A 276,478-nucleotide genomic window follows, 5' to 3' on the forward strand; every position below is an offset into this window, starting at 1 on the left:
TTTTAGATATTTTTCCTACTCTCACCCTACATGAAATTTCAATACTACAGATATATTTCTTATGTAATGCATGTATATATGTGTTTTACATATAAAACTGTAAGATTTTTTTGCCCCCTAAAACCACTTTCACCCGGTTGGGGGGCATAATTGCCCCCACTGAGAATGTAGTGGTCTAACCTGCCTACCTCCGGAACTTCATCTCCTACCCACTCCCCTTTGTCCATCACACTCACCTCCTTTCTGTTCTTCAGTCATGCCAAGCTTGTTCCTGCCTCAGGACCTTTGCACTAGCTATTTCCTCTGCCTGGAACAATGTGCCCCTTGATCTCTCCAGACTGGCTCTTCAGTTTCATTCTCTAGGTAATCTCTTCCAAGGAGCCTCTCCTGGCCACCCAATCTAAACTCACCATCACATTACCCCTCTCTGATGCTCTGCATTGTACTTATCACAGCCAATATGTTATAGTGCAATCTTTATTGACTGCTAGCCCTTAACGGAAATAAAAATCCCCAAAGATCAGGACCTTGCTTGTTTTGTGTAGCTCTGGCATCCAGAATGGTTCTTTCCCCATAGGAGGCACCCAAGAAACAAGTTAGTGGGTGAATACTGTGTTTGGATTGTCCATGATGAACCAGGCTCCTGCTGTGAAATATGACTCCCTCTGACCAGCCTATGTGTTACTACTTTAGAACTCTTCAAAGCTGGCAGGAAAAATCTTTTATGTTATGTAAATGGTCTGCTCTTATGGAATGGGATCCTTAGTCATTTGTGGGTACTGCCTACATACTGTATGTGTATCTGTGCTTTATGCATACAAAGAGCGAGACTTCTCACCCCGCCCGGCCAGTGAGTCATGTCCATCTCCTTGGAGGGCAGATCACCCTGCTGAAAATGAGAGCATGTTCTCACTCCCTTGATCACTGGCTTTTATTGGCTGGCTTTCCCCAAACCCTGAGATGCTTGCACGGGTGGCACTGTGCCATGGGGCCAAGAGAGGGGCAGGAGAGAAGGGATAAGGTGTCACCTTGAAGATAGGATGTATCGATGGAAGGCACCTCATGGTGGCCACTGCGATGACCTCAGCCATCAAGTGTCCCCTCAGAAGATGAGACTGCAGCTCATGCATCTGGAAATCAGAGCTACGGACCCAGCATTTGGCCAGAAGCCAGACCATGGGGGGATCCGTGGGCAGGAAGAGCAGTGGTGGCGGGGACCCCTCTCGCGGCACTTGGAGCTGGAGTGGGGACAGTATGCAGGCAACAGATGAGTACTGGGTGCCCAACAGATTCCGCCTCCCTCACAGGCTGAACCTCTCCCTCCTTCCAGGTTTGCCTAGCATTTCCCATCTGGTTGCTGCTCCCCTACATCTGGTTACTCCTTTCCCTCCCTTTCCTACCCTCTCAGCCCATTAACCCAACCGCTCTGCCCTTGGCTTCTGCCGAAACTGCTCTTCCACTGGAGCCGCCACTGCAGCCTTTTCCAGCCCCCACATCCCCTCAGTCCCCTTGGGGTGGACCAGATTCAAACCCTCAGCCTCCTCCACCCCACACTCTTTTTCAGAAATCTCAGCATCTCTCCGATCCTACCACCACCTCTGTGCAGCTGACTAGGTCTCCAGGTCTCAGCTAGTGACTAACTAGACCTTACAATTTGCACATCGTCCTATTACCTGAAAATTGGTCAACTAAAGCCTACCTGAGCATCTTCTCTTGATCTGTCCCATTTCTGCAGGTGCCTTGCCCAACTGCTCCTTTGGCTCTCTCCGTGAACCCAGGCCAGTCTGAGTTTCCTCTGCTGCCCCACACAGCTATTCCCCACACCTAAGCCCATTGCCTCCACCTGGGGCAACTGCTGGAGCAGGTCTCCCTAATCCCTGCATCTACTCTCTTCCTTCCCCCACCCACCTTACACACAGTTGCCCATACAACATGCCTGCAGCGTTCCACAACAGCCTGCCCAGGCCTCCTGCGTTCACACTCCTCAGCGCGGCACCCATGGCCTGCCACAGCCTCACTCACATTATTCCCCAAAACCCCAGCCCAAGGGTCTACTGCAAATCTCCTGGCTCCTCTCACCTGGTCATACCTCAACTTCTCTGCCAGCTCATCTTCTGGGGAGAAGGTCCTGCCCCTCCCACCTGCTTGCAGGTCAAAGTCCTGACCCTCCTCCCAGGCTCACACCCGCCCCACCTCCCATGACCCCTCCCAGACTGCTCCAGCCTTGGAGACTTCCTCAATACTGGGCTTCTTTGGATTTGCCAGGTCTGTCTCTCCAGTTAGACTGCAACTTTCCTCCTTTAATGCCTCCCCCAGTGCCTTAGCAAAGGCCTTTGAACAGCGTGGGTACTCAGTGAATTTGGATGAGGGGCTGAGCACTGGGGCACAGAAATCCTGGGTCCTCTCACCTGGATGACCATGGGCAGGAGTTGCCCGTCAGGCTGCAGTTTCAGCATGACCAGAGGGGCAGCCAGATGCTGCTGGCAGCATAGGATGACATTGGCCTTGATCCCATCCAGCAGGGAGAAGTCAGCCTCAAACAGCGTGCCCCCCTGAATGTGGGAAGAGGGCAAGGGCTGCTATCAGCATAAGGCAGCTTCTTCCCACTCTGGTTCCTCAAAGAAGAAAAAGAAGGAAATTAACTAGTCTACATCACCTACTTTGCACCAGGTAGTGGATCACATGCTTATTGCCTCATATAATTCTCATATGCCCTTGAAGTTGCCCCGGTTTTATAGAAGAGGAAGCAGATGATCAGAGAGGATAGGTATCTTGCCTGAAGTCACACAGCTTATAAACAGCAGAGCCAGGATTCAAACCCAAATCTGTCTCACCCTAGAAACCCAGGATTTTTCTCATTCAGTTGATTCCTGCCAACCCCTGACTAACAAACCCATCCCTGACCCTGATTCTCCTACTCCACACACTCCCCCAAAATCCTAGCACCAAGGCCCAGTTGCATCTCCTCATTCTGACTGTCTCTATAAACCGTGGCACACTCCCTCTACAGTCCATTTCTCATCTGGGGAGGAAGGCTACGCAGCCACCCCTCTCCAGGATCACTTAGGATTTCTCCCATAAAACCACTTCTTGCCACCTGGCGGCAAGCTGGGCTCACAGTGGACCCCGCAGCAGCACCAGCGCCGACCACTTCCCACCCCGTCTCACTGCTTGGCCTCCTTAGGGTTCTTCTGTCCGTACCTGGAGCTCCTTCTCCAGCTGGGCCTGCAGCTCCTCCATCCCTGGAGGGAATACTAAGCGGGCAGGAAGGTGCGTAGAGCGCCTCAGCAGCATGGGGTTGGCACCATTGAGAAACTGGTACCCAAATAAGGCATCCTCCTTCCAGGAGTCCCGCACCCGCTCTGGGAATAGCAGTTGCAAAGTCCACTGTGGGATCTGAGTTCTTCGTCCTTCCAATGCCCACCAAATCAGCCCCATGTGACCTCAGTCTACCAGAGGGACCCAGGACTCTGGACTCCCAACCCTGGTTCCCTGGATTGGTGGGATCTGTGGGTAAGGGTCCTGAGAGAAGTACTGGGGTGGGAGTACTGACCAGCCAACTTGCTCTGGCCACACAAGAAAATCCGCTTGAAGTCATCCAGATCTTTCCAGCAAGTCAGAACATTTAAGGAGTCTTTGACAGCTAGGTCTGCCAACCTTCAGGAAAAGGTAGGCAAAGATTGTGAGAATTATTCTCAGAATCAAACATTACAGCCACCGGGCCCACAGTGGGCTGGTCCCTTTCTCCCAGGTGCTCCTTCTCACCCCTTGGCCAGAGAAGCCTCAAAATCGATTTTCTTGTCCTCCAGAAATCGCTCATCTACAGGGAGGTCACATATTTTGCCCCCAGCCACATTCAGGATTAACCCATCCTTCCAGTTACCCCACCTGCAGTGTAGACATGAAATCAGACATTGGCACTGGAGAAGGGTCAGCAGCCCACTGTGGGGTGGGGGCAGTCAGGAGCGCGCAGGCGGGCTAACCGGTACAGCTTCCTCCTCTCTTCCAGCTCCTCCTCCCTGTGCTTCCTGAACACGCCTTGAGGGTCGTCTACCACCGTGCGGCCTAGAAGCAGGCAGGAGGGCAGGGGCCATGAGGCTTCTCCTGAAGGTCTCTCCCCTGGCCCTGCCGAGGATGCTCAGCATCGCGCCCGGCCCGAGCCTCGGTGCGGCTCCGTGCCAGCCCCAGCAACCTTCCTCGTTGACAACACCCTGAGACCCGTCCCCCAGGTTCCAGCCCCCTCGCCCTGCCCCCCCCACTTCCTCCGCTCCCCCCAGCCCACCGGCTTGTCTTATGCCCCAGAAGCCTCCTCACCCCCACCCCCGCGCTCACCAGTGCCCTCTGGTAGGCTCAGGATGCCATCGCCCTCCACCCAGCGGTAACAGGGGAACCAGAACTCATCCCCGCTATCCCCGGGGCCCTGCACCGAGATCCAGTTGCAGAACCAGGCGTCATTCTGAAGGAGGCGCCGTTTGCGTAGTTTCACGAACAGCAGCGGCCCCAGGTACTCCCGCACATCCTCCTTGAATTCTGCTTCCTGCAGGCGACAGAAGAGGCTCAGTATCCGCGGGGCTTGCAGGACTGAGCCTGGCTTCCCCCGGACGTCCTTCCTGGGGTCCTCCGGGAAAGATGTTCCAAAGGAGCCAGAAGAGCAAAGGGTACGCGCACCGAGCAGGTGGCTGGCTCCGCGACACCATTTCGGGTCGTCGAGTTCCTCAGCCCGGGGTACGGCGGAGGAAAGAGGAGGGGGTGCCCTCCATCCTTCACTTGTTCCTCCCTGTGGTCATTGTGCCAAGCGCTAGGCCGGGCATTGGGCACCCGGCGCCGCGCCCCAGAGGGTGCACAGCTGAACCGAGAGACACACTGTTGACCAGGCAGTGACAGCTGTGAGCCTCAGGCGTCCTCCACCAGCACCTCTAAGGCTCAGCCCAACGGAGGCCCCACCTGCTCCTGCGCAGGCTTCCCTGAGGACAACCCACCTCTAGGTGGAAAGGGCTTGGCCGGGAAGAATGGGAGAGGGAAAGGTGTGCGACAGGCGTGCCGGGGAAAGCAGAGCGGAGGCTAGGACCGCGTCGTGGAGCGGGGCTCTGAGCGCGTGCTGGGAGATGAGCAGGATCAGACCGTTAAGAGTCTCAAAGGTTAAGCCAAGAACAAACAGAAGCCATTCCAATGTTCTAAGCCGGGGGAATGTTTTAAGGGTGGGAATGTATTTGGATCGCTCTGGCTGCAGGGGGGGCTTGGAAGGTCAGGAGTGGAAGCGATGAGGCAGGTGAAGAGGGTGATGGTCGGGGGTGGGGCGGACATCCAGGCACGAATGCCGGAGACGACCAGGAGATAGAACTGTCATTCGTGGCTTGACAGAGGCGAAAAGAGGGGGAGCGCGAGTGACCCTGGGGGAGACAAGAGGGAATGTTAGAGAAGAGGCAAGAGGGGAGGCCCTAACTTGGGCTTGTTCTTTGAAGCGTCCGTGCGACAGACGTCCGGATCCGGGGGTCTTGGAGAGAGCTGGACAGGCGATGGGAATTTGGGGGTCGCGGAGGAAAAAGTAACAAGAGCCGGGGCAGGTGTGGTGGGAGAGGGGCAATGGGTCGGGAAGCTCAGTGTTCTCATTTCTTGGCTTCTTGTCCCCACCTTTGCCTCGGACTCCATCCCCACCCACTCAGGGGGTAAAGCCGCTAGGTCTGGGATGCAGCAAAATCGGAGAAAGTTTTAAACAGCAGCTTCTAAGAGGAGGAAACAGGAGGCCGCACGGCCGCTCCAGGAACCCGAGTTGCAGGAAGACAGAGCACTGCGCGCAAGAGTGCGCCCTCGCTTCCGAGGGAGCTGGCCGGCCGGCGTGGACATTTACTGGGCGCTTACTGTGCGCTACGTGTACGGCCCTACAGCGCTTTACCCCGCGAGCTCTGGGGGCCCTTGGCGCCGGGCGTGCGCCCTCCACCGCGAGCAGCCAGTGTTCCCGGCTCTGGCGGGTTCGGGGCCGGGATTGGTTGGCTGGATTGGGGCCCGGCCGCCCGCTCGGCCGCTCACCTGACCGCGCGCCGGCCGCAGGCTCTTCCCGAGCGCCGCCTCCCCGTGCTCGCCGACCAGCCACAGCTGCACCCGGTTGTTGGAGCCCGCACAGAACGAGGACCCGGTGGCCACGCGGACGCGATAGAGACCCATCTTGCCCGAAGACGTTTGGAGCCTTCTGAGGGCGAAAAAGAGTGGACGCGCCAAATAACGGGGCACGAGACTCCGCCCTCGAAGCCTCGTTGGGGCTCAGGGCCGGGGTGGCAGGGCTCCAACCAGCCCCTCCTGGCGGCACGCTGCGGCCCCCAGCTCCACGCAGCCCAGACCTCAGTCCCCAGGCCAAGAAGGCGGGGCCCTGGCGGGGGCCCAGGATGCCAACCGTTATCTCCGTAGGGGGAGAAGGATGGAAGGGGAAGCCCATCAGGATTTGGGCAGGAAACATGCTGGAAGAAGGAGTCGACAGCCGACCCAGAAGACAGACCGTGTGGCTGGGAGAACCCCTCCATCTTAACACGCACGGACGCGTGTACACAGACGCACTGACACACACGCACTCTGACCTCCCAAGTTGGTTCACCTTTGCCATAGGTGGTGCTTAATGCTTACAGTTGCAAGGGAGCATGAAGAGGGCGAGAAGACCTGGTCTGCAACAGCATTTGAAGAAGGTACATTCAGGCCACCAGATTAATTTGACCAACTACGAACACTTGTGTACCTTCCCTCTGCCGAACTCTGGGGCCATTCCTTTCCAGCTTAAAAGACTCTGCCTTTCTGTTGCCTACATGATAAACAACCAAATTCCTTGGCATTCAAAGCCCTTGCTAACCTGGCTTACCCACCTCCCAACTCATCCCACAGCACCCCATCTTTGTCTCGGGTCTCTCCATCTGGGGCTGGAGCCTGTGTTTCCCAGAACCCACCCTCTTGTTGGCTTGCAGTTCTTGCTCCTGGAAAATTCTTTTCACCCTTCTAAGCCCTAGTTAGACCAGTTTTTCAGAGAAGTCTTCTCTGGGCTTTCCAACATCCACCCACTACTCCCCACCAAAGCTAATAAGCTTTCCTCTCTACTGCTTTCGCTCTGTGCATACTTCTAATATTTCATACTTAATAGTCCATATCTCCACCCACGGTGAGCTCTCCTAGGCAGGAACCACATTCCCAATACTATTTACTCACTTGTGTTTCTCCTGGATTTAGCATCGTATCAGGCTTATGGGTATCAATGTTGCTAAAACACGCTGGACTCAAAGATCAATTATAAATAAGGCCTTTCCCTTGGAGGAGAAAAAGGCAAATACTCCCAGGCAATGTAAATCATAAGGGAATAAATAGTAAAATAAACTATGGTGCCACCATGGTATGGAGTACCAAAAGCCAGGTAAAACAAATGAAATCAGTAGAAATATGTCTGTAAGACACATTTTTTTTTAGTGGAAAGCACATTCCCACGATTCAAAGTTCAAAAGGTACCAAGTGTATTTACTAGTGGCTCCCTCCCTCTTGGCCCCATGGCAGTCAGTCACCAGACTGTTCCGTGCACTCTCACAAGCAAACACAAGCCTTTCCTTTTTATCCTTTGCCTGCACATGGTAGGCACTGTCCTGCACCTTGTTTTTTCCATATTGCAACATAAATCAGGAGATCATTCCATATCAGAACTTAAAAAGCTTTCTTGTTAAGGTTGCCATTGTTCTGATGTAACATCATATACTCTACCAGTTTCTTATAAGTGCACATTTAGGTTGCTTGCAATCTTCTGTAACTAAAAAAAAAAAAAAATGATTAAAGAAATTTGGTGTATACATCATTTCTCATATGAATTAGATATACTTTGTAGATATACTTCAGATATCTGTAGATATACATATAAATCTGTAGAAATGTAATTGCTGGACCAAAGCACGTGTAATTTTGGCAGAAACTGCTGAATTGCCCTCCATAAAAGTTGTACCAATTTACACTCCCATCAGTGAGTCCACTGATGTATGAGAATGCATCACTCTTGCCAATAGTGTGTTACATTTTTACCTTTGCCAATCTGATAGGTGAAAAATGGTACCCTAGTGTAATTTAATTTACATTTCTCTTATTATGAATAAGATTGAGTATCTTTTCATATTGTAGATGCCATTCACACTTTGTTTTCTGTGAATCAGGTATTCCATTTTCTATTGGAGTTTGATCTTTTTGTTGCTGATTTGTAAGAACTATTTATATATTAGAAAAATTAGCCTTTTTCCAACTCTATCACCACTAAAAGGGTCCTGATAGCAACAAAGTCCATTTTACCTACATTAACTTCTTAGAGCCCAGATTTTGGTCTATAATATCGTTCTCCAGTAAAAGAAACCTGGGCTTCTTAGAGGATAGCTGACTCATGCTGGGGGCAGGTAAGGCCAGGATAAGCCTAGAACATGCTATCATTGCTAAAAAATAAAAAAAGTAAGGACACACCCAAGAAATTCACAGGCAGTGCTGATAGGGCAAAATGTCCAGTTAGAGGAGCTCCACTGGCCGTGTTGTGATTTTGAGGAGCAAAAACTAAAGAATAAATAGGATTAATTGGAATAGAGAAAGGTATCAGACTGCTTTCTGTTGCAAGTAACCAAAAAATCCATTCAAAATGCTCAGACGATGGGGAAAAATTATCTCAGAAAATAAGAAGTCCATAGGGTAGGTCAGCTCTAGGGTTGTTCAGTTCAGTGGCTCAACAGCAGCATCAAGGAACCAGAGTTTGGTTTTCCCATCTTTCCATCCTTCACAGGTTAGCTCCTCGGTGACTTGCCTCCTGAGCAAAGTGGCTGCTACCACTCCAGTAATCCCAAACAGACATAACAATATCCAGTGGGAAAAGAAGGGCCATTTCTTCCTGTGCCTCCCTTTCCAAAAGCAGGGGAAGCTTTCCCAGAAGCTAAGCCAGCAGTTTCTTCTTATCTACTTTTAGCTGAAACTGGGTACCAAATCCTTCAAGCAAACAAAGGAAATGGAACCACCATGATCCTCTTAGCCTAGTCAGGATTTACTCCTGAGTTACATAGGAAAGGACATGTGGACATACATATGGACACAAAATGTACTTGGGGCCCCACCAAGAAGGGGTAATGGATTGGGAGGTAGGCATCCAAGGGTGTCTGTTACAATGAGTTTGTGAAAGACCTAAATTCATAATAATATTTAAAAGAGAAAAGTTACTGTAAACTATTACAAAAAAGTATAATATAGAAAAGAATATTAGGATTTTTGATGTTTTATAGTTTTAGTAAGAAAGAGAATGTTACTATATGAGCATGTGTGCTTCCTCTAGGTATACATCTGTTTATAATTAACAGGTATATGCTCATTTCCATTGGTAACAGGGATAAAAACAAGGAACGGTGTGTCAGCCAAAGAGTACCTGAAAAAACAGGTACTGTTTCAAGAAGACGAAGAATTGATCAGCACATCCGGCTACACATGATAAACCAGATAGAAAGGAGGCCCAACCAGTTACCCAGCTCTGTGCTCCCACTCCAAGGAGAACAGGGGTCCTGGGAGGCTGAATTAGCCAAATCTAAAGAAGAGTATTAATGTGCAAACACAATCCTTCTTTCCGAGGAAATGAATCCTCTAGATGTCCCCTTAACTCTAATAAGACATTAATAATGCAAGCATAATTTTTAAAATAAGACTAACAAATCTATGAGTCAGCAAATCATAATGACAAAACAAGGCATTGCATAACTCTGGCCAAGTAAAAGTATAGAGATACATCATTTCAGGGGAGGAGGACAGATGGCAGAAACTAAATATGTACATGGATTCATTGGTAACAGGAGAAGTTTTACGGGGACAAAGACGGCTCCTTTGGAGAAACAACAAGCTTCAGAGCCCAAGCATGAATCCAGTCGGCTGAGAAGCCCAGTTCTACAGCCTCAGTGCACGAGATGAGACGATAGTCTTTGAAGGGGGAACAAGGGATCCGACAAAATTTCAGTAACACCAAAAACATCAAAAGAAGTATTTTAGTAACCTTAAAAAAGTATCTTATTTTTAAAGAAAAACAAGTAGGTATCAATGAAACAATTAATTAAATCCATAGTGTTGATGTTTTAAAATTTTATGTACTGTTTAAAGTGTATTCAAAAGAATCATCACATTAAATTTGTAACTGCAGTTAAATTGTTTAAGGAAATTTAATGAAGTTTGCCATCAATGTTTAAATATTAAAAATTTTCAAAGTTCTGCTTGTAGACATATGTTTGATAAACTGAGCATTAAATAAAATACAAATATTTGTGCAACATTCTCTCCATGGATAAAAATATCTTCAATCTTTAAAAACCATATAAGCTGTCAACAATACACATAGAGAAAAAGTGTACACCAAAGTGTTAGGAATAATTATTTCTAGGAAGTGAGAGGAGGTAGGGAAGGGACTTTCATTCTTCACATACTCTGGAGATTTTCATATTTCTTACAGAACCATGAGTTATCTTTGTAATCTCAAAATTTTAATCTTGAACAAAATTCAAGGCTTTATAGCAGCTGTGTGCTATCATAAAAGCATTAACTATAATCAATTGTGGCTATAAAGGAAGTCTTGAAACTGAAGATCAACTTTTCTTTTATAAGTGAAATTAAGAAAAATCAGAAGGTAGTGGATAAAACCCATCATTTGTAGAAATGGCACAAAAATAATCATTTTCTTACAGGTTAAAAGTGTGGTTGAAAAGTTGGAAAGCCACCAAAAAGTCATTTACAGTAACTTGTGGGTAGATTCAATGAGGCTGGATTATGATGTATTTGTGAGCTGGAAAAGTAAAATCCAGGCCATCTCCCCACTTTTGAATAGGAATATCTATAGTGGTTGTACTATGCCTGTTGTAGCATTGTGATGGGGAGGAGGGCAGTTGTCTTTCTCTTTAGTTCACAGATCTTCAGAAGGAGAAGAATTTTCTGTACTTAAGTAAAGACACTTGAGAAATCTCATTCATACCTGGACCTGATTTAGATGATGAAATTCTGGGCTTCAAGCTGATGGGATTAGACTTTGGGGTGCCTCAAGAGGAGGTAAGTGTGAGTGTATTTTGCTTGCGGGATGAATATGATCACTGGGGCCAGAGGGCACACAGTGGCAGCCAGTCTTCAGAACAACCCCCAGTGATCCATACCCCATGGTGTTCGTGCCTTCATAAAGTCTCTTCCCAGACTGTGTCAGAGTTGGTCTGGGCAACCAAAAGAATATGGCAGAAGTCAGCTTCCATGTTATAAGGACAATCAAGAAACTCAAGACAGGTCCACATGGCAAGGAACAGAGCCCTCCTGCACAAGTCAGTGAGGAACTGAGGCCTCCAGCCAATAGCCACATGTAGGTTTTCCCGCTGATAACCAGCATCAGCCACCAGATGTGTGAGTAAGGAAGCCTTCAAGATGAAGCCAGTTTGTCATAACCTGACTATAATCACAAATGAGAGATTCCAAGTGAGAACCACCTAGCCCAGGTAACCCCCAGAACCATTACAGATAATACGAAATTATCATCAAGATTTTTAAGCCTCCAAGTTTTGGGGTGATTTGTTACTAGCAGTAAGTACCCAGAACAGATGTTGGTACCAAGAGTGGGTGCTGCTGAACAAAAGCCTAAACCATGTGGCATTGGCTTGGGAAGGTGCTGCTGGGCAGAAGCCTACAGGGCGTCAAGGAAAATGTTAGGGAAAGTCAACAGTGCTTCAAGGAGGTTGTTCATGAGGGCTCAAGGAAAGCAAGGGAAGTGTTGTTGGAAACTAGAGAAAAGAATTATGTACACAAGAGAAATTTTGTTATGCATGTAGTATTGTTATTAACAGTGAAAACTTTGCCCCCTGCAATAATATGAAAAGGGGTAAATGTATCAGATCAACTCAATAATCTAAGGAAATTTCTAGGCAAAATATTTAAGGTACCACCTGATTTCTCAATGCCTATGGTAAAATGCAAGAGGAGAGAGGTAAGTTAAAGATGAAATGCTGTCTATGAACAATCCAGGATTTACTGAATACAAAAATAAAGTTGTTTCTTCTCAGCCACTCCGGATGACCAACAATACCAAAATTATGAAATGGCTCCTGTGCAGAGATATAATCCAAGACATTTTCAGGAAAATGTGGTCTAAAGATTAAGCCAAAGATGTAATTAAAATCATTGTTAAAACCTCAGAAGGATTTAAGGTGGTGCTTCAAACAGTCCTTTTAAAGATCTTAAGGGTATGTCTGGCAAAAATTCCCCTGTTAAAACAAATAGAACTTTTAAGAAACTTAAGGGCAAGAAGTCCCAAGCTAGAGAAGAGGTTATCACAAAAAAGATATGTATATGCATTTTGTCTAACAGATTGGATTGTAATTGATACATACAATCCCTACAAGTTTTTTTAAATTATATGATTTTGAACTGAAAGAAACATAAACAGGACTAACAAAAAAGAACTGTGGACCCACAAACTTCTATAGGCAAGAATCAGGCTAAGAAAATTACTTAATTACAGCAGTTACTGACATTTTCCTCTCTTACTTTTTATAGTTTGAAAATGCATTTATTGTTTGGAATTAAGGATATTTTTAACTCAAAATCTTTCAAAATCAAAAGGAAGTTGACTATTCAGCTATGAGATGCTAACCTAAATGTGGGTCAAATTGTACCATTTCCAGAATATCTCGCCTGGCTTTAGTTCATTTGCATATCCTCAGGGGTGGAGAGAAATTCATCTCCATGTCAATGGGTGATTACCAGGGCAACCAAGGGCGTGTCTGAGCCTGAGAGTTTAAGAGAAGGGGCTGGCTGGCTTGCTTGCTTGCTTCTTCAGGAGCAGGGGAGAGAAACGGCCCTGGACTGCAGTTTGTAAGCAATAAATGGGTTTTAAACTTTATTTCTCCCTTTGATGGATTTCAGTTTTTAGAGGTATTTTGCCCCAGAATTTCCTCTCCCCGCACTTACACAAAGACTTAAAGCTGATGCCTAATGAATGGGTCTTGACAAAGGGAGACTGTAAAAAGTAAATGTCTTGAGCCTGTGTTTTATTATAGAAGACAAACTAATTTAAAAGTCATCATTTTTGCCAAGGAAAAACTTTCAGGTGCCAACCAAAGATGCATAGTTTTTTTTTTTTAATCAATGGGTAAAATTCAACTTAACAACATAAAAACTTTTAGAACTATGGTGAATACCACTGGGTCAACTCCAAAACAAAATAAAATTCACTTGGAATCCAAAAATATAGGAAAACTCCAAATGAAGCAGAAGCCAGGCTTCCATAGTCTGGCTTGTGTGGAAACATGTCCAGTGGATTCAGAGTGCTCCTTGAAAGGATGGGAATGACAATTTGCCATCTGATTGCCCCTTGGGCCTTCTGCAGTTCAACGGGCCTCCATGATCAGTTGATTATTAAGAGCTCTCAAGGCTCACAAGGACTCGCAGATTCCCAAGGCTTTAGACTCTTTTACAGTCGGCACCACATCAGATTTTCAAAGGAAACACATATAAAACCTAAGGTTCTGTGGGCCTCCGAGACACTGATGGTTCCAGCCTTGGTGTAACCATGCTATGGGCTGAGTGGGGCTGAGGAAGATGATATTGATAATTTCAGAACTCCAGAATTCTTTTTGGATCCGAAGTGTTTTATATGGGAGTGCAGTTGAGGAAATGATCATGGAAGAAAAATGCCTTGTAGAAAACTCTTGAATGATTTTAAATTAAAAGCAACAGCAGGTGGGTTGGGTAAGTTGATAAGCATTTAGTACCTTTATGTTTACAGAAATAATTAGCTAAAATATTATATACCACAAAGAAAGAATATAGCAAGAGAGGAAGATTTATTTTAGTCTTCCTAGTTCCACCTTAAAAAGAAATGTTTAAATATAAAGAATTCCGTAAATTCGATTTCTTTTCTATCTGGCTCTATCTAATAAATAAAATCTGCATGTGTATGTGTGTGCACATCATATATATATATAATCAGTTATATTCAGGGTGTAATCCAAACCAATGGAAGCAAGGATTATTTGTCATATTGGCTCATACTATGGAAGTTTTCAGAATGAATCTGTTGGAATTTTGGTCATGTGGAAGTGATAATATAATAAGCTTAAACTTTACTGTAATGCATTCATGAAAAGTTTCTGAGAGTTGGATCAGTCATTTGGAAAGGGAGATAGAGTTTTTTGAAAACCCCAGAAACCAAGAGAAGAGTTGGCAGCTGTAAATTTTTCTAGTGAAATTCCAAGTGAGTGGGTCATTTGAAAAATGATCCTTAATCTTGCAAACAATTTGCAAGGAATTACATGTTTTCAGCTCAATTAGTTTACTTTGGACTTAATATAGGGTGTGGATTTAAAATAAAGGATGAAGTAACAAGCTTGGAGCACTCCAATCCCCTACGGCTTCCGGAATGTGTTACTGTGGCATAATGGAGACGGAGACAGAGAGCAAGAGTATGCCAGGTCAGACTTTCATCAGGACATCTGACAAACGGCATCGTCTGAAATGTCTGTGAGGGGAGAGACAGGCGAGGGCCTTTGTGCTGAGAGACTTTGTAGCATTTCTAACACATCCTCAAATTTTAGGACTTTCTGTTCAGGGATTAGAAGGGAAAATCACATGCGCTTGACTGACTGGAATAGCTCTGCCACTGATTTCCGATGGTGCCGGGAGTTTCATGCACAGAATATGACCTTATTCCATAAGGGCCTAGACTTGTCCTGAAGAATGACTACCTCCAAAGGGAGCTGCGTCCTGCAGGGAGGCTTCTGGAGGCCTGCCACAGAGCTCTCCGGCAACCCTCCTCTGGTTCCTGTAGACACCACCACACTTCAACTGAAAGTTTTATCTCAGTGCTTCTAACAACCTTGTTTCCCACATCCCAGATAGCTCCCACCTTAGTTCCCACAAGACTCATACTGAGTTGAAGCCCACCCCAGTGTGAGCCCTTTACTCTATGGCCCATGAGTACAGCAGGGCAGGAACCCAAGAACGAGCATTCTTCCCTGTTGAGCCCCTCTCCCCACGGCGAAGAGCAGAGTATCACTCAAGGACGGCTCAAGGAAGAGGGTGCACAGAGGTTCCTATAGCTTGCCTCAAACACAGAGTGCATGATACCTAAGCACACAAAAGTCTGGCTTCTGCCATTTTTTCATTCCCCAAAGGATATATCTATCCACTCCATACTTTGCCTGAGAAAACTGGCCTTCATAACCATGATGAGGGCACTATTTCTCAGTCCAAAGAGATAGATTAAAAAATGCATAATCAAACACACCATTACCTCCACTCCCTCCTAAAGCCCACTATAATGACAGTAATGGAATTTTTTTTAACATATAAACTCATAAGAATAAAGAGAGCAGGAAAGGTGACAATTATAGATGAGAGACATCAATAAATTCTGCCACCCAGAAGCAGTCAGGTGATAACTGCCTTAAGAGATTGGAAAATGAACAACTAGATGGATGAGGCAGAGCTGGGGTTATAAAACCCCAAGAAGCAAGTCAACTCCTGACACAGACCCCCCAAAAACCTCCAAAATGGAAGGCACCAGGTCCCTCTGAAGTCACAGGTACAGAGTGGGACTGGACACTAGAAAATCTGCTGAAAATCCTCAAGGGCAGCAGGTCTCTTCCCCAGGTCTGCACTTCCAGACAAGTACCTCTGCCCAGCCCTGGGGGAAAAGTAGACATTTACTTCCTGGGAACACCAGGCATGGCTGAGAGCCAGCGAGCAAACTTATGCTGGCCGGGGGAAATCACAGGCCCCCACCCATCCAAGTTTCCTGAACACCTCCAGGCAGGCTGACATAAGCAAGAGATAAGAGAACTCCTATTTGAGGAAACTGAGCTCGACCAAGTGAAATGACCCACAGACTATTTGAGGTCCTCCTGCAGAAGAACCAGGCCCCACCTGATCCCCTGCAGTGAAGCCTTCTAGAAGAAAAGTCCCACAGCTTCGGTGAGCATCTCCTGGGGCCTTACTTTAAACAGGAAAGATAGTCAAGTGTACCAGAGGTTTGAGGAAAGCTTCTGGCATGAAATACAGAGACCAAAGAAAGGGAACTTGAAGAAAAGAGAAAAGTCGTTTTTTTTAAATTATCATTAGCATCAAAATAGAGTTAAGAGATGACATGGCAACTATAAACAAGAACAGGAACTTTTTTTTTTTTTTTTTTTATTGAAGGGTAGTTGACACACAGTATTACATTACATTAGTTTCAGGTGTACAACACAGTGATTCAACATTTATATACATGATAATTCTAGGTACCACCTATCACCATACCAAGTTGTTACAATATTTTGACTATATTCCTTATGCTATACATTACATCCTGGTTACTTATTTATTTTACAATTGGAAGTGTGTTTATATATATATATATATATATTTTTTGTGAGGGCATCTCTCATATTTATTGATCAAATGGTTAACAATAAAATTCTGTATAGGAGAGTCAATGCTCAATGCACAATCATTAATCCACCCCAAGCCTAATTTTCGTCAGTCTCCAATCTTCTGAGGCATAACAAACAAGTTTTTACATGTAGAACAAATTCTTACATAATGAATAAGTTACATAGTGAACATTACAAGGGCAGTCATCACAGAAGCTTTCGGTTTTGCTCATGCATTATGAACTATAAACAGTCAGTTCAAATATGAATATTCATTTGATTTTTAAACTTGATTTATATGTGGATACCACATTTCTCTCTTTATTATTATTATTTTTAATAAAATGCTGAAGTGGTAGGTAGATACGAGATAAAGGTAGAAAACAGAGTTTAGTGTTGTAAGAGAGCAAATGTAGATGATCAGGTGTGTGCCTGTAGACTATGTGTTAATCCGAGCTAGACAAGGGCAATAAAACATCCATGTATGCAGAAGATTTCTCTCAGAACATGAAGGGGGAGGTTCTAAGCCTCACCTCTGTTGATCCCCATTTTCTCACCAGATGGCCCCCTGCGACTGTGCCTGTCTTAGGTTGTTCCTCCCTTGAGGAATCTTACCCGTCTCTGGCTAACCAGTCATCTTCCGGGGCCATACAGGGAAATGTGAAGTTGGTAAGTGAGAGGGAAGCCTTATTGTTTGAAAAGGTTAGCTTTTTACTTCTTTGCATATTTATGCCCTGTGGCTTCTATGCCCAGCATTTGTCTTGAGGTGTCTTTACCACTTGGAAGAATTATGATACTCGGTAAATTCGACATGTGGCACGAGTTCTATTTAAGGGTTGTAATTAGGAAGGAAGAAGAAAAGCTATAGAAGTAGCAGGCAGAAGAAAACCTGGGAAGATTGATTATTTCTTTGACATATCTTCTTGTAGAGTAACTTCAGCATGTATAGGTTTTAAGCTACTACTTAAATTGCGCACACACATTAACATAATAGGAGTATAGTTACATAATCAAAGCATATCTGTAATTACCAGCCATCTCCAGTGAAACCAAGAAAACCAGTTAGGCACCTTAGGCATTTGTGAAAACTTATCTATGATATGGTGGATATTGTCCAACTGAACTTGAACAGTCTGAGAGAATTCAGATAAATTAGAACAACCCATTCCTGGGGACTGTTCACATCCCATATGTTCTTTTAACAGTAAATAGTCTGTGGTTGTAAGATTTTGGAGTGCTACAATTTGCACTTCTCCTACTTCTTGGTTGAGTTCCAACAGTATAGATCCAGTCAAATTTGTTGTTTTACTGTATGCACAGGCCAGCTTAGGTATCTCCTTCCTCATTCCCATGGCAAGTCCAGGAACTGGTGGGATGAGTGCATCTACACCTGTGGCAGTGCGTGGATCTTTGTTGGGGTTTCTTTTGCTGATCATCTTCTGGCATGAGTCTTCCCAAGAGTGCTGATGTTGGAAGTTCTTTTTCATATTGTATCTTAGTTCATTTTCGGGGTAGCCAAATTAGGCTTTGATCCTCTGTATAAACACAAACAGACCCTTTGCCTACACTTTTATATGCCCTTTATATCATTGTGTAGAACTCATTGGAGGTCACCACACAGGAACTGCTTTTTTTTTTTATCATTAATCTACACTTACATGATGAATACTTTGTTTACTAGGCTCTCCCCTATACCAGGTCCCCCCTATATACTCCTTTACAGTCACTGTCCATCAGCGTAGCAAAATGTTGTAGAATCACTACTTGTCTTCTCTGTGTTGTACAGCCCTCCCCTTTCTCCCACCCTGCTATGGATGCTAATCTTAATACCCCTCTTTTTCTCCCCCCCCTTATCCCTCCCTACCCACCCATCCTCCCGTCCCTTTCCCTTTGGTACCTGTTAGTACATTCTTGAGTTCTGTGATTCTGCTGCTGTTTTGTTCCTTCAGTTTTTCCTTTGTTCTTATATTCCACAGATGAGTGAAATCATTTGGTATTTCTCTTTCTCTGCTTGGCTTGTTTCACTGAGCATAATACCCTCCAGCTCCATCCATGTTGCTGCAAATGGTAGGATTTGCCCTTTTCTTATGGCTGAGGGAACTTATTTTTTAAAAAGGAAATTCAGAGAATAAGGATGAGCCCATGGAAATAAAAATGTGGTAGCAAGTTAAAATCTCAAAAGAGGGCTGGAGGAAAAGTTAAGAAATCTCCCAGAAAGAGATAAATAGTAATATTTATCCTGAATGGAGGACAAAAGGTGAGAAAACTTATAAAATAAATAAAATTTTCTAGAACTAAGAGAGTATTAGTACCAGATGGATACAACTCACCAAGTGCCAACAAAATAAACATGGACTTGCAGACCAAGGCATAGCGCTGGGAAATTTCAGAAGACTGGGACAAAGAAAAAGATCCTAAAAGCTTCCAGAAAGAAAAGAAAAGTCACAAAGAAAGTGAATCAAATGGCATCAAATTTCTCAAAAGCAACACTGGAAACCAGAAGACATGGGAAAATGTCTACACGGTTTTGAGGGAAAACAATTTCTGACCCCTGTACCTGGTCAAATTTTCAGTCAAATATGAGGATAAAGTTATTGTCAGACATTCAAGAAGTAACATTTTACCTCCTACGCATCCTTTCTCAAGAAACTGTTGGAAGATGTGCTCCCCTAAAATAAGGAAATAAGCCAAGAAAGAGAAAGACACAGGATCCAGGAAACAGAGGAGAGGCAAAGAGATTCCCAAGGATGATGGTAAAGAAAAGTTCCTGAATAACAATTAAAATACAAGGCCAGAAAACAATCAATCCAGAGTGAAACAGGAAGTATGTCTCTCAGAAAATGGATGGACGGATGGTTTACTTTGATGAAATATAAAATTTTAAGATGTAGAAATATTTTTAAAGTTATTATAGCTATTACAAAATAGGATGAGTCTCCCCTTAAGTCCTCTCTGCTCTGTATTTGTTTATCTTAGTGTTCTCTTCTCTTCCCACTTACAGTGCCAGTTCATGATATAACTATAACCAATCCCAAACTTTCTTCTTGCTGCCTGCTGTCAATTCCTGGCTTCCCCAGCTGTGTGACTTTATTTTTCATTCATTCCACAAAAATGAGTGCCTACTATGTTGCTACAAGAGCAATGTATCACCTATTCAGTCTGGGTGAGGCTGAATAATAAGTTCAGAGGTCTTTTTGGATGCCAGCCTCAGTGTTCTGCAGAAACTGCCGTGATTCAAGCAAAAAAAAAAACTGGGTTGGAATTGGGTGTATCTGTGTGTGTGCCTGTCTGTCTGTCTGTCTGCATTCCATTGGTGAAGGGTCCCACCACTGACGACATGTGGCCAGAGGGAAAGATGCTTGGTTGGGAGCCTGACAGTCTCTCAATCCTGCCTCAACCTGGACCTCATGGCATTCTTGTCTAACAGGTATCTTTTCAGTCAGAAGTGATGTCTCTTTTAGTTGGGATTACTCATGCTTTTGAATGGAGAGAAAGGAAGGGGCAAATGCTAATTCTAGAACCTGATGCTTTAACAACTAAGGAGTTAGCAGAGATGGCCCAGGCTTCAGACAGCCAACAAAGGGCCATGAATGAACATAGGTGGGAGTCAGGGGAGGGTGAGGCTCCGGCATGGAGCAAGGGACAGAGCTCAGGTCTGAGATGCAGCTACGGCACCTGTGCCTGGTGATGCTAACAAGCTGAAATTCACAGCCATAACATACATTGGTGAGACAACTAAGGAAATTGGAGTATGGGCAACGTGGTAGGTAATAGCAGTCTCTCGAATGTTAAATTTTCTTTACTGATAATCATGTCATGGTTATGTATGAGGATGTCCTTAATCTTAGGAAACACTGTATGAATATTTAGGGGTGTGGAAGTCTTTAAGGGTTAAAGTACCATGATCATTCAACTTACTCTCAAATGCTTCAGGAAAATAGATATAGAGAAAGCAAATGTGGCAAAATACCATTTATCTAAGTGAAAGGCATATGGATGCCTGTTGTACCACTACTACCCTGTTAACTTTTCTATAGATTTGAACTTTTTTATTAGGAAGTTAAAATTTTTTAAATTGAAATGCTTTGTCTGCTACAGGGTGAATATCCAAATATCCTGCTCCTTGGCTCTGCTCACCAGCATGGTGGTTCCCCAGCGCTCTTCTATGCAGAAGGCCTGCCCACTGCCCGCCAGCACCCACGCAAGAGGCACTGCTCTCCAAAGCCCTTCTGAGACCTTCACATCTGCCCGCCACCCCGTGTGCTTCACAGACCTACCAGCTCTCTCTGGGCCCCCGCCATGTCCTACAATTGCACAACAGTCTCACCTCATGGCATCCATCTTTTCGCCTGTTTCCCAGAAGACTGCGATATCCTTGGAAAGAGTGACTACAGTTTTCATTTGTGTTCTCAGTGCTGGATGGACAGAGATGGTAGGTGGAGTGTGACAGGTGAAAGCAAGTCATCTCCAAGTTGGCTGACAGAGACTGAAATGCCCAAAGTGTAAATGGGTTTAGATTCTTGGTGTTTGAGACCCAAACATGTGGCGTAAGCACTACACTACCCCATAGGAGGTGGAGAAATAAAGACTGGAGGGGGTCAGAGAGGTGGGGAGATCTGGGCCAAAACTGAGTTAAAGTACTGGGAAACAGAACAGCCTGAGATTAGGGAGACCAAACGTAATTAGGAAGGGCTGGAAACGGCAGTTTCCTCTGGAATGCTGGAACACACACTCCACTTACGTACCATTCACTAATAACTCCTAGAGACCAAGCATGTTGCTAGGAAGCACAGGAAGAAGGGTGCCAACACACAGTCCCTGTCCAGAGGGTGCCAAAATGAGTGCTTAGGGAAACCCACTGGGTAAGCTGTGGAGTCACCCATGCACTGCAGAGGTCTCCGCCTGGGCCTAGACAGGCAGAGGCTCAAAGTGTGCACATGAACTAGGCCCATGGGCTGGAGATCAAGGTGAGCCCGGGGAGACACAGGCAGGGAAGAGGCACCCTACAGGTTCCATGAGATTATGCTTGGAGAGCTGCCCCTCAAAGTCTCCTTGGCTCGCAAGGGGCAGGGGGTTGGGGGTTAGGGGGACAATATAGTTCCTGGTGCACCCTACAGGCCCGGCCTGTTCTTTTGCTGTTTCATCAGCCTTTTACAAGGGAGAAGGCTGGAGCAGACAAATGTGAGATGAATGCATGGTGACCCTTCCAGATGGTTAAGGTTAGAACAGCTCAACTCCTGCTGAACTGTTCCCACATCTCCTCCAGCAATACTCACTCATCCATTGGACAGGGAGCCTCCAGGGCTTCTAGCAGAGCTCCTCCTTGTAGGGAAGGTCTGCTCATCTCCCCCTTCCAGCTCCTCAGGGGGCTGAGCAAGGACCAGTTAGCCATGCTTGTGATGGCTCCCAGGCCCAGCAGGGATTCCTCCTCTCATTCATTCACCATTCATTTGCTCATTCACTCACAGAAGGTCATCACAGGCCTTACTCTGGACCAGAAATTTGGGCCTGTAGACAGAGCAATGGACAAACCAAAACAAAGCCAGGTCTCTGGCTCTTGTGGTATTTACGTTCTGCTGGGAGAAGACAAACCCCCAATGAAGTCATACTCAGTATACACCCTGGGGTAATAAGTGCTGCAAAGGCAGGGAAAGCAGGGTGAGGGCTCAATGACCGGATGGAGGCGAGTGGGGGATTATAGAGGGGGTGTGCAAAGCCTCTCAGAAAACACCAGCTCTCTGCCCATTAAAGAGGCCTGGACCCAGAGCCTAACTAACCCCTGTCCGGAGAGCTCTGCCTCTCCCTGGAGGCTGGGGTGGGAACCCTGTGTGAGGCTGAGCAGCCCGCCCTGGCAGACAAAACAAGTCAAGGGACAGGAGCAGGGCAGGCTGCAGATGGCTACAGGGTGGCAGTCCCTGGGAGATGGGGGCAGTGAAGAGCCTGGGCAAAGGCCACCCTCACTGCCCCACTTCCTCTCCTCTGCTTCCATCGGAGTCCTGCTCTTTCCTTTGCTCACCTCTCACCTCCCACCCCCTTCTGAGACTGCTCTCCCTGAGCCCACTGACCATAGGGAATCCTGGACATTTCTCAGCAGCACTGGCATCCCTGCCTGTGTGCAGCGCTCACTTTCTGGGACACTACCTTCGCCCCGTTCCCTTCACTCTCCTGCAAAGGCTCCTCTCGCCCTGAAAATACTGGTGTTACCCAGGTTCCATACTCAACCCACTTCTTTTCACTCGAGGATATTGACTGGCCCCTCCCTCCCCCAAATCTCTCTGTAGCCCTGAACCCTCTCCAAGCGCCAAACCCAACTACCCACAGCTTGCTATCCTAGAGGTACCACTCACTCAGGGTTCTAATTATTGCCAGGGTGCAAATTCCTTTGGAAAGAGACTGTGAATGATGTACTCCTCCATCTCCAGTGCTTGCTATCCTGTTTGTACACAAGCACTCAATAAACCCTGAACTCCTATCTTGGCCATAGGCCCTATCATTTGGGGGATTATATATGGTTTCCAGCTATCCACTCTCCCAAAGCCCCAAGTCTAGAGGAGTGTAAGCAGTAAGGGCACATTGTACTGAGTGAGAGCAGAGGATGAGAGACCTGGGGAAAAGCAGACTTAGAGACTGCTCCAAGGCGAGGCTCAGGCAGCTTTTGGCAAGGGTCCCCAAGACTGAGGCATCCACAGCAGGCCCCAGACACCCTTCAACACCAGGGCCGCCATGGCTAAGTCACACTTGACCATCCTTCACCCAGGCCACTGCACACTTCCTCCCTCACATCTGGGCCTTCAGCTCTCCCTTACAGGCTGCCAAAGCTGATGGAAATTAGAAACAGTCACTTCCTTCCTTGAGGTTCAGCTTGAAAGGAATCCTCACTAACTGGAGAGCAAAGCCCAAACTCCTGAGCACAGGATTCAAAGCCTTCCACAAACCTGTCCAATGACTTCCTCATGCCTCTGATCACTGCCTGCTCCAGCTCCAGCTCTCTCCTTAAGCAACCTCAAGGAGGAAGGCTCTCCTAAGTCCCCCACCCACCTCTAAATCCCCTTTTCTGCTAAGCCACAACTTCTTCGTATACTGTGTTAAGTTTGAGAAGCCCAAAAACAATCTATGTCCATCCCTATGAAATTCTCCCATGCAACTTTAAACAATCAGACAATTACAAATACATTCAGGCCTTCCAACTTTATCCCATAAAAATTTCATAATTTATACCCAAGTTATTTATTGTGATTTTGACAAGGTTTAGAGCACACCCCCAAGAAATCTTCTCCAGAATAAACCTGATCTATTCTTTTTGAGTACGATTATTAACTGTTTGAGTAAGTAAACAACTATCCTAATATTCAGTCAACATTCTCTCTGCCGGCCACGAGCATATTGGGTGACAGTGGAAGAGATGGCTGAAGTCCAGTGCTCTTCCATTTCCAAGACTATCAATCCAGAAACCCAGAAGGGCTGGCCTCATAGGCCCTATTCTGAATCATGAACCCACTCTTGCTCATACCAATTATTTTTTTTCCCAAAGTCAAGCTGAAATACACTTGAATAACCTAACCTTCCTACCAGATACTAGAATGTATTATAAAGCCACAATAAATAAGTGTGCACAATACAATAAAATAACAAATTTGACTGGATCTATACTGTTGGAACTCAACCAAGAATTAGGAGAAGTGCAAGTTGCAGCGCTCCAAAATCTTGAGACTACAGACTATCTACTGTTAAAAGAAAATATGGGATGTGAACAGTTCCCAGGAATGTGTTGTTTTAAATTGTCTGATTTTTCTCAAACTATTCAAATTCAGTTAGACAATATCCATCATATCATAGACAAGTTTTCACAAATGCTTAGGGTGCCTAACTGGTTTTCTTGGTTTCACTGGAGATGGCTGGTAATTGTAGGTCTGCTTTGGTTATGTAACTGTATTCCTATTATGTTAATGTAGGTGCGCAATTTAATTAGTAGTTTAAAACCTATACATGCTTAAGTTACTCCACAAGAAGATATGTCAAAGAAATAACCAATCTTCCCATGTTTTCTTCCATCTGCTACTGCTATAGCTTTTCTTCTTCCTTCCTAATTACAACCCTTAAATAGAATTCGTGCCTCATATCGAATTTACCGAGTATCATAATTCTTCCAAGTGGTAAAGATACCTCAAGACAAATGTTGGGCATAAAACCCACAGGGCATAAATCTGCAAAGAAGTAAAAAGCCAACCTTTTCAAACAATATTGCTTCTCTCTCACTTACCAACTTTACATTTCCCTGTATGGCCCCAGAAGATGACTGGTTAGCCAGAGACGGGTAAGATTCCTCAAGGGAGGAACAACCTAAGACAGGCACAGTCGCAGGGGGGCCATCAGGTGAGAAACTGGGGATCAACAGAGGTGAGGCTTAGAACCTCACCCCCCGTTTTGAGAGAAATCATCTGCATCCGTGGATGTTTTGTTGCCCTTGTCTAGCTTGGATTAATACTTAGCCTATAGGCACACACCTGATCATCTACATTTGCTTTCTTACAGCACTAAACTATGTTTTCTACCTTTATCTTGCATCTACCTACCACTTCAGCATTTTATTTAAAATAATAATAATAATAATAATAAGGGAGAAATGTGGGATTCACATATAAATCAAGTGTAAAAATCAAACGAATATTCATATTTGACCTGATTGTTTGTAGTTCATAATGCGTGATCAAAACCGAAAGTTTCTGTGATGACTGCCCTTGCACTGTTCACCATGTAAGAACTTATTCACTATGTAAGAATTTGTTTACCATGTAAGAACTTGTTCGTTGTGCTTCAGAAGATCGGAGACTGATGAGAATTAGGCTTGGGGTGGATTAATGATTGTGCATCAAGTCCCCTGTACAGAATTTTATTGTTGTTAACTGTTAACCATTTGATCAATAGATAGGAGAGATGCCCTCTCAAAAAAAAATAATAATAAATAAGTGTGCACAGGCAGATCAGTAGAATGGCACACAGGGTCAAAATACAGAGTCAAACACGTACTGGAATTTAGAATATAACAAGCAGGAAATTTCAGTTCAGGAAAAGATGGATTGTTTAATAAATGACATTTGGACAAAACAGTAAAGTTGGACCTGTATCTCATGCCTTCCACGAGCGTAAATCCAAATGGATGAAAGATTGAAATATAAAAACTAAAACCATAAAAGAACTAGTATTACTTAAGTGTGACATGATAAAAATACTAGAAAGAAAAGTGAGAATCTTCTAAAAATCTGAAGGGTGAGCGCTTTTTAAGAATATCACTTAAAACTCAGGAGCTTTAAGACTGATAAATGCCATTAACAAAAATTTTCAGCATGGCAAAAACCACTATAAGAAGTCAAAATACAAAAACAAACCACACAGACACATAAAAAAACTAACTCCTACTACAGACAAAAAGGGAAAATTTTCCTAATACATATAAAAAGCTATGAAACCAGGAAATAAATGAAATTACTAGGCAAAGCACATGGACATTTCACAGAACAGGAAATAAAACATCCTCAACATATGGAGAAAGGAGGGTCCAATTCCCTCATAAGAGAAATGTAAACAAAACACACTGAAGTGCCACTTTCTATCTAACACATCCTGGTGAAGGTTTGGGGAGGCACTCGTATTCCTGGTGGGGCAAAAATTGGTTACAACGTCCAAGAAAGCACTCAGTAATTAAACTTCTAGGAATTTATCCTACATATACTTACATGCAACAGAGAGAAAAAAGGATCTCTAAGAATGAAATAATATTGAGAGAACAATGTGACCAATCCAAAAGTAACAATATTCACATTATAGGGGTACCAGAAGAAGAGCGAGAAAAAGGGATAGAAATTGTCTTTGAGGAGGTAATTGCTGAAAACTTCCTCAATCTGGGAAAGGAGATAGTCTCTCAGGCCATGGATGTGCACAGATCTCCCAATACAAGGGACCCAAAGAAGACAACACCAAGACATATAATAATTAAAATGGCAAAGACCAAGGATAAGGACAGACTATTAGAAGCAGCCAGAGAGATAAGATCACATACAAAGGAAAGCCCATCAGGCTATCATGACTTCTCAGCAGAAACCTTATAGGCCAGAAGGGAGTGTCATGATGTACTTAATGCAATGAAGCAGAAGGGCCTCCAACCAAGAATACTTTATCCAGCAAGATGATCATTTAAATTTGAAGAAGGGATTAAACAATTTCCAGATAAGCAAAAGCTGAGAGAATTTACCTCCCACAAATCATCTCTACAATGTATTTTGGAGGGACTGCTATAGATGGAAATGTTCCTAAGGTTTAATAGCTATCACCAGAAGTAATAAAACCACAATAAAGAAAGTAGAATAGTTAATTACTAAGCAAATGCAAAAGTAAATCAACTAACCCCAAAGTCATTCAAGGGATAGACAAAGAGTATAGATTATAATAACCTAATACATAAAGAATGGAGGAGGAAGAAAAAGGAGAAGAAAAAAAGAATTTTTAGATTGTGCTTGTAACAGTAAGTAACTAACTAACTAACTAAGTAAGTTAAGTTAGACTCTCAGATAGTAAGGAAGTTACCCTTGAACCTTTGGTGACCAAGAATCCAAAGCCTGCAATGGCAATAAGTACATACCTATCAATAATAACTCCAAATGTAAATGGTCTGAATGCATCAATCAAAAGACATAGAGTCATTGAATGGATAAAAATACAAGACCCATCTATATGCTGCCTACAAGAGACTCACTTTAAACCCAAAGACATACACAGACTAAAAGTGAAGGGATGGAAAAAGATATTTCATGCAACTAATAGGGAGAAAAACGCAGGAGTTGCAGTACTTGTATCAGACAAAATAGACTTCAAAACAAAGAAAGTCACAAAAGACAAAGAAGGACATTACATAATGATAAAGGGGTCAGGCCAACAAGAAGATATAACCATTATAAATATCTATGCACTCAACACAGGAGCACCTACATATGTGAAACAAATACTAACAGAATTAAAAAGGAAATAGAATCAATACATTCATTCTAGGAGACTTCAACACTCTACTCACTCCAAAGGACAGATCAACCAGACAGAAAATAAGTAAGGAGACAGGCACTGAATAACATATTACAACACATTAGAACAGATGGACCTAACAGACATTTACACAACTCTACACTCAAAAGCAGCAGAATACACAATCTTCTCAAGTGCACATGGAACATTTTCAAGAATAGATCATAGGCCACAAAAAGAGCCTCGGTAAATTCAAAAAGACTGAAATTGTACCAACCAGTTTCTCAGACCACAAAGGTATGGACCTAGAAACAAATTACACAAAGAAAATAAAAAATCCCACAAATACTTGGAGGCTTCACAACATGCTCCTAAATAACCAATGGATCAATGACCAAATAAAAACAGAGATCAAGCAATATATGGAGACAAATAACAATAATTCAACACCACAAAAATCTGTGGGATGCAGTGAAGGCCATGCTAAGAGGAAACTATATTGCAATGCAGGCCTACATCAGGAAAGAGAACAATCCCAAATGAACACTCTAAACTCACAATTAACAAAACTAGAAAAACAAGAACGAATGAGGCCCAAAGTCAGGAGAAGGAGAGACATAATAAAGATCAGAGCAGAAATAAATAAAATCAAGAAGAATAAAACAATAGAAAGAATCAATGAAAGCAAGAGCTGGTTCTTCAAGAAAATAAACAAAATAGATAAACATGTAGCCAGACTTATCAAGAAAAAAAGAGAGTCTACACACATAAACAGAATCAGATATGAGCAAGGAAAAGTCATTACAGACACTACAGAAATACAAAGAATTATTAGAGAACACTATGAAAAATTATATGCTAATAAACTGGATAACCTAGAAGAAATGGACAACTTTCTAGAAAAATACAACCTCCGAAGGCTGACCCAGAAAGAAACAGAAAATCTGAACAGACCAATTACCAGCAACAAAATTGAACTAGTAATCAAAAACTTACCTAAGAACAAAACTCCTGGACCAGATTGCTTCACCACTGAATTTTATCAAACATTTAGTGAAGACCTAATAGACATCTTCATTAAAGTTTTCCAAAAAGTAGAATACAGAATACTTCCAAACTCATTCTATGAGGCCAGCATCACTCTAATACCAAAACCAGGAAAAGACACCACAAAAAAAAGAAAATTACAGACCAATATCCCTGATGAACATAGATGCAAAAACACTCAACAAAATATTAGCAAACCGAATTCAAAAATACATTAAAAAGATCATCCACCACGATCAAGGATGGTACAATATTAGAAAATCCATCAACATCATCCACCACATCAACAAAAAGAAGGACAAAAAACATATGATCATCTCCATAGATGCCGAAAAAGGATTTGACAAAATTCAACATCCATTCATGATAAAATCCATCAACAAAATGGGTATAGAGGGCAAGCACCTCAACATAATAAAGGCCATATATGACAAACCCACAGCCAACATATTTAACAGCAAGAAGATGAAAGCCTTTCCTTTAAGATCGGGAACAAGACAAGGATGCCCACTCTCTACTTTTATTCAACATAGTTCTGGAGGTCCTCAGTACAGCAATTAGACAACACAAGGAAATAAAGGGCATCCAGATTGGTAACAAAGAGGTTAAACTGTCACTGTTTGCAGATGACATGATATTGTACATGAAAAACCATAAAGAATCCACCCCAAAACTACTAGCTCTAATATCTGAATTCAGCAAAGTTGCAGGATACAAAATTAATATGCAGAAATCTGTTGCATTCCTATACATAATGATGAACTAGCAGAAAGAGAAATCAGGAAAACAATTCCATTCACAGTTGCATCAAAAAGTACAAAATACTGGAGAACCAAGATGGCGGCGTGAGTAGAGCAGCGGAAATCTCCTCCCAAAACCATATATATTTTTGAAAATACAACAAATACAACTAATCCTAAAAGAGAGACCAGAAGACACAGGACAAGAGCCAGACCACATCCACACCAGCGAGAACCCAGCGCCTCACGAAGGGGGTAAGATACAAGCCACCGCCTGGCGGGACCTGAGCGCCCCTCACCCCAACTTCCGGTGGGAGGAGAGGAGTCAGAGTGGGGAGGGAGAGGGAGCCCAGGACTGCTAAACACCCAGCCCCAGCCATCTGCACCGGAGCGCATACACACAGTGTGTGGGGTGCTGGATACTAGGGAAACAGGACAGTAAGACCTGTGAGCGGGTCCCCGCAACCGGCACCCCTGGGACAAAGAAAAGCCAGTGCTTTTTGGAAGTCTTAAAGGGACAGGGACCCCACAGCTGGACGGAAGCACTCTGGGACACTTAGCCCAGCAGTTGCGAATTCAGAGTAACTCTGGGCGCCCGAACCCCCACAGCGCAGCTCGGAGGCCCCTCACCACGATAAACAGCCTCCCACCTGTTCCACCTCTGATGCAGCTCGTCCATATTGGAGAAGCAGCCTGAGACAGGCCACGCCCACAGCAACTGCAGAGCTAAACAAACTCCATAGCGGCCAGGCAAGATCAGAAGCCACGTCTGCACGCAGCTGCCCAGCACAAGCCGCTAGAGGTCGCTGTTCTCCCAGGAGAGGAAGGCCACAAACTGGCAAGAAGGGACTTTCTCTTACCCAACACACACGCCGGCTCCCCACAAATACATCTATCACCATGAAAAGGCAGAAGAAATTGATAGACCAAGATCACAGAGGCAAACCCTGAGAAGGAGAAAGACCTAACCAGTCTTCCTGAAAAAGAATAAAAAATAAATCTCATAACCATGCTGATGCAGCTGCAGAGAAATATGCAAGAGCTAAGGGATGATGTCCGGAAGGACATTACAGAAATGAAACAATCTCTGGAAGGATTTATAAACAGAATGGATAAGATGCAAGAGGCCATTGAAGGAACAGAAACCAGAGAACAGGAAAGCAGAGAAGCTGATGCAGAGAGAGATAAAAGGATCTCCAGGAATGAAACAATATTAAGAGAACCGTGTGACCAATCCAAAAGGAACAATATCTGCATTATAGGGGTACCAGAAGAAGAAGAGAGAGAAAGGGATAGAAAGTGTATTTGAAGAAATAATTGCTGAAAACTTCCCCAAACTGGGGGAGGAAATAATCGATCAGACCATGGAAGTGTACAGAACTCCCAACAGAAAGGGCCCAAGGAGGACAACGCCAAGACACATAATAATTAAAATGGCAAAGATCAAGGACAAGGACAGAGTTTTAAAGGCAGCTAGAGAGAGGAAAAAGGTCACCTACAAAGGAAAACCCATCAGGCTATCATCAGACTTCTCAACAGAAACCTTACAGGCTAGAAGAGAATGGCATGATATATTTAATGCAATGAAAGAGAAGGGCCTTGAACCAAGAATACTGTATCCAGCACGACTATCATTTAAATATGAAGGAGGGATTAAACAATTCCCAGACAAGCAAAAGTTGAGGGAATTTGCCTCCCACAAACCACCTCTGCAGGGTATTTTAGAGGGACCGCTCTAGATGGGAGCACTCCTAAGACTAAATAGATGTCACAGAGAAAATAAAATCACAACAAAGAAAGCAGACCAAACAAATACTAACTAAAGGCAAAAAATAAAATCAACTACCCACAAAAGCAGTTAAAGGAAGACAAAAGAGCACAGAATAAAACAACCAACATATAAAGAACGGAGGAGGAGGAATAAGAAGGGAGAAAAATAAAGAATGACCAGACAGTGTTTAAAATAGCTCAATAAGTGAGTTGTTAGACAGTAAGATACTAAAGAAGCTAACCTTGAACCTTTGGCAACCACGAATCTAAAGCCTGCAATGGCAATAAGTACATATCTTTCAATAATCACCCTAAATGTAAATGGACTGAATGCACCAATCAAAAGACACAGAATAATAGAATGGATAAAAAAGCAAGACCCATCTCTATGCTGTTTACAAGAGACTCACCTCAAACCCAAGACTATAGGAACAAAGAAAGACTGAAGGAACAAAACAGCAGCAGAATCATAGAACCCAAGAATGGACTAACAGTTATCAAAGGGAAAGGGACTGGGGAGAAAGGGAGGGAGGGAGGGATAAGGGTGGAGAAAAAGAAAGGGGGCATTACAATTAGCATGTATAATGTGGAGGGGGCCATGGGGAGGGCTGTGCAACACAGAGAAGACAAGTAGTGATTCTACAGCATCTTACTACGCTGATGGACAGTGACTGTAATGGGGTTTGTGGGGGGGGATTTGGTGAAGGGGGACCCTAGTAAACATAATATTCTTCATGTAATTGTAGATTAATGACAACAAAATTAATAAATAAATAAAAATATATATATCTAAAAAAAAAAGAATCCCAGGGAAAAAAAAAAAGAAGTACAAAATACCTAGGAATAAACCTAACCAAGGAAGTGAAAGACCTATACTCTAAAAACTACAAGACACTCATGAGAGAAATTAAAGAAGATACCAATAAATGGAAACACATCCCATGCTTATGGATAGGAAGAATTAATATTGTCAAAATGGCCATCCTGCCTAAAGCAATCTACAGATTCAATGCAATTCCTATCAAAATACCAACAGCATTCATTCTTCAATGAACTAGAGCAAATCATTCTAAAATTCATATAGAACCATAAAAGACCCTGAATAGCCAAAGCAATCCTAAGAAGGAAGAATAAAGCAGGGGGGATTATGCTCCCCAACTTCAAGCTCTACTACAAAGCCACAGTAATCAAGACAATTTGGTACTGGCACAAGAACAAACTCATAGACCAATGGAACAGATTAGAGAGCCCTGACATAAACACAACCATATATGGCCAATTAATATACGATAAAGGAGCCATGGACATACAAAGGGGAAACGACAGCCTCTTCAACAACTGGTATTGGCAAAACTGGACAGTTACATGCAAGAGAATGAAACTGAATTATTGTTAAACCCCATACACAAAAGTAAACTCAAAATGGATCAAAGACCTGAATGTACGGTCATGAAACCATAAAACTCTTTGAAGAAAACATAGACAAAAATCTCCTGAATATAAAGATGAGCAACTTCTTCCTGAATGCACCTCCTTGAGCAAGGGAAACAAAAGCAAAAATGAACACATGTGACTATATCAAACTAAAAAAGCTTCTGTATGGCAAAGGACACCATCAACAGAACAAAAAGGCATCCTATAGTATGGGAGAATGTATTTGTAAACAATGTATCTGACAAGTGGTTAACATCCAAAATATATAAAGAACACACATGCCTCAACACCCAAAAAGCAAATAACCCCATTAAAAAATGGGCGGAGGATATGAAGAGACAATTCTCCAAAGAAGAAGTTCAGATGACCAATAGACACATGAAAAGAAGCTCCACATCACTAATCATCAGGGAAATGCAAATTAAAAACAAAATGAGGTATCACCTCACACCAGTAAGGATGGCCAACATCGAAAAGACTAAGAACAATAAATACTGGCGAGGATGTGAAGAAAGGGGAACCCCCCTACACTGCTGGTGGGAATGTGAGCTAGTTCAACCATTGTAGAAAGCAATATGAAGGTTCTTTGAAAAACTAAAAATAGAAATACCATTTGACCCAGGAATTCCACTCCTTGAAATTTACCCAAAGAATACAAGTTCTTAGATTTAAAGACATATGCACCCCTATGTTTATCACAGCACTATTTACAATAGCCAAGATATGGAGGCAACCTAGGTATCCATCAGTAGATGAATGGATAAAGATGTGGTACATATAAACAATGGAATACTATTCAGCCATAAGGAAGAAACAAATCCTACCATTTGCAACAACGTGGATGGAGCTGGAAGATATTATGCTCAGTGAAATAAGCTAGGCAGAGAAAGGCAAGTGCCAAATGATTTCCCTCATTTGTGGAGTATTAACAACGAAGCAAAACTGAAGGAACAGAACAGCAATAGACTCACAGACTCCAAGGGAGTAGCAGTTACCAAAGGTGACGGGTGTGGTAGAGTGGGTGGGAAGGGAGGGAGAAGGGAATTGAGGGTTATTGTTTAGTACACATGGTGTGAGAGGTCACAGAGAAGACAGTGTAGCACAGAGAAAGCAAATAGTTAATCTGTGGCATCTTACTACACTGATGGACAGTGACTGCAATGGCATATAGGTAGGGACTTGATAATACGGGTAAATGTAGTAACCACATTGTTTTTCATGCGAAACTTTCATAAGTATATAGCAATAATACCTTAATTAAAAAATACTTATGTGCAAAATGACTTGTGTACATGTCATTTGCATGCATGTACATGTTTGCTCATTTTATGGCAGCAAGACCTGGAACTGACCTAAATTTTCATTGGTCAGGGACTGGCTTAATAAATTATGGTACAATGAAATTCCAGGCAGCTGTAAAAAATAAAATGAGGAAACTCTTGAGGAACTGAAATGGATTTTCAAATTCTGTCGATTCTACCTTCAAAAATTACCTAGAATCCAACCAGTTCTCCACCAACTGGCCTATGACCATCTCTCCTAGCTGAATGAGCCTCCAACTGGGGTCTCTGCTACTGACCTTACTTCCTCACTTTCATCTATTTCCCAAGAACAGTCAATCAGGTCCTGTTAAAACATAAATCATATCATCATGTCCAGTCTCTGCTCAAAACTGTCCAGTGGCTCCCCACCTCACTCAGAGAAGAAGCCACAGCCCTGCATCACCACCCTGCATTCCTACTCCCACCCCATTCTTTCTGACCTTATCTCCTTTTTCACCCACTGGCCCCCCTGCTTCCTTCAACACCCCAAGAATGCTCCTGCTTCAGGATCTGACTTGCTGTGCCCTCTGCCTAGAAAACACCCCCCAGAATCCACAGTTCTCCCCAACTCCTTTGCATCTTTACTCACTAACGCCTTCTCAGTGAGACCTCTTGACCTCCTACTTAAAACTGCACTGCTCTAACATCAGTAACATGGTAGATTTATGGGTGCAGAACTATTCCCTTTTCCTTGCTGTCCCACTGCACTTGTCACAGCCTAACATATATCTTATTTATTGGGGGGTGTCTACCCCACTGACACTCACATCTGGAATATATAAAGCAGAGCAGTAATTTTTGTTTTCTTCACTGCTCCATCTCCAGCTTGCCCAACACTGCCTATTGCTGTACCAACACAATTCCAGGTTTTAACCCTGTCCTATAATCAGAGATGCAGCCACTGGGGGCCATGGGGTGGAGAGCTGTCACTCCCACCCTCTCTGTACTACCTTTGCAACTTCCTGTGGATCTGTAATTATCTGAAAATAGGTTGATTAATAAGAAACAATGCCTAATACAGAACTGGTACTCAGTATTTGTGGAATAAACCCATGACTTAGTGAAATTAAGTGATTTATGTTGAAGTGGTAATATACTACCATTTACATACACATATACCAGTTATACATATTTGCTTGTATACATTCAAGAAGAATGTATAAAACTGATTAATACTGGCTGCTAGGAAACCAGGGTGACTGGAGGTGGGTGAGAGGTCTTTTCAACAAACTTTTTGTACCTCTTGAGTTTTGAACCATGTGAATATATTATCTACTGAAAGTATAATTTAAATTAGAAAAATTTCTGTTCCAGCCTCTTCCTCAGGGCCAATGCCAACTTTACCTATCTATAGTTTCCAAAATTCAGGTTCTTTTTATTTTGAAAACAATGACTACTGCAGTTTCCACACTTCAGCAGCTCAGTCCCAGCAGTGTCCTTAAACCCTGAAAGGCCTTCTCCACCTAAAACACCTCAATCTTAGATCAGAGAAAAGAACAAAAAGCTATAAAAGCATCTTAAGGATAAACAGGGAAATTAAATATCACAGGATACATACATTATTGAATTACTGTTATTTTTCTCAGGTTTGATACTGGTATTGTGACTTTGAAGAAAAATGCCCTTGATCTTAGGTGGAGATAATGTTGAAGAATTCAGAGGTGAAGGGCCATGATGTCTGCTTTTATAGAAACTTACTTTTACAGAACCCCACAAAAAAGAAATGTGTATAGATATAAGTGTTGACTACAGAGATGTATTTGCATATATAAATACTTATGTCTACATCTAGGTATACAGTTATATGGAGATAACATAGCAAAATGATAACTGGTGAATCTATGCAAAGGTTACATTCTGTCTTATTCTTCCAACTTCTCTGCAGGTTTTAAAATTTTCAAAATAGTAAGTTTGGGGAAAAATATTGCTTAATTCTTACTAAATTTTGAAAAATTAGCTCAAGTATCTCTTCAAAGAGGCCCTTCAGAATAAACACATCTGGGAAAAATTACCACTTTTTCTGCATTTCCAAGGCACTTTACGTTATGTTCATACTCTTAATGAGTGAAAATCATGACACGTCTGCCTCAAGCCCATAAATCTCGATATCCTCTCCTATACACACCTCTAGGTTCCTGTTCACATGCACATCACATCAAGGCCTGGAATAAATGCAAGCGCTTAAAGGGGCCAGACTGGCTGGGAAATACCAAGTCTCAAGAGTGGGTAGGAAGGCCTGGAAGGAGATTGTCAAACTGCTGTCAGGGAGATGAGGAAGGCTAAGATGTTATCACTGGAAGGACCCACCCCAGACCGAGCTCATTCCCTATATCCACTACAGATGTCCATTTAATTTGGGACACCCAAGGTTCAAATTTCACAGAATTCAATGACCATATACATTTGGTCATGGAAAGTCTAGAAATATATTTTTCATATTTTTCTAGATTTCCGTCACAATCATTTGGCCTGCTTTCAGACCAAGGGGTGCTGTGTACGGCATGTGTGTACACAGGCTCACTCACTGCAACACTTAATCCCATAATTTTCCCACACATTCCCAGACCTACATTACGAACTCCAGAGCAGGGCTCTATCTTCTTAGTCCTTGTTGTCTTTATCATACAGGCAACCCAGCACACATTTAGCATCAGCAAGAGCATAGCGCAAAAAATCTAGAACTCTGGCGTCACCGACTTGCTGAGCAGCAGGACAGTCCATTGCCCCTGTAAGTCAAGGGGTCCTCTTCTGGACAGTGGAGACAACAGGACAGCTATGGACACATCTGGTGTCTACTATGGATACTTTGAAAAGCCCAGCAGACAATGGAGCTTCTGGGGTACACAGTTGCAGCTAGAGAAGGAAGGAGCAGTCGAAATCCAAGGACATAACTTTATTGGAAACGAGGAGTCGGGGGTAGGAGAAGACTAGGAATCAGGCTCTGTGGCAGGTGGTGGCTTCTCTTCATCAGGGGGACAATCAATGAAGTCAGCCAGCATAGCAGCTGTGTCATCCTGCTCCTTTTAGGTACAAAGACACAAAATTCCAAGTCACACACATACACGCACACACACAGAAGAGTGGGTCAAGCCGGGGACAAACACAAGCAGCTGCCACCCCTACTCCTTCTCCCGCACCCGCCTCCCCGCCCTCTCCGCACGCAGCCAGCCCCGCTCACCTTCTCCTGGAGAGCTGCTGCCCCCGTCTCGGCCTCCATGCCTTCTGTTGCGGACGTCTCTGGTGGTGGTACCTTGTCATCCCCACCCTCAGGCCCCTCTTCCAGCAGGGCTGGGGGAGCAGAGGGTTCCTCTTCAGCAAGCTCCTGAGGGGGCAGCCCTGCTGGGGGGCTCTCCGCCCCCCTCTCTGGTGCCCCCTGGGAAGGGAACACCTCAGGGGCCAGCAGGGGGGCTGTCTCAGCCCCAAGCTCCTCCTCCGCGCCCGGCTCCTCCACCTCGAGTAGCAGCCCCGGCTCAGGCTCGCACTCCAGAGGCACCTTGGGAGACTCGGCTGGTGGCAGCGCTGGGGGCAGGCTCGGGGGTGCAGGTCCGGCCCCTCCTGCCTCCCCAACTGCTGAGCCAAACTCCAGCTCTTCTCCCTCCTCCAATTCCTCCTCTTCCTCTTCCTCCTCCTCCTCCTCTTCCTCCAATTCACCCTCCTCCTCCTCAAATTCCTCCTCAAACTCCTCTTCCTCCTCTTCCTCTTCAAAATACTCTTCCTCGTCCTCTTCTTCTTCCTCAAAGTCCTCCTCCTCCTCCTCCTCCTCTTCCTCTTCCTCCTCCTCCTCCTCCTCCTCCTCCTCCTCTTCCTCATCACTGCTGTTGATATTAATAACTGTCAAGTCTTCTTCCAGGGCTGAGGGTCCTCCCCCACCAGGGGTCCCTTCAGGGACCAACTGGGGTGGTGGCAACGTCACAGGGCCGGAGACAGGCGGGGGAGGGGGTGGGGGGAGAGGCCCCGGGGCCGTGGGCAGCTCCTCGGGCTCCTCCTTGGCTGGCCCTGGAGAGGAGGCTGCTGGGGGCCCGGATGGAGCTACCGGTGGGGGCGTGGGGCCGGAGGGGGTCGGAGGTGGCAGGGGCAGAAGCCCCTCAGGGACGATCACGACGCTGTCGTCAGAGTCGCTTTCCAAGGAGATCTCCACGTCAGACACCTCCTCCTTATCATAGTGGACAAAGGCCGGTCTGGGCACTCTCCCCCCAAAAGTTTCATCTGCGGGCAGAGCAGGTGGGGGAGTGCCACTAGGGGCAAGAACGGGGTCCTCACTGGAGCCTGGCCGGTGGTTCTCAGGGCCAGGAAGGAGCCGGGGAGGTACAGACACCAGGCCTGGGACAGAGAGGCCTAAGTGGTTGGCTGTGGCCGCAGTTCCAGAGCGTGCTGGGGGCAGTGGGCCCGCCGGAGGCATGGGGCCTGCCGACGGCACTGGGCCCACTGAGGGCATGGAGCCCACTGAGGGCACGGTGCCTGCTGAGGGCATGGGGCTCGGGGGATGGAAGGGGGGCGCCCTGAATGGGGATGGGGCCTCTGGAGGAGGAACTGGGGCAGGTGTCGGGCACGCGGGGCCCATGGACTGTAGGGGAGGAACACGGGGGTGGGTCAGAGCAGCACAGGTGACCAGTGCTTCTGAGCAGAAAGCAGAGACCTGAGGACAGAAGAAAGAGTAAGTGTAGCATCAGGAATAGAGGGCTCATGGCATGAGAGAGGGAGGGCCCGTGGGCACCAGAAATAAGTGAATCCAGAAACCAAAGAAGTGGACTCAGCTGCAGTCAGCAGTTACCTCAAGGCTGTCTTCTCTCTGGCCAAGGGAAAAGGCTTGCAGGGCACAGGCGAGAGGAGGTGGGCAGCGAGGAGAAGGTGCCAGTAGCAGAGCCAGCAGCAGGCGGTAGAGTTCACGGCGGCAGCGGGAGCTGGTATATGGGGAGCTGCCTAGCGCCTCACCCTGCTGGACACCCATGACCAGGGGTAGGACCAGATCATGCAGCCTCTGGAAAGACACAGAGCACACCTAACAGCAGTGCCAGACCCCCCAGCCCTTCCCGGCCTACTCCCAGGCTTGAACAGACACACCTCTGGGGCCCACCCCATCCCCACCACATACAGAGCAATGCCCCTCCCATCTCCATGGGTACCAGGCCCCACTCACCCTGTGCGTCTCCTCCTTGATGAGAGGCCCACACATAAGGATGGCCCGGCTGAGACCTGGGGAAAGAGAATGTTGTCCAAAAGGCAGGTTACTAACAGGATGACAAGCAAGGGCTTCAGAGATGCACAGTGCAAGGTGAGCACCCAGCTCTGCCCCTGCCTAACTCGGGCAAGTCACTTAGCTTCTGTAGATTTGTTTTCTCCACTACAAAGTGTGGACCATAAAGTAACTCTGTTGTTGGCAGTATCTAAGTGAGATGATATAGGTACATTATGAATGTGTATTTATGTATCTGGGGAGGGCTGGCCCTCTTCTTCATGTGGGGTGGGTGGCAGGCAGTGAAATGTATGGGACCCAAAGGGAAGTCACCCAATAACTGCACAGCATGACTGCTTCTGCTTCCAGACTAGCGACTGTAGGAAGCAGGAAGCCCCACTAAGCAGCCTGCCTGGGGAGAATGTGAGCTCCACAGGGCAGGGATTTTCCCACACTAGCTCAGTATCTGGCATGTCGAGAGGACAAGCAAAGGTAAATGAGACCCCAGAGGGGCAGCATGCACAACCCGACCCCCTCTCTCACAGCAGGATCCAGACTCCACCGGCAGCCCTGGTGCTTCTGCTCCTTCTTCCAGCTTCTCTGCAGGCTTGAAGGTAGTTCTGTATTTTATCTACAATCTCCACTTCAACCACCAGTTTGGGATACCATGCCAGGCCTTTTCAGAGCCCCAAGGGTGCAGGGCACAGGCCTCACCCACCTCTCAGCGCAGATGCACACACATCGCTGTTGGCATTGCTATCGCCCTTCCGGTGGCTGGGCGGAGCTACTGCCTCCCCCACATCCAGCTTTAGCTTCTTGGGGGCACTGGGCTTTCCAGTCTGCAAACCCCCATCAGGGCTCCCCCGGGGACTGCGCAGCTGGTGGTGGAGGGAAACATAAGTTACATACACAGGCCAACAGGAAGGCAGAACAGAGTCAGGAGCCAGCTTTTGGCGAGGAGGCTCATCTGGACGAGGGGCACAGGATGAGAGCCCTGAGACAAGGGATGAGGCTTCACTTACCTTCAGGGCATCAGCTGGCGGAGAGATGTCACTCAGCAGGTGGGTGAGCAGGGCCTCCCCCGACGCTCCTCCCTGAAGCACTCCTGCTGAGGCCCCACACACCTGCACCCACAGCTCTAACACAGCATACACCTTGGTCCGCATGGTGCTGCAGGGGAAGCAGAGAGCAGCCTGCAAATGTAGAGTTAGCGGGCCAGACCTGCCTCCCCTCCCTTGGCACTCCCAGACCCCTGCATCCCCTCACCCACCCTCTCCTCTGTATGCCTGTCCTTGGCGGTCACCTGTAAGGCCGCTCCTGGCCTGGAGAGAGGGTATCCCTACCAATGTTCCAGGCATTGAGGACCTGGGGAAGCAGGCGGATGATCAGGGCCCCAAAGCGCAAGAGCCGGGCTCCACACCTGGGGGTGAAGACAGAATGCTGACCCCTGCTCCCAGCATGTCCCAGCCCCTTTATGACACCCTGCCTGATCCCACTCACGCGAGGATGAGCGCAGAGAGCAGGTCCAAGGCTTCAAGGTGGACAGAGGGCAGCAGCAGTAGTCGCAGGGGACCATCTCCAAGCAAGCTCTGCAGAAAAAATTGTCAAAAATAAGGAGTGGGGTTAGGAAGTGAGAGAGAGAACTGGACACAGAGTAGATGTGACTAAATACGTGTGTGCACACAGGTAAGGAACCCACACCCAACCCCAGCTCTCCCGACATCAAAGCCCCATCTTCTAAAACAGACCCTGAGAGGAGGATGAGGGGAAGGATGGCTGAAGCTCTCAGCAATGATTCCGCTGACCCTAAGTTCAGCCCCCCCAAGGAAGTATCTGCTACAAGTGTTGCCCCAGTATGTGTGTGAATCCACTCTGGCATGCACGTGTGCCAAGAGAGGCACAGAGAACAATGGCATTTGGACAAAAGAAAGGAACTGTTGTCCTCAGGGACATCATTTGGGAGCCTCAGGCCCCACCCAGCTTTCCTGGTTGCCCTGGGTCCTGAGGAAGGAAGAGCTGTGGACAGACAAGCTCCACTTACAATATTCTTGGCACTGATGCTGAGGGTCCGACAGATGACATCCAGGATTTCCTGCACAGGGACGGACACGGGAGCCCCAAACTCAGAGCTAAAGAGAATCAGAGCAGGGAACCCTCAGCAAAGGCCCCCCAGCAGGACTCCACACCCACCCTCAACCTCCTTGCTCATGAGGAAGGTGACACCCCCGTCTCAACCCATCCTGCTCCCTCCAACACTCACTCCCACACCTGAGCATGAGCCCCAGGCAGCGGGCCAGTCCAGAAAACCTCTGCCGAAGCCGGAGAAGGACATGGGCATCGCCATCCTCTGAGGGGGAAAGCAGCATCTCCACGCCAGGGCCTTCATACTGCAGAGGAGCTGGACAGAGAGCACACCCCCCACACTCAAGGTCTTCCTTCCAGCCCCTTGCTTTTCCTTGGTGGTGGATGACGCACCTCTATGCTAATACATTTTGCCTAGAAATCAACTGCCCTGCCTCTCCGGGCCACCTTCCTGGTTCCCTCCGACCAAGTTCCCCAACCACTCTGCTGCTGCCCACTAGCCGTAGTTCTACCTGTTTCTGCTCCCTCGTACAGGGCCCCTAGCAGGCTGTGCAGTGAGGCCAGCAGGCTGTGCAGCTCCTGCTCCCAGCTCTCGGTGTGCTTCAGGCCCTGGGAAAAGCCAGCCCCTAGAGAGGGCAGCCTGGAGTAACACTCGCAGGCCAACTGCAGAGAAAAGAAGCCTGGTCAGATGGGAATCCGGCCTAGCCACAGAATCCCCTGGCCCCACTGATGTCCAGAAAGATGGGGATCAAAGAGCTCGGGGGTGGGGGTGGGAAGTGGAAGGGGATAATGACATGGAAGGACAGAAATGGAAACACTAAGGCAGAAGTCATGACTTGCATGTTCTATGTATGTTAACAGGGAGAAATAGTAGGGAGAACATGGTCCAAAAGCAGTTACAGAAGAAAAAACAGAGAGAAAGAGAGAAGAAGCTCCAGCTTAGACCCCAGACTCTCCATCTCCCTCCTTTCCCTTTACCTGCTGGAGCTGAGGGCTCAAGGCATCTACCCGAGACAGGAAAAACGAGGCCAGCTTGCCCTGGGTCAGGGGGAAAGAGAGGAGGAGGCTGGTGAGTCAGCTCCAAGGGCCAGAGATTACAGTGCATCCATTCCCAACAGCAGAGCCTAAGCCCAGGCCTCTTTCTCTCCCGCAGACACAGGAAGCAAAGCACACTAAAGAGGGTCCCAACCCAGAAGCAGCCACGCCCCCGCAGTCAAAGGGCATCCTGAGTGTTAGCTCTCATCCTCAGCCTCCCTGCTCCTGGGGGAGAGTCTGGCCTGTGCCCCACAGACACTGGGCTCCCTCCCACCAATTCCTGCCAAATGGCAGTGATCTCCCTCAAGCCAAAGGACGCAGAAACAGAACACTGAAAAGCAGCAATCCCCCACAACAACCCCAACTCCCCACAGCTTTAACAAGAAGTGAGAGTCCAAACTGGGAAACGAGGCTCCAAAGAAGTCAGGACTGAACAAGGCCAAGAGAGAAGGTTGCTGAAACACAACTAAAGCGGCGCATCTCAGAGCAGCAACAGGCCAGCAAGCAAACATTTCCTCTGTCTGCTATGTGGAGGCATTAACCTGCGGCCACGATTTATTTGGGGGTAGAATCAAAGGGGCCTATGAACACGGACGGAAAGAATTTCTTAATCATTTTCTCTAACCTGTAAGTAGAAGGTAGTGTTTCTTTCAATTGTAAAAATGTAGGCAAAAAGCCACAGCAGTACCTCTGACTATCACCAACAGAAATCGCTTACTTTCTTTTCCCATTATCACTGTAACAGGTATCTTGAAATATCACTCACATGCATCACTGACTTGAAATTTTAGTAGTTAGGAGATCTGCGGCTAGATCCTATTATTTGACTTAAAAGAAACACACACAACTCTATCACTATTTTTATAACTATAGATTTCACCAGAAGAGGTTTCCCTTGCAATTCCATGTGTTTTATGAATTTAAGAAAATTCTGAGAAGGGATCCATGGCACAGAAAAGGGTAAGAATACTTAAGGAGAAATACAACAAGGAAAGGAACAGGAGTCCCACCTTCAGTGGAATCCAAGAGTTAGTCAGGTAGACAGACAGTGCACGGAAAACAGTAAGCGGGAACTGAGTGTGGCACGGTACTAAGAGGGGGACAGTGGGCGGCAGGCAAGAGGGACTGATGCTGGAGGACAGGGAACAGCTGGGCTTAGAAGGGGAGATTCCAGAAAATGAGACCAGAGACAGAGTAACATTGTGAGAAAGGCTGCAGAAGCAGAAGATGCCCACAGAGCAGACCAGGGCCTCAAATCCCAGGCTAGCAAGTATGGACCTTCCTGGGGGTGGGGGCTTCACATGCAAAAAGGTAAACTTCCAGAAGACAGCGGAGAGGAATCGGCAGTGGCCGCTGCACAAGGCAGGGGAGCAGCAGGGTAGCAGCAGGGGCAGCAGGCTCTCATTTGGCTCAGAGACCAACAGCCCAGGGACTTCCTCCCATTTATCCTGTGGCAGGAACCACATCTGGTTGCCCACGTTACACTTCGGGATTCTTACTGACCATGAGATAAGCACTGTTCTAGCTGATCCCAGTGGAAGAGAAGACTTAGAACAACTTCCCTTGGAAACCACTTTCACCTCTGATGTGGTAAGGTTCAGAACCCTTGAAACCAAGAACAATAACCACCCACAGGTCTCCTGATTCACTGGCTTCTCCAAGGATTATATTCCTCAGAGAGTTGCCAAAGCCCAAACTACAGTGGCACTTAACACTTTGGGCCAACTTACTACTCACACTTTCCCAGAGACTCTGGCTCACAAAAACTGGGCCAAGGCCAAGAGTAGTCTCCTTATGTGACTTCAGTAAAGCAGAGTGCAGGCACACAGCTCTGACCACAGGTCTGCCCCCAGCGACCCACCAAACAAACCAAGTAATGGCTCACTTAGGACATTTCACTTGAAATGCACACACATACACACACGTGCACACGTGCAAACAGCACGTCCCGGGTGTCTCCCATGAGTGGTGTTAGTCTTCCCATTCATTCCAAGGAACTGCTACTCAATTTGGCAGGAGGAGGGGAACTAAGGCCTGTACAGGACTGACTTCACTGGACTCAGAACACTTGAATTTGGGAGGAGTGTACTCCTGAACTTGGAGACTGCAACTGCCCTGGGAGCCTCTGGGATAGAGAGCAGATAAAACATTCTAAAAGGGCAATTATCAGTTCCCTAAGTACTGATCTGCAAGATTTTTCAAGTATGAATTGCCCCTGGGGCCTTTGCATGAAACAGATTCTTATCTGACATGTTGGCAACAGATAGAGCTGAAATCCCCAACAGGGAAATTCTCCAGATGACACTTCACTCTCAGAGAAATAAAGGCGTATATAGCATATATTGCAGCAACATATGAAAGTTTTGTTGTGTAGTTTGATAAGGGTATTCCAAAAGCATGCCAGACTTCCAAAACTAGATGTCTGACAAAAGATTATGAATCACACATGAATTCTCCTGATCATTAACCATGAAAATTAAAAGGCACTAGCAGAGAAAACTACTTGTCATTCTAGTCTGATTATCTCAATCTTGACCCTGCAGGTAACACTCAGTTCTCCTCCCACTTTCATGGAGAGATGCAGGTAGATACAGATAACCCCATATCGAGCTGAATCAAAACAGTAAACCCCCATAAATGTTGACGACTGAGGAGTCAGGGACAAAAATCAAGCCTTTGTAATTTGAGAAGTTAATTTACAGAGCATTGTAGAAGGCAGTTTTTACTGAACTTAAAAACTTTAGTACAAAAACTACTGAACTTCAGTAAAATCCATGAATTACTCCAAATGCCTTCTTGACCATGTCCTGCCCTGCCTACCCAAAGATTCTATTACCTGTCTTTAGTGGCATATGAAAACAAAGAATCAACAAGGACATGAACCCACATTCACTGAAAAATACCATCTGCTGTTAAATACTGCAAGGAACCAGTTACCAAAGCCTTGAGACACCACTCCCAGATCACAGCACACATTCCTACGGAGCTTCGCATTTAGCTCATGATCCTCTAGCCACTATCACCTCATCACAGCTGGCATTAGTGTTGAGGCCTCTCTGCCAAACCTGTCTAGTTCTTCTGGGGAGTTTGGTTTAATGGGAAAAACACAGGATTAAAGAGCAAAAACATCTGGCTCACACCCTGGTTTTTTAAGTACCAGATAAATAAGCTTGGGTTAAATTAGTTAAACCCCTCTGGGCCTGTTTCCTCCACTGTTTGATTGGTGACATCAACTCCACAGAATTACTGTAATGATAAAATGAGACAACATATCTTAGACACTCAGCAGGTGCCTGCTGCATAGTGGTACCTACTAAATGCCAATTCCCCTTGTTTTTCTGATTTGGTCACAGAACCACATGATCTTACTTTTTTTTAATTTGAAGTATCACTGATAAACAAACAATCTTATATTAGTTGCAACTATACAACACAGTGGTTCAACACTTACCCATATTATTAAATTCTTACCCCTACTAATGCAGTTACTATCTGTCAACACAGGAAGATGTTACAGAATTATTGGCTATATTCTCCATGTACTACCATCCCAATGAACAACTTTTAGTATAATGGAGAATTTTTATACCCCTTTATCCCCCTCACCCTCCCCATGCTCTTACTTTCAAGATAATATGAATGGCAAACTCCCCTTACCTGATAATAGTGATGGCTGACACAATTGACCACATTAGTTACACAAAAAATTATTAATATGCCACTAAGTCCAGTTCTCTATAGATTCGTGCTTCCATCTGAGTAAAGGGATGCCCAGTGCTTTGGCAAATGGTGATGAGCATAACAAGACAAGAGAACATTACATCTGCAGAAGTACACCTATTTGTTTTAGGTTCTAGCTTGCATGCAATTATACTGCAAATAACAAATGTGGCAAATATTAACGACGCTTTAGCTGTTACTGCTTTTGCAGAATAGTTAACCATTTGTATTTGTTATTGTATCTTCTTGAAAATAAAACTAATACTTTCACAGGCCTCCTCCCTCACCTACATCCTGCCTGTCTGACCTAATACGGTTTTGCTGTATTGCCATCTTGTACAGGTCATAACAACCTGGGGGAATGGGTGGGGAAGTGACAGAGGGTGTAAAGTCAGGAATCTGAGGAGAGAGGAGTGTTGGGGAAGCTGACATTAAGTCAGGAAGGCTTCCTGGAGGAAATCACAAAATAAAATAGCCGAGTAGAAAAATGGGCAAGGCTTTCTAAAGGTACGAAGAAGGCAGGGCAGAAGAGAAAGGAGCCCAGGGTTAAGTGCCTGGGCTTTGGCATCAGAAATATGTCCCAATCTCTAAGGATCTTGGTCAAGTTACTTAACTTCAATTTCTTTATCTGTGAAGATTAAATGAGAATGCATTTATAATGCTATAAGGCAGCATGATTACAGCTGTTAAGATAGGTGACAGACGATCAGAAGATGGGTGTTTAGAAATCTTGGCAGTGGAATCTGAGGTAAGATAGATAGATACCCAGGCTTATGCCGGTGGGCAGAGTTTCCATGAATACTTACTTTGAGAGACCCACAAGCCCGAGGAAAATAGCTCATACAAGCCTTCATCCCCTCCAGTGCTGAGAGCTCACACTGTGGAAAAAACAGGAGGTAAGAAAGGCTCAGAGGGCCAACGCCCCCACAGAACCAATCCCCAGTCCCTGTGCACACCCTCTTCCCACACTTCTTGGCTTCTTCAATCCTATTCCCCAATCACTTCCCATCACACTCTTTAACCCAATCGGTATGAGTGAAGGCAAGGGCTGCCGGCCGCCAAGGGTCTCACCTCTGGTCTGAGGCCCAGCAGGGAGGTGAGAAGGCCAGGGAGGTGGTTCACAGAGATGTCCCGGAAGAGCGTAGGCAACTGGGCTGCATATCGGAGCAGATCCCTTAGGACGGCCACAGCCAACTCCATTGTGGGGGGCGGGTCCTGGGACTAAAGAGCAACAACCTCACCATTGTCGTCAAGAGGAGGAATGAGAGCTAGGACAACCCAGGCCTTGGAGAAACACCATAGCTGATGCCCGTATTACCAGTAGGAAGAGAGTGCATTAGAGATATTAGTATCCAGAAGTAACATATTTATCCACAGAAAAGACACAGGTATACATTTTAGTATTGTGGGTATTTTGGGGGTCCCGAGAATTTGGGTGAAAAAAAGTTAAAGTCACACCTTAAAGATCTGACTACCTGGAAGATCTCAAGAGTTTCTTGCCTCTCCCAAACTATTTCCTTGCTAGGAATGGAGAAGATCACTTAGACTGAAAAAGTCTTAGCCACAACGAAACCACAGCATCTCTCCAAGTTTGCTTCTGGCTGGCTCACACCTACCTTGGGACTCATGGAAGAAAAAAACAGTTTGGATTTAGAAGGACTTCCCTAGGAAATTAACATGTATGTAAGGAAAAGCATTCAGCACACACCTCCTGATAGACCAGAGGCCGTGTGTCAACGAAGCAAGCTAAGAATGTTTACCGAAACAGGAAGACTAGGCGGGCCTACCAACTACAAACAGGCCCTCCCCACCTTCCAGGAATCCCACCGCACTGCTTTCTGGTTAGCACTCTCCACTACTCAACCCTCCCACTACTGTCACCCCTGTTTAGCCCAACCCACAACACCCCCAAAGCCCAAAGCGAGGAACTCCCACCACTTCCCCCTGCCAAACCTGAAAACTCATCTCCATCCTCACCCCTGCTCTCCCTCCCTCCTGGCATCAGACCAGGACTCCTCCTCCCATCCAAGGACAACTGTGCTTCAGACAACTGTCTCCTCCCTTCCCGGGACCTCACACTATTACCCAGCCCCCTCTCTGTATTTCCAACCAGTCCCTCTCAAACGGATTCTTCCCACTACAGTTACACATGCTAAAGTCTCTCCCATCTTAAAAATCCTTCTCTTAGATAAGTAATGACTCTAAAGCATCTTAATAAGCTGATAGACAGTGACTGCAATGGAGTGGGGAGGGGGACTTGATAATATGGGTAAATGTTGAAACCACAATGTTGTTCATGTGAAACCTTCATAAGATTGTATATCAACGATACCTTAATCAAAAAATTAAAATTAAAAATAAATAAATAAGACAAAAAACAAACTACTTCTACTTAAAAAAAAAATCCTTCTCTTAAGCCGGCACTCCACTTACCCAGCCTCAGTTACTGCCCAATTTCTCTCCCTTACCATTAGAGGTAAAGGTCTTAAAAGGATGGTCTATCTTCCATATTTCCATTCCTCCTCCCATTTACTTCTCATCCCAGGTCAACCCACTGCTCCACCAAAAACACTTTCACTACTGTCTTATGACCCTTGAGTCACTAAATCTGATAAATAATCTTCAGTCAACTTTTTGCACCTCAGAGAGACATAAATGAAAACAACTCCTCCCTCTTCTCTGAAGTACGCCACCTCAGATCCCATCCACCAACCAACCCACAGCCCTGGTTCTGTCCCTTCTGCTGCTGTCTCCATCTCCTCTGTAAGCTCAAACTCCTCCACCTGAGCATTAAATGTGGAGCACCTTAAAATCCAGCCTGTAAAGTACTCAGCTTGAGTATCTCATCCTCATCCTCAGCTTCAACTGCCATTTACATGCTGGGGACTCTTCCTCTTTGTAAACACACTGACTGAAGTCCCCGACCCAGAACCTTCAAGGTTACATCTGAGACATCTGGCCACTTCCACTCACACCAGATCCGGGGAATGCTTGCTAAGAGGGCTTCTTCCAAATGCCCAAAGCCAAATACATGGTATTTTCTCCCCTCCCCTCTGAACCTGGCTGTCCCCCTGTGTTCTGAAATCCAGGAGTCATCCTGGACACATGCTCTCCTTTATCCTAGTCCATCATCAGAAACTGTCCACTTTGCCTCTGAACCTCTCTTGGACTTCCTGTACTTCTCACCATTTCCACTGCCACAACCCTAGGCCAGGCTACTGTGAATGGCTCCTTTCTGACCCTTTCTCCACACAGCAGCCAGAGTGATATTTCCAAATGAAAACCTGATCATGTCACCACCACCTCCTCACCCCTACTCAAAACCATCCATAAATTCTCACTGTTCCAAGAATAAAAATCAAACTCCTTAACTTGCCTGCAATGCCATACCCAGCTTGGTCCCCCATCTCCCTGCCTCCCCAGTTGTATCTCACCAACCCTACCATACAAGTTTGCTTATAATTCTTCAAATGGGCCAAACTCCTCTTTACTCAGGGCTTTTGCACACTTAGAAAAATTTCCTAGCCCAATTTACTCCTACTGATAGTTCAGAAAAACCCTCCCTGAACCACTGACCCTGATCACCACCACCCACACCACCCCAGTCTAGGTTAAATTGTCTTGTTCCATGTTCTCAAACAACTACAGTCTTTTCCTCCATAGCACCTACTACAATTTATCATTTTACATTCACTGTATAATTACTCAACTAGTCTCTTCCACTAAAGTGGTGACCAGAAGACTATGGTCTGTGGATACCTGTTTTAAGATGGTCCACAAGGCAAGAATGGCTTTTACCTTCTTGAAGGGTTAAAAAATAAAGAAAAAATATGCAACAGAAGCCATATGTGGTTCACAAACCATAAAGCATTTGCTATCTGTAAACATTGAACTCCATACAAAGTCCTCCAAGCACTGTGCTAGACTTGAAGCACCATGAACACAGGGTCTCAGTACCTCTTAGCACTGTCTCCCCAGAGCTTAGCACACAGCCGGCCACATGTACTCAGAATGTTTGCTGAAGAACTAAGTGGAGAGATTCATTAAAGGATATGAAAGTAGAAAAGATAGAATGTTAAAAGAGGAAAAAAGGAGTAGGCAAAAAAAATAAAAACTGGAAAAAGGAACTTCAGAGATGTCGCTCATTAGAACAGCTAACATGGAAGTGAAACAGTCAGAGGTCAGTGTGTATGAAAGGTCCAATGAATTAAAATAACCCAGTAGATTAAAATATCAAAAAATTTAAAAGGATGTTTCTATTTGAATTCATCCTCCCCACTATTGGGAAATTGCTTCTGACTATTCTGTTCACAGAAGTAAGTGTCCAAGCTGCAAAGAGCCCACGGCATCCAGAACGGTGAGTAAGGTATGGGTAGGGAGGCAGCGGCAGAATCCTTACCTGTAAGACCTGCTGAATGCTCCGAAGCCAAGAGACACAGTGCTGCTGGAACATCTCTGTGGAGCTCTCCCCGACCAACAAGGACAGCAGACACAGGCCCTCAAACCTGCAGAAAGACATGAGTGAGAACAAGAGGGGGAGGTAGATTCAGAGGAAGCATTTACCACTCTTTTACTCTCACTAGGCTAGTGCAAAGCTCCACCACCAGATCACTGTGGTTTCTACCTTCTGAATACTTGGAGGACTTGACATGAGGTGCAGGCAGCAAGGAAGTAAGGGAACAGAGGTAATCCCAGGGGACACAGAGGAAACTGGGGAGCCAGAATAGGTGGGATTCAAGTGAGCTCCTGAAAACACTGAAACTCTCCAAACTCCCAGGAGGAGAATAATCTCTTGACTCCATGGGGTGGTGACAATGGATGGATAGATGTATGGCCCACTTCCTAAGGAAACATTCCCCTGGAGAAAAAACAGGGCTGAACACGTACCGAGTTTTGACAGAACCAAGACGGGCATTACTGAGACCTACCAATGCCCCAACAGCTGAAAGGTTCTGTGGGAAAGAAAACAGGGAAGTGAGTCAGGAATAGGACGCCAAAGACGCTGGACCATTTCTCCAATCCCTTCCCTGCCCCAGAATCTATGGCGCCTTCTCTGTGGTCACACCTCCTTTGAGGCCAAGACCATTCCTCTAGAGAATTTCAGCCTCTGCCCCATTTTCAGTGGGTGACATACACAGCAGCCTGTCCCACACACTTCCCTCAGTTTCTTGCCTGACCCAAACTGGTGCTATACAGAGGACAGCCCAGCTCTTGCCAGCTACCAGGCTTCAGACAGGTCTCCTGCACCTCTGTATCCCCAGACAGCACCTAGTGCAGAGGAGCCATCCATAATGCTAGCTGAGTGGACACCCAACTCATCTGCTACCCGTCTTCCTGCACCCCCCCGTAAATTCTCTCCTGTTCCTGACTTCCTCAGTGCTGTTAACGCCAACACAAACCTAGTCAACCACAGCCTCCCTCCCTCACCTTCTGGGAGCCTTGAAAGGCTTCCTCTTCAGCCCTCCCACAGTAACTTCACCATCCCCTGAATGGCAGACTCCTCTCATGGTGCTGTATCTCCCTGACCATATTCATCACTCATGTTTTCAACAGACACATGGTATGCACTGAGTCAGATAAAGGAATACAGAGCTGAATAAGTAAACAAAGTCCCTGTTCTCATGAAGGGAGATGTTTATTCACTCAACAAACATTTAACATCTGCTTTGTGCGAGACATTGCTTTAGGTCCTGGGGAACCTAGTTAGAAGGAATTCTAGTTAGAGAGACGGAAAATAAACAAATGGCCAAATAAATAGTATATTGGATGGTGCTACGTGCTGTGGAGAAGAATAAAGCAGATGAAGAAAGAAGTGCCTGGGAAGGGGAAGGGAAACAGTATTTTGTGTGGAGTGGGCACAAAAGCCATCTCTAAAAAGGCCACTCAGGCAGAGGAAGGTGAAAACAAGACATATTGAAACCCTCACACACTGCTAAGCATGTAAAATGGTGCAGCCACTTTGGCAAACAGTCTAGCAGTTCCTCAAAAGGTTACAGATTAACACATGACCCAGCAATTCCACTCCTAGGTGTACAAAAAGAAGTAAAAACACATGTTCCCCTAAGAGCGAATACACAAATACTTACAGCAGCATTATTCATAATAAGCAAAAAGTGGAAAACACCCAAATGTCCACCAAATGATGGCTGGATAAACAAAATTTAGTATGTCCATACAATGGAATATTACTCGGCCATAAAAAGGAATGAAGTTCTGAGACTTGGATGAACCTTAAAAATATCACGTTAAGGGAAAGAAGCCAGACCCAGGAAGCCGCATACTGTAGGGCTCATTTATATGAAACGTCAAAGTAGGCAAATCTATAGAGACAAAAAGTAGATCAGTGGCTGCCTAAGGCTGAAGGGCAGAGAGGGACTGGAAAGAAATGGGATGTGATTACCAATGGGTACAGGGCGTCCTTTTGCAGTGATGAAAACATTCTAACTGACCATGGTGATAGTTATATAACTTTGAAAATACACTAAAAACCTTGAAATTGTACACTTTAAGTGGATTAATTGTATGTATGTGAATTATATTCTCAGTAAAGCTGTTTTTAAAAAATGGGGGCATATCACAGGGCATAAATATGCAAAGAAATAAAAAGCTAACCTTTTCAAACAATAAGGCTTCTCTCTCACTTACCAACTTAACATTTCCCTGTATGGCCCCGGAAGATGACTGGTTAGCCAGAGACGGGTAAGATTCCTCAAGGGAGGAACAACCTAAGACAGGCACAGTCGCAGGGGGGTCATCAGGTGAGAAATTGGGGATCAACAGAGGTGAGGCTTAGAACCTCCCCCACTGTTCTGAGAGAAATCTTCTGCATACATGGATGTTTTATTGCCCTTGTCTAGCTTGGATTAACACATAGTCTACAGGCACACACCTGATCATCTACATTTGCTCTCTTACAACACTAAACTCTGTTTTCTACCTTTATCTCGTATCTACCTACCACTTCAGCATTTTATTAAAAATAATAATAATAAAGAGAGAAATGTGGTATCCACATAAATCAAGTATAAAAATCAAATGAGTATTCATATTTGAACTGTTTATAGTTCATAATGCATAAGCAAAACTGAAAGCTTCTGTGATGACTGCCCTTGTAATGTTCACCATGTAACTTATTCACTATGTAAGAATTTGTTCTCCATGTAAGAACTTGTTCGTTATGCTTCAGAAGATTGGAGACTGATGAAAATTAGGCTTGGGGTGGATTAATGATTGTGCATTGAGCATTGACCCCCCTATACAGAATTTTATTGTTGTTAACAACCATTTGATCAATAAATATGAGATATGCCCTCACAAAAAAAAAAAAAAAAAATACAGACTTCCAATTGTAAAATAAATAAGTAACCGGGATGTAATGTATAGCATAAGAAATATTGTCAAAATATTGTAACAACTTGGTATGGTGATAGCTGGTACCTAGAATTATCATGTATATAAATGTTGAATCATTGTGTCGTACACCTGAAACTAATGTAATACTGTGTGTCAACTACCCTTCAATAAAAAATAATTATCTAAAAAAAAAAAAAAAAAATGGGGGCATACCGATGGAAAAAAAGAAAACATATTCCAGGAAAAGCAGAGAAAAAAAGCAGAGCATGTTGAGATAATGGCACACTTGGCATATCTGAGGAACAGCAGGAGGTGAACTGTCACTAGAGAAGGGTGAGCAAGAGAGGAAGGAGGAATAAAAACTGAAGGTCCCAGTAGCAAGGCCAGACAGACCCTGTAGAGTCATATAGGCAACTGGTGACTTTCACTCCAAAAAATATACAAGCCGGATTGTGAACCAAGATGGCGGCGTGAGTAGAGCAGCGGAAATCTCCTCCCAAAACCATATATATTTTTGAAAATACAACAAATACAACTAATCCTAAAAGAGAGACTAGAAGTCACAGGACAACAGCCAGACTACATCCACACCCACGAGAACCCAGCGCCTCGCGAAGGGGGTAAGATACAAGCTGCGGCCTGGCAGGACCCGAGAGCCCCTCACCCCAGCTTTCGGTGGGAGGAGAGGAGTCGGAGCGGGGAGGGAGAGGGAGCCCAGGACTGCTAAACACCCAGCCCAAGCCATCTGCACCGGAGCGCAGACACAGTGCGTGCGTGGGGTGCTGAAAACTAGGGAAACAGGACAATAAGACCTGTGAGGGGGTCCCTGCAGCTGGTGCCCCTGGGACAAAGAAAAGCGAGTGCTCTTTGAAAGTCTTAAAGGGACAGGAACCCCACAGCTGGATGGAAGCATCCCAGGACACTAAGCCCAGCAGCTGGGAATCCCGGAGAACTCTGGGAGTCCGAACCCCCGCAGCGCAGCTTGGAGGCCCCTCACCGTGATAAACAGCCTCCCGCCTGTTCCCCATCCAATGCGGCTCCGCCATATTGGAGTTGCAGCCTGAGGCAGGCCACACCCACAGCAACTGCAGAGCTAAATAAACTCCATAGCGGCCAGGCAAGATCAGAAGCCACGTCTGCACGCAGCTGCCCAGCACAAGCCGCTAGAAGCCGCTGTTCTCCCAGGAGAGGAAGGCCACAAACTGGCAAGAAGGGACTTTCTCTTACCCAACACACGCGCCAGCTCCCCAAAAATATATCTATAGCCATGAAAAAGCAGAAGAAATTGATACAGACCAAGATCACAGAGGCAAACCCTGAAAAGGAGATAGACCTAACCAGTCTTTCTGAAAAAGAATAAAAAATAAAGCTCATAACCATGCTGATGCAGCTGCAGAGAAATATGCAAGAGCTAAGGGATGATGTCCGGAAGGACATTACAGAAGTGAAACAATCTCTGGAAGGATTTATAAACAGAATGGATAAGATGCAAGAGGCCATTGATGGAATAGAAACCAGAGAACAGGAACGCATAGAAGCTGACGCAGAGAGAGATAAAAGGATCTCCAGGAATGAAACAATATTAAGAGAACTGTGTGACCAATCCAAAAGGAATAATATCCGCATTATAGGGGTACCAGAAGAAGAAGAAGAGAGAGAAGGGGATAGAAAGTGTATTTGAAGAAATAATTGCTGAAAACTTCCCCAAACTGGGGGAGGAAATAATCGATCAGACCATGGAAGTGTACAGAACTCCCAACAGAAAGGCCCCAAGGAGGACAACGCCAAGACACATAATAATTAAAATGGCAAAGATCAAGGAAAAGGACAGAGTTTTAAAGGCAGCTAGAGAGAGGAAAAGGTCACCTACAAAGGAAAACCCATCAGGCTATCATCAGACTTCTCAACAGAAACCTTACAGGCCAGAAGAGAATGGCATGATATATTTAATGCAATGAAACAGAAGGGCCTTGAACCAAGAATATTGTATCCAGCACGACTATCATTTAAATATGAAGGAGGGATTAAACAATTCCCAGACAAGCAAAAGTTGAGGGAATTTGCCTTCCACAAACCACCTCTGCAGGGTATTTTAGAGGGACCGCTCTAGATGGGAGCATTCCTAAGACTAAATAGATGTCACAGAGAAAATAAAATCACAGCAAAGAAAGCAGACCAAACAAATACTAACTAAAGGCAAAAAATAAAATCAACTACCCACAAAAGCAGTTAAAGGAAGACAAAAGAGCACAGAATAAAACAACCAACATATAAAGAACGGAGGAGAAGGAATAAGAAGGGAGAAAAATAAAGAATGACCAGACAGTGTTTAAAATAGCTCAATAAGTGAGTTGTTAGACAGTAAGATACTAAAGAAGCTAACCTTGAACCTTTGGCAACCACGAATCTAAAGCCTGCAATGGCAATAAGTACATAACTTTCAATAATCACCCTAAATGTAAATGGACTGAATGCACCAATCAAAAGACACAGAATAATAGAATGGATAAAAAAGCAAGACCCATCTCTATGCTGCTTATAAGAGACGCACCTCAATCCCAAAGACTATAGGAACAAAGAAAGACTGAAGGAACAAAACAGCAGCAGAATCATAGAACCTAAGAATGGACTAACAGTTACCAAAGGGAAAGGGACTGGGGAGAAAGGGAGGGAAGGATGGGGAAAAAGAAAGGGGGCATTACGATTAGCATGTTTAATGTGGGGGGGGGCATGGGGAGGGCTGTGCAACACAGAGAAGACAAGTAGTGATTCTACAGCATCTTACTATGCTGATTGCCAGTACTGTAATGGGGTTTGCGGGGGGGATTTGGTGAAGGGGGTCCCTAGTAAACATAATATTCTTCATGTAATTGTAGATTAATGACAACAAAATTAATTAATTAATTTTTTAAAAAAAGATACAAGCCATAGGGAGAGAGGACATATGGGCAGAGGAGTGATATTATCTGATATAACTTATCTTTTAAAACATATCAACAATGCTTGTGTTGCCTTGCTTAGAAGACAGAAGCAGAAAGAAGTAAAAGGCTATTGTTAATAATCCAGGAGAGAGAGATGCAGTTTAAAAGAGGATGCTAATAACAGCCAAGATATGGAAGCAATCTAAGTGTCCATAAGTAGATGAATGGTTAAAGAAGATGTGGTGCAGAGAGGATTAAAGATGGCAGCATGAGAGGTGAGACAGAGGCTTCCTCCTAAAACCACATCTAATACAAAAATATAATTAATATGACTAATCCTGAAAGAGCAACAGGAAAGATAGCTGTGCCAAACTGCATACACCTGGAGAAAAAATAAACCTCACGGAACAGGGTAATGTACCAAAGCCGTGGCCTGGCTGGACCCAAGCCCTTCCCCCACACCAGCTCACTGGCGGAAGGGAGAGAAACGGAGCAGGGAGGGAGTGGAGGCCTGGGACTGCTGAATACCTAACTCAGGAGATCTGCTCTGAGAGCACAAACCTACATTTCATAGTGCTTTCATGGTACTCTCGTGATTAGGGGGTTGGGAAGCTAAGACAGGCAGAATACCTGGAGAGACTGAGATTCCAGCCACCTGTGGAAAGCAGGGATCCATAACCAGATGCTCTGGGACAAAAGAAAGGCAGGCAGTCTGAGAGCCTTCCTAACAGCAAGAGGGCTGCTAAAGGGGCAAGGACTGCACAGAGCTTACTGCTCAGGAAAAAGGACAGGTGGACAAAATTGTCCAGGTGCACTCTGCTCAGCAGGTTGGGAACTTTCTCGATCTTCAGGTGCTCCCAGGCTGGCTACACAGCTCAAAGGACCCCCTCCGTGATACGCACCCTACTGCGCCTTTCTCCTGGCCAGCCCCACCTGGTCCACAAACTGGCAAACCCTACATTGGCGTTATACCAGCCAGAGGGCAGCGCCATCTACAGCAACTACAAATGCAAAGCATAGAGGCTTTACCTGTGTGCGTGGCCCACTGGTTCTGGCAGTGGAGGAAGGCATAGCATCCAGGAAGCAGGAAACAGCTCTTTTCCCACCCCAGGCACCCATCCCAATCCCCTGTGACCCCCAGCATTGCTTCAGGGGCCGAGCAGCTCCAGAGAGTAGAGTTTCTGGGCACTAAAGGGCACCATATACAAATATGAAACACCAAAGAAACCTGGTTCAATGTAAAATTATGAATACAACACCTGAGAAAGATTCAAATGAAATCGACTTCATGAATCTTCCTGAAAGGGATTTCAAAATAAAAATCATTAACATGCTCATGGAGGTACAGAAAAATATTCAAGGACTCAGGAATGAATTCCAATCGGAGATCCAATTGTTGAAGAGCACAATGGAGGGTATTAAAAGCAGATTAGATATGACAGAGGAAACGATAAATGAAACAGAAATTAGAGAAGAGGAATACAAAGAAGCTGAGGCACAGAGAGAAAAAAGGATCTCTAAGAATGAAAGAATATGAGAGAACTGTGTGACCAATCCAAACGGAAAAATATTCACATTATAGGGGTACCAGAAGAAGAAGAGAGAAAAAGGGAGAGAAAGTGTCTTTGAGGAGGTAATTGCTGAAAACTTCCCCAATGTGAAACAAACATAGTATCTCAGGCAATGGAGGTGCACAGATCTCCCAACACAAGGAACCCAAAGAAGATAACACCAAGACATACAGTAATTAAAACATCAAAGATCAAGGATAAGGAGAGATTATTTAAAAGCAGCCAGAGAGAGAAATAAGATCACATACAAAGGAAAGCCCATCAGGCTATCATCAGACTTCTCAGCAGACACCTTACAGGCCAGAAGGGAGTGGCATGATGTATTTAATGCAATGAAGCAGAAGGGCCTCCAACCAAGAATACTTTATCAGGCAAGATTATCATTTAAATTTGAAGCAGGGAATAAACAATTTCCAGATAAGCAAAAGCTGAGAGAATTTGCCTCCCACAAACCGTCTCTATACTATATTTTGGAGGGACTGCTATAGATGGAAGTGTTCCTAAGGTTGAATAGCTGTCACCAGAGGTAATAAAACCACAGTAAAGAAAGTAGAACAGCTAATTACTAAGCAAATGCAAAATTAAATCAACTATCCCCAAAGTCATTCAAGGGATAGACAAAGAGTACAGATTATAATAACCTAATACATAAAGAATGGAGGAGGAAGAAAAAGGAGGAGAAAAAAAGAACCTTTAGATTGTGTTTGTAAGCATACTAAGTAAGTTAAGTTAGACTCTTAGATAGTAAGGAAGTTAACCTTGAACCTTTGGTAACCACGAATCTAAAGCCTGCAATAGCAGTAAGTACATACCTATCAATAATCACCCTAAATGTAAATGGACTGAATCCACCAATCAAAAGACAAAGAGTCATTGAATGGATAAAAAAACAGGACCCATCTATATGCTGCCTACAAGAGACTCACTTTAAATCCAAAGACATACACAGACTAAAAGTGAAGGGATGGAAAAAGGTATTTCATACAAATAATAGGGAGAAAAAAGCAGGAGTTGTATACTTGTATAAGACAAAACAGACTTCAAAACAAAGAAAGTCACAAGTGACAAAGAAGGACATTACATAATGATAAAGGGGTCAATCCAACAAGAAGATACAACCATAATAAATATCTATGTGCCCAACACAGGAGCACCTACATGTGTGAAACAAATAATAACAGACTTAAAAGAGGAAATAGAATGCAATGCATTCATTCTAGGAGACTTCAACACTCCACTCACTCCAAAAGACAGATCAACCAGACAGAAAATAAGTAAGGAGACAGAGGCACTGAACAACACATTAGAACAGGTGGACCTAACAGACATCTACAGAACTCTACACCCTAAAGCAGCAGGATACACATTCTTCTCAAGGGCACATGGAACACTTTCAAGAATAGATCATATATTAGGCCACAAAAAGAGCCTCAGTAAATTCAGAAGGATTGAAATTGTACCAACCAACTTCTTAGATCACAAAGGTATGAAACTAGAAATAAATTACACAAAGAAAATGAAAAATCCCACAAACACATGGAGGCTTCACAACATGCTCCTAAATAACCAATGGATCAATGACCAAATAAAAACAGATCAAGCAATATATGGAGACAAATGACAACACTAATTCAACACCGCAAAATCTGTGGGATGCAACGAAGGCCGTGCTAAGGAAAGTCTATTGCAATACAGGCCTACCTCAGGAAAGAAGAACAATCCCATATGAACACTCTAAACTCACAATTAACGAAAAACTAGAAAAACAAGAATGAATGAGGCCCAAAGTCAGTAGAAGGAGGGACATAATAAAAATTAGAGCAGAAATAAATAAAATCGAGAAGAATAAAACAACAGAAAGAATCAATGAATGCAAGAGCTGGTTCTTCAAGAAAATGAACAAAATAGATAAACCCATAGCCAGACTTATCAAGAAAAAAAGAGAGTCTAACACACATAAACAGAATCAGATATGAGCAAGGAAAAATCACTACAGATGACACCACAGAAACACAAAGAATTATTAGAAAGTACTATGAAAAATTATATGCTAACAAACTATATAATCTAGAAGAAATCGACAACTTTCTAGAAAAATACAGCCTTCCAAGGCTGACCCAGAAAGAAACAGAAAATCTGAACAGACCAATTACCAGCAATGAAATTGAACTGGTAATCAAAAACCTAAGAACAAAACTCCTGAACCAGATGGCTTCACTGCTGAATTTTATCACACATTTAGTGAAGACCTAATACCCATCCTCCTTAAAGTTTCCAAAGCATAGAAGAAGAGGGAATACTTCCAAACTCATTCTGAGGCCAGCATCACTCCAATATCAAAACCAGGAAAAGACACCACAAAAAAAGAAAATTACAGACCAATATCCCTGATGAACATAGATGCAAAAATACTCAACAAAATATTAGCAAACCGAATTCAAAAATACATCAAAAAGATCATACATCATGATCAAGTAGGATTTATTCCAGGGATGCAAGGATGGTACAACATTCAAAAGTCCATCAACATCATCCACCACATCAACAAAATGAAGGACAAAAACCACATGATCATCTCCATAGATGCTGAAAAAGCATTTGACAAAATTCAACATCCATTCATGATAAAAACTCTCAACAAAATGGGTATAGAGGGCAAGTACCTCAACATAATAAAGGCTATATATGACAAACCCACAGCCAACATTATATTGAACAGCGAGAAGCTGAAAGCTTTTCCTTTAAGATAGGGAGCAGGACAAGGATGCCCACTCTCCCCACTTTTATTCAACATTCTTGTAGAGGGCCTAGCCACAGCAATCAGACAACACAAAGAAATTAAAGGCATCCAGATTGGCAAGGAAGAAGTTAAACTGTCCCTATTTGCAGATGACATAAATATTGTACATAAAAAACCCTAAAGACTCCACCCCAAAACTACTAGATCAAGTATCTGAATTCAGCAAAGTTGTGGGACACAAAATTAATACACAGATATCTGTTGCATTCCTACACACTAACAATGAACTAGCAGAAAGAGAAATCAGGAAAACAATTCCATTCACAGTTGCATCAAAAAGTATAAAATACCTAGGAATAAACCTAACCAAGGAAGTGAAAGACCTATACTCTAAAAACCACAAGACACTCATGAGAGAAATTAAAGATACCAATAAATGGAAACACATCCTGTGCTCATGGATAGGAAGAATTAATATAGTCAAAATGGCCATCCTGCCTAAAGCAATCTATAGATTCAAAGTGATTCCTATCAAAATACCAACAGCATTCTTCAATGAACTAGAGTAAATAGTTCTAAAATTCGTATGGAACCACAAAAGACCCCGAATAGCCAAAGCAATCCTAAGAATGAAGAATAAAGCAGGGGGGATTATGCTCCCCAACTTCAAGCTCTACTACAAAACCACAGTAATCAAGACAATTTGGTACTGGCACAAGAACAGACCCCTAGACCAATGGAACAGACTAGAGAGCCCTGACATAAGCACAACCATATATGGTCAATTAATATACGATAAAGGAGCCATGGACATACAAAGGGGAAATGACAGCCTCTTCAACAACTGGTGTTGGCAAACTGGACAGCTACATGCAAGAGAATGAAACTGGATTATTGTTAAACCCCATACACAAAAGTAAACTCAAAATGGATCAAAGACCTTAATGTAAGTCATGAAACCATAAAACTCTTAGAAGATAATATCAGCAAAAATCTCCTGAATATAAGCATGAGCAACTTCTTCCTGAATGCTATCTCCTCGAGCAAGGGAAACAAAAGCAAAAATAAACACATGAGACTACATCAAACTAGAAAGTTTCTGTATGGCAAAGGACACCAACAACAGAACAAAAAGGCATCCTACAGTATGGGAGAATATATTGTAAACGACATATCTGACAAGGGGTTAACATCCAAAATATATAAAGAACTGACATGCCTCAACACCCAAAAAGCCATTAAAAAATAATCCATTAAAAAAATGGGCAGAGGATATGAAGAGACAATTCTCCAAAGAAGAAATTCAGATGGCCAAGAGGCACATGAAAAGATGCTCCACATCACTAATCATCAGGGAAATACAAATTAAAACCACAATGAGATATCACCTTAGGCCAGTAAGGATAGCCAGCATTGAAAAGACTAAGAATAACAAATGCTGGCAAGGATGCGGAGAAAGGGGAACCCTCCTACACTGCTGGTGGGAATGTGAGCTAGTTTAACCATTGTGGAAAGCAATATGGAGGTGCCTCAAAAAACTAAAAATAGAAATACCATTTGACCCAGGAATCCCACTCCTTGGAATTTACCCAAAGAATACAACTTCTCAGACTCAAAAAGACATATGCACCCCTATGTTTATTGGAGCACTATTTACAATAGCCAAGATATGGAAGCAACCTACGTGTCCACCAGTAGATGAATGGATAAAGAAGAGGTGGTACATATACACAACAGAATACTATTCAGCCATAAGAAAGAAACAAATCCTACCATTTGCAACAATATGGATGGAGCTGGAGGATACTATGCTCTGTGAAATAAGCCAGGTGGAGAAAGACAAGTGCCAAATGATTTCCCTCATTTGTGGAGTATAACAATGAAGCAAAACTGAAGGAACAAAACAGCAGCAGATTCAGACTCCAAGAAGGGACTAGTGGTTACCAAAGAGGAGGGGTGTGGGAGGGAGAAGGGAATTGAGGGGTATTCTGTTTAGTACACATGGTGTGGGGGTCACGGGGGAAACAATGTAGCACAGAGAAGGCAAACAGTGAATCTGTTGTGTCTTGCTGCACTGATGGGCAGGGCCTGCATTGGGGTATGGGTGGGGACTTGATACTATGGGTAAATATAGTAACCACATTGTTTTTTCATGTGAAACCTTCATAAGAGTGTATATCAATAATACCTTAATAAAAATTTAAAAAAAATAAGATGTGGCACATATACACAATGGAATATTATTCAGCCATAAGAAGAAAACAAATCCTACCATTTGCAACGACGTGGATGGAGCTAGAGGGTATTATGCTTAGTGAAATAAGCCAGACAGAGAAAGACAAGTAATAACTGATTTCACTCATTTGTGGAGTATAACCAACAAAGCAAAACTGAAGGAACAAAACTGAAGGAGACTCACAGACTCCAGGAAGGGACTAGCAGTTAACAAAGAGGAAGTGGGTGGGGAGGGTGGGTGGGGAGAGATGGGGAAGGGGACTAAGGGGTATTATGATCAGCACACATAATATAGGTAGGTCACAGGGAAGGCGGTCCAGCACGGAGAAGACAAGTAAGGACTCTATATAACACCTTACTATGCTCATGGACAATGACTGCAATGGGGTGGGCAGGACTTGATAATATGGGTGAATGTTGTAAACACCATGTTGCTCATATGAAACCCTCATAAATTGTATATCAATGATACCTTAATTAAAAAAGAGAGAGAGAGAGGATGCTAATAGTGGGGATACAAAACATCAAATTCTGGATATATTTGGAAGGTAGAGCCAACAGGATTTGGTAACAAATTGGATCTGAATGAGCAATAAAGAAAAAGGCAAAAATAAGTCCAAGTTTTTTCACTTGAGCAACTAAAAGATGGAGTGTTCCATTTACTAAAAAGGGGAGTACTCCAGGGGGAGCAGGTGTGGGGTGAGACCAGGAGCTCAGTTTCAGGTATGTTAAATCTGGGATGTCTGTTTAACATCCTAATGGAGATGCTGAAGAGGCACTGGGTAAAAAGTCTAGAAAGTTAGTAGAACTTCTGGTAAGAGTATGAATTTGGGAAGTAGTCAGTTATAAGACTGGATGAGCTCACCAAGAGAGTGAATGTGAATAGACAAAAATGGCAGTACCATGACTGGGGTCATGGGCACTCAAACATTTAGAGGTCAGAGAAATGAGAAGGAACCAGAACGAAAACTAGAAAGGAGTGACCAATATGGTAAGAGTAGAATCAAGAGAGTGGCATCCCAGAAGCCAAGTGAAGAAAATTTTGCAAGGAAGAAGTAATAATAAACTGTATCAAAAGCTACAGATAGGTGAGGTAACAAGAGTATCCAAATTTGACCTCTGAACTTCGTATCTTGATAGTCACTGGTGACCTTCAATAATTACCATGTGACCTGGTAAAGGGGTATTTTGCTGAAGTGGTTAGGCTGAAAGCCTAAATGAAATGAGTTCTATGGGACAACCATCAGAGTAACTACTCTTTTAGAGAACCTTTAATGGATACTAAACAAGTAATTGAAAAGTTGGCACGACACAAGACCTTACAAAAGGAAAAAACCTTAACTTTACAATGAAGAAAACTGGCAGATGGCACCTTAACCCAATGATCAAAGCTAACATCGCCAGGAATGGGGCAGAGACATTATGTGCCCCCTGATATAACAATCATTTCTGCAGCATTCCTGCCAAAAATGCACATTCTGAGTCTAATCATCAGAAAACAGCAGATAAACTGAGGGACATACATAAACTATAAAATAAATGTAACTATCCTGTACTCTTCACAAATGTCAAAATCATAAGATAAAGACTGAGAAACTATTTCAGATTTAAGACTAAAAGGGACACAACAATCAACTGCAAGGTGTGATCCTGCAATGAATCCTGGACTAGAATTTTTTCTTTTGCTATAAAGAACGCTTTTAGGACAATTGACAAAATGTGAACAAAATTTATAGATAACTTATTGTATCAATGTTAATTTTCTCATTTTGATGATGGAATGTGGTAATATAAGAGAGCATCCTTGTTTTTAAAGAAACACATATGAAGTATTTAAAGGTGAAAAGGCATTGTGTCTGCAACTTACTGCTAAATGAACCTAGAAAAAATATGCATAGAAAATGACAAAATATGCATTTAAAGTGTTGACATTTTGTGTATGGGAATCATGGTGTAGGGAATACAGAAATTCTTTGGATTATTCTTTCAAGTTTTCTATAAACTTGAGTTATTTCAAAGTTATGTCATTAAAAGAGAGAGAGAGAGAGAGGAATGGGAGAATCAGAGACAGCAAGTACAAACAACTCATTCGAGGAGTTTTGCCTTAAAGAGTAGAGAAATGAGGCAGGAGCTGGAGGGTTTGGTTTTTTTTAAAGCAGCTTTGAGCTGTACACTGATGAAAATGCCCCAACAGAGATGCTGAAGTATGGGCAAACTACTGAAGCAATGCACTTGTCTAAGTGGAGAGGAGACAGAGCTAAGGCACAAGCCAAGGCTGGCCTCATCTAGGAGCATGGACCAGCTCATCCCTAGGAACGGTGGGGGGAGGCAGAGCATATGGGCACAGACGAAGTTAAGCTGGCAGCCACAGTGGTGGGGCCTATGGGAATTCCCACCCAACTGCTTCTACCTTCTCAGTTAAGCAGGCAAGGTCATCAACTAAGAGACAGAGTAGAGAGAAGTAATCAGCAACTGTCTGGAAAAGTGTAAATGTAACAGGATTGCTTGGCAACACTGAGGGTCGACTTCACATGATGATGGCCATGAATTTTAAGTGAGCCCAGTAAGCAAGGACACATGTTTTTCTCCATCTATACTAAGCTGTGCATGTACAGAATAAACAGAGTTGGATTTAACAGAGACAGGCTATTGCCAGGCAAGTACAATGAAGATAGAGAGGCAAGGAAGTAACTGTAATGCAATTTAAACTGAGTGAAAGGGAAAAAAGCACAGGAAAGACAGTAAGTTGATTTCTTTCAAACAGTGATACATGCTAGAAAAGAAGCAAAACAGGATAATGTGACAAAGAATGACTGTAACAGGAAGGACTACTTGAAGACCGAGTGTTCGGGAAAGAAATTGTGGCATGTAGGTTGAGACCTGAATGAGAAGATCACCTTCCCACCAATTTCCCAGCAAAGAGAAGGAGCTGATGACAAGCAAGGGTCTCAGCATGCTCTGGAAAAAAGATTAGCTTGGGTGGCTGGAGTAGTTAAGACAGGCCAGAAGTCATATGAGGTCAAGAGGTGACAGAAGCCATACTATATAGGGTCTGGTCCAATGATAAGTTATTGTGAGGTGTTTTAAGCAGGAGGATGCTCTAATCTTACTGAAATATTTTGTTTTAATCACTGGCTATTGGCTGGGGAATGAAATAGTACAAAGCCCTAGGGTTACAAAGCAGAACAGGATATTCTGTCCTTCAAAGCACCTGCAGTTATAGGGGAAATGAGATCTGGGATTTGTTTCAAAATGTGGGGAGGGGCAGCTGGCAGAGACTGGAGGGTGGGAATCAAACAAGATTGGTAAAATGTTCATTGTTAAATTAGGGTGATTTGGACAATACAGGGTGGGATGTTTCAAAATGCTATTTTCTCTATTTCTGTGTAATCTGAAATTCTCCTTAAGGTTTAACTACATACAGTAAGAAAAATCAAGGCCTAATTGTGTGGGTATGAGGAGAGAGGTTGTATGTACACGTGACATGAACAGAGACAATTTCAATAAGGTGTAATGAAGAGCAAATTCTAAGTGGTTTGGAAAGGCAGTGACAAATAAGCAGAGAATTGAAAAGATTTTGGGAGGGAGCCCAGAGGCAGCACAGCAAGGGGACCCAAGCAAGAGAATTTAGGCCCAGAGGCAAGAAGGCCCAGGAACTGACAGATTTTTTAAAGCAGCAAACAGGAACATTTTACTTGAGAAAGCTCACTCCAGCTGCTGTATGGGAAATGGATTAAAAACAGCAAGACTGAGGACAAGGAGACCAGTTAAGCAGACTGGATATAATCCAAGCCTGAAACCGTAAACTGTGCTAAGGGAGTTCCACTTTGGAGAGACCACTCAAGCTCCTATTTACTTACCTTCATTTATCACCTCAAGTAGACTAGAAATTCTCTGAGGGAAAAGAGTCTTCTTATTGCTCTACATAGGGATGAGTAATAGTAGCTAATACATAATAAATACTCAATAAATGTTGTTGAATCAAAGTCTATAGGGAAGCAAAGGAAACCCTTCACAGAGTTCCATGTATTGAGGATCCAATACAAGAGACACAGGCAGAAAAAGTTCAAGACAGGACAGACCACGGGCAGGATTAAAGGGGGAGTCTAGTTTCCACATCACCCTTAGCTTCTTCACTCAAAATTCTACTTCAGACACGAGGATAAAATAAGCAAGCCACTAAATTCATGTAGCTTGCCTTGAAGGATGAGGGCAAGACTTGAAAGAGATGATGAAAGAAACCACACATTTATAGGTAGAGTAGATATTTTAGAAACCACACGAATTAGAATTGGGGGATTTAGAGGGAAGAAAAACAGATAATCAGCTCCTGCTCCTGAAAGTAGGCTGAGACAGCAGAAGCACAGTTCTGTCACCTTCACCAGTGAGGAGTAATGTTAGCATATGACTAATGAGGTTGTCCCTGATAAATCTGGCGCTAAGAATACTGAACCACCCAGCAGGTTGTTGACAACCCTCTTCCTGAAAGAAGCAGAGATGGGAAGGTCCTAGTTACAAAGGCTGGACAAGGAAGACCTAATGTACATGGGTCTTGAAGGATGGGTAGAATTTTGGGAGAGGACTAGGAGAGGATGGAGCGCAGGAGATAAATATTGAAGAAGCACCTATTATAGATTTGACACACTATATATCCTTAGAATCAGTGCCTTCACCTGAGCAAGATGATGGGGGTTAAATCTCTGACAGGAGCAATAATGGGAAAAATACAGAAAGGAGTGAACAGACCTGAACGTTACTCTGAGGATAAAAACAATGGGACTGCATATGGGGTGTGTGAGCAAGAAGAAAGTGTTAAGGATTATATATGAATTTCTAGCTTGCAAAACTGAATGGGTGTTAGATTGTACACTTAATATAATCCAAAGGTCCCTTCTAAGCCAGTCTACAAAACTCTGCATGATCTGTCCATTGCCTACCCACTTCCCCAGTGTGGGCTTAAAATATCATAACTCAACTGTTTTTCTCTACTAATCAGTGATGTGTGCCTTGAGAAATGTGATGTGTTCCTTAAAGGAATGTTGTGTCTTAACCAAGGCCAGTTCCTGCAACATTGTTATCTCCCCTATTGTGCTGTGCTGGGAAGCGCTGCGGAGGGAGTTGTGCACTGAGAACACAACAAGCCAACGGTTGTATGCATGAGATCACCAACTGTCCTTGGATGTATTTGTGTGACTAATAAATACGAGAGGTGCCCTCTCAGCACCACTCTTGAACTGATATGCCTTGAGTCCCCTGGCTGGCCTACTAAGGTCTTCAATATCTCATCGCGTCACCTCCTCTATCTGCGGGTCGGAGATGGGGAGGAGGCCGACACCCCAGTCTCATGGTGCCACTCTCTTCCCCTCCACCTCTGAACCCTAGACACAATACCTCTCCTTTTCAGTTCCCTCCTACCACAGAGTCTTTGCACTGACTGAACCGTCCCCAACATCCACTGTCTTTCCCTCCTCAACTCCTACACATTCGTGATGGTCTCACCTTAAACTCCAGTACCTCAGAAAAAATCCCTGCAATTCTGCAGATTGGGTCGGAGGTCTCCAGTATACAATTCTCAGTGTTCGTAACACTGTTTAAAGCCATCGCATCTGTAACTGAAGGGCCCAGTACCTGGCTCTCAGTAAGAACTCAGTAACTACTTCTTTGTTGAATACGTCCATACACTAAGTCAAAATAATCCCCAAAACAGATACTGCAAGAGGAAAAAGAAGCTAAATACATACATTTAGAGAACGACAGGGCCTGGAATTTAACCCATTCGTGTGTTACTTTCAATAGCCTAGCAATAGGGCAATGAGGCCCTTCCTCTTCCCTGAGTTTCTACTGGCGTTTGATAAAGGAGAAATGCGTCAGTCACGTGCAGATTGATACGGGAATCAGTTTTCTGCCCCCAGCTCTCCTTCCCTTAACCTCCCTCATGCAGCTGCAGAGTACCGCGCCCCCGGCGCACACCTTCCAGCAAGGCAGCGGGCACGCGGACCACACTCACCTGGGCCCCGCCCACCGTGCCATGCAGCCGCAACAGGCACATGAGCCCGGGCAAATGTGGGGCCGAGCGGACTGGATGATGCACAGGAGCAAGGGTGGTCCCCGCTCTCGGCTGCAGCAACCCGGACACGCTTTCCAGCAGCAGCAGGCGGAGACGCGGGCCTGAACCTACCGCCGAGAGACCCCCGGTCCCACCGGGGACCCCAGCCGCGGAGCCCGCGGAGGGCCCGGTAATAACGGCTGCCGCCATCTTCACCCGGACTCTGGTGGTGGCGTGGCGCGATGACGCAAACACACCGCGACTGGCGCCTTGTGAGGAGGGGGCTGTGGTTCCTCGCGCTGCGCGCCGGGAGGTTAGATTCCCGAGCTCTGGCTGAGAGGGAGCCGCGCGGGGTGGAGGGGCTGCTGCACCAGGGCTCCAGGGCGGAGGGCGTTTAGTTCTCCCGGAGTAAAGGGCTGCCGGGTGGGCCAGGCCTGCCGGGCGCGGTCCAGTGGAGCTTAAAGAACACGTGGTCCAGACAAAAGGCGCCCGTGCTCGAAAGCCGTCCAGTTAGCTGACGGAGTCTCAGGATACTGTCGATCTAGGCATCACTGCTACCTAGAGAATTGACCTCCTTGTCCGAGATCGTAGACATTTTACATTTACGACTACAGAAATGATACATGGCGCCTTGCAAAAGCAAAACAGAAGGCATGAAGTAGAATTCTCCCTCCTCCCACATCCACTCTCCCCAACCCTCAGTAATGTGTATACTTTAATAATACTAGTCTGTGCACAAACACATAATACATAGTTTATTTTACAAGAGTGATGTCCGCACTTGGCTTTTTTCACTCAGTATATATCGTGGGCCTCTTTACGCTGTTTTTTAAACTGCATGGTACAATGAAATGGGTGCACCATGATTTTAACAATTATATTGCTGAATACTTCAGCTGCTCCAGTTTTTCACTAACACTTTAGTGAACAACCTAGTATCTCTGTACTTTTGTGCACCAAGATAATCTAATACTTTGAATCAAATAAGAGTCAAATCCAAGAGTCATCTTTTCCTCTCTTATTGCCCTCTAACTAATCCTTCTTCAGGTCCTGGCATTCTGCCTCCAAAATACATTAACACAGTATGGTTATTTTTTCTGTTTCTCCATCTCCTCTGCCACTCCCACCTAAGTCACTATTCTTTCGCACTTGGCCTCTTAAAATAATCTTTTACAATGGCCTCTTTGCTCTCCTTTATTCCCTCTTGGCCCTCTGGTCTCCACACTGAAACCAGAGTGGTCTTTTCAAATGTAAGTCAGTACTTAGCCCTCTCTGCTTGAAGCCCTTCAGTGACTTCCAAATATGACATTGAATGAAATCCCATCTTTTCAACTTGGCCAACTAGAATCCACATGATCTGAGCCTTATTAACCACCTCTCTGACCTCAAGAGATACTGCATGTATCATTCTCCCTCTCTTTCCCTATCCTTGAGCCAAACTAGCTTTCTTTCTATCCTCCAGCAAGCCCAATCCCCACCGCCGAGACTTTACACATGTTGCTTCTGCCTGGAAAAACTTTAATTCTGTGTGATTGAACCATATTGCCATATGTAAAGAGGGCTCCTCTCTAAGTAGTCCGTCCCTACTCTAACCCCCATCACCCTCTACCATGTTACCCTGATTATTTTTTAATGACTCACTCATAACATCTTCAAAATTTATTGACTCTTTCTTCTGTCTAAAATACAAATCCCATGAGTGGGGACCTATCTTCTTTACTATTTTATTCTCATTATCTAGAACACTGCCTGGCCTATAAAAGGAGCTCAATGAAATATTTGTTGAGTGCATAAATTAATGAGTGTGAGATGAAAGAGAATGCCTATTTTTTATTTTGACAGGAACTGGTAAAATGCCATCTAGAAAGGTTACATCAAATTACACCCCTGCCCACATGAAAAATGGTGCTCTCTATACCTCATACATTATCACAATACTCAGTTTATCTTTTTAAATTTTGTCAATCTGAATGATGAGAAATAACATCTCCTTTCACCTCATTTTCTCTGATCATTAGTGAAATGGAGTAACTTTCCATATGTCTGGTAGACATTTGTATTTCATCTTTATAAATTATCTTTTCATTCCCTTGACCCATTTTCCTACTGGGTTGTTCATCTGTATCTTACTAGTTCATAGGAACTCTGCAGTTGTGAGAAATTATTCTTGATTATTATATATGTTGCCAAGTTATAAGAGGTTTCTTCCAGTTTGTCTTTCTATTTTACTTGTTATTTTTTAACCTCTTAGTCTTTTTGAAGTAAGGTGTTATAATAAGGGCACAGACTCTGAGCTAGCCTGGTGAGTTCAAACACCAGCTTTGCCTCTTGCAGTTGTATGAGCCTGCAAGTTACTCAGCTATGCCTCCATTTCTTCATTTGTGAAGTGATAATTATAAAACCTTAGCTCATAAGGTTCTGAGAATTAGGTGAATTGTTATTTCTAAAGTTCTTGGAACAATGTTTAGCACATGGTAAATACTCTGTGTTAGCTGTTATTTATCACTGTCAGGTTTGATTTCTTGGAGGCTTTCCTTAACCTCCAAGATTATAAAAATATTCTTTTGTATTTTCTCCTAATATTTTCCTAGTTTTATTCAGTGCATTTCAATCTTCAACTCATCTGGAATTTATTTTGTTGAAGATATGAGATATATAACTCTTTTCCACCACCACCACCCCCCATATCAATAGCTGGCTGTTCCAACCCAATTTAGTGACTATAACATTCTTTCTCCACTGACTGAAATGCCACAAGGGTCTGTATCTGGGCTCTCTATTCTGTTTCTTTGCTCTGTTTATAATTATTGTGCCAATAACACAATTCTCATTATTTTTAACATAATAAATTACATGGTAAGACAAATGCCTGCTTTATTCTTATTTTTCAGAATTTTCCTGGCTATACTTGAAAGCTGATTGTTCTGATTATGTTTAGAATCAAGTTCCCCCCAAAAGTCCCATTGTTACTTTGATATGGCATTAAATTTATAGACAATTTGAGAAGAAATGACATCTTTAAAATTACAGTTTTTCCCATCTAAGATATGGTGTGTCTCTTTCATTCTTTCTGACCTTAATGTTTTTCTAAAGCTGTCTTGATATTAGTATCTTTTAATACAGTATCTTTCATGCCATGCAGACAAAGGGTATCTCGCCGCGACCCTCCTTACCCAGAATGACTCAAGAGACACGGGCCCACACAAGAGACTTTATTATCTGCAAGAGAGAGTGGTTGCCCCAGAGGGGGGTGGGGCGAGATAGAGAGAGAGAGGGAGCAGCAGAGAGAGCAGTGGGACAGAGAGAGCAGAGAGCAGAGAGAGAAAGGGAGAGAGAGCAGGGGGACAGAGAGACAGAGACAAAGAGAGAGAGAGGGCAGCAGAGAGACAGACAGAGAGAGAGAGGGCAGCAGCGTGGTGCCTTTTATTGTGGCGGATCCGCTCGGCCTGTTGCTTTGGGGGAGGGTCAGGATGTTTAGAGATAAGGCGGGGTAAACCCAGTCAAGCCCCAGGCAAGCCCAGGCATAATTCTCACCGGCTTATGTGCTTGGGACCATGGGGCAAATGGAGGATAAATAACTATATTCTTACACAGACCACTACCTTTCAGTTCCAAAATCACGTTATATATGTAGCAAGATAGATCTCATTACCTTCTGGTCATGACCCTTTGAGGAAAGTGAGTCATGAGTCTGAAAGAAATGTATGATCTAAAGCTTGAAAGGGTGGAGAGTATGCTTAAAAGATGCTGATAGAGCTGAGGGCTGGGGAAGTGGCAGCTGGTAGGTAAGGCCTGTGTTTGAACCTTAAAGATGATCTCAGAAACTGTCTTGTGCATATTTTTGTTGCATGGAAAAGTGGAGAGAGAAATGTGAAATTAGTTCATTTGGGGAAGCCAGGTGGAATATGAGAAAAGAGACAGAAGGAGAAAAATAGTTTTTAACTTAAGTCCAGAAATGTCAGCCATCCATTATCCCAAATCCGGTCAGTTTTGTGCAAGAAACGACTCTTCAGCCTGGGCCCTCTGCTCCCTTCTGCTCTATCATCTCCCATTAACTAGTGTTAGTCTACAACAGCCTTGCCTGCCCACTCCCTCCACCCTTCACATTGCCCAGAACTATCTTCCTAAAGAAAAAAATCTCATCACGCCTGTCCTTTGCTTGAAAAACCACTACTGGATCCCTGTGTCCTCCTCCAGGGAAGACCTTGGTCTCATTCCTTCACCCAATACACAAAATCCTTCACACTTTTCTAGTCCTCTCCTCAGCTTTCTCTCTCCTGGCATCTTAACCCCACAAACACTTCAGAACAGGATGTGCCTTGCTGTTCTCTCTTTGGAATACAATTTCTCAACTTATGCCCACACTTCAGAAACATCGTCCTCAAATGTCCCCTCTTGACAGCCTGCATTCCTGCCCCAGTCGAGTGCTGGTAGTTGTCTTGAGTCATACCTCTCTTATAGCATTCCTGGGATTATAATATGTATTTATGTGTCTCCCCAATTATAGAGGAAGCAGGGCCATGTAAATTCTTGTCTGTGTCCCCATCGCCTAGTACAGTGACTAGCACAAAATAGGCTTGCAGAGATGGGTGGATGGATGAATGGATGGATGTTGGCTGCAATGAATGCAGATGGAGGAGCAGACAGGTTCAGAGAAATTAGGAAAAGTAACCCTGCAAAGATCAAAGATGGACGCGAGGGGGAGCCGACACACCACATTTAAGAAGGGAGTGGATGGGCCAAATAATGCTGCAAGCACTGGAGTGAAAGGGTCAGCGGCGCTAGCTAAAGTAGGCATCACGCAAACGGAACCGCTCACCCACGTGTGCATCCCCTCATCGTCCTTCCCAGACAGTGATTGAGCTCATTCCACCGCCCCCTTTGCCGCTACAGCCAATGTGAAAGCAAACAAAGGGGAGGAGACCCCTGCGGGCCTGGATGCCGGGAACCAATCAAAGGGCTCGAATCTCCAGGAAGGCGGGCGCCTTCGTTTAAGGGGGCCCAATCAGTTCCAGGCGGGGCGGAGAGCTGGGCGGGAAGAGCAGGGAGCGGAGACGGCGCGCGCTCGGGAGTGATCTCTCGGGAGGGGTGGGGATGAAACCCGGGGGAAGCGGGGTGCGGGGAGGAGCCAATCATCGAGCCTGTTTGTGCGGAGAGGGCGGGCGGCGCAGCGGCGCGCGCGATCCGGGCTGACGCATCGGGCTCCGGCTCTCCAGGATCGGAGGGGAGTCGGAGGGGCGGGGAGGGAGAGGAGAAAGAGCAGAGGGCGCGCGTGCGCAGTGGCGCGGGGAGGAGCGGGGACCTGGCAGCGGGCTAGAAGGCTGCGAGAGAGCCGAGAACCGGGCGGGCGGCGGGCGCGCGCACCATGGGGGAGAAACCCGGTACCAGGTAAGGGAGGTGGGGCCACGCATCGGGACGTGGGCGGCGGCTCGGGGCGGGTGCGGGGACGGTCCCAGACAAGGACACCGGGGAGAGAATCTGGGGACCGGACGCCAGGGTCCCTAGGGGGCAGCCATCCGGGGCCGCACGCCTAGGTCCTGGAGAATAATGAGGAGGACGCATGCCAGGGCTCCTGCAGAAAGCGAGGGCTGGAGGGAATCAGGAAACCATGGTCTGGGTTCTCGCAGGATATGGGGGCTGGACTGCTGGGTTCTCTGGTGCAGGCTGCGATGCAGGGGCGGAGGAAGGTGGAGCAGGTGGCCGGCTCCTTGGGGTTGGGTATGGGGAAGCTGCATGCCGGGAGGGGGATCCCCTCTAGACTCGTGCCAAACCACTGGAAAGCCTCTTGTCCAGTACCCCACAGGCACTGGGACTGTCCCGAGGGCTTGGTACCTCCGCCTCCAAACTTCTGCCTTCCCTCGGTTTGCTAGGAGCAACAGCTTCATCTTGGGGGAGCAGAGTACATAGCGACCCTCCCCTATCTGGGGCCTTACCCCTCTTCCCGGGGTTGAAGGGAGGCAGCATCTGCTCTGGGCACGCCATCCACTCCCCGGATGTTTTCTGTGCAATCAAGGCTCCTTCCTTCCACTGACACCCCGAGTTCTCTTTTTTGGTCTCTAGCAAAATCCACTTCCTGTTGTGACCCATCACCCCTAAGGGGGCAGTGGGTGAATGCCTGAGTCCCTTGGGAGCAGGAGCAAAAATGAAAAAGATGGGGGCTCTCTGCCTCTATCTAAAGGGGATCAGGAATGGGGACCTGGTCCTGAGCTGCCACTTACTCCGCAAAACATTATATCAGCCCCACCACCCATAGAGTAGGAGAGCCCTGGTTTCTTAGCATGAAGCCAACTAATATTGGAGAGAGATGATCAGAGGGTAGACTGGGCTGGATTAGGGGTTAAATACCCCCAGAAAAAGGGGAAGTCGCAGACTTTAGGGAGGCCCCTGATTTCCGTTATGTGGTTCAGGGAGGGGACAGATGGACCAAAGGGAGACTGCTGACTTAGCACAACACCCCTCCCAACCCCCATCAAATTCTGGGCCACAGGAAATGGAGAGAATAGCAGGAAGTGTAAGGGGTCATCTGCTTCTGCTGTTCCCCTCACTGGGCACCCCCACACTCCACCTCCTTGGCCAGCCTCAGGATACACATGCTGCTTCTCTGTAGCCTGGCAGGAGGTAGGCTGGGTTAGAATGCAAAGGGCAGGTGCCCTGCAGCTACTCCAGGACAATTACCCAAAGCCACTCCAGTTGTCCAACTCACTGTGGCCATCACAGCCCTCTGCCAGGGCTCCTAATGGGAAGAAACACTGGGACAGAGAGGAAAAACTTCTGCAAAGGGAGGGAGAACTTGGATGATGCCATAGCAATCAGCCTCCAAGTTGGGACAAGAGATGGGGTGCTTATAGGCTACCACCATACCAGGGTTTACTCTCCTTTCTTGGATGGGGATACCAGGGGGGTTCCATACCCTTTGCATTATGGCCTTTAGATAGTTTGGCCTTCTGGAAAGAAGGGGCAAGTGAAGCTGTTATAGTGCTGGAGTTGGAAGAAGGGGCCAGTTGGCAAGAGTTCAGTTTTTACTAACTCGGGACCCTTTCAGGCATCTGCTGAGGCAGAGTGGATTGGGAGGAGTGAGGTGGTGCCTCAAAGAGCAGGCCCCCACGTTGCCAGAGCGTAGCAGTTGTCAGACACCTACCTCCCTACCCTCAGCAATGGGTCACAGTCTAGACTTAGATAAGTTCACCACTGGGAAGTGAATCACCTTCAATTTAACCAACTTAATGCCAATTAGAGAGACAGGATAGTATCGTAGTTCAGTGATGAAGAGCATGGACTCAGAGCCAGACTGCCTCTGTTTCTATGTGAATTCTACCATTTTCACCCTCTGTGACCTTAGCCAAATACTTGACCTCTCCTGTACCTGAGGTGTGTTGGCACCTGTGAAATTGGAATATTAGGACCTCCATCACGGGGTTTCTAAGAGTATTAAACAAAGTAACACACATGAAACACTTGAAACAGTGCTGGGCACAGGGTATTCACGCACTAAATGTTAGCCAGTCAACCATCTCCATTGTACAGTTGGCACTGTGCTGGGGATGCCTCAGTGGATAAGGCCTCTGTATTTCATCTACCTAGTGAGACAGAGAATATACTTGCAGGCTATCACACCACAAATAAAACATAAGGTGTGACAGAAAGCCCCAAAAAAGGAGTGATGGGGGTCTGGGCTGGATCTACTTTCTAAAGGAAGTGATCTCTCAGTTGGGCCTTGAAAGACAAATAGGTATTTAAGCTGCTGAGATCAGAGATGGGGACGGTCAGAGGTTCTTTGAGCAAGGTCACACTTAGTGCCTATCATAGAAACCATTCTAGAGACAAAGACCAGGGCTACTGCCTTTCCAAATAATCCATCTGTCTTTGGAGCTGGAGACCAAAGATGGGAAGAGGGTTAGGTCTGCACAGACACAACCGCAGTTTGCCTATTCGAGTTCTCCTGGGGAGGTCCTCTGGGAAGAGCCTGGGTGGTTCCTGGGACAGCCAGTCGTCACTTATGGGAGGAGGGGAACTGGTGAGGCTGAACCAAGGAGGGGCTGCCATGTTGGAAATAATGAAGGACCTGTAGTTCCCTTTCCTTCTGGGAAGAAGTGGGAGGGCTAGGGCTGGCAGAACCTCAAAGCCTCCAGGCAGGAATCGTGGGTGAGCTCTGCTTCTCAGGCTGGCTCAGGGGTACCTGCTGAGTCTGAGGGAGGCAGTGGGGTTTCCCTTTCTGTTTTGTTAGGGTCTTCAAGAAGTCGAGCCCTAACTGCAAGGTGAGTCTCCCACAGTGCTCCTCCTGACCCTCCCTGGGCCTGAACAAGGCCCAGCCTGCCCCTAGACGATCCCCAACCCCCTAGCTCCCCACTTCCTGTGACAGCTAAGAGCCGACTTCCTTCCCTCCTGAAGCCCCTTGCCACAAAGGTTGCTCAGCCTGAGCCAGCCGCAGGGCTGGGTGGGGACAGGCCTGGGTCCCTAAGCAAGACCAAAGGGGAGGCCCCAGCAGCCCATAGCCCTCCAAGGAGCCAAGCCAGGGTGCCTGAGGCTGGGAACAGTTAACAGTTAATCCCTTGAGGGGAATGAGTGAAGCTGACCACACTCTCCAACTGGCTGCCTAGGGGCAGGGTCTTCAGGACACACACACACACACACACACACACACACACACACACACACCCGCTTAACTGGTGGGCAGAGGTGTGAAAAGATATGAGGAGCAGTTAAACAGCCTCAAGGCTGGTAGTGGGAAATCTCACCACTCTCCCCTGCCAACCTCACCGGGAGGAAACCAAAACCGTCATCCCAGCCTGGGAAAACCAAGGGCAGGGCAGCCACTTTTGAGGGCTCTGATGCCCTGCCCCCCTCCTACCCAATCTTCCCTGTGACCCCTCTACATCCGCAGCTCACTGTGTACTTGGGCAAGCGGGACTTTGTAGATCATCTGGACAAAGTGGATCCCGTGGGTAAGTGGTCCCAGAAAGTGGCCCCGTGTCCCCCGTGAGGGAAAGAAGTTCCTTGGCCTGGGAATGGAGGAGAGACCCTGACAGGAAATGAGCTTGCGTGTCCCTTTCTTAGATGGCGTGGTGCTTGTGGACCCTGACTACTTGAAGGACCGCAAAGGTACTGGCCCTGAGTCCAGGGGCCCAAGGGGAGGTAGGGAGGTGGAAAAGTGAAATGGGCTGGCATTGAGAGGGACCCCAGAGAGATGGAGGGCTAAGGATTCAGGCTGGTTGAGACTGCCAAGAAGGAGCAGCTGCTGCTGGGGACTGGGGGGACTGGGGAAGGGGGGCTCCTGACTGCCCCACCTTGCCCTCCCTCGCCAGTGTTCGTGACCCTCACCTGCGCCTTCCGCTATGGCCGAGAGGACCTGGATGTGCTGGGCTTGTCCTTCCGCAAAGACCTGTTCATCGCCACCTACCAGGCCTTCCCCCCAATACCCAACCCACCCCGGCCCTCCACCCGCCTGCAGGACCGGCTGCTGAGGAAGCTGGGCCAGCATGCCCACCCCTTTTTTTTCACAGTGAGGATGCCCCCCACCTTCTGCAGGGCAAGGGGTATAGGATCGTGTTTGGGGGTGAGGCACCTATTACGGGCAGATCTGGAAGAAACAGTGAGGAGGAGCCCTAGATACACCTCCTTTCAGGGCCATCCTGCATTCAGGAGCCCCTTGTTTCTCTGCCTCCTCTCTTGGGGCCCTTTCCTTTTCCATTCTCATCCCCAGGACTTCTCCAGGCTCTTAAACTGAGATTGGGAGGAAGATGTGGGGGCTCTCTGGAGGTATTGAAGCCTCCCCTTTCCTCTGCCACAGATACCCCAGAATCTGCCCTGCTCCGTCACACTGCAGCCAGGCCCAGAGGACACAGGGAAGGTATGAGCAGAATGGCTCTGGGGGCTCATAGGCAGAGCAGGGTTAGCTGGAGCCTGGTGGCACACCTGAGATGGGAGTGAGCTGTCAAAGAGACACTGGGTGCGACTAAGCGTAGGGAAGGGTCCCCAGTGGAAGGAGGGTGTCTATGGGATGGTCAGTGCTCAAGTGTGACACTGCCTCTTATTCTTGACCTGCATGTACCTGGGTATAGGGGCTCACATTACACAGCCAGGACTGACTTCTGCCAGGTGCTGGGCCTCAGGGAGGCAGAGGAGGAAGACCAGGCCCTCCACTCCTCAGACCATGTTGGGGCAAGAGTTCCTGCCCAAGACTAGGGAAGAGGGAAGGAAGGGAGTGGTGGTGACGGCAGGGGCCTTGTGAAAGATGTGACCTTTTCTCCCCCTCCCGAGGCCTGTGGGGTAGACTTTGAGATTCGAGCCTTCTGTGCCAAATCACTAGAAGAGAAAAGCCACAAAAGGTGAGGGAAGCAACCCCCCTTATGGTTGGACCATTCCTTCCCCACTCCCAGGAGCCCCCGGCCCCTGTGGGAGGTGGGAGCTCGAGTTCAGGTGTCTAAGGACCTACCCCCCACCTCCAGGAACTCTGTGCGTCTGGTGATCCGAAAGGTGCAGTTTGCCCCAGAGAAACCTGGCCCCCAGCCGTCAGCAGAAACCACACGCCACTTCCTCATGTCTGACAGGTCCTTGCACCTTGAGGCTTCGCTGGACAAGGAGGTGAGGTGCCAGAGGGTGACACAGGTGCTAGTAGAATGCAGGCTAGACCCTGGGGGGAGGGGGAGCCCCAGCAAAGCCACGTCTCCTTTTGAAGAGGCTGCCCTAGCTGAGTGTGGGCTTGGGTTCCAAGGGAGGAGGCTGAGCAGTGTGTCTGTGCTGGGGGCCAGAGCACACTCATCCTGGGGCCCGTGAAAACAATTCACCTGCCCGCCCTCCCCTCAAGCTGTACTACCATGGGGAGCCCCTCAACGTCAATGTCCACGTCACCAACAACTCCACCAAGACCGTCAAGAAGATCAAAGTCTCTGGTAGGAGGTGGGGGTTAGAAGGGGACCTCGGGGAGGGGGTTGCTGCACATGGGGCTCCTGGTGACATCTCAGTCCAGGACATAGCCCAGTGTGGGAGACCCACCTGGGCTCAAAGAATTTAGGCTGCCTCAGAGTGAGATACAGGCCCTGGTGTTTACCACTGAGGGGAGGGCGTGTGTGAGAGGGGTAGGGCTGGTGTTGGGCTGCGGCCAGGGGCCTTTGCCATGTGGTCTGAGTTGCCACAGGGTGGGGCAGTAGTCTGTGCTCCAGGCAGAGCTGCTAGACTGAACCCCTCCCTGCCCTACAGTGAGACAGTATGCTGACATCTGCCTCTTCAGCACCGCCCAGTACAAGTGTCCTGTGGCTCAGATAGAACAGGAGTGAGTATCCAAATAGCCTGGGATCCCAACCTTAGGGGAGAAGAGTAGGCCCTAGGGACAGTGGGGCAGGGTACGGTTCTTCCTGAATTTCCTCCACAGTCAGGTGGCTCTGAGCTGTCAATTTTCATGAGCATGTTGAGCTGAAACCTACACCTGTGACCTGTGCCCAAAGAGAGAAGGGGCTTGTGGTGGGGGCTGCCCCTCACTTGGCCTGGCCCATCTAAGAATCCTGTACTCCTGTCCCCACTCCTCAGTGACCAGGTTTCACCCAGCTCCACGTTCTGTAAGGTGTACACTATCACCCCGCTGCTTAGTGACAACCGGGAGAAGCGTGGTCTTGCCCTGGATGGGAAGCTGAAGCACGAGGACACCAACCTGGCTTCCAGCACCATGTGAGGGGGGCACTGGGAGGCCTGGGGGGACTCGGCGGGGGGGGGCTCCTGCAGCTCTGGAGAAAGATAGGCATTCAGTCCAGCTGTGTGCCAGGCTCTGAGGTGCCAGGGCTTTATCAGTGAACAGAACAGACCAAAAAATCTCACATGATAGGGGAGGAAGGATAAATGGTAAAATCCATAGCACGTTTAGTGGCAAGTGTTAAGGAGAAGAAGCAAAGCAGAGAAGGGAGATATATACGGTGGGGCGGGGGCAAAGTGTGTTAACCTTAAACAGAGTTGCTAGGGAGGGCATCATCAGAGGAGAATTTTGAGCAAGGACCCAGAGGAAGTGGGCGATGTGGATATGCAGGGCAGGAGTGCTGCGGCAGAGAGACCCGCAAGTAGACTCCGAGGTGGATGGGCCCAGGTCTGTCTGTGGAAGTGCGAGGTCATTGTGCCCTGGGCAGGAGCAGCGCCTGGGCTGGGAGTCCACAGCTTCACGAAGGGTGGGCTAGATTTCACCTGCACTGGCCCTTTGTACACAGTGCACACTGCACAGCTACACACAGTGGCCTGAGGCCACCACGGTGAGAAGTACAGGGAGAAGAATCAGAGGTAGGGGTGAGGCTAAAGGACAGCACGACAGGTTAGCAAGGACTTCAGCTTTCACTGAGAGAAGCCCATGAGGCTTCTGAGCAGAGGAACCCAGGGGGACTTTACCGACAGCACCCAGCCGGTGCTGCTGGAGCAGGGGGCCTGTGTGAGGTTGTAGTCCCGCTCAGAATCCTGATGGGAGCCCCAAGGGTGGACTAGGATATGGGGCTGTGGGCTCAGGTCCAATTCCTTCCTACAACTGCAGCGTGAAGGAGGGTGCCAACAAGGAGGTGCTGGGAATCCTAGTGTCCTACAGGGTCAAAGTGAAGCTGGTGGTGTCTCGTGGCGGGTGAGTGTGGTGGGGCAGCCAGGGGTGGGCGTCATGCTGGTTTCCCCCAGCTCCGTGGTGGTCTCCATGCTGCCCCTCTCCCTCCCCAGGGTTTGGGGTGCGGGTTGCGGTGGTTTCCCCTGGCTCCACGGTGGTCCCCACGCTGCCTCTCTCCCTCCCCAGGGACGTCTCCGTGGAGCTACCTTTTGTTCTAATGCACCCCAAGCCCCATGACCACATCACCCTCCCCAGACCCCAGACAGGTGAGCATGCCTCCCAGCCCCAAAGGAGGGCCTGAAGCTAGGCCAGTGGAGAAAAGCTGGTCCTTCCAGCACCCACTCACCTACCCCCTCTCCTCCCTGCCTCAGCTGCTCCTGAAATAGATGCCCCTGTGGACACCAACCTCATTGAATTTGATACCAAGTAAGAGACCTATCCCCTTCCTTCCTACCTTTGACCCTCTTTGGACAAAGTTTCCTGTAACAACATTCCCATGTTCCTTCTATTCCATTTTCTTCTCTTGGGGAGGGATGGGTGAGCATCCAATCAGGACAACTTAGCCTGTGAGGCTGCCTGGTACCCTGACCCTTCTCTGTCTCTTCCTGCAAATACCTCCAGTCCCACTGCTGTTCTGACACCTCTGTCTCTGGGAGGGGAGTGGGAGGTAGAGAAGAGGGTCTGAAGCCCTTGCCTCACCCCTTCCTTTCCACTGCTAAGCTATGCCACAGATGACGACATCGTGTTTGAGGACTTTGCCCGGCTTCGGCTGAAGGGGATGAAGGATGAGGACTATGACGACCAGTTCTGCTAGGAAGGGGGCTGGAGAAGGGAGTGGATGGTGCTGGGCGAGGCAGGGGCAGGGCCGAGGCCCCCACTGCTGCTGGGGGGTCCCTGCCTCTCTTCCCTTCCCCTCCATCCAGCAGCTTCCTCAACCAACCCCTTCCCTCTCTCCTTCCCTCTCCATCCCCCCTGTACGCACTGGATCCATCTCTTGTTGAACGTGGGCATTAATTTTTTGACTCCAGCTGTGCTACCCCAAGCCCCCAGTGGGTGGCAAGCTGTGTTCATACCTAACTTTTTTGGATGCTGAAAAGAGGAGTGATAGTAGGGAGACGGGGGCCAGAAAGAACTCCCACACTCAACCTCACACCAACACCCCCCATCACCCTCCCTGCTGCCTATTCCTGCAGGGGGATACCCTTGGTGGGGGGGAAGGGCACTTCATTGTTTCTGAGCATAAAGAAGAAAATAAACCTTGTAATAGGCATGAGTGTGTGTGCTTTCCAAGTAGCATTTAAGGAGCCTTTAGAGAGCCCCCATGACTGCAGGCTCGTGGGTGAGGACCCAGTCTCTTCTGCTCCCACACAGCACCAGGCCCACAGGCTGGTGAGAAATGTTTATCAAATGGCCGGACTGCACCTGTGTTCCAAGGTAAACACCAAAACTTGATTTGGTCAGTCCAAACTCAAGAGTACAGTTTGGCAAAGCCACAAAGAAAACTGATTCCTTTACAGGAGAAATAGCAGTCACTTTGTTGGAAGATAGATGTTCTTGGGAGCTGGGCTGGGCCGGGCAGGCTCTCTCCGTTACACATATGACCACGTGGTGACCTGTAGTGACTGAGTGTGTCCGCCTCCACTGCTCCTTATGGTTACTCAAGCAGCCATTCCTGGGACCAGTGGGACCACAGCCACAGGCCTCACCAGGCAGAAGTCACATGTCACTCCGTGGAGCCCAGTCCCTAGTTCTAACAGAAACCAAGGCTTTGGGCAGCCAAAGAGAGTCATGGCTGCTGTGGGCAATCTGAGAAGCTACATCCTACGGCTGCTTCTCTGCCATTTATCAGGGATTCCCTGAGGCTTGTCCAAAGCCCCAGGCTGGGCTGGAGGGAGTTAGCAGTTCCGCTGACATTCCTCACCCCTGCCACCCACTCCCACTCTGATAGCCCAGCCTTTCCCTTTTCGAAGCTCATTCATTCATTCCATGAACAATCTTGATTTTAAGTCCTTATGCACCAGGCATAGAATAGGATGTATAATAGTGACCAAAACAAACATTAAATCATCCCCGAATTATTATTACAACATCTGTGCTACAATGGAAAAGTCCAGGAGCCGAGAACACCTGATGGCGTTCTGACCTAGGTGGGATTTGGGGACTTACCTGGCCTTTAAGCAGAGCCCTGGAAGATGAGGAGTCCCAGCATTCTGGGCAATGGCAACTCCATGTGTGAAGGTAGGAAGGAACACAGCACATTTTAGGGACTGCAAGGGGCCAGCAGGACTGGGACAGACAGCCAGGAGAAAAGTAGTTCCAGAGGAGGCATCTCATACAGGCCTTTAGTCTATGTTATGGCTCATGACGTCGAGTTAAGTCATTATTCACCGACAGGTATTAAATGCTGCGAAAATGCCAATGACCTTGCTTGTACACTGCACACCTGTCTTTGTCACATGAAGGAACTACCCACATTCCTCTGACTCCCATCAACCTGCTCCTTAACCTCTGAGCTCTTGGTCTATGGATCTCAAATGTCCTTAGGTGAATCAGAATCCTAAGGGAGGCATGATAAAGATGGAGAGTCCTAGGCTCTATCTTCCCAGATTCTGATTCAGCAGGTCCCAGGAAGAATCCATGAAACTGGGTTTTTAATTAGCATGCCATTTGAGACACAATGTCTTGTTTTTCAAGCTTTTTATGATTTTAATGTTTTTAAGAAGGTGAGACCGGCATGTTTTTATTGAAATCCAAACAGTATTAAACAGTGAACGGTGAAAAGCAGGCTTCCTCCTACCCCTGATCCCCAGCCCGCTATTTTTCATTCCCAGAGGCAACCACTGTCCCCAGTTCCTTCATTATTCTTCTAAAGATCTTTAGACTGTCATACCCACATGGATATATTTCCCCCTTATTTTAAATACAGACAGTAGCATACTATGAACACTTTTCTACACCTTGCTTTTTCACTTAGTAGTGTAGCTAGGAGAGCATTCCTGTAACAATGTATAGGGATCTGCCTCATTCTGTCAGAGCTGCAGATCTCTTTCCCTATGTCATTTATTTTTACTGGTTTCCTATTGACGGACATGAAGGACGTCCATGTTGCTAATTCAAACAAAATTATAATAATTATCCTTGAAGATATCTTTTCGCACATATGAAGTGTATCTGTAGGATGCATTTTTAAAAGTGGAAGGAGTTGCTGTGGGTCAAAGAGGGTGTCTTTTTTGATCCTGCCTATCAAGCAGGTGAAATATGGCATCATCCTCATTTTAATTTGCATTTCTTTGATGATGAGTGAGGATGAACCTGATTTACTGGGTTTACATTTTTTCTTAATGTACTCTAAAGGGCTCTTTTACAGAAATTAGCCCTTTGTCACATATTTTGCAAATATTTTTCCTAGTTGGTCTTTTGTCTTTTGAATTTGTTTCTATATTTTCTTTTTCCTGAGGTAAAATTCAGGGAACATAAAATTAACCACTTCAAGTGTACAATTCAGTGGCATTTAGTACATTCACAATGTTATGCAACTCACCTCTAATTTCAAAGTACTTTACTTCTGGTATTTTTAATAAGTCAAATTTTATGTTAATGTAGTCACTTGCAATCACTTTTTTAATGGCTTATTGGTTTTTTATCACAAAGCTCTTGGACCTTCTGTTTGTTTGTTTTTACAATTTCCTTTTCTTTCCATACTAAACTTTGAGATCATCACTATCGATCACTATCTCATCAGCACACTCAACTGCTCCTTTCACAATACCTGCTCTCAAACCCCACCCTTCTCCACTCCAGCAAGGGGCTGCTGAGCACTGCCAGAGAAAAAACACACAATATGACCATATTTATTCATTCACGCAACAAGTACTTTTTAACACATTCTAGGTGCCAAAGCTGTCCTAGGCTCTGGGTACAGATTTGGGACCACTAACAACCCATGGCCTCTAACCTCAGCTGAGCCCTCCATACCTGATGACCCTTTGTCCCTCTCCATGTCCCTATTATCTCCCTGTCCTGCTCCCATCCTACTCACGAGTTTTCCAAACCTTCCTTATACTCATGGTGACTTCTGCTTTTCACAGCGATCAGGCTCTGAGGGATGAATGATTTCAATTTCCCACCACTTACTAACAGACAGACATCTGTACTGGTTTCCTATACAACCAAGGTTAAGATGCCTTCTCCAACTCAAAGCTAATCCCTCACAGGGGGGCTCGGGTGTCTCTGCCCCACCTTCTCTCAGACTCACCAAAGCACCCCATCTCCTCAACCTCTGCCTCTCTCTACTGGTTCTTCTGCCGTGGTAAATAAACCCACAGACAGCTCTTCAATTAAAGGAAGAGAGGAAAGGAGGGGGAAGGGAGCGAGGAAGGAAGGAAGCCAAAGGACAGACACTGCCCACTTTAGGTCTCTTCCACAGTCGGTGAAAAAGCATCAGCATCAGCATCATCTACTTATTTCCTCTCTCACTTTCCATTTTTTCTTTTTTTTTTTGTAGATAATTATTTTTTATTGAAGGGTAGTTGACACACAGTATTACATTAGTTTCAGGTGTACAACACAGTGACTCAACATTTATATACATGATAATTCTAGGTACCAGCTATCACCATACCAAGTTGTTACATTATTTTGACTATATTCCTTATGCTATTATACATTACATCCCGGTTACTTATTTATTTTACAATTGGAAGTGTGTACTTTTTTGTGTGTGTGTGTGAGGGCATCTCTCATATTTATTGATCAAATGGTTGTTAACAACAATAAAATTCTGTATAGGGGGGTCAATGCTCAATGCACAATCATTAATCCACCCCAAGCCTAATTTTCGTCAGTCTCCAATCTTCTGAAGCATAATGAACAAGTTCTTACATGGAGAACAAATTCTTACATAGTGAATAAGTTACATGGTGAACATTTCAAGGGCAGTCATCACAGAAGCTTTCGGTTTTGCTCATGCATTATCACTTTCCATTTTTATTGAGTTTTCATGTTCAAAATTATATATGCACATAGTTGAAGGTGTCAAATATGTCTACAAGGTCTGTTACAATAAAGAGTACACCCCTTCCCTCTCCAATTTCCTCCTCAGAGGCAACTACTTTCACCTCCCTTAGATGTTCCTTTTGGCATTTACCTCCATATCACTAAATAACATGCTTATTTTGCTACTTTCTGATTTTTGTTTTAAGCATCGTCTACTGGCTTCCCACCCTACAAGGTGGAGACGGAGCTCCCTGTAGCCTCTCTGCCCCACCATGGAACGCGTTCCATCCTTGCCCCTGCTTCCCATCCTCCCAAGAAAATGCTATCAGTCAGGGTTAGATCAATATCCAGCGTTTACCTTACGCCTCTGCAGATGTTATCTGAAGCAGAGTCACGGGTCAGCCAGCTGAGTCACATACTACCTTTCTCCTCTCGCACAACTTGGTTTTCCTTGAATAACCATCATTTTAAAACCGCTTATCTCTGAATTTATCACTAATGCTGCCCTATGCTCTCCTCCAGAAGTCTATATGTCCTCTCAAGTCATTCAAAACAAAACAGACATTCATGTCTTCCATCTCCTTGAAGAAATCTCTCTAGGAGCCTTCTAATCGGCTCCACTCTGAACTAGCGAATTTTCTAGTCCATCGCCTTGAATTTCCTTTCACCCAAAGCCCAGGATTCCCGTTCACTTCTTTAGAGCTAACAGCGTTAGTTCCTGGATCCTTTCTCTTCTGGAAGAAGAGAACTCTCCCTAACTCCTCCCTAACTCTAATAACCTCCTGAGAAAGGCTACTTGGAGAGAGAAATTTGAGACCCCGTACATATCAAAATGTCTTTATTCTGTCTTTGTTCTTGGTAGTTTGGCTGTTTTGCAAGTCTACACATCTCCTAAAATCTGTTCTTCCACAGTGCTAAAATAATAGCTGGCCACCTAGGTTAGATGGTTAGATACGTACTTAGGTTAGGACTGGTTGTTTCTTCAACCCTGGAGTTAGGTGAGACCACTAAGTTTTCTTCAGTAGAATGTGAGTAGCAATTATGTGGGTCAGTTCCTAGTCAGCCCTGAGACAGGTGTGCCTCCTCCACATTTTCTCTTCCCTCTTCCTGCCAAATCCAACTCAGGGGTGGCAGCAGCCCAGTTTTGACATTACAGACAGCAATACTGTAGAGCAGTGTTTCTGATGTTACTATGCATAAAGATCACCTAGGGATCTTCAAACTCAGATACTGATTCAGGAGGTAGTGGTGGGACCTGAGATTCTGCATTTCTGACAAGCTTCCAGGTAATGCCAATGCTGCCAGCCTGCAGATCACATTTTCTAAGCAGAAGACCCTGAAGGATGGCGGAGCTGCACAGCCAGCCTTGGTCTCTTTGTGGTTTGTGGGGCACACCAAACTGTTTGAGAAAAAATTAAGTTCTGCTTTGTCAAGTCACTACATTTTTAGCCTTCAGCCTAGTACAGCTGGAATACAGGGTTCCAGATTAGAAGTCACTTCCCCTCTAAATGGTGAAGGCATTACTCCGATGTCTTCCAGTGCAATGTTTCTATTAAGAGACCCTCTGCCATTCTGATTGCTGATCCTTAGCTTTTGGTCTGTTTTCTCTCTAGAAGCTTTTGCAAGACCTTTTCCTTTCAAGTGTCCTGATATTTCATGATGTGCCTTATGTGGGGCACTCGATGGGCCCTTTTCATGTCCTTTCTTCCTCTTCATTTTCTCTCTTCTCTTATAGAATTTTAAGGCCCTGGGCTGATTCTCTATTTTTCTCTTCTTTCTTGCTGGGAGAGTTCCTCAATTTCTCTTTCAACTCTTTGCTTGATTTTTTTATTCCTTCGGTCATGGTTTTAATTTTTCTTGGATTCAATCTTTTATTATAGTTCCTCTTATCTAAGAAGGGCAGGACCTTTTTTTCCCCTCAAATTTTATTCTATACTAATTGTTTGTTTTCCTGTTTATTTTGGTCTCTGCTTTATTTTGGTCTCTGCTTTTCATGGTAGAAAGTTCCTTTAAATATCTAAAAATTCTTTGTCTTATGTCTGCTCATATTTAAGGATGAGGTACTAAGAAACTAACTAGAAGATCTATGGACACAGTTGGGACTTACCAACTGCAGGCTTCACTATGGGGTCATCTGACTAACTGCTTTGTTGGGAGAAACCCTGATGTTAATACCCTTAGGTCTTTTCTCTGACTAGTCCAATTCCCCAGATAAGAGTCTTCCAGTCTCCGACCTGGGTATAAACCTGATTGCCAAAGTTCCAGAAACCACCACTCAGTAAATAAACTTTCACTTAATCTCTATTTTCAATGCAACCATGCTCAGGTGCCCTCCCTGACAAGGAGCTTCTGTTTTCCATTTCCAACAAAGAAACCTCCAGTAATCTGATGGGTTGGGGATGAGGAGTTGCCAAAAAGTAAAGAAGGAGATGTGTGTGTGTGTGTGTGTGTTTTACCTACCTCATTCAAATAATACTCCTAATTTTTGTAACACCTACACTCCAATTGTATGTGATGCCACTATTTTAAGGCAAATCAAGTTACTTCTAAACTTTCTTCACTGCTGTCTTAGTTACCACTGCACTACTAAAATCAGTTACCACATATCCTTCTGTTTTTCAGTTTCTATATAAAGTTTTGCTCTTAAATCCTTTCTCGTTCTCTTTGACCCCTTTATAAAATTCCCTATTGTTATTTTATTAGGATTTAGGAAATGAATGAAGTTAAATGCTAGAGTCCTCGTGTTTAACTGAAAAGTCTCCATTCATTTGCTAACTCTGTACAAACTGGCTTCATTCTCAATCGTCCATAAGCCGTCAAGCTTGATCTTTACAAAAAGGTAAATCAGGTCATAACACACTCCTTGAAAACCCTTCAAAGGTTCCCAAATGCTTTCAGAATAAATTCCAAATTACTTAGCTTGCAAGCCTTCTCCTGTTTGCCTCGCCACACTTGTTTCGCCACTGACACACCTAACCACCGCCACGCCTCATTCACTCCAGTCAAACTGAATCCCTTGCTGTATTTCAAATGTGCTAGGCCCCTTCACAGCACCAAGTATGGTGCTTATGCCGGTTCCCTTTTTCACTCCAACCTTTCATCCCTGGCTAACCTTTAAGATTCAGTTCCAGAATCTTCTCCAGAAGCAGCACTTTCAGAATCCTTTCTCTGTGCTCCTAGCAATACACCATGGGCATATCTCTAACAGAACATCTATCCCACTATCATTTGAGTCCATCTCATTACATTCATCTTTGCATCCCCAGAACCCATCACATAATAGGCAACCAGAATGGGAACGGGGGAAATGCTGAAAGGAGCCAGCTTCTGAGAGTATATTGATAGTCTTGTGTTTCAGTTCGGTCCCTGTTTAGGAGGAAGTGCTAGGGCGAATAATTAACACTCACCAAGCCAAGCTTTCTCCAAGCCCTTATACATGGTGGGGCGGGGTGAGCAGAGTGTGCATGGCTGTCCAGTTTGGAATATCCCAGAGTTCCCACCATCATCACCCAGCACCAGCAAACGTTCAATTTCCTGTACAGGAAATTAAATACAGACCACAAGAGAGTGTCGTGAAAGTGGGCAGGTCTGAGTGGCCTCAGGCTAGGGATTGTTTTGATACTACCTCTCACCACAGGTGGGCCCGTGGGAGCGGCGGAGCCCTGAGCATGCGCAGAACACCCTGGGAATTGTAGTTCGCCAGGTGAACAGAGAAAGGAGAGGCTGCGTTGTGCATCCTGGGAATTGTAGTATCAGTCAGAGAGCGCGCTCTGCGCTGGCGCAAACCGACAGCCACTTCCGGGCGCCAACGTCGCATTTCGCGAAAGGAGAAAATCCCGTGGAGGAATCCCAGAGTGACAATGGCTACCTACAGCCTGGCGAACGAGCGGCTACGCGTACTGGAAGACATTGAACGGGAAATAGGCGCCATTCTCCAGAATGCAGGTTCGAACCCGATGACCGAAGGACAGAGCGAGAGTGAAGCCGGGCCGCCTACACATGCGCCGACCGGAGACTAGGAGCCGGGCTGGGTTGGGACCCTAGGTGCATGGGCGGTGCTTGCGGGGGTGGGTGGAGCTGGCCCTAGGGCGGGACTGTATTGGCAGTCTAGGGCAGCCCTGCCCTCTCCGCCCCTGCAGGTACGGTGATTCTGGAGCTGTCGAAGGAAAAAACCAATGAGCGGCTCCTAGACCGCCAGGCGGCGGCATTCACGGCGTCGGTGCAACACGTGGAGGCGGAGCTGTCAGGTCAGATCCGCTACCTCACCCAGGTGTGTGTATGGTGGGAGGTGCTGCGCGTCCACCCTGCTGTCCTCCCTAGCCTTAGCCTAAGCCTTCTCCTTGGCTTTTGGAAGCCCCTTGCAGAGCTTTGGCGGGCGCTAGGCAGCAAGCACCAAGTCGCTCAAGCCGGCACCACCAGCAATTAGACCGAATGACCCTGGTAGGACCCCCCACCCCCTTCCAAAGCCAGTTTCCTCTAAAAGGAAAGATTACAGGAGGCCCTGGCTACCTCACTGGGTTGTATCACATAAGTCACAACACAGGGAAAACCCTGGAAGAGGGCTTGTAAACAGTGCCAGAGCCACAGGACTTTGCCCTTAGAAAACTCAGATGTCCAAATCCTGAGAAAAGGAACAGAATTGAGAGGATTTTGAAGTCTTTACAGCAGCAGTCACCATTTACTTAATTTTTGCAATACCAGACACTGTTTCTATAACTCTGGGAAGTAGTTACTGTCACCCGCCATTTTACAGGTGAGGTTAACAGAAGTGACTCACCCTAGATTATCCAGCTACTACCGTGTGAGATTCAAACTCAAGGAAGAAATGAAACAAGACCTGATGCCTGTGGGAGAAATGGGTAAGAGAAGGGGTGCTTCACTGATCAATCTAAATGCTCTGTAGGTGGCCACAGGGCAGCCCCATGAGGGATCCAGCTACTCTTCAAGGAAGGATTGTCAGATGGCCCTGAAGCGAGTGGACTATGCCCGCCTCAAGCTCAGTGATGTGGCCCGAACCTGTGAGCAGATGCTGGAAAACTAGATCAGGCAGGTGGAGCAAGAGCTTGGAAGGAGAACATCACCTGCATCCTGGGTGGAACCTGGAGACCTGCAGGATGGGGAGCGTGGGCTGCCGCATGTGTGCCCTGCAGGTCAGAGTGTATGAGGGCAAAGAAGCAAACAGTGGGAATGGAGAAACTTCAAGACCCAACCAGCCCACAACTAAGCCCTGGCTCCTCCAGCAGGGTGCTCCTGCTCTGCACTTTTTCACAAAAGCACTGACTAGCTCAGACAGGAGATGGCAATTCATAGTGGGCTACGCTTAACCCACTTCTTCATACATTTCGTGTCCCTGCCACAGATTTCCACAGACTTGGACCAATGAGGACACTTTCTTCTTCATAGGAAGAGACAAAACAAGAACTAAGGGTTTTAATAATAAAAACAGTAACAAAAACAAGGAGCTCAGACTCTCACTGGGGCACATATGGGTGATGCAAAGGATTGAGGAAGTAAAACCAGCCTGTCTGTGGCTGCTGAAAAGGGATAATGGATGGGAAGCCCAAACCTTCACTGTGAGGCCGAGGGAGGAAGAAGGAGAGGGCTGAAGCCGGAGAGGAACAACTGGTGTAATGTGAAGAGAGACTTGGGAAATGGGGAACCATCAGCAGAGAAGCTGAGGCAAAGGGGCAAGCACATGAGGCCAGGGTCTGCAGAAAGAAGAGTCAAAAATTATAAAAATAAAATAATTTTTAGTAGTTAAAATAACACAGGATTTGTCCAAGATAGTACTCAGTGTAAAAGGAAGATTATACATTATGACATAGAAAACAAAACAGAAGAGAGGGAGGTGAATGCTTAATCATGTGTTAAATATTAAATACACACAGAGCACCTACTGTGTACCAGAGTTTGTTCTAGTGCATTACATGCAGAGGTACTGAGTAAATCATAATCATTACCCTCACAAGCTTCCATTCTTAGCCCCAGCAGTGGAGTCTGGTGACACAGGTGCATAATGAAGCTGCAAATCTGGAAAAGATAAACTGAGAGGTGAGCTCTGAAATCAAAGGAAGCTGGTCAGGGGACATGGGGTGATAGCATGAACTGAGGAATCAAGACTCTGAAACATTAACCACCAGATCTGGTAAACAGTAGGTGCTCAATAAAGATTTGTGAATTAAATGAATGGCTTCCACCATCTACAGTCTCCTCTCCCACTGGCCTGTCTGGCCGCCATCTTGTTGCTCCAAGCACTGCCTGGCTTTGAAGGCCAAACAGTCTTTGGGCCCATCTGTGGTGGCTTTCCTCCCTCCCCATTCTGTAGTCTCTGGCTGACTCTTCTCTCTTGGCCTATGGTCCGTGGTGCAGACAGCCTTCATATCTGTCTGCCTGAATCAGGTTTCCAGCTACCACGAAGTCTGGGGCAGGATCCCCACCAGGGAGGCTCTGGGTCCCTGGGAGAGGGATTCAGAGGCCCAGCTTACCTGGCGAGTACTGTAGCAGCTGCCTTCTCCTCCTCTTGCATAGCACATACAGGAGGGCTCCTGTGAGGACAAAGACGATGGCCAGGAGGCACAGCACTGGCACCATGGCTGATGGCCCAGCCACATTTTCTTTCAGCTGCTTCTGGTTCTCCCCACCACCCAGGCTGTCGCTTGCAGTGGAAGTAGTGGTTTCACTGGTATGGGTGAGCTGCTTGTCCAAGGATGGTACTCTTGCTGGAATGGTTGGCTGCTGGGTAGACTTCAAGGTGGGTGGCAAGTACGTCTGCCCAGGGCTTCCCATGTCTGACGGTGCCTTTTCTGTGGGGTCAACAATCTGGGTCCTTGGAGGAGGTAAATGCTCCTGGGGGGGCACCTTCCTGAAGTGAGCATGTCCACATTCTGGAGAGGCAAGAATTGAGGAGTCAGGGCTGAGGGGACAAAGTGAAGAAGCAGGTAGAGAGAAGGGTACTGGGTCAAGGAGAACATCAAGAAAATAGCCCAGGGCCAGGAGAGGAAGGCAGAGGCAGAGGTGAAAGGTGGGGGAGAAGGAAGTGAGCAAACCAGACATGGAACCATGGGGACAAGCATGCATTCTGAACTGGGAAGTCAAGAGACCTGCATTGGAACTCTGGCTCTGTGTGACCTTGTCCTTGTCTCTTAATCCCTTTGGGACTCATTTCTTTCAGCAATAAGGTAGGGATAATTTTAGTACCAAGGGCTAGGGTAGCTGGGAGAATTAAATGAAGTAATGTAGGTCCGTGTAGCCCAAAAGGCAGTATGTGTACCATGGAGCTACACCAGACAACTTTAGGTGGGACGTGGAAGAACACTTTGTATTTTAATGGTTGTGTAATTATTTTACGAGAAGGATACAACCACCACATAAAATTTGTGACTTCCCAGACGTCACTACTTAGGACAAGTTGCTATTTACGTTTTTCAAAAGTGGCTTGTATACACTCAAGATTTATTTCCTTCATTATAGGTCAATTTTACTTCAAAAGAAAAAAGGAATGAGAAAATATTGACTTCTACTTCTTAGCATACATGCTGAAATGCTTTGGGATGAAGTGTAGACATGTCACAACTTCCTTGGAAATGCATCAAAAAATAAGGTGGAATGATGGTGGACAGAGGGATGGATAGACAGATGTATGTGCAATAAAGCAAATACACTTAAAATGCTATAAACTTGATATAAAAATTAAAATCCATTTGTTTTATTATGTACATATATGTAAAACTTAAATTATACACAAAAATACTGTGGAATCTACATGGTGGGTATAGGGATGTTCACTGTACAATTCTTTTCACTTTTGTAGATATCTTTACATGAAATACTGGAAATGAAAAACTTCATAATGAAATGCTGGAAAACAAAAATAGTGCTCTGATTTCGAGAGATACTAAGTAAATAATAGCACAGGTGATAGCATGAATTGACAAAAAAAAATCGTGAAAGTGGTGTTGAATGATGTTTGGTAAACAGGGACTCCAGTGAAAGTACTTGGCCAGCCCCAGAACAGGGAGAAAAGGCAAAGAAAACTGTAAGGTGGAGGCCACCGAGCCCTGAAGACACAGCCCGGGGAGGTGAGGAAAAGTGTTCACCTCTGCGATCAAAGCAGCTCATCAGTTCCTGAACCCACTGGTCTTTGCTGCCCCCACACACACTCCGGAATGGTAGCTGGAACCTAAAGAGGAAGGACTAGGTCTTAGGGGCACTACCCTCACCCCCACCTTCCCCACCTCTTTCCTCATTCCAAAGATGTGACGTCACCACAAGGCCAAGAAGAGAACAAGCCATTTCTGCTGGGACTGGGAAATTCCCGGGTAGACGGAACAGAGAAAAGAAGGGGTGGAGAATTAGGGCAAAGGTAACACGGGGTGGGGGGCTAAGGTCCTCACAGGAAGAGTTCAAATGTGACCAGAGAGGGACCTGGAGACAGCACAACGGGAAGTGCTGCCCTTCCAGGAGGGGGTGAGATTACCTGACATACGAAGCACAGCGGTGATAGACTTTCACATGCTTTCGGAGATGTCCCATGGGCCCAGCCTTTAGAGGGGAGCCGGAAGAAATGACTTCATCACAGGGACAACTCCCAGTAATGCTGCCCTCGTTGCCATCGCCTGAGCAAGACAGAGGTGGTCAGTGCAGGGTCCCAGGGCAAGGGCTCTGCCAGCTGCGAGCCTCTAACTCACTGCCCCATTGCAGCCTCTTCCCTAGAGCCCAGGATCTGATCCCCAGGCTCAGCCACACATCACACTCCCAAACACGTCCATAATCCCACCTGAACCTCGTGTTCCCCAGCCTCCCCAACCCCAGGCAGCTGGCCCTGCCCCTGCTGCCCCGGCTCTCTTGGGGATCCCAGCTCCCCACCTACTCAGCTCAACCCCTCGGCCCTACTGACTCACACATACACCCACCCTTCCCGGGATCTAGGGATCTGGACACCAGCGCAGCTCCCGACGAACCTGGCAGAGTCAGCTGGGCCAGCAAGGCGAACGAGAGCGCGAGGAACCGGGGTCCCCAGCTCCGCCTCATCTCGGGGCTGCCTCTCCCTGTCTACTCCCAGGCTCCAGAACGTGCCGTCCAGCCGGTTTCTCCCAGGCTTTTGCTTCCTTCCCCCGCTCGGCGGGAAGGTCTGGGGACACAGCCGCGGTGGGCGCCGAGTTGGTGTCTCGAGGAGGTGGCGTCCTCCCTCCCGGCGCCCGCACCGTCTGGAACCGACAGTACGGTTAGTACGGGCGACGGCGCGCGACCGCCCGCCTCCCGCACCGGGAAAACCCCCAGAGGCGGAGCTGCTCTGCCCGCGCGCCGAGCCGGCTCGGGTCCTCCGTCCAGGGGGCGGCAAGGAATGTCTGAAGAAAGCGAAAGAAAACGCAAGTTAGGAGGCGAGGCTGGGCAGGCGGCCAGCGGCCGAGTGGGTCGGCCCAGGGATGCCAGCCCCGCCCGCCCGGGGCAGTCCGCGGGCCTGGGACACGCAAGAGGAGAAGAGGCAATCCGGCCCCTTCTCGCAGGACGCTTTCACTTCCCCGGTAGGGGTGCGGGTGCCGCGGGATCCAGTCACATGGCGGGGTCATGCCCGCAGGAAAGTCCGCGCACGCCCCGGCGTCCAGAGCGTGGTCACCGAGGAACGCGCCGTGGCCTCGGGCGGCCCTGACGTCACGACAGCCCCGCGCCCCCGAGTATTTACCTTCGAAAATTGATGGCGGCTGCAGGTACCGTAGTAGTGGAGCGCGGGGAGGAGCTAGACTGGGGCTCACTGCCAAACCGATCCAAGCCCTAGGGATGCCCGGGCTCCTATTCCCTCTTCACAACCCACACATGGATCCAAAATTCTTCTTTCCTTACTAAACCCTTCCCCATAGGATTAGCTCTATCCTTAATTCAAACTTTACTTTTGAGGGTCTGAGCCTCAAATTTTGAGCCCCAAATACTGTCTGACTCCTGACTATCCATCCTTAATCCTGATCACCCAATTTCAAGTCTAGCGCCCATTCTCATCCTGAACCGCTATCCTCAGCTCTAAAAATCCTATTCTCTGCTCCTAACACTTACCAATAGATTCCATCCTACCTGACCCCAACCCTCCCCATTTTGTGACCTAGCTCCAAAACTGTCCCCACTACCCTTTCCCTCACCATATATCCCTTCCTCTGCTCAGTCTGGGCCCAGACCCTGTGCAACTGAAGACATGGAGTTTGTGTCTGGATACCGGGATGAGTTCCTAGATTTTGCTGCCCTCCTCTCTGGCTGGTTCCGCAAGTTTGTGGCTGAGCGAGGGCCTATGGGCGCCAGCCTTGAGGGCCGCTGGCGACAGCTGGAGGCTCAGATCAGAAGGCTGCCCCAGGATCCTGCCCTTTGGGTGCTCCATGTCTTACCCAACCGTAGTGTGGGCATCAGCCTGGGGCAAGGGCCAGAGCCAGGCCCTGGCCCAGGCCTGGGGGCTGCCCTGCTTCTGGGAGATGAGCCCCCACTGCACTTGCGAGACCTAAGCCCCTATGTCAGCTTTATCAGCCTGGAGGAAGGGGAGGAGGAGGAGGAAGAGGAAAAGAATAAAGAGGGGGGTAGAAGCATGGAGAAGATAGAAGAGAAGGATGGGCAGCCAGCCCCTGGCAGCAGGGAGTTCTCCCAGGAAGCAAACCCTCCAGAGGAGCCAGAGGAGGCTGAGCAGGACGCAGGAGGTGGTGCGAATGGCTTCCAAGAGGACAGGGTAGAGGACAAAACAGGCCCTGAGAGGAGGAAGGGTCAGAGAAGCGGTAAGAGCCCAAGGCTGGCCCTGCCCTGTCCCCTTCCAGGCATACTCCCCTTCTGAAGCCCTCCTCTACCACTCAGAACCCAGCTAGGAGCCACACACAAGTGGCCTTCAGGCCAGTATGACCTGGAAAGGTGTTTTCATTGACTCACATGTTTTTGCGTTTTAATTTGAGCCAACATTTAAACATTGAAAGAAAAAAAAAAACTTCAGAGGTCTGGAGTTACACCTTCTCAAGCAAAACGTAAAGTTCCAACAGCAGGTTTCTGCATGGCAGCATATGCTAGTAGTGTGTAGCAGCTGACCCTTCAGATGAGGCCCATCCTCCCTACTTAGTCCCCTTACTCACTTAGTTTACTTGTCTAGGCCCTGTAGACATTTGAGTTTGGTACCCCTGACCCTGTCCAACTTTGCTGCCTTCTACCCCCAATTTTCCCTTCTTCCCCAGAAGCTGTCCCCTTGCACCTTTCCTGCCTCTTACTGGTGACAGATGAACACGGCACCATCTTGGGCATTGACCTGCTAATGGATGGAGCCCAGGGAAGGGCAGGCAGGGGTTCAGGGACAGAGCACCTGGCTCCTCAGGCCTATGCTCTCCTCTGCCACAGCATGGCCTGCCCCATGGGCTCCGGAGACCCCCGGAAACCCCGAAAGCTTACTGTGGGAGACGCCCAGCTGCATCGGTACAGAGATCTGCTACCTAAGGTTGGGGAGGTCTAAGGGTCCGGACTCCTGAGCCTTTTGTCTGATGCTGTCTCCACCCCCATTCAGAGAGCTGGCGACTCTGGTCCCAAGGCTGGGAGTGAAGTTAGCCAAGACCCCAATGCGGACATGGGGCCCCCGGCCAGGCTTTACCTTTGCCTCCCTTCGGGCTCGAATCTGCCATGTTTGTCACAGGCACAGCTTTGAAGTGAAGCTGACACCCTGGTGAGCAGCCTGCAAAGATGGGGTGAGAGGGAGGAAGACCCCAACAGTCAGGCAGCAAGAGAGAAAGCAGGCCAGTGGAGGCCCAGCAGATAGAGTGAGGGACAGGAAACAAAAAAGGAAGCTCTTCCAGAGTATACAGAAAAGCAGACCAGGTGACAAGGGGCAACTGCAGAGCAGGCAGGCAGCCGAGGACCTACAGAGATTAACGCTGGGCACCTCCGCTCCCTGTGACCCCAGTCCCCAGTGTAGAGCTGTCTTGTACTGCGGAAAGGCTTGTCTCCAGGCTGACTGGCGGCGATGCCCAGATGATGTGAGCCACCAGTTTTGGTGCCCAAGGCTTGCAGCCTTCATGGAGCGGGCTGGAGAGCTGGCAGCTCTGCCTTTCACCTACACCACAGGTACCATAGGAGGTCAGGAGGGGATCCAAACTGAGACCAGGTGTTTGGGCCTGGAGCCCAGGTGCCTGGGAACAGGGTCCTGGGGCTGAAGGCAAAGTGCCTGGGGCTGGAGTCTAGCTCCCTGGAATAAGGGCTGGCTGCTGGGCATTTGATGCTGGGGGCTAGAGCCCTGGGGATGGAGACAGGGGCTCTAGAGATGAGGACTGAGGGCCTGGGTCACTGAGAGTTTAGGAGATTCGGAAATAAAGATTCAACCACTTGCTTCCCAGCTCCACCACTGACTGGTGACCTCCAATGAATCACTTTACTTCTTGGAGCCTCAGTTTCCTCATCTGTAAAACAGGGATAGTGACAAATGTTAAAAACCCAGGGCATCTTTATAAAGATTCTATGGGTTCGATGCCTGCTACACCACAGACACTCAGAAATATTAGTACTCTCCATGACTAGAACCAGACTCAGACCCAGTGTCCTTGAGAGAAGCTGAGGGGATCCTAGTCTGGGGTCCTAGCTATCAGGCCCTCCCCTCCTTCATCTCCAGAAGTGACCAGTGAAACCTTCAACAAGGAGGCCTTCCTGGCCTCACGAGGCCTTACTCGTGGCTACTGGACACAGCTCAGCATGCTGATTCCCGGCCCTGATGCACCCAGGCACCCCTGGGGCAACACAACATCCCTCAGCCTTCTTCTCAATGGTGCGTGGGGCCTCTCTTCAGGCATGGGCTCTTCTCAGCCTAGAGGGAAGGACAGGAGAGAAAAAAGTTGTTTGGGTCTCAGAAAGCACCTCCACTTACATACCAACCCCCTCACCCCCACCAGAATAGGGCCATTTCAGGCCTTTTCCCAATCCTCAAAGTCACCCTCACCCACCCCATCCAGAAGTCCCCCACAGGCAGCCCCCATTCCTCTTGCTGCATCCAACTCCAGGCCCTCTCTCAGGAAATACAGCTCCTTTGGATGGGCCAGGTGGGGGTCTCCTTGACACCAAGCTCCTCCTCTTCTCTTCATCCTCTCAGGAGATCCCTACCAGCTTCTCCACAGGAACGGGCCACCCCTGATGCCTCCTGTGCCCCCAGATCCACCCAGGGGCCTCTTTGGTGAGCTGGAGGGGCCTTCAGGGGGCTAGATGTACAGAAAGAGAGTGGAGGGCCAGCACTTTGGGTGGCTGAGAAAAAGGGGGCTACTGGACTAGAGGGTTAGGGACCAGGTTCCTGGTCCCCCAGTGACCCACTCTCCCCAGGCTCGTGGCAGGATTACTACACATGGCGGGGCCTCAGCTTGGACTCCCCCGTGGCTGTGCTTCTTACCTACCCACTGACTGTGTACTACATCATCACCCACCTGGTGCCCCAGTCTTGTAAGGAGAGCTGAGGGAGGGGAGGGGCATGTGAACAGGAGGGACAGGGAACTGGGAGGGGTCAGAAGGGAAGGATCCCATATTCTCAAATGGCTAGCCTCTTACCCAGTCCCTGAGCTCAACATCCAGAACAAGCAGTCACTGAAAATCCACGTGGTGGAGGCCGGGAAGGAGTTTGACCTTGTAATGGTGTTCTGGGTAAGTCCCTCCGGGCCTGTAGATTGGGTATTTGTGTGTGGAGGTGGGTCCACAGTGGGACCCAGGTCTGTCTTCTCTGTCTCTTAGGAGCTCTTAGTCTTGCTCCCCCACATGGCCCTGGAGCTGCAGTTTGTGGGTGATGGCCTACCCCCCGAGAGTGACCAGCAGTGTTTTACCCTGCAAAGGGTGAGGGCTGAGGGGGTCCCAGGGTCTCTCCAGCCCTGATCTCCTGCTGTGATCCTGATTGGGCCCTCCCTTCCCCCCCACTGAATCTTCCCCCCTAACTTCCAGTGGTTTCTCTACCCCACTCCTGCCCCCCCAGGATGGCCCTGAAGTATCTCTCCGTCCTTGTTCAGAAGTATCAGCACACCTCAGCTCCGGGAATAAGGAGAAGGGGGGCCGCAGGGACCTGCAGATCAAAGTGTCAGTTCGGTCCTACCACCTGCTCCAGGGGCCCAAGCCTGACCTAGTTGTTGGTAAGAGCTTGGGGTAGGAATGTGAGGAAAGTGGAAGGCGGCCATGGGAACCAGCTTCTCCCTGCTCTCCCTCCATTCGTAGGGTTTAACCCTGGCTTTGGACTCAAGGACACTTGGCTGAGCTCGCTGCCTCGGTTACAGGTGCGAAAGGGAACTTCTCTCACCTCCTGCCCAGTCCTTCCTTTTCCAAAAGTCTCTTTGCCCCATCAAATGCCCCCATGAGGAGGCATTGCACGGGTCCTCTTGCTCCTCTCTGTCTACCTCCCCCATCCCAGTCGGTCTGGATCCTCAGTTTCCAACCCAACCTGTGACCCCTTTTGCTCGGGAGGTACCTGGTGGGAGACTCTCTGAGTGTCTAAGGGGCCCGCCCCACCCCAGTCCCTCCGAGTGCCAGCCTTCTTCACGGAGAGCAGCGAGTACAGCTGTGTGATGGACGACCAGACCATGACGGTGGCCACAGGAGGGGGCACCAGCCCTCCACAGCCCAACCCCTTCCGCTCCCCCTTCCGCCTCAGAGCGGCCGACAACTGCATGCCCTGGTAAGGACCCCACGACCCTCCGCATTTCCTTCCTGACCTTCGAACCCTCTGGCTGCGTACCCTAAAAGGCTCACCTCCAGCCCAGTCTCTGCTTTCCTGGAACCCTCCTCGCCCCAGCCCTACAGTCCACCTCTGCTCAACACAGCCCTCTTTAGATCAGCTCACAAAGTCTCTCCAACTCCTTGACCGCCCCCAAATTTCCCTGCTACCCTCGGGCTGACCGAGCCCTGAATCTAGCCCCACCCGGTGGAACTAGTGAGGCCCAGAAGCCCCGCCCCTCACGGAACCACGCCCCCTAGGTACTACAACGCCTTCATCTTCCACCTGGTCTACAAGCCGCTGCCAGCGAGCGCGGCCCGCCCAGCGCCAGGACCTGCGCCCCGAGCTCCAACTCCCCCGGCTCCTCTCGCCCGCACCTGGAGGCGCCGAGGAGAAAAGAAACTTGGGCGGGCGGCCCGCCGGCGGAAGTGAGGGCTGAAAGGTAGCAGTCCCCCCTGACCCCCAACACTCCTCCGAAAGGAGAACAATACGCACATTGCCGAGGGGGAGGCCGATTAGTGGAACACGAAAAGCTAAATAAAATTGAAACCACTGAGTCGTAGACCCTTTGATTGTACGCTCCTAATTGGGTCATTAAACAGGTAGGAGAAAAAAAGGATTCGGGATGATTTATTCTCTTCGAGCTTCTTTCAGTCCCTGGAGGGCTCTCTTATGACTCTCACCTGCCTTGGTAATCCCAAACTTCCAATGTGTGCGTAGATGTCATTTTCTGGCCCCAGTGACCCTCTGGGACCCGCCCCAAGGCAAGGCAAGGCAAGGCAAGCTCAAGAAGCAGAAAGTGGCTTCTCACTAGCAGGCAGGGGAGGCATACACATCCAGAGGGCACAGAGACCCCCACAGGTTTATAGACTCAGTGAAAGGCCCCTGCCGCCCAACTGTCCAAGTTAGGAACCCAGTGGCCATCCTTGACTCCACTTTCCTCATATCCAATGAAGAACCAACTTCTGCTGAGTCAGACTGTAAAGCTACTCAAATCCATCTACCAGTTTACATTCAATCTTACTGCAAACTCAATATCTCATCTCCACATTTCACGCAGAGATGTGTGAAACAGATGTCTCTGAAACAGACATTGGAACACGTAACTCCCCTGCTTAAATCCCTTCAGTGAGTCTTCTCCACTCTTAAATTCCTGGTGAGCATGGGCTAGACTTAGTCACTAAGTAGGAAAAGGGAAAGTGGTGCTGAAACCTGGCAGACACCACCTTAACCAAGTGACTAAGGTTAATAAATATGTCATGTTGACTCGTGCTCCCTGACGTGATGCAATGAGAAGGCCATATCACCTCTGCAGTATTCGACCCCCCAACCCATAACCTTAGTCTAATCATGAGAAAGCATCAGACAAATTCAGATTGTGGGATAGCCTACAAAACACCTGACCATTATTCCTCAAAAATGTCCAACTCATGAAAGGCAAGGGAAGATCAAGAATCTGTGACGATGGCAAGAGATTAAGGAGACATGACAACTACGATGTGGATACTGGAACAGAAAAAGGACAGTGGTGGAAAAACTGTAGAAATCCAATGAAGTCTGCAGTTTAGCTAATGGTATTGTAGCAGTGTTAATTTCTTGGTTTTGATAAACATTCCGCAGTAGAATATGGAACATGAAAGGAAGACAGATGAAGGGTATCTGGGAACACTCTACTGTCTTTGCAACTCATCCCTAAGTCTAACATTATTTCAAAATAAAAAGTTAAAAATTAAGTTCTGATTCCTTGGTATAGCTTATAAGGGGTCATTCTTTTTTACTATAAATATTTTATTATCTAAGTTTCCAAATACACACAAATGCCCAGAGACTTAGCATAATGAATTCCTGTATACCCATTACTCAGCTTCAACAATTAGCAACATTTTCCCCACTTTATTATTACCCCTGAGGTATTGTGATACAATAAGAAACAGATATTTGGTCTTGTCCAGGTTCCTGACACAAGAGTTTCTAAAACCCTTGGTAAACGTTTCCTGAGAGAAATTCAAAGGGGCAAGAGGATTGTCTTTTGTTGTTTATAAAAACTCTTTCAACCATACCTGACTTTATGCTGAGGTGACACTATGTGGGCCCCTATTTAAGTTCAGGATGGGGGCTGGTTGCTAGAGGAACTAACCATGTGATTAGAAGGCTAGAACTTTCAGTCTCACCCTTCAATCCCCGGACAGCAGAGAGGGGCTGGAGATTAAATTAATCATCAAAATTTAGTCAATCATGCCTACATAATAGAACCTTAATAAAAACCCCTAACCAGTGGGGCTCAGTGAGCCTCTGTGGGTGAACACACTGAAGTACTGAGGGTGGCGTATCTAGAGAAAGCATGGAAGCTACACACACACACACCAGTACCGCCCTGTTCTTCTCTTCCACTTGGCTGCTCCTGTGTTCTTTACAATAACCCAGTGTTGACAGAAATCAAAATGGCCACTGCATTTAAGAAAAAGTTTATTCATAGTCTTACTGAGGACTATGGCCCAGAGAGTCAACTTATCAGTGTGTTCTGATAGACTACACCAAAGCCCTCCTTTTAGGGACATCTTAAATATTTTTTTACAGCAGGGAGTGGGTGCAAGAAAGACGTTAAGTTAATCAACGTATCAGGACAGTGTCTTAAAAGAACAGACAATGAATATTCTGATTTTATCTATATCCAAGAGGAAGAAATGATTAGGGTTATTAATCATTCTCTTGAAGAATTCTACCAAGAACACAAGAACCAGACCAGTTTTTCTTCTTCTGAGTATTCCAGGCTGGTTTTCCTGGTCATGGGTTAGTGGGGAGGGGCTGTGACACAGGCAGGAATGGCTGCAGGGCATCTTGACAGCACAGCATGCACTGACCTGGCTGACTTGGGGCTTCTCCAGCTTGCAGAGCTCTCTCTTTGCCTGTAAGACTACCATGGGGAGCCACAAAACTCAATTTTATTTCATACTGGTAATAGTAAACTATTTTCCTGAGTTCTGTAAGTTCTTTTAGTAAATTATTGAACCTGAGGAGGGATTTATGGGAACCCTCAATTTATAGTCAGTTGGTCAGAAGTATAGGATTTGCAGTTGGCATCTGAACTGGGGGCAGTCTTGCAGGATTAAACTCACTCTGGGTTAGTCTCAGAGTTGATTAAATTGTAGGACGCCCAGCTGGTGCCTGGGGACTTGGAGAATTGGTTGGTGTGGGGGGTAAGAACACACAAATTTGGAGTCAGAAGTGCTACTAGTGAAAACAGTTAATAGTTGGTGTCAGAAGTGAGATTTGCTAGATAGGTCCTGGCTCACAGAAATAGGTGGTTTAGGAAGAGAAAGGATGAAAGGTGGAAGATGAAGAACCTTTGATTCCAGGGTGGACATGCAATCACCCATACTATGAAAGCAGCAACTGTGGTGCAATCAGTTACCAAAGGTGAAAGTTACCAATGGACTTGAAAATTAGATCCAACTTCCAGGGAGCTAGCTCACTGGATGACTAAAGAAATGCAAACTACTGGACAAAGTGAAATATACAATCCCTTGGTTATCATCTGTGATAGTTAAAATGAAATTTAAAAAGAGTCCTGGTTTGGATTTTGATGCTAGACTAAACTCAGATTTTGATCAGTCTAAGCTTCAGCTACTAGCTTAAAAGTTGCCTACATGTAAAATTATTCTGGGACATCAGAAAGTACCTACAAATCCTCCAGGCACCAAGGAAGTAGTCAAGGTGGTGGTGGGGAGGGAGAAACAAAGACACTTTTGATACCAGAGAGTATAGATTATAAGGCAGTTTCTTCATTTTGTAAACTAAACAATAACAGATGGCTGTAGATAATCCAGACACCAGGAAATTATTCCTGAGGAATAATCATGAAGCTACCCAGGGGCCCTCCAAGAGTCGCCTCATAACATAAACTCCAGTATGGTTGAAACCCTCCAAGGGTTTTAGAAGCACTTGTGCCAGGAACCTGTTCAGACCAAACAGATACTTCTTATATTACAATATCACACACCGCCAAATTTTTTCCAGTTTTTTTTAAAGCACACCCTATACATCAGTCATCTCACATACATGCATCCATAACTAATAAGCACTTTTTTAAAAATGTAATCACCATGCCATTATTATACCCCATAAAATTAACAGTCATTCTTTAATATCACTTAATATCCAGTTCACATTCAAATTTCTTCAATCATTTCAAAGATGCTTTTTACAGTTTGTTCAAATCAAGAAATAAATAAGATCCACACATGGTTTTAGGTTGTTATGGCGATTAAGTTTCTTTTATTCTGAAACTGACCTCCCTTTTCTTTCTTTTATTTTCATGTCACTGATTCAATGAGAAACTGAATCATTTGTTCCATAGAATGTTCCTCATTCTGGATCTGGCTGATTATTTCGTTGGGGTGTTTTTTAATTTGTTCATCTATATTCTTTAGTTCCTGTAAACTGGTAGTTAGATCTAGATGACAGAGCCCTTTTAGTGTAGTCCCTGCCAACCTCCACAGGCTGATGTCATGCCACTTCCTGCCCCCTCTCTACCCTCCAGCCAGATGCCTCTAAATTAAGACACCACACTCTCTCATTGTGGAACTTCCCCGTTTTCTTGCTCAACTAATTCGTCCTCACCCTAAATGTCACTTCCTTAGGAAAGAAGGACTTCTTTGACCCCAGATGAGGATAGTCTCCCCCTGCTAAACCCTTATATGCTTTTATGTCCCCTACAACCATAAAAGGGAAGCCTAGGTCCCTGGTGAATTGAGGGGAAATAGAACTTTTCACCACTCTCTTGACCAGAAAATAACCTTTCGATAAATTCTGCCATCTACTCCATACAAGTATGAAAGGATATGATTATCTCCAAGTGGTGGGATTACCAACGATTTGTTATTCATTTTGTTCAGCTGTATTGCTCATTTTTCTTTCATGAACACATAGTACTTTCATAATACAAACGTTTAATTCAAAAATTTCTCTCTTTAATAATTCACTTACTAAATATTAATTGAATGCATACAAGGCTCTGTGTTGGACCTCAGAGATACAATGGGGAAAAAAGACAGATAATGGTCCCTGCCTCTGTGAAACTTACAGTCTATGGCAGCAGTCAGTAAACTATGGCCTCTGGCCAAATCCAGCCACTGCCTATTTTGGTATGGCCTGAAATCTAAGAAGTTACAAAAAGAAGAATATTTCATGATGTGAAAATCATATGAAATTCACATTGCAGTATCCATAAATTTATATTGAAATAGACCCCCAACCATTCATGTATTATCTATGACTGAGGTAACTCCAGGGAGGAGAAATCCCGGGGCAAAATACCTTTGAAACAGGAATCAGTCAAAGGGAGAAATAAAATTTAAGAAACCCATTTCCTGCCTATAAGCAGCTGTCCTGCGTCTCTCTCAAACCTGGCTGCCACGGCAGAGTAAAAAACTCCACCCTACCTCTCTGGTCTCTCACTGGCCCCTGTAATCACCTATTGATATGGAGATGAACTACTTCTCTCTGTCCCTTGGAAACACCTATTGATGTGCAGATGCACAAAAGCCAGGTGAGAGATTCTGGAAATATTGCAATTTTACCCACAGGTCACCCCTCCAGAAATCTTGCCTCACAATCTACCCGTTCCCCCATCTTCCGCAATGGCCCCTGTGTGAGAAAATGGGAGCACTGTAAAAGACTAATAATAACATAAAATCATGATAATACTCAAGCTGGGCAATTCAGCTAGGTTCAAAGTCTTTAAGTCCATAACTCACCCATTCCACAAGCAGGCAATAGCTGAACACGTAGGGAGTTCAGAGCAATCATCACGCAGCAGCTACAGTCAGGGGGGTGCATCCAGGCCACAGTCCCTGTGATAAGATACATGTTTTAATGATATCAGCATAGGAAAATCCTGTCCATCAGGTAGGATGCATGAAAGAGAGCAGTCCTGTGATAGGACAGTGGCAGGAATGGGATCTCGTCCTGGTCTAGTACACAAGACTTTCACCCCCCTCCCTGTGGGAGTTACAGATGGGTCAATATGTAGAGCTACAGGAGGTATATGCAATAGCCATAAAGATAAAACAAAACTTCCCCATAAGATGCTCTTACCTCCTGGATGTTTTGGATACACTACCGTGATCTTTGAGGACCACTCTGCCATTACTCCAGAAATATGCATGAGGCCAGCTTCCAGGCCTTACCCCAACATGCCAGAAGGGCCAGCCATCACTGGTCCGTGTGTCGAAATGTCCAGGGCCACATCCACTAAACAGTGTCTCTAGGGTTTAATGCAGTTGGGGCTGGCAACAGGATGTTGCTCTGCTGGCCATATCCTGGCTTCAGTAACTCCTCTTTGGTTTGCACGAACAGTTGTATAGGAGAGGCAGCAATGTGTGCTAGCATATCCACGGGGCTCAAGGCTCCCTTTCGGGGCTTCTCATTCAAACGCTGTAGCACAGTCCATAGGCGAACTGACCAGCCCCGTAGACTATTGGTGTCCAACCTGAGGCCAGATTTCAACAAACTGTTGTACCTCTCTATCATGCCTGCCCCAGTAGGGTTATATGGTACATGAAATTTCCACTTTATTCCTAATTGCTGCACCCATTCTTGTAACAGATGTCCAGTAAAGTGGGTGCCATGATCACTCTCAATCACCTGCAGCCAGCCATAGGCTGCAAAGAGACACTCCAGGCCCCTCTTGGTGGTTTGCCGATCTGCATGATGTGAAGGAAAAGCAACCAATAGTCCAGTAGCCATGTCCACACAAGTCATGGCATACCAATATCCTTCTGATATGGGCAGAGGTCCAATGTAGTCTATCTGCCACCTGACAAGGGGTATCTTCCCCTTTACTATTGTCCCATGTTGCTGCAGGACTCGGTGTAAGTCCCTCTTGGAGCACACAGGGCACTCCTTCCAGGCCCTGCTGACTTCTTCAAAGGTCAATGGCAAGTCCCACTGACAGGCTACAGCCCACATTGTCTTTTGCCCCATGTGCAACAAAATGCTAATGTAACCACTGGGCGACATCAGAGGCAGGCTTTCCTTCTAACCAGCGCACCTGGGCCAACGTGTCTGCTTCATCATTCCCTGGGGATGCCAAAGGCAAATCGCCAGTCACATGATATGTGGTAACTGCCTCAGTCTGACCAGAGGCCCATGAGTCTTGCCACAACTCTTGCCTCCAAAGGGGCTGGTGACCAGCCATCCAGTTGGCATGATACCATGTCAGTAGCCACAGCGTCAAGCCCCAATAAGATGGCCCAGCTGTCAGTGCAGACAACTATAGGGGAGGGCTCCTGGGTGATCATGAGCCATACTGCCTGCAGCTCAGTCCATTGGCTGCTCTTCCCCTCTCCATCCTCCAGCCATATTGCCTCAGTCTTAGAATGGAAAGCCACAGCCCTCCACTTCGGGGGCTGCCCATAACTGGAGGTGTCTGTGTACCAAGCATCTTCAGGTATAGGGACTTTTCCCTCCTGATAAGGGCTCTCAGCTACCAAGGGCTCAAAAGCAATTTCTTCCTGCTTTCCACTGATATAGATCACTGGCCCCAGTAAGCGTTGGAGTTCTCCACTTAAGGGGCTAGTAAAGAGGACACTATACTGCTATAAATATGCTCCCCATTTGGCCAGTGTAGGTGTCTGTGCCACGTCACTCTGTGGCCTTTGGGTCCAGTCTCTTACCCACCCCTGCAATGGGATAAATGGCCATTACCTTGGTCGGAGCTGTTCTGGTGGTGGGCTCTGTTGCCAGCAAGGTGCGGTACACACCAGCCGGTTGCTTCTCTATCAAGGTGTTAGAAGACCTCTGCTCCTTTCCATGGTTGTGACCAGAATCCAATAGGTTGGTGTGTCTGTTCAAGATGCTGCCAAAGACCCCATCCATAACCATCTTCGGTTACATGAACATCTAGCTCACAGGGCCTTGGTGAGTCCATTACACTCAAGGCCTATATGGCCTTAACTACTAGCTTAACAGCAGTAAAAGCAGCTGCACATGTCTCATCCCAGTCCCACCTGATGCCCTTTCGTACCAACCGGTATAAGGGCTTCAGAATTTATGCCAAGTACGGGATAAATGCTCTCCAGTAGCCCCAAAAGACCCAAAAACTCTTGTAAGACTGCCACAGTTGTAGGAGTAGGGAAAGCCTGGAACTTGTCTGTGACTGTTTCAGGAATAACTTTAGTTTTACCCAACCAGACAACCCCCAAGAATTTTACAGACAAACCAGGTTCCCTGAACCTTGGTGCTGTTCATAGCCCATCCCTTCTCCTGTAGATTTTGCAGCAGTCTAGGAATTGCCCCTTCTAAATATGCAAAAGAATCAGAAGTGAGCATGATATCATCAATGCAGTGATACAGCCGCACCATTTGCAGTTTCTTCCATGTGGTCAAGTCCTGGGCTACAAGTCTGTGGCAAATGGTGGCACTGTGGAGACATCCCTGTGGAAGGACAGTGAATGTCCACTGTCAGCCTTCCCACATGAAGACAAACTGTTCCTGGCTTTCCTGTGCTATGTCAATAGAGAAGAAAGCATTAGCATGGTCCACAGCATAATGATATGTCCCCAGTTCATGACTGAGTGTGTCCCTAAGGGCCGCTATAGAGGGGACAGCAGCATGCAAAGGGGGTGTGACTTTATTCAATTCCCTGTAGTCCATGGTCATACGCCAGGAGCTGTCTGACTTTTTCACTGGCCACACTGGGGAATTAAAAGGACTATGCATAGGCTTTATGATGCCTACTCTCTCCAACTCCTGTAGAGTTTCTCCAATTTCCTTGTGCCCCCCAGGCAATTTATACTGCTTAGAATTTGTCACTCACCAAGGTACAGGCAGAGCTACAGGTGGGTGCTTAGCATGTCCCCTCAATACTGCCTTTACCACACGTACCCTCAGTCTGAACTCACCTGCAGTGGTCTGTAACCACAGGCCCTGCAGGATATCCAACCCACAAATGTATTCAGGGATGGAAGAAATGAACACAGTATATTCTTCTGGGGGTAAACGCCCTATTCCCAATGGGATTTGGGCTTTCTTCACTCTAATTGCCTTACCCCCATAGCCATCTATCACAGCAGGGGTCCCAGAAAAACACTCAGGGTTGCCATAAATTAGAGAACATTCAGCTCCTGTGTCCACCAGTGCCAGGACACATTGTACATACACAGGGGATGAATGAATTGCTAATTCTACATGTGGCCTCTAGTCACCACTACATCCCCCAAGGTGGGGACCTTGACTCCCCACCTTAGTTGAACCATGATGCCCAATCATCCTCCTGTGCGGGTGAGGGCCCAGGTGAATTGTGAGTACTCTCCCCCAGGAAGTTTTGCAGGGACACAGGCTGGACATGAGGCTTTGACTCCGGCTTCCGTGTCCTGGACTTGAGCGGCTATTACTGCTGTTCTAACAAGATCCTATTGGGTTGCCCATCAAGTTTTTCTTTCACTTCCCCGGCCTTTATCAAATCAATCCACATCTGGGTCCTCGAGATCTTCACTGGGCCTTTTGCACCTCTTCTTTCAGTCGCAACCCGTACTGCCCTCTGTGCCCTTATTGTTTCAACCTCCCCCAAATCTGCTAAAGTACAAGTATTAGCCTCACTTATGGGTTGCCCTATGTGGGGGGACAAAAGTGGTCACTAGGTACCCAAAGAGAGATGCGGGAGCTGTATGCAGCACAGGATTTCTCATTCCTATAGATGATATTTTTCATACCCTATTCCCACAACACCTGTTGGAGCTCTGCATACGTTTTCCAGCTAGTGGGTAAGTATGGTAAATCACCCTGATTAGGTCAAACTGCCCTGATTGCAGCTGATAGCCAATCCAGAAATGTCTGATTCCCTGAGGCATGATGGCACATTGCAACTGCTGCCGGAGGGAAGGGTGAGTCATCAGGGAAGCCAGTCTACTCATTTCAGGACCCCACAAAACAATGTTTTCCACCCCCATATCCCAAAGACATAAAAGCCAAGTAGACAGATTCCAATGGCTTCTGCCTATGCTGGACTCTCACGTCCACCAGCTCATCCTGGGTATAGGGGCGGAGCATGAGTGTCCCACAACCTGGGAAGGGGCGGCTCCTCCCCCTGAGGAGCCCGTGGTTGTTTCATTTTTATTTTAATTACAGTTGGGCAGGCCTTTAATACAGGAGAGGCTGGTGCCTCCGGAGGTGGCCTCGACAGCAGATGGGCCCTTGGCCTGCCTCCTCATCTTCTCCCCCAGGCTCCTCCACCATCTCCGGGGCTGAAGCCACCGCTCTTTTCCCCCCTCCCCCATAGCTTCCTGCAACACTGCTTCTCCTGCCGCCTCCTCCCTCACCGCCTCTAAGGAATCTTCCAGGAGTGCGACAGGTCCTCAATAACTCTCTCTCTTCCTTAAGGGCATCCCATAGGTCATCACCCAGCTTCTCCAAGTGATGCCGAAGTCTGTTTCTCTCCTTGATAACCCTTTCCACTATCTCGACGAAAAAAGATCCTACAATGCCAGCTGCTACACAGCCACTCAGAGCCTCTAAGCAGCCTTCTATCCAACAGAGGGCTAATTCTGCAGCTTCCCGTGTCTCCACCCTTCCCCAATTTTGGGGAAGGCCCCACCCCTCTAGGAGGCGTTTTACCCTAGACCAATTTCCCACTAGGGGATCCCCAGTTGGAAGCCCCACAAGTAGGGGATTCCCAGGTGAAGCTGCACCCTCTACCACTGCAGCCACTGGGACCTCCCCACTAGCCACAGGATGGGGGGGTTCCATTGCATCTCCCCACCATCTCTAGGGGCAGCCCGCCCAAGGGTTGCACCCATGTAGACAGATTTCAGGTTCAAAGATCCTGCCAACTACGCCCATATAACTCTGAGGAGGGGAAATCCTGGGACAAAATATCTTTGAAACCGAAATCAGTCAAAGGGAGAAAGAAAGCTTAAGAAACTCATCTATTGCTTGCAAGCAGTTGTCCCTCATCTCTCTCCAAGGGTTGTCACAGCAGAGTAAAATACTCCACCCTACCTCTGGTCCCCCGCTGGCCCTTATACCTATTGATGTGGAGATGTTACACATATTGATATGGAGATACACAAAAGCCAGGTGAGAGATTCTGGAAATATTGCAATTTTGCCCACACTACTTTTATGATACAAACAGCACGGTTTGAGTACTATACTTGTGAGAGAAAACATATGGCTTGCCAAGCCTAAAATACAGGCTAACAAGCTCTTCATAGAAAAAGTTTGCTGACTCCTGGTCTAGGTCAAGATTTTCAAAATGTACATTTTTGAGATTTTGTGTGGGTCATAAAGTCAGTTTAGTGGGCCTCAAACAGCATTCTTTTGTTTTAATTAAAACATCATTAATATACAATTTTATGTTGGCTTCAAATGTACATCACAGTGGTTCAACAGTCCCTGTGATCAATTTATATTGTGATTGCAAATTATCATGCCCCTTTATTCCCCTCCCCCTTTACAGCCCCTCCCCCATGGTAACCATTAGTCACTTCTCAGTGTCTATGAGTCTACTGCTGTTTTGTTCCTTCTGTTTTGCTTTGTTTTTATATTCCACAAATAAGTGAAATAGTACGGTATTTGTCTTTCTTTGCCTGGCTTATTTCACTGAGCATAATACTCAGCATAGATCCACCCATGTTGTTGCAAATGGCAGGATTTCTTTTCTTTTTATGGCTGAATAATATTCCATTGTGTATAGGTACCACATCTTCTTTATCTGTTCATCTATTGATGGACACTTAGGTTGCTTCCATATCTTGGCTATCAGCATTCTTTTTTTAATGAAATAATAGAATAGAATTAATTTAAAATATTAGGTGTATTACATGTATCATATGTCTAGAGTAAATTTGCTTTACTTATATATACAATATATGCTTACATGTGTGGGAATGTGCTACATCATGATATAAAATTTATTTCTTACTGTAGACCATGGTCAATACATCTGGAAGTCACTGGCATGGAGGGAGACCTGGAAGAAGAGAGAAGTAACTGGAAAATTACAGTATAGTGTGATAGCTGTGATAACCAAAGAGTTACAGACTCTTAGAGACACAAAGGAAGCAGTTTTGACAGCTTCATGGTAGCAGGAAGGGCTTCCTGGAAGAAATGACATCTACGCAGTGACCTGAAAAACAAGCAGGCATTAGCCAGGTAAGGAAAATTAGTAATAGCATGTGCAAAGGCCCTGAGGCAAAAGTATGCAAGGCACTTGAGAGAAACTACAGGAAGTTCAGTATGGTTGGGGTTCAAAATGAAATGAGGATTCCTTACTCCCATCACTCTCTATCATATTGCTCTTTTCTTTTATTTGAGCACTTAATCACAGTTGTTTTATTATCTAACTTTTTATCTTTGTTTATTATCCCTCCTCTTCCCAACACACTCTAAAAAGTAAATTCCATGAAAGGGAACACTGTCTTGTTCATAAATATGCCCTTGCACAGTGCCTAGGATACAATAGCCATTCAGCATTTACTGAAGGAACTTCAGAAAGATATTCCTGCTATACTTGGGGGATGATGGGACTATGAGGAGGTAAGACTTGTGGAGACAGATCAGCTAGGAGGTTTTGGTAATGATACCGGCAAAAGCTGATGATGTCTTATTGTTGGAGAGAAACAGATAGATCCTAGGGCTATGAGAGGGTAGAAATAACAGGCCATGATCAATGAATAGATACTGGGGCAAGAGGAGCACAGAGTGGGAGACAAAGGAAGGAAGGATGGTTCTCTGGCTCCTAGCTGGGGCAGCAAGATAGAAGGAAGTACCATCTGCTCACAGTGTGGACGCAAGGAGTGGAGATAGAGTAGCTGGAAGGGAGTCCGAGAGAAAGGTAAGGAATTCAGAGTGGAGCTTGTTATGTTTGGGGTGCTTGTGGGGCCCCCTGATGGAGATTTCAGCAGACAGCTGGGGTGTGAGCTGGCACTGCCGCAACTGGAAGAGTGGTTGAGAACACCTAGAGAGAATGAGAAGAGGCCTTAAAAACAGAATCCGGTGAGGGACAAATGTGAGGAAGGTCAGAGGAAAAGGAGCCAGGAAGGAGCGGGAAAAGGCCCAAGGGTGGCAGGAAACCAGGAGAGTGAGAAACGGAAGAGGCGCAGCTGGGTCACACGCTGCTTGGGTCATGTGGATGAGAAGAAGAAGGGTCCCCTGGCCTTAGGCACAAGGACACAAGGGACCCAACTGAGCAGCAGTAGCAGATTCGAGTATCAGTGAGTGAGAGGAAGGCAAATTAGAGGCAACAACTGGGCCAGAAAATACAGAAGACACTAAAAAAAAGAAAATTCAAATGACCCTGAATCCCAACACCCAGAGATAACCACCATAGCCATTTTGGTGTGTTTACAGAGCCTGTACATATTTTTACAAAACTTTAATCATACTGTTCATTATGCTAAAATGGCCATAGCAATCAATTCCTTTTTTAATATAACAATATGTGTTGAGCAGTTCTTCATGTCTTTAGACAGTTGCTTTGCATGGATGGCTGTATATCAGTTTACTTCACAAATGCAAATACCAAGTCCCAGTCTTGGACACTTAGGAGATTCCCAATTATTCTCTATTATAAGCAAAAGAGGAGGTAGAAAGTGTCCCAGCTTGGAACCAAACTAGGAGGCAAGACAGTCTGGGCCTACCTGGTGGGTAGGGAGTTGATTTTTCTGAAATGCTTTGCAAGGAGTTTCTGGCCAAGGAAGGAGGAAGGCAGTTTATAGGTACTCATGTAGAAGTGTGAGATGAGGATGACACTGGGGTCCGTGTGGGATGCTAGTCCCAACCCAGCCTGATGGACTCAGGTCTGCGGCCTATAAGAGAGAACCACTGCAGAGGCCAAAGGAGCTACGGTAAAGCCACAAGGCAGAGCACCCGGATCTCAGGACACAAAGCCGCATATAGGAAGGGCTCTTCCATTTCTCAAGGGACACAATGTGGCTTTGGGGGCACTGAGAATTCCAAAGAACCTAAAAGAATGGCCATGGCATGTGGATGACTGACAGGTTTGGAAGCTGTTGTTTTGCACATTGTCAGCATTACACAGCTGACAACAGCCAGCAAGCTAGAGGTAGGCACCATTAAGGTTGCATCCACGTGCTGATGGACTGCAGGTTTGGTTTTGTTTCCAAGTATGTGGAGAATTTTCCTGTTATCTTTCTGTTACTGGTTTCCAGTTTGTGTCCACTGCAGGTGGAGAACATACTCTGTATGATTTCAATTCTTTTAAATTTGTTCAGGTTTGTTTTGTAGCCCAGGATATAGTTTATCTCGGCATGTTTGGTGAGGGCTTGAAATGAGTATGGATTCTGCTGTTACTGGGTGGAATGATCTGTAAGTATCAGTTACATCCTATTAGGTGATGGAGTTGCTGAGTTTGTCTGTATTGCTGCTGGTTTTCTTTCCATTTGGTCAACCAAAGGCTGAGAGGTAGTGTTCATGGGTTATGGATTTAAACAAACATGATTTGAACCCAGGCAAGTTCAGATCCAGAACCCTCAAGAAACTCTTCTGAGATCAATCCTTTATTGACCTTGCACAGAAAGTACAAACAGCAAGCATGCATGCAGTGCTTACTCTATGCCAGACTATGTCCTAAGCAACGCATATATATATGTAAATTTAATCCTCACAACAAGCGTGTAAGTCAGGCATTATTACTATCCCCCATTTTACAGGTGAGGAAACTGAGACATAGGGAGGGTAAATAACTTAACCAAGGTCAAGGACGATAGTCTGGAGATAAACCCAGACAGTCTGGCTCCTGTGCTCATACCCTCCTCACTGCACTGCTTCTAGGAAAACAACACAATTTCCCTGGGCAGATAGAAAAATCTATGAGATCTCTTTTCTCCTTGATGACTGGCCATGCAAAGAATCAGAGACACTTTGGTAAAGTTTTCTCCGAAATATGTGGAGGGATTTAAGGGAAACCCACAGAGACAGATCCATGAATGAGCTCCTGGTAAGATCACCCGAGTGGGAGGTGGAATGGAGTATTCGGCAAGCCAAGGCTTAAGAATGAACACAGTGCCACTTGCCACTTTTGGCTCCTGAATACAAGAAATATGGCCAGTCTGACTTGAGCTGTGCCTCAAGTGTAAAATGCAAACCAGATTTCAAAAACACAGAGAAAAGAAGGTAAAACATTCCACTAGTAACATTTTATATTGATTACATGTTGGATTGATAATATTTTGGATATATTACATTAAATAAAATATATTCTTAAAAAATTTTTAATGACAAGACTTAGGGGGGCAGATAGATTAAGTTTAAATCCAGATTCCCCACTTACTAGCTTCATGGCCTTGGGCAAATCACCCAACCCATATGTGCCTGTTTCACACCTGTGAAATGGGGATAGTGATAGGACTGCCATGAGGGTAAAGGAAATTAATAACTGTAAATGCTTAGGAGAGTCCTCACCACTTCCAATCTCCTGATTTTAAGCCTGCCACCACTATGCATCTTCCCAACCCCTCTCTGGTACCCTCAGTTAACAATCCTTCAACAAAGTGTAAGTATTCAATAGATGGTATATGTTGTTATTCTTATTATTGCAAAGTGCCTAAGAGACCAATCCCAACAGAGGCTACAACTACAACTAACTTATTACCTTTCACAAGAAATAATCATGCCTTACATCTCTGGTAATTGTAGGCATGCCGGAAGTTCATACTGCCAGGGCATCCATTGTTGCTGTGACTTACCCCCACATGACTCTGTCCATTTGCTCTTGGGCTCAATCTCCTACTTTCCTACCCCATCCCAGATTCTTTCAATGGACCCTTTGGAACTCAAAATCAACAAAATCTCCCAAATCATCAACCTCTTCTCTCAGTTTTCCCTTTACCATCCTGTGCCATAGAAATTTGGCTCCATTGCTCCATCACAACCCTTTGAAGAGGTTTTTCCTCCCCCATTCTTCATATACTGAGGTGAGGCAGGTGTCTTTCCTATTCCCTGTAGCTGTTTACAAAAAATTTCTCTTCCCTTCAAAACCCCAGCTTCTTTGAAGCACATGCCAACAGACCACATGCCACCTGTTATCCCTCTCTGTTGCAATCATCTTCCAACATCTACCAACTTCACTGACAGCTTAAGCATCTGGCCTACGTTTACTACTCCACCATTAATCATGTCTTCATGAGACATACACCTAGACAATCCACCCAGCACCCCAACCTCTCAGCTCCTCGTCCTCTGCACTCCATATAAACTTCTCCACCCACCTCAGCCATGTGCTCCAAAGCCAAACCCTAGGACTCTGTCATTATCGGTACTGCACCACTTCCAATCTCCTGATTTCAAGCTTGCCACCACTATGCATCTTCCCAATCCCTCTCTGGTACCCTCAGTTAACAATCCTTCAACCCTTCAGGCCCTTTGGTCCACTGACCAGTACACATTTTCACCATCCATCACCCTCCCCAAGTCTCAGAGCTCCCCTCACCCAGTTAGATCCAACTGTCATTGCTGTCATCATTCCTTTACACACACTCTTAGTGGTCTTGTCCTTCTCCCTCCAGCTTACTTGCAAAACTGCAAACGTGATTCAACCAAACTACCAACAAGACGACCCCTGAGCGACTGAGCATGGCTGGAGACAAACTGTGAAGATGCATCTCACTCTGAATTTGTAAGGACAAACTGTACACGGGTGGGTTGTGTAGCATTGCTCAACAATCCTATGATTTCCCTTTTCAGTTCTCTCTCTTGCTTTCTGAAATGGTGACTTAACACCATTCTCTCCTCAGACGGCAACACCCACCTCCTCAGCTACAGATCTTAATTCCTATTTTACAGAGGAAAGAGAAGCAACCAGAAAAGAATTTGGTCTTTCTCCCAGTGCACCTATGATGACTATTCCCTGCAAATTCCCTTTATTTGTTTTTTGGTCTTTCACATCTATCTGGCTCAGATATCCAGCTATCTGTTCCTCTCCATTTGCATCCCCACCACTCCAATGAGCGCTCTTGTGGAGATAATCTGGCCAAACCCAGTGGTTGGTGCCCACTCTCCAGGAGCACTTAACAGACTTGTCACTCCCCTCTGTAAACGCCCCTTAGCCTCCAGCACATTACACTCTCCTGGCATTCCTCCCACCCTGCCAGGGGATCCTTTTGCTGGCTCCTGCTCCTGCCAGTGTCTCTGTCCTTTCCCTCTCTGCCCACATTCTCTCTGTCTCCCACCCCTGCCCCACACACCTTTTGCCCCGTACTCCCTCATGTTTACCAATGGCACCACCCATCCCATCACTGGGTCCAAATCTCAGGGTTCATCCAGCCAGGCACCCACTCAGCAGGTCCCAATGGCTCTGTCTTCAAACTCTGCCCCAACTGTGAGCACTCTTCACCACCTCTAGCTCCACCACACTGTCCAGGCCACCCCCATCACCTCATCACCCATCTCCTGGCTTCCACCTTGCCCTTCTATTATCCACTCTCCTCATATCAAAGGGTGACAGTAGAGCCTAAGTCAGATCATGTCCCCCCTACTCCAAACTCTCCAGGGGCTTTGCCAAGACACCCTGACAGCTCAAATTCTTAGCATGACCAACATGGTCCGGGGCCCTATGCCACCCCTTCAGTCTTTTCTCACTCACCAAACTCCAACCCCTTAGCCTTCTTTGCTGTACCTTCAACAGGCCGGGCTTGCCTCCTCAGGGTCGTTGCACTTGCTGTTGCCTGTGTGGCACGCTTTCCTCTTGAATCTCACTTCTCTCCTAGTCACTGCCTCAGAGAGACTTTCCCGGACTTCTCTCCTTAAAATAGCCCTCAGTAGCTCTTAGCCTATCTCCAAAACTCATTTTGCTTTTCTTCATAGCACTTATCACTACCTAAAGTTGTATATCTATTGGTTTACTTGTTTATCATCTGTCTCTCCCAACCAAATCCCCAGCATGTTAAACAATGCCTTGTATGAAGTAAGTACTCAGTGAAACTTTGTATGAAAGAAAGGAAAGGAGAGAGGGAATAAAGAGAGAAAGAATAAGCAGGTAAGCAAAAAGCCTCAGAAAACTGGTTTTGCTGCCATCAGCTCTTCCCCTCTGCATATTTCATCAATCACGTTGATCACTCCGCACAGCAATTACAAGCACAAGAATTAGAGTCTGACAGGACTTATTAGAAGTCCCAGCTTGATTAGTTTCAGCCGTATGGTCTTAGGAACATATCTTAATCTCTCTAAGACACATACACTCATCCTGCAAAAATTTATTGAGTGGCTACTTTACAACAGGGACACTATGCTACTGTGAGGCTTATGTAAGATAATGCATGGCAAGTCTCTGGCACCACACCTGGCTAATCATAGAGACTCAATAATCCTGTGTTACTTAACGTCCATTCTTCAAGTTTTGCTATGATGATAAATTCTCCACTGTTTATAATCACCTATGCTTACAATCTGCATTTGCTCGTTGATCAAAGAATAAATTACAACTGGGAGTTTTTAAGAGGTTAGGTTTTGTTACTGAAATATTTGTAAGTTTTTGGTTTATTGTACGGTGGTCAGAGAATGTGGTTAGTACAATTTCACGTCTGGGAAATTCGGTATTTCTTTCAGAACTTAATGTTTGATCAGTACTTGTAAATGTTTCATTGACACTGAAAAAGGTGTGGCCTCCACTTATGAGATACAAGGTTCAATAAATGTCATTTGAATGTAAATTCCAGGATGGAGACTTTAAGTTCACGGCTCTATTCCTGATATCCACCAAAGGGTTGGTACACACCATAGACATTCAATAAATATTTGGTGAATGAGTGGCTAATTAATCAATCAACCTTAATATCATTTATATTCTTGATACCTTTGTACCTTTGTATTTTTTCTTACTTCGTCCGCCCAAGACTGGTGAATTACATTAGTTTCCCAGTACTATTATGTTTCTCACAATTTCCTAGTGTATTTCTAACTATTTTGGCTTTACATACTTTAATACATAAGATTTACTGCCTGAAGGTTTGTGGCTGTTATTCAGTCATTGTAAATATACTCTATATCAATATATAATGACCATTTACAACACATTACACAATGTTTTAATATTATTATGCATTTATTATTTTGAAGAAGCAGCCCATAATAAAATTCAAAAGGTTCAACAGCACCTTTTCCCACAAGTGAAGAACAATTTCCCTTCTGTTTTGTCTTCCATCACCCCCCATCCTGAGGCAACCACTGGAAATAGAATTTTGCTGATCAGCTCAATTTAAAAAACATTAATTTTTTTCATAGAGGAGTTTAAAATATTTACATGAATTGTTTTCACCATCTATTTGATATAATTAGTCATCTCATTTTATACTGTTTTTTATGCTTTCTTGATGCTTTATCTCCTGCTATGTGGATTAAGTTTTCTTTGCTTTTAATCTTCTCCAGTGCTTTGGAAAGCACACACCCCATTTTTTAAATTGCTCTCATGTTTTCTTTCAACATTTTAAAAAGTATTCTTTACTTGTATTTCTTGCTTTGGAGTAGAGAATAGAATAACATGCTGTGATTTTCCCCAATTAAACCAAGAACCTAAGCATATCCCTTTCCTTCCTCCTCAGATAATGTTCATAAAATGGGGGGTTACAGATACAGATTGTTATTATTGTTCTAATCTGGCCCTACAGTTGTAAGGAAAATTTATCCACCTGTTATGGACTCAACTGTGGCTCCTGAAAATTCATATGTTGAAGTGCTAACCCTGCACCTCAAAAAGTCACTATATTTGTAGATAGGATCTTTTTTCTTCTTTCCAACTTACTGAGGAATAATTGACAATTATAAATATATATATTTAAAGTGTACAACATGATGATTTGACATACACACACATCGTGGAATGTTTACCAAGATCAAGATAATTAATGCTTCTCTTACCTCACATAGTTAATTGTGTGTGTGTGCGTGTGTGGTAAGAATGCTTAAGATCTACTCGAAGCAAATCAACTGGACTATACCATACTATTAACTATAGTCACTGTGCTATACATTAGACTATCTGAATTTATTTATTCATTGTATGACTGAACATTTGTACTCTTTGACTTACATCTCCCCATTTCCCCTTCCCCTCCCCCAGTCCTGGCAACCACCATTCTATTCTCTGTTTCTATGAAATCGACTTTTTTTTTTAGATTCTACATATAAGTGATACAATATAACATTTGTCTTTCTCTATCTACCTTATCTCACTAGTGTAATGCCCTCCAGGTTCGTCACGTTGTGGCAAATGACAGGATCTCCTTCTTTTTTATAGCTGAATTATATTCCACTGTGTGTGTATATATAAGCCCCATTTTCTTTATCCATTCATCCATCAAAGGACATCCAGGTTTCCATACCTTGGCTATTGTAAATAATGCTTCAGTGAACATGGGGTGAAGATACGTCTTTGAGATACTGATTTTGTTTCCTTTAGGTACATAGCCAGGAGTGAGATGGCTGGATCATATGGTAGTTCTCTTTTTAATTTCTTGAAGAAACTTCACACTGTTTTCCACGGTGGCTGTATCAGTTTACATTCCCACCAACAGCACACAAGGGTTCCTGGAGATTGGGTCTTTAGATAAGTTAAAGTGAGGTCACTATAGTGGGCCCTAACACAAAGACTGATGTCCTTATACACAGAAGAAATTTGGACACAGACACATAAAAAGAGAAGATCATGGGAAGACATCGGAGAAGGAAACCATCTACAAGCCAAGGAGAGAGGCCTCAGCAGAAACCAACCCTGCCGACATCCTGATCTTGGCCTTTTGGCCTCCAAAACTGAGAAACAACTTCAGATAAATAAATTTCTGTTGTTCAACCCTCCCAGTCCATGGTACTTTGTTATGGTAGCCTAAGCGAACAAATACATCACCCAAAATAACTCAAGGAAAAGGGGACCAGGTGGAAAGCCCCCCCTTCTTTCCACAGGGTGTCTCTAGTGAACCTCTAGAGGAACCTATGCAGGGGACAGAGCATTATGTGTCCCAGATGGGCTGCCGTCAGTTGGCAGCACTTCCTTGCCACTCAGTGGTCCCTAATGAAGATGACTGATGCTTCAGACACTGAGCAGGGAGTGACCTTCCCCTACTCAGGATTCCACTTTGCTAGCCTCCCCTGCAATGAATATACACTACATTATACACTACACACCCTGAAATGTATAAATGTATGTAGTGTGTACACACACACACACACACACACACACACACACACACACACACACACACACTCTATACCCTGAAATGCACATATACAACATCATAAGATGCTAAGCAGTCTTTACTGAAGTGATTGGATATCTTCCCCTGGGGACAATGAGGAAAGGGATACCAGGCACGGAGCTCCAGCTCTGGCAGCCTTGTCCCTTGCCCTGCACCCAAGGCAGTGACTCACTTGGAGATAAGTCACAGATGGCTCCTCATTTCTAATACTCCACCTCATTCCACTGTTCTCTCCTAACCTCTGCTGACTTGGTGTCCTTTCTCAGGAAACGACACCCTTCCTGCCTATGAAAAAAGTCTGTTCCCAATACCTTCTTGGGTCTTTCAAATATTACAGCCTAGTGCATTTTTTTTTTCTGGTGTCTCAGTATCTACTAACCACAAACATAAGGTGGACCAGTGAGCTCAGTCCCATGGTCTCCAGGGGTCTCAGCTGTGAGAGGGAAGAGAAGAAAAATGCCAAGGGTATATATTTGCAGGGTTTTTACTGAAAAATCGGAATTTAAACATTCTTCACCATCTGAATATTATTTCTTTCTAAAGATTCCCTCTGGTCCTCAATTGGACGTTACTTCTCAGGAGCTGAAAACCCTGACTTTACCAAGCTAACAGAGCGATTGACCCCTACCCCTACCCCAGGATACGTTATGAAACATCCTCAGTGACAATTTGTGCGGTCCTCTGAATAGCATCACTCTATTCCTGGGCCTCCCCGAATACTTTTAATTTCCATGGTTTTGAAAACCCTACCTCAGGAAATAAAACCATTATCCATCTGGTCATTATCATCTTGCTCATACCCAAGACTGAGAAACCATCTTTGATTTCCTTCTTTTTCTCCATTACTTCCACATTCTATCCTTCAGTAATCCAGTGCTCTCCCTATGCATCCATACCGACATGCTTTCTCACCTGGACTACTGTGACAGCCTCCTATCACTTGGTCTCCCTGCTTCTGCCCTTCCCCTCTGTAAGTCTGGGGAGAGGAAATCCCAGGGCAAAATACCTCTAAAAACCAAAATCAGTCAAAGGGAGAAATAAAGTTTAAAATCCATTTATTACTTACAAACTGCAGTCCAGGGCCTTCTCTCTTTCCTGCTCCAGCAGAAGCAAAACCAGCCCTCCCCTCACCTCTCAGGTACCGATAAACCCTCTCTTGCCCAGGTAATTACCCATTGATATGGAGAAGATCTTCTCTCCATCCCTGAGGATATGCAAATGCACTAAAGCATACTTCTTTCCACCTCTGAATGCCTATTGATATGCAGATGTACTAAAGCCAGGCGAGATATTCTGGAAATATTACAATTTTACCCACACCCTCTATAACCCATTCTCCAGACACCACCAAATTGGTCTTTTTAAAAATAAATAAAAATTGCTTAAAACCCTCCAAAGGCTTCTAAATGCCTCACAAGACCCTACATAATCCAGCCCCTGCCCACCTCCCACCCTCACCTTGGGCCCCTCTCCCCCATTCTAATTACAGGGACCTGGTCTCCTTTGGTCCCTTAGTGCAACTCTTCTCCTCCAGAGCCTTAGCCTGTTCTCTCAGCCCAGACCACATTCTGCCTTCAGCTCCCCCAGCGACTGTCTCCTCCTGTCCCCAGGCCTCCTCCAAGAGGCTCTCCTCCCAGAGTGGAAGTGTTAGGGGGGCGTTGTATATGTTCTTCGGTTCTCATCCCTGCTGCAACAAAGAATTGAAGGGCAGAGACACAGTAGTGAAGTAGAGTGAAAGTTTTATTTAAAGTTATGTACTTAAAGAGAGAGAAAATGCAGGCATAGATGTCAGGGGGAAGTTGGTTGGGAGACACAGGGAAGTCAGAGTACATGGTGAGGAAGGAATTCATTAAAGTGCGAGTGTCTGGGAATGACAGATCAGAATAAAAAGGAAGTTCATTGAACCACTACTCAGCATGGGGCTTATGCCCTGCTAACTCCTTAAGCCAGTGTCACCTGGCATCCAGTGTCTGCTTGGCTCTGCATGGTGTGGGAACTGAGTCCCTACCACCCCAGGATTTGGGGGAGCTGCACAGCACTGAATGGAGTGAGATTATGTTCTGCGAACTTCCTGGAGGCAAAGAAAGGAGACTGTTAAGAGGCTACTAAAGAGCAGAACCATAAACTGCAGGTCTGCCCCGGGTCACCCAGGCAATGGTAATTTGCAAGCCCTGATCTGACCTCTCAGAAGCCCCTCCTTGTTTATCTGAAATAGGACAAAGGGAGTGAAGGTTTGAACTTAAATTTGGAGAATTAGAATGACAAAGAAAAGTAATAAAGACACTTACCACTGGAAAAGCGCAGAGACAAAACATTGTAAATTGAGCAGTGAGAAGTTTCTTTAAAGCAAAAGGTACACGGCTGGAAGAAAGGAGAATGTGGACGACCTGGGAGAGAGGTGCTCGCTGAAAGGTTCAGAGTCTGGAGTTTTATAGGCTGTTGGGGACTTTCAGGAAAGCCACAAAGGGCCTGATGCGGACTGCCAAAGGTCCCAGAATGTTTATCTTTGATAAGACATTAAGTTTCTTCTTTTAACTTAACACAAGAAATTTACTGCTCTGATTCCTTCCCAGGATAGCATAGCAGTTTCTGTTCGGAAGCAGATTAGTCAAGACAGTCTGCCCTGCCTCCAAAGTGAGCTGAGTTATTGTTTGATTAAAATGCTAAGGGTTAAGATGGAATTCTTCCTGAATAAACTGGGCTTTTTAGCAGGTGCTAATTGATACAATGAAAACATAGGCTATGCTGAGATACTTTTCTTTGTGTGGGGAGTATTCAACATTTCAGGTTAAGTTGCTCCTGGCCTTCCCAGCTTTAATTGACTTTTCTAGTTTTAACGGGTTAACTCTTTGAGTCCCTTCTAATGGGCTTTACTGGCCTTCCTCTCTTTCCACCCCGCTCATTATCTATTTTCCTGCCTAACAGAAGCAACAGAGGATCATGGTCCAGAGCACATGCCCTGGAGCCAAATTGTCTGGATTTGAATCCACACATTCTCAGCTTCCTCTTTTGCAAAATGGATATGATGATAATCAGTCCAGTTCCTCCTGGGTTAAATACTTAGAGCTTGGCATGAGGGTTAGCTATTAGTAATTATAGCCTGCAGGCCCACTACTAACATTTGTAAGGCCCAGGATAGTAGCACCAAGGAAGACCCTCACATTGTAAGTCTAAATATTTACACCTGTAAATCAAGTTCTGCCCAAGGCCTGGCCCACATTCACACCCTTGGCCTGTTCGCCTCCTCACAGCCCAGAGGCTAAAGGAGCCAACTTCTTGCTTGGACCAGGGCTGCTGCCTGCAATCCTGAGGGTTAGCGCAGAACTGCTCTGAATGCAGACCCCTGGTCACTGCACACACCTGACACTTAGGTTCCCCTCCGCTGCAGCTGGCACATTTCTCTCTCATTATTGCCATCTGCTGCGTTGGTTCCGGGATTTTCAGAAACTTTCTCACAAGGCCCACAGGGGCTTTGAGTTTCAGTACTTGCAATATGCAGTGCCACCTGGAGCCTTCCTATCCACAGGCCAGTCCCTGGGCAGGAGTATCAGAGCATGTGAGAAAGGCAGGCTCATGGTCCTACCCCAGCCTTACTCACTCAGAATGTGCATTTTAACAAGATCCCCAGAAGATCTGCGTAGTGTTAAAGGTGGAGAAGCACAGAACTAAGCAGCCAGCCAGGTAGAGGCCCCTGCTGCCTCTTGGCAGTCTTGGTTCTGGTTCCCTGACTCTGAGTCTGGAGTGGTCACCGCCCCAGTCACTCTCTACCATGTCACTCTGTTTATTTCCTTCATAAATTTAGCAGAGTCACTCTTTCTAGTTTATTGCCTGTGTGGATAAAATGAAGTTTCCTGTGTCCAGGATTCTCACCTGGCCCTGGTAGGCTAGCTCACTACACATTTGTGGGCAATGTGTCCTTATTGACTCTATGTAAAGAGCTCGGCCCCGTGCTCTGGGGGACTCGGTGGCACAGCTGCAGGAGAGCAGAGCCTGGAGTGATGGCAGCACCGAGGACAGAGGACCAGAGGCAGAGACCAGCTTGCTGCGTGCAGACCTGCTCTGAGTGAATGGAACTTTAGTGATTGACCTGGCACCGTGGAAATAAAGTTGGGTATAACTCTTTCACCCCAAGAATGTTCTACTGTAATTTCTTTGGTCACATTGAATCCATAGTGAACTTGCCCGGAGCCGAAACCCACTGGCAAGACAGCCTGCCTCCCCAAGCAACAGGGAGAGACCTTGCTTGCTAAGTTTAGTGCTGTATCCCTGGGGGTATAACTGCGCCTATACTGAATGGGTGTTCCATCCTGAATTTCACTGTATCTGCAATGTAACACACACTATTATTTTATAGATTAAACTATAATACGATGCTCTCTTAACACTAACATTTGTTATTGTCTGCTAATTAAAAGCTCTTCTAGACCCTTTAAAAAATCATCCTGGGGCATACCATGAAAAGAAAATGATAAGTAGAATAAATCAGTTATAATATTCCAAAGTTCCTTTAGATCAGACTCTTCCAAACTGCTTTCCGAAAGAGTTATCAATGTCTGTGTTCTTCCACCCCATCCTGATGCCCATCAAGGGCACTGGCAATAAAGCATTTCTCAAGAGGGCTCCACTACTGTGTCTCAGATTTCCACCCCCAACTGCTGGTGCTCTCTTGTTTCACCTGATGATAGCAACAGAATTAGCATCTTCACTATTTTGTTTCCATGCCTTTCTAAATGCATTAGCTTTTTGTCTCAATTTCAAAACACAATGTAATCCTTTTAGAGACTTTTTTGAGATATAATTGACATACAACATTGTATAGGTTTTAGGAGTACATCATAATGATCTATGTATATATTATAAAATCATTACCACCACAGGTTTAGTTAACATCCATCACCTCACATAGTTACAATCTCTTTTTCTTGTGATGGGAACTTTTAAGATTTACTCTTAGCTCGGAGACTTCTTTTAAAAACAGACTTTATTTTTAATGAGCAGGTTGAAGGGCATAGCAAAATTGAGCAGAAAGTACAGAGCATTCCACACATCCACTGCTCCCCCCCGCCCCCCCCCCCCCACGGCCTCCCCCACTATCAACATCCCCCACCAGAGTGGTACATTTGTAGAGTCAATGAACCTGCACTGACATGTCATCATCACCCAAGTCTTGCCAATGGGTTCCAGCCCCGGGCAAGTTCACTATGGATTCAATGTGACCAAAGATATTGACAGCGAAATGTTCTTTGGAGTGAAAGTGTTTATTACCCGCTTGTTCTCCCAGCGGAAGGTTGAGCACTGGCGTCTCTACCTCCGCCCAGAGCACTGGGCCGAACTCTCTAAATAGCACAATAATAGCTTATTGCCTAAAGGTGTGGAAGTGGTAGCCTAGCAACAGGCCAGTTACATCATCAGGTGGTTTAAGTTCAGTGAGGATCCTGGCCATAGGAACCCCAACTTCCCCACACCATAGTTTACATTAGGGTTCCCTCCAGATGTTGCACATTCTATGGGTTTGACAAATGTATAGTGACATGGATCCATCATTATAGCATCGTACAGAATCATTTCGATGTCCTAAAAAATCCTCTGTGCTCTGCCTATGCATCCCTTCCCCTCCTCCCAGCCTGTGGCAACCACTGACCTTTTTACTGTCTATGAAGTTTTGCTTTTTCCAGAATGTCATATAGTTGGAATCATACAGTGTATATAGCCTTTTCAGATTGGCTTCTTTCCCTCAGCATTACTCATTTAAATTTTTTATCTTTATGTCTTTTCATGGCTTCACAGCTCACTTCTTTTTTTTTTAATGCTGAACAATATTCTCTTGTCTGCATGTACCACTGCTTATTTATCCATTCACCTACTGAAGGACATCTGGACTGTTTTCAATTTTTTGCAATCAAGAATAAAACTCTTATAAACATCTGTGTACAGGTTTTTGTGTGACTACAGTTTTCAGGTCATTTGGGTAAATACCTACAAGTGCAATTGTAGGATCCTATTGTAAGAGTATGGTTAGTTTTGTAAGAAACTGCCAAACTTTCTTACAAAGTGACTGCACCATTGTGCATTCCCACCAGCAATGATGGGAGTCCCTATTGCTCCACATTTTCATCATTGTTTGAGATTTTGGCTATTCTAATAGGTGTGTAGTGGTATCCAATCGTGTAGAGAATTTTGCATTTCTCTAATGACATAGAATGTGGAACATCTTTTCATATGCTTATCTGTATCTGTACAATCTATTCAGGTCTTTGCCCAATTTTTAAAATCAGGTTGTTGGTTTTCTTACTGTTGAGTTTTAAGAGTTCTTTGTATGTTTTGAATAAGAGTCCTTTATTGGATGTGTCTTTCGCAAATATTTTCTCCTTCTCATTTTCTTTCCTTTTTTTAAATTAAGGTATTATTGATATACATTCTTATGAAGATTTCACATGAAAAAACAATGTGGTCACTACATTCACCCGTTATCATGTCCACCCCATACGCCATTGCAGTCACTGCCCATCAGTGTACTAAGATGCCACAGAGACACTACTTACCTTCTCTGTGCTACACTGTCTTCCCTCTGATCCCCCCCACACCATGTGTGCCAATCATAATACCCCTGAATCCCCTTCTCCTTTCCTCTCCACCCACCCTCCCTCACCCCTCCCCTTTGGTAACCACTAGTCCCTTCTTGGAGCCTGTGAGTCTGCTGCTGTTTTGTTCCTTCAGTTTTGCTTGGTTGTTATACTCCACAAATGAGGGAAATCATTTGGTACTTGTCTTTCTCTGCCTGGCTTATTTCACTGAGCATAATATCCTCCAGCTCCATCCATGTTGTTGCAAATTATAGAATTTGTTTCTTTCTTATGGCTGAGTAATTCCATTGTGTATATGTACCACATCTTCTTTATCCATTCATCTATTGATGGACACTTAGGTTGCTTCCATATCCCGGCTATTGTAAATAGTGCTAAAATAAACATAGGAGTGCATATGTCTTTTTGAATCTGATAAATTATATTGTTTGGGTAAATTCCAAGGAATGGGATTCCTGGATCAAATGGTATTTCTATTTTTAGTTTTTTGAGGAACCTCCATATTGCTTTTCACAATGGTTGAACTAGCTTACATTCCTACCAGCAGTGAAGGAGGGTTCCCCTTTCTCTGCATCCTTGCCAGCATTTGTTGTTCTTAGTCTTTTCAATGCTGGCCATCCTTACTGATGTGAGGTGATATCTCATTGTGGTTTTAATTTGCATTTCCCTGATAATTAGTGATGTGGAACATCTTTTCATGTGCTTGTTGGCCATCTGAATTTCTTCTTTGGAGAAGTGTCTGTTCATATCCTCTGCCCATTTTTTAATTGGGTTATTTGCTTTTTGGTTGTTGAGGTGTGTGAGTTCTTTATATATTTTGGACATTAACCCCTTGTCGGATATGTCATTTACAAATATATTCTCCTATACCGTAAGATGCCTTTTTGTTCTGCTGATGGTGTCCTTTGCTGTACAGAAGCTTTTTAGTTTGATATAGTCCCCTGTGTTCATTTTTGCTTTTGTTTCCCTTGCTCGAGGAAATGCATTCAGAAAAAAGTTGCTCATGTTTATATTCAGGAGATTTTTTTCCTATGTTATCTTCTAAGAGTTTTATGGTTTCATGACATACATTCAGGTCTTTGATCCATTTCAAGTTTACTTTTGTGTATGGGGATAGACAATAATCCAGTTTCATTCTCTTGCATGTAGCTGTCCAGTTTTACCAATACCAGTTGTTAAAGAGGCTGTCATTTCCCCATTGTATGTCCATAGCTCTTTTATCATATATTAATTGACCATATCTTGGGTTTATATCTGGACTCTCTAGTCTGTTCCATTGGTCTAGGGGTCTGTTCTTGTGCCAGTACCAAATTGTCTTCATTACTGTGGCTTTGTAATAGAGCTTGAAGTTGGGGAGCATAATCCCCCCAACCCACTTTATTCTTCCTTCTCAGATTTCTTTGGCTATTTGGGGTCTTTTGTGGTTCCATATGAATTTTAGAATTATTTTCTCTAGTTTGCTGAAGAATACTGTTGGTATTTTGATAGGGATTGCATTGAATCTGAGGATTGCTTTAGGCAGGATGGCCATTTTGACAGTATTAGTTTTTCCTATCCATGAGCACAGGATGTGTTTCCATTTATTGGTATCTTCTTTAATTTCTCTCATGAGTGTCATGTAGTTTTCAGTGTATAGGTCTTTCACTTCCTTTGTTAGGTTTATTCGTAGGTATTTTATTCTTTCTGATGCAATTGTGAATGGAATTGTTTTCCTGATTTCTCTGTTAATTCATCATTAGTGTATAGGAGTGCAACAGATTTCTGTGTATTAATTTTGTATATTGCAACATTGCTGAATTCAGATACTTGATCTAGTAGTTTTGGAGTGGATTCTTTAGGGTTTTTTATGTACAGTATCATGTCATTTGCAAACAGGGACAGTTTAACTTCTTTACCAATCTGGATGCCTTTTATTTCTTTGTGTTGTCTGATTGCTGTGGCTAGGACCTCCAGAACTATGTTGAATAAAAGCGGAGAGAGTGGGCATCCTTGTCTTGTTCCTGATCTTAAAGGCTTTCTCATTTTCTTGACAGTGTCTTTCACAGAGCAAGAAGTTTTTAATTTTAATGAGGTCCAGTCTTCAGTTATTTTTTTGTCAGTCATGCCTGGAAGTTAATTGTAGTTTTGGAGGTTTTGATTACCTGAACCTTTTTCATTTCAATAGAATTAGGTTTCTGTTACTTGATGTATTTCCTTAAAATGGACTGTGGGCATGACAGGCAATAAATAATTCACATCTTTACTGCTGTTAATATAACTTTTAGAATTTATGTGTTTTTCTCTTCAAAACGACTTTTTTGGAAACACTTTTGTAACTGGATTTACAAAATTTATTTAGAGTTATGCCAAGACTTCCCCATTTTGTAGTTTTTATTTTACTGCATCTCTTGGTGAGTTAAAATACTTTTTTTAAAAAGGAGAAGAAGAAGATGAAACAGTATTTCCCAACTCAAGAATTCTCAGAAATGCAATCCTGTTGCCCTTCACAAGACTAGATATTGTATATCTATATCCACCAAAAGCAACTTGGATATAGGCACACAGTAACCGAGTCACAGCTCTCTTTCCCTGTCATAACCACAGACATTGCTCCTTTGTCTCCTGGTATTTAGCTCTTCAGAGAAGTCTCAGGCCAGACCGACTTTTGTTCCTGCCTAGGTAACCTTTTAATTCTGCCTAGATGTATCCTCTAACTCACAGATCTTGTCACCATGAATCGAATTCCATTCACTTCTAATATTTTACCTGGGATACTGTATGCCTTTCCAGCTGCTAACTCAAGTGGAAGTATGCCCGGAGCAGCTTTCACCTAGCACAGGTGTATCAACTGTGGGGGTCACTTCCACAGGGCCCATTCTTGTCTTTGAGAGCAGTGTTTCCTCACCTGACATCTCTGTTCTCTTCTTCCCTTCCACTGTTTTAAAGCTGGTCCTTTTTTCTAACCTTGTGGTCCTTTTCCTCTGAAACTGAGAGTTTTCTCCAGCTGGTCTCCTGCATCCCTCATCTACTCTGTCCCAGTTTTAGTCCTGTTCTTTAGTGCTTCTGAAGCAGACTTCAGTTCTCTTTGTGTTTGAGTTGCCAAGCAATTCTCCCTCTTCTCCCCCTAATACATGCTGGTACCTTTCATCTCAGCATTTGTTGTTGTTGTTGTTGTTGTTGTTATTTTTTATATTGCGGTAAATACAATAAAATGCATGAGCTTTTTCTTTCTTAAGTACTCTGCTCCTACTTCAAGGAGAATTCTAGTGAAAACTTTCCTGAAAATTCCATCCAAATCCTTTAATACATCCCTTTCAGTCTTCAGGATGATATACCCTTCCCTTGTTTTGAGAATCCCTATAATGTTTTTATATTATTAACATGATTCCATGCATACAGAATTGCAGATAATGTAATATAATGAATGCCTATGGACCACCCCACACACATACTTCTTTTCTCCTTATTTATCCTAAACAGCAGCACCCTCTCTCAGACTCAGCATTGCTGAACTAGAAGACAGTGATGTGGCTGGCTCTCGACTCCACCGTCTGTCATTAGGACCATGGATGAATCCCCTCTCCAGATCTACACTGGGAAAGCTGGCTATTAGGGACGTGGTGGTTCAACACGGCCTCTGGTGATGCAGCAGAACCTCTCTTCACCTGCCTCGCCTGAGACCCAGATTGTCCGCCTCTGCTCCCCAGTCCTTGGGCTTCTGCCTCCTGCAGTTTCCAAATAATTCTGTCTACACAATTCTCTTTCTGTGACTTCTGCTTATTTACGGTTTCAGCTGCCCTGTGGCTTTTGCTCAAACCCTTCTTCCTCACTTCTCTGGAAGTTCCCTCTGATACTTTCTCAGGCTGTTTCCCTTGCAGTCAAGCTTCCCAAGGTTGAAGATCCAATTTGTGACCAGTCGGCATTCTGTCAGGGCACTGCAGCTGGGTAGAGCTCTCACGTCAAGCTACTTCTCATGTCTCTGGCTACATGTGTGCCTTTGGGTCAGCTCCTCATTCCTGGATCAATCAGCCATGGCCCAGGTGATGGGGTCTGTGTTAGTCAGCTATAACAAAAAGCCTAGAATGCATTTAGTTCAATCATTGTGGAAAGCAGTATGGAGGTTGATCAAAAAACTAAAAATAGAAATACCATTTGACCCAGAAATTCTGCTCCTAGGAATTTACCCTAAGAATGCAGCAGCCCAGTTCGAAAAAGACAGATGCACCCCTATGTTTATCGCAGCACTATTCACAATAGCCAAGAAATGGAAGCAACCTAAGTGTCCATCAGTAGATGAATGGATAAAGAAGATGTGGTACATATACACAATGGAATACTATTCAGCCATAAGAAAGAAACAAATCCTACCATTTGCAACAACATGGATGGAGCTAGAGGGTATTGTGCTCAGTGAAATAAGCCAGGTGGAGAAAGACAAGCATCAAATGATTTCACTCATCTGTGGAGTATAAGAACAAAGAAAAAACTAAGGAACAAAACAGCAGCAGACTCACAGAACCCAAGAATGGACTAACAGTTACCAAAGGGAAAGGGACTGGGGAAGATGGGTGGGAAGGGAGGGATAAGGGGGAAAAGGGGGCATTATGATTAACACACATAATGTAGCGGGGGGGGATACGGGGAAGGCAGTATAACACAGAGAAGACAAGTAGTGACTCTATAGCATCTTACTACGCTGATGGACAGTGACTGTAATGGGGTATGTGGTGGGGAGTTGATAATAGGGGGAGTCTAGTAACCATAATGTTTCTCATGTAATTGTACATTAATAATACCAAAAAAAAAAGCCTACAATGTCTTAGTGACACCCAACTATAAGCATTTGTTTCCCTCATACACATATGGGCTGGTTGGAGGTCAGCTGATAGAGCCTGAGATCTGCTCTGGGCCTTTTCCTTGTGTCCTACACCTTCCCTTACCACTGGGCTCACTTGGGCATGTACTTCTCATGGCAATGTTAGGGCACAAGTATCAAGTAGCAACACAGAGTGCCTCAAGTCCCAGGCTCAGAGCTGGGATATTGTCAATTCTGTCTGCATTCCACTGTGCCCATATGGTGGGACATACAGTCTACCTCTAGTGGGATGGACTACAAAATGTCATAGCAAAGAGCATGGAGGACTGCAGAACTGGAGCAAGTAGTTCACTTTTTACCTTTGGGTCACATGGTCATATGGCCATAAGCTATAGAGCAAAGTATGGAAAATCCTCTGCACAGCACCCCTCCAAGGGGGCTGTAGGGATGTCAGCCAGGCTGGGGCTTCCCAGAAAGAGGCAGGGTGACAAATTAAAGGATGGCTTTACAACACTTGCAAAGCAACCACAGCCAGGACTTAAAATATGCCTTCTATGTCAAAATTCATCAAGCTGTACACTAAGATTTGTGCATTTTATTGTATGTACCTCAACATAAAAAAAATAATAAAATAAAAATAAAAATGGAAAAATCAAAATTGAAATATGCCTTCCAAAACACAGGAGGATGTAAAAAGTTTAAGGAACAGAGACTCGGGAAACAACATGGAAATCTTTTTAAAGCATTAAACAATACAACAAAGGCAAAACCAAATATCAGTTATCACAATAACTCTATGAATCAGAGGCAGGCAGTTGGGAGAAGTTCAAAGTACTTTTCTTTTTCCAGTTCTCCTCTGATGCAAGAGGTAAATTCTCCATAGATTTTTCCCAGTCCAGCTCCTGTCTTATAAATAATAAGAATCCCTCCCAGATGTTGGCATTCATTTTGAGTGGTAAGTTTTCTCCATTTTCCATGTCTCTGTAGTAGTTTGAGTGGGCTGCTGGGTCAAGGCCACTATATCAGAGGCCACTCTCTGTGTGACATTCTTATCACATGCCCGCTGGAGTCCTGCCACCCCATCTCTTCCATGGTACTATCACATCCTACTTGGGCCTTTGCTCTCCTTTTTTGGCCCCAAGATCCATATCTGGGAATCACGCATACAACTGTGAATCTCCAGTCTCCAGCACAAGGTCCTGTCCTTAGCAGGGGCTTAATGAATTAATCTCTACATCAAAAAAGACTCTGTTACAATTGACAGGACAACAGCTCAAAGTAGTTCACCGAATCCAAACCTTCCGAGGAATGTCAGGCTTCAGGAATAGTTGGATCTGTGAGTTCAAATGACACTATCAAGACTTAGGGTCTCTCCATCTCTTGATTGGTCTTTCCCCTGGATTGATGTCACTCTCCAGCAGGCTGGCCCACCCTTGTGGTCACCAAGATACCACCAGCAACTTCAGCATCCCCCCAAACCCAGAACTTCTTTGGTTTCATATCGCCAGCACCAAAAACCAGATATTGATTCTCATGCTTGGATCATGTGACCATGGCTAAATCAAACACTGAGGTGGGGGAATAGAATGTTCTAATCAATCAGGCCTCAGTCACGAGCCCACCTGCAAGCCAGGTGGTGGCCTCAACAGGAGGAGGGGTCAATGAACAAACAATGACAAGAAGCAATGAAGGACAGCAAGTGTCCATTATCATCTTCTCTATTTTCTTTCCAGGAGGAACCCTCCCTTGGAGACTAACAGAAGTGACCAGGCCACCATACATCTGTTTAGTGCACCCTAGTTTACAAAATACTTCTCACATTATCTCATGTAGCCTCACAATCAGCCCACGAGCCAAGTGGTATCACTACGCTTTATGAAGATGAGGCCACTGAGACTTACAGACGTCAGACGTTGGCTAAGTCACAAACCAGGTACGGAGCCAGCAGAGGGACTGTGGAGAGGTGCGTGCAGAAAGAGGAAGAACACACTGACCCCAGGAACTTCCTCTGTGTGTCAAGCTCCCCTCACCATAGCCTCCCCTTCACCTCACGGGCAGCAGCCCCCCCACACCCTCCTCCTGGCCTGCATCTGTTGCCTGGCCCCCTTATCACCTGCTCCTGCAGACTTCTGCCACACCTCTTCCCTGACCTTTGCTCCTAGCTCCAGGCTTGTTTTCCTGTGGACCCGGGAACCCTGGGCTCACTTTCACTCACTGCCCAGCCTTCGCCATGTGCACTGGGAAGTGTGCCCGTTTTGTGGGGCTCTCCCTCATCCCCCTCTCCCTGATCTGCATCGTGGCTAACGCCCTCCTGCTGGTGCCTAATGGGAAGACCACCTGGACCAATGCGGAGCAGCTCAGCTTGCATGCCTGGCTCATGGCTGGCTTCATCGGTGGGGGCCTGATGGTGAGGAGGCTGGCGAGGGAGCACAGGCTGGGCACCACTCTGCAGGGGTCTAAACTGGAGGGAGTGCGAGAGGGGGAAAAGGACTGCTGCCTGGGAAGGGATGGCGGTAGCTGCCAGAATCCTGGAGCCCTCCCAATCTGCCCCAACACAAGCACTCTGTAGAGGTCCTAGAGGAGCCCCAGGGTGCTGAGCTGAATATCTGAGGGGAGCAAGAAGGAGCGAGTCTCACTGCTCTAAGCAGCTTCCCTTCTGGGTAAGGCGTTGTGCCCTCTCTGCCTCTCCCACCCCCACTTGGAGCAGATGCTGAGAACACCTCACTACAAGGGTCCAGGGAGAAAGGAGCAGATGGTTGTGTGGGAGGTTATCAGGGCAAGATAATAATAGGCAGGGGAGGGATGCAGTGACAATGTCCGGGGCCAGGCAGCAGTATCAGGGATCATTCTACCTATCAGTTCAGTGTCACCCTCCCCTGCCTCCATGTAGAGTCACTCTCCACCCACATTTCCAGATGCCCACTCTGCGCTGGATAGACTCAGAACCTAGGTCAGTAAGGTGGAGAAAGTGCCCCACATTCTCCTGGTGACTAGATTCTGTCAGAAGAAGTAGGGACTTTCTGGACTTTCTAACCCCTGTCCTCTATCCCCATCCCCATTTAAGGGAACTTTTGGAAGGTCAGATAGTTTAACATCTTCATGGGATGAAAACAAAAGATCTACCAAGCTCAGTTCCCTACTTCTCAGGCTGGCTGACCAGTGAAATTCCCCAGGAGAGGTCTCACTTTCTTCTTTTGCTCTGTGAGCTAAATGGGGATACCTCTTCTCCTTTATCCAACAATCCCCTTTCCCTCCATAGTCTTTTATTCCACTCCCCCTCCCGCATGGATCATGGCTGCTGGACTCTATGTCATCCCTCTGCCCTCAACTCTAAGAGGTCACACTCCTCCCAGGCCTTCACACTCACCTGGTGTCACACTGCACCCCTTCTTCAGCCTAAACCACCCCCATCCCCACAATCTCCCCAGCCTGCCTCAGGGGAGATCCCCAAGGATGCCCTCCCAACATGCTCATTCCCAGCCACCTTCTTCCCACCTCGATGCCCTGAGCCACTCTCGAGAAGGCTTTCTCAAACATGCTAAAGCACAGGGCCACAGGCGAGGTCCCTGCTCTCCCTGAAGTTGCATTCCTGCTGGGGAGATGCACAGTATCAAAAGGAAGAAAGAACTTAAACCCCATGAGAACAAGGATTGCCTGTTTTTTTGGCTGCTCTGTGCCAAGTGCCTAGACCAATGCTTTGCATTTAACAGACACCTGATCAACAGTGAGTGAATAAAGTAAGCAAGATGATTTCAGATAGGAGCAGTTACCATCTAGAAAACTAAGCAGCGTGTGGTCACAAAGAACTCTGAGGGCAAGGGAGGGAGCTATTTTTTATTGCATTTTCAAGGAAGGCTGTCAGAACTGAGACCCAGAGACAAAAAGGAGGTTTCAGCATTGCAAACAAGTTCTAAGGCAGGAACAGGCTTGAACATCTGAGGATTAGACAGGTAGAAGGTGCAGCTGAGGTTCCATGAGATAAGATCGGAAGTGGGCAGAGGCCAGAGTATGTACATCTATGAAAGCCACAGTGAGGAACCTGAATTTTATTATAAGTACAACAGAAAACTATTGACTCTTTACCTTTTTTTTTTTTACTTTTACTGAAGTCATATCAACAAGTGCCCAGATGCTCTGTGTACAGCTCAATGAATTTTTGCAAAGTGAACACACTCATGTACCCTGCATCCAAATCAAGATACAGGTCAGTAGCAGAATCCCAGACATCCTGCCACAACAGGCACTACCCCCCACAGACAAGGGACCCCACTACCTGACTTCTAACCCCATAGGTTAGTTTTGCCTGGTTAGTACTTTATATACACAGAACCATATAGTGTGGACACTTCTGTGTCCGGCTTCTTTAGCTCAACCTATGTTTGTGATTCATCCATATCATTAGGTGGGGTTGTAGTTTATTATTTCTTATACATTCCATTGTGTAAACATAGCACAATTTATTTAAATATTCCACTGTTGATGGAGATTTGGAGAGTTCCCAACTTGGGCTTTTTACAAATAATGCTACTATAAACATTCCCACAAATGTCTTAAGGTGAATATATATTTGCATTTCTGTTGGATACTTACCTAGGAGTAAAGCCGCTGGGTTTTTTGTTTTTTTTTGGTATCATTAATGTACAATTACATGAGCAACATTATGGTTACTAGACTCTGCCCCTCCCCCCCCATTATCAAGTCCCCACCCCATACCCCATTACAGTCACTATCAGTGTAGTAAGATGCTATAGAATCACTACTTGTCTTCTCTGTGTTATACTGCCTTCCCTGTGCCCCCCCCATCATGTGTGTTAATCGTAATGCCCCTTCTTCCCCCTTATCTCCCTCCCTTACCACCCATCCTCCCCAGTCCCTTTCCCTTTGGTAATTGTTAGTCCATTCTTGGGTTCTGTGAGTCTGCTGCTGTTTTGTTCCTTCAGTTTTTTCTTTGTTCTTATACTCCACAGATGAGTGAAATCATTTGATGCTTGTCTTTCTCCACCTGGCTTATTTCACTGAGCACAATACCCTCTAGCTCCATCCATGTTGTTGCAAATGGTAGGATTTGTTTTCTTCTTATGGATGAATAATCTTCCATTGTGTATATGTACCACATCTTCTTTATCCATTCATCTACTGATGGACACTTAGGTTGCTTCCATTTTTTGGCTATTGTAAATAATGCTGTGATAAACATAGGGGTGCATATGTCTTTTTCAGACTGGGCTGCTGCATTCTTAGGGTAAATTCCTAGGAGCGGAATTCCTGGGTCAAATGGTATTTCTATTTTTAGTTTTTTGAGGAACCTCCATACTGCTTTCCACAATGGTTGAACTAGTTTACATTCCCACCAGCAGTGTAGGAGGGTTCCCCTTTCTCCACATCCTCGACAACATTTGTTGTTGTCTTTTGGATGTTGGCCATCGTAACTGGTGTGAGGTGATATCTCATTGTGGTTTTAATTTGCATTTCTCTGATGATTAGCGATGTGGAGCATCTTTTCATGTGCCTGTTGGCCATCTTAATTTCTTCTTTGAAGAAGTGCCTGTTCAGATCCTGTGCCCATTTTTCAATTGGATTATTTGCTTTTTGTTTGTTGAGGTGTGTGAACTCTTAATGTATTTTGGATGTCAATCCCTTATCGGATCTGTCATTTATGAATATATTCTCCCATACTGTAGGATGTTTTTTTGTTCTACTGATGGTGTCTTTTGCTGTACAGAAGCTTTTCAGCTTGATATAGTCCCACTTGTTCATTTTTGCTTTTGTTTCCCTTGCCCGGGGAGATATGTTCATGAAGAAGTTGCTCATGTTTATGTCCAAGAGATTTTTGCCTATGTTTTTTTCTAAGAGTTTTATGGTTTCATGACTTACATTCAGGCTTTTGATCCATTTCAAATTTACTTTTGTGTATGGGGTTAGACAATGATCCAGTTTCATTCTCTTACATGTAGCTGTCCAGTTTTGCCAACACCAGCTGTTGAAGAGGCTGTCATTTCCCCACTGTATATCCATGGCTCCTTTATCATATATTAATTGACCATATATGCTTGTGTTAATATCTGGGCTCTATTCTGTGCCACTGGTCTATGAGTCTGTTCTTGTGCCAGTACCAAACTGTCTTGATTACTGTGGCTTTGTAGTAGCTTGAAGTTGGGAAGCGAGATCCCCCATGTAAAGCTGCTGATTCTTAAAGTAAGCAAATATTCAGTGCCAACAGATATTGCCAAATGACTTTCTGAAGTTCCTACACCAATTGCATTCCAATCAGTAAAAAATGAGCATTTTCATATCCTGTTGAATTTAAGAAGATCTCCTGGCTGTGGTGTAAAGAATGAAGAGTAAGAGGCCAGTAAGCAGATGCAGAAGGACCATACTAAGGTCACTGCAGTTGTCCAGGATAAATGATAGTAGCTTGGACTAGGCCAGAGGCCAGAGATGGAAAAGTAACCAGATTTGCGCTATAAACCCAGTGTTTCTTTCTGCATTTATGATTACCCTTCTCTTTTCGTTAAGACAAGTAGAGGACATAGAGCAAGACAGAGGTCAGGCAGCAAAAGGAAACAAACACTGACTCAAAAAGTAAGCATTTCAGACAGGTAGGCCATTCAGAATTGGAAAATCCAAATGGCAATTCTAGCTGCCCTTGGATCCAGATGCTTCCCAGTAAGTGACCTAACCAGAGAGGCTAAGCAAATTGGTCTAGACCTGGCCCCTACACCTGCCATGAGACATGGAAGAAGAGAGAAAAAGGATTGTGGGAAAAGTCCATTCAACTGTGTAGGTGTTTGCATGACATTGCTCTGGATGATATAACCCAACTAAAACTCTCAACCCCTCCCCTAAGAGAACAAAATGCTGCCCTGTGCAGTATTGACAGAAGCACACAGGGAGGCAAAGATCAAGACAGCTGTGGAATTCCAGAGAGGGGAGTCAGGCAAAGAACCTGGCCTGTGCAGCAAAGACAAGGCTGGAGCCAAAGCAAGGAGCCTGGAGCACCTTTCTAGAGTTCAGTCTTGATGTGCTACTCTCTGCGGAGACCCTAAAGGGCTTGAGAAGAGAAAAGACCAGTTGAAACCTAAATTTAACCTGGTGGTAGCAGTGTAGGATGGAGGGTGGGGTGGCACAGGGCAAGAGACACAGGACTCTAGTAGGGAGGCTGAGAACATTATCCTCCTGGGAAGTTTAGATTAGGGATTAACTGTGCAGGTAAAAGGACTAACAGATTCAAGAGCCATTAAGGGAAAAGTCTAGGAAACTGGAGGTCTGGCTGGGTGTGGAGGATTCAAGTTTTCCAGCCTGGCTGACCAGGAGGATATTTCCACTAATGGAGTCAGAAAGACAAAGGGAGATGACAATATGGGGAACCAACTGTGAGGTCAGTATGAGGCTGGCTGAATCTGAGCTAAAACCAAGATATTAAAATGAACATATCCTTCAGCAGTTAGATTTGAATCTGGAGGCATCAATTTAGGAGTTGACTTTTGTTGGAGAGAATGCTCTGGGAGGGGATGAGCTCTGGGAGGAAGGCCCACATGGAGATGGACACAAAGGAGCAGGGCTGTATCTTGGGGATCTGTACACTTCCCATCAGAGCATTGCCTGCTCCCTCCACCAGAATCCCAGCTCACCAGACACTCCAACACCACTCTCCTGCAGCTAAGGGAATTTACAGTTACTGAGCATTTACTCTGAGCCAGTCTTGACGTCAAGTCAATCCATTATTTCATTAAATCCTGAGAACAGCCTTGTGAGGTAGGTCTTGCAGACCCATTTTGCAGAGGAGAAGACTGAGACCCAGAAAGATGAATCAATTCATGGGGACCCAGGCCTCCTGACTCCCATTCCATTGGGCACCTGTTATGTGCCAAGAATGATGGGGGATATACATACTGGGCCCTACCCTCTGGAGGCCACAATCTGGACAGAGATAAATAATGATAAATTAAGATAAAGCCTGGCAGTGCTCCAGAAGAAGCAGAAATAAGGTCTTCCTAAAGTTTAAAGGGCTGAGGGGCATCACGGGCAGCTTGCAGGTAGCAGTAAACACGGACGCAAGTAAGGTCAGGAGGATGTGGGGGCACTGGCTATCTCACGGACTCCCCTCCCTTAGGTACTGTGTCCGGGAATTGCAGCCCTTCGGGCAGGGGGCAAAGGCTGCTGCGGCGCAGGCTGCTGTGGAAATCGCTGCCGGGTAAGACCCACGTTAAGATGGGGTTCCTATTAAAATGAGATTAAGATAAGATTCAGGATGAATCTTTGAATCCCGGCCCAGTCTACAGAATTCCTAGCTACAGGCGCTCCGCTGCAGAGTCCCAGGCTCCACCTCCCCCCTCCCTCGAACTCCACTGCAAAGTTTAGGCCTCAGTGGGCGGGATCGGCGGAGACGCCAACCCCCGTGAACTTCCGCGGCCTCTAGCTCTTAGGGCTAGCAGAACGCCAAGCCCCGGGGTTTGACGGTAAATGTGTTTTAAACGCGACTCAAGAAGTGCGGGAACATCGCGGGGAGGAGGGTGCTGGGCGCTGTCGGCCCACGAGTAGGGATGGGGCGGCCCTACTCACCTCTCCTTCCACTCGGCATCCAGATGCTGCGCTCGGTCTTCTCGTCGGCGTTCGGCGTGCTTGGGGCCCTCTACTGCCTCTCGGTATCAGGATCTGGGCTCCGAACTGGACCCAGATGCTTAATAAACACTGGCTGGACTTACCCCTTCAAAGAAACTGCGTAAGGCTTAGTCCATATTCGTTGCTCCCATCCCCTACCCCCGTACCCCGTACCCCGTACTCTGCCTCTCCCCACCTGCCTTTCACTTGTGGATCAGGAAACCTGGGCGGGGCTCGCCTTCGAGACACCTTCCTCCACGTGGGGCAAAGAAGCCCTTTGCAAATCACCTACGGCGCGTGGAGGGGCGCTGGGGACGTGTGGGGCATTTCTCATAACCTCTTTCTCTCGCGCGACCCTGCCCCTCCCACAGAGGCTCTTACTTGCTCAACCGAACTGAGTGGAGTTTGTGCGTGGAGCCGCCGGGTGTGGTCTGCTGGAACGTGACGCTCTTCTCGCTGCTGGTAGCCGCCTCTTGTCTGGAGCTCGTGCTTTGCGGGATGCAGCTGGTGAACGCCACAATTGGTGTCTTCTGCGGCGATTGCAGGAAGAAGGAGGTGGGACGGCGTGGGATGGAGCTGTAGCGGGAACCTACTTGCTCCCTGGCTGTATCCTCACGTTATCGTTTCCGCAGGGCGCCGTTCACTGAGGCTCCACTGACCGCACTGCCCTCGCCTGGACACCGTCCTGACCCGCCCCCGCTCCCGCCCGGGAATAAACTGTTTTGAGGTCTCCTGCGCGTCTCGGACTGTGCTCTGTGCTCGAGGGCCTGAAGGCCTCCAGATACACCCGGACTTAGGGCTTTCCTGTTTGGGGCCCCTGAACCCGGATTGCAATTGTCTTAACAAATAGTTATTGACTTACTAGTGTGCTCTGGAAATACAGTGGTAAACAAGATGTAAATTCCATGCTCTCAAAGAATTTAATATTCCAGGGGTGGAAGATAGGCAATTTTTAAAAGAGGCAATAGATTATTTCAACTTGCCATAAGCACTTTTTAAAAACACGCCGGTACGGGATAGGTATTGACTGATGGACGGACTTTATAAAGTAAAAAAAGTCTCAGTGAAATTGGAGCTGATATCTGGCGGATGGGCTAACCTTCTAGATAGCTGGGGATCTAAACAAAGGACAAAGGAGCCTAAAGGACAAGGACAAAGATCCTAAATGGGAATCTGTATACAAAAAAGCCAGTGAGTTTTGTAGGGGGAAAGAAAAAGAAACTATTGAAAAGACACATTCGCCTCTTACAGAATATGAAGACTTAATGCATCATAGCATTGTCACCAAATGCGGTAGAAGTTTTCTTAATCTGAGGTCACCGGTGGTTCAGAAAGGAAACAACTTGTGCTATATTGGTGCGATGTGTCTACAGACACCCTCAGAAAGCCAGGGATGTCCTTAACTTATGTGCAAAATTGTGTTTCAGTGCTCTTTCCTGGACTATGGGTCTGTAGCCTGCCATGGAACCTTTGAGACCAAACCCTAACTTGGACCTGACCCAATTCTAGGTTGGGAGGAAGACAGGGAGACGCAGTATCTCACCCCTAAAACAAGCGAGACCAAAGCCAAGACAGAGATGCTTTAATAGCAGGAGGACGGGAAGTACCCTCTGGACCGGGGAGAGGGCCGTGGCAGCGTTAACGTTAACTGCGGCAGCAGAAAAAGCGCACGTCGTTAAGCGCGGTGTCATCGCGGAGGCCCCTAGGCCGCTCGATCTTGGTCTGCAAGCCGCACATGCCTTTAGGGCACGGCTCACTCCAGTCTCCAAAATCTCCCCAGGCCAGGCCAGGCCCCTCCAGCTCCGTGCTGTCTGAGCAGCGGAAGAGCACGTTGTTCGCAGCCGTGTTGTCCCCAGGCGTCGTGGGTACCTCCACGCGAAGTGAGAAAGCAACGAGGAAGCCGCCGCCGGGACACCACTGCGGCTCACTCCATGCACCCCACCTTCGAGTTAAGAGACATGTTGGTTCGGCGGATGCCCTCTACCCACCTCCAGCCCGTCTCAGCCTGAGGGCCTTCCCAGCCAGGTGCTGCAATGACCCGGGTGGGTTCAGTCTAGTCTTCCACCTATTCTCCAGGTCTAAGCTGCACCCCAGCTCTGGAGGAATGTGCCTGCCGGGAGGGTGTGTGTGAAACAGAGAGGGGGCGTACTGCCAGCCTAAGGGATCCTTAGCCCCTGCTCCTCACCTGCCAGACTGGGACTCCACCACGTGCGTGTTGCGCTCTGCATTCCCGCGAGCGCAGTGCAGCCGGATCCCGTTCAGAGCGGTGTCGTCTCCAGGAATGCCTTGGGGGGGCTCCAGCTGGGCGTCAAGGAGATGAGGGATGAGGATGAGTCAAAAGACTGCTCCCCTCTACTCTAGGGTCCCACTCGTGGCCTATAGTGAACGTTCAGTCCCTCTGTCCCCTCTGATACTTAGGCCTGGGCCCCCACCTTGATGGAGAACCCGCTGGCGAAGAATCCATCAGGACACATCTCGGGCCAGGCCCAGTCGCCCCAAGGGCCCCCGTTGGTCACCTCGATGACCGACGTATAGCCGCTCGGACCATTTGCTAGGGCACGTCGGCAGCACGTCGCCCACAGCAGAAACAGCAACTTGTCTCCTGCACTCTGCTTCATCTCGCAGCCTCTGTGAGCCTGGGGCTCCTCCCGCACGTTTATACCACCTTGACCCCTAGGAGGGCTCCAATTACGGAAGAGTCGCCCAGATTAAGTGACACCGGAAACTAATCCCCGCCCTGAACCCTGCAGCCTTGATTCTCTGCTCTGCGAGACAGGCTCGCAGCGCCAGAGGAGGAGGGGCAGCCAGAGCCAAGGAGCTGAAATAACCATCTCTTTACTGGACGCTCACTATAGGCCACTGAATTGTGGTTAGCGTTTTGCAGGTGTGCTTTATTTAATCCTCACTACTATTTTAGGAGATGGGAATTACCCCAAAATCACAGTCAGCAAGCTGGGAAACATTCCAACACTGGGAAATTGGGAGCCTAAGTCTGGAGATGAAAGTGATAGCTCTGGAATCCCACCGGACAGGATTGGTCGTGAGCAAACCCGGGGACCTCCAGGATGTGAGGGAGCATCAGAGAAAGAGGGCAAATCCATAAACTGTGGCAACTAGTAAGGGTCTTCTTAGCGATTGGGACTGTGACTCCTTGAGAACCTGGGATACCCATCCACCCCAGAAGAAAATATACATAGAGACAGGATCAATTCTAAATTTGTGAACAGGGTACTGAGAACCAGAGATGTTGCAGCTTGCATTGCTTCTCACTTCCCCTGTATGTTTTTCCCGCTATGACCACCAGGTGGACTCCTAATTTGCAAAAAAGAAAACTGGCTCAAATTTGTCACAGGGGGCACTGCCTCCGATTTTGTCTGCCCTTCACAAGTATTTGTTTATTCAATATATAATTTTTTAACAGTGACGTATTTTGGCCCAGGCAATAGTCTAAGTGCTGTAAGTAGAGCAGCAACCAAGAAAAATAAGGCCCCCGTCTTCATCAAAGTTCACATTTCAGTAGGGGAGACAGATGATAGATAAATTTGCCAATGGACCTTGAGCTCTGTGAAGGCACTTTTGACGCCCAGTACAAGGTCTAGCATGCGGAAGTAAATACTGGTCTGACGAATAACTGAGGAGCCAATCTGGAGTTTAAAAAACTAAAGCACAAAAATGTAAAAGATAAAGCCTAAAGTATATAACCAAGAGGTCATGCATGCAGATCAAGACAAAGTCCCCTGCACATAGGATAGAGAATTTAGATGTGGGTGTTCCCTGGATCAGGTGCCCCATGCTTGAACTTAATAGGTAAGATTAATGGAGCAATTGTAGTAAGCTTTTCCATTTACAGTGTTTGTATATACATTATCATTTAATCCTCACATGAGGTTTTCAACGTGTCTCTTATCCTCAATTTATAGTGTAGGGAACTGAAGCCCAGAGTTAATTTAGGGCCACACCATTGCCCAGTGAGGAAACTGGTTCTGACCCCCGACTCTTCTCAATACCCAGGCTTCCTCTTACTACAACCTGGGCCCTTCAGAGAAGGGAAATGTAGAAATGCGTCATTACTACCAAATCCCTCAAATCCTCTTCATCAGGTCCCTCACCTCTGGGATGCTGCCCTCTGGGGCAAAGGGCACAGGGGAAGGGGCCTTATAGGTTAATCATTAATCCTTTACACCTCAGGGCACCACGGGCTTCTCTCCCCTTCTGGAGGCGGAAGGACAGGACTGGCTGGGGGCCGGTGAGGGGCTGGTGGTCCCAGCAGCAGCCATGGGGGTCTTGCCACCTCCCCAGGTGCTGAGGCCCTGGTTCCGCCATGCAATTCCTTTCATTATCTTCGTGCTGCTGCTGCTTTATCTCTGTGTTCGGAGCCTTGGTGGGTGGCCCCTTCCCTCACCTGCTCTGGGAGAAACCCAGGAAGCCAGGCCCTCGGGACCTAAGCTCTCTCCTCAAGCCCTCACCACTGCCTCGCCTCTCCGCAGGCGCCCTCTCCGGCTGCCAATATGGGTCACAGTCCTGCACTCCCGAGGGACCGCCGCTTTTTCAGGTACAAACTTGGGACAGGGCTGGGACTGGGAGCTCCAGGTGGGACAGAGAAGTGGAACCAAGCTGAGGATCTGGTGAAAGGAGGGTCGTCCTTGTCTCCCCTCTCCCGCCAGAAGCTGAAAGTAAAGCAGGAGAGACACCAGCTAGACCTTAGGAATTTCTTCAGAGCCTGGCTGGGCTGCTTGGCGAAGGCGACCCAGCAGGCTAGGGGTTCTGCTCCCGTCCCCTTCCCCTCATATCTGCCCTCCAGGTCCGGCAACAGTCGGGACCCCTGAAGGCTTCGGAGCTGGAAAAGCCTCAGTGTCTGGGCCCCCAGGGTTTACTGGGCCGCATGATGAGGTCGTTCCGTGACAGTATGAACCCCGAAGGGGATGTGGAGTTGTCGCAGTACCTGGCAGGATGGAGGGAGCTAGTCAAGTGAGTGGTCTCCCACCCCCAATCCAGTCCCCACCTCTTTGTGGGGCTCCAACGCCCTCTCAAACCTTCCCACTCTTCCCACCACAAAACACACAGGTTCCTAACTCCCTTCGGCTCCATCTTCGCCTTCGCCACAAGCGAGGCCTTCACCAAAGTGACAGCCCTCGAGGCTCGGGTGCGCGGCCCGGATGCGGCGCACTACAGGTCGCTGGCGGCCATGGCGGCGTGGGAGCGGCGGGCGGGACTGCTGGAGCGGCCCGGGATCGCCCCTGCACACTCGGCCAGGTCGTCGGGCTCACGAACAATGCTCTTGCTGCACCGTGCGCTACGCTGGTCCCAGCTCTGCCTCCACCGGGTGGCCACCGGAATGCTCGGAGGCCCGGACGCCGGCGTGCAGTGCAGCGACGCTTATAGCACCGTCCTGGCCCCGCACCACCCCTGGCTCATCCGTCAGGCTGCCCGCCTCGCCTTCCTCGCCTTCCCCGGTCGCGGCCGACTGCTCGAGCTGGCATGTCCGGGAGTCAGGGAGGCAGAGGCGCGGGCCGCGCTGGCCCGGGCCGCAGACACGCTAGAGGATGTCTACAACCGTACCCAGAGCGTGTTGGCCGAGCGCGGCCTGCTCCAACTAGCTTGAAGCCAGCGGCCGCCGCGACCCGCGAGGACTGGAGCGCTCTGAGGCGGGATCAGTTCAGCCCAGGGGCGCCCCCTAGGAAGGGCCACCCGCGGCTGGGGTGGGTGCAGCTCGATACCCCGCCTCTTCGTACGTCATTTTCCTTGCAGCCCCGCCCCTAGCGGGTGGGTTTTTGAGGCCCTCCCACTATCCGAAGACGGGGGAAGAAGGGAGGAGCTGTGGGGAAATAAAAAGTATTCTGTAAAAAAAAAAAAAAAAAAAAAGTATTCTGTAGCCCTGGATTTCGGGTGTTCGTGTGATGACGGGAGGAGCTTAAAGGAAATAGAAAAAAAATGGATGTGAGATGTGTCATCCCTGTTCCCCGGCAGCCGAGAGACTCACGCTTCTCCTGGCCTATCTCAACCGCTCCTGGCTTCATTTGCCAATCAAATGCCAAGTCTCTAGCCCAGACCTGGCTCCTGAGCTTCAGCCCCCATAAAGCCAACTCTCCTGGACACCTCCACAGACACCACAAATACAACAGGTCCAACACTGATCCAATCACCTCTCCCGGAACTGCACCTCTGCTTATGTTCCCTGTCTTTGAATAAATGGCACACTTTATTGTCAACTATCCGAGCCTTAAACCCGTGCAGCATGCCGCCTACCAAGCAGGTGCTCAGCTCAATAATATATGTTTATTAAATAACTTCTTTGGGTACTCCCACAACAATAGTGAACATGAAAGAGCTTGACCATGTCATACATTGATAACTCCCAAATTATAACGCCAACCCGCTTTCCAACTGGACTCCAAAAACCTAGATATACACCTCCTTTATTCAACATCTCTTGGATTTCAGCAAGCATAGCAAACATAATATGTCTAAAACTGAGTTTCTAATACCCTCTCCTCCCAAAGACTCCCTTCATAGTCTTTGCTACCTCAGTAAATGACAACTTCATTCTCCCACGTCCTTAAGCCAAAAACCTTGTACTGTTCCTGACTCTTCTGTTTCTCTTTCATCATACACACATCTAATCTGTCAGAACCTGACCACTTCCCACTATCTCCACTACCACCCTTGTCAAGTCAACTTTACCCATCATCTGGAATATTGTAATAGTCTCTTAATTGTCTCTCCCACATTTGGCCTTCCTATAGCATATTTTCAATAGAGCAGCCAAAGTGATCCTTTAGAATGTAGATGATATCATGTCACTTCCTTGCTCAAAACTTTTTTTTTTTAACTTAAGCAGGAAATTTTCTGGATCATATTTTCAGTTGAGAATAATTAAAAGCTTTATAAAGGCCCTATGTGATCTGACTCTATACTAGCCAAATTTACTTCCTCAGTGTTCATTAAATATGTCAGTCATGATCCTACCTCAGGACCCTTGCACTTGCTCTTCCCTCTGTCCCAAATGTTTTTTTCCCAAATAAATGAATGACTTCTTTCTTTACCTCCTTCTTGTCTTTATTCAAATGTCTCCTCAGTGAGACCTTCCCTAATTATTCTTTCTATAAAATTTCAACACACACAAAGACACCCTTCCCATCTCCCTTCCCTGCTTTGTTTTTCTTCTTACTATGATTCACTATCTAACATAATGTATATTGTATTTCTTTGTTGGCTTGTTGTTCCCCCCACCAATAGATGTAAGCTTCATGGGTATAGGAATTTCTGTTTTGTTCCCTGCTTGTACCTCCAGTGCTTCAAAACAGTACCTGGCACCTTGTAGACATTGAACAGGTTTTTGCTGAATAAAATGTATGAGCACTAAAAATAGTTCAGATGAGGGGAGCTAAGAATGTCAAAAACAGGAGGTTAAACAACAATGTAAATGTACTTAATGCTACTGCATTGCACACCAAAAATAGTTAAAATGCTAAATTTTATGTTATTTTTGTTATTACAATAAAAATTTAAATAGTAAACAGATGTAGTTCTGATCAGGTGGGCAGGAGTAAATTCATGAAGGACCCTGTAAACTATGTTCAGAGATAAGACTTTATCTCGAGAATTAATTTTAAGAAAAGGATTATCCAGATCATATTTGCAATTAAAAAATCAGCTTCAGCTGCATTATGTAGAAAGAGTATGGCAGATTCAGAGGAGGACCGCCCCACACAATAACAACAAAATACACATTCTTCTCAAGTGTATATGTGACATTCTCCATGATAGATCATATGTTATGCCATCGAAAAAGTCTAAATAAATTTTAAAAGGTTAAAATCACAAAATATTCTCCAACTAAAATGGAATGAAATTAGAAATCAATAACAGAAGGGAATTTGGGAAATGTACAAATATGTGGAAATTAAACAACACATTCCTAAACAACCAATGGGTCAAAGCGGAAATCTCAGGGAAAACATTTTGAAATTAGTGGAAAGGAAAACAAAACATACCAAAACTTAGAGAGGCAGCATAAGCATTGTTCAGAGGAAAATTTGTAGCTGTAGATGTCTATAGAAAAAATGAAGACAGATCCTAAATCAATAGCCTAACCTTCCACCTTAAGAAACTAGAAAAAGGAGAGCAAACTAAACCTAAAGACAGTAGAAGGAAAGAAATAATAATCAGAGAGGACATAAATGAAATAGAAATTAGAATCAATTAAACTAAAAATTGGCTCTTGGTAAAGATCAACAAAATTCACAAATTTTTTACTAGACTGACCAAGAAAAAAAGAGAAAAAGACTCAAATTAACTAAAATCAAGAATGGAAGCAGGGACCTTACTATGAATCTTCTAGAAATAAAAAGGATTCTAAGAGAATACTATACACAATTGTAGGCCAACAAATTAGATAACCTAAATGACACAAATTCCTAAAAAAAAAAAACTACCAAAAATGACTCAAGAGAAAATAGAAAAGATGGCTAGACCTATAACAAATAAAGAGATCAAGTTAGTAATAAAAAAAGAATCCCACAAAGGAAAGCACAGAACCAAATGTTTTCACTGATGAAATCTACCAAACATTTAAAGAAAAATTAGTACCAGTCCTCCACAAACTCTTACAGAAATAGAAGAGGGAACACTTCCCTACTCATTCTATGGGTCGGCATTAATCTATTACCAAAGATATCACAAGAAGGGGAAAAAAAACACTACAGACTAATATATTGTATGACTAGAGATGCATAAAATTGTCAACAAAATACTAGCAAACCACATATGAAAAGGATTATATACCATGGTCAACTGATTTTCAACAAGAGCAGCCAAGACCATTCAAAAAGGAAAGAATACTCGTTTCAAAAAATGGTGCTGGAACAACTGTATATCCACAGGAAATGAATTGGGGACCCTACTTCATATCATATGCAAAAACAAACTCGAAATAGATCATAGACCTAAAAATATAAGAACTGAAACTATAAAACTCTAGGAAGAAAACAGAGGTAAATCTTTAGGCCTGGATTAGGCAACAGAGTCTTGGATATGACATCAAAATCAAAAGCAACCAAACGAAAAGAAACCGTACTTCATTAAAATTTAAACTTTTTGTGCTTCAAAAGACAGAAATGAAGGAGGTGAAAAGACAATCTATAGAATGGGAGAATATATTTGCAAATCATATATCTGACAAAGGTCTAGTATCTAGATTATAAAAAAGATTCTTACAACACAACAGTAAAAAGACAGCTCAATTTAAAAATGGTCAAAGACTTGATAAGACATTTTTCCAAAGAAGGTACACAAATAGTCATTTAGCACATAAAAATATGCTCAACATCACTAATCATTAGGAAAATGCAAAAAACCTAAGAGAGCAGTTCCCACCCACCAGGATTGCTAAAATAAAAAATTCACAATGACAATTAATGAGGATGTGGAGAAATTGGAATTTTCCATACATAGCTGGTAGGAATGTGAAATGGGACAGCTGCTGTGTAAAACAACTGCCAGTTCCTCAAAATGATGAACAAGTTACTGTATGACCCAGCAATTTCACTCCCACTATAGACTCCTAGGAATATACCTAAGGGAAATGAAACTATAGTGTGGGTCATACTAAGTCAGAGACTCTCGGGCCTATCTTGAAGTCTCTCTGAACTGCAACTGGGTTCAACTACATTATTCTTGCACAGTCCGATAAGAACCACAGTCCGTGAAAACTGATTTTGAGTTTTGTGTTCGCAGGCCACGTTGCCATCAAGCGCTCACTGTCGCAAAAGAACCTTCCCCACATTATTTCCTTTCCCTTCTGCCGTCATCCGCGGCATAGCTTCACCCCCAGAAGGCCTCAGAGCACGACTAGAGCGAGTGACAGAGCGCTTTACGACAGTTGCTTCGCGGCAGCACTAGAGGAGGAAGATGGCGGCCACCTTAGTAGCTGCCCGGGGAGCGGGACCACTACCAGCCTGGGGGCCGGAGGCCATAACCCCCGACTGGGAAAACCAGGAAGTCTCCACAGGGGTGAGGAGGGGCTCGGAGTTCAGGAGATGTGTACATGCGTGTTGCGATGGAAGGATAAAGCCTGAGAGGGTTGGGAGAATTGTGGGGGGAGGAGAGAGGTAGTCTGTGATGTGCTCAGGGCAGGGGAAGAGGTGTTCTGAGGATGCTGGAGGGTGTGGTTTTTAGGGGTGGGAGGGGGAAGGTAGGCTGAAGTGTGGAATTCTGGAGTCTCTCGGGACGAGAGTTTAAGGCTGGGATGGGCCTTTGGGGGTTGAGGATTGCAATTCTGGTGTTGTGCGGGGTGTTGAGGCCCCTGTGAGATTTGATTATGGGTCAGTGGTGCATGACTTTCGTACTCTAGAGATTGGGTAGAGGGATCATTGAGGTTTGTATGCCGGAGAATGTGGAGAGGCCCAGACTTAACACTTTTTTCTTTTTCCCAGACCACTATCATGGCCGTACAGTTTGATGGGGGCGTGGTCCTGGGGGCTGACTCCAGAACAACCACTGGGTGAGCCCAGGGCAGATATATGTGAAAGGTCTTCCCATCTTTCCCTTCTTTCCTTGCCTGCCAGCCTGTCCTTACCCTCCACAGACAGCTGTGGGAAGGGAGGTTTCTCCCCTCCTTGGAGATAAGGATTTGTTCCAATTTCTGCTTCTACCAAGTTTCCCTCACCCTTTGGTGAAATTCTTGCAAAGTCTGTTCTCCAGCCTGCTTCAGTTTGAAGCAGCTGAGGGAGTGGATAGTAATGGGGTGGAGGTTGGTGAACAGAGGGGTCCTTCCCTCACTGTTTTGCCATCCTGCAGGTCCTACATCGCCAATCGAGTGACTGACAAGTTAACTCCTATTCATGACCATATTTTCTGCTGCCGCTCAGGCTCAGCAGCTGATACCCAGGCAGTAGCTGATGCTGTCACTTACCAGCTTGGTTTCCACAGGTGCTTGTGGGCAGGGGAGGAGCAAATATCTGAAGGAAGTTGGGACCTGAGGAGCTAAATGGTGTGACTTCCAGGTCCTGACACTGCCTTCTCTATCACTCCCCTTACCCTCTAGCATTGAGCTAAATGAGCCTCCACTGGTGCACACAGCAGCCAGCCTTTTTAAGGAGATGTGTTACCGATACCGGGAAGACCTGATGGCAGGAATCATCATTGCGGGCTGGGACCCCCAAGAAGGAGGGCAGGTCAGACACCACCACCCCACCTCCAGAGCACTGGAGCCGTGCTTTTGATCCTCTCCCCACCCAGCCATTTACTATTTCTCTTGTTCTCTAACTCACTTGTTCTTACTTTTAACTCTTCTCAGACCAATCCCTCAGTGAACGGGTGAATGTGCATGTGTTGCGGGGAGGGTACAGCTGATAACTCTTTTCCTCCCTCCATCTGGCAGGTGTACTCAGTGCCCATGGGGGGTATGATGGTAAGGCAGTCTTTTGCCATTGGGGGCTCTGGGAGTTCCTATATCTATGGCTATGTTGATGCCACCTATCGAGAAGGCATGACCAAGGAAGAGTGTCTGCAATTCACTGCCAATGGTGAGAACTTGGGCTTTGGGGCCTGTGAGCTTCAACCCCCTTACCCAGGCAAGACCAATGTTCCTTATTCCTTACAGTGACCCCAGTACCTGACTCTCATCAACTCTCTTCTTTTATCTACAGCTCTCGCTTTGGCCATGGAGCGGGATGGCTCCAGTGGAGGGGTGATCCGTCTGGCAGCCATTGCAGAATCAGGGGTAGAGCGGCAGGTACTTTTGGGAGACCAGATCCCCAAATTCACCACTGCCACTTTACCACCTCCCTGAGTCCTTGGATTCTAGAATACAATAAGAGATACCCTGTACCAATGCAAAATTCAATAAACAGTTTGTTAAAGAAAATCTGGGTGCTTTGGGGTTGTTTTCTTGATCCCAAGCCTTAACTTGTCTGGCCAACTCCTGTTTGTACAAACCATTGCCCTAAGTTCCAAAGGAGTTGGTGAGGAGCTTTTGCAAAGGTGGTTTTCAAATCTCTTTCTCTAGACCACTTTCTCCCACACTTCCTTTCCTCTACTATATCCAAGTCCTTAAGACACCATAGTGTGATTGATGTGGAAGCAACCAACAAATGACATGGGTAGCTACTAGCTCAAGGCCAGAAGGACTCCGGATCTCCAACCCAGACTCATGGTCCCCTCTCTCCACACTCAACTCACCTCATCCTGTCAGGAGCAGTAATGTGATGACTTCCTTCACTTTTGAGAGAAAGGTGAACCTAAGGTGAATATTGGGTGAGAGAGGGCAGCCCCTGGAAGTGCTGCAAGCCAGGTCTGGAAGCTTCCAATCCTGAAGGGAGTGTGTGAGGGTCAGTCAGTCGTCGGTCCCTTGGATGGGAGTCTGAGAGTGGACTCTCGTCCCTCCATGGCTGTCCTCATTCAAGCCAGGGACCTACAGGAGCTCAGTGGTGCTCATTAGCAGTGATCGATATTCTCAGTCTTGGCCTCACTCTTCTTTTCTCTATTCCATAGTTCAGGGAACTGGAGGAACCACATTTGAAAACTGCCCTAGAATATAATCCTGCCGTTGAGGTTTTGGAGGAGATAAGAGAGGGCTCCTAAGGAGGCAGGGAGGTCCTAGATTAAGTGAAGAAGAGCAGAGAAGGTTCTCTGACCGCACACATGTACCTCAAACTCAACCAATAGAGGACTTTTGATTTTTCTGCAAAACCTGTTCTCTTGGTCCTCCCTGCTTCAAGGCAATGCTGATTCTTCTCTTGCACTCCACATTCAGTCTGACAGTAAGTCCTAAAAACTGCTCACAAGTGTGTCTAGAAGTATTCTCCCCATCACCACACCACTGTCTTAATCCAGGCCACCATTGTCTCTTGCCTGGAGGATGGCACCAACCTCCTATATGGCTGCTGCTTCCACACTTGCCCTTCTACAGACTCCCCAGGTAGCAACCAAAGTGATCTCTAAATGTAAGTTAAATCATGTAGTTTTCCTGCTTAAAGGTACTTAGTGTCTTAACATTCCATATAGAATAATATTGTAGCTCTTTAGCATGGCCTAGAAGACCCAACAGGTTCCCTCAATCTTGACATTGGTCACTGGCATTTTTTGTTTCCTAGAACCTCAGTGGGGTTACACTTACATTTGTTTTTTCAGCTTGGGACTGCTCTTCCCTGATTCTCTTTTTTTAAAATAAACTATTTTCAGAGCAGTTTCAGGTTCACAACAATTGAGCAGGTGATACAGACATTTCCCATCTACCCTCTACCCCTACATACGGATAGCCTCCCCTGCTGCCAATATCCTGCACCAGTGGTACATTTGTTAAAAACAGAACCTACACTGACGCATTTTGCAATTTTCACATGGCTACTCATCATCCAGGTCTCAGCTCAAATGTCACCTCATCAGAAAGGCCTTTCTTGACCACCTGAAATTTAAGAAATACCACCTGCCTCCATCTTGCTCTCACATTACCCTATTTAATTTTCTTCATAGCAGCTCTTATCACTGTCTTGTATTAGGCTTACTTGTTTACTTTTTGTCTACCACCCCAATCAAGATATAGGACATTTCTGTCACTAAGTTCCCTTGTGTGTCCTTTTACAGTCAATCTCTTGCCACAGGCAACTATTGATCTGAATTTCATCACTATAGGTTGGTTTTGCCTGTTTCGGAGCTTGATATAAATGGAATCATGTAGTATTACTCTTCTGAGTCTGGGTTCTTTCAGCAGAATTGTTTTGAAATTTACTCATGTTGCATGTATTAACAGTATGTACTTTTGTAATAACAGCTTTATTGAGATATAATTCACATACCATAAAATTCACCCTTTTAAAGTACAATCCAGTGGTTTTTACTGTATTTACAAAGCTGTGTAACCACAACAATTAATTTTATGACATTTTAATTGCCCTCAAAAGAAACTCTACCTATTTGCAGTCACTCCCTTGTCCTCTTTCTCTCCAGCTACTGGTAACTATTAGTCTACTTTCTGACTCTATAGATTTTCCTATTCAGGACATTTCATCAAAATGGAGTCATACAAATGTGGTCCTTTGTGTCTGGCTTCTTTCACTTAGCATAATGGGTTCAAGGTTCATCCACGTTGTAGCATCTATCAGCACATCATTCCTTTTTATGGCTGAATAATAATATTCCATTATAGGGATACACCACATAATTGTTGATAGTCATCGGTTGATAGTCATTGGGTTGTTCCTATCTTTTTACTGTTTGGATAACACTATTATGGATATTTTTGTAGTTTTTGTGTGGACTAATGTTTTAAATTCTCTTGGGTATATACCTAGGTGTGGAATTCCTGGGCCATATGGTAACTATGCTTAACAGTATGAGGAACTGTTTGCCAAGGCGGTTGCACCATTTTACACTTTATTCATTTCTATTGTTAATAGTTTATGTACCAGAAATTAATCAAAATTAAAAACTTCTGCTCTTCAAAGCCACATTAAAAAAAAAAAAGCCACATTCTGGGAGGAAGTATTTGCAGTATGTATCTGATATATATCAGATAAATGGTTTTATTTAATAAAGGATTTGGAAAAGTTTGGCAGTTTCTTATAAAGTTACCATACACTTATTATATGACCCGGCAACTATACTCTGAGCTCTTTACCCAAGAGAAATAAAAACTTATATCCACTCAAAGACATACACAGGAATGTTTATAGGAGCTTTATTAATAGACAAAAGCTAGAAACAATACAAATGTCCATCAAAAGAGATTAAGAAATCTGCTTTAAAAGAAAAATGGGAATATTTGTCTTTTAGAACCTGAAAGTTTTCCTGCGTCCCCGTAAGCTCCAGGAGAGCAGGTTCCGCGACTGTCCTGTTCACTATTGGACTAAGGGCGCAATAGTGAATGGATGAAATAATGCAAGCTTGGCGTCCATCAATGAATTTGTAGCCACCATTCCTCCAGCCTTTTATCATTCTTTCCGTCTACAATTGCTGGCCAGAGGCCAAGCCTGATGTGGTTCGCAGCTGGCCGAGGAAAGGGGTACCGGAGCGTCCCCGCAGCGGAGGCGAGTCTCTTCAGGAGCCCAGGCAGTGCCGGAGGCCGGAAAAGGCGGGGGTCCCGCGGGGAGCGGTGGAAAGTGCGCAGGGTACAGCGCCCACGCGGCGGCTGCAGGGCGCACTCAGACGGCGCGGGACCGACGACAGACTGGCTGACAGCGTCAGCCGGACGCACGGAGCAGGCCGCGCGTCCCGCAGCGCAGAGAGCGGCCCCCGGCCAAGAGCCGCGCGCAGGGCGGCGGGGCGGGCCGCGGGGGCGGGACAGGACTGACGAGAATCCTGCGGAGGAGAGGCCGGGGGCCGTCCCGCCCCCGAAGGCAGGCCCCGCGGCCCGGCCCCGCCCCGGCTTGCTGGGGTGTGGGCTCCGCTCCGGCTCCGCTCCTCTCGCTCTGCTCGCGAACCCGCGCTGGCGCCTGCTCGGGCGGCTCGGGTGAGGCGGCCGGGGAGGGGGCACCGCGGAGCTCCCGGGCCCGGGAAGCCGGGTGGGGTCGGGCTTGGGCCCGGGCTGCGGGGCCTCCTGACTCAGCTGCGCGCTGAGATTTCGGGGTTTTCCTCCCGGGCGGGGAGCGCGGAACTTCCTCTATCCCGCCCGGACCCTCTCTCCCAGCTGGCCTGGCGAGGCTTGAGCCCCGGAGGCTCCGGACCCCCGGCGACCGCCCCGGGGCCCCTTCCCGTCTTCTGCTCTGCCTCAGTTTGGGGCCATCCAAGCCTGGCCGGGTGTTCCTCTGCGCCCTGGTTACGGGACGGGAGGCGGGGCTGCGGGCTTGTGGATGAAGGACCGAAGGGGGGTAGAGGATAACGGTGGGTTGAGGGGGGGGCGTTGCAGACCGACGGGGTCGTCATCAGGGAGAGGTTGGGAGTCAGAAGAAGCCAGGCAGATGGGGGAAGAGGGGAACCTGTGGGAGGCAGAGGACCCTGGAGGTGGGATGGGGGACAGGGTTCTGCAGGGCAGATCACCTCCTTGAGACCTCTCTATATTTCTAAGATGATGGCAACCCCTGAAAGCCTTTTCCCGTCTGGGGGCGATCTGGACTCCAGCCAGTTACAGATGGAGCCTGATGAGGTGGACACTCTCAAGGAGGGAGAGGACCCAGGTACACACGGAGGATGGTCCTCTGGGAGAGGAGCATGAGGGGGTTGAGACCTCCAAGGGACCACATTCCCACTTTCTTTCCTCTTAGCTGATCGGATGCACCCCTTTCTGGCCGTCTATGACCTTCAGCCTCTGAAAATGCACCCCTTGGTGTTTGCCCCTGGGGTTCCTGTCACAGCCCAGGTGGTGGGCACTGAGAGATACACCAGTGGATCCAAGGTGGCTGGGCTGGCACCGGGAGGGGGTAAAGGGAGGGCTGGCCAAGGTAGGAGGGGCTGTATGCAACCCAACCATGGGACATCCATTCAGTTCCTCACACCCCCAGGTGGGAACCTGCACTCTGTATTCTGTCCGCTTGACTCATGGCAACTTTACCTGGACAACCAAGAAGAAGTTCCGTCATTTCCAAGAGCTGCATCGGGACCTCCTGAGACACAAAGTCTTGATGAGTCTGCTCCCTCTGGCTCGGTGAGGGGGACCAGACTGCTTCCTCTGAAGGGCAGGTGCCCCACACCCTGGGGCAGCCTGTGCTGCCATTGCCCAGCCCCATCACTCCTTTGGGTGGGTGCCTGTCCCACCCCCGGGGCCACAGCTTTTCCTCCTCCAGGTACTTCCCCCCATTCTGGCCACTGAGCCCCCTTCCCTGACCCCGGTTACCAGGAAACCTTCCCCACTGGGCTCTTCCTGTCCATGGTTCTGTGCCGTGTCTCCGCTGGGCTGGATGCCCAAAATGCCTTTGGCAGCCTTTTCTTGTCTCCATTTTCAGGGAGAATAGGCGCCTTGCTGCTGCCAGTTTCTAGGACTCCTCTCCTCCTCCAAAGCCCGATTTCCAGTGCTTCAGCCTCCCAGCCCTTCCTTGACCTTCACCCCATCCCTTCCACAGGTTTGCTATTGCCTACCCTCCAGCCCAAGAGGCAGCTAATAGAGAGATGCCCTCTCTACCCCGAACAGGTCCTGAGGGCTCCACCAGACATGCATCCAGCAAACAGGTGCGACCAGGAAACAGGTCCTTGGGCAGGCATTTGGTGTGCAAATAGTTCTGGTCCCATCTGTCTCTGTCTCTCACCCCTACTTAGAAATACCTGGAGAATTACCTCAACTGCCTCCTGACCATGTCTTTCTACCGCAACTACCATGCTATGGTGAGGTCTAGGGGCTGGATGCCTGGGTCTTTTTATGTGGAACAGTATAATCAGATCCCCAAGGGGCAGAAGACCAGGTCCAGTAGAGCCTGAGGAGCTGAAAGCCAGAGTCTCTCCTCTGAGTCTTTGTCTTCCTCTGCAGACAGAGTTCCTGGAAGTCAGTCAGCTCTCCTTTATCCCAGACCTTGGCTCCAAAGGACTGTGAGTGTCTGAAAGCCCTCACCCAGCCATCTACAAACATCTGGATCTCTCCCTGCCTGAGAATGGGGAAGGCAGTGCAAGGTGGGCAGGGGGTCTGGATTCCCCATCTGGCATCTCTTCCTGACTTTCCCCACAGGGAGGGGGTGATCCGGAAGCGCTCAGGTGGCCACCGAGTTCCTGGCCTTACCTGCTGTGGCCGAGACCAAGTGTGTTATCGCTGGTCCAAGAGGTGAGGCCTGGCATGGAGCAGCTGGGCATGGGTGGGGGTGAGGAAGGAGATCCCAAGGGCAGGAGGAATGGATGGAGCCCTTTCATTCCAGGTGGCTGGTGGTGAAGGACTCCTTCCTGCTGTACATGTGCCTTGAGACCGGCGTCATCTCATTTGTTCAGCTCTTCGACCCTGGCTTTGAAGTACAGGTGGGGAAAAGGAGCACAGAGGCACAGTATGGGGTCCGGATCGACACTTCCCACAGGTAAGGCCTCTTGGTGTGAGCAGGCACCTGAGAAGTGAAGAGCCAGCCAAGGCCCTGAGGGGAGTTGAGTGGAAGTGACCATGGACTTTGTAGGAAAGGAAGGCATTTCCACCCCTCAGGGAACTGGTCTAGCCAGATGCTTGGGACTGCTCTTACAGTCTGAGCCCAGGGAAAGGGCATTGAGCATAAGCTTGGGGGAGGGACTCTCAATGTAAAAGAAAAGGCACTTCATTTGTTCATTTGTTCACTCAACAGTCCTGAGTGCCCCCTACAATACCTGGTGCCAAGAATCCAACTGTGAATAAGACAGATGTATGCCCTGCCCTGTGGGGTCATGAATTAGGGACTAAAGGCAGAAGGCGGAAAGAGATGGTAGCTAAAGAAGGGAAGTTGCTGGTTAAGACCAGAGGTATAGAAGGTAAGGACTGTGCTCCCATTGTTCCTGTCCAGGTCCCTGATTCTCAAGTGCAGCAGCTACCGGCAAGCTCGGTGGTGGGGCCAGGAGATCACTGAGCTGGCCCAGGGCCCGGGCAGAGACTTCGTACAGCTGCACCGGCATGACAGCTATGCTCCACCCCGGCCTGGGACGTTGGCCCAGTGGTGAGACACTGACGTCCCTTCTGAGCTTGTCTGTGACCTTCTTGCCCCTTGGTATTCTCTGAGTCCTTGATCCTCTTTTATCTCCTCTGACCCCTCTGACCTCAATAACCCTCCTCTTTGACTTCCCGAATCTCCCTGATCACCTGACCTCTTTAACCATGCTGATCTCTGAATACCCTCTGATCTTTCTGACCCCTAAACTTGGTAATCTCTGGTCAGGGACCTTTTTAAGCCTGTTTTACCACACTGACCCTCTCTGTACTCTATGATCTCTTCCAATCTCTCTGATGTATTGATTCATTTAATAAACATTTTCTAAGCACCTCTGATGTGCCAGGTCCAGTGGTGGGAATAAGATACAGTCAGTCCAGTAGGTGATTCACTCACAAAACAGTGGGAGCTTGCCATGCTGGTAGTAGACAGAGAGTATCGAGGAGGAGCATCTTCCCCAGCGTGGGGATGTCAGGTCTGGCTTCCAGAAAGCCTTTGCAAGGAAATGGAGAAGGACAGTCCATGCAGAGAAACTGGGAACAGCCTGGTATATTTAGGAACCACAAGGACAGACTGTTGTTACAGCCTGAGGAGGAGCAACCAGAGAAGAGCCTGGGAGCCGGCAGGGCCTGATCAGCGCTCCACAAGCTGAACTGAGACAGTTGAGCTTTATCATAGGCAGAGGGGAGTTGTGGAAGGAATTTTTTCCCTGGTGGTGGTACTGAGATTTATTTTTCAACATAAGAACTAATAGTAGCTAATATTTATATAGTACTTACTATGTGCCAGGGACTGTGCCAAGTATTTTGCTTGTATTAACTCACTGAATCCTCACAGTAGACCTATGAGGCAGTATGAGACAGGTACGGTTGTTACCTATATTTTGCAGATGGGAAAACTGAGGTAAGAAATTAAGGAACTTGCTCCAGGTTGCATACCTTGTAAACTAGGATTCAAATTCAGGCAATCTGGGTCAAGACCCTGCCCTTAACCATCATAGTGGACTGTTAGTTATTAACAAGTCAGACAATATGGAAACATATGAAATAAAAAGTTAACGTATCCATTCATTGCACAACTCTTTACCCCTAGTCCTTCCTTCTTCCCTATTCCCTCCCCCAGCAATCCCATTCCTCCCCCAAGAAATAACCCTGGCAATAGTTCAATGTTTCTCCTCCCAGACCTTTTCCTGCGTATTTTCATATGCTTGTGCATATGTGTTACTTTTTATTTTAATGCACATGAGATCATGCACTCTCTTCTATGACTTATTTTTTCACATAATACATATGTCAGATATTAGGCAGTTAGGTTATTTCTCATTTTTCATTCTTATGAGTGATGCTGCAGTGAACACAGTCTTTGCCTAACCATTTAATAGGATGTATTCCTAAACATAGAATTACTGTGTGCATTAATGGTATTAAGGAATATGTGCATTTAATATTCTGATAGATACTGCCAAATTGTCCTCTAAAAAGGCTGTGTCCAACATATGTTCCCACAGTCATAGACCATACTTACATCCCCACATGCTAATACTGTTACCGGTGGTTTTAATTTTTGCCAGTGTAGTGAAATTTTAGAAATGTTATTTCATCTTAATATCAATTTCCTTGTTTACTGGTGAAACTGAACATCTTTTCCTGTGACTGACCATTTTAATCTCCTTTGTGAACTGTCAGTTTTCATTCACTGCTCATTTTGCAGTTGGTTTATACAGCCTTTTCTTATTGATTTGTTGAAACTCTCTTTATATTTCATGTATTATTCCTCCTAATCTTTAGTCATTTTCTTTAGTTTATTGTATCTTTTGTAACTTTCATTTTTATTTAGCTACTACTGGCAAATGTATCCCCCTTTGTTGTATCTGATACCATCTGACCGCTCTGGTCACTCTCGATCTTTGATCCTGCTGTCACCTCTGACCCATGACTGTCCTCCGGTCTTCACTCTCCAGAACTTTCTGGCTTCTGAGTTCCCTGACTTCCTTGGCTTGGCCTCCCCCCAGGTTTGTGAATGGGGCAGGTTACTTTGCTGCTGTGGCAGATGCCATCCTGAGAGCTCAAGAGGAGATTTTCATCACAGACTGGTGGTAAGTGGGGGCAAAGCCAGGCAGAAGGGACAGGATAGGGCCTGGGGCAGATCAGTTTATGGGTCAGAGGAGGGAGCAGAAGGGGAGGAGTGACTGGTCATCTAGGGCTTAGCTTGCCCCTCACCCCTGCCCTGAATTCCAGGTTGAGTCCTGAGATTTACCTGAAGCGTCCAGCCCATTCAGATGACTGGAGACTGGACCTTATGCTCAAAAAGAAGGCGGTGAGGAGAGTGGTCAGGCTGGAGGCGAGGTGGTGGGGATTGCCTCTGTGTGGAGGTGGGTTAGAAGGGACTGCAGCATGGGGAAGGTAGGGAATCTGAGGCTGCAGGGGGAGGAAACATACCCATCCTGGCTCATTGTCTGGCAAACATCACCTCTTCCTCTTCCCTAGGGAGAAGTGAGACCTCCCTCTTTGTGCTCTTCCTCTACCTGGTATAGCCTTCTCTCCCAGTACCCATTATACTTATTGTGTTCCCTGGGACATACACGTCTATCTCGCTGGACTAGCTGATATCACTAATTCCAGTACAAGGCACAGTGTCTGCTGTGTTAGGGACATCCACAGATGTTAATGGATGGGAGGAAAGACATGGGTGATGGAAGGTGGGTGGGTGGGTAGATGATGGAAAGGGAGATGGATGGAAGGTTGCAAGGTTGGAAAGGCAAATCAATAGGCGGGCGGGTGGGCAGATGGATGAATGATAGGTGGTAGACAGGAGACGAGCAAATGGTTGGGAAGGTGGATGGATAGATAACGATAGGTGGGCAGGTGTGTGGATGGATGAGTGCTCACCCACCACTAAGTTTGCTGCAAGCATCTGAGCAGGGTGTCAGGGGCAGAGCATCCAGGATCTGCAGGCTGGGTAGAGGGACATACAGGAATCCTGAGCGTGGGGAAAGGTTGCGAGGGTAGAACGTGGCCATTCTGAGAGGCATTAGGATCTTATTCCCTCCCTCACCACCAGGAGGAGGGTGTGCGTGTGTCTATACTGCTGTTCAAGGAAGTGGAGTTGGCCTTGGGCATCAACAGTGGCTACAGCAAGAGGGCCCTGATGCTGCTGCACCCCAACATAAAGGTGACTCTGGGCTGAGACCCATCCCATGCTACAGCACTTTTCAGCACCGTTTCCCATCCCCTAGCCCTTGCTTTCCTGGAATGTCCCATCCTTCTATTTTTCTAGACTCCCAGCACCAGCTCTGTCTTCTCTCACGTAAGCCCACCCTCATGAACTCCTCCATATCTGCTTCAGGTGATGCGCCACCCAGACCAGGTGACGTTGTGGGCCCATCATGAGAAGCTCCTGGTGGTGGACCAAGTAGTGGCCTTCTTGGGGGGGCTGGACCTTGCCTATGGACGCTGGGATGACCTGCACTACCGACTGACTGACCTGGGGGACTCCCCCAAATCACCTGCCCCACAGGTAACCCCTCAATGCCTTCCTGAGCTCCCCCAAACTGAGCTAACCTAAATCCATACCCCTTCTAGCTCCCAGCTACTCCCTGCCAGGCATTCCAAGTGCTGCCCCCACTCAGAGTTTCTCTGCCTTTCTGGGACCCCAAGAATGCACTTTGAAGATACTATGACCCAGTCCCTTCCCCATTCCCACTATGCACCCCCTTTCCTCTAGAGATATCAAATGCTGCTGAAGGGGAGGGCCAGGGAATTAAACTCTTCTGTTCCATTCTTACTCTCTGTCTCTCCGTGTCTCTCTGTTTCACAGTCTTTCAGTGTTCCTATCTTCTCTTTGGCCCTGGCTCTGTATGGCCCTCATGACCTCTCCTTGCCCCTGGCTTGGGTGTGTTCCCCCTACAGCCCCCCGCCCCATTCTCAGACTCTCCAGACACCCCAGACCTCTCTCACAACCAACTCTTCTGGCTGGGCAAGGACTACAGCAATCTTATCACTAAGGACTGGGTGCAATTGGACCGGCCATTTGAGGGTGAGTGTCCCTTCTTCCAAAACCCTGGAGAGCTGGGAGCAGGGGCAGAACTCAGGGCTGAGATGAGCGGGTTGAGGATAATGCCACTTTTGCTGTAATCGCCTCCTTCTCCTCTGTGCCTCAAGTGTCCCCAGGAGACTATCCCTGACCTCTCCCCAGATTTCATCGACAGGGAGACCACACCCCGGATGCCATGGCGGGACATTGGGGTGGTCGTCCATGGCCTACCTGCCCGAGACCTTGCCCGGCACTTCATCCAGCGCTGGAACTTCACCAAGGTGCTCACTCCCTCCTGGAGGTTGGGAGGGGCCAGGGGCAGCTTGCCACCTCCCACTGACTCTGCCATCCTTCCCCCTCAGACTACCAAGGCTAAATACAAAACTCCCACGTACCCCTTCCTGCTGCCCAAGTCCATCAGTACTGCAAACCAGCTGCCTTTCGTGCTCCCAGGGGGGCAGTGCGCCACTGTGCAGGTGAGGCCCCTGGCTTCAGCCTTCCTGCACCTCTCCCTCCCTTCAGTCCAGTGCTCCCACTACTGTCCTTGACTTGAGAGGGCCAGGAACCACGTCATATTGCCGTCCCCCCAGGTCTTGCGGTCAGTGGACCGCTGGTCAGCAGGGACCTTGGAGAACTCCATCCTCAATGCCTACCTGCACACCATCAGGGAGAGCCAGCACTTCCTCTACATTGAGGTCTGCCTGGGGTGAGGGCAGGGCAGAGAATGGAGGGGACATCCCAGGAGAGAGACTTAGGATCAATCACTGAGGGCTGGTGTACCTGGACCTGGAAAATTGCAGAAGCCTGGGGCCAGGGCCTGGAGCCTGGGGGTGGGGATGGTGGCTGGGAGCTGAGGGTAGGGGCCCAGCTGCTGACGTCTGTCTTTGGTCCCTGCCCCAGAATCAGTTCTTCATTAGCTGCTCAGATGGGCGTACAGTTCTGAACAAAGTGGGTGATGAGATTGTGGACAGAATCCTGAAGGCCCACAAGTAAGGTGGAGAGGCAGAAGGGTGGGGTCTGGGGGGCGTGCTTTAAGCCCAACCAGAGGGGTGGGGCTTTGGGAACAGGTCATGCTCCTGACTCCATCCTCTTACCCAGACAGGGGCAGTGCTTCCGAGTCTATGTGCTTTTGCCCCTGCTCCCAGGTTTTGAGGGCGACATCTCCACAGGTGGCGGTAACGCCATCCAGGCCATTCTGCACTTCACTTACAGGTGAGCCGCCCAGCCAGACTCGGCCTCTCCAGGACCCCATCCCACCCACGCCGTCATCCTGACTCTGTCCTAACCCCTTCCTGCTGGACTTTTGAGGTTATCTCTCTCCTGAGAGCCACCACCCAACCTGTACCTCCCTCACCCATTCTTTTCCCCCAGGACCCTGTGCCGTGGGGAATATTCAATCCTACATCGCCTCAAAGCAGCCAGTGAGTGCTGGGGACTGGGGACTCAAGCCCTGGAGCCTGGAGAGGGGGAGATTGGAGAGCTGGGTACCCGGAGGTGGAGGGAAGGAGGTTATCATTCTTGAATGTTTCTGCGGCCACTGCCCTGAGACCACAGATGGTCTTTCACTGCAGGGAGAAGGAGATAGACTGGTTTCTGCAAGCTTCTGAAGAGAGGAGGACAGGATAGGGCTCCATCTACATAGGGAGGGCACCTCTCACCTCCCTCCCTCCTACCCCCATTCTCTTACTCACAGTGGGGACAGCGTGGCAGGACTATATGTCCATCTGTGGGCTTCGCACGCACGGAGAGCTGGCCGGGCATCCAGTCTCAGAGCTCATCTATATTCACAGCAAGATGCTCATTGCAGATGACCGGACAGTCATCATTGGTCAGTGTGGGATCTGGACCCCGGGAGAGGAGGGTGGGGAGAGGTGGAGCAGGACCCTGCCAGGGGTAGTGGGGCAGAGGGGGTGATGGAGAGTGCAGCTGGAGGCCAAAGAAGGTCTGTTGCTCACAGGTTGGTGGTCCAGTAGGGGTGATGGGTGGGGAGGCCCCGTGGGCTCAGGCAGACACCCTGCGTCTTGCACCCACCCCAGGCTCCGCGAACATCAATGACCGGAGCTTGCTGGGGAAGCGGGACAGTGAGCTGGCTGTGCTGATTGAGGACACAGAGATGGAACCATCCCTCATGGACGGTGGGGCCTATCAGGCGGGCAGATTTGCCTTGAGTTTGCGGAAGCATTGCTTCAGGTAGAGCCGGGCGGGGTGCTATAAGGTGTTGGAGAGAGGTGGGAAAGGGGAGGTCTGCCTTTTGAGCAGGTGTGAGGGTTGCTTAGAGGTAGTACTGGGATTCAAATAGGCAGACTAATCCAGTTTAGGGTACCCACAAAGTAGGAGTACCGAAAAAAATAAGAAATATTTTTTAAATCATTTGGTCTGTGTTTTAAAGCATCAAAGTAATTGCTACAGTAGATACAAAATTCCATTGGACTCATTTACAGTATTTCACTGCTTAACATTTCATCTCCTTTGAGTTGCCTAAGTAGGCACAATGTAACCTTTCTGGTACTCGGGTGCCCCAAGGATCTCAGTCTGGCCCTGTTGGGCCCCCTTTCTCCTGCAGTGTGATTCTTGGGGCAAGTGCCCGGCCAGACCTGGATCTCCGAGACCCTGTCTGTGATGACTTCTTCCAGTTGTGGCAAGACACAGCTGAGAGCAATGCCAATATTTATGAGCAGGTGGGCACTGAGGGGAGCTGGCAGAGGGAATTCATGGATTATCTTGTTTGGGGTCGGATGGAGAGAAGCCCCACCACACAGTCATTCTTAGAAGGGGGATGAGGGCCTGGGGTCATATCACAGGATTAAGTGGCTCAGGGTCAGTATGGGGGAATATGGTATGGGGTGTGGGGGCATCCAGCCCAGCTGGGCTTGGACTTTTGCCAGAGTCTCTCCAAGTCTCATTGGCCTCTGTGCCCCCCAACCACAGATCTTCCGCTGTCTGCCATCCAATGCCACGCGCTCCCTGCGGGCACTCCGGGAATACGTGGCTGTGGAACCCCTCGCCATGGTCAGCCCTCCTCTGGCCCAGTCTGAGCTCACCCAGATCCAGGGCCACCTGGTCCACTTCCCCCTCAAGTTCCTGGAGGATGAGTCATTGCTGCCCCCCCTGGGTAGCAAGGAGGGTGTGATGCCCCTAGAAGTGTGGACGTAGCTGCGGCTCCAGCCTGCTAGAGGTCACCAGCCACTGGGCTCCACTGAGCCTGCCTCCCTGCTCCCTAACCCTGAGGACTGAGGGCAGTGCCCTTTGAGACATGGGGACGGCAGGCAGCCTTGAAGGGGACGAGAGAAGTCACCGAGGACCCTTTCTTGAGAAGCAGCCAACAAGAACACTCCCAACCCTGGGCCGGGGAGGCAGGAGAGGGTCCCAGGAAGCTCATCCTCCACGGTGCCCAGCTCAAACCTCTGTTACAGAGAAACGACACTCCTGCCAGGATGCCTGGGGCCACTTGTACTCCTAGAAGAGCAGGCTCTGACCTGCGCCTTCCATCTCTCCATTCTTCCTGCTGCCCTGGAACCCCCTCTTGCCCCAGGGCTTCTCCCCACCCATTACTGCCAAGGTGGAGGGAAGGATGAAGCCACTCCTGGCTTCAGCCCCCCGCACCTTCCCGCCATCAGGAGGTGTGGAGGGGTAGCACACTAACTCCCTCCACCAACCTGCCAACAGACACTAATTTTGTATCAGTTCAGTAAGCATTTCATAAATAAAAGCATAGAAAAGGTCTGCCTCTTCCTCAGCTGAGCTGAGTGCCTGTCCAGTCAGACCCCTCACTGCGCACACACCAGGTCCCTTCACTTTCTCTCCACTCTGCTTCTTTCTGCTGCTGTGTCTCCACCCTATTTGTCTGTGGCTTCAGGAGCTCAGTCACCTGGTTGCTGGGAGGAGAAGGTGTTCACACAGGGCTGCCTGGGCAGAAGGAAGGCCAGAGACAAACCAGGACATCCGGAGAACAGTGGAGCTGACCAAAGCTCCAGAGCAGGGAGGTACCCAGAGAAGGGCCTGCAGGGTGCCTCTTGCTTTCAAGGGACAACATAATGAGAGGCTTTGTGAATCCCCTTGGGGAGTAGTTAAGGGTAGAGGTTTCAGTCAGAAAGAACTGAGCTTGGATTGTCACCTATTACGTAGGTGGCCCTGTCAGGTCACATCACTTCTCTGGGCCTTGGTGGTCCTGAGACAGGGACTGTGGGTTTAGACAGTAGGGTGAAGGCCTCTGGAAAAAGACCCCTACCAAAACTCCGTATTAAACAATTAAGGAAAGTCAGAGTCACATTAATTCTCTTAAGTAATACAAGCATTCTTCTGTGAGATTAATTAAAACTAAAAACCCAGGAGTAATTTGGCCTGGAATGTTTGAATATCCCCCAGATAAGAAAGTATCTCAGTATAGCCTATGTTTTCATTGTGTCACTTAGAACATACCATTGTAAAATTTACTTTAGCCTGCTAAAAAGCCCAGCTTATTTTCCTTAACTTTACCCAGATGCTGCTTTTCTTCCTCCAGCCCTAAATCAAATAATTTGCAACCTAGGCACATAATAATGGCAAGCAAGCCCAGTCAGAAACAATGTAGTAAAAACAGGAAGGACTCCATCTTAAAGATAAGATTGCATTTTAAAACCCAAGAAGTCAAAAAGTAAGTTTCTTAACATAACAGACAATAACTCAGCCCATCTTGGGAGCAGGACAGGCAGCCTTGATTGATAAGCTCCCAGACCAAGAAGCTGCTATCTGGGAAAGAATCAAAGCAGTAAATTTCTTGTTAATAACTTTGCAAAATAACCCAGAAGACTGGTAAGAAACTTAGTGTCTCGTCAAAAATAAACATTTAGGGGCCATCTAGTGGGTCTGCATCCCTAGCTCTTTGTCTCTCTGCTTATAAATCCCCTAGACAATGCACCACTACAGACTCTCTTGTCCCCGAGCTCTGTCTTCTCATTTTATCTCTAAATTAAAGCCTCTCACTTGCTCTCCTACTTTGAATATTTGCAAAATTCATTCTTCAACTCCATGAACAAGAACCCCGGCATCAGTCCCAGCTGGGAAGTGGGAATAATACATAGATGACTTGCTGTAAAGATTCAGTCATTGATTTAAACATTTATTAAGCACCTGCTCTTTGGCAGACACTGTTCTAGACTTACAGAAGTGAATACAACCAAGTCTCCACCGTTATGGGGCACTTAGGCATGTATGTAGTGGAGCTTCACAGGCCAATACAGTAGCCACGAGCCACATTTTGGCTATTTACATTTTAATTAATTAAAATTACAAATAATTAAAACAATTCCTGACTCAAATTAGCCACATTTCACATGCTCAGTAACCACTTGTTGCTAGTGGCTCACATATATAGACCAAGGATAAACACAAAGTTTTATTGGATGGTGCTGCTCCAGAGGGAAGAGAGAAAATAAATGGTATATCACACACAGGATTGAGGAGGTATTACCTCCCCAGATGGGTGGAGAAAAAAGAGATGAGATAACAGTGGTATAGAGAGAGGACTTGTCAAGTCAATTGGTGACTTACATCTTCAGCTGAGTGATGTATATAAGAACTTTTATAATATATATATCTTTTTATATATCTGAAATATGTTGCAATTAGACAAGGTTTAGCACAAGTCCTAGTTCTTGCCCTTCATTCCCCCAGTTTCAGAACTGACCAGAGGAGCAGGAAGAAATGGAGGAGGGTAGAGTGAGGAATTTAGGAAGGCTTCCTGGAAGAGGTGTGTGCTGATAGATGTGGAGAGAGGGGATGCTGTTGCCTTGCTCCCATTCTCTCCTTTAAGTCCAGCTCTCTGTTCCTCTGAAGGAGTCACTTCCATACAACAACCCTCCAACACACACACAAAAGCAGCAGTCCCCTGATACTAACTGGCATTTGGCTATTTAGCCTCATTGTCAGCACCAAGTGCCTCTTTCTCTAAGGGGACCATTACCTCATTAACTGCTGAGTGGGGTGGAACCAGCAGCTGTCCCTGGTTGGGCCAGGGGCTAGGTGGGCTTCTGCTTCATACTGTCTGTTGGTCCATCTGCACCCCCTCATTAGTCCTAGGGTTTCTCAAATGGAGGCCACCACAGGGTGGGAAGGAAGCAGTGGGCTTGGAATCAGAATGAGTTGGCTCTAGACCCAGGATGAAGAGAATAAATTCAGCCTCCCAAAGTGGGTGGGAGGCCCTTAGGGTGACTTGGCCTATGCAAAAATGTTCATTCATCCCCTAGGGGTCCTATAATTTGTTTTATTTTTAATATTTTAACTTTTCTTGATGCTGATCCAGGGCTTTCTCCAAATTGTCTCTTGTTATGGACAATTTCATACATATAAAAGTGGAGAATAGGTTAATGAATCCTCATGTATCCATGTGTCCATACTCCACCTCCAATACTTGAGGTTTGGGTGGTCATTTATCCTATCCCTGTGTCCTTAATTTGCTCAGTCATTGATTCAGTATCTCTTTATTAAACACTGCCAGTGAGTCAGGCATTAGTAAACTTATTGAGGACCTAGTATATGCCAAGTTCTTCACGGACCTAATTTTATTTTATCTTAACCTTGCTGTTATTAACTCTGTTTTACAAATGATATAATTGAGCCACAGAGAGATTAATGATGCTCAAAGCACTAACTTTAAATTCTGTTTTTTCCTACTGTTCCATTGTCTTGATCTTGAATTACTAAATATCACAGTGCCTACCCAGACAAGAGAGGGCTTCATTCACTTATGTTTTATTAAGCTTCTAGTGGGTGCCAGGCTCTGTGCTGAACAAGACTGACATAATTCCTGCCTTTAAGGAGATTCAACAAATTTTATAATTGAAAGTGTTAAACATTACTCTGGGGTTAAGCCAGGCAGCTAAAACAGAGGAGCCAAACTCAGTCTTAGTGGGTCAAACAAAGCTTCATGGAGGAAGTGATTTAGACATGTGGGACAAAGCAAAGGGCAGTGAGGGTGGGCATGGCGATATTGGGGGGCTTGAGTTTATTTTCTTCAGTTCTTGTCCCAGCCGCAACAAACTGAAGGGCAGAGACACAGTAGTGAAGCACAGTAAAAAAATTTTTTTTATTAAGGTGTCATTGATATACACTCTTATGAAGGTTTCACATGATGAACCTTGCGGTTACTACATTCACCCATATTATCAAGACCCCCCCATACTCCATTGAAGTCACTGTCCATCAGTGTAGTAAGAGGCCACAGAGTCACTACTTGTCTTCTCTGTGCTACAATGCCTTCTCTGTGACCCCCCAACACCATGTGTACCAATCATAATACCCTGCAATTCCCTTCTCCCTCCCTCCCCACCCCTCCCCTTTGATAACTGCTAGTCTCTTCTTGGAGTCTGTGAGTCTGCTGCTGCTCTGTTCCTTCAGTTTTGCTTTGTTCTTATGCTCCACAAATGAGTGAAATCATTTGATACTTGTCTTTCTCCACCTGGGTTATTTCACTGAGCATAATACCCTCTAGCTCCATCCATGTTGTTGCAAATGGTAGGATTTGTTTTCTTCATATGGCTGAATAGTATTCCATTGTGTATATGTACCACCTCTTCTTTATCCATTTGTCTACTGATAGACACTTAGGTTGCTTCCATATCTTGGCTATTGTAAATAGTGCTGCAATATACATAGGGGTGCATATGACTTTTTGAATCTGAGATCTTGTTTTATTTGGGTAAATTCCTAGAAGTGGAATTCCCGCGTCAAATGATATTTCTATTTTTAGTTTTTTGAGGAACCTCCACATTGCTTTCCACAATGGTTGAACCAATTTACATTCCCACCAGCAGTGTAGGAGTGTTCCCTTTATCTACATCCTCACATCCTCACCAGCATTTGGTGTTCCTAGTCTTTTCTATGTTGGCCATCCTAACTGGTGTGAGGTTATATCTCATTGTGTTTTTAATTTGCATTTCCCTGATAATTAGCTATGCGGAGCATCTTTTCACACACCTGTTGGCCATCTGAATTTCTTCTTTGGAGAATTATCTGTTCATATACTCTGCCCATTTTTTAATCAGGTTATTTGCTTTTTGGGTGTTGAGGCGTGTGAGTTCTTTATATATTTTGGATGTTAACCCCTTGTTGGATATGTCGTTTACAAATATATTCTCCCATACTGTAGGATGCCTTTTTGTTCTACTGATGGTGTCCTTTGCTGTACAGAAGCTTTTTAGCTTGATGTAGTCCCATTTGTTCATTTTTGCTTTTGTTTCCCTTGCCCGAGGAGATGTGTTCAGAAAAAAGTTGCTCATGTTTATATTCAAGAGTAAAAATTTTGAATTCACTTCAAGAGAGGAGGGGGCCTGAGTCAAGGCAGATAAAGGCAGGTTTACTTGAATAAAGCAGAGAGTAAGGAAAAATGGAGGAAAGGGAAGCTTATTGAACTGCTGCTCAGCCTAAGGGCATAATCCCTTGCCAAGTCCTGAAGCCAATATCACCTGGCATCCAGTGTCCTCTTGGAATCTACACAACATAGGAACTGAGTTCCTACCACCCTGAGATTTAGAGGAGCTGCAGAGCACTGGATGGAGTGTGATTCTGTTCTGAGAACTTCCCAAAAGCAAAGAAAAGAGACTTTCAGGCAGGCTACCAAGGAGCATGATTGTCCAGCTGCTGTCCTGTCCGTGTCACCCAGGTGGCAGGAACTTGCAAACCCAAATCAGAGCTCTCAGTAGTCCTTCCCTACTTATTTCAAGTAAGACAGAGAGAGTGACACACTGGAAGAAAGGTGAGTGTGAGCAACCTCAGTACGCTTAAGGGTTTGGGGTCTGGGGTTTTATAGGGCTTTTTTGAGTAAGGGTCAGCATAAGGCATGGTATATACAGGTGATTTATAATTCCTTTGGAATCTTGTCTCAAGAATAGGGTTATTTAGGTGACTGCGTTAGTTTGGGACTTCAGCATTCTTTGTCCACATAGGTTTACTTACACTTCCGAGGTCTGTCTTCTGCCCTGGTTATAAAGTTACTTGATTAGGGGCTGGAGGGAGAGAAAAAAGTGTATAGTTTAAGTTAAAGAATAAACTGGGCCTTTTAGCAGACTAAGTAGAGTTTACAATGGCATGATCTAATTGACACAATGAAGACATGGATACTTTTTCTTTATCTGGGGAATATCTGGACATATGAAATTGTTCCAGGCCTTTGGAGCTTCAACTGATTAACTCATTAACTCTGTCTTTTCTGGCTTTCTAGTTTTATCTGGTTAACTCTTTGAGTCCCTTTTAGTGGGCTTTACTGACCTTATTCTCCTTCCACCAGCTCATATCTATTTTTCTGCCTAACAGAATATTCCAGGGAGGAGAAACAGTAAGTGCAAAGGCTGGAGGGGAGTCTGTTAAATGCTGGGAACTGTGAGTAGAGGATTTCAGTATGGCTAGAACACGTGAGATCAAATGGTAGAGTAATGGAAAACATGGCAGGAAAAGCAGGAATAATCTTGAGGGGTCTTTGATGTCACACTTTAGACTATTCAAAAGTCAGTGGGGGGAGGGTCTTAAACAGGAGAGTGACATCAGATTTGAGTTTTAGAAAAATCATTCTAAATGTAGAGAATGGATTTGAGGGGGTCAGGCAGGGAGACCAAGTAGGAAGCTGGTAAGAGTAATAGAGGTGAGTGGGGATTGTGGCTTGGACAAAGACAATGCCAAGGTAATTGGAAGGGGAGGGAAATGAGACAGCATGTGCATCTGGTATTCTAAAGAGAAGGGTCCATAACCCAGGGTGTTAGCCCCTTTCCAAAGACTTTTCATTCAAACTCTCCAAACTAATGTTTATATTAAGGCGGGTGGTGGGATTTTTCAGAAATACTATTGTTACTGGAAGCGATCTTGGGGATCAAACAGCCTTCTCCTTCAAGAAAAGCCCAGAGAAGCAAAGCATCTTGCTCAAAGTTACACGGTATGTTAATAGCATAATATGATTCCCTGCAAAATGTTCCCCAGCCTTCAGTGAGGCTAATGGCTAGGGGTACTGTGCCAACAGGACTAGACCTAAGGTGACCCAAGAAAGATCTGAAGGAGTTGGACATAGGTTTCTCCCCCCACCCTCCAAGCAGCCCTGCTACCCTTTCCCCCAGGCGCAGCTCCAGGGACCAACCATGAATAATTGATGAAATAGTTCCTTTGTGCAGAACCCCAGATGCACAGATAACTCTGCAGTAGGATTCCCTATCCTGAGATCTGAGATTCCTTCCTCAGCTCTCTGCACTCCAACCAGGGAAGGGGGTAAAGGGCATTCCTATGGCAGCCAGTCCCCCCGACTACTCCCCAACTGTCATGTGGTTTCTCAAACCCAGTTCTCAAGGAGAGGCCCCTCCTTCAGCGGCTGCACTGTTGCCATGGCAATTAGGTGGGTGGACAGCCCATCCTATCTAGAGGCCACCCAGCCCTCGCGTGGGGAGTTACCATAACAACCCCCCTAGTACTAGAGGGGGTTGGGTCCCGCCCCCCTTCCCCCGCAAATAGAGAGGTGGGTGGCTTGATTGGCAGCTGGGCATAGCAAAGAAGAGAAAGGGAAGGAAAGGCGTCAAAGGGGTGCTAAGAAGGAAATGGGGTGGAGAAAGGGCAAAAAATAGGGAAGGGAAGGAAACGCCTGTGCGCACGCGCACCAGCTCGTGGGCGCCGCTCCGCGGCCGCATGGGCCGCCGCCCACTTCTTTCACGCCAGACTCGCGCGGTCTCACCATCCTTGCGCGCGCCTTTCGCGCTCTCGATCTTGCGCCTGCGCACAGGTGTGGGCGCCTAGGGGGAGGGGAAACGGCGCGCTCGCGTCACGTTCCCTCGTCCACCCGCCTGGTGCACGGCCACTCCGCGCCTGCGCAGGAGAGTCGGGAAGCTCGGGTTGCAGGCTCCGGGACGGTAGCTTCTGTCAGTCGGTGGGTCGGTCCTCCCGCCGGCCCACCCCCTCCCTGTTTTCCTGGGGAGGCGCGGCGAAGTCCGCCCCCGGGATCCCCCGATGGGGGAGAAGCGGCGACGGCGGCAGCGGACTAACCGAGACGGAGCGTGAGCGGCCCCGGGGCCCAGTTCCCCGCGGAGGCCATGGGCGACCCAGCCCCCGCCCGCAGCCTGGACGACATCGACCTGTCTGCCCTGCGGGTGAGAGCGCTGCCCCCCAGCCTCGCGCCTTCCCGTCCCCGCCGCAAGGAAGCGGGGTGGCTGCACACCTCACGTGCTTTCCGGGCGCCTCCTCCGCCAGCCCCATCCCCCTGGGCGACCCCCGCCCCTTCCCCGGGCGCGGGCCGCGGCTGGGCCGCCGCCCTCTGCTCCACTTCTCTCTCCCCTCGCTGTAGATTATGGGAACCAGTCCGGTCCCCACCCTGTGGCGCCCCGCCCCCACTCTTCCCTGCCACCTCTGCCTTTACCAGGTTCCAGACCCCCTTCCTCCAAGATTTTTAGGGATCACCCACTGGTTCCCCTCAACTTTGGTCCCCGTCACCTGCAGAATCTTCATTGTGGTGCCTTTCCCGGGCCCCTTACCTCCTCCCGGACCTCCTTCTTCGCTTGCCCTTACTTGTATCTTCTTCCTCCCCCTCCTCTTTCTCGGCGCCTCGAATTTTGATTTTGCAACTCTCTTGACAGCCTCCCCCTCATCACCCTTTCTTCTTCTCAACCACCCCTAAATTGCATCTCTTCCCTGGTCGGAATTTCAGCTTCCCATCTCTAGCCCACACGTCTCACCGTCGCCCGTACCCCGGTGTTCAGCTCTCCCTATCCCTTCTCTCGGGTTTCAAGTGCAGCAGTCCAGAACCAGGCATTTCCGGTCTCAGAGCCTCGGAATATTACATTACCACATTACCGACTCTGCAGCAGCGTGGGGCTAGAAGGAGACAAGTGCACTGGGGGAGGAGGTCAGGCATTTATTTTCTTCAGAAACTAGCCTGGTCTGGGAAGGGGATGTTTACATGTATGTACACACACAGAACACATGCTGCATGTGGTCAGTCAGGAGACTGGAAAAGCCGTGGGTGTTTATGTTGGCTGGAGGGAGGAGGAGGTAATGGAGATCTCTCAAGGGAGGGCTAGTAAGAAAAGGGGATAAAGGGAAACAATTGTAGCAGGAATTTCTTCGAAATACCAATTATTGTCCCTTTTTGGGGGCTCGTGGATGCCTCATTTGGGGAGCTTTCAGCATTTTTGTGATTTTTCTTCAGCACGGAGCTCTGGCTTAGGGGACGACTGAGTGATTTCAAGGTGAACACACCAGACTGTCACCCAGGTGGTGGTGGTGTCCTGTGTCCTTTGGGCTTTTTCAGCAGGCCAAAGGGTGAGGAGAGCAGGATTTCCCATCTCTGGGTCAGCTTCGCTGGAGGCCCCAGTTGAAACTGTCTCCTGGCTTTTGAGAGCCAGGGAATGTGGCCAGTAGTGGGAAAAGGCAGTCAGCCACACAGGTGCCCCGGATATGACTGGAGGAGAGGGGAATTGAAGAGAGCAAAGTCATGTCCTTAATTGGGTCTCTCTAGGTGACACAGTTTTTCTTGCCATTCAGGTCATAATTTGTTTGGTGCAGTGTTAGGCCAGGAGACATGACTTGCTGGAGAGAAAGTGATAAGTTGCTGAGGAGGGAAACTGAACATTGAATTTCTCCATCTATTGTTGGTGGGTTAAGGGTCTGAAGGCTTTAGGAGGAAGATTTAGGAGGAAAACTGGGTTCTCAGGGTAAGCCAGTTGGGACATGATAATGGAAACCCAGGCTCCCCTTAATGTACTCTGCTCTGCAATCACTGTCTTCCCTTACCACCTTGGTTATTGATTAACTCTGGCTATAGGTTTCTGTGGTTGTGGTAACTGCAGTACAATTAAAAATGGGAGGGTCCAAACCATGACCTTTGGCTTAAGCAGTGTGGGACCCTGCTTGGGCTTCTCTTTTCCTTTAGACTCTTCTGGTAGTTAGGCCTGGACCCTCAACCTAGGATTTCCAGCAATTCTGCCACCCTCTGACCTCAGATGTGGTATTTCCTTTTTGGATTTCTCTGCTTAAAGCCTTCCTCAATTGCCACTTTCCTTATTCTCCTCTCCCTTCCCTCAAGGAAAGCCTGCTGACCTGCTCCCAGGGGTTCTGTCTTTCCTACCTCCTGCTTCTTAAGAAAGCACCGCCCTTCCCCCACTGCCACCCCAGGACGCCAGGGGAGGAAGAGCTGTGCTTTCTTTTAAAGGGGCTAGAGAGGGTTTGCTTTCTCCTTGCTTCTGACCTTTTCTTAGCCTGTCCCTTCTGCTGCACCTCAGAGGGCTGCTGTGGCACTATGGAGCAGCTAGCTCAGTCATCCCTTGTTCTGTTTCTGCCTGGTTTCCAGTGAAAAGTGGTAACCAGGAGACTGCAGCAGAGCGTGTTTCCCTTTACTACATCATCTTCTAGTAGAGGGGGCCTGGGGAAGGGAATGGGAGAGGAACATAGTCAGCATTTATTAACTTGTTTTGAAGAGCCCAAGTCATCCTTCTCCTCTTGTTTCAAGAAAAGGCTTGGTTTTCAGCTGGCGATGAGAGTAATAGTCTGGATTAGGAAGACTGAGTTGCACTAATCTCTTAGCCATGTATGTGTGGGGAGGCCTGATGGACCTGCCACTTTGTAACCACAAGCACACTTGATCTCTTTGAGGCTACATTTCTGTACTGCACAGGAGCATACTAGTAGTAGTAGCTGTATTTCTGAGTACTGGCTTTCTCACTGTGTAGCCGTGGCCTTGCTCCCCTGTCTCCCCTTAGTGAAGGTTCTGCAAAGAGCATTTCCTCTCTAAAGCACTATTTTTTCATCTGTACAGTGGGAATGGTAGTAGTACTGAACTCAGAGCTGCTTAGAATTAAATGAAATACTGTATGTTAAGTACTTAGTCCAGTTCCTGGCACATAGTGACCGTATATTAGCCCTTATTGTTATTATTGTTATCAGATGGCAATCAGAGAAGGCTTCTAGCACAACAGTATCTAAAATAGCACTCTCTCCCCTGCTTTATTTTTATATAAATTTTTATATAGATTCCCTTAGTCTGCTTTATTTTACTTCATTAGTATTTATCACCAGCTGACAAGAACAGCTGACAACATGGGGGTTAAGCGAACTGACCCCCCTGCATAGTCCAAAATCTGTGTGTAATTTTTGGCTCCCCAAAAACTTAACTACTAAATGCCTATTATTGAGTAGCAGCCTTACCAACAACATAGTCAATCCACACATATTTTGTATGTCATATGTATTATATACTGTATTCTTAAAGTAAGCTAGAGAAAAAAGGTGTTTTCAAATTGTCACAAATCCCCCCAAATTTTCCAGTATGTCTATTGAAAAAAATCTATGTGTAAGTGGATCTGTGCATTTCAAAACTGTTGTTCAAGGGTCAACTGTATATTTTTATCAACCCTGACTAAAACGTAAGTTCAGTGGAAGCTAGGATTTTGACTGTTTTGTTCATTTTTGCTTCACCAGTGCCTGTCACAGTGTTTTGCACAGAGTGGGGACCCAAATGTTTGTCATGATAGCAAGTGAAAGGTTTTGGCGCAATGCTTGCTTGGAGAGAAAATAATAAATGTCATACTTGTTAGGCTTCCTTATGCCCCTCTTTTATATTCACACAATTAAGTATATTTCTTTTCTGAGTTGTTTTTGGAATCAGACCTTGGTGGTAAACAGAGTTCTGGAAGCTTCCATCTGAGCAGTGCCCTTGAAGTAAAGTTAGGATCATCCAAGAGAAAATACGGACCTCTTAGTTCAAGCTTTCCTTGTGTCCAAGCTTGGTTATATTCCAAAAGAATCTTCTTACTTGGATCTCTTGGCTTCTCACAAAGGATAAGTATCAGTAGAAGTGGATGGGACAAGGAGGGAGCAGACCCCAGGCTGACCTGTTTCCTTTGTATTATAGCTCCTTTTGGTTGACCCACTTCATAAATCAAACAGCTTCTCTTTACTGCCCAACCCTCTGGAAGTTTTAGACCGCAGTGTCCTTGAAACTACCGAGCTGTGCTCAGTATGGCTGTATTGAAATAATATCGTGGAGCTAGGTCAAGAGGGACTTGTTGCTAGGTAGTAGTGCTGACAGAGATGTTCTTTTTGAAATGATTTTGTGTTGTTGTGTCCATTCTTTGGAGAAGTCTTCCCTTTCCTTCCCTCCTCATGAGGCTGTAGAGCCAGCACTTGGAAAGTTGGCAGTTCTGGGCCTGTGTTTCTAGGCTGCTGAGCAATTTGGGACTGCTACTGTGTTCTGATGTGCTCCCTGTCCAAACGTTGATGACAGATGCCTCAGACAGGGGAATGGAAGGCTGACCTCCCGCAGCAGAAGTAATGGCATTGAGTAGTGACTTTTTCCTAGAGAACTGCAGATGAGGGTAGGGCTGTTTGGGGAGCTAGGAGCATTTGGAGTGAAGTGAAATGTTGCTTTGGCAAAATGATGGAAGGAAGGTTACGGAGAACTTTGCTGAAATGAGGTGTTAACTCTTCCCCTAATGAGGGAAGAGAAACCACCAGCCTTTATGCTGTGGGATAGGATAGACTGCCCTAGTCCTTAGTGATACATGGAAGGGAAAGTCTTTGGAAAAGTGAGGTTTTGACGGTGAGAGGGGTCAGCAAGAGAACCAACTGGTCTGCCCCCTCACACTTGCCCCAAGAACTCATTTAACACTATGCTATATAGCATCCTAATTTTAAATCTGGTCTCCATTCCTTTCAACTTTAAACTGTGTGCCTAAGACCGAGTCACTCAAATAGTTTGGATATGTAAAGTGTCCTCGCTTGTCATCTTGGGGACAGGATGGCAGGAAGTATGCAACTGCTCTTTACAAGCTTGCACTCTGGCATAGGTCTATAAATAAGGGATGCTCTAAGCTCTCAACTCAGAAACATAAAACAATTTTAGGACTGGAGAGCATCTCCAGAAGCCTTCTGAGAGTTGGCCTGACTGATCTGTCTGCCTCAGACAAAGTTGTGCCAGAGAAAGTCCTTTCCTCATCAGGCACCAGATGTTGTCTGTCGTTTTAAGAATCAGGTTCTGGATACTATGGGAAGGATGTAATACTGTGATCAGAACTATACTAACCTATTTCGTCAGAATTCTGGGTGCATCCACCTAAGAAATGCCTTTGCAAGCTCAGGCTCCCCTGTTTTCAACTGTTACTGCTTTCCTCAATATCAGGGTTGGGAAGTTTTTGTTAAATCTGATTCCCATGAATTATACTCATTTTCTGTTGTCCCATGGTCAGTCATCTTGAAATCTGATATCCAGTCTTTTCCTTGCCCCAAGCACCCACTTTATACCCCCAACTCTCTGTCTTCTCTTTCCTAGGTTGAAGAAATAGAACAAAAAATAATCAGGTAAATAAATAAACTCTCAAAGCATTTCTTGAATGCCCACGGAATATAGGAAGATACAAAAACATTACGTGGTAGAAGACTTGGACTCTGTTCACAGCCCACATTCATTCCCTCCTCTCTCGCCTGCTTTTCCTGCCATTCTCTTCCTAATCAACCAGTCTTTGACAAGAGCCTGGGATTCTTCCATCTACAGGAAGCTCCTTGAGGGTAATTGAAAGGGTTCTTGAAGCTCTTTGTTCTTTATAAGGGCAGGGAATGGTAGAGGGAGGAGAGAAGAAAGGGATGGAGCCCCTGCAGATTTTGTGCAGTAACCAGACAGCCTGAGGATGTACTTGCTAACTGTGGGTAGGATTTCCTGTTTTGTTTGAGGAAAGATCTGGAACTAGTCAGAGGGCAGTGACAAACAAGACAGACATGGTTTTCCTATAGCCTAGATCTTAGTGGGGAGACACATTAATAAAATAATCATACATATGATTACATATATATAAAAGTGCAAACTGTGATAAGGACTGTTGCTGAAAAGTTTAGCGTGCCAAAAGAGCATATAACAAGAATTGTTTTTCCTGTTTACAGGACAAAACTGGTTGGTTGGTTGAGAAACAAATCACATGTCAAAAAACTAAGGTGGCATCGCAGAAAGAATAGATAGAGACAAACCAGCAGGTAGAATTTGATGATGGCCAAAATTGGGGACCTGGAATGGGGCCATTCTTAGGGTGGAGTGTTTGGTCAACAAGCAAAGGCCAGGGGTCTGAGGATGGGGTGGAACTCTGGGCTTAATTTCCAAAAGGATTTCTGAACTTTCCTATCAGGGGAAAAAAGGTTTATTTCAAGGGTAAGGGTATGTATAATGGAAAGGGCATATGACTGAAATGACCCTCATTTGTATTTATTGTGGGAAGAATCACTGAGTACTGGGTCTGTGTGGACTCACGTGTCACTCTGCATTGGGTAGGTGGCTGTGCTTACTGCCTAGAGCACATATGTGAGGAAGAAAGGTATATCACTAGATATTTTATTTTATATATTTTTTAAAAAATTGTATATATTTAAAATGTACAGCATGTTTTGATATAAATAGTGAAGTGATTACTAGAGTGAGCTGATTACATTTCCATCTCCTCACATAGTTGCGTGTGTGTATGCACCATTAGACATTACTAGCCTGAATGGTGGCAGGACTGGAAGGCAGGCTGGTTTCACAGAAAAAAACACAGGTAGGCCCAGCCTTGGGCTCAGCTCTTGTGGTCTGTGGGAAGTAGGGTTTTTCCTAACATTAGATATGGTGTATAAATAGATGAGACCCAGTTTACATTGTGTGCAAGTAGGGGGGTGTAGACCCAGTTTACATTACGTAGATAGGGGGAGTGTTACTGATTTTGTGTGTTTGAAATGAAACAGGGTTGTGGAAGCCAGTCTTGGGCTTCTTGGAGGAGCCGGACTGCAAGAGCTGCTTAAATGTCAGGTGGGTGGCCGTGGGGAAGATGGTGGGATGGGCTGTGAGAGGTGCTTGGTGGCACAGCCTATGGGAGGAGCCTTAGTGGCTGGAGAGAGATGAGTGGAGGAAATGGAGACTCTTAACCTAAGAAAAATGGTGATGGTTGGTAAGGGAGGAGGCAAGATGACCTCTGACAGAGTGGATAGTTAGGATCTCAGACTCATCTGGGATATGCAGGAGAGTCTTACAGAGCCAAAGGGGACATGTGAAGTGGAGAGTTTCTGTGATCACAACTGGAAACCCCCACCACCGAGTCTGTGCCTAAGTCAGTGCACATGCAGCGAATGCACCTCTGCCTTGCCTTAGGGATGAGGCCACCTAAAAGCAGGCCTGTTGTGAGCTGATCATTGGAGAGAGAGAGGGAAATTTTTCATACCCTCTTCCACCAGAAGCCATTTGAGAAATGAATTTGAAGAGCCTGGGTTTCTGAATTGCACCTGGAACCACAGGTTTGGAGTTTTCTATGAATAACTTGCAAGGACAGATTGAGGATCAGTAGGGCTGAGTGAAGAAAATTCTACCTCCTTTAAGCTACCTCAACTTGTGCTTTTTCCACAAAGCTTCTCCTGACCATGCCAGCCCTCACTGGTCATGTTCTCTACCTTCTCACAGACCTTATAATTTGGCATTTGAACGTATATTGCCTTGTATTGAATCCCTTGTTAGGGTCTTGCTTTCCCATCACTTCCTTACATAAAGGGACCATGATCTACATTTCCTGGTGATCCTCCACAGTGCCTACAAAAATGCTGAGCACATAGTAGGGGTTCAGGACTTACTCACTTGTATGTGACAGGGATCTTAGTCTTCCTAAGATTGATTCTGCAAGCAACAGAGCATACCTCATGTATGCTGGGCACTGTGTGACAAAACAACACAGATATTCGGTGGTTCTCAACTAGGGTGGCGCTGCCCTCCAGGGGGAGTTTGGAAATGTTGAGGAGGGAGATTTAATTGTCTTTCGCCCTGCCTCAGAGTCACTACCAGCAGTTAGTATGTGGGGGAGTATCAGGGATGTTAATCACTCTGCAATGTGTGCAGCTCATTGAAGAATTGTTTTTCCACCAAAATGGCTGCTTGTGGCTCATGTGAACTTGGTATGAATGTAGGACAGGTTAGGTGAAGGACTAGACAGGCTTCTTCCCTGAAGTCGGAAGTAGTTCCTTTACTTTGTTCTGGTTGGAGAGAAGAATGTAAGCTCTGAATTACTTGTGTTTATGGCACGTGTCTTCTAACAGCTGTTATTTGGCTGCCAGCACACCTCTGAGGGTAAAATGGGCAGGCTACAAGCCAGACTGTAAGGAAGATTTCCATGCTCTTTATCACTCACCCACTGTTTCTTTCAAGGCACATTTGTGAGAAAGTGGCTGAAGCATGTGGTACTTGGTCTTTAATGCTGAGTGGCTCAGGAAAGAATCTTCAAGAAAACAGTCAGACAGGCGCCCCAAACAAAGCCTAGGCAGCCTGAGGCAGAGATAGATGTGTGCACGCAGCATTTGAGAGGGGAGGCTAGCACTGGTGTCTTCCCTTAGGTCTTTTCATCCAAAGGTTGTCTCCTTGAAGACTGGTTGTGAGTGTATGTCATTGCTCAAGTTGCAGGGGAGTAACCAGAGGGAAGACCTAGCGCGTCCTTAGGAGAAAAACAGCTTTGGGAGTGGGTGAGGGGCTGGGAGCAGAGCAGCTGATGGGGACAAGTTGAAGCCGTGCAGCAGGACTGCCATCCACTTCTCGGTACCTTGTAATCTGATTGAGGAGCAGAACTTCACAGGCTCTTGGTCTTGTCTGGCTACAGTTTGGAGAAGCTGAAGAAAGTCCCTCTTCCCTTAACAAGGTCATCCTTGACTGGGGAAACTACCTTACTCCACATGTCAAACAAAGCCAGGGTGTGGGGACAGGCAGCATGTGGCTCAGAAGCTTGTCAGTTCTTTTATCCCTGTAGACCTGTAGTAAACCCTTTTTCTTTTCTCAGTTCAGGACAAAGATTGCTCTGATAAAATTACTTATATTTTAATGTGATTGACTTAAGGAGGGGTTTGGGGGTTGAAATAACAATGAATATTCACTATGCAGTATGTTTTCTCCTTATATTATCTCATTATCCCTCACAGTGACCCTTTAAAACAGATACTTTCTTCAGTTTCAAGATGAAGAAACCAGGGCTTGTAGAACTTGGAAGTTGAATGATTTGCCTGAAGTTGGACAACCAGCAAGTGGCAGATCCCAGATTCAGACTCAGGTCTGACTCATTCCAGAGCCTGAGCTTGTTCAGCCCTGTGCGGTTGGCAGTGTGTTCCCAGCAGCAGGGTATGTGTGACTACGTGTTGAGAGGAGGGCACTTTGCAGCTGACATTCTAGACCATATGCTTTGAGCAGTATTGTTTGCTGCTTGCTTTAATTGTAAATGTGTGGCCTGTGGTAAACAGGCTTTCTGGTCTTGTTTAGAGATATAACACTGTCCATAATGTTTCTGTGCTGAAGTATTTGGAGACTTTTGAAGTAGGGTCTGTTTCATGGATTGGAAACAGTCTGCATGAGAAATGGTTACTGGCCCCCTGGAGCATGTGGTCTAGATCTGTGTCTTAGTAGAGGACAGGTTTTGCTGATACACCTGGGACATATTTTGAGAAGAGGGGGTAAGTGACATTAGCCCAGCCTCTGGGGACTGCTGGTTAATTGTCATTGGTGGGCACATGCTGGGAATACAAAACTCCCTGGGGCCTAGAGCTCATGCCCAGAGCTGATAGAGACTTTTGGGTGTTGGGCCGCCTGGCAGAGCACTGTGATAGCAGGAGGGAAAAGACATGCTAGAGAATTGAGAGGATTCAGTCTGGAGCAGAGAGAGTTGAATGATCCAGAAGGCCTGTTTTTAGGAGGGAGGAAAGGAAGACTCTCACTCCCCCTCTCCATTTACAATGTTACTATAGTTACATTCTCTTAACATAAAATTTACCATTTTAGCTGTCTTAAGCATACAGTCCGTGGCATTAAGTCCATTCACATTCTTCTGTAAACCCTCACTGCCATCCAGCTCCAGAACTTTTTCATTTAACCAAACTGAAACTGTATCCATTAAATAAGAACTCCCCCTGCCCCCCCCCCCCCACACCTCCGGCAACTTCTGTGTCTCCTCCCTTTTTGTGTGTGCAGAGTTGAGCAAAGGGCCTGACATAGCAGATGCTTAATATTTGTTGAGTCAGATGAGGTGACCTGTCTCAGAAGTCTTGTGTCATAAGGCAACTCAGAATAGTCCCCTCCCACCTGGCTGCAATGCAAGGTGATCTTTTTCTGAGAGGGGTTTTAAAATGAAATGGCTGCATGGAATCACCAGAGGATTAAGCAGCAGAAAGCAGTTCAGGGTTTCTCTTCCCTATTCAGCTTCTTTTGCCGTCTCTCAGCTATGACTTGCTTTCTAGTTCTCTTGTTGTGTTTATTTTCATCATCATGCTGTTCTCAGTTCTTCTCTTCCTGGGAGGCTGGTGGGTTGGTGCTAGGGCAGTTGGAAAGACAGTCGTTTAGGGAGTTGGAAAGAAGATAATAAAATGTAACAGCATTTCTGCATTTGTGTGTAAAGGACTACATGCTTTAACGGGGCTTTTCCCTGAAGTGGGGGAAAACCATCTTTAGGTGAGTACCTTGGACCTGTCAGAGTGTCTGGCTTTCCTGTGTTCAACTTTTCCCAAGGGGTAGCCAGTGATACATCTCTGGCTGGAAGCTGTACTCAGCATTGTATTCACATACCATTAGGAACCTTTCTAAGTGCCAAAAGCTCACACATGGCAACATCAATAAAGGGAAGGTAGGTTTTTAGGATCCAGATGCTTCTCTCCTGTAGGGTGGGCCACAGAAAAGCCCTAAATTCTTATGGGAGGAGGGGGTAGTTAGCTGCCAAAAATGTTTGGGGGAAACCATGCGCAGCCTTTTAGATCCCTTTGATATCACCTTCCTGGGCCTCAAGGCCTACAGTGTCAGGCTGTAACCATCCGTGGTGTCCACACCGCTGGACAGACCCAAAGCATGAACTAGAATTGAGTTTGAGTTCTTAGAATAGAGTTGACCAGTTGGATGGTCTGCCTGGTCTCCTCACTTTGCTTTGTCCACACCCAGTTTCTTCTTTGACCTTCATGGGGAAAGAGGGAAAAAGAGGAGAGTGGGAGAGCCCCCTGTTGTAGAGAGGCCTGTCTTACAGAGTCCAGGCCATGGAGGCCTGCAGCGGTAGGTTTGGGGTGGTGACTTAGAGTCCACTGTTCAGGGCTGCATCCCTAGATTACCAGTCCTTGTGTTGGATCCTAAAGACTAAGGGAAAGAGTGAGGCCTCATACTCATAGTCTTTCTCTCTATCTTCTGTGCACAACTTGAGAGGAGGCACACAGATTTGGCATTATCTTCCAGGGGCTGCCTAATGCTGAATGGCCCTTTTCACCACAGTCCCTCTCACTGTAATCTATTTAGTCTTGTTTTTTCCTTAGACTGAGCTGGGTATGAAATGAGGTTGATTGTTTTCCTTGGACTGAGTGTGTTTTAACTATCTTTGGTGTACACAGTTTGAACGAAGGAATGTCTCGCTTCTAGAAACACTGCCTTCCTTAGGTGTTGGCCTATATACTCTGGCATTATCGTTTATTATCACCGTCACTAATAAAAGTAAAAACTGATTTATGTGCCTGTGCTTAAAGCACAGCATCCATAGGCCATCGTGCATCTTTTAAGGTGCTAATAGTAGGTCAGGGTCTTGGAGCTTGTTAGGTCTGACTTCTGATACCCCTGTGCTTAACCACTCTGCTCTGTTGCCCAGTCCCCACCAGAAACTGGCTCAGAGCTCATATGTGTTTGGCTGTTCTGCGGTCCAAGGTGCATTCTGGGCAGATGAGGTGTGTTTCACAAATCAAAGATAAATGTCCCTGTTACTTCCCAGAGCCCTGCCCTGGCCTTGTAACCTCCTCAGATTGGGTAAAATTGACTTCTCCAGAAAGCTCCAGATGGAGGTCTGGTGGGGCTTTTGGAGTTTAGGCAGCATGATCCATGGTGAGTGTGGCCTTAGGAGCTAGGAGACATGGTTCTAGTTACAGTTCTTTATCTACAGGATGAGTGTCGTATCTTTGGGACTTGGTTTCCTTATTTGCAAAACGAGGGGATGAAAACAGTGGCTCTTAATCAGGGGCTCGGTCAGAATCACCTGGATTGCTTTTTAACCTGCATGTACCCAGGCCCTGCCCCCGGAGGTGATTCAGTCAGTCCAGGGTGCGGCCCTCATATGTGTGTTTTCCCAGGAGATCTGATGCAGATTTCATCTGAGAACTCCTGGACCAGGGGATCCCCAAGGTCCCCTTAGACCCAATAGCCCCCATCTCCCTTCTTTTCTCTCTTCCTCATATCTTTCAGTGCCTACTCTGTCGTATGCTGTTGTTCTCAACACTGATCTGACCACATGAACAGATCAGATGTATGATTTGCAATGTACTATATGTAAGGAAAGGTATGCTTGTTGGGTGGGGCCTGTCTGTGTGAAGCTGGGGGAAGGAGGAGGTAAGGGAAATGGGATTGGGGGATGATGGCAAAAGAGGTAACCAGGATGTTGTCTCTAAGCTGTCTGGGAATCACCAGCACCTACTGTGTAGAGATCTCAGAGTAGGAGCAAAGTTGGGGTGTCGGCTTGAGGCTGGGCATCTGTGAAGGACATAATAAAGGGCAGGTTCAGAAGAAGGTCTGCAGGACTGTTTGAAGTATGAACTTCAGTGTACGTGCACTCCAGAGACTTTCCTGAGTCTGTCATTGCTGAGGGGCAGAGTGGTCAGACCAGGTGAGGACTGACCTGGGGATTGGGAGTTGTAACTTGGGTTTTGAAGATAGGAAGCGACCTGGAATAGAGGGGCCTTCTCTGTCATCACTCATCTGCAGAAGCACAGGCTTTGGAGACAGTTAAGTTTTAATCCCAGTTCTGTTACTTTCTGCATGACCTCTGGCAAGGTCATTACTACCCCCATGCTTCATTTACCTCACTTGTCAAATGAGGCTAACAAGACTGCAAGGGCTGAATGAAAGTATAGGTTAAGTGGTTGGGCTGGTAACTGCTTGTTAGATGGGTGGTAGCTGCCTGATTGCTCCTGTGAAAGAAAGTGCCCAGAAAGGCTGTCACCGGGTTCTGTTAACATCTCCTCAGCATTTTGTTTGGGAAAGAGAAGACCACCGAGTCTATTGAGTTCAATCTTAATGGCTGTGGATGGGTGAATCACTGAGCCTCCTTGTGTGGGCATGGAATTCCATGAGCCTGGCTTCCCTTTCCCTGCCCTAGAGTGTTCTACCATTCCCTGAATGTCTTCCAGCCTCACTGGAGAAAAGAACCACCTCGAATCTAGTATCTGAACTTGAAACTCCTGTCTGTCCTGCCCCCTGAGTCAGGAATTCCAGCGGTCGCTGGGCAGTCACTCTGGCCCCATGTGCCCTTTTGTGTAAAAGCTCTGGGCCCCCTCTGGGGAAACACCCAGCCTGAGGGGAAACCGGAGCCACACCCTCAGGGATACTTTTATGGGGATATAGGGCTTTATTGGGATGTGAGGGACTGGACAGTGGTTAAAAAAATGTGTAAAGTGAATGTGCGAGACAGGGCATTGGTAAGAAACGTGTAAAGTGCCTTATTGACTGAAAGGATTCTGGGCTGCTTGACTCCTCCTTCCCTGGAGATTTAAGACTTTCCTTCCTGCCTCAGCCTTCCTGCCTCAGCCTTCAGGCCTTCATTGCTTGATTAACTCTTACTTGTCCTTTTGGTCTCAGTTTAAATGTCACTCCCCCTTGCAGGCCTTTCCTGCATCACGACCTCCCTTTACTCTTTCTAATAGTGCCCTGTACTTTTCTTCGTAATCTGTCACAGTTGAATTTATATAGTTATGTCATTATGTCTGCTTTAAAGCCTGCTTCCTGTAAGCTACAGGAAAGAAGGGACCATTTCTGTTTTGTTCATTACCACAGTCTAGCAGGTGGTCAATGTTTGTTGAGTGAATGCATGAACTGGTTCACTGGGCCCTAGAGTTGTCATAAATGTAGCCAGGGAAGGATTCTTAGGAGAAAAAGGAGAGACAGGCAGGGTGGAAAGTTAGGTGAGCATGTTTGCTCCATCCTGTTTGTCTGGAAGTTCTTCCTGTCTCACCTACATCCCTTGGGCTGTAGTTTATTCTGAGTTGGTGCTTGGTGGAGCCAGAGAATATCTGGTATCCACCCTTTGGAGGATAACCCTCGTCTTCCTTTCTGTGTCTGTGATTCAGACATCCTCCCTGTCCCTGCTGGTCCCACCCTCCACCTGCTCTTCTCCCAACAGACTCAGCTTTGTGCCCTCTGCCCTTCCTTCCTGGGTTTCTCTTTATAGTTCTTTTGCCATTTGTAGCATTTTTTACTAAATTCTCTCTCATGCTGTTTGGTTGGGTCTTCCATCTGGAATTAGAATCAATTCATGGGTAAGGCTTGGTCATGAAGCTTCCCTAGTCTCTTCCCTTGGGTTTGTGGACACCTGACTCTCACAGGAGGAGGTTGGCAATGAGGTATAATGATTTGTTTGTGCAACATTTGAAAACCAGCAGTGAGAAGGGTTATTATTATCCAGCCCCTGATTATTATTGTCCTCCTCCGTGAGCTTGGTGTCTGCCAGCCTGAATGGGCTTGACGGCTCCCTCCCTGCTTGCCTGCCTTCTGCTGCTTCCTGACTCTGCCCTTTCTTGCTCTTCTCTAGCGTCTGCTTGCCAGCAACTCCCCTCCTCCCTGGCCCTGTCAGCCCTAACTCCAAGGCCTTAGGTCTTTTTTTCTCCCTCCTCTTTCACTTGCTCTCCTCTCAATTCTACTTTTTTATTCTGTTTCTTTTAGCCTGAGCTGCCACTGTTCACTCTAAATTCCAGTAACACCAAGTCTTAGTCACCTTTTGACAGTTTTTCCTTGCTGTATGGGAGGCAGTCTCTTCATAAAAACTATGCAAGTTTGTAACACTTAGTGGATTTCAGAATGTTTTTGCATGTATGACTTCTTCTGAGCTGTCATTCAGTAAGTAAGGAAAAAGGAAAAGGTTCTGAAAGGTTTAGTGATCCGCTGATTTGCCTCAATTACACGGAAGAATCGGAACCAGTGCCCAGGCCTTCTGATTCTTTATGAAGTACAAACAAACCCTCACCCTTCCCTGTCATTCCATCTTCCTACACTCCCATCTTCCATTCTGGTGAGAGAATCTGTCAGAGTTATCCTCTTATACTTTTGAACCTTCCTGTAAGTTGTCCTCAGAGGTGGGAACCTCTGCTTTTCTCACCTACGCAGCCTCTTGCCCACTTTCTTTCCAAAATGCTTAGCTCCTTTCTCCTCCAGGAAGCCTTCCCCTTTTCTCTTCTGGCCCTGTTGCTTCCTACAGTCTTTAGGTCCTTGTTTATATCCCCATTTGGGTTTTGCCAACCATATAGGAGTCCCCTTCCTTAAGACAGTCCACTTTCTAGTGATACATATATCCAAGCATATAAACTATGGGGCACTGATTCACAGGCAAAAAAGGATGCACTTTTAGTAGCTGCCCTAGTGCATTGCTTTTATGTGAATATTCATGGATTATTTTGGAAGAATGAAGATAAACCCAAAACTAGTGTTTGAAACCCTTGTATTAAGGAGAGAGGAAGGTTTTTCTAGATAACATCAACTTTCTTTTATTTCTATATTCTTTCATTCAGCAGATAGGTATTGAAAGGGGCCCTGACCTCCATGAACTTAGTCTGGCAGAGGAGACAGACAATTAAAAAGTCAGTCACAAAAATGTGATTGGTGCCATGAAAGGGGCAGTACCGAGTACTGTGGGAGCAGGAATACTGTCAGGGAAACTTCCTGGAGGGGTGGGCATGGGGGCATCCAGGTAAAGAGGGGAGTGATGTGTTTGGAAGAGTGAAGAGCATGTATAGTGACCCAGAGGTGAGAGGGCACGGCTGTTACTAGAACAGAGAGAAAACCAGTAGCGCGCAGGTCTCTTGCCCCTCTGCCTCATCCCTACACCAGGAGGAAACAAATGATCCCAAGATGGGAATTGGCAAGGCTCCAGATGAACCACACGTGGGATAATCAGCTGTAAGGCAGTCAGGTCTGAGCCAGAGCAAGAAGCTTTTTTGGCTCACTAGTGGCAAATGGAATCTAGTGGACAAAGCTCTGGGGGTGGGTGGGTGGGGGCAGCGTGGGGTGTATGGGAAGCCTCCTTGGATTTGCCATCAGGAGACCAACCAGGCTTGAGTTCTAGTTCCACCTTGACAAACATTTAACTTCTTGGAGCCTTGGTTTTTCTCCTTTTTAAAATAGGGTAATAATTCCTGCCTGGCTTCCCTACAGGTCTGAGGCGCAAATGAGATAATGGCTGGGAAAGCACCTTGCAGAGTCTGAAGTGCAGGACCACTGGGTAATGGCAGCAGTGGCAGTGAGGTGATGAAACTGGTTCTGCTGGCCTTGGACAGAAACTGCTGCTTGTGGCAGAACCAAGATCAAACTGCTCTGACAGCTTGCGCGTTTTAAAAGCAAAATCCTTAAACAGTTAAGACTTGGGAAGTATCAGCGAGGTAAAGGGAAGATAGCGTCTCAGCTGCCTAGAAGACTGTGCAAGGTTGCAACCCTGGGCAGTGGGATGGTTAGAATGACCTCCAGCAGTCTTCAGACCTGAGGCTGGGGTTGTCCTCCCAGGCTTGCAGTTCTCTATTTTCTTTTAGAAGGCTCTGGAGGCAGGCAGAACCTCAGAAGTAAGCTGTTTATCTTTAAGGTTTTTTGGTTTATTTTTAAATTTCTGACTGTGATGGTATTTATTTTTTCCTTTTCCTTTTCCCCCCACTTCTCCAGCTCAGCATCAGAAAGAGACCATCTGTCCCCTGCTTTGCCTGCGGCCATTTTAGAACCAACACTAGGCTGCTTCAATTCTGGTCCCCTCTGCTTCCCTCCTTCCCCCAGCTGCTGACTTTCTCTCCTCTGCACTCCTCCCCAAAACCTCTCAGCCAGCTCCCTCCATGTGTCGGCTACCCACCTGTGAAGACCTCTGGCCTGGATAGAGCCACCAGCCCAGGACCCCTGTCTGAGGCAGCCCTGTGGGGAAGCTGGGCTTTGAGAAGCCTGGAGGGGAAATGCTCCCAACCTCCATGCCTAGGCAGGGCCCCCTCTGCTCTGACTGATTTCTGATTACAGTGGTATTTGTGTTCATGTATGTATCATGTCTGAACTTGTTTGTGCCTCTCTGTGTGACTGCAAGTGTGTGTATGCATCTGTGTTCATGTTCATGTGTGTGTCCTGGCATGGAGGCCCAGGAAGAGTGGCTTTATAACTACCTCTCCCCACCAGCACGTAAACACCTGTCTTGGTTTCTTTCTCTCCCCTCAACTCCCAGAGTTTACTTGGTTTCCTCCCTTCTTGCACTCCATTCCCACAAAAACATACATAGCGGGTGATAAACAGAGGACTACTACTTCACAGTACGGAACCAGAATAAAAGGATACGATGCAGTTCCACAGTGAGAGGTAGGGTTAGCCCAGAGCAGACGGAGAGTCAGTTTTAGGGAATGATGAAAGCTGGGAAAAGGAGTTTTTGGGAGGTTTTGTTAGAGCCCAGTTTATTATTGGACATGATGGGTGATGGGGAATTGATGAGGATTTTAACCTTCCTTTCCTTCTCCCTTCCTTCCAGTGTGTTGGCTCAATGAAGAGGTGCCCCGATGATCCCACTCCTCCATTGACTTCCTTTCGCACCATAGGAACATTTCATCTGTCTCATGCTTTGGCTCTGGGCATACTTTCCACCCTGCGCGCTTTGGGGTAGGAGTAGGGGTAACGTGACGCATTTCCCTGGCTGCCTTGGGGGTAGGTGGAGACTGACTGGGGCCTCAGAGGGCCACCCCTGTCAAAAGGCAGGCATCTGGATCCATTGGGTCTGTGGGGCTGTGTTCATTTTCTCTGCTTGCGTAGGATGAGGTGACCTGATAAAACTTTTCCGTTGCTTCCTATCCCAGCCTACACATCCACTCCCATTTTTTTCCTCTTACACACATACTCTCTCACAAACATGCTGCCTCCTGTAATTTTTTCTCATGTGCATGCACATACACATCCTTTAGCTACTCACAGCTAATTGAAGGATGTCTAAGTCTCCACCCCTGCACAGAATACTCTGCACCTTCTGTGTCTCAGCCGGTACTGAGTGCAGCCTGGGCCCTGTGGGACTTGAACTGTTGGGGAAACCTGTCTGCCCTGTCTCTCATGCCATTTGCCCCTGTCCCAGTGGTAGTTTTAGACTATCTCCTGTAGAAGGGGTTTAGGGTTAGTAATCTGGTTGTTGGTAGTGGAGCTAAGGGATGGGGTTTAAAGCTGCATTTGCGTAACAGGCAGTGTTTTAGCACTTAGATGGCTGGGGTTTTAGGGGTGACTTTGAGTCCACTGATGTGCTCCTGGGAGGTTGAAGGCCCTTCCCCAAGGCTGTGCCTTGGTCCCTCACACTGCCTTTGCCGCCCTCTTCCTCCTTGTGTGGGCCTTCTGGGTCACAGGAAGAGCTGAGGAAAATAGGCCTATTGTCTTCTTCTGGCAGACTGGAGGGCCTCAGCCCAGCCCCGTCCCAGTACCAGATAAATAGAGGCTCCACAGGTCCTGGCAGCCCTGCTCTTCCAGGGCAACAGAGTGGTTTGGCTTTGGACTCCATTATGCCAGCTCTTGGGTCCCACTGTAGGCCACAAGTTCCCATTCTTGTTCCCTGGTGGCCCTCTCCTTTACGCCCCCTGCACTAGCTGTTTGTCTGAACCTGTGGGCCTCTGTGGAGTCCTGGTGTGCTTGGCATAGGAGTGAGCCTGTCTCCTGATGCCAGAGTTGGGGTTGTGGCCCCCTCCCTTAGCCCCTGTTCTCCTCTCCCCCCATACCCTGTGCTGCCCCACCTCCTGGCACTGCTCCCCTGTTGGAGGTAGGATGGCACCTTGCCCAGGTTTGGGAAGGGCACTGGTTACAGCAGCAGGACCTGCCAGGGCACGTGCAAGTGAATAATCACTGCTGGGCCTGAAGCGCCGGAGAGACCAGTCCTTCCCTTGTCTCTTTCCCAAGGGCTTCAGCCCTTCCCCAGACTTTATGGTTCCAATTCTACCTACTAATCCAGCAGCCTCCCAGAATCTCCTGGAATTCTTAATGGGTGGGCCCTTCCAGCTCTGAAATTCTGTAATTATAAGACTCATGGGTCAGCAAAAATGTGGGGGATACATTTTCCCATTCTGCCTGCTTCTCCTCCTGTTGCCTCACAGGCAATCTTACCCCTTCATTTTAGCCTATGTAACTTTTCTCAACACGTTAACTCTCTCCTCTGTGTTGGGGTCTGTGATTTATAAGCTCCTAGAAGGTAGAGCAGGGTTTAAGAAGTCATGCATTTAAAAAAAAATTTAAAAAAAAATTGTTGACTAATATTAATAACAGTTTGCGTTTGTTATAGTAGTTCGAGAAAAAAAAAAACCTTTACCCCTCAGGGGATTTCCTTTACATGCAAAGCAGACACAGCATGAATGACTTTCCCCATTTGGAGACAGGCAATCTGAAGTACCATGGGAAGAGGCATATCATTAGAGGAGGTGCTGTTAGCAGGACAGGACTGAAGGCCAGTGTTCTAGTCTGCCAACTCTGAACCACTTCCAAGAAATGTGACTCCAAATGTAAGGTGCTTCCTTTTGCCCATTCTGTCATCACCCTTTCATCCTGGATTCCACTGTGATTCCAAACCTTTCCCATACATTTCTAGGTTTCTGCACACAAATAGGGGGTAATTGGGGTTTTCTCCTCTCCTTCACTTGTCCTACAGCCTTGGCTAACTGCTCACTCATCATTGAGCTTCAGTTCATACCTCCACTGCCACTGTATCCCAGCCTCTAAACTGCACTGTGATCTGGCAGTCCTGAAACTTTCATACATGAACTCTTTTGCAATTTCTCTTGGGAAATAGTTGACAGCCTTCATTTTTAATCTAATCTCAATCTGTTTTACCATGGCATTAAAATGACTTCCTGGTTTCCAGGAAGGGAAAGGATAATGTCAGTTGGGGCTGGGCCCTAGGAGTCAGACTACCTGCCTTGCTGTTTATCAGAGCTATGTTCGCCATATCCTCTTTGTTCTTTCTCCAGATACGAGTATAGGAGGGGTCCAGGGAGTCCCTTTAGGGTCAGCAGTAAAAGGAAGAGCCCAAGGCCAGTTTGGCCTGGTTCCCTCCTGGCCAGACCTAGTGAACAGAGCCCTTGATGTAGGTGTGAATCAGCATCTTGGGAAGGATTGAGGTGCTGTGCCAAATTGCCACTCTGTGTACATTTATGAAGCACATAGCATGTGATTCTGAAGCATAAGGCAGTGCCTTCCGGAAATCTCCGAGCTTTGGCCGAGGAGACTAACACACCTGAAATCACAAAGGGGGATTTGAGACAGAGCAAAGTTTGAAGAGACAACTTTCTTTCTGCATCCTTACCAGCCCTCTGGCTGCATGTTTCCTCTTCGCCCACCCAGCTCGGTGCCTCTTCTCTTCCCCTAGTTCTTTATCCTAAACTTATCCTGGAAAGCTTTCTTTGACCAAACCCATTCTGCCTTGCTCTGTCTGGCATGTAAACATTAAATCAGCAAGCACTGGAGTACCTCATGTATACTCAGAAACATACCTGCTGTGGTAGGGAAGCAGGAACAGGCAACAGGCACTTCCTGAGCTGTGCCTGGCAGCATCCTGAATGAGCTGCATTATCACTGTAGGTGTGGTGCTGGCTTTAAATGTGTGTGTTAAACATGGACCCTTGCATTGCACATGGCATTACATCTACCTGGATAGTATTAACAGAGAGTTAACATCACTGTTGTCTCTTCATACCTGAATGTGGATAATTGTAAATTGTAGGCAACATCATACAATGTAGAGCACAGTGCATGCTGCCCCTGACAGTTTTTGACCTACACAAAGAAATCTGTTCATTGCCTCAGAGTCCTGTTCTCCAGTAATTGATTCCAGCACTTTTATGATGATACCTTCCACAGCCTCTCCATCAACAAAGCATTTATGCTGTTTTCATTTATATACAATATTGGAGGTAAGAAATGCTTAGTAACATTGAGTGAGTGAAAGAAAGCAACCACAAACTGTTACTCCACATGCTCACCATGCAACAAAAGTAGCTTTGTGCATGTACAGGCTCCCAGCCATACAGATAATGCTGCTGTATTTTTCATTCAGGCAACTCTATCAGCACAGTCTGCATCACTCTCATTCTGTGTAGTACCTGGGTACCACCTGAGCATGGTTACTGCCCTTGAAGAGCTTCTCTTCCAGTTGGGGAGATGAGACATAATCACGTGAAAAACTAAGTAATGATGCTGTTGTCCGGCTTATTTGCTTGCAAGAAATCTGCTCAAGCTAGATCAGATAAAGGGACAGTTAGAGCATAGACTCTGGAGCCAGACCACAAGCATTCAAATCCTGGCTCTGCCACTGAATGAGCTCTTTGACCTTGGACAAGTTACTTACCTTCACTGAGTCTTGGTTTCCTCATCTGTAGACTGGGAATAACAACAGTATCAATATCATAGAGTTTTGTGGGGCTTAAATTGATTGGTATGTATAAAGCACTTAGACCAGTGCTGGCTACCAAATATTAATTTACTTTAAGATCCAGAATCTCATTAACAGTCTGGGCATATGAACTGCAGTGTAGCCAGTTTCTTGGAACTGGAACTGTAGCTTGGTTCTAGATTCATGATGACACCAGGGGACAGCTAGAAGCAATCAGTCTTTCCCCCACTTCCATCTGCCTCCACTCTGCTTTGTTCTCAGCAGGCACTCTCTGCTCACTGACAGCCTCTGTTTTCCTTTACCTGAGATCATCGGGGCCTCTGCAGCCCTAACCTGTCATGTTCTGTCTGGCATCTTCCCTCTGGGTCTTAGTTGAAGTGTCTGAAGGGGAGAAAATTTGCTCTAGCTCATTTTTTCTCTTAGTCTGGCTACCCTTGGGTGAGAAACTCACCAGTTGGATTCATGAGCCATGGCTGGGGCAAGAAAGGGACCAAATGGTCCCTTAGGTGACAGGAGCTTTGAGCTGGGAAGACAGGCCTTGGAGTCAAAGTTTTGAGGTCAGACCTTGGCTCAACCACTTCTGGCTGTGTGTAACCCTAGGCAAGCCATTTAATTTCACTAAACTTCCTTCTCCTGTGAAATGATGCACCAACAGCACCCACCTCAAACTTCATTATGAGATTATACTTCTAAAGCACTTAGCAGTACCAGGAACAAAGAAAATGCTCAAAAATTGCTAGCTACTTCATGAAACCATAAAACTCTTAGAAAAAAATATAGGCAAAAATATCTTGGACATAAACATGAGCAACTTCTTCATGAACATATCTCCCCGGGCAAGGGAAACAAAAGCAAAAATGAACAAGTGGGACTATATCAAACTAAAAAGCTTCTGTACAGCAAAGGTTACCATCAGTAGAACAATAAGACATCCTACAGTATGGGAGAATATATTCATAAATGACAGATCCGATAAAGGGTTGACATCCAAAATATATGAAGAGCTCACACACCTCAACAAACAAAAAGCAAATAATCCAATAAAAAAATGGGCACAGGATCTGAACAGACACTTCTCCAAAGAAGAAATTCAGATGGTCAACAGACACATGAAAAGATGCTCCACATCGCTAATCATCAGGGAAATGCAAATTAAAACCACAATGAGATATCACCTCACACCAGTTAGGATGGCCAACATCCAAAAGACAAACAACAACAAATGTTGGCGAGGATGTGGAGAAAGGAGAACCCTCCTACACTGCTGGTGGGAATGTAAATTAGTTCAACCATTGTGGAAAGCAGTATGGAGGTTCCTCAAAAAACTAAAAATAGAAATACCATTTGACCCAGGAATTCCACTCTTAGGAATTTACCCTAAGAATGCAGAAGCCCAGTTTGAAAAAGACATATGCACCCCTGTATTTATCGCGGCACTACTTACAATAGCCAAGAAATGGAAGCAACATAAGTGTCCATCAGTAGATGAATGGATAAAGAAGATGTGGTACATATGCACAATGGAATATTATTCAGCCATAAGAAGAAAACAAATCCTACCATTTGCAACAACATGGATGTAGCTAGAGGGTATTATGCTCAGTGAAATAAGCCAGGTGGAGAAAGACAAGTATCAAATGATTTCACTCATCTGTGAAGTATAACAACAAAGCAAAAACTGAAGGAACAAAACAGCAGCAGACTCACAGAACCCAGAATGGACTAACAATTACCAAAGGGAAAGGGACTGGGGAGGATGGGTGGGAAGGGAGGGATAAGGGGGAAAACGGGGCATTACGATTAGCACACATAATGTAGGGGGGTGGGGGCACAGGGAATACAAAGAAGATAAGTAATGATTCTATAGCATCTTACTATGCTGATGGACAGTGACTGTAATGGAGTATATGTGGGGGACTTGATAATAGGAGTCTAGTAGCCATGATGTTCAAGTAATTGTACATTAACAATATAAAAAAAATTACAAAGCAGCTGAAAAATGAACATATGATTTTACAAAATAAAGGTCATACAAAATATATACATACAAAAATTGCTAGCTACTTGATTATTGAGGGGGTATGGGAAGAGTGGGTAATGAGAGATCTTCACAGAAAATATGGGAGATTATATAAGGCAGTGAAGATTAGGGCCATAGCACTGGGACAGATACTGGACTGCTCAGAGGAGAGTGCTGGGAAGGTTTTTAGACCCCAGCTTAAACATGTCACCCTCAGTAGAGCCTTCCCCTGATTCCTCAGGCTCGGTCAAGTTTCTTCTCTTAGTGCCCTGTACTTCTCCACAGGATGGGGCTGAGACGTGCCACAGTTATTATTGGAGAAGTGGTTGTGGAGTTGTTCAGTGTTTCTGATTCCCCCATCACAATGGAAACACCCTTGCACTAGGGACTGCCCCCATTATATTCTCTACTATATTCCTGAGCCTAACATAGCTCCTGGCACACAGTATGGAAGTAATACATAGTCATTAGGGTGGCAGCTCTGTAGAATATGGACTTGAGCATTTAGAATCATAGAATTAGAACTGGAAAGTTTTCTTGTCTTGTTGAAAGGGAAACCAGAGAGGTAAGTGACTTACCCCCAAACACACAGCCTGTTAGCAGCAGAACCAAGAATAGAAACCAAATTGCCTGACTCTTAATCATATAACTGATTGTATTTTATCATTTTCTGTGTTTGTCTCAGGACATTTTCATATGTGTTATTAGACCAGAAGCACTTTGAGGGCTCCCTTCCATGTTGGTAGGGTGGCTTTCTTAGAGTGGAAACTTCACTAATGAACAATTTATTGAGCACTATGGGAGGTGCTCTTAGGATTATTATTTTTTAATAACAATTTTACTGGTATGTAAATCACAGCATAAAATTCACACTTTCAGAGTATTTTAGAGTGGTTTTTAGTGTATTCTCAGACTTGCTATCTCCACTGTCTAATTTCAGAGCATTTCAATCTGCCCCAAGTAAATCTAGTACCCATTATCAGTCACTAACATTCCTTCCTCCACTCAGCCCTTGGAAACCACTAATCTAGTTTCTGTCCCTGTGGATTTGCCTGTTAGGGCTTTTCACATAAATGGAGCCATAGAACATAAAACCTTTTTAGACTTGCTTCTTTCATTTAGTGTGTTTTCAAGATTCATCAGATGTTGTAGCATATATCATTACTTCATACCTTTTTATTGCCAAATAATAATCCATTGTATGAATATATAACCATTCATCAGTTGATGGACATTTGGGTTTCTACTTTTTGACTGTTTTGAATAGGCTGCTATGAACATGCATGTACAGATTTTTGTGTGTACATATGTTTTCAGTTCTCTTGAGTATCTACGTACAAGTAGAATTGCTGGGTCATGGGAAAAAATTTTCTGTTTTACATTTTGAGGAACTGCCAAACTGTTTTCCAAAGTGATACACCATTTTACTTTTCCACCAGCCATGTATGAGGATTCCAAGTTGTCCACATCCTTGCCAGTACTTGTTATTGTTCATCGTTTTGAGTGTATCTGGGTGTGAAGTACCTTCTGGTTTTGGTTCACATTTCCTATTAACTAATGATGGACATCTTTTCATGTGCTTCTTCTTAGAAACAGTATATATCTTCTTTGGAGAAATATCTATTCAGATCCTTTGCCCTTTTTTATTTGGGTTATTTGTCTTTTTTTGTTGCATTATTTCTTGAGTCCTTTTTTTAGTATTCTGAATACAGGTCCCTTATTAGAGACAAGAACTCTTATTTGATATATAATTTGCAAATGTTTTCTTCTATTCTGTGGGTTGTGTTTTCGCTTTCTCGATGGTGTCCTTCGAAGCACAAAGTTTTAAAATTTGAGGAAGTAAGAACCTATTGCCTGATCCAAGGTTATGAAGATTTACTCCTATGTTTTCTTTTAAGACTTTCACAGTTTTGGCTCTTACCTTTTTAGGCCTGTGATCTATTTTGAGTTAATTTTTGTACATAATATGAGGTAGGGGTCCAACTTAATTCTTTTGCATGTGGATGTCCAGTTGTCCCAGGATGATTTGTTGAAGGATTGTTGAATGGACTTGGTGCTCTTGCTGAAAATCAGTTAACCACAAATTTATTTATTTATTTATTTATTTATTTTTTGAATTTTGAGTAGTAATTTATATGTTTGCATATGAGTGTTTTCTGATTTGAAAGTACAAATGTGGAGAGTAAACCCATTGTTAGATTACATTCCAGATTTTTAAAAAAAATCATTTCACTCTTACAAAATGGATTATTTAGACTGGAAGGAAATAGAATCTACTGTCCTTTGTGGTTGTTGCTTCATTTTGATTGTTTCCATTTTTTTTTTAATTTGCCTCTCAGGAACATATTCAAAGGGAAACTGGACAGTTTGCTGTTCATTCATCAAAATGATAAGGCACTTTCTTTTTTTCCACTTCAAAGAAGTTTGTAAAATCTTTTTTAAAAGGAAGGACTATACATGGACAGTGACTGCAATGGGGTATAGAGGGGGACTCGATAATATGGGTGAATGTAGTAACCACATTGTTTTTCATGTGAAACCTTCATAAGGATGCATATCAATAATACCTTCATTAAAAAATTGTATAAACAAATAGGCAAGGAATCTGAATCAACATTTCAATGAAGAAGATATACAAATGGCCAATAAACACATGAAAAGATACTCAACATCATTAATCATTAGGTAAATTCAAATGAAAACCAGAATGAGATACCACTTCCCATCCTAGAATACCTGTAATAAAAAAGACAATAACAAGTGTTGGTGAGGAAGTAGAGAAATTAGAGCACATATACATTGCCAGTGTGAATGTAAAATTATAAAGCCCATCTGGAAAATAGTTTGGAGATTCCTTGAAAAGTTAAATGTAGAATTAACATATTACAAAGTAATTCCACTCCTAGGTAAATACCCAAGAGAACTGAAAGCTTGTCAGCACAAAAGGTTTATTTTTGTACATTAATTTCAAAGCAGTGTTATTCATAATACCCCAAAAGTGGAAGCAACCCAAATGTCCATCAACTACTTAATGGATAAATCACAAATTTATTTTTGGAATCTGTTTTCGTTCATCGATCTTTATGTCTGTCATTATGACAGTATTCACTGTCTTGATTACTGTAACTTTGTAGTGAGTTTTGAAATTGAGAAGTTGCTAGCTACGTGTTATTGAGGGGATATGAAGAGGGTGGGTAATGAGAGTCCTCCAGCTTATTTCAGGATTGTTTCTTTTCTTCTGGATCCCTTTCATTTCCATATGATTTTTAGGATAAGCTGTCAATTTCTGCAAAAAAGCCAGCTAGTATTTTGATAGAAGTGCATTGAATCTGTAGGTATTAACAACCTTAAAACTTCTCATCCATAAACATGGGGTATCTTTCCATTTACTTAGGTCTTTAATTTCTTTCAATGTGTTAAGTTTTCAGCATACATGTCTAACATTTCTTTGGTTAAATGTATTCTTTTTGATGCTGTTGTAAGTGGAATTGTTTTCTTAATTTAGTTTTGGGATTATTTTTCATAGTATGTAGAAATACAATTGATTTTTGTATATTAATCTTATATTCTGTAACCTTGCTGAACTTGTTAATTCATTCTAACAGATTTTTAGTGAATTTCTTAGGATTTTCTGCATACAAGACTCTGTCATCTACACATACAGTTTTCCTCCTTCCATTTCAGTCCAGAAGCCTGTTCTCTCTTTTTCTTATCTAACTGCCCTGGCTAGAACCTGCAGTATAGCACTGAAAAGAAGTGGCAAGAATCAACCACCTTTTTTTACTCTTATTTAAAAATATATATCTCCTTTGTCCTATTCTTGAGCAACTCATGGTGGAGATGAGATTAATCAGTGAAACTGAGGTTGAAATTTCATGGGTGGGATAGCTTCTGGTACAAGTAGCTAGAGGTCTTCCTGAAAAATTAAAAAAAAAAAAACTTGGGATTTGGTTTGGCTAACAGGAAAGAGGTCATGTTTTAGTCAGTGTTTGCCACATGAATGTAGGTAAAATTGGGCGTGAGTTGAGTCCCTGAGGATAGACGTGCTGTAGTGCTGTCATCCTGGAGAGCAGTAGCTGATCACCCAGAGTGATGCTTGTCACCTGCTGCTGCTCAGGCTGCCTGACCTCACTGGATCCCTACTGCTTCCTGATAGCTTCACGCCTCTGGTCACCTGTTAGTAACCCCTTACAGTGTAGACGTTCTCAGAATGGGTCCCCTGGCGCTCAGCATCAGCATCACCTAGGGTGTCTCCTAAATGTATAGATTCCTGCTCTTCCCTGCAGACCTGTGCTGCTAAATCAGAGTCTCTGGAGCTGGATCTCAGGAGTCTTCTACCTGGGTTATTCTTACGTATCCTGAAGTTTGGGAACCACTACCCTGAAGCCCCCTGTATAGCACCTGTTCCCAAGCTTTTCTGCCTTATTCAGGCCCTTCATACCTTCTGCATTTGTTATCTTCCCTCCAACAAATTATTCAAGTAAAGCCATCAGGTATTTGTGGAGCCCCCTCATCTTCCTTCCCCTTTACCAGTGTTTCTTCACTTCCCATTTCTTCTTGTCCTCATTAGTTACCCTACCCATATCCTTGTCCCCATCCCTTCCCACCGGTCAACAGCTGGCTGGACAAGAACCAGATTTGCTGAGAACAGAGAGTTTGAACACCAAGACAAAGAGCTAGAGAAGTCCTACACAACATCTGTGCAGGAGGCAAGCCAGGACTGCATGGTGACTTCCCGGGAGCAGAGCACCTCCCCCTGGAGGTGCCTCTTCTAGATCACCAGCGAAGAGAGGGACCAAGCACACAGACAGGCACATATTTGAAAGGCCCACGTTTGAAGCCAGATCAGTGCATAAATTGAGTTGTGGTATACATTTCTGGGCATTCTTAATCCTTAATCCTATGTATGTAAGGGAAAAATTGGCACTGCTGTGTCTTATCACTTCTGTAGACCAGTGGAAAATACAGTTTACGGCCTGTGGACTACATATATACATGTGCATGTACACATAGGTATCATAAAAGCAACTCCCAAGCATCATCAGTCTCCTCTCTTTTTGTCTTCTTCCTTTCCACAAGCATGAGAGATCTTCCCAATTTTGGAAACCCTTTTGTCTGACCCTGCTACCTCCTCTAGCCACCATCTGACTTTTCCCTTCATCTCAAAGCTAGACTTCTCCACAGAGGGTCCTGCAACAGGCCCTCACTTCCTCATCACCATCTCTTCAGCCCCGCCGTTTGCCTTCTACTTTCACAGTGCAGTTCCCACAGAGCTTCCCACTGGCTTCCTAGGTGCTAAGCCTGGTGGTGTTTTCTCAGGCCTCTCTCACTGTCTCCTCCTCTGGGGAGGGGCTGTCTCTCTCAGTGTGCAGCACATGACCACCCCTTGGCGGCTGGCCTTGGCCCTTTGAGTCCTCTTTCCCTGTACACTCACCCTGGACATCTAGTCTCCTGTCTCCAGCTCTCACACTCATGAATATTCTCTAAGTCTTTACCTCCAGACTTTTGTTTCTGACTGCCTGATAGATATTTACTCCTGTGAGTTCCCTAACATCTCACTCAACATCCAAACCCAAACTGTTTCTCATCATCACATGGACTTCCCCACTCTTAATTTCCTGTTATCAGTTGGAAATTTAGCCAGCCTCCAAAGACAGCTCAGAAACTATCTTCTCTGGGGAGCCTGCCTGGGAGTCCCAACTTGGATTTACATCTGTCCCCTGAAAGTATGAATCAGGCTTTTTACCCAATCCAACTCCCTCTTAGTTGGTGTGAGGAAGATGAGGCCCTAAACAGTTAGATACTTGCTCAGCTAATGCCAGAGTTCTCACTAGAAAACCACTCTGCAGCGCTCTTTCTTCTGTGCCAAGCAATTTCTCAGTGCCATGAGTACTTGCATTCAGTTGCTTATACAGCATATAATCATACCCTGCTGTATAGCCCTGTTGCGGGACTTGGCATGTCTATAAAATGATAAAGTCTTTGAGGGACCTCCCATGTTTCTCACACATCACTGTGCTGCCTCCTGCTGTGTCTGATTGAGGAGTTGTCACAGTTTGTGCTCAGCATCTAATTGATGAAGGAAGGAAGAGAACTTGCCTTAGAGCTTTTCCTTGAATAGGCCTAGCCCAGTGCAGGGCAGACTAGACACTCAGTCACAAAATATTAATTGGTTGGTTGATGGGGCAACTTTAAACATCAGGCTGAAGTGTTTGACTCTCTTCTGTAAGGGTGGGAAGCCATATGGCTCTGGGCAGAAGATAAGATTAAGAAAGTGCCCGTTTAGAGGCTGAAATCTCTAAATTGGCAGCAGGAGCAGAAAGAAGAGTGGGGAGGGAGGAGCTCCAAGAGGGAGGAGCGAAGGGATTGACAGGGTGGCAGCTTCAGTAACTGAGAGGAAGAGACAACCAGGGATGGTTCAAGGGGAGAAAGGACAGAATGACTGATGTGGAGAAGGGAGTAGGGGAGTAGAGTTGGTACAGAGGCAGGCTTTGGTGTGGGAAATGGTGCTGCTGTTAGAAAGTGGAGAGCGGCTGGGCCTTTGGGGAGCATGTTGGATACCATGGCCGCTGGTCCTGTGCATGGTTTCAGAGTAACCCTTTCGAGTAGATGTGGTCACCTTGGCTTGTGGGTGAGGAAACAGGCTTGAAACCATTAACTTAGTAGCCAAACCCAGTGTGTCTGACCTCAAGGATTGTTCTTTCATCCCTCAGTGCCTCCCAAACAGATTGGGAGCTAAGATTTGAGGTGATGATAGTGTATCATTATGACTCTAACAAGCCCATCGTATTTTCCCTCTTAGATTAGGAGTGTCTGGAAAAATCATGACCAAAGGCCTTTCTCCTGTCTCCATCTGTCTCAGAAAGTTAGAAGAAAGGACTTTGCAACAGTCAGAATTAAGAGGCCCCAAAATGGATGAGACCTTTTTCTGGGGAGATTCTTAGGGAGCTATGTTACCTTCCTCTAAGTCTAGAATTGCCGACAGACAAAATAATTTCTAGGTTCCTGGCAGCTCGCAGGTTCAGAAAAACCTCTCCTTAGCCCCCACACTGCAGCGACAGTTTTTCCCTTTCCCGTAGGCCTGTTTTTTTCCGCAGACCTGTTCAATGTCATTGTTTAAGAAGCAGCTTCAGCTGGAGCTAAATAATTGAACATAGAATCATGAAGTTTTTGGTCTGGTCAGACCAGGCCACGCAGAGCATGTAAAGGAACCCCTCTGCACCTTCTCTCATGGGTCCCCCTGCTGTGGGTTGGGACGTTCTTTCAGGCTGTTGTGTGCCGGGCCCTGGGTGAGGTGCTGGACACACTGGTGAGCAAGAGGACTCAGGCCCTTTCTTCTGGGAATTTACAGACAAATAAATGCCTAATTTCGGTCATGATGATAGTGTTCTGATGGGGGAAGTACAAGGAGCTAGGGGTACATTTCCAATCCTCTAGTTTCCCTCTGAGAAAATGGACAAAGACAGGTACAGTGAGGATGCTCTAAAAAAGCCTCGGGCTGGTGTCTGCCTGGTCTCCACCATGCCCAAGTGATGGGCCCTGTGCACACTGGGTGGGTAAAGGTGAAGGCTTCTTTTGTGGGTTTTTAAGGAAATCCTGTACTGGTTTTCAAAGTCAGGGAGAAAGGAGTTTTAGAATATATACTTTCAGGATGATCAACACAGAGGCCCAAGTGTTGCCTGGAAAGCTTGTTTCCTAAATGGCCCCCTCACCTCTTCAGGTGGCCAGAGGTATGACGTGTGGTCAGCACTGGGGCTCCTCACAGCTCGCCGTTCCACCTCCCACCTCTCTCTCTCAAGAAGAAGTCCTGCCAGGAGGGTGTGGGTGGCCTCCCCGCAGCTGTGCTGTTCGCAGGCCTGCCTGCTCTTGGCCCAGCAGGCAATGAGCCTCTTTGGAGGCTTTGTCTGAGCCCTTTGGGCCCTCTCCTCCTGGCACTACCTGGCTCTGGAAAGCGGGAACTGGAAGTTCTCCCTTCGCACCACCCTCCCAGCAGCTCTCTCACAGCCACCTGCTCTCCCTGCTCTGTTCAGGTCCCTTATAGCCCCCAGATGCCCCAAACCCTGGCCCGGAGGTCCAGGGTCTCAGGAGGACTGGGAAGGGGAGGAAGACAAAAGGAGAGTGGCCCTCAAATTCTGGCCCCCTGATAGTGTTCCTCATCCCTGCTTTAAAAAAATGTAATAATAACAGTGATAATTAACTTTTATTGCACACACAGTGGACTCCAGGCACCCTTTTAAGCATTTTATGGGCATTGCCTCATTGAAAGTTGATGCCAACCCCAGAGGTGGGTGTTTGGGCATCCCCATTTTATAGATGAGGCCATGGACTCCCAGTGTTCATCCCTGAGTTTGAAATCAAGAGCACATCTGAAAAGCCAGCTAGGCTCTGACTTCTGTTTTCTCTCATGTTCTTCTGACTTTTCCCATAGAACTCTGTGCCAGTTCAGGAAAGGGGAAGCTGACCATTAGGGTTCTCCGTCCCAAGCTGCCTCCTAATATGCTAGTGTTCCCTCTTATCTCCTGATTGAATACCTCTTTCCCTCCTCTAGCTACATCTGATTGAAGTCCTGACATCTTGTTCTTTCTCTCTCCCTTCTTTTCCCTTCCTCCAGGACCCTGCTGGAATATTTGAACTGGTGGAGGTGGTTGGCAATGGAACCTATGGACAGGTGTACAAGGTGAGACAATTGGTGCAGAAGCATGAGCCTCTTTCATGGAGCCCTCCAAGAGGTGGAAGAAGTGGGCCCCAGGCCTGGAGATTTGGGGGGAGCTGTGAGAGATCCCAGAGGCCGGGGGCCTGGGGACAGGGGAGGGAGGACCTGGAGGAGAGAGGAGGAGAATACAAGTAATGAAGGAAGGAAGCACAGGAAGTGGGGTATGTTTGCTGGCCTCTGCCTCTGAGGAGAGCTAACCCTGGGTGTGGCAGGAGCAGATCTGGAGCTGGGTGGTGTGTAGGACAGGGACTCATGAGGACAGTGGCAATGGTACGGAGAAGTGTGTGTCAGAGCTCACCTGGGAATTCAGAGCAGAGCTCAGCTGAAAGATACAGGCGTGGCTTCTCCCAAGAGAACAGTACGAGCCAAGGGTTGGAGTTGGTGGACTAATGGATGACCTTCTGCAGAGGGCAAGTGGCTTTCTTGAGCTCCTACAGCTGGCCTGCAACAGGGCTGGAACAGAGCTCAGGCCTTCTGCTTTTGAGGTGCCTCTCTCTCCGATAGAAGTGACATTTCCTCGACCACTGACAGGAGCTTTTAGCCTGGCCAGGCCAGCCCTCTCACATGTCCTGACCACTGATCATGCTTAGGTGGGGGAGGTGGCTGCACCAGAAAGAGTAGATGCTGCCCCAGAGCTGGAGGTCCCCAGCGTGCACGCCTGGCTGCTGCAGCGCCAGGCACAGTGCTAGGTTTCTTCACAAGTCTCTGCATCTTGGTGCCTTTGTTTTCTGGGTCACGGGGACCATGTGGCTTTCTCTTCCCCTTCCTCCCTGGAAGCTTTGGGGTTCAGGTGCCATCCCCTTCTCCCATCTCTTGCCTGGTGGTTGCTATGGAAATAGTAGTGCTCTGTTATACTGCTTCTCCGGGCTTGAGGTCTTGAATGACTGCTGAGGATAAAAATAATCCAGGGGCTGGCAATGCCCATGTCCATCCCCATAAGGGGCTGCCTTCCCCGACCCTGCTTTTCCCCAGGAAGCTTTGGACTTTCCTGTCCAAGCCTGAGATAGCTTCCGCTAGGAGTTTCAAAAGGATAATGGGGGAGGCAGAGAATGGCAGGGACATACTCTAGGAGAAGTTTCTTTCTATTAGCACTGGTGATGGGGCATTGATACATGTCATTCAGCCCTTGTGTGTTTTTCCCTGCATTCCCTAAAATCTCAGCTGTTCTTATGCTTTCCTGTCAACAATAATAAAAAGCCTTAGGTAGGGAACCATAACAGTTCCAAGGCAGACCATCTAAGGACAGTAAGAGGGTGTCACCCTATTTCCTGGAAATCCCTTCCCTATTCTGAAAAAACCCCACCTATCCTGACAAATATTCCACCTGCTGCTTAAACTCCAGCTGGAAAAGTGCCCAACCTGAACCTCACCACCCTGCTCATCTCTGGAGCACGCCTGCATTACTTCTGCTTCAATAAACTGCTGCTCACCTCTGGGGTGGGGGAAGCCTTGGAAGAGGGGATGATTCTGGAAAAGGTGTCTGTTGAGAGAGAAGTCCCTGTCTAGAGGGGATATCACCACTGGTAGTTTGTCATGCCGAGAAGATGCCAGAGGCAAAGTTCCATCCTCTCCAGCCTCCTCCTCCAACCCCCTCCAGCTCCATCTGAGGATGGAGAAGGTATCTTTCACTCCCTGCTCTTTCAAACTATAGGAAGTCCAAGCCAGAGAGGCTGGAAGAGAACACAAATGTCTCTCTCATCTCCCTTGAGTGTTCTAGGGGAGGAGACCCTTCGTCTTAGTCTAGCTTAGCACTTGGAATCCAGGCTCTGTAGTTTTTCTGTAACCATATTGTTTACCAAATTGACCAAACCATAAATTGAGGTGTCTGGCTACCATGAGTGGCACTTTCTAGGACAGGAAACAGCCAAGGGGTGTGACCTCTCCCAGAAACAGGCCCCCCTTGAGCCTAGACCCAGGCCGCTCCATGCCTGGCTCTCTGTCTTGCAGGGTCGGCATGTCAAGACTGGGCAGCTGGCTGCCATCAAGGTCATGGACGTCACGGAGGTAGGGAGCTGTGTGGGGCAGTGGGAGGGAACATTGAGAAGGGGGTGGTTCTCAGTGCTTACCTCCTCCTGTTCACCTAGGATGAGGAGGAAGAGATCAAACAGGAGATCAACATGTTGAAAAAATATTCTCACCACCGAAACATTGCCACTTACTACGGGGCCTTCATCAAGAAGAGCCCCCCTGGAAACGATGATCAGCTCTGGGTGAGAAGTGACCCTCCCGCCTGCCCCCACACTCCCCAGACCTCCCTGTCTCCAGGCTGCTCATTTAGAACTAAGCATCAGTGCCCAGAGTCTCCTCTGCCAGCCCTTCCTCAGTACAAAGCCTGTCTTATGTCTGGATCCAGAGGCATCTCCTGACTCACACATTGTAGTCTCTTGTCCTCTGAGCATTTTGGTGGCAGAGGTCCTGGGGTTTGCCCCTTCCTTTGTCCTAACCTTACAGTGTCCTATGCATATGCAGTGAGCAGTGTATTCCTAGCAAGAGCTAGAATAGGTCAGCCCATCAGGTCTCCTGCCTTTATGCACAGCTCCTGGGAAAGCAACAGACTGAAATATTTGTGGGCAGCAACCGGTCTCAGACCCCTCCAGGCAGTGTATAGGTGCATCTGGATGACTCTTCTAACCAGAGCTTGCTGTAGCTCTTTTGGGCCTCCCCTAAATGCCCTCCTGGCCCAGAACATTCCTCAGAGTCATCGCCCATCCTAGCCCAGGCGCTGGTGCCAGCAGATCCCCTGGCCTTGCCCATTCTGGTAATCCACCCGGCTCCTGAGAGAGAGCAGTCAAAGGCATGGCTGCAGCTGTGGGGGCTGGTGCTCATGCCAGGCCTCCCCTCCCAGCAGTTGCCGGACCAGTACTTAGTGAGTACCTTCTGTGTGGCCTGCACAGATAAGCCTGAATCATGGTCCCTGCCTGCAAGGCACTTAGTCTTTTTGTGAGACACACACACACAGAGTAACAAGTTGTGTTGTTTTAACTGTCAACTCTGCATAGTGGGAATGATTAAGGACTAGAGGTTAGGCTGCTAGTGAGCAGGCGCCCCCTTCTGGACTCGTTGGACATTGTCCTTCCTGTGCTGGCTGGCTGGGGCCCACAGGTGGGGCATATGCAAATATATATCCCATCCAGCCTTTTTCTGCCATGGATGTGGCTTTTTGAGAATGAACTGTGAAAACATTTGGACAGACACACTGATTCCTAGGGATCAGTGTGCAGCTTGCCTCTGTGTGCAGTTTCTTCAGTCTCACCAAGCTACGGGTTGCCCCTCTCTGGTAGACCCCATGCACTGCCTGGCTCTGGCAGACCTGGGGAATTGCTGATTCTTAGCCCCTTGCCTCTGGGTTAGGGGTTGGCTGACTTTTTCTGAGGGGCCAGATAGCAACTATTTGGGGTTCTGTAGGTCATAAAGTCTCTGTCATAACTACTTCAATCATATGTTGTACCTTGAAGGCAGCCACAGATAATGCATAAATGAATGGGAACAGTAATGTCATATTCCCAAGAACCTTTATTTAGGACACTAAAATTTGAATTTCATATGATTATCTTTCTAACCATTTAAAAATGTAAAAACCATGCTTAGCTCACCAGCCGTACTTTGATGACCCCTGATCCAGAGCTGTAGTTCTTAACTGTTTTTGGGATTTGGGTCCCAGTGAGGATATGATGAAAACACCAGGCTCTCCCCAAGGAAAATGCACATACCCACATCCTTTGTCTACAATGTCAGGGATTCCTTTGGCTCTTACTCTGAACCCAGACTACCTCACTCAGCTCCATCTGCCCTGTCTTTCTTGATTATACCCTCCCCTTTCTGTCCTAATCTCTATGACTTTTATGAGCAGCCTCACAACACGTGTTCTCCAGCTTATACCAGTTCTGGCCCCAAGGTCTCTGATCCTCCTCCAGGGGACTGGCGGGGAAAGGAGGCCTTGCCTGACTGATGCTTTTCCTTCTGGTGCCTCGGTGGGCCTGTAGCTGGTGATGGAGTTCTGTGGTGCTGGCTCTGTGACGGATCTGGTAAAGAACACAAAAGGGAATGCCCTGAAAGAGGACTGTATTGCCTACATCTGCAGGGAGATTCTCCGGGTGAGCACCAGCCCCACCCCTTGGCTCACCTCCTTGAGCTAGAGCTTCTCCTTGGACATGGACTGTCTCTGCCCTGGGGAGGAGGTGTTGCTGTGCTCTCTTTAAGGAGCAGATGGCCTGATATGGGTGGGGGTGGGGCCAGCGTCCCAATGTTGGAGAACTCAGACTATTGGGACAGATGAATGCCTCTGTTTGCAAGCCCTGCTCTTCTCCACCTACAACCTTGCAGCTGCGGGACTTCTCCAGGAGCCACCATTCTGAGAAAGCTCCCACTGAAAGCTCAGCCTGTTCTTGAGCTCCTGGGTGGGGAGGGGCTGCTCTTTCAGACCAGCCCTGTTCAGACTGGCAGCTTCCTCTCCCCTTGGCACATGTTCAAATCCTCCAACACCAAGACTAACTTCCCCAACTCTCCTGCTTCAGGGTCTGGCCCACCTCCATGCCCATAAGGTGATCCATCGGGACATCAAGGGGCAGAACGTGCTGTTGACAGAGAATGCCGAGGTCAAGCTAGGTATGCTGGCTCCTTCTGAGGCAGAGGGGCCCTCTTACCTCCAGGACAGAATGAGAGGCCCTATTATTCCCTCTGGTGGTTCAGGTCCAACTTCCTGTAGGCTGGGAAGCGTCTTGTTTCCCCATCTCCTCAACTAGATGCGCTGCCTCCTGCTGAAAGTCAGTCAAGGAGTTTTTTTACTGCTGCCTGTTAGGTTCCAGGCATTGTGCAGGTCCCTCTAGGGAGATGGGATATTTTGGCTACTCCTGCATGGGATGCTGTCCTGTGGTTCTTTGATCTTGGTTTTTCCCTAAGACACAGGAAGACTAGGTCAGGTTCTTCAGGCTGTTGATGGCGTCTAAGAGATGCCAGAGAGCATCTGGGTAGGGCAAGGACCTGTGCTGCCCGGGGGCACACACATGCTGCCAGAGACAAGGGGAGCAGGCAGGTGCCATGCTCATTAAGACTCCCCTGTGTCTTCCCAGTGGATTTTGGGGTGAGTGCTCAGCTGGACCGCACTGTGGGCAGGCGGAACACTTTCATCGGGACCCCCTACTGGATGGCCCCGGAAGTCATTGCCTGTGATGAGAACCCTGATGCCACCTACGATTACAGGGTATGGAGCAGAAAATAGGGATCACAAAGGTCTCGTGGCTTGTTAGCAGTGAGGGGTTGCTGACATTTTGTGGCAAGGAGAGTGTGGATGGGAAGACTGGGTGAGTTGAGGACAGTGCAGGGTTGGAGGGGAGGGGCCTCAGGAAGGGGGGCGTGCAGGAAGCAGTTCTGAAGGGGAGGGGGTGAGTGCAGAGAGTTGGTAGGCATACTCATCTGTCCCTTGTCTCCCTTCTGTAGAGTGACATTTGGTCTCTAGGAATCACAGCCATCGAGATGGCAGAGGGAGCCCCCCGTAAGTGCAGAGTCTGGGAGAAAAGGGAGTGCCCAGAGAGTGGCTGTAGAGGGGAGGTGGGTCATGGTGAGAAGGGCTCCTTCAGGCTCTCAGTGTGGCAGAAGGGACTGATGGTGTCTCTTTTGTGTCTCAGCTCTGTGTGATATGCACCCCATGAGAGCCCTCTTCCTCATCCCTCGAAACCCACCCCCCAGGCTCAAGTCCAAGAAATGGTAGGTCTCTGGGAAGGAAGGAGGGTCTCTGGACAAGGCCACCCTGTCTTAACCTCCTGCATCCAGGCATGGGTCAGCACCATAGAAGAGGTGGGAGGTTGTGGCCCTGCAGCCCCAGGGCAAGGGCCCTGTGTTGGCATATGGAGAAGATAGGGATGTAGTTAAGGTGGCTTTTGGATGAAGGATACCCCCTTTTCCTCCTGCGACCACCCCACTTCCAAGGGATCCTCCCAGTATGAAACACTATCATTTCCAGGTCTAAGAAGTTCATTGACTTCATTGACACATGTCTCATCAAGACGTACCTGAGCCGCCCACCTACTGAGCAGCTGCTGAAGTTCCCCTTCATCCGCGACCAGCCCACAGAGCGGCAGGTCCGCATCCAGCTCAAGGACCACATCGACAGATCCCGGAAGAAGCGAGGCGAGAAAGGTCAGTGGGTGAGGAAGGAAGTGGCCAGTCTCAGTACACACATCAGCCCCTGCTCCTCTTCACCAGCCCTGGCTCCCCCGGCTCCCCTTCATGTTCCCCTCCCAGGCCCAGCTCTCCCTGTCCAAGGAGATTTTCTTTCCTAAACTTCCAACCACAGAGGGGTTTTTCCTTTTTAACCACCCAGTCCAAGTCAGCCTTCCAAAAGGGGTCACCCTTTTATATCCTTGCCAAAGCTCCTGTTGAGCACATGCATATGTAGGTGCACGTATGTATTCTGCCATATGCCACCCACTGTGGGGTCTAATCCCCATCTCTGTCCAGGCCCAACCTGAGACCCACCGTTACTCCATTGCTCCAAGGAGGCGGGCGGGGACCCAGGTGCGTGGCCATCTAGACAGACCTTATTGGCTGTCCCCATGTAAGGTTTCCCTAGCCCAGGGTGGGGTCTGGGGCACTGGGTGAAGAAACAGCCGTGATCTCCCCCCTGCAGAGGAGACAGAATATGAATACAGTGGCAGTGAAGAGGAAGATGACAGCCACGGAGAGGAAGGAGAGCCAAGGTGGGCTGGGGGTCACGGAGGGGACAGCAGTGGTCCTTGGCTGAGAGACTCGGGCTGGGGGTGGTGGGCACAGAGGTACAGACCCATAACGTGGAATTCGTGAGTGCGGAGAAGAAATGGAACAAATGCGTGAGGGAGAGGGGGGCGAGGGTGATCCAGGGCTGCCACTGGGCTGTGGGAGGAGGACGGGCCGCAGTGGGCGGGGCAGACGTCAGCCACCGGAGCAACCCCAGGCAGGGCCTGCGGCCCAGGCACAGCCCACGGGCGGCTCCCCCGGGATGAGTGTTAGAGGTGGCAGGGTGCTGACCCCGCGCCCTGTGCCGCCCTGGCCAGCTCCATCATGAACGTGCCCGGCGAGTCCACCCTGCGTCGGGAGTTTCTCCGGCTCCAGCAGGAGAACAAGAGCAACTCTGAGGCCCTGAAGCAGCAGTTGCAGCAGCCGCCGCCGCGGGACCCCGAGGCTCACATCAAACACCTGCTGCACCAGCGGCAGCGCCGCATCGAGGAGCAGAAGGAGGAGCGGCGGCGCGTGGAGGAGGTGGGCCAGCAAGGACGGGAGCCTCAGGGCTGCCCAGCCCTTCCCTGCAGACCTGCTGGAGGCCTAGCCCTGGCCCGCGTGGATGTGCTGCCAGCACCCCCAGACCAGAGGCTTCTGAGGAGCCTCACTGCTCCCACGGACAAGGCCACCCTGTCCTATTCCTGCGTGTAGACCTCCACTCTGGTGTGTCCAGCACCACTTACTCTAGGTCTTGGGGAGCTGGGGGTATGTACAAACACCTCCCTGCCCTGGGCATCTGACCAGAACATGTGCAGGATCCTTCCAGAGCTCCTTTCCCCTCCTGGTTGGTTGGGCTTAGATTTGCTTGTCAATTGTACTAATTGGAGATGGGCAGGAGAAATTAATTAATAGGGAATCACTTTCAAATAGCTCCCAGGGTTTTTTAAATCACCAATTAAAAGATAAGTATCCGTATACTTGTATATTTAAATGTATTTTGCAGACTGTGTAGCAAGGAAGGAGAGGTTTAGGTTGGCCAAAAATCTGCCTTATGTGACTGGATTTTTGTTGAAGCAGTTACATGATTTCAAAGTTCGTAGAGAGATGGGCTTAACAAAAAAGTGTAAGTAATAGGAGAGTGAGTGTTCACACTGTCCATGTACTACTGCCCAAAGCAGATCCGTCTTTTAAAAAATTTGCAAGAAAGCCTGCTACAAAGAGTCTAGGGCAAGTTCCTTCTAATAAGTACCGTTTTCAGGTAGCAGAGTAACAGATAATTGTGCCTACAAGATACAGTAGGCCTGCCAGATCCTCACTGCAGAAATGGGCACAGCAGAGTTCCAACTGTAAAGGCTTCTCAGGGCTTGTGTTTCTTTTATTTTTGGCCAACTCTCTTGTCAGAAAGATTGTGAAAGTAAAGTGCAATCTGGGTGACGGGTTTGCCGCCGGTGGGGCTGGGTCCCTTAGCCCTGACTTGATTTGCTGTGCAAGGGCCCCTTGTGCCCCCACGTGGCCAGAGGCTGTCAGTATAGCCCACACTACTGGACTTAAGGCAGACGCTGGACAGGCCAGGAGTGTGTGTGTGATTTGTCATTGGTTTTGATTTTGCTTGTTTGGTGGAGGGGTGGACAGGAGAAACAGTCTCCGATTCAGTCTACTCCAAGGGCAACAGTCAGCCTCTCAGCCTCTTGTCCCAAGCCCACTGCTCCCTGAGACAGCAGTTTTCCCAAGCCAGGTGCCTGTGGGCTCTTGTGGAGGGGTAGGTAGGATTGTAGGAAGTTGAAGTTCTTCCCTGCCACCATCATCCATGATGAGAAGGACACTGCCTGCACTGCCCAGGAGGGATCTCCTTTACAGGGGGCGCCCAAAAGTGACCTGGGGACACCCTTCCAGGGCTGTGCAGTGGAAGTCCTCAACACCACACCTCTTTTCATCCACAGCAACAACGGCGGGAGCGGGAGCAGCGGAAGTTGCAAGAGAAGGAGCAGCAGCGGCTGGAGGACATGCAGGCCCTGCGGAGGGAGGAGGAGAGGCGGCAGGCTGAGCGCGAGCAGGTACAGCGCCCCCAGTGCACACCATACACACCCCTTCCCTCCCTGGCCCCCCCTACTGGCTCCTGCTGCCTGCCTTCCCTGCTCCCCAGTACCCTTTCCCCTTCTTTCCCTACCCCTAAAGTCCTCTATCTTTTCCAGCTTCACTCTTTCTGTTTTCTCCCACCCTTCAATTCCCCACCCTCCTGTCTCTGTGCCCTCATTCCCCATCTCTCTGCCCCACGCGGCCTCCTCTCCCCTGCGCCTCCCCGTGGGTCCTCCGCCCTGGTTTCCTCCTCGGTCCTGCCCCCTGCGGGGCTCGCTTGTCTCCATCCCCTCTATTACTCTCCTCACCACCCTCATCTGCATCCCACGACCCCATCCTCGATTCCTCTGCCGCCGCTGTCCCTCCTCTCCCTCTTGCCCTGCCCTTGCCTCCCCCCACCGCCCCCCAGGAATATATTCGTCACAGGCTAGAGGAGGAGCAGCGGCAGCTCGAGATCCTTCAGCAACAGCTGCTCCAGGAACAGGCCCTGCTGCTGGTAACGGGGTCCCGCGTGCTCCGAGCTGCTGCGCCGGGCCGGGCCGGGAGCGGGAAGGGCTCCCAGCAGCCAGGGAGGGCACCCGCCCGCCGGGCAGCTGGACCGGAGGAGGGGCTGCGTGCCGCCCCTCGGGGCCGCGCGCTGAGCGCCCCCTGCCTTGGGCCCAGGAGTACAAGCGGAAGCAGCTGGAGGAGCAGCGGCAGTCGGAGCGGCTCCAGCGACAGCTGCAGCAGGAGCACGCCTACCTCAAGTCCCTGCAGCAGCAGCAGCTCCCGAGGCCGCAGCCGGCGCCGCCTGGGGACCGGACGCCCTTGCCCCACTGTGGCCGCGGCGCCGGCAAGCCGGCCTGGGCGCGCGAGGTATGCCTGCACTGCCGCCTGAGGTTAACGGCTGCAAGGTGTTACCTGCAAGGCGGGAGAAGGGTAGAGGCATGCGGCGGGCCGGCAGGACCTACTTTTTGAGAACCGGGAAGCAAAAGTAGGCCTACTGGGCGTCCTCTTGCACCACAGGTGGAGGAACGAACGAGGATGAACAAGCAGCAGAACTCTCCCTTGGCCAAGACCAAGCCAAGCAGCACAGGACCAGAGCCCCTCACACCCCAGGCCTCCCCCGGGCCTCCAGGACCCCTTTCCCAAACTCCTCCTATGCAGAGGCCAGTGGAGCCGCAGGAGGGACCGCACAAGGTGAGTCTCCCCGTTCCCACGACAGACATGGGGAGCCTCCATCAGTGTAGTTACACTGTGTGCACACGCACACACCCTTAGCGAGGATCACAGGCCTCCGTACACAGGCAGAGACACCTCCTGCTGGCTTCTGCATTTATCTGTTCCCGGGTTACCTGTTCTCAGGCTCTAGAAGCCTCTTTCTTTCCATGGATTATTAGAAGCCAGAGGCTTCACCTTGCCTTCCTCCCAGCCCTAGGCCCCAGCTTCCAGGTGGGGATGTGCAACAGAGCAGGCAGCCCACCCTCCCTGGTCTCTCCCTGCAGAGCCTGGTGGCACACCGGGTCCCACTGAAGCCATATGCAGCACCTGTACCCCGATCCCAGTCCCTGCAGGACCAGCCCACCCGAAACCTGGCTGCCTTCCCAGCCTCCCACGACCCTGACCCTGCAGTCCCCATACCCACTGCCACGCCCAGTGCCCGAGGAGCTGTCATCCGCCAGAATTCAGATCCCACCTCTGAAGGTCCTGGTCCCAGCCCCAACACCCCAGCCTGGGTCCGGCCAGATAATGAGGCCCCCCCGAAGGTAAGGACAGTGCTGCAGAATCAGGGAAGAGTAGAGGGAGGGAGGGGAAGGCAAGTGGGGGGAGCAGGCAGGGTGGAGATGGGATGGGGGTTGTAAGGGAAGAGAAGGATGAGGCATCCACTGTGGCCCCTATCCCCAGTGGGTTACTGGTGGGTGGGCGGCTCATGATGGTGCCCAGGATCCCAGTGGTGAGTGGTGAGTGGTTGGGGTATAGCCTGCCCAGGGTCTTTGAGGCGCATTGGGACAGACTTCCTAGGTTAGGCTCTCAGCTCTGCCATTTTCTCAGCTTTATGACCTTGGACACATTCCTTAGCTTCCCTGACCTCAGTTTGCTTCTCCGTAAAAGCTGGGAGAATACCTGTCAAAGTCGTGGTGAGGATGAAATGTTCGCAGAGTACTGAGTGCCAGCGGAAAGCACGCCGACTCTTCTCCCTTCTCTCCTTAGGTGCCTCAGAGGACCTCATCTATTGCCACTGCCCTTAACACCAGTGGGGCCGGAGGGTCCCGGGCTGCTCAGGCTGTCCGTGCCAGGTAGCACCTGGGTGCAGCCGGTGGCCTAGGGAGTGGGGCGGGGGGCCAAGGGGAGTTTTCCAGGTTACCCGCTTAGAGGTGGGCAAGCCCCAACCCAGTCACCTCAGCCCCCTCCCTGCCCCTGCCCCGGCACCCCTGTGCTCCCTCCACAGACCTCGCAGCAACTCCGCCTGGCAAATCTATCTGCAAAGGCGGGCAGAGCGGGGCACCCCCAAGCCTCCAGGGCCCCCTGCTCAGCCCCCTGGCCCGCCCAACGCCTGTAGGTAATGGAGTTGTCACCCCACTCACTCCCATCCTCACTTCTGCCACCTGCTTCCCTGGTGACGGCTTCCTCTGCGGTGTAGCTCAGCACCCTGAGGAGGGGAGCACCTGGTCTCCCTGACCCTGCCTCTGCCCTTCCCACAGTAACCCCGACCTCAGGAGGAGCGACCCTGGTTGGGAGCGATCGGACAGTGTCCTCCCAGCCTCTCACGGGCACCTCCCCCAGGCTGGCTCACTGGAGAGGAACCATGTGGCAGGTATGGAAGCCGGCTGGGGCAGACTGCTCTGGGGTGTGGACACAGCCTCCATCAGGATGAACCTGCCTTTGGCACCTTTGGACTGAGACACCCTTGGGGCTGGGTGGGCATCAGGCTGGGTGTGGAGCATGGCACTGCACTCTGGGTTTAGCCCAGGGTGTGGGCTTGAGGCCATCCTCCAGTCAGGTGTCAGTGACCTCCCTTCCCCCACCTTCCTTATTCAGCCTCCTCCAAACTGGATAGCTCCCCCGTGCTCTCCCCTGGGAACAAAGCCAAGCCTGAAGACCACCGCTCACGGCCAGGCCGGCCTGCAGTAAGTCCTGGGGGCAACTGTGGTCCTGCTTTCTCCTGGCTTGGGCATTGGGGGCCAGATGCGAATCCTCTGGAGCCCCCAGGGCCTTGGTTAATCTGCATGAGATGAGGGGTTGTGGGTTAACAGATGCACTTCTCAGTTACTAACCTTTCTTAATGTCTCTCCTGCCTCCTCCTGGCTGCCCTTCTTCCCCTGTGGGCCCTCCCAGAGCTATAAGCGAGCCATTGGTGAGGTTAGTGAGAAGGGGCCTGCTCAAAGGAGCCCCTCCTGTCACCCTGCCCCTTCTTTGGCATCCTTTGCACCACTGCCTTCTCTACTATGCTCCTCATGAAGCTCCTCCCTTGCAGGATTTTGTGTTGATGAAAGAGCGAACCCTGGATGAGGCCCCCCGGCCTCCCAAGAAGGCCATGGACTACTCATCGTCAAGTGAAGATGTGGAGAGCAGTGAGGATGAGGAGGAGGAAAGCAATGGCGAGCCTTCAGAGGGGAGCAGAGATACCCCTGGGACCCGGTATGGGGCATCCTGTGGAGGGGGAGGCGCTCCCATACCCAGGCAGCAGGGGAGAAGGGCTGGGGGACTCTGGGGCAAGTCTAAGGGGAGCAGTTCTCCTTTCCCAGAGTGGGGACCCCTGGCTATCACAGCTGGTCAGTTCTTCCTTCCCATATCCAGAGAATGGGGCACAGGCTGGTGTTGCCGTCTCTCGCCTACTGTCCCATCACTTGGGGACTGGCCTCTGCAGTGCCCCTCTGCGGCCAGCCATCCCCTAGCGCCAGGGAGGAGCACCTACCGTGGGGTAAGGCCGCTCTGTGAGGGCCAAGTGCAGCTGCTCTCAGTGGGGACTGAGGGCACAGTGCTCCAGCTCACGCCTGCTTCTCTCTCCTCCTGTACCTGGAGGGCCTCACAACCTTCCTCTCTCCCATAGCAGTGATGGAGACACGGACAGTGTCAGCACCATGGTGGTCCACGATGTGGAGGAGATAGCCGGGACCCAGACACCCTATGGGGGTGGCACCATGGTGGTCCAGCGTGTGAGTGGGCCCCCATTCTCCCCAGCACCTGCTGTGCACTCTTCTTGGTCCTAGCACTGGCCCGCTTCCCTCTGTTCTCCTAGACCCCCGAAGAGGAGCGGAGCCTGCTGCATGCTGATAGCAATGGCTACACAAACCTGCCAGATGTGGTCCAGCCTAGCCACTCGCCTACTGAGAGCAGCAAAGGTCAAAGCCCCCCCTTGAAGGATGGAGGCAGTGACGTAAGTGGGTGGAGGCGAGAGAAGGGCGCTGGCAGTGGGCAGGAGGACCAGGGGTGCTCAGAGGGCCTACACTGGGGAGAAGGACCTGAGGCCTGACTGCTGTCCCCACTCCCACAGTACCAGTCTCGTGGGCTGGTAAAGGCCCCTGGCAAGAGCTCATTCACGATGTTTGTGGACCTAGGGATCTACCAGCCCGGAGGTAGTGGGGACACCATCCCCATCACAGGTAAGGACAAAAGGGCAGGTCTGCCATGAGGCCTGGAGAGGGGCATAGGTGGGCTCTGATGACACAGGTGGCTTTACAGAGCATTCTGCTTTGGCCTGGTGCCTGCCCTGGTGCAGAGGCAGCAGGGCCTCTGAGGCCCCTTTGACCCAAGAGGAGAAATGCTCAGGATAGCCCAGGGGCCTGAGTGACAGAATGAGGACCTTGCCAGGCCTTTTGGCTCTATTTCAACTCCTCTGTGCCCCTCCTCCATTCTCGTCTTTCCCTTTCCTTCTGAGTGTTGGAGAAGGCGAGACCAAATGTAGGTGGGGGGGCAAGGAGGCAGGGTGAGAAGGCTGCAGCCTGTGTTCCCTCCCCTCTGCTCTTCCTGGCAGCCCTAGTGGGTGGAGAGGGCAGTCGGCTCGATCAGCTACAGTATGATGTGCGGAAAGGCTCTGTGGTCAACGTGAACCCCACCAACACCCGGGCCCACAGTGAAACCCCTGAGATTCGGAAGTACAAGAAACGATTCAATTCTGAGATCCTGTGCGCAGCCCTTTGGGGTAAGCCAGGGCCGGGAAGGAAATGGAGGGCCTGGTGTTCCCTGTGCTCCTGGTCAGGTGAGGGGCTGGCTCTGCCTCTCATCTGCCAAGGGCTCCTATTGCAGGCGTCAACCTGCTGGTGGGCACGGAGAACGGGCTGATGTTGCTGGACCGAAGCGGCCAGGGAAAGGTGTATGGACTCATTGGGCGGCGACGCTTCCAGCAAATGGATGTGCTGGAAGGACTCAACTTGCTCATCACTATCTCAGGTATGTGTGTGGAGTAGGGGCAGGGCAGGGCTGGGAGGAGAGACTCAGCTCCTGGATCCTCTGTCACCATCTGCATCCTGGGAGAAGGCAGCCCTGGTCTGGGAGCTGGAAGGAGGCCACACTCTCTAACCCTCTGTGGTACACAGATAAGACTTGGCCAGGAGGCACAAGCCAGACCTCCAATGGGGAGAGTGTGTGTGTGTGTGTCTGCCCCTCAGGGAAAAGGAACAAACTGCGGGTGTATTACCTGTCCTGGCTCCGGAACAAGATTCTGCATAATGACCCGGAAGTGGAGAAGAAGCAGGGATGGACCACCGTTGGGGACATGGAGGGCTGCGGGCACTACCGTGTTGGTGAGGTCACAAGAGTGGCCAGGGTACATTTGTTTCTGAGAAGAAAGAAACGGGGGCCCGGGACTCTTCAGAAAGCCTTGAAGCCAGAGACTGGGACCTGGGGTGGAGTGAGGTGACGGAGCTGTTTGAGGGGGCTGGCAGCCCAATAAGGTGAGTCCCCGCATCCTCTTGTTTCCTGCCCCCAGTGAAATATGAACGCATTAAGTTCCTGGTCATTGCCCTGAAGAACTCGGTGGAGGTGTATGCGTGGGCCCCCAAACCCTACCACAAATTCATGGCCTTCAAGGTAATCCCAGAGTCCTCCTTACTCCCCCTGCCTCCCCACCCCCAAGCACTGTTCCAAGGTCTGGCTCCTGCACCTGTGTGCACCTGAGCCCGTCTCTCCTCCGCAGTCCTTCGCTGACCTCCCTCACCGCCCCCTGCTGGTCGACCTCACAGTAGAGGAGGGACAGCGGCTCAAGGTTATCTATGGCTCCAGTGCCGGCTTCCATGCTGTGGATGTCGACTCGGGGAACAGCTATGACATCTACATCCCTGTACATGTAAGCTTTGCGGGACCAAGGACAGAGTGGGGAGACGAGGCTGAGACTCAGACTCGGACTGAGCTTCCCTTCTTTCTAGATCCAGAGCCAGATCACACCTCATGCCATCATCTTTCTCCCCAACACGGATGGCATGGAAATGTTGCTGTGCTATGAGGATGAAGGCGTCTACGTTAACACATATGGGCGGATCATTAAGGATGTGGTGCTGCAGTGGGGAGAGATGCCCACCTCTGTGGGTGAGTGCAGTGCCGCCCCCAGTGTGACCCTAAGCTGGCCTTGGAGTGATGCTGGTTGCAGCCCACTCACTGCCCTGCAACTCCCTTCTCCCCCAGCCTACATCTGCTCCAACCAGATCATGGGCTGGGGTGAGAAAGCCATTGAGATCCGCTCTGTGGAGACAGGCCACCTGGACGGGGTCTTCATGCACAAACGAGCCCAGAGGCTCAAGTTCCTGTGTGAGCGCAATGACAAGGTGGGAGGCCCTTTCCCCCTGGAAAGGGCCCCAGCCCATGGGCAGAGCTGGGGGGGCGGGTGATGGTGCAGCCTTCCTGAAAGGCAGACCCCAAAGGGCACAGTGTGCAGGCTCTGCCCACCTTTCTCTGGCCTTCAGTTTCTGAGAACTCTCCAGAGTGCTTCACCCCTGCAGGCCTGCCAGCTGCCCTTCCCTGAGCATTTCTGCCTTTGACAGTGGATGGGGGCACTCTGAGAAATTAAATTCTGCAATTTCTATCTCTCTTTCCCTCTCCTAGTTAATTGAGAACTTCCCTGCCCCCCTCCCTTGGTGACTTCTTCTCCTACCCCACCCAGGTGTTTTTTGCCTCAGTCCGCTCTGGGGGCAGCAGTCAAGTTTACTTCATGACTCTGAACCGTAACTGCATCATGAACTGGTGACGGGGCCCTGGGCTAGGTCTGTGGCACATGGATGCAGCTCTCCCACCAGCCAGACTTCCTAGGCTGCCCTTCCTTCCTCTCCCTGGGCTTTTGCTTTTACCGGTTTGATTCACTGGAGCCTGCTGGGAACGTGACCTCTGATCCCTAATGCTTTTGTGATCACGTGACCATCCTCTTTCCCCAACATGTTCTCCCTCCAAAACTGTGCCTGTCCCAACGTCTGGGGAGAGGCACAGCTTCCCCTTACCAGGAATCAAGTGGGCCCAGCCCCCCCCTTTTCTCCACTTCAGAGGAGAGTGCTTGGGGCTTAGACCCCTGTACCCCACTGCTGCTGACTGGGCAGGGGGCTTGGGCCCCTTTATTTGCACGTCAGGGGAGCCGGCTCCCCCCCTTGAATGTACCAGACCCTGGGGGGGGGTCACTGGGCCCTAGGTTTTAGGGGGGTCACCAGCCATCACTCCAGAGGCAGGGGCCATTTCCTCATTTTCTGAAAGCACTTTAATGATTATCCTCCCACCAAACCCCAGGGAATGGAGGGGGGACCCTGCCAGCCAAAACATTTCCCTTTCCAACCCTCATCTCTTCTAGCCTCTGCTCTTCCCTAGTGGAGGGAGGGAGCAGGGAGCTCTCACCCTCCACACCCCCTTGCTTGCATCTGTATATAGTGTGAGCAGCAAGTAGCCCTGGCCCCTCCCTGCCCCTCCCCCTCCTCCGTGTAGTGGCCTTGGATATCCGTTTGTTAATAAAGACAATTCAACCAGCTCCACCCATTTCAGGCCCCATTCTATTCTGTTTTCTCTCACAATGCTGGATTTTAACCAGGGCAAGCCCACAGAGCTGGGATGAAGGGGACAGTGTGGGCAGGAATCTGCCTTGGGGGTGGGAGTAGGAGTCAGAAAGGCAGTGCTGGGCCAAAAAAAGCTAGAAGAAATGACTGAGGAAGGGCCAGGGCATCCTCAGCCTTAAACCTGTGGGCCTGCAGGGAGCTGCTCTGAGGGCCTTTGGGGCCTGACTTCCTGGCTCCAGCCTTCACCTGGCAGGTCCTGCAAATCATTGGTCTCTCCTGTTTGACTGTCAATTGATAAGTCATGAGAAGCTCATAGGGCTTAGAGGGTCACATGAGGTTGGGGCCTGAGAAAAACCGGGAAGTCAGCAAGGCTGAGTCGAGGATCGTTCTTGCTTTACAGAGGACTGGCTCCCAAGAGCCTGCCTCAACTGGCTGCCTCTGATCCCTGCTCCGCTGCTAGACTTACACATGCGCGTGCACGCACAACTCCTCTTGGGAAGTTTATAAAATATAGATTTATTATCCACAGGGGGAAAGGATCATAATACTGCAATGGCAACAACTTAACTTGTTTTGCGAAATCTCTTTCCTCCTGGAGATGGGTGGGAAGACTGAAATCAGTGCAGCCACAGGCTCAGGTCTACATACATGGTGGGTAGGGCAGTTCAGGTACTTCATTGAAGTAGCCCCCGAGGAAGATGAGGCTGGATCCTACGGTAAAGAGCACCAGAGCGGCCCAGAAGCAGACGTTGTCAAGGGCCTTACCCATGCGCACCCACTCGGACACCTCCTGTGGAAGGGGTGGGCACAAGCTGAGTCCATGAAGGCTGCAGGGACCTGCTGCATAACAGACAGCGGGTGGGGGAGGGGGCTCCGCAGCGCCCCAGCCCGCCTCTCTGGCTCCTGCCCACCTCGCCGGTAGTCTCTTCGTTTCGCTTGCTCTCGGCCACGAAGTTCACAGCATCCACACAGCAGCGGATCTCGGGAGCGGCAGAGCCCAGGCTGTGGCAGAGGGCAGCTGGTGGGGGCAATACCGGGAATGGGTCATTAGGAGCCTCCCCAGCTTTGGGAGCCTCAGTTGGCCCGACCGGTCCGCTCTGCTCACCCGTCCAGGTCCCGTGCCGGTGTCTCTGCCCTTCAAACACGAGCTCACTCCGCGGCTTTTTCATTATCAGCTCCTCTGCGCGGAGCAGTATACGCAGGGACGACGCCCGCCTTGGGGGCGAAGGGGCTCGGGGGACCTCGGGGGGCGCGTCCGACCCCAGGAGGCGCGGCAACAGCTCCAATAAGACCTGGGGGCGGGGCGCAGATTAGCTTGAAGCCCCACCTCCCACGTTGGAACCGCCCACCCCACGCTTACGTGACGCAGCCGCGGGGACATAGCGTGAGTGGTGGGTGTCCGCAAAGACACGTTCAGCACGATGACGCAGTTCATGACAATGAGCGTGGCAACCACCATGACGAAAATGAGGTACCTGAGGAGTGCGGAGTGCGTGATGTCACGTCACAGCTCCTCCACTTCCCCTGGCCCACAGAGGGCGCCGCTCGTTCTCTGACCTCACAGACGCACCCCACCCAAAAGGTGGAGATAGGCTCCTAGCTGCATCTCCTCTGCGGGGCCAGACGCGCCTCCTGGTCCCCCTCCTCCTCCTCCTACCGCCGGTGGCAGCTATGAAGGGGACCCCCGGCTCCCTGGAAACTGCTATGGGTCTACTACTTCCACAACTCCACGGAGGTGAGGCTATGCCAATGGCCCCGACCAAAGGTGGCATCTTGAGACTTCTGGGAAGGTCTCCAGCGCCCCCTCCCGTGACCTTTGCCCCATGACCCGATGACTCCACTGTCCCAGCTCCTTCCTCTGGTAGCCCTTTCAGCCCTCGCCTCTGTCTTCTCTGGAACTCGCTGTTGGTGCAGCCCATGAATATCTGAAGCAAAGTTTCAGTGAGCTGAAGTCTCTGGAGCCGCGGGAGCCAAAGAAGCCGCCCGCCCGACGCCCACCCTGGGGCTGGTGCTAAGTGAAGCTGCGGCCAGTGTCGTGAGCTTCGGCGCAACCTTGTTAGAGGTGGGGCGCTGCGGGGGTTGAGGAGGGGCGGGCGAGGGGGACAAGCGACCTCTGCATCCCCGCCAACTCCTGTACCCTCACTACAGATCTTAGTCCTGTGGCTGCAGCAGGAGGTGCGGTGACTAGATGGCGGCGACGGCAGCTCGGGCCCAGCCCCAGAAGCTGGGGATCCGGGTGGAGCGCTGGCCCGGGCAGCCCTGGCCGCGGGGCAGGGGCCTCGGCAAGCCGGGGCTGCGGCGGGCAAGAGCGCCCGGCTTTTCCTCCACGGGCCGTGGCTGTGCATGTGTGGACGCGGATTGCAGGGATCCGCCTCCCTCCTGCAACAATGGCGACGCCAGCTGGGCCTCAACCTCCGGGGAACCGGTGAGTTAGGGATGTGGGAGGTGAGTTTGGGGGCTAGAGGCGGCGGGGCTGGGAGTTACTGAGCTGGCCCACCCCCAACAAAGATATTCAGGAGACCTCAAGGTGGCGTCCAGCAGCAGTACGGAGGACGGGGGACCAGAGAATCCACCACCATCCCAGACGCAACCAGCATTCAAATAAAGTCCAGTACGGGAAAGAGACAGCCAAAGATTCTCCCAGAGTAGTTTGGTTTTGGCTCCGCCCCATGCCCGCCGGGCTCCGCCCTAAACGCTGGCCACATCCCCACGTGGGCACCGCAGGGACCCACTCTGGCCTCACCTGCCCAGCATCGGCAAGCTCAGGGATGTCTCCGGGGTTTTCTGGGCAATTAGGAACAAGAAGACGGTCTGGGCGAGCAGGACGTTGATGGAGACCGTGCATTTCTGGCCGCCGGCTGGGGGAGCACATGTGAGAGCTAGCCCCGCCCAGCAGGAGCGAACCGGGGGGTAGGGTCGGCGCAGCTGCTTACCTTGCGCCGGCAGGAAGTAGGCGAGCAGCACTAATCCCGAGATGAGCACGCAGGGCACGATAATGTTAATGACGTAGAAGAGAGGCTTCCGGCGAATGATAAGTGTGTAGATGACATCGGTGTCCCCCGGACCGTCAGCGGATTCCCCGTCTTGGCGGCGGATCGCCCCGGGGCAGAAATCGATTGCCCACTCGCCGTTCTCTGCGGGACGTGGGCGGTCAGCCCGCTTTGGGGGTGAGGCGCCCTGCCCCACTTTCCGGCCCCACCCTGATCCGAGAAGCCTGTAATTTAGGGCTGTGTGTACCAGGCTGGGTGGGGCAGGTGGTCTGGACGGTTTGAGTCATGGGCCGGCAGGATGAAGGGGGCATTCCCGGTGAGGGAATGGAACGACCTCAAGCGAGGAAGCAAAGGCTAATCTGACCACGGAGAATGGTGTCAGGAAAGGGGCAGGTTCAGTTGCCAAAGTCAGTCCCCAGTATCGATGGCCTAGGACAACCCCATTCTGCAAGTCCTCTTCCGAACCCTGTCTAGAAGCGGGTTTTTCGGAGCAGAAAGGGCCTTACCAGTATAGGCCTCCGTGTCAATATCGATCTTGCTGATGGTCTCGCCTTCATCGTCCACGGCAAAAACGAACTCCACCTCCTTGGCATTGTACGTCTGCGAGCTGCGGAGCCGGGCCGGGGCCCAAACCCCAGGAGCTCGGACTCGGTCCTTGCCTCAGGCCCGGCCCTGGATGCTCGATCTAGGTGGGACTAACGCCGCGCTCCATTGCCCAGGCCCCGGCTCCGCCCCTAATGCAAAGATCCGCCCCCAGGGTTATATATTCCCCATCAGGTCCTGCCCCCTGATCAGGAATCCTGTAACCGTGGGAGCCTTGGAGAAATTCTCCCTACCGGAAAACGAGAGAGCAGTTCTGCCAGTCGAAGGGGAAGTAGGTGACCTCAATGGAGCATGTGCTGCGGTAGATGGCCGGGGGCAGCCAGCTCACAGAGCCACCCTCGTAGACCAGCACATTGGCGTCGTAGGCCACGCCGAACTGGCCGTCAATGCTGTGGGCTCCAGGAAATTGAGCATTTGCACCGGTCTGCTGCCCCCTGGCCCCACAAGCACACAAGCAACCCCCTGCCCCATCCAGGGCCAGCCCAGGCCCCGCAGGCCTCAGATTCCCCCCATTATGGCCACACCCTCACTTGTTTTCCAGCACAATCTCTGGTAGCCATACAAGTTCTGAAGGGACCCGCAAGGTTTCTATGCCCCCAAAGTCGTCCTTGCTGTAGTTGAGTCGGTAATCTTGCCAGTCCTAAGGGTTAGAGATGGAAGGACATGCGCCCTTTATCTCCCACCTCGTGCCCACAAGGAGTCTGGGAGAAAGGGATCCCTTGGACAAGACCTCACAGTGTTTCCCAGATTTGACTCACAATTCCAATCCAGACGCTGGTGGTGAGGGTCTCCTCTTTCTCATTCTGCAGATGGGAGATTGGGGTGATTGAAGTGGGGTTCCAGGGCCAGCAGTGAGTTTTAGAACGGAACCTAGCCGTTGGGGCCAGAAGTGGGATTTTAGGCTCAGAGATGGTGCCAGGATTGGGTGGTGGTTTCTTACCAGTGAGATGAGATTGGTCAGGGTGACCTTGAGGGTGATGGTGACAGTGTCCTCAGGCTCCCTCACTGGCCGGCGTTCTGGATCATAGTTGTCAAAGAGATGGTGATAAAGACGCAGCTCCTCATTCTTCCCTTTCCCCCTGCCTGGGGATGGGGCCAAGAAGTGAGGTCAGGGATGAAGAGGTCGTGGGACCTTTCCTCTCTGTGTCTGGGTCTGCGGAGGGCTCTGCTCTGTGTCTGTCTCAGGCTCTGTTTTTCCAGGTCTGTCTCCTGAACCAGTGATACTGTGTCTGGGGACCGAATATCGCGTCTCAGCCTACATCTTGCTCTCTTTGTCCTGTCCCTTTATGTCAGCATCTCCGTGTGTGTGTCTGTTCAACCACCTCCCCTGACCCCTGTACATACCAAGGAGTTGCAAGAGGAGCAGGACCCCGAGCATAGCCCCTGCCATCTCACTGTCTGGTCCTCGGGGTTATTCTGAGCTCTGGCAGGCTTGGAGTGGGGCAGGCCAGGGTGTGTGAGTGATGGGGAGGGGGGTGTTAGTTCCGGGCTGCCTTAGGGAACTGTCACATAATCCTTTTTCTACCCCTACTGCAGCCAGGAACGTCTTGGCTGCTACCAGAAGCAGCTGCCCCATCCTGAGTTCCCTGCCCCCACTCCATCCCAGCATCCTTTGCCTGGTCTTTGGCCAAATTGCCCTCCCACAGACCTGATCCTCTCACAACTGGAGCAGGCCCAGGCCCAATGCAGGTGGATAGGTCCTTTAAGAGCACCTGGAACCACCAGCCTGGCAGCAGGGGAAGGGGGATCCCGCTTTGAGCATGTGCTGGTGTCCTTTGTGTAAGCTGCTCTAGGCAGGTGACATTGTTTACCTCCCATACTCACCTGTGTGGAGCACAAATTATCACCAGGCACAGCCCCTTCAAGGTCACACAAATGCAGTTTCTGCCGGCAGAGTTTGGCAAAAGCAGTCTCCATAAGGACCTAGTAATGAGACAGGCTATCACCCAGGATTAGTCTGCAGTAACAGACTCCACTTGGCAAGGGAGACCATGCTGTAATACAGGGCACACCTCCCATAACCTTGTGTCCAAGCGTGCCTTCCCCCAATCCCTCACTGGCCAGACACTAGTTTCTCCTTGCCTCTCCCTGCTGCCACCTTGTGGCCCCAGGAGATAGTACTGTCTTCCCCCAACATACACGTTAATTGATCCTCTCAACGTCGTCCCTGACCGCCCTAATCAGTCACCTGGGGTGCTTATTCAAAATTCATATTCCTAGGCTCTATTCCCAAAGAACCCTGATTTAGAAGGATGGCAGAGATGGGATGTCAGGAATCTGTTTTTTAAGAAGCTATCCATATGTTTCCTTACAGAGTAGGAGATGCTGGACTAAGCACCTTATAAGCCTTACCCATTGCTCCCTCCCACCAACCCAGCAAAGCAGCTGCCATCATCCTGAATGTATGAAAGAGTACTCTAAGGTCAGGTCTAAAGTCATACAAGTAGATTGGCAGTAATGCATGAGATTTATCAAGCAGCTTTATTGATCATGTACACCTGTGTTCATTTTACACTTCACAAAACACTTCCGTGTCCATTTTGGGGTCTCCTTCCTCTACCTGTCAAGTCCCTCATAATTGCCACCGTGCTGTAAGCAAGGACGTCAAAGACCAGAGGGTCCACGAAACTCGTCCATTTCCCACACATCCCTGGAGCCTCATTTCCACGACTAAGTTCTTACCATTCCATGTTTTCCACTTAGGAGACCCCCAGAAAGAATATTTGGCCCAGCCCACATCCTTGCACATGGCTGATACATGTATCAACTCTAAAATCTGCACTTTGGCTTATTCCACAGCCTGTGGGGCAAAGCCTAGGCAAAAAGTTGCGACTAGTGCAGGTATTTACTCCTGCGTTAATGGGCACCTACGAGACTCCCTGTGCAGGGTCAGACACTGATTAGAGGATGAATAAGACATGGCCTCAAGGAGGCGGGAGAGACATATCAACAGTGACACCAGAACTGACAAAAATGTAAAAAGCAGGAGCCATGGAAGCTGTAGGTAGGGTACCATGTCACTTAGCTTCTTCCTGTTACAAGAACCAGAGCCCCAAGCCAAGTTTCCTGTGGGCCTACCCATGGACTGGGCAAACTGGACCAGTGTTAGAGGCCAAGGCAGCCCCCACCTCCCCTGCCTCTCTCTGCTCTGTGCGCTCTCACTCCTGGCCAGCCTGCCTTTCCTCTCGTCCTCATATATCCCCTTTCTGCTGTGCCGTTTCTGCGTCATTTTGCCTTGGTCTTGGTCCCAAATCAACCTCTCGGATTCACTGTGCAGATGCAGCCAATTCCGCCTTTTCTCTCGTTGCTTTCTGCCTGATGCCATGAGGCTGTGGGTGCAGGATGGAAAGGTCATGACGTTGGCCTAAGACTGCCCAAGGTGGGTGGCTGTAGCCACACACACAGCCAGCGCCTTCCACGCCTTCCCAATCCAGCCCACTTCCTATATATTTAGTTTCCAGAACACCTTGCCATGGTCCCATTCACTTTGCTACAACTGAAAAATTCACTGTATCTTTCCCAGCAGGATGGAAGCTTGATGTCCTACTTCCAAACGTGACTGTGGCAGGGGCCTTCCATAAACCTCTCAACCTCAGAGTCCATTGTCCTCAGGTTTACACACAGTCTCCTCCAGGGGTGATTTCCACACATTCTCCAAACTATGGGTGAAATCCTCAATTTAATCACCGTGACTACATCATGTATAGTGTGTCACATATGCACATATCCCACATCATATAAAATACAATAGTAGGGCAAGACCACCTTTGGCCCAACAAACTGCCTGTAGGAGAGAGCAGTTTGAGGATAGAGGGAGAGTGAGTAGAAATACGCATCCCTTGATGCGCAAGCCCCATGTATTGCAGCTTGGGACATTGGCCTCGGGCAGGCATCGCATGCCCCGGAAGAGCCTCAGCCGCAGAGGCCATACCTGTGTACCAGCCAGCTGTACCTCGAGAGTGGAGGTCTTGCTCAGACCAGTGAGTCCCAGGGGCATCTCTTGCAGAGTCAACATGACAGGAAACCCCCCAGGGAGTCTGCAGGAGGGCATCTGAGCCACTGTCTTTTACGTGGTGCTCAGGATGACTCAGGCCTGGGTGTTGTAGTTCTATAATGAAAAATCCACAGAGCCTTAGTGGGCTGCCTCACGGTTTTGCTTCTGGGGACACCTTGACTTCCAAGCGAGACTCAAAGATCTCAGCTCAACGGGAAGCCCCTTGCTTTACCTACTGGTTCTTGGCTGGCCCCTTAGAACAGCTGCAGCTGCCCCCTCGACCAGGCCTCCCAGGCTTCTCCTTCCTAGCTGTCCGTACCCTCAGATTGGAAATATCCCCTAGGGGGTCTGACAAGGGCCCCCTGTGCCTGCAATAGAAATGCTCCTTATTCTTTGGTGAGCCAGGGGTGGGGGTTTGGCTGAGCCAGGACAGGGAGGTATAGCAGACACTATCTCCCTCATTGGAACCTAAGCTCTCTGCTTGCTGAGACCTTACTGGTTTGCTGTGTACAAGGCACATGGTACAGAGCCTGGCACATAATAGGTGCTCAATAAATATTTACTGGATAAATGAATGAGAGTAAACAAAAGAATGAATGTGTTATCTTCCCAGCACCCTCCCTCCTACTGAGAACTGTTCCCCAACCATGTGGCTAGAGGATCTGCCAGGTACTTAGAGACCCCCACCCACTGGCTTGGAGAGAGAGAATGCAAGTGATACACAAGGACAAGCAGAGACAAGCGAGAGCCTTCAGCACCCCAACCCCTGATCCCAGAAATGCCAGAGGCCCAGCTGCGCTTGTCTCCTCCCCTCCTGCAGGTTGGTTGCCTAGCACTTCCTGTGAATGAGGTGCCTCAGCATCTTTCCAATAAAACCCCTTTTTTGGCTTAAAAATACTAGGACTGAAAAAATAACAAAGTAGTATAAAGAAAACAAAAAAATGCCCCATAACACAATACCTATAAAAGCTCTTCTGATAATAAAGTAACACATGCCATCACTAGAAAAATTGAAGAGTACAGAAAGACAATGAAAATCAAAGGCTTTCCTCTCTCCAGCCAGTCCTTCTCCCCAAAGGTTATCAGCTTCTGTAAAATGTAAACCTTTCTAGACTTAAGGTCTAGCGTTTGTATGTATGTGGAAATATATTCATGTGTACAAAAAGCATCTGACTGTTAATAATTCTGCAGGTTTTTCTCTTAATATGTTGTAGAGATTGGCCCATATCAGCATCTACAAGTCTTTCTCTTCTTTTTAACTCTGCAGTGTTCCACTGCATGAATGTGCCATAATAAGTTATTCTTGTCCAATGGAGAGATATTTAAGGCATTTAAGAGACATCTTTAAAAGCCATTCTCGTTTTTGCAATTATACTATGTAACAGTGAACCACTTAATGCACTTTGCTTTGGCATACTTTGCAAATATATCTACGGGGTAAATTCCTAGCAGTGAAATTGCTGGGGCAAAGAATTCATGCATTAAAAAAAAGTTCTGATGTTTCTTGCCAAATTGTTCTCCAAAAACCATGCACCCACTTAGGTTCACACCAACAGAGTATGAAAATAACTGTTCCCTTATAACCTTCCCAGGACAGAAAATTATCCAACTTAAAAATTTTTGCCAAACCCATAGGTGAAAACTGCTATCTCATTATTAGGATTTACATGTCTTGATGAAGAAGGTTAAGCTTTTTCCCAACAGTTGTCCTGCCTATCCACATTTCTTTTTTCTGCAAACTGCCTATTCATATCAGTGAAACAAAATGCTATGTGTTCCACTGTCCAAGAATATGCAATACAATGAGGATGAAGTAACACATTAATGTAAAAGATAAGGCTCAATCAAATATATCTGTTGGGACGACTGGAAAACCGGTTGTCAAAATAACCACCAGACCCTCATCCCTGCACTGCCAGGAGGTGGGTCACAAACGAATGTAAAATGAAGCCAAGAAAGTCCAAGAATAAAATCAAGATCAGTGTCTTCACTATCTCAGAGGGAAGAAGGCCTTCCTTCCCTTTCCTGGAGCCCAAAATCAACATAAAGAAAAGACAAGCATATGGACAACTTCTGTAGGATCAAAAATATGAAACCAAAGGCAAGCAAATGACAGACTGGGAGGAAATCTCTGCAGCCGGTGGTTCACCTGCTCCTTTCATAAAGCGCTGGGAGGAAGCCATGGAAAGCCAACAGGTGGTGGACTCACTGGAGCTGCTGGGTCCCTCCTCAAAGGTGAAAGCACAGCTGGGACACTGAGAAGCCCCCGAAAAGAGAGAAGGTGGTGGGTTCTGGCGTTGGAGGGAAGCAGCAGAGCAGGGCAGGAGGGTGGCTGGCTCCCTGGAAAGATGGAAAGGGTAAAGACTCTTAAAAACTTCAGAACGATGGGGAGGGAGGAGAGAGGGAGAGATGGGAGAGAGAAAAGGTGGCGGCGGCTCAGTGGTCCCCATGGGGACCTGCGGGGCTGAGCGCAGCCGGGAGTCCCCAGGGCCCAGGAGGAGGTGTCCGCCCTTCCCCGGCGACGACTGCTTTAACTTGGGTACAGAAAACCAAAGTCCTGGGGACTTATTGGTACAGGAAAGAAAGTCCATGCTGACCAATCTTGTTAAAGGAGATCTTGAATCAGCTCCTCACTTTCCAATGCTGGAAGACAAGGACATGAATGGAGAAGGACAGCAGGTCGCGGGACGCATCTGACACACGGGCTCGGCTGCAGAGAGCAGAAGATGGTGGTGGACGAGGTGATGCGAGGATTCCCCCGACTCTGAAAGTCCAGAAAGAAAAGGCTCCAGTCAGAGAAAAGCTGCTAAGAACTCCCAGTTCCGAACCAGCCCAGTGATATGGGAATCCTCAGACAGGAGGGATGCAGAAAACAATCATAAAACCATGCACGGTTAGATCCAGAGATTCATACTCCTAAATTCTTACTGGGTTTGGATGCTTTTAGTATTAATGCTTCTTGTTTATGCTATTAATATTAAAAGTAAGTGGGACTCAACTTTTTAACCAAGTGGAGTGTAAAATGGACAACCCCTTAGGAAAATTGACAATCTTTTATAAAATGAAGCATGCATCTTCCCCCTCTCCCAAGGAATTCCATTCCTAGGTGTTCATCCAAGAGAAAGGAGAGCATAACCTTCAAAGATGTGCACACAAGCCAGATCAGTGGGTGCTTGGTTGGGAGGACTGAGCAGGAAATAGCACAGTGGGGTTGATGAAAGTGTCGGATCTTGACGGAGGCGGTTAGTACACGAGGGGCACATTTGCTGAGACCCATGGAACTGTACATCTAAGCTCTGTGTATTTCTCTGTATTTAAATTATTACCCGATTTTTTTAAAGTCAGTTTTAGAATTTTAAAATAAGACATATTGTTTAAATGCACGTTGGAGGGCTACTGTAGAGCCTAGACTTTGGCAGTATGATTCTTAAAGGCCATTTAAAATAATTATAAACTTTCAGATGCCATGGGCTATACTTTGATGGCAACAGCTGTATAAAATAGTACAGTCCCCACCTTCCTTTTATACTAGCACCGTCACCTTTTTACTCATACAATTATGGGGGACATATTTTGGACACAGGTAATGGTTTTGTGAAATTTTTATTTTGTGGCAGCTGATTTGATCTTTTTCTTGCCTTTATTTTCCTTATAGAAGTTCCCTTGGGACTGCGATGAGCTTATGAAAAAACTTTTCCTTTACTATTCTTTTTTGGAGTAGAACTACTTGATGTGAATATTTCTCCTGCTGATAATATATTCTAAGTCAATGATGACAAAATATTAGATATTCTTAGTTTACTGTTAATGATTCTATTCTAGTTTTTTGAGCCAAAGCAACATAAGGACAGATACGTTCACACCTGTTAGGGCTGATTACACTCTCCTGCCTTTGAAAGCAGACTTTGTATTAGTTGGATTATATAGGACATTACAATTCAATCAAATGTGCCCAGTTCTTATAGGAGAAATTAATTTTTCTGATCATTTCATCCTTTCTATTTAAGACTATGTAAAACTGATTTTTTAAAGAAATACAAAATCAGAGTTAAATTAACCTCCTCCCGTGGTCTAAATATAGAGAAAACAAATTCTTATATTTGATTTTTTCCTCATCCACATCATCTGAACAGGAGGAAAGGCTTTATTGAGCAGGAATGTGAAGCCAGAAATTCTCTTCACTTTCTCCCAAGGCTGGGTTATTTATTTATTTAATTCATTCATTACTAAAAATAAGTGCTACTTTATATACAAAAAAGAGGAAAATACCAATAAGCTGAAGCTGAGAGAAGCAGTTATAAAGAATAGCCAGTGGTGGGATGGTAATGAAAGTTCTCACAGTGAGCCTGTGTCCAGGTAGCTTTATAGGTGGATTCTACCAAGCTTTCAAGGAGCAGATCATCTGTATTTTATACAAGTTGTTCCAGGAAATAGGAAAAGGAGGCAAGCCAACTAGTCTGATGAAGTTTTTACTTCAGCTAAGATCAGCACAAGAAAATAAAAAATAAGGCCTCATTCACTTATAAACATAAATTGTGAAAATCCCAAATAAGACATGAACCAGCCCAATCCAAAAGCTTATTGAAAAAGAAATTGTCAAACCTGACTTGACAAGTGTATCCCAGAAATGCAAGTATGACGTGCATTTCTACCTTCCGGATGGAGCCCCATCTTGCAGGGAGTGGCATGTGCCCAGCCCCGAGGATGAGTCACGGTCAGTCACAGCCATCCCCGTCTCCTTTGCCAGACACGCAGAGCACAGCCCTCCCTTGCAGCCAAAGGCAGCATGATCCACTTCTGACCAGTGGCACTGGAAGTTGGCTCCAGAAGGGCTTCTGGGAAAGTCTGTCCCTTTGCTGGTAAAAAGAGGGTCACTTAATGTCACACAGTTCTCTGCTTCAGCAGGGGCGATACAGTTTTCAAAAGTGCCATCTTCTCAGCAAATGTGCAGGTAGTATTTTGGCAGGATCATTGCTAAGACTGTAATAAAAGGGCACTAGAGGAAGCATATAAAAGTGAGACATGATGCACAGAAAAGCCAAAGGAGGTGTCTTATTTGATGTCATCGTTCCTCTCTCAATCCATGGAACAGTTTCTACCTGTTAGAGCATGGGCTGTATGCGTGCCTGCTGTCCCAAAGCTTGCCACCTAGAGGGGTGGACAGACACCAAAACAAAGTATCATGATAGCTTTGGCAGGGAGGGTTGCAGAAACTTAAAATATAGTCACCAATCCAGTCTGGAGAGCTCAAAGGACAGTTTTCCTCCTGGAACTAATCTGGAGCTGAAGCCACCGAACCCACCTCGGCGGCACTGGCAGAGTGCCCATGCTCAGAGCCCAGGATACCCCAGGGATGGCATCATGCACGGCTCTGCCACACAAACCCTGGAGAGCAACATTCCCTTTCACCTGCTGATGCTCACAATCACCTCGGTGAAACTCCATTTCTGATTCTAATTTTCCTTTTAGTCAAATTCTTTTGATTACAAGGGAACATGAATAAACTTAAATCACCTTAAAGACTGTTCCTCAACCTTATTGGTAATAACTGATTCAGCAAGCATCATCAGTTTATGCTGCAATACGTGGGTCAAAGTTTGATTAGGAACAGGATATTCACATAGTATCTCCCCACAACAGTGCTTCTTAGTTACAAAAGGATAAACAGAATCTTGACAGTGGAGAAACATGGTGGATTCCACCTTAACCACGCTATCAGTTAACATCACCCATACTGGGTCAAATTGATTTCTGTTGCCTCACATGTTCCAGTCCTGGAGGTGAAGAAGCCCCAGCGGGCACAGACCAACAGAAGCCCCATCTCTCTAGCCAAATGGCCAGGAAAGGGACACACAGTTTTGTAAGACAAACCTTAGAAAATAAGCACCGTGTTCCAGACAAACACCACAGAAAAACTATGCTCCTCTGGCACACCCACACCCATCAGCGAAGGCCAAGTTGGTAACTTAGATTTCCACCCTCTCCAGGCTTGTAAGGAGGGACCCCAGCATCCATGCCAGGCTAGTTTCTGAGGAGGCCAACTAGGGAGTGGTGACTTTGCCCCGGCCAGCTGGTAATGAGGCGTCCACATGGAGGCCACCTGGGAGCCTGGACTTCCATCCCTGATTGGCAGTAACGTGGCATCCCTCCCCCTCTCCACAGTGGTGGTGTCAGAGGCCTGTTGGAGCATCAGGACTCAGAACTCTCACCCATTTTGTCAGTAAGGAGGCCATCCTCACCAGGGAGGCCATGTGGGGACCTGGAGCTCTCACCCTCGCCCAGCAGGAAGGAGAAGCCCCTCCATCCGATGTAAACAGAGTCTGAGTGGTGAACTTGAACTTCTCCCTCCATTGGCAGTAAAGAGGCATCTCCTCCCCTTTCCCTGCCAGAGCAGTGGCAGAAAAAAACAGCTAAAATAAAAGGTTTAAATAAGGTTCAGAGTCACTTGATAATATGGGTGAATGTAGTAACCACAATGTTGCTCATGGGAAACCTTCATGGGGTTGTATATCAATGATACCTTTTTTTTTTTTTTTGTAGATAATTATTTTTTATTGAAGGGTAGTTGACACACAGTATTACATTACATTAGTTTCAGGTGTACAACATAGTGATACAACATTTATATACATGACAATTCTAGGTAACAGCTTTCACCATACCAAGCTGTTATATCTTGACTATATTCCTTATGCTATACATTACATCCCGGTTACTTATTATTTTACCATTGGAAGTGTGTACTTTTTTTTGTGTGTGTGAGGGCATCTCTCATATTTATTGATCAAATGGTTGTTAATGATACCTTAATAATAACAAAAAAAAATCTACCTAGAATTACTATGGGGGTTTGTTCTCACTGTAGTTTGTAAAAGGTTAACACAATGTCTAAAGATATTCCTAAAAATAAAATTTTTACAAAATTCTAAAGACAAATAAATAAGGTCCAGAGTCTCATAAAATAGTATTAAAATGTTCATGTTTCCATTAAAAAAAATCATTCATCATGCTAAGAACTGGGAAGATCTCAAACCGAATGAAAAAAGACAATAGCTGCTAACACCCAAAGAGACATTAGAATTATCTGAAAAATATTTTAAAGCAGACAGAACAAAATACGCTTTAAAAATAAATTATGGATGTGCTTGAACCAAATGGAAAAACAGAAAGCTTCAGCAAAGAAAGAAAAGATCTAAAGAACCAGATGGACATTTTAGAGCTGAAAAATATAACACCTGAAATTAAAGCTCAGTGAACGGGTTCCACAACAGAGAAAACAAGAGAAAAGAACAGGTGAACTGGAAGATACAACAATAGAAATCACCCGTCCTGAACAACAAAGAGAAAACAGACTTAAAAAACTAGTCTCAGGGCCCAGCGGGACTCTTTTGTTAAAGATCGACCATTGCATCATCAGAGACGCAGACACAGAGGAGAGAGGGTGAGGCTGAAAAAGTTCTCAACGTAGTAATGGCTGCAAAGTACCCAAATTTGTCAAGAGACTTAAACTTACACAGGCGGGAAGCTGAACAAACGCCGAACAGGGTTAGACCCAAAGATAAGCCCACAAAACAACTATCATAAGACCCAGGAATTGGGGTCCTGGGCATTTTCCCCAGGGAAATCAAAGTGTCTGTTCAAAGAGAAATCCTGCGGTACTGTTTATAACTGATTTATTTGTTATAGCCAACAACTTAAATCAGCCCAGATGTCCTTCAGCTGGTGAATGGTTACTGCGGTACATCCACACCTCAGGGTACTACTCAGCAATGAAAAGAAATGAACGACTGATGCACACAACCAGTAACCGCCAAAGAATTATGCTGAGTGGAAGTCAATTCCAAAAGGTTCTATACTGTATTGATTCCATTTATACGACATTTTTGAAATGACAAGATTAAAGCAATGGAAGAACAGATTAGTGGTTGGTAGGGGGATAAGGAGGGGCCGGGTAGGAAGGAAGTGGGCGTGGCTATCAAAAGGCGTCATGAAGGATCCTTACAGCGGTGGAAAAGTTCTGTGTCTGGACAGAACAGTGTCAGGACATGGCTGTGATATTGTACTATCGTTTTGCAGGATGTTACCATGGGGGAAAACCGGGAAAAGGGTACAAGGAGTCTCTGTCCTATTCTTACAACTGCATGTGAATGTGTAGTTGTCGCAGAATAAAAGGTTTAATTTTTAAAAATCTACCTAAAATTTTAAAATGTCTTTGTGAGTAATTTTACTTAAAAATAGGAAAAACGGGAAATAGTCTCTTAAAGCTCATTATATTGCAAGTAACAGTTCCAATACCAATTTTTTTTAATAAAAGGATTTTTATTTAGCTCACTAAACTTCAGAATTGGTTTGATACAGTATCTCAATGATGCCAAGGACCTGGTTTCTTTCCTTTTTTTTTTTCATTATATTTTCCCTGAGATTAGCTCCATCCTAAGGCCAGACCCTCTTGTCATCACAAGATGGATGCCAACAACTCACCTGGGGTTACATACTTCCTTGTCCACATCCAGAAAAAGTATGCATACCCCAACCATCCAACAGAAGTCTTGGGCTTCATTATGAAAGGGCCATCTTACTTCCAGTTTCTGCTACTGGCCCAATCACTCTGACTTTGGGACACCACAACCAGCTTATATCATGTACTTGTTTAGACCCTAAACTGTCAAAGGGGAATCTAGTGACTGGCTTAGGTCCACTCATGCAGCTAGGATAAAGTCATTCTCACCAAAAACTCTAAGGATGGGGTAGGAGTAACTTCTCAAAAGAAAAAAAAGGAGGAAAAGCTTAATGGATCTTGAGTATCTCCAACTAATGCTGCACAAACTCTTTAAAAATGAACCACAAGAGCACTGAATTGGATTCCTTGGGATGCAGTGCAACAGAAATAGCTCTACCTAAGTTAATCCAATAGAGACTTCTTGGAAAGATGCAGGAGCTCACTGGGCACAAGTGAACACTGACAGTCCAGAACTCCTCAGGAACCAGATGGCTCTGGCAGCCTGAGTGGCAGAAACTGCTCTACAGCTTTTCCTGAGCACTTTGTTGAAATGAATGAAATCCAGTTATATTTTTTCTTACCACCTCATTCACCATTTGAAATCATAGGAGAAGGAGCATAGTTGTCTTTGATTAAGTCACATTCCTGGGCTGAACTCAGCTGGTGACAGGAAGGATCTACTGGAAGGAACTTCCAAAGACATTTTGGTTTCCAAAGTGAGAGGCCAGGGTGCTTACTTCCATAGGTGCATCAGTCTGCACTCATTTGGGGAGGTATAATCTCCCAAAAGGAAACAGAGTTCTTTGTATTTTAGAGGAATGGTTGCTGGATTAAAAAATTACAATCAATGATAAAACATGTGAGATGGCACACAACAGTACTCAAGTGAAAAGTGTAAATTAAATTGATTTACCTGGCAAGAAAGCAAGAAGAGTGAACTGAGATTTCAACTCAAGAAGGTAGAAAGAGAACATGAAAATAAGCTCAAAGTATGAGGAGTTATTAGAGATAGAAGTAGACACTTGTTATCGAATAGAAAAAAATTAATTGACTAGTAAGACTAATAAATCTGACTAGATTTTTTTTTGACTAGTCCAATAAAATAGACCAATCTTTGGCAAGTCTAATAAATAAAAAGAGGTTGGGGAAGGGGCATGGAAGAAAGAAAGAAAGGGAGAAGATAAAGAGGAAAAAATACAAATAAATGACATTAGGGGCAATAACTACAGGTATGGGGATTTAAACAAATGATAAACATGAATGTTCAAGCTTGCAGTAATAAATTTGAACAGCCACATGAAATAGACACTTTACTAAAAAATATCAATTATAAAAATTGACTTAAGATGTAGAAACCTCAACAGAAGATGTAGAAACCTCAACAGACCAGTAATTATGGTAGAAATGGAAAGATATTCAAGGAATTATCCCCCAATGGCATCAGGTCCAGATGGTTTCACAGGTGAACTCATCAAATCTACATAGAATACAAAATCCCTATGATCGTCAACTTTTCCAAGAATATAAAATTTTTCAACTTATTTTACAAAGGCCTTTATAACTCTGATAAAACAGAAACAAATGGAAAAAGACTAAGTCCCTCAAAAGAAATCTATGGGCCACTCCTATTTTTTAACTTAGATATAAAAGTTCTGAATGAAATGTGAGCAAACCAACCTAGATTTATATTATAATTTATATTATATATATAATTTGTATATTTATATTAGAATAAGTCATAATGGCCAAATAGGGTTAACACCAAGCATTCAAAGATGCAACATTAGAAAAAATTCAGGACATTGACATGTGAAGAAAGTAAAACATAGGATTGTTTCAGTAGGTGCCAGAGCATATGAATGTCTTTTCTATGTCTGCAAATTCCTTAAATTTAAGAATCCTTGGAGAAGCAGAACCTTAATGCCAGATACCTGCTTTCCTGGACTCCCTTGCAGCTGGGTCATAGGCACGTGACCAGTCATTCACACCAGGAGCTAGCATCACAAAGGAGCAGGGTTGGTGCAGGATTCTCTCCCTGCAGTAGGGAGGTTGTGACCGAGTTCCTGGCTTGACAGCTGCAGCAAGCAGGGCAAGCTTCAGTGACCTGGTCTTGCAGCAGGAGCAGATGTTTGTCACCAGACTAGTTCTGCAGCCTAGCTCTGGGCACTGTTCCTGGCTGCACAGTTCCAGGGATGCTTCTCTAGCCCTTACTGAGATGTCTGTAAAGTAGCCAATGTATTTTTAATTTTTAATAAATTCCTTTTCAGCCTAAGTTAGCCAGAACATTATCTATTTCTTACAACTAAAAACTCTGATACCTAATGCAGCAAAAATCCACAGCCTCAGGGCCCTTTCTCCACAGCATGGCCTCTTTCTCTGTCACTTTCTACCTCACTTCCTGCTGCTTACTGCCTCATTTTCTCCATGTTTTCAAATACTTTTCCATGCAGCTGGAAAATTTTATGAATGGCAAGTCCATGGATTGACTGCATCTGACTCAAGTGTCCACCTCTTGTCCAGTCTCCAGGGTGAGCAGATACGGGCAGGCTTATGTGGTTGCATGGTGTACCTTCTGGGAGGCAGCAGGGGGACATTTTCGTCATCAGAAAGGGCAGTGGACCAGACATGGTGACTAACTTCCTGAAATAGGCACCTAACTTGGTCTTGCGATGTTTTAAAGGGCTTTCCAGAGGAAGAAATTCTGAACAGAACTTTCCAGATAAGTTAGGCAGAAGGGAAGGAGTAGTGAGAAGGAAGTCCAGGCACAAGAAAGAGAATGATCTAGAGTGAAGGGTAGAGTGTTACAACATGGGGCTGGACAGGTAAACAAGTGTCAGCCCACACAGGTCCATGTTGGGATCTTAGACTTACCCCTGAGAGTTCTAAAGAGCCATCGTCTCAAGCAGTGGAAGGATATGAGCAAACCTGCCACTCTGAAAGACAAGCCCAATGGGGAAGAGGAAGGGAAGTCAGAAAGTTGGGAGGCTGTTGCTATGAAGCAGTAAGAGAAGATGGCAGCCCAGACTAGGAATGGTGGTCATGGGATGGACAGAGTGGATTTGAGAGAGATTGGGAGATAAAATCAGCAGGGCTTGGTGCAGGTTAGATGTGCGGATGAAGGAGGGGAGGAGTTAAGCCTGTCACAGATTCTATTTGTATCGACTGAATGGCCAGATAAATGAGTGTGTGACGGTACCACTGGGTTGGACAATAGAAAGATAAGCCATTTGGAGAGAGATGATGAGCTCAGTTTTGAACAGTTTTAGTGCCTATGGGACAGCCAGGAAATCCAAAAGGCCGTGAGTCATATGTGTTTGGATCTCAGGAGAGAGCAGCCCGGGCTAGAGATAAAGATTTGAGAGTCACTGGGGTATAGGTGGTGACTGAAGGCAAGGGATTATAGGAGGGTAATCACATGTGTGTATTAAGATAGCATTAGGAGAGCCCAAGACCAAACTCTGGGGGCAGGTTCATTTTTCATGGAGGGTAGAGGAAGAGGAATCCACACAGGAGACTGAGAAGGGCCAGCCACAGGTAAGAGGAAAACCAGAAAATTAGTGTCAGGACTCCCAAGGTAGGGATGGCCATAGGAATGCAGGTTGCAGGATAATCATAGTGGAGAAGTGTCCAGTGGAGGGCAGGGGACACTGGAGACCCGGGTGAGAACTGGGCCAGTGCAGTTGGGGTGGTGAGAAACCAGCCTAGAGCTGGGTGATGAGGGTTAAGACGAGGCAAGCCTAAGATGGCAGCAGTGAAGGGGAAGTGAGTGGCTGCTGGGTGGTTGGAAGGCCGGCTGGGGTGGCAGTTGGAGGAGACCACTCCCAATCTCCCCGGAATAGAAGGAAAGTGGTAGAGCACGGCCAGAGGAGGCTGGGGGAAAGTTGTGGAGGGAGGTGATAAGGGCCTGTGTCCGGGAGGGAGACTGTTCCCCGGGTCACAAAATCCCTATCAGCCTGGCATTTCCTCCCCATCCTTGCCCCCTTCCTGCCCCTGACCAGACCCTCCCTGGAGCCGGGAGACAGAAGGACCGAGTCACACCCTGGAAGAAGCTCTGTGCCTGCGGAGGTCTTTCTACCTGCCTGTAAGCTGGGCTGGGGCTGGGGGAGGAGAGGGTCTGCGGGAAGGGCAGGAGCCAGGGGCTGGGAGCCGGCAGTCCGGCTCTGTGTGGGAAGGGAGCGGGGAGTGGCGAGGACAGGGTGGGAGGTGCGGGGGCCAAGTCTCTGCAAGCACCGCACCCTCTCCCGTGGGGCTGGGGCTGGGAATGACACCGCCCGCCTGCCGCAGGTCCCCATGCCGCTCCTCCTCCTGCTGCTCCTGCTGCCCAGCCCCTCGCAGCTGCAGTCCATCTGCGAGGTGTCCACGGTGGCCAGCCAGGTGGAAGCGAACTGTGAAAATCGGGGACTGAAGGCGCTGCCTCCAGGTCTGCCGGCAGACACAAACATTCTCCACCTGGGTAAGAACCCCCTGGGCACCTTTTCCACAGCATCCTTGGTGCCTCTGGCTCGCCTCACTCAGCTGCACCTGGGTGGAAGCCAGCTCATTGGCCTGCAGCCTGATGCCTCACTAAAGCTGCTGGAGAACTTGGATATATCCCACAATGAGCTGAAAAGCCTGCCCTTGCTGGGACGGGCACTCCCGGCACTCAGCACCCTGGACGCCTCCTTCAACAAGCTGGCCTCATTGTCTCCTGGTGCCCTGAGTGGCCTGAGCCAGCTCCAGGAGCTCTACCTGCATGGCAATAACCTGAACACTCTGCCCCCCGGGCTCCTGGCACCCACGCCCCGGCTGAAGAAGCTCAATCTAGCTGACAACAAACTGAATGAGCTGCCCCCTGGACTTCTGGATGGGTTGGAGGAACTCGACACCCTCTTCCTACAAGGGAATTGGCTGCACACAATCCCAAAGGGCTTCTTTGGGGACCTCCTCCTGCCTTTTACTTTTCTCCACAACAACCCCTGGGAATGCAACTGCGAGATCCTTTATTTCACTTTCTGGCTGCAGAACAATGCCAACAATGTCTACTTATGGAAGGAAGGTATGGATGTCAAGGCCATGACCCCTGATGTGGGCAGCGTGCGATGTGTCAATATGGGAAGCAAACCTGTATGTGAATATCTAGGGAAGGAATGCTCCTCCTTCCGTGATGCGGGTGGCATAGACGACTACGATGACTATGACGAGGAGGACCATGAGGGTGACAAGGCGCCTTCTGCAAGGGCCGTGGTCAGCTTCTCTGCCAACATGAAAGCCCCCACCGCCCACTGGGGCCCACTTCACTCAGAATTTACTGCTTTCCCATACAGCCAGGTGCTCCCAACCCAAGAGTCCACCAAGACACAGATCATATTCTCACCCACCCCAGAGCCCACCACAACCTGGACCACCCCAGAGCCCACCACCCCAACCACCCCAGCGCCCACCACCCTAGAGCCTACCAGTCAGACCACCCCAGAGCCCACCAACCAGACCACCTCAGAGCCCACCACCCCAACCACCCCAGAACCCACCACCCTAGAGCCCACCAATCAGACCACCCCAGAGCCCACCAACCAGACCACCCCAGAGCCCACCACCCAAGAGCCCACCACCCCAGAGCCCACCACCCCAAGGCCCACTAACCAGACCACCCCAGAGCCCACCACAACCTGGATCACCCCAGAGCCCACCCCAACCCCAACCCACCTAGAATCCATCCCAATCCTGACCATGTCAGAACCAACGACATTCTTAAATACTGCCCCAGAACCTGCAGCCCCAACTACCTCAGAATCAACCAGATTCTTAACTACCACAGAACCCACCCCATTCCCTACTACCCTAGAAGCCACCACAGTGATCATCTCTAAATTTGTCAGCCCCCTGAAGGTCCGTGGGCTGGTCCAAGAGGATTTGGATAGCTCCAGAAATGACCCTCTCCTCAACCCTGACTTTTGCTGCCTCCTCCCCCTCGGCTTCTACATCTTGGGTGTCCTCTGGCTCCTGTTTGCCTCTGTGGTCCTTATCCAGCTGCTGACCTGGGTCTGGCACGTGAAGCCACGGGCCCTGGATTTTGGCCAGTCAGCTGCCCTGGCCACAGACACACACACCACACATCTGGAGCTACAGAGGGGAAGGCAGGTGACCGTACCCCAGGCCTGGCTGCTTTTCCTTCAAGGGTCACTCCCCATTTTCCGCTCTAGCCTCTTCCTGTGGGTGCGGCCTAATGGCCGTGTGGGGCCTCTGGTGGCAGGACGGCGGCCCTCAGCCCTGAGTGTGGGTCGTGGTCAGGACCTGCTGGGCACAGTGGGCATTAGGTACTCTGGCCACAGCCTCTGAGGGGGGTGATTTAGGGACCTTGAGAGGCTCTAACAGGTTTTCCTGCTGGGATCCAGCTGGGAGTGGGTGGGTGGGTAAGGAGCACAGGGCCGGGGGGAGGTCTTAATTACTTTCCCTTTATCAGAGCGCCCTTTTCACACCCCAGGCACACAACCTTGGACCTAGCAAATCCTGAAGGACTTGGCTGGGTCCTGGAATAAAGCTTCCTATGCTGGATGGTGGGGCCCCCAGACTACTAGGTCATTACCGTTGCTTTTCAGGAGTTTTCAGAAAAGGCAAGTAAGAACAGAACATGGTTCCCACATGTGTGTACTGAGGAAAACTTGGAAAGGGATTTATGAAAATGTGAGCTCTGATCCTCTCTGGGTAGTATGAATATAGGTGATTTTATTTTACTTTCCTCTCATTAGCAACTTCCTAGTTTTCCACCATCATATATTATTTGTATAATTAAAAATTTCAAAAAGAACACTTCATCTCTTTTGGAGGGGTATGACTGGGGTAGCTGTCACTAGCGTTCTTAGGGCCTCAAGGGTCCCATCCTAGTTACACTCACCCAAAAAAGCTCCCATCTTGGCCTGCACCTACCCTGCTTGGTGCACCTTCACCAGGCCACCCCAAGCACCAGCTCCAGCTCCAGAACCGTGTTTCCCTGGGGCGGAACAACACTGCGGAGGCCTACCTACCTGCAGCCTACAGCACTGGGAGTGACGGCAGGTGTCTGACGCCCACACCTGTGGCCTCAGAAATGCAGCTTCCCACTCTGTCCAGGTCAGTGAGATGGGAAGAGTGTGGTCCTGCTGATGTGTACCATCCTGGTGGGTTGTATTAAGTCTTGGGTTTTCTGTTGTCCAGCCAGGATGCAGGCAAACAGAACCCCCTTCTCTGCCCTGGTGCCATAGATTCTGCCATTCCCCTTACCATGTCGGGTGGGGCTTTATCTCCTGCTGTGTCTGCAGCCCACACCTAGGCCTGGAGCTCAGAGAATGGGAGTGAAAGCTGAGTCTTTCTGGCTCCATGGAGACCCCTGCCTCCATATGGTGGGAGATCTTCCTAACATGAAAACCTAACCCCCTCTCCTTTGAGGTCTTCCCCAGAAAGAGGACACTCAGAACACTCAAGCTTGGCAAGCAACGACTTCTGTGCACTGACTGACCAACAGTCCAGCTTCATCTCTCCTAACAGATACTTCCCACCCTGGGCTCCATCTACTGCAGACTGCATAGGCTCTGGCTCCCAGCATCCCTCTGAGCCTTTGCTCAGCCAGGAGTGCTGTGCTGTCCCTCTTCCTGGACCAGTCTAACTGGTCCTACACAGGTCTCTCCTCCCCCAGGCTAGGCCTGCTGCTCCATGTTATCCTGCATCCGTCTGTTGCTACACTCTTTCCAAACTGCTTCGGTGTCATCTTCCCCTCTGGACTTGAAACTCCTTAAGGACAAGGTTCAGGCTTCAAGTTTCTTTAAGTGGCCACTATGGCCCAGGTCAGCATGTGCGTGGAGGAGGCAAGAAGGCCCAGCAGAGATGCCAGGCTGCCAAGCTCCACCTCTGCCAAGGGGATAGCTCCCACCTGCTGCCTGCTCATCTCCTGGCCCATCTCCGGAGAAGCCTTTCCCCTTCGGGCCTCAAGCTGCCCAGCCCTCCTTTCAGTTGACCTTCCAGTGCCTCCTGATGTTTTAGGCTCCTTAAGGACACTGCCTGGGAATCACAGATCTTCTAAAGAAAGGCTGAGGCAGTCACTCTTCCCAGCCTAGGCCCACATAAAGTCTCCAGCCAACACCCTCACTTTTCTCAAGCTTCCAGGTTTTGGGACAGGGGGATTGTGTGTGTGTATGTGTCCCACCCCCACCAGGTCAGCCTTCCCTTCTAGAGACTCTTATTCCCTCCTCTTTAGGCTGCAGAAGCAGTCACCAGACCCCAGAGGCCTTTCCTGAGGATTACACAGAATGATTTGGGTGGCATTCTTGGGTGACTGGCCGGGAAACAACACACAGGGCCTGGAGTTTTGGTTTTCCTCACCCCAGTCAGCTGTGGTAACAAGACTGATTTACATGTCATTTGCATAAAACCAGCAGGTGCTTTAATAATTTTTCTTGAAATCTCCAGTTCCTGTTCTTTGTCCAGTCTCCTCCCCGTCCTGCCCCCACAACTCTCCAGATTTGACGGCGGTGCGATCAATCCAATTTATTATGTCCTCAGTGAGGTGTAGAGAGGAAAGGCCATGTCTGCCCACTGCAGACCCCTTGACCATCTTGACAGCTTTTGCTCTTTGCTGTCCCCCCACACTGCCTTGGTTTCCACACCGAGAAGGGGGATCTTCTGCAGTCCTATGTGCCCTGAAACTAAGACCAAAGAGGAGGCCGGAAATCCTCAGGGAGTTCCCCGGCTCCCCTAGAGGCACAGCCAAGGACAGAGATATCCTGAGGATCAGGATAAGCAGGGCAAGCTGGAACAGGGGTAGGACAGACCAAAGTCCTCTTCCCCCGAGGAGGGAACCACACTGTGGAGGGAAAATAAATAGAGGGGCCCAGGGCAGCAGAGTTCAGGCCCTCCGGGGTGCACTGACTGGAGAAGCAGCTGGTGAATGGAAGCGCCAGCATACCAGCTCCAGGCCCCTCACCCATCTCAGCCACTGAGAAAGAGACGCTTGTAGGCCTTGTTCATTTGCTCCAAGAAGATGAAGGTGAGGACGGTGTGGGGACCCAGACGGGCATAGTACGGTGTAAAGCCCTTCCATAGGCTGAAGAAGCCCTCATAGCGGACAACCTTCACCAGCACATCCTAGACAGGCAGGCAGGGCACTGGGGCTAGGACCTGGCCTCTGGGACCCTGTCCCTTTTTCCCAGCCACCCTTACCACCCTCCCAGGGCATCCAGTCCTCCAGCCTGAGTCCCCAGCCCTGCATTCTCACCAGTCCATTTTTGTATTCCGGCTTCCCGTCAATCATTCTCATGTTCTGGATCCTGTAGGAGAGAAGATAAGGGAATGGGAGACATAAAGGAGGCCCTCCCATCCCTCTCCAGGCCCAGGCCTGCTTACTCACCGGGTCTTGACAATGTCCACAGGCATGGAGGCGGCAGTGGTGACCAGGCCACTGATCATGCTGGCACAGAAGTGACACAGGATGTTGTCAGAGAAGTAGCCTGAGGGAGGTGGAGCAGAGGGTGCCAGTCAGCTCAGAGCTAGCCCAGACCAGGCTGGGAGCTGAGAGCCCAGCTCTGGGTCTCACCTGAGTCCAGTAAGAACTGCTTGGATTGGGAGTAGGAGGCGAGCTGGGCAGCATTGACGACGACAGCCCGAGCCATGGTAGGGATGCAGCCCTAGCATGGGGGAGTAGGGGAGGAGTCAGAAATGCCTGAGACCTGACCCCACGTCCTCCACATCTTCAGCCCCTTCACTCACCCTCCACAGTGTGGGGATACCCTCCTCCCGGGTAATTCGAATCAGAGCATTAAACACGTTTTTGTAGCCACGGCGTTGTTCAGCTGGAAGCCTGGTGGGAAGGCAGGGAGAGGACAAGCTCAGGATAGACCACCCCGTCCCACAGCAGCAAAGAAAGGGAGGCCAGAACAGGTGACTGCTCTGCTCTAGGTCTACGATAAGAAATTAGTCCTTTTATTCTAGATTCTAGGGAATGAGGCTAGGGGCAGGCTCCAAACTCACCGGCCATCGGCAGTCATGCGGATAAGAGCCACCTCGGCTGGTGTTCCCACAAAGGCACCAGTTGCACCTGCAGTCATGCCAATTAGGGCCTTCAGCAGAAAGCCAGGGGGTGTACCATCAGACCCAGTCAGGCGCTCAAACAGCACAGTGTAGATGCCAAGGCGAGTAGTGGTGTAGGTGGCCTGGCGCAGCAGGCCAGCCGACAGCCTGGGTAGTAAAGGGATGATTACATCAGGCCAAGATCTGGAGCTGCCAACCCACACCCTACCCCCATCCTGTTGCCCAAATACCCGGTGTAAATGCCCCTCAGCCCTTCTGTCCTCAGGATGCTGGTGAGAGCATGGAAGCTGGTTTTGTACTCTCGTGTCTTGGCTCCTTCCCCACTCAGCTGCATCCGGTTCTTCACGAGGTCCAGGGGCTGTACAAAAACTGTAGCTCCCATCCTGGGGGAAGACAGGGGTGGAGTCAAGGTCCAGATGTCCCAGACCTACTAATTCCCACTGAAGCCTGGCAACAAGGGGTGACAAAGGGCAAGGCCTGCAATGCAACTAAGTATTCAGAAGGCTGGTGAGCACGTGTATAAGAGTCTCCGAGTGTACCAAGAGCAAACGAATCTGGAAAAGTCCAGTGGTCCAGAAGAGGCCTTGCAATGGAAGTACTTCATGCAGCGCCAAGGGGGTCAAGCAGTGACCTGGGACTGCATGCAGTCCGACCACGGGAGGCGTGGTGGGCATCTTGACCTAGGACTCCATGTAGTCTGGCAGGAGCCATGCAATGACCTGGAACCCCATACACTCCGTCAGAGTCAAGTAATGGGTTGGGAAACTAGGGTGGCTCAGCGAGGGCAGTGCAATGACCCCGCGTGCAGCTGAGTAGGGGCCTTCCAAAGGGTGGAAAGATCCTGGCAGCCCATCGAGGAGCTCGCAATACGCTAGGGACCGTGCTGACCCCATGCTGGCTCCGTTCACTGCAACAGACCCAAAGATGAACCCGACCCGATTCCATACAACCGTCCCTTCCTCCTCCTTTTCCATCCCTGGGGCCTGAGCTTACCCCGCCAAGCCCCCAAACAGGAACTTGACGGACTTAGGGGAGGTACGGGGCTTCCCATCCATCCCGCCGGCCCCAGGACTCGCCGTCGCCGCCATCGCCTCAATGGCCCCGGGCTCCTGGTCCCGTGCGCGCGCGGCCCCGCTCGCGGCCAAGGTGACACCGAGCGCGCAACAGGGGCGAAGGCGCGCGCACGCCCCTCCGGCTCTTAGGTCCTGCACCAGCTGGGAGCCGGCGCAGGCGCAGGCGCACAGCGCAAAGGCGGCCGGGAGTAAGGCGGGGCTGAAGGAGGAGCTTGAATGATGGGTGCGGGAGTTGGGTGTGTCTGATTTAGGAAGCTAGAGCATAGGCGCTGTTTTTACCGAATTGGATTCGCAGGAAAATAGTTTGAAGATCTCGCGAGATCGAGAGAACTAGGAGAGCCAGATTTAGAGCTTTCGCGATAGATAACAGCAACATTTCAGCTGGTTGGGGGGAAATGGGGGTATGTGACTATCGCGAGACCTGAAGGTACCGCGCCGCCGCTGCCAGGAAGAAGAAAGGTTTGTAAACTGGGCATCTCCAGGATCCCGGGCAACAAAAGGCGGACAACTAGGTTATCTTTCGAGGCTTCGGTACTCCTTCCCTCTCCACAGGCACTCGCTCCAACTCTAACCTTCTTTTAACCGGCCTTTTAGAACCGGAAGTCCTTCATCTTGAGCGTTTAATGCTGGAAGAGGCCTGACTTTCTTTACCGGAAACCCTTTTCCATGGACTAGGAAGACAGCCCACCTGGCCGGAAGTCCCACCCCCTTCAGCTCCCCCCCCCCTTACAGAAGTTTTTCTGTCACCTGTGTTTGCCTTTCTGTCACCTTTCCCCGTTTTATCCCTGTAACAGAAAAGGGCACATTTAGTGTCTCCCTCCTACCTCCACTAACGGGGTGGCTATATCACTCCCCTAAATGGGGTGCCTTCCCCGCGCCCCCATGTAGTTGGGAAGTGAGACCTGGGGGTGGTCGGACCCCTGGGATCCTGAAGGAGGGGCAGAGAGGGCGCAGAACACCTCTTCTGCTCCTGCTACGAGGACGTGGCTCCTCAGCTTCTCCCTCCCGCTGCCATGCACCCTGCGGCCTTCCCGCTTCCTGTGGTGGTGGCCGCTGTGCTGTGGGGAGTGGCCCCTATCCAGGGGCTTATTCGAGCGGTGAGTGAGGGGCAGATGGGGGAAGGGCATTGAATGGAAGAGGTTGCAGGCTGAAGGGGAACCCGGATTCTTACTGTCCGCAGACCTCGGACCACAATGCCAGCATGGACTTTGCAGACCTCCCAGCACTCTTTGGGGCTGCCTTGAGCCAGGAGGGACTTCAGGTGACTTTTTTCCCTTTTCCCCGTTTCCTCAAATCCTCCATCCTGGTAGGAGTTGAGGAGCCTTGCCCTTGGGTGAACCGGAGGTAGGAAGAGTCAAGTTAGGAACTAAATGCAGAAATACATCTAGTGTGGAATCCAGAATCTAGAGGAAGAAGGCAAAGTCTCCTCCTAGATCTCTGAGCCTTACGTGGGAGACTGAACCGTGGATAAGATAAAAGGTAGGGGGAAGTGGTACTTATCAGTAGGGTCTGTGGAGCCAATTACTGGTTCTACAACCCTGGACAAGTTAGTTATCCCTGAGCCTTTGTTTTACTGTAATAACGAAACAATAATATAAGTTATCTCAGGGTTATTGTGAAGATTCAATTAGATAAAGCAATTTGTAGTACCTCATCACAAAAACCATCACAAAGCAAGAACTCCCTTGGGCCACAGATAACAGTATATTTGTAAGATAAGTAATTGCTAAATTAAAGGGAGGTGTTAAAAAATAAAATTCAGGAGTAAATTAAAAAAATCTTAGTGGCTTTTTTCAATGATTCATGAATTGGGCGGCATCCCATCTAGCAAATAGAAAAGAACTCCAAAGAACTGTACAAAATGAAAGACTGATGGGCAGAAGGAGGTGTGACAAGGAAGTTTCACTAGCAAAGAGCTGACTATGGCAAGGTCAGCCATTTTTAAGGGATGGTAGGGGATGGAGCAGATTATCTCATTAGTGCTGATGAGGTGATCCCAGATTAACTGGGTTAGGGTTGCATTCCTTAGGGAGGCTGAAACTGTAAGTTAGGTATTAAAAGCCTTGGTTTGGTGACCTGGGACTTAGCACAAGTTAACTCTATTTGGGCCCGTTGTCTATTTTAACAGAGGGGAGTATGTACTGGAAAAGGGAATGTGAAACAGAACTTTAGAAAAAGTGGCATGGATGGAGACTTGATTAGAATCAGTGGGCAACTGGAAGGCAGAAGGAATTTAATTAGCTTGGAGTATGTGGTATAGGTTAGCTCATGGGGGGACAGGGAGAGGGACGATGAGTGGGTTTGGTAAGGGGATGTTGTCTGATGTAATTGCATCTTCAGAAGGCAAAGAAAAGAGGGAGACTTCACTGGGGTGGGATGCTCAGAGGATGTGCAGTATGCGGGGCCAGTGTGCTTGGTGGGCTCTGAGGAGCAGAACCTAGGTCTGTTAAATCCGGTTGTTTATTTCTCTTCCCCAGGGCTTCCTTGTGGAGGCTCACCCAGCCAATGCCTGTAGCCCCATTGTCCCACCACCCCCAGCCCTGGTCAACGGGTCAGTCTTTATTGCACTGCTTCGAAGATTCGACTGCAACTTTGACCTCAAGGTTGCTGAATGTGGAGTGGGAGCTGGGAAGCCGCAGCGGCGGGGTGGGGGTGGGGGTGCGAAAGGCACCAGAAATAAAAGAGGGCAAGGCCTTTATCTCCTGCCTTTCTCCCTAGGTCCTCAATGCTCAGAAGGCTGGGTATAGTGCAGCTGTGGTACACAATGTGAATTCCAATGAACTTCTCAACATGGTGTGGAACAGTGGTAAGGCTGGGGAATCTAGACAGCTGAGTTTTCCAGTAGAGGTGAGACTTTATTACTGGAATGATGGGAGGGCTTAAGGCTTAGGGAGAAGGAGTCAATCTTCTGGATGGGTGGGGGCAAAAGAGCCAGATTTTACTGAAGAATTTGAGTGGAGGGTTGGGTCCCTGGTGTAATGCCCTGATCCCTACAGAGGAAATCCAGCAGCAGATCTGGATCCCGTCTGTGTTTATTGGGGAGACAAGCTCCGAGTACCTGCGTGCCCTCTTTGTCTACGAGAAGGGGTAGGATGTGTTCCTTTCAACTTACATGCCCGTCTAGAGCCCAAGCCTTAGTGCCCCCATCATTCAGCCTCAGGCCCCCCATACTCGGCCTTCTGACTTTATTCCCACTCCCTTCTCCACCTAGGGGCTTATCCAGAGCCAGTTACTTTGTCCTTTTGTTTTTCCTCCCCCTCTGATAACCGGTGTTCCTTTTCCCAGGGCTCGGGTGCTTCTGGTCCCAGACAGTAGCTTCCCCTTGGGCTATTACCTCATCCCTTTCACAGGGATTGTGGGACTGCTGGTTTTGGCCATGGGAACAGTGATGGTGAGTAGCTGAGGGAGCAGGATGGGGTGAGCTGAGGCGTTTAGTACCAGACTGGCTCTGAGGGTGGGAGATGGGGCTGGTTCGTACTACATGGCCCAGTTTTTTTCCCGAAGCCTGATCCATCTACTTCCCCTTTCCCCAGATAGTTCGTTGTATCCAGCACCGGAAACGACTCCAACGGAATCGACTGACCAAAGAGCAACTGAAACAGATCCCTACACATGACTATCAGAAGGGTGAGAGGGCTAAGGGAGAGAAGGGCCTGCCCCACAGCTTACCTGGCTCTGAAGGAGTTTGAGCTCAGGAGATAGATAACAGGGCAAAGAAAGATGGCAGGGAGGTGTCAGCCTGAGGTGCCATTCTTCCTCTTTTTATCCATATATACATTGAGGACAGGACAGGAATAGAGCAGGAGATGGAAAGCAAAGATGATTCCATGGACTAGTTGGAGGAAAAGGAGGAGAACCGACCTTGCTAACAAAGGTGGAGAGAACAGAAAAATGGAGGGAGCGGGGAGGATGCAGTCTGAGGAAGAAACAGGTAAGAAGGGGCTGGGTCTGGAGGCCCTGGAGCCTCTAGTGCCCATATAAGGCCATAGCAGAAGCCCTGCCCCGTTTCCGCTCCTCCTCTCCGTCTCCACCCTTACACCTCCCCCCAAAAACCCACTTCCCTTCTTACCTCGGCTCTTTGCTAGTTTCTTCCTACCCCCGATTCCTCATGTTCCACTCTGGCCTTTCCCTGCCCACCTTTAGCTCTGTAGAACCAGGGAAAATAACATGCAGGAGTTAGTTTCACCACAGGCTGCCCAAAGTGACTTCTGTGGGTCCTGGTCCAGGATGACCCAGTTTAAGGACTTTCTTCCTCCCCTAGGAGACCAGTATGATGTCTGTGCCATCTGCCTGGATGAATATGAAGATGGAGACAAGCTGAGGGTACTCCCCTGTGCTCATGGTGAGGCCCTGACTTCCTGTGCCCTTGGCCCACTCAGCCAGCAGACACGGTACTTCATCTCATGCCTCTCTGCAGCCTATCACAGCCGCTGTGTGGACCCCTGGCTCACTCAGACCCGGAAGACCTGCCCCATCTGCAAGCAGCCCGTTCATCGGGGTCCTGGGGATGAGGAGGAAGAAACACAGGGGCAAGAGGGTGATGAGGAAGGGGGACCAAGGGACCACCCTGCCTCAGAGCGGACCCCACTTTTGGGCTCCAGACCCACATTTTCCACTTCCTTTGGCTCCCTTGCCCCAGCTCCCATGTTTCCTGGGTCTTCAACAGAGCCCTCACCCTCTCCTCCTTCAGCTGCCATCCTGGTCTGACACTCCCCATACACCCCCTACCCACATACCTCTGATGACCTACTGCATAGCACCTTTCTCCCTTCAGTCTTCTATGCTGAGGGTAAGGGGACATTTCTGCCCTAGGTTTCTCCTTTACCCAATCCCATTCTTTTGAGGGGACTAGAGGTGTAAAGGGACTGGGTCTTCACTTACTGGGTTAATAAAATCGATTTTGTGGACTAAGGAAGGGTGAGGTACTTCTCACACAGGTGAACTTCCACTTTGGGGAACTGACCATGTTCACATACAAGCGGCAGGGGAATGCTGGGAGACTAACCTGTAGTCATGGGGACAGTCCCAGCAGAAATTTGTTGTGACTCAGAGAGGGGGAGCCCCTCCCACATGAGGATGACTCAACTGGCCCTGCCTTGCCCGTAGGCCTGGACACTCTCTCTGGTCTGGGTGGCTTTATTCCATTATCCACTAATTCAACTAGCATGCTGAGGGCCTTGGGCTGGAAATGCTACTGTGGAAAGGTTAAACCACCTGGCCAGGGAGGCCTGAGGCAGGAAATTCTAATGCCTAGATAGTGCCTCAACCCTCCTGGCTCCTAACCCTAAGCTAGGATGGCAGTGACTATCGTCCATCCTGACACCCCAGCTCAAACCACACAGCACCTTGTTAGTAGAATCTTTTTTATTCAGAAAAAAACAAACAAAAAAAACCCCGAAAACAAAAAAGTTTTCCAACCACACACAGGAGGGGTATGGGCAGGAGGGGGGTTGTCTGTCCATCCAGCCCCAGCCCCCAGCTCATGTGGTTTTGGCAGCAATAAGGGGTATGGGGTAATGACCCCCAAAATAAAAATGGGTGTGTGTGTGTATGGGAAGGAGAGGGATGCAAAAGCAGTGGGGATTGGTGGGGGAAGGGATAGACGAGGTCAGTACTGGGAACGCCGCAGGTGGGAAGCCATTTCATAACATTTCTTGTTGATCATACCACCGTGGACACCTTCTTTGCCCATCAGCAGGACTAGCGCTGGAGGAAAGAGAAAGGAGGCTAGGACCCAGGTGTCACACAATTCCACCCCCTGCCAGTTGTTCAGCAGCTGTCCAGCCCTGGGGGCTGTAACCCAACCTCATCTCTCCCAACCCCCGACACACAGGCAGGCTGTCAGTCACCCTGAAACAATAGAGCTTTTCAAAAGGGGAAAATCAAGCTTAAAGGCTGGAAAGGAACACACTAAAATTTAGGGGTCAAAGGCTTGTAGACTGTTGATTCTTGAGTTAAGCCTAGAAATGGCTGCAGATAAGCCTGCCGCCTCCAGGTTTTAGAGGAGACCAAGGCTTAAGTGCTGACTTGTGGCCAACAGTCCCAGCTTCTTCAACAAAACGGAGTTTCTCATCTGAGGGCTCAAGGCAGGAAGGAACTTAAGAAGTAATACACTTCAACTTCTTTTATGTCAACAAGATGAGGAACTGGGACCGAACCGGGACTATCCACTGTCCCAGCATCCAGCAGGCCAGGAGTACAAACCTGGTCTGATCCTTTCCTACTGTGGAATCACACAGAAAAAGCACCCAAAAGATTATTAAACAGAAGGAGGTACATTAGGGATCTTGGAGCTAGAGAAAGGGTAAGACTCAAACTCACTCTTGGCAGTCATGGTGACAGTGATGTTGAAAGTGGGGGCTCCACCGGTGCTCTTGGTACGCAGATCCATAGTAAATTCCCCATCCTGCAGCAGTGAGTCCCGGATCACAGAGCATTTCTGGCCCCCAAGTGTCAGCCCATTCACGAAAAAACTTGACCGGTCTTTGCCAACTAGGACACCAACCTCAGCTGGCTAGAAAGGAAACCCAAGCACCCACCAAATTAGTCTGTACGCCAAGGTTCCCACCACCACCTCCAAGGACCCACTTCTGCACTCCTCATGATAGCTAGAACTCCCCGCTCCTAGGAGGAGAAATGTGTCATGTGCTCTGTACACATCCATGGAACTTGAAGAACTCTTAGAACTCTCAGAATTTAATGCAAAAAAAAAAAAAGACCTATGATTCTCAAACCTAGAGAATGGTAATAGGAAGCAGCGATATATTTCTCTGGAGACTTAGATCTCGCTTAACCGGGGAAAGCAAACCCAGGAAAACAAAGGGGTCAAAAGCCAGTGAAAAGAATGGAATGGGACAGAGTGGGGAGCCTTTGGATGCTCAGAACTCTCCTTCAGGAAAAGCAGAAGCGAGGAGAGGAAGGGAGGGGGCGGGCGAAGCAGGAGAAGCAACTTTGCCCTTATTTGGTCAACGGTTCTGCAGGAGTTGTTGGGGGCCCGGACGCCTGGGTCTCCAAGTAACCTAGAGTTTAGGTCCAGGTACCAATCAGTGTCCCAAGATGGGGAAGCTGGTCTCGGGGGGATTTCTGGTAAAGTTGGAAAACTTTTGAGGGCGGCCCGGAGCTTGATCAGGCAAGCCACTTCTCGGGTCTACACACACTGGGGAACCTTTCTCACCCTCCCCATTACACCCCAAATCCCCACATCCGGTCCCCTCCCTCCCGGAAATCCCCTTCCCCCCATTCCAACTTCCGCCCCCTCCCCACTTCCGGGCAGTGTGGACTGAGGTGGTGATGGGGACAGACGTAGTCACCCCTTATTCCTTCACTGACACTGTCCTATAACTTCTCACAAAGTTCCCCTGCTCCAGGCCCCGCTGGATGACGGGAAGGGAGGGCATGGGGACTTCCGGGATTGGTCTCCCAGGAATGTTGAGTTCAACGTGCTGACTTAGAGGGGCCGTGTGGCGGCCTCGCCCTCTCTAAAGGGGTTGGGAGGTGCAGGGAGACCACATAAGACGGGCATGGGACCCAGGCCACACGACTGGGGCTCCCTCTCGCCTAAGGAGAAACAGTGATGGAGAGGGCGCGAGCTGGCGGCCGGAAGTGGAGCGGGGGGTCCAGGGATCCCTCGGTCCCTTCTCAATCACAATCCCTGGTTGAAATTGCAGCGCGTGCCCGCCCCGCCCTGAAGGAGGCGGAAGTGGGCCGCTGCACCGGGTGGCGCGCCCCTCCCCGCCCTGTGCCCCGGATGTAACGCCCCGTCGCGGAAAGCGGGGCGACTGGCGGGATGGGCGCCTCCGCCTGGGGTGTAGGACTTTGGTGGCAACGGAGGTACCCACTCACGTGCAGCCAGCATTCGCGCCGCATCCAGGGCAAGGACCGGGTCACGGTCTTTCGCTGCCCTTCCCAGACCGCGCCCGCCCCCACCCAAGTTCCTCCCGCAGGGTCCAAGTCCGGCCAGTCCCCCGGACCGCGCAGGCCTCGCAGTACCGTGATGTTGACGAAGGTTTTCCCGGGGACAGCGGCCCAGACAGAGGGCGAGTCCTTATAGCCCACGATGGCCGCGTCCTGACAGGTCCCGTCCGCCATGAGGTTGTCGATGTAGGCGTTCCACCCGGCCATGGCGCTGCAACAGGGGCTGCTCTCGGCGGTGCTGCTGGGGCCGCGGGCTGGGCTCGGGCTGCCTCTGGCTGACGGGCGGGGGGAGGTGGAGAGGTTGGGGCACGCGCTGCCGTCCGGACCGCGGCTCTGCTAGCTGTGCAGCAGCCCTCGCACCGCCACTTCCTGCTCCTCCCCCCCCTTAGATTTTTATTTGCAAAGGGCGGTAGGGGCGGGGCCTGCTCCCCATTCCCTCCCTACCCCCTTCGCCTACCCAGATACCGAACTTTGCACAGGCAATTTTAAAAATCCCTCCCCCTATTGCAAAATTTGCAGAGTTCGATGGAAAGCAATGTAAAAGGAAGGGGGGGGCGCAGGGGAAGGTTAGGTTTAGGGCTTGCTCCATTTCGCATTGATTATCAACCAGACATTAGTATAAGGGAAGAGAATGAGCCCAAGGGAGGAAGGAAAGTGAAAGGAGGAAGAATTAGCAAGCTGCAAATTTGGCAAATTAAAGAGGGTTCGGGGAGCTCAGGGTTAAACTGAATGACTCCCCCTTCCCCCACCTCCGCCGGAGGAAAGGAACGGCGGGCGGCCGCGGCGGCGGCGCGTGCGCCCGCGCCTGCGCCGAGACCAGAGGGAAAGCGCGTGGGGTAGTTGGGGTCGGCGGCCGGCTCAGGCGCTCCTGGCCGAGCAGATACGGACAACCCAGTGAAGGAAGGCGGGTCGTGGACGTGTCTCTTGTTAGGGCAGGAGGGGTGGGGGAGAGGCTTGTGTGTTGTCGTTTCTCCTCTCTTGATTTTATTTATTAAGAAATAAGGGAGCGGAAGGGAATTTAACAAAATTCCCGGCCGCCTTGAGAGTTGAACGCATCTACTGGGAACACTTCTCTCTTCAGCATTTGCCCGGGTGGCACAAGTTGGGCTCCACGGGAACCCACCCCCAATTCAGGGATTATCCCTCGCTGGATGAGCCCCAGCCCCACGTCCCACCCCTGCCAGTCCCCCGGCCAGCAGTTTGAGTTACCGGCCGTGCCCCTTGGCCCGGCGCAGGTCACTGAAGCGCGGGCGCCCGAAGGGCGGGGCAGAACTATTTTTCAAGGCGGAAGAATACCAAAGTTTGCAAGCTTTGCAAATTTTTCAAGAAGGGAAAGTCCCTTCTACTTTGGACCCGTTGGATGTTTTCTTTCTTTTTTGGTAAAACTTATGCTAAGAACTTGGTGGCGATTACTTCTCTTGTCGCCAACCGGGAGCGGGTGGGGCAGGACCTTGCAGCCGGCTAAGTGAATTAGCCGCCGGTGGCCGCCGACCGGCTCGGCCTCTTCCGGTCCCTTGCTGGAGGAGTGGGAACGGCGGGGGGCACCTCCCAGGAGGGAAGGGGCTTCGATTCCGAACTACTGCCCAGCGGGGAGCGTTTCCCTCGCGACCACTCGGACCCCTGGGGCATCCGACGCCCCCAGAGCCCGAGTTCTTCGACAGCCGCCGTGGCTGAGTCACTGGCCCCCTCGGGCGCGGCCGCACTCGGGCACGTGGCGGTGCTCCCCGCCAGCCATCTCCTGACCTCTGGCCTGCCGCACCTCCTACCGCAGGATGGGAAGATACTGGGACTGAGCGGGCAGAGATAAGGGGGCGAGGGGCGAGATGAGAGAACGGGGACCCGGTGTGCGACCTGGGAGACCGACACCGCGGGGCTGGCGGGGCGGGAGCTAGGAAGGGGGCCGCGGGGGTGAGTCACCAGGCTCGGGCCGCTTCGGCTCCGGCTCCGTCGGGTGGAGCCTTCGAGTCCGGGGCGCGGAGCCGAGGTGCCCTGTGATGGTCGTCCGCCTGCAGGCCCAAACCTGGGCCCTCCTCCCGGGCCCTGCCTGGGCTGCAGCGGAAGTCGGGCAGACCCCACACTCCCCCCAGAGCCGCCGGGGCGGGGAGTGTTATTGTGTGGGTCTCTACCCACTTGCCAGCAACGTTACTAGCGGACTGCCGGAATGGTCCCGGGCGATCAAACGCTGACGAAGGGCCCCCCTTCTCCCGTCCATTCACACTCCTGATTCAACCTAATTCATTGATGGGCTAGGACCGCGCTCCGAAGCGCCCGCGGTCGGTGGGAAAGGGGCTCCTGAGTGATAGTTTCCATGCTGGGCGTTAAGTGCTGTCCCAGCGCTATCAGTAGGGAGCCAAGTCAAGTCTGGGCCCATCTAAATTCGGCTCCCTCCGCCTCCCCCGCCCCCTTGTTGGCCCGGAGAGCTTGGATGGGGTGGAGCCTACAGAGGCCGCTATGAGGACCCTGAGAGGTGAGACCCTCTCGTCTTCTGAGTGGGGGATTCAATTTTAGAACTCAGCTTGCTCACACCTCCTGCCCCTTCCCAGCACTGAAGGCTGAGGCAACCATGCGCCCTCCAAGTGAGCTGAGCATGTGTGGATGTCAATCCTGCAGCCCCTCTTCCAGGCCCCCTCCCCAGCCTTCCCAGGCTCAGGTTACCCCTGGCCTTTCCTAAAAGGCACTAGTTCCTTTTAACCTTTGCAAAAGGGGAATATAATCCTGCGGAGGGGAGAGACCCCCCCTTCCATCCTAATATGAAGACTCTCCTGCTCCTCCCCAGGGGTGGAATTAAAAGTAGGAACTGTTATTGGGGGACAGAGAGAAAGGAGGCGTTGGCATTGACCTTTGGGAAGGGGACAAGTGCCTAGGGCCAAAGCCTACTGCTTTAGGTTGTAGTGGGCACTTGGCTGCCAGCCCACATTGGAGAGAGAGAGGCGTGGCTGGCTGGGGGACAGGGTGGCTCACGGATAAATGCCCAGCCTGAGAGGGGTGAGCTGACATTGTCCAAGCTGCCACCTAGACTCGGAGCTCACCCCAAACCTCCACTGAAGACATCCCAGGTCTGGTGACTCTTCCAGCACCAAAGGATGGGGGTAGTAAAGGGTGAAGGTGATGGGGGTAGAAAGGTGCTGGCTTGGTGAAACTGGGGAAAATGTCAGCTTTTTTCCCTCTTGAGACTGGGGGTGCTTGAGAAAGACTGGAGGGGTTGGAGCAAGGAAGATGGGGTTGCCTGAGGATAAGGAAAAGAGACTGTGAAGAGAGGCAGGAAGAGATGGCTAGAGGTTGTAGAGTTGGAGCCAGGAGGGGAATTTGGGGACTCTGAAGGATTTGGTGAAGACTGAGGAGCAGGAAAATGAGAACCAGAATCACAGGAAATCTGAGGCTAGGAAACCGTGGAGAATGAATTGTTTGACCAGAAGCATGGAGGGAGAAGGCGGAAGTGGGAGATGGGGGTTCAGTGAGTGGTGGACTTCAAGGAGTTATAAAGGAGAGGCCCCTGGATTCTTAGGATGGGAGGGTGGAATAGGAGCTGTTCTGAGTGGGGGAGGGGGCTGCCTCTGCCTCTGGTCTGTGACCTTTTTGTAGGATATTTTTAGCTCCAGCACCTGCCTTCTTGGGATGGGGAAGACTCTTAAAGGGCAAGGGACTTCGGGTTCCTTAAGGGATCAACTGTCCACACTGACACCTCTTGTCCTGCAGCCATGGCCATGCAGAAAATCTTTGCCCGAGAAATCCTGGACTCCAGGGGCAACCCCACGGTGGAGGTGGACCTGCATACAGCCAAGGGTAACACAGGCCCATAGAATTGGTTTGCCTCGGAAGAAGATCCCCAACCCACCCCAACCCCATCTGGTCTTTGCCCTTAACTCTGTTCCACATCTTCTCCTTTCTCTGGGATCCTCTTCACCAGAGTTCTTCCCAGGCCTTCCTCTTCCCACCTGGTTCCCCAGCAGGGTGAAGCAAGAGTCTATCTCTGTGCTGCCTCCTGCCCCTCAGAGAGGATAGCTTGGCCCTTTGGGGCTGGATGGAGCCCTTTTATTTTCTGATTCCTCCCACCCAGGCCGGTTCCGAGCAGCTGTGCCCAGCGGAGCTTCCACAGGCATCTATGAGGCTCTGGAACTAAGAGATGGTGACAAGTCTCGCTACCTGGGGAAAGGTGAGGAAGGACCAACGCTGGAGGAGCCTGTGTGTGGGGTTGGTTTTAGAACGTGGACATACAGTGGGTGGGGTGGAGGACTGGAACTCAAAGCTGTTGATGAGCTGGGGTGCACAGGAAGAGACCTGATTGAATTGGGGATCTGAACCCCTCCTCTGGCCTCTCCAGGGGTCCTGAAGGCTGTGGAACACATCAACAAGACTTTAGGCCCTGCTCTACTGGAAAAGGCAAGTGGAAGAGCCTGCTCCCCTCCACCCCACACCCTGCTGCCTACCCCAGCAGCTCATGCTTGGGAGAGGCCAACCATCCTATCTCCCCTAAATACCTGCTTTTCTCCTTCTTCCTGCATGTGCCCTGATTCCTGAGAAATCTGACCTCTTTTTCCCCTCCTTAAACCTGCCCTTCCAGAAACTAAGCGTTGTGGATCAAGAGAAAGTTGACAAATTCATGATTGAGCTGGATGGGACCGAGAATAAGTGTGAGTGAAGGACCAGGGCTAGGGGGAGAGACCCTAGGGTGAGGTCCAGTTAGGATTATTTCTGTGTCCCATGTTTTGGGGCCCACCATAGCTGGGTGGGTTTTAGTCATCCTAGAGGCATTTCCTGATGCCTGCCCTCTGCCAGGCCTGGGCTAGCTACAGACACAGCCCCTGGGGTGGAGGGTTCCCGGAGCACCTCAGGCTGTTTACAAACTCTTAATACTCACTAGTTCGGAGTTTTTGATTCTTCTTGGGGTAACCAGAGAGCACATTTGAAGAGATGACCCCATTCTCGGGGGAGAAGCTCTCACCCTTTTTACGTGCTTGCTTCCTCCAGCCAAGTTTGGGGCCAATGCCATCCTGGGCATATCCCTGACTGTGTGCAAGGCTGGAGCAGCTGAGAAGGGGGTCCCACTCTACCGACACATTGCAGATCTTGCTGGGAACCCAGACCTCGTCCTCCCAGTCCCTGTAAGTGCAGCTGCCTCTGCCAGATCCACAGTGATGCAGGTGCCCCACCCAGGGAGGAGTGTGCATAAGTGACCCCTGGGCACTCCACCTTCCAGACCAGCTCCAGAGAAATGGTTTCCTGAAATGGAACCTCTCCTACTGCTGTCCAGCCCCTCTCTCCTCCCCATAATCCAAACCTTTCCTTAAGCCTCCCTGCCTCTTTGCCTGATATAACCCAGTTCCTTTATAATTCCAATCCTAAGCTCAACGCCAGTTTCTCATTCTGCCCTCTCCAACCCCCAGGTCAAATGGAGAGCTTCCTCATGGCAAGGATCTTGGCATTTCCTCCTATGTTCTTTAATCCTTATTAAACCAAATGCGCTCTTTAGGGAAACTCTTTGAATTTAATCTCATTAACATTATTACCATTTATTGTTACTTACTAGGCAGATTGTATAAAAGCATAAATTCTGGAGACAAGCCACTGGGTTCCAATCCTGGTTTTGCCCATTTACTAGCTGTGTGATCTTAGGCAAATTTATTTAATCTCTCTATACTTCAATTTCCTCATGTGTAAAGTGAGGGTTAATAATAGTACCTAGTTAATAGGGTTGTTTTGGGAATGAAGTGAGCTAATAGAATATATTGGAGTCCTGCCTGGCGGTTTTAAGTGCTGTGTCAGTGTTAACTTTTACCAGGCACATGCTAAGAACTTTACATTCAGTTCCTCTATTTTTCAGCGTAAGGTCCTGCAGGTAAGCAAGTGGCATCCCCATTCTGTAGAAATAAGGAAAAAGGCTTAGGAGTAAATTCCTCATCCCAACCACCCAGCTAGTAAGTAGGGAAGCCAAGATTCCAACTCTCGATCCTCCTCCCCAGCTCCATCTTGGTCCCTCACACCTGGCCCAGGTCTGAGCACCTTCTCCCCACCTCAGGCCTTCAATGTGATCAACGGGGGCTCCCATGCTGGGAACAAGCTGGCCATGCAGGAGTTCATGATTCTGCCTGTGGGAGCCAGCTCCTTCAAGGAAGCCATGCGCATTGGCGCCGAGGTCTACCACCACCTCAAGGGGGTCATCAAGGCCAAGTATGGGAAGGATGCCACCAATGTGGGTGATGAGGGTGGCTTTGCACCCAACATCCTGGAGAACAATGAGGGTCAGTGTGTGCCCTCCGAGGGGCAGAACCCCTAGGTCCCCACAGGAAGGGCTGCAGAGGCAGGGTGCTCTGGAGCCTCAGGTTCTTTCTTGCCCCCCTTCCAGCCCTGGAGCTGCTGAAGACAGCCATCCAGGCAGCTGGTTACCCAGACAAGGTGGTGATTGGCATGGATGTGGCAGCATCTGAGTTTTATCGCAATGGGAAGTATGATCTTGATTTCAAGTCACCTGATGACCCAGCACGGCACATCACTGGGGAGAAGCTGGGGGATCTGTACAAGAGCTTCATCAAGAACTATCCTGGTGAGACTCCAGGGTGTTCGTTACTCTTACCTGAGTGCCTGGTAACTGCACAGCCCACTGACTCAGCACCTCCAACTTGGTCCTTTCAATCCTTAGCGCCATAGCAATTCCCACCCAAATTCTCCTGACCTGTCATTCCTCCATAAGGCCCTTCTGACCTTTAACCTGATTCTACCCCCATCCGCCACCAGTGGTCTCCATTGAGGACCCTTTTGACCAGGATGACTGGGCCACCTGGACCTCATTCCTCTCGGGGGTTGACATCCAGATCGTGGGGGATGACCTTACAGTCACCAACCCCAAGAGGATTGCTCAAGCTGTTGAGAAGAAGGCCTGCAACTGCCTGCTGCTGAAAGTCAACCAGATTGGCTCAGTGACTGAATCCATCCAGGCGTGCGTGCCTCCTGGCCCTGGGCACACCACAGCCTACTCTCTGCCCTGCTGGCTCTGTCCACTCGATACAGGCTTACCCACTGACTCCAAGTCTTTCTTTCTCCTGGCTCCTGATGCACCCCCACCCTCCTGACCTCTAGGCTTTGACTAACCCCTGGCTGACCCCAAGAGCTTTGCCATTGTGATCCTGCCCCAACCCCATGCTGTTCCTCTCTCCCACAAGCATCTCAGGGGCCCAAATTCAAGATCAAGAATCTCTCCTTCTCTCCTACTTCCCAAATAACTTGGTTATTACCCTCCCCACAAAGCATCCACTCCCCAAAACAGAAGGGAAAAGGCCTGCCCAGCCCCACTGAGGAGGTCTTATCAAGTTAGGCCTTATCAAGTGCCCTCTCTACCCAGCTGCAAACTGGCTCAGTCTAATGGCTGGGGGGTGATGGTGAGCCACCGCTCCGGGGAGACTGAGGACACATTCATCGCCGACCTGGTGGTGGGGCTCTGCACCGGACAGGTACCTGCGGCTCCCCTCTCCAAATGTCTGGCCAAGTTTTCTTGGGATCCTTGAACTCCTGCCCCTGAGTTGAATGCCAGCATAGACTGCTCCCTCAGGGTCAGGCCCAATCCCCCCTCTCCAACCTCCTGCAACCCTCTTCCCTCCTCAGATCAAGACTGGTGCCCCCTGCCGCTCAGAGCGTCTAGCCAAATATAACCAGCTCATGAGGTACAGTGGGGGCAGTGGGCCTGGGCGTGGGGACCCAAGGGCTATTGGGTTGGAAAGTACAGCTTTGTCTACCTTCTAGGATTGAGGAGGCTCTCGGGGACAAGGCTGTCTTTGCTGGACGCAAGTTCCGTAACCCAAAGGCCAAGTGAGAAGCCATTGGCTCCAGGACCACACAGGACCCATCTAGGCCTTCAAGCCCTTGTAAAATAAACAGTGGTGCCAACCCATGACAGTGGTGTGTTCCTTTGGTGGGGGAGATGCTGTTCTTCGGATTGGTAAGACAGATAGAAGGACAGGAAGGGAAGAGCAGATGTGTAATCTGCTGGGACAGGAAGGAAGTGAGGGATTTATAGGAAGTTGGGCTGGATCTAGAATGACAGTTCACGTTTTGGAAGGAGGCTGGGGGAAACAGGTGCCTTGTGTGAAATGAAACTGAAGAGGCGTCGACGGCATGTGGAGCCAGCTCCACAGGGGAAGAGGGTGGGGAGCATGGGGCTGACATCACGGGGAGCTGCATCAGAAACACCAGTGAAGCGAAGTACACAGTCTGCCGGGTGCCCTGTGGTGTGGAAGTCTGGGCGCTCACCCGTGCAGAGTTAAGCGCTTTGTGAGGAGGAGGGTGATAATCAGAGCAACTACGACTTCTCTGAAGCTTCAAGCACTGGAGCTGTTTCGAATAACTGATGGATATTGACCTGTGTAATCTCTGAAAGTTCCTTCAGAGAGTTGCAGGTAGTTACCTGCCATTATTTCCCCCATTTTATAGATGAGAAAACTGAGGCACTAAAAGGTAAAATACCCAAGGTAACGGTTAGCAACTGGCAGAGCCAGGATCCAAAGGAAGGCCTTGTGGCTCTAGTTTTTTGTGCTCTAAAATAATCTCTTTGGAAGGGCCAGTACTTGGCCATCTTTGGCCAACACAAACAGTTTTGTACTATTCAACTGAAATTATTTCTCTTCCTCTCCAGGACCCACCTTTCTCTACTCAAACAAATCAAGACATTGGGTCAAACTGTTTATTGAATGTAAAGTGACCCCAGCCCCATGGGGAAGAAAAAAGTCCAAGGAGAACAGAGAATAATACAGATTAAATACCCACCTGTGCACTCATACTCTTACACACACACACACACACACACACACACACACACACATGCACACTTAAACATACCACACACACAACAGCCAAGCTCCAACAGTGACAAATCAAACACCTGCCCCAGCCTCAGTGACAGCTATGAGGAGGTGGTTCAGAGGTGGGGCTCCAGGATGGGTTCTAATAGCAGCAACCTTGTCCCCCACTGCCCTGCCCCAGGTGGCTGGATGCCTAGGAGGTAGGTGGCAACTCTTCCCCGCTCTGCCGTAGACGCTTCTTGGCTCGGATCTCATTCATGGCCTCTTCAATGGAGCGTGTGTCCCTCTTGTTGGCCACAGGCACTGAAGGCAGAGGGAAGGGTGGGGAGGGCCTAGGAGCCCTGTGCTGTGGCCTCCCCTCCCCTCTCCCCACCCCTTGCTTCTCTCCCTGCCCTCCCCAGACCCCACTGTGGCCTCACCACAGCCGTAGGTCTTGTTGGCCTGTAGCATATGGGCTGCATCCTTGGCCGCCCCCTTGCCAATGAGGTGGCTGTACTTGTCCTTGTAGTCGCTGGTGGGGCTCACCACCACAGGTCCCTGCTGGGCTGCTTCCTCCTCCTGCCGCTGGGCCAGCTCCTAGGGGTGCAGAGGTAGGGCACCAGTGCTTAGGGGCCTGACCCCAGCTCCTCCCAGGTGATGGGCTGCTGGGTAGAACTCACTTTCAGCTTCCGTTTCTCCTCAGCCTTCTGAGGGTCCCACTCCTCACCACGACGGTAGGAGTCCAGCTCTTCATCTGAGGGTGCAAACTCCTGAGGAAGAAGGGAATGATGGGGTCAAGGTTCCATATACATGTGTTCTCTCTTTCCTCACCCCCAGGGGGGTACAGGTGAAAACGAGAAAGTGGGGAACTCAGGCCTTCACCTTTTTGAAGATCATGACATAGCGACACTCATCGTCTTCCCCAAAGGAGAAGGATGTCAGGCCAGCCACTTCCACCACATCGTGTCTGGGAAGGAAAGGCAGAGGGGAAAGAGTATGTAGAGCCACGGGGGCCTAGCACCCTCCTCTTGAGGATTCCCCACTGGGTGCCACCCTGGCCCCCGGCCCAGAGACACTCACAGTATGCTCCTCTCAATCTTACTCATCGGTTGAAACTTTTTCTTGATCTGCCCACTGTCTTGGATAAAATCTGACACCTCTTTCTCCATCTTGGGAGAGGTAAAAGGGAAGAAGGTATGAGATGATGGCTGCACCCCACTATCCCTCTCCCCAGCTGGGCCAACAGGCCTTTGCCTCCCCAAATCTTTCCCAGACTCCATATGCCACTGGTTTCTGGGCTCCAACTGTCTCATGACATTTTCAAAAAAACTGAGTCCTCAACCTTCCAATTCTAACTTATTAGAAGTCCTTCCTGAGGCTGCCTTTGATCCTTCCGATTGCTCTCACCCTTTTACGGAACTCCACTTTCTGTTGTTTCTCTTGCTCCTGTAGTTTCTTCAGGCGGGCAGCCTGCTCTGGGGGTGAGAAATGGCAGCATGAGGCCAAGGGTGGAAGCATGGCTGGGGAGAGTTTGTAAGGAGGTCTGGTGTCCACTGGAAAGGGTCGGGCCAGGAAGGTAGGGTTACTGTCTATTCACCAAGCATTTATTGATGTTTACTCTATACCTGGCACTGTGTTAGGCCCAAGAGCATAAAGATGACTAAGAAATAGCTTTGCCTTTAAAGAGTTCACAGTCTTGTGGAAGTAACAAAGATTAGAATCATGTTTAACCCCATTTCCCAACCCCACTGGGGAAACCAATTAACAAAATTAAAAAAAAATGCATACAACAAATAACTACAAAGCACCTGGGGAGGTAAGAAGAGGCTAACTCCTGGCCTCCAAGAGTTTATCATTTCACTGTCTACATAGGAAACAGGAAATTATTTAACTTCCTATATTTTGTAACACCTGCACTTCTCACTTCTACAGCTAGGATGATGCAGAAATGACTGACTTAACACCCTTCTCCTTTGGAGGTTAAGTGTCCAGGGTGGACTGCAAAGGAACCTCTACCCTTTGGTCTTAATGTCCCCTAGCCTCTCTCCTGCCATTTCAAATCCTTTATACCCTTAAGGCCCACCTCTTCCAAAGGATCTGAATCCTTCCAAAGGATCCATCTGCACTGAACCTCTTCCCTTTTTCCTAACCACTCCATGCCATTGTACATGTTGTTCCTTCTGCTTGAAATGCTTTTCCTCCTTTGCAAACTTTGAAATCCACCATGACTCAGTTACTTCTTCCTCTGGGGCCCAAGCACTTTGGTTCAGACACTCTAGCACCTGCTGAGAACTAACATAATGTTAACTTTTTGCTTGTCTCTCCCAACAGACTATGAGTCCCTAGAAGGCAGGGACCCTGTTCATCTTCTATCCAGTTATTCTCTGTGGCCCCAGGGCCTGACAGCTGAGAAGCTCTTGTCACTCTGACCTCAAGGGTCTCACCATCAGTGCATCCCATCTTGGCTACTGACTGTTCCCTAATTGGTCTGAATCTTCTCTCTGCATCTGAGGAGGTGGCATAAGATTATGGTTAAGAAGATAGGCTTAAAAGTCATACCTGGGTTTGAAACCCTGCTACTTAGTAACCTGCTGATCTCAGGCAAGTGACAACTCTCAACCTTAACTTCCTAGTCTGCCAACTGCCATTCGTGAACCCCACATGAACAGTAAATTATTTCAACTCCCAGGTTCTATTATGCTCCCTCCTTCATCGGCCTTTCAAATATACACGTCTCTGCCTGTAACATTTTGCTCTCCCTCCCTTACTGAATTATTTATTCTTTAGATCTCAGCTCACTGTAGGCTAGATTAGGACCCCTAGGTAGACGCCCTCCTAACAATTATTTTTCTTTCAGAGCATTTATCAAGTTGGTTATTAAACTTGTGTGACCATTTCATTAATGCTTCAGATTGTGGGCTCCTGGAAGGTACCCTTGGCCCTTAACAACCCCGGTCAGTAAATAATGGGATGATATTTCGATAGTATTGATATTTGGCAGCACTCGAGCACTTTGAAAGCAGTCAGCCGGCCCTGGCGCCCTTCGGGCGGGTGGGGAACTTGCCTGTGGTCAGGGCCGGTAGGGCTAGCAGATGGGGTCCTTTCCAAGGCAATCACTCTGCCAGACTCATGCATAAGCCGCAGCGCGAGCTACCCAGTCAAAGCCCACACTGCCCGACCGGCCGCGCCCTACGCTGGCAGCCGAATTTGAGACCGCCGGCATGGAAGTTACTTGGAGAGCACAGGCGAGACTACGGCCAATCGGACCCGGCAAGAGCATTCTCATCCCTCCAATCAACGATCCGCCCGGGCCGACCATTAACTTGAGGCTACAGGCGAGAGGAGAGTTCGAGGGAAGCAGAAGGGACGGGGTTAAACCAAGTAGGAGGGCCTAAGGAAATCGAAAGGACTGGGCCAAAAGAAGGCCGGACAAGACTTAAAAGGGAGACCTTTAAATTGAGATGGCCAATAGAGGTGAAAGGATTGAGGATGGGCGTGCAGTAGACCCAATCGGAATGGGGATTGGGGGTACAGGCCTCTCCGGCCGGAGGTGGGAGAAGCCCAGCGGCCGAACACGCCCCCGCCTTCGAATCTGAAGGCAAGTCGAGGGCCGGAGGAACACCAAGTGGTTGGGTGGCGTTGGCATCCTACCAATCAGAGCACGCCAGCAGCAGACAGGCGGGCCGGTCAACAAATTGAAAACAAGGACTGCGGAAGGCCAAGGTGAGGAAGAATACGGGAGGCTGGCGCTAGGCTTCAGATAGCCAATCATCGTCCGCTAAGGACAGCGGGCGGGTCGACAGCCCTATTAGGGACTCTGGGGGTCTCCGAAGGGGCCTGTGAGGGGTCCTTCAAGGTTGAGGAGGCGGCATTGCCCAAAGAGGGAAGAGTGCGGTCCTGAGAACCGGGCGAAGAAAGGCGGTTGTGGATTTGGGATCCTCACCTCGGGCCTTGCGCCGAGTCTCCTGGTCACCGAGGCTGGGTGGCTTTTCCATGGAGCTCAGGATGGAGCCCAGTAGGTCCGCCATCTTGGGAGTGACTGAGAGAGGGCGGTGCGTCTTAAAGGGAAGGGCGAAAGGCCTTTAAGGCCGGAAACGCGTCGGAGGCGGAAAACCACGCGCCAGCCCCGCCCCCTACAGAGAGACGCCGGAGGCTGGGTGGTGCAGCGACGTTTAATGGCAATGCGTAGAAATCAAGCCCATGCACAAGTAGAAAGTGCTCGTGGAGAGGGCAGGAGGCCCCCGCCGCGCCAGGGAACCATCGAGCCCGGCCGTGCAGCCCTCCCCGAGGCGCTGTAAATAGATTCTTCACTATACTCTGTATGTTACATTATGTACAAGCCCCCTCCCCGCGGGGGACGGGGCCGGGACTCCGCAACGCGTTTCTATATACAACCTCCCACTCTGGCCTCGAGATTGGTGGCCAGAGTCGGGGAGACGGGGCAAGACAGAGCCGGAAAGGTAGGAAGACACAAACATGCGGAGTCAGGGTGGGGTCGGCCCTGAAATACGAGGGGCGCGCGCGCAGCGAAGGCAGAGGTGGGACCGAGGTGGATACATTCAGAGACGCGTCGAACTAATAAATAAGGCAAGTCGGGAAGGGGCCGCCTTGGGTGCAGGCAGGGAGGGAGCTGTGGAGAAGGGGCAGGCAGGGCTCCGGAGGTCACAGCTGAAGATGCAGGTGTGTGGGGTGTGGGTCTTGTGGACCCAGGGGCCAAAAGGGGTGGGGGTTCGACCAGGAGGGAATCAGAGAGAGGTGGGGGAGCTGAGGTGGGCGAGGGAGCTCAGCACTTCGGAGGGGAGGAGGGTGGAGACCTAGGAAGGGCTCCGACAGAAGTGACGGGGAAAGCTGCCGACAGGGGGCTCCCCTTCCCCCACAGAGCTCTCTCCCTTTTAAGACTGCAAGAGGCGGCCCCCAGGTGGTGAGAAAGGCGGTGGAGAGGTCAGGTGGCCAGTCCAGGTTGGGGAAGCCCTTCAAGCTCCTGGTTCTGCTTCAATTCCCTCATCCTGCAGAGTCAAGGAAGGAGTCAGAGGAGACCCGCAGATCGGGGGAGGTGGCAGGGCAAAATCCAGTGAGAGAAGGGAAGGAATGAGTACCTGTGTCTGCAGCGCCGCAGGAATCTCATGATCTTCCGGGCTGCTTGGTCCTGCTTCTTAGTGAGAAAGGAGCCTCTGGTGGTAGAAATAAAAGTGAAGAAACCTCAGGCATCCCCTGGGCTTCAACCCCTTAGAGACCTTATCAGGCAAGGGCAGGCAGGATGATGTCGGGGATGGGCATGGGTGCTGTGGAGGGCCACGAAGTGCTTGAGGGCTGGAGGTTGGACCCCTACTTGCTGCGGGCAGGCAGGCTGCCCGGGGGCCGGTGGGGAGGCCCAGGCCGGCGGCGGTAGGAGCGATAGTGCTGCTGGATGAGTACAGCCGCTCGGCGGCTTTGCTGAAATCGTTTCTGTTCATAGTAGCTTCGGAACTTGCTTTGGATCAGGATGGCCGCCTGGGTCATCTTCTTATAGAGTGCAAACTGCAGGGGTGGGAGGACAGATAGGGGCTGAAATGGAGGAACAGAGACCTAAACCCCTGAGGGGCACCCCAAGTTCAGTTGATGCAAGTCTCTTTCTCTAATCCACACACCCCCAGAGAGGCTGAATCACCACAACCTCACACCCAGATCTCATGCCTAATACCTTAAGTGCAATCCAGGTCAGCTTGTGGAGAGAGAAGGGGAGTTAGGGCTCCAGCAGCATTCTGGGTGCTCTGGGCTGGAATGAGGGTGTGGGTTGGGCGGGTATGCTTTGGAGAGAGAAGGGTCTCACCTGCTTGTACTTCCGGTAACAGCGCTGGATCACAGCTGCTGCTACCTCCTGCTGCTCCTTCAGCCTCCGGCCCTAAGGAGGGAGAAGGCAGTGTCAGCACCCAACGGCCCACCAAATAGACATCTGACGGATCCTTCCAACTTGCAGGGGGCCCTAACTTTTCACCCCATCTGAGACCTGTTGGGATGACTGCTCTCCCTCCCAAAGCCCTGGGAGCCCCCAGTCTCCCCTGACTCAAGATCATATGATTCATCCCTTGAGCTATCCCCCAGCCCTCTGACCTTGTATTTTCGGAAGGCCGTCTGGATGACTCGGGCTGCCTCATACAGTTCCCGCTGCTCATGATCCGAAAGTGTCAGCAGGGCAAAATCACTCTCCATCTTCCCACTGGCAGATGTAGAGAGAAACTCGGCCCAGGAAGGTGCTGGAGGGATAGCCAGGCGACCCCGCTCAAAGGGCATTTCGCTATAGGAGATAGGGAATAGGGGTGCCATGGGGCATCTAAGATTCCTCTTCCACTTAGGGACCCCTGTGAAGGCGTATCCTCAGCAGCAGAGCTTGGAGAGTGACTTTAGAGCTTATCGGCCCATTCTAATCCCCTTTTCAAAGGCCCTGGGGCCTGAGCAGAAAGGAGCTTTGGCTATGGGGGAGCCTTATTCCTCCCTCCCCCCTATCTTCCTTTGAAGAAGAATCTGGAGACTTTGTCCTGAGCTGGTCACCTGGAAGGGGCTGAGCTGGGGAAATGGTCCACATTGTCCAGGTAGCTGGCTAGCCAGGACATAGTCTCGCTGAGTCCCAGGGCCCCTGTCCGCTCCCGCACTGGGGCTCCAGCCTCAGGCAGCCCCACGAAGTCCTCTTGTTTAATCCGTTCTGGTGTGGCTTCGATGATCTGCTTCGCCAGTGAGATCATGTCCACCTGGATGAAGGAGAAGCCAGGTGAGCCTTGAGGGGCTCCAACTGCCAGATGTTCCTGGCCTGCAGAAGCCATAGTTGCAGTCCACTGCCTATCCTGCTCCTGCTCTCACCACAGATGATGAGGCCTCAGGGATGGTGTCCCTGCTAACCCTGTCTTTCTCAGCCACTGTTTCAGATTCATTCATTTATGCTTACAGGGCTCCCACGTGGGGGTACAACTCTGTGGGGAGATGGGGAAAATATAGGAAAGACACACTCCAAATGGAGATTGAGGAGCTGAGCAAATGAAGCACTTTACTTTCCAGACTAAGTGCCTGTTGCCCCACCTGGGCCTGGCCTGTGCCAGCTAATCAGTACACCCTCCCCACATGCTTGGCCATGCCTCCCACCCCACCCCCACTTCAGTTCTCCAAGAACCAGTTCACTGCTTGCCAACCACCGACAGCCTATTGAACGGCTCCAGCCATGCCTTTGCTGCAACCCAGAAGCCTGTAGCACAGAATGCAGACTACCTCTCCAAGTTTTTGGATGTACAGTGCTACCCAATTAACCTGCTAGCCTTTCTGAAGCAGTATGTCCCCAGATTCTAGCAGAGAATCGCACTTCTCTCTCAAAGATGCTGTTTTTTTGTTGTTCATGCCACAAGACTTTCTCATGTTTACCATATGCAGGCCTCCTCCCCACCCCAGGTCATTGCCGAATGCCTCCATTTTGCCACCTCTGCTCCACACTCCCCCCAACTTCACTTGACCCCACTCTGGTTCCCCAAGGACCTTGTCTCTTCGTAGATCAACAAATAATCCCTACAACCCAGCTTGAACAAGACAGTCCCTAGAATTTTTAACCTCTGATGTCTCATGACTTCTGAGTCACAAGCTCTGACAGGAGCTAAAGCAAAGGGTTCCCTTGCCTGCCCCAGGCTGGGGGCAAGTGGCCCCTTCTTCCCAAACAGAGGCTGGACTTGGATTCTGTTTCCTGAACAAGTCAGCAGCATCCCACCCGTATACCCAACTCTAGTTCCAGCCCTCACAATTCCATCCACTTGAACAGTACCGGGATCACATCCACAGCCAGTGGGCTGTCAGCTTCCTCAGGAGCAGCCCCACCATCTGGGGCTGGTGGGAGAGGAGGCGGTGAGGATGGGGGCCCTTTGGGGTTGGTAGCTTCATAGTCCATGAGGAGCAGGGGGGCCTCCGGGGCACCAGAGGAGAGCTGGCCTGGGACGACCATCTCCTCCATAGTAATCTCAGAGGCTGGCGGAGGAGCAGGGGGAGGACTCCCATCCGGGGCACTAGAATAGGCTGATGTGACAGAGAATGTGCCTTCGGAACGCTCTGACGGTGAAGAGGCACTGCTCAGACCTGTGAGGTGAGGGAAGAGGGGGAGGGCAGCAGGAGCCATCTGCCACTCAAGTTTCCCTGCCTCCTCCAACCAGTCTTTATACTATTACCTCCCATTCCTGCCTCCTCCTCTCACTCTCACACCTGTAAGCTTTCCCCTGGCCTATTCTCCCACC

General features: G+C 48.1%; 20 protein-coding genes and 1 long non-coding RNA gene across 63 annotated transcripts in view; 11 read left to right on the forward strand and 10 right to left on the reverse strand.

Moving 5' to 3' along the window:
• LOC118917902 (polyunsaturated fatty acid lipoxygenase ALOX15) overlaps positions 1-6,402 on the reverse strand; it is a 9,359-nt gene extending 2,957 nt beyond the window's left edge. For both annotated transcript variants that reach the window (XM_036896248.2, XM_036896247.2), the window contains exons 1-8: positions 6,028-6,402; positions 4,333-4,537; positions 3,984-4,065; positions 3,766-3,888; positions 3,554-3,657; positions 3,202-3,362; positions 2,409-2,552; positions 1,029-1,238 (exon numbers count right to left, since the gene is read on the reverse strand). In XM_036896248.2, the coding sequence (XP_036752143.1) occupies positions 1,029-1,238; positions 2,409-2,552; positions 3,202-3,362; positions 3,554-3,657; positions 3,766-3,888; positions 3,984-4,065; positions 4,333-4,537; positions 6,028-6,162 (1,164 nt within the window). In that variant the 5' untranslated portion in view covers positions 6,163-6,402. The remainder of the gene's footprint in view (positions 1-1,028; positions 1,239-2,408; positions 2,553-3,201; positions 3,363-3,553; positions 3,658-3,765; positions 3,889-3,983; positions 4,066-4,332; positions 4,538-6,027) is intronic.
• Positions 6,403-36,598: 30,196 nt separating this feature from the next.
• PELP1 (proline, glutamate and leucine rich protein 1) lies at positions 36,599-89,681 on the reverse strand. 3 transcript variants are annotated; one of them, XM_036896044.2, is made up of 17 exons: positions 89,567-89,681; positions 50,624-50,688; positions 50,136-50,241; positions 46,808-46,957; positions 46,543-46,614; positions 41,960-42,019; positions 41,494-41,644; positions 41,168-41,297; positions 40,941-41,028; positions 40,400-40,488; positions 40,203-40,319; positions 39,922-40,069; positions 39,618-39,777; positions 38,864-38,919; positions 38,498-38,704; positions 36,905-38,362; positions 36,599-36,746 (listed from the first exon to the last, which is right to left on the reverse strand). In XM_036896044.2, the coding sequence occupies exons 1-17, from the start codon at positions 89,663-89,665 to the stop codon at positions 36,654-36,656; spliced, it is 3,249 nt and encodes a 1,082-aa protein (XP_036751939.2). In that variant the 5' UTR covers positions 89,666-89,681; the 3' UTR covers positions 36,599-36,653. The 3 variants fall into 3 exon arrangements, with proteins under 3 accessions (XP_036751939.2, XP_036751938.2, XP_036751940.2); XM_036896043.2 differs by lacking the exon at positions 89,567-89,681 and adding an exon at positions 68,564-68,858; XM_036896045.2 differs by lacking the exons at positions 46,543-46,614; positions 46,808-46,957; positions 89,567-89,681 and adding an exon at positions 68,564-68,858.
• On the forward strand, positions 73,841-82,434 carry ARRB2 (arrestin beta 2). The gene is made up of 15 exons (XM_036896052.2): positions 73,841-73,990; positions 76,827-76,857; positions 77,484-77,544; positions 77,657-77,701; positions 77,905-78,101; positions 78,390-78,449; positions 78,860-78,927; positions 79,048-79,183; positions 79,407-79,491; positions 79,799-79,871; positions 80,126-80,263; positions 81,105-81,188; positions 81,351-81,430; positions 81,536-81,590; positions 81,885-82,434. Exons 1-15 carry the CDS (start codon positions 73,968-73,970, stop codon positions 81,976-81,978), a joined length of 1,230 nt encoding a protein of 409 aa, XP_036751947.1. The 5' UTR covers positions 73,841-73,967; the 3' UTR covers positions 81,979-82,434.
• Positions 89,682-89,971: 290 nt separating the features above from the next.
• Positions 89,972-91,422, forward strand: MED11 (mediator complex subunit 11). Its single transcript, XM_036896058.2, has 3 exons — positions 89,972-90,104; positions 90,299-90,429; positions 91,063-91,422. The coding sequence occupies exons 1-3, from the start codon at positions 90,020-90,022 to the stop codon at positions 91,198-91,200; spliced, it is 354 nt and encodes a 117-aa protein (XP_036751953.1). The 5' UTR covers positions 89,972-90,019; the 3' UTR covers positions 91,201-91,422.
• CXCL16 (C-X-C motif chemokine ligand 16) lies at positions 90,126-96,210 on the reverse strand. 4 transcript variants are annotated; one of them, XM_036896055.2, is made up of 6 exons: positions 95,120-95,618; positions 94,636-94,774; positions 94,256-94,338; positions 92,645-93,043; positions 92,120-92,189; positions 90,126-90,315 (listed from the first exon to the last, which is right to left on the reverse strand). In XM_036896055.2, the coding sequence occupies exons 1-5, from the start codon at positions 95,187-95,189 to the stop codon at positions 92,122-92,124; spliced, it is 759 nt and encodes a 252-aa protein (XP_036751950.1). In that variant the 5' UTR covers positions 95,190-95,618; the 3' UTR covers positions 90,126-90,315; positions 92,120-92,121. The 4 variants fall into 4 exon arrangements, with proteins under 4 accessions (XP_036751950.1, XP_057356960.1, XP_036751949.1 ...); XM_057500977.1 differs by lacking the exon at positions 90,126-90,315 and adding an exon at positions 95,842-96,210 and having other exon boundaries at positions 91,562-92,189; positions 95,120-95,506; XM_036896054.2 differs by lacking the exon at positions 90,126-90,315 and adding an exon at positions 91,562-91,833.
• ZMYND15 (zinc finger MYND-type containing 15) lies at positions 95,730-101,398 on the forward strand. Of its 6 annotated transcripts, none has more exons than XR_008997184.1 (14): positions 95,730-95,866; positions 96,313-96,907; positions 97,352-97,586; positions 97,675-97,830; positions 98,068-98,228; positions 98,770-98,922; positions 99,244-99,324; positions 99,468-99,584; positions 99,682-99,782; positions 99,870-99,968; positions 100,105-100,258; positions 100,341-100,399; positions 100,533-100,797; positions 101,097-101,282. XR_008997184.1 is itself a non-coding variant. In XM_057500973.1 (14 exons), exons 2-14 carry the CDS (start codon positions 96,343-96,345, stop codon positions 101,266-101,268), a joined length of 2,214 nt encoding a protein of 737 aa, XP_057356956.1. In that variant the 5' UTR covers positions 95,730-95,866; positions 96,313-96,342; the 3' UTR covers positions 101,269-101,398. The 6 variants fall into 6 exon arrangements, 5 of the variants coding, with proteins under 5 accessions (XP_057356956.1, XP_057356957.1, XP_036751942.1 ...); XM_057500973.1 differs by having other exon boundaries at positions 100,637-100,797; positions 101,097-101,398; XM_057500974.1 differs by having other exon boundaries at positions 100,367-100,399; positions 100,637-100,797; positions 101,097-101,398.
• On the reverse strand, positions 98,245-142,025 carry LOC118917819 (uncharacterized). Its single transcript, XR_005026901.2, has 5 exons — positions 141,983-142,025; positions 106,933-108,694; positions 106,593-106,688; positions 98,825-98,961; positions 98,245-98,560 (listed from the first exon to the last, which is right to left on the reverse strand). It is a non-coding gene; the product is annotated as an uncharacterized LOC118917819 (long non-coding RNA).
• TM4SF5 (transmembrane 4 L six family member 5) lies at positions 135,619-142,753 on the forward strand. The gene is made up of 5 exons (XM_036896165.2): positions 135,619-135,827; positions 141,534-141,614; positions 142,006-142,142; positions 142,393-142,576; positions 142,654-142,753. Exons 1-5 carry the CDS (start codon positions 135,651-135,653, stop codon positions 142,666-142,668), a joined length of 594 nt encoding a protein of 197 aa, XP_036752060.2. The 5' UTR covers positions 135,619-135,650; the 3' UTR covers positions 142,669-142,753.
• An 833-nt stretch (positions 142,754-143,586) lies between these two features.
• On the reverse strand, positions 143,587-146,546 carry VMO1 (vitelline membrane outer layer 1 homolog). Its single transcript, XM_036896164.2, has 3 exons — positions 144,454-146,546; positions 144,207-144,322; positions 143,587-143,963 (listed from the first exon to the last, which is right to left on the reverse strand). The coding sequence occupies exons 1-3, from the start codon at positions 144,637-144,639 to the stop codon at positions 143,666-143,668; spliced, it is 600 nt and encodes a 199-aa protein (XP_036752059.1). The 5' UTR covers positions 144,640-146,546; the 3' UTR covers positions 143,587-143,665.
• On the forward strand, positions 146,274-148,196 carry GLTPD2 (glycolipid transfer protein domain containing 2). Its single transcript, XM_036896162.2, has 4 exons — positions 146,274-146,402; positions 146,509-146,573; positions 146,823-146,989; positions 147,086-148,196. The coding sequence occupies exons 1-4, from the start codon at positions 146,297-146,299 to the stop codon at positions 147,621-147,623; spliced, it is 876 nt and encodes a 291-aa protein (XP_036752057.2). The 5' UTR covers positions 146,274-146,296; the 3' UTR covers positions 147,624-148,196.
• A 3,676-nt stretch (positions 148,197-151,872) lies between these two features.
• Positions 151,873-153,887, forward strand: PSMB6 (proteasome 20S subunit beta 6). 2 transcript variants are annotated; one of them, XM_036896067.2, is made up of 6 exons: positions 151,873-152,032; positions 152,455-152,522; positions 152,819-152,950; positions 153,066-153,195; positions 153,402-153,546; positions 153,670-153,887. In XM_036896067.2, the coding sequence occupies exons 1-6, from the start codon at positions 151,931-151,933 to the stop codon at positions 153,810-153,812; spliced, it is 720 nt and encodes a 239-aa protein (XP_036751962.2). In that variant the 5' UTR covers positions 151,873-151,930; the 3' UTR covers positions 153,813-153,887. The 2 variants fall into 2 exon arrangements, with proteins under 2 accessions (XP_036751962.2, XP_057356961.1); XM_057500978.1 differs by having other exon boundaries at positions 153,650-153,881.
• A 3,181-nt stretch (positions 153,888-157,068) lies between these two features.
• On the forward strand, positions 157,069-168,292 carry PLD2 (phospholipase D2). 4 transcript variants are annotated; one of them, XM_036896060.2, is made up of 27 exons: positions 157,069-157,469; positions 157,647-157,840; positions 158,025-158,133; positions 158,221-158,351; positions 158,458-158,600; positions 159,016-159,121; positions 159,209-159,274; positions 159,417-159,475; positions 159,612-159,704; positions 159,796-159,948; positions 160,399-160,548; positions 162,551-162,634; positions 162,777-162,855; positions 163,600-163,710; positions 163,885-164,055; positions 164,356-164,574; positions 164,700-164,852; positions 164,934-165,047; positions 165,162-165,266; positions 165,472-165,560; positions 165,670-165,783; positions 165,943-165,992; positions 166,265-166,399; positions 166,608-166,761; positions 167,135-167,249; positions 167,500-167,580; positions 167,985-168,292. In XM_036896060.2, the coding sequence occupies exons 3-27, from the start codon at positions 158,025-158,027 to the stop codon at positions 168,144-168,146; spliced, it is 2,946 nt and encodes a 981-aa protein (XP_036751955.2). In that variant the 5' UTR covers positions 157,069-157,469; positions 157,647-157,840; the 3' UTR covers positions 168,147-168,292. The 4 variants fall into 4 exon arrangements, with proteins under 4 accessions (XP_036751955.2, XP_036751956.2, XP_036751958.2 ...); XM_036896063.2 differs by having other exon boundaries at positions 157,315-157,469; positions 164,448-164,574; positions 164,734-164,852; XM_036896061.2 differs by lacking the exon at positions 157,647-157,840.
• A 7,114-nt stretch (positions 168,293-175,406) lies between these two features.
• Positions 175,407-224,340, forward strand: MINK1 (misshapen like kinase 1). 13 transcript variants are annotated; one of them, XM_036895835.2, is made up of 34 exons: positions 175,407-175,667; positions 207,545-207,610; positions 209,594-209,650; positions 209,731-209,856; positions 211,630-211,740; positions 212,161-212,251; positions 212,716-212,846; positions 213,083-213,137; positions 213,271-213,349; positions 213,606-213,781; positions 214,272-214,341; positions 214,675-214,879; positions 216,280-216,393; positions 216,825-216,911; positions 217,079-217,270; positions 217,421-217,594; positions 217,900-218,160; positions 218,606-218,691; positions 218,844-218,954; positions 219,097-219,209; positions 219,434-219,522; positions 219,731-219,754; positions 219,870-220,033; positions 220,446-220,551; positions 220,635-220,772; positions 220,890-220,998; positions 221,370-221,537; positions 221,642-221,785; positions 222,004-222,138; positions 222,324-222,424; positions 222,531-222,680; positions 222,760-222,919; positions 223,016-223,155; positions 223,491-224,340. In XM_036895835.2, exons 1-34 carry the CDS (start codon positions 175,611-175,613, stop codon positions 223,572-223,574), a joined length of 4,074 nt encoding a protein of 1,357 aa, XP_036751730.2. In that variant the 5' UTR covers positions 175,407-175,610; the 3' UTR covers positions 223,575-224,340. The 13 variants fall into 13 exon arrangements, with proteins under 13 accessions (XP_036751730.2, XP_036751732.2, XP_036751735.2 ...); XM_036895837.2 differs by having other exon boundaries at positions 220,449-220,551; XM_036895840.2 differs by having other exon boundaries at positions 217,960-218,160.
• A 517-nt stretch (positions 224,341-224,857) lies between these two features.
• On the reverse strand, positions 224,858-230,109 carry CHRNE (cholinergic receptor nicotinic epsilon subunit). Its single transcript, XM_036895850.2, has 12 exons — positions 229,299-230,109; positions 228,895-229,037; positions 228,713-228,757; positions 228,485-228,594; positions 228,188-228,343; positions 227,858-227,958; positions 227,295-227,495; positions 227,105-227,219; positions 225,722-225,836; positions 225,467-225,653; positions 225,273-225,379; positions 224,858-225,151 (listed from the first exon to the last, which is right to left on the reverse strand). The coding sequence occupies exons 1-12, from the start codon at positions 229,342-229,344 to the stop codon at positions 225,002-225,004; spliced, it is 1,476 nt and encodes a 491-aa protein (XP_036751745.2). The 5' UTR covers positions 229,345-230,109; the 3' UTR covers positions 224,858-225,001.
• Positions 225,702-248,707, forward strand: GP1BA (glycoprotein Ib platelet subunit alpha). 4 transcript variants are annotated; one of them, XM_057500982.1, is made up of 5 exons: positions 225,702-226,096; positions 226,211-226,423; positions 226,510-226,786; positions 244,447-244,529; positions 244,733-248,707. In XM_057500982.1, the coding sequence occupies exons 3-5, from the start codon at positions 226,705-226,707 to the stop codon at positions 246,761-246,763; spliced, it is 2,196 nt and encodes a 731-aa protein (XP_057356965.1). In that variant the 5' UTR covers positions 225,702-226,096; positions 226,211-226,423; positions 226,510-226,704; the 3' UTR covers positions 246,764-248,707. The 4 variants fall into 4 exon arrangements, 2 of the variants coding, with proteins under 2 accessions (XP_057356965.1, XP_057356967.1); XM_057500984.1 differs by having other exon boundaries at positions 226,276-226,423; XR_008997185.1 differs by lacking the exons at positions 244,447-244,529; positions 244,733-248,707 and adding an exon at positions 226,870-226,984 and having other exon boundaries at positions 225,702-226,423.
• Positions 248,708-248,929: 222 nt separating this feature from the next.
• SLC25A11 (solute carrier family 25 member 11) lies at positions 248,930-251,709 on the reverse strand. Of its 2 annotated transcripts, none has more exons than XM_036895786.2 (8): positions 251,477-251,709; positions 250,714-250,866; positions 250,424-250,630; positions 250,163-250,253; positions 249,990-250,080; positions 249,804-249,903; positions 249,672-249,723; positions 248,930-249,541 (listed from the first exon to the last, which is right to left on the reverse strand). In XM_036895786.2, the coding sequence occupies exons 1-8, from the start codon at positions 251,569-251,571 to the stop codon at positions 249,386-249,388; spliced, it is 945 nt and encodes a 314-aa protein (XP_036751681.1). In that variant the 5' UTR covers positions 251,572-251,709; the 3' UTR covers positions 248,930-249,385. The 2 variants fall into 2 exon arrangements, with proteins under 2 accessions (XP_036751681.1, XP_057356969.1); XM_057500986.1 differs by having other exon boundaries at positions 251,560-251,697.
• Positions 251,710-251,820: 111 nt separating this feature from the next.
• On the forward strand, positions 251,821-256,467 carry RNF167 (ring finger protein 167). Its single transcript, XM_036895784.2, has 10 exons — positions 251,821-252,015; positions 252,151-252,653; positions 252,737-252,817; positions 254,034-254,159; positions 254,275-254,362; positions 254,553-254,643; positions 254,842-254,947; positions 255,090-255,183; positions 255,818-255,898; positions 255,974-256,467. The coding sequence occupies exons 2-10, from the start codon at positions 252,570-252,572 to the stop codon at positions 256,261-256,263; spliced, it is 1,041 nt and encodes a 346-aa protein (XP_036751679.1). The 5' UTR covers positions 251,821-252,015; positions 252,151-252,569; the 3' UTR covers positions 256,264-256,467.
• A 435-nt stretch (positions 256,468-256,902) lies between these two features.
• On the reverse strand, positions 256,903-259,849 carry PFN1 (profilin 1). Its single transcript, XM_036895787.2, has 3 exons — positions 259,546-259,849; positions 257,878-258,070; positions 256,903-257,262 (listed from the first exon to the last, which is right to left on the reverse strand). Exons 1-3 carry the CDS (start codon positions 259,675-259,677, stop codon positions 257,165-257,167), a joined length of 423 nt encoding a protein of 140 aa, XP_036751682.1. The 5' UTR covers positions 259,678-259,849; the 3' UTR covers positions 256,903-257,164.
• Positions 259,850-262,372: 2,523 nt separating this feature from the next.
• Positions 262,373-267,355, forward strand: ENO3 (enolase 3). Its single transcript, XM_036895783.2, has 12 exons — positions 262,373-262,526; positions 263,167-263,253; positions 263,528-263,623; positions 263,792-263,850; positions 264,032-264,101; positions 264,439-264,572; positions 265,487-265,709; positions 265,814-266,011; positions 266,203-266,404; positions 266,807-266,915; positions 267,067-267,125; positions 267,205-267,355. Exons 2-12 carry the CDS (start codon positions 263,169-263,171, stop codon positions 267,272-267,274), a joined length of 1,305 nt encoding a protein of 434 aa, XP_036751678.1. The 5' UTR covers positions 262,373-262,526; positions 263,167-263,168; the 3' UTR covers positions 267,275-267,355.
• Positions 267,356-268,127: 772 nt separating this feature from the next.
• On the reverse strand, positions 268,128-273,144 carry SPAG7 (sperm associated antigen 7). Its single transcript, XM_036895956.2, has 7 exons — positions 272,182-273,144; positions 269,646-269,713; positions 269,319-269,407; positions 269,121-269,205; positions 268,919-269,008; positions 268,679-268,835; positions 268,128-268,562 (listed from the first exon to the last, which is right to left on the reverse strand). Exons 1-7 carry the CDS (start codon positions 272,264-272,266, stop codon positions 268,453-268,455), a joined length of 684 nt encoding a protein of 227 aa, XP_036751851.1. The 5' UTR covers positions 272,267-273,144; the 3' UTR covers positions 268,128-268,452.
• Positions 272,397-276,478, reverse strand: part of CAMTA2 (calmodulin binding transcription activator 2) — a 16,163-nt gene continuing 12,081 nt past the window's right edge. For 10 of the 12 annotated variants that reach the window (XM_036895942.2, XM_036895943.2, XM_057500980.1 and 7 more), the window contains 8 exons: positions 276,016-276,323; positions 274,767-274,963; positions 274,329-274,512; positions 274,048-274,119; positions 273,919-273,939; positions 273,568-273,755; positions 273,335-273,409; positions 272,397-273,244 (listed from right to left, as the gene is read on the reverse strand). In XM_036895942.2, coding sequence (XP_036751837.2) covers positions 273,181-273,244; positions 273,335-273,409; positions 273,568-273,755; positions 273,919-273,939; positions 274,048-274,119; positions 274,329-274,512; positions 274,767-274,963; positions 276,016-276,323 — 1,109 coding nt within the window. In that variant the 3' untranslated portion in view covers positions 272,397-273,180. The remainder of the gene's footprint in view (positions 273,245-273,334; positions 273,410-273,567; positions 273,756-273,918; positions 273,940-274,047; positions 274,120-274,328; positions 274,513-274,766; positions 274,964-276,015; positions 276,324-276,478) is intronic. The other 2 variants (XM_036895935.2, XM_036895936.2) reach the window with 1 other exon arrangement.

Source organism: Manis pentadactyla, chromosome 4 (assembly GCF_030020395.1).
Source record: "Manis pentadactyla isolate mManPen7 chromosome 4, mManPen7.hap1, whole genome shotgun sequence".
Classification (NCBI taxonomy): Eukaryota; Metazoa; Chordata; class Mammalia; order Pholidota; family Manidae; genus Manis; species Manis pentadactyla.

Bases quoted from the DNA above. Each gene is read 5' to 3' on its own strand.
- PELP1 (XM_036896043.2), bottom strand. From the start codon at position 68,812: ATGGCGGCAGCCGTTATTACCGGGCCCTCCGCGGGCTCCGCGGCTGGG. The intron at 46,615-46,807 runs GTGAGACCCTTG...TTTTTTCCACAG, and splicing joins TGCTGGGCCTCAGACCAGAG to TGTGAGCTCTCAGCACTGGA. The intron at 36,747-36,904 runs GTGAGCGGGGCT...TGTACCTAAAAG, and splicing joins CAGCAGCTCTCCAGGAGAAG to GAGCAGGATGACACAGCTGC.
- ARRB2 (XM_036896052.2), top strand. From the start codon at position 73,968: ATGGGGGAGAAACCCGGTACCAG. The intron at 78,102-78,389 runs GTGAGGATGCCC...CCTCTGCCACAG, and splicing joins CCCACCCCTTTTTTTTCACA to ATACCCCAGAATCTGCCCTG. The intron at 79,184-79,406 runs GTGAGGTGCCAG...CCTCCCCTCAAG, and splicing joins AGGCTTCGCTGGACAAGGAG to CTGTACTACCATGGGGAGCC.
- MED11 (XM_036896058.2), top strand. From the start codon at position 90,020: ATGGCTACCTACAGCCTGGCGAACGAGCGGCTACGCGTACTGGAAGAC. The intron at 90,105-90,298 runs GTTCGAACCCGA...CCGCCCCTGCAG, and splicing joins CGCCATTCTCCAGAATGCAG to GTACGGTGATTCTGGAGCTG. The intron at 90,430-91,062 runs GTGTGTGTATGG...AATGCTCTGTAG, and splicing joins AGATCCGCTACCTCACCCAG to GTGGCCACAGGGCAGCCCCA.
- CXCL16 (XM_036896055.2), bottom strand. From the start codon at position 95,189: ATGAGGCGGAGCTGGGGACCCCGGTTCCTCGCGCTCTCGTTCGCCTTG. The intron at 93,044-94,255 runs GTGAACACTTTT...TTGCCTCTCCAG, and splicing joins GAGCTGCTTTGATCGCAGAG to AATGTGGACATGCTCACTTC. The intron at 92,190-92,644 runs GTAAGCTGGGCC...TATCTTTTCCAG, and splicing joins GCTGCTACAGTACTCGCCAG to ATTTGCAGCTTCATTATGCA.
- ZMYND15 (XM_057500973.1), top strand. From the start codon at position 96,343: ATGGAGTTTGTGTCTGGATACCGGGATGAGTTCCTAGATTTTGCTGCC. The intron at 97,587-97,674 runs GTACAGAGATCT...ACCCCCATTCAG, and splicing joins GGAGACGCCCAGCTGCATCG to AGAGCTGGCGACTCTGGTCC. The intron at 98,923-99,243 runs GTGCGTGGGGCC...TCATCCTCTCAG, and splicing joins CCTCAGCCTTCTTCTCAATG to GAGATCCCTACCAGCTTCTC.
- TM4SF5 (XM_036896165.2), top strand. From the start codon at position 135,651: ATGTGCACTGGGAAGTGTGCCCGTTTTGTGGGGCTCTCCCTCATCCCC. The intron at 135,828-141,533 runs GTGAGGAGGCTG...CCCCTCCCTTAG, and splicing joins TCATCGGTGGGGGCCTGATG to GTACTGTGTCCGGGAATTGC. The intron at 142,143-142,392 runs GTAAGGCTTAGT...CCCCTCCCACAG, and splicing joins TACCCCTTCAAAGAAACTGC to AGGCTCTTACTTGCTCAACC.
- VMO1 (XM_036896164.2), bottom strand. From the start codon at position 144,639: ATGAAGCAGAGTGCAGGAGACAAGTTGCTGTTTCTGCTGTGGGCGACG. The intron at 144,323-144,453 runs GTGGGGGCCCAG...CTTGACGCCCAG, and splicing joins CCAGCGGGTTCTCCATCAAG to CTGGAGCCCCCCCAAGGCAT. The intron at 143,964-144,206 runs GTGAGGAGCAGG...CTTAACTCGAAG, and splicing joins GTGGAGTCCCAGTCTGGCAG to GTGGGGTGCATGGAGTGAGC.
- GLTPD2 (XM_036896162.2), top strand. From the start codon at position 146,297: ATGGGGGTCTTGCCACCTCCCCAGGTGCTGAGGCCCTGGTTCCGCCAT. The intron at 146,574-146,822 runs GTACAAACTTGG...TCTGCCCTCCAG, and splicing joins AGGGACCGCCGCTTTTTCAG to GTCCGGCAACAGTCGGGACC. The intron at 146,990-147,085 runs GTGAGTGGTCTC...CAAAACACACAG, and splicing joins GGATGGAGGGAGCTAGTCAA to GTTCCTAACTCCCTTCGGCT.
- PSMB6 (XM_036896067.2), top strand. From the start codon at position 151,931: ATGGCGGCCACCTTAGTAGCTGCCCGGGGAGCGGGACCACTACCAGCC. The intron at 153,196-153,401 runs GTCAGACACCAC...TCCATCTGGCAG, and splicing joins ACCCCCAAGAAGGAGGGCAG to GTGTACTCAGTGCCCATGGG. The intron at 153,547-153,669 runs GTGAGAACTTGG...TTTTATCTACAG, and splicing joins TCTGCAATTCACTGCCAATG to CTCTCGCTTTGGCCATGGAG.
- PLD2 (XM_036896060.2), top strand. From the start codon at position 158,025: ATGATGGCAACCCCTGAAAGCCTTTTCCCGTCTGGGGGCGATCTGGAC. The intron at 159,705-159,795 runs GTGAGGCCTGGC...CTTTCATTCCAG, and splicing joins TGTTATCGCTGGTCCAAGAG to GTGGCTGGTGGTGAAGGACT. The intron at 162,856-163,599 runs GTGAGGAGAGTG...CCTCACCACCAG, and splicing joins TTATGCTCAAAAAGAAGGCG to GAGGAGGGTGTGCGTGTGTC.
- MINK1 (XM_036895835.2), top strand. From the start codon at position 175,611: ATGGGCGACCCAGCCCCCGCCCGCAGCCTGGACGACATCGACCTGTCT. The intron at 218,161-218,605 runs GTAAGGACAGTG...TTCTCTCCTTAG, and splicing joins ATAATGAGGCCCCCCCGAAG to GTGCCTCAGAGGACCTCATC. The intron at 223,156-223,490 runs GTGGGAGGCCCT...TACCCCACCCAG, and splicing joins TGTGTGAGCGCAATGACAAG to GTGTTTTTTGCCTCAGTCCG.
- GP1BA (XM_057500982.1), top strand. From the start codon at position 226,705: ATGTGTGGACGCGGATTGCAGGGATCCGCCTCCCTCCTGCAACAATGG. The intron at 226,787-244,446 runs GTGAGTTAGGGA...GCCCCTGACCAG, and splicing joins CCTCAACCTCCGGGGAACCG to ACCCTCCCTGGAGCCGGGAG. The intron at 244,530-244,732 runs GTAAGCTGGGCT...CGCCTGCCGCAG, and splicing joins GGAGGTCTTTCTACCTGCCT to GTCCCCATGCCGCTCCTCCT.
- CHRNE (XM_036895850.2), bottom strand. From the start codon at position 229,344: ATGGCAGGGGCTATGCTCGGGGTCCTGCTCCTCTTGCAACTCCTTG. The intron at 228,758-228,894 runs GTAAGAAACCAC...TCCCATCTGCAG, and splicing joins TGACCAATCTCATCTCACTG to AATGAGAAAGAGGAGACCCT. The intron at 225,380-225,466 runs GTGAGCAGAGCG...TGCCCCCACCAG, and splicing joins CCGGCACGGGACCTGGACGG to CTGCCCTCTGCCACAGCCTG.
- SLC25A11 (XM_036895786.2), bottom strand. From the start codon at position 251,571: ATGGCGGCGACGGCGAGTCCTGGGGCCGGCGGGATGGATGGGAAGCCC. The intron at 250,631-250,713 runs GTATTTGGGCAA...TTTACTACCCAG, and splicing joins CTGAGGGGCATTTACACCGG to GCTGTCGGCTGGCCTGCTGC. The intron at 249,904-249,989 runs GTGAGACCCAGA...CACCTCCCTCAG, and splicing joins GCAGTTCTTACTGGACTCAG to GCTACTTCTCTGACAACATC.
- RNF167 (XM_036895784.2), top strand. From the start codon at position 252,570: ATGCACCCTGCGGCCTTCCCGCTTCCTGTGGTGGTGGCCGCTGTGCTG. The intron at 254,160-254,274 runs GTTGCTGAATGT...CTTTCTCCCTAG, and splicing joins ACTGCAACTTTGACCTCAAG to GTCCTCAATGCTCAGAAGGC. The intron at 255,899-255,973 runs GTGAGGCCCTGA...GCCTCTCTGCAG, and splicing joins GGTACTCCCCTGTGCTCATG to CCTATCACAGCCGCTGTGTG.
- PFN1 (XM_036895787.2), bottom strand. From the start codon at position 259,677: ATGGCCGGGTGGAACGCCTACATCGACAACCTCATGGCGGACGGGACC. The intron at 258,071-259,545 runs GTACTGCGAGGC...TTTCCTTTCTAG, and splicing joins AAACCTTCGTCAACATCACG to CCAGCTGAGGTTGGTGTCCT. The intron at 257,263-257,877 runs GTGAGTTTGAGT...TCTTTCCTCCAG, and splicing joins TGTCACCATGACTGCCAAGA to CGCTAGTCCTGCTGATGGGC.
- ENO3 (XM_036895783.2), top strand. From the start codon at position 263,169: ATGGCCATGCAGAAAATCTTTGCCCGAGAAATCCTGGACTCCAGGGGC. The intron at 266,916-267,066 runs GTACCTGCGGCT...TTCCCTCCTCAG, and splicing joins TGGGGCTCTGCACCGGACAG to ATCAAGACTGGTGCCCCCTG. The intron at 267,126-267,204 runs GTACAGTGGGGG...TCTACCTTCTAG, and splicing joins AAATATAACCAGCTCATGAG to GATTGAGGAGGCTCTCGGGG.
- SPAG7 (XM_036895956.2), bottom strand. From the start codon at position 272,266: ATGGCGGACCTACTGGGCTCCATCCTGAGCTCCATGGAAAAGCCACCC. The intron at 269,714-272,181 runs GTGAGGATCCCA...TCTCACCCCCAG, and splicing joins GACTCGGCGCAAGGCCCGAG to AGCAGGCTGCCCGCCTGAAG. The intron at 269,408-269,645 runs GTGAGAGCAATC...ACCTCTCCCAAG, and splicing joins AAGTGGAGTTCCGTAAAAGG to ATGGAGAAAGAGGTGTCAGA.